Below are 288,358 nucleotides of genomic sequence, written 5' to 3' on the forward strand. Positions count from 1 at the left end.
ATATGCTCGGGCTTCCATACATTGTAGACTTTTGCCATAATTTCTTTTTTCTTTTTTTTTTTTTTTTTTTTAGATATGCCAGATAGAACTCCTACTTTGCAGATTCAAGACAACTGGATTAGGTAAAGCTTGTCAGATTTTTTTCACTGAAAAAAAAAATGCACATGTGATTGCTTAGATTTCACCACTAGAGGGGGGTGTGCAGCTGTCAGTACCCCTCAGCCCTGTCCAAACCTCCAGTTACTCTGCTTTAAGTGGCATTTAAATATGTTTTTCCTCCATTTTGCATGTAAGAGTTAATATGATGGTGATTCTGGAATAAATCTTTTAATAGCTTTGACAATCCACAGCAGGTTCATGAAGTTCATCAAACCTTCCTCATGGTTGAAGGCTCATTAAAAAGTAGATTTTTGTTTACCTTGAATCATTCTTTATATCCTGGAAATGCACAATTGTGCACATTTCCTCCACTAACATAGATTTAAAGTTGACCTGCATTCCCTTTACAGTTGTGTATCATTAATGGCGCCATCTAACCCAGTCATGGTGTCGTACCCACCCTACAGTAAATTGTGAGATGAGGTGTGCAGCTTTGCGGTTGGAACAATAAAAAGAATTCTGCAGGAACATCCTGTTCTTGTGGAAGCTGGGTCTCGCTCCAACGCTTACACTGGCAGCTTTAACGGCAGTCATTTCCAAAAAAGCTTTTGAAGCACAAAGCAAATCAAGGCTCATTTATAGATTTAAAGGTGAAGTAAACCTATCTGGCACTATTGTCTGAGGTGTCTGGTGTCCCGTGAAAATGCATCACTGAAGTGAAATCTGGTTGATTTTGTTAACATCATGTGTGACGAGTTTAAAGGTCTCCACCTAGAGAGGAAAATTCCTCAGAGGAATCTGTGTTGAAGCCTTGAAAAGGTTAGAATGAGGCTACATTAAATGTGCTATAATGCTGCAGAAAAACAATAAAAATGCAGGAAGTCATACCATGAAAGACAATGCAGGCAGCACCGTAACACCTGTTGAAATTCAATGCAGCAGCTTCCTGGTTGAATCACAGTTCAGTTTCAAGGAAGTAGTGCTCTGCTTTCCTCATTCCTGTAGTTCACTTTCTGTTGGAGTCATTGTGAATGTCATGGGGATCTCTCTCTCTAGGAAAGTGTTTCTGACATTCAGCCATCTCTGCCTGGAGTGAATGTAGAGTTTCAGATAATGTCAGCCAGGACAGCAGACGTGCTGATTAGCTGGCTTCAGAAATTTCCTTGAATAAACTCTCTCTTTTCTCAGCGGATCAGTGTCATGACCCTGTCTGGATCAGTTGGTTTCTATTCTCTTTTTCTAACTGCTGTCACAGACTGTGAAGACAAAGATTTCTTTATAGCTGGAGGATAAAATTGTCACTCTGAAAGATGTCAGAAAAATGAGAAAACCTGCAAGTTTTTAACCATCCATGCTCCTGCTAACCTGACACGCCAGATGGATTTGTTTCACTCATCCATCTGGGAAAGCTTCAATAGGAAACGTTGGAGAAAAGGCAGAGGATTTGAAAAAAACTCTTAGTGTGATTGGATGAATGTTGTGTCTATCACATCTCTACGGGCCAATAAGAGCAACAAAACACGTGACGTAGCTGCTATCGAGCTGCGCGTGCGCAGCTAGTGAGGAATAATGCGAAACATGGCGACTGTAGACATGTAAGTACTCAACTTTTGTCGTTTTTGAAAAGAAAACAACTCACTGCTGTTCTTTGTTCTTCTTTTAATGAGGAAATGTTGTCAAGTTCTGATAAAACTGGCGCTTTAGCAGCATCCATGCTAATCTCTTCCTCCATAACTGCAGCAGCTCTTGCTGCTGCTTGTTTACGTCACGACTCTGCTGCGCCTGAGAGGTACTGCCCCTCCTCGCTGATTGGTCTGTCATTTTCTAACCAGGCCCAAACGGTTCAGGTGGGAGCTTTGCAAGATGGATTCGCCAGTGAATAAAAAGGAAACACGCGTATCCATCTGCTTTGCAAGGTTATGCTCCTGCATGACCCGGTGGATGATAAATTTCTTGACTTATTATGCAGCGCTCCTAGTAGGGTTGACATTATTTTATTTTAAAAGTTATTTTAAAGGCTATTCTTTAAACAGTTTTTTCATGGAGATTTGTGCCACCCTAAGGAATCAAGAAGACACCTTTTCCACCACGAGCTCCTGCAGTCTAAATCAAACGTCTGCGTCAAAATATATTATGGAGCACCAGAGGAGGTTTGTGACCCTGTTCAAACTAGCTCAGAACACTTGTTTTTGGTGTGACCTCCCATGGGACAAAATGTACTAAAAAACCCACCAGGGTGTCCTTCCAGTGTACAAAACTTTTTAAAAGGCCTACAGTGCACATGTTCAATAAGTGGCAAGAGCCATAAGCCCCCCCCCCCCATGCATCGGTAGCCCTTTTTTGTTATTTTTCACCCCTGCCCCTGAGTCTATCTCTGTGGCAAACATTGGCACTACCTGGATGATCAATCCTGCAGTCTTTGGGGGGCCTGACTCCTTGGGTTGTGATTTAAATGTAGTGATTTGATTTCCGTGTCTTGTTTTAATTTGTCGTACACTTCCCTCTTGTGTTACTGGACGTCCAGGCTTTGAATGTTTCCCTCCTTTGTACCCAGGCCTTTATGCTTTCACCTGTGTCTTGTTAGTCTCACCTGTTTCTGATTCTTCATGTGTCTAGGATTCTTTTCTTCTGTGCCGGTGTTTTTTTGTTCTTTGTCCTACCCTGATCCAAGAGTGGATTTTTGTTCACTACTCTTTGAATGTTTTCCTGGACTTGTTTTATTCCTCTTTTTTGTTTGTTTGTTTGTTTGTTTTTTTGCACCGACATGGACCTCAGTACACGGAAAGCATTTTTTTGGTTCAGATTTTTTTCTGGGTCTTCTCCTTTTGTGACAGCATTAAACATGAGGCTACTCCTAATTCTCCCTCTTAACAATTAGGTTTAGTGCAGTGTGTCTCAGGGTGCCCCTCCCACCCATGTTTATGACCATTAGTAATCTGACAACAACTAAAGAGAAGCAGAATTTTTTTGTTTTTATTTCCAAAATTCTCATCAGTATTATTTCTTTTTGACAGTGAATTCTGTCAGAATATTTGTTGGAGAAGACAATGTCACTGATGATGAGAGATCTCCCATTAATGATTTGTTTCATTGCTGATGTTTATAACTGAAAGAAAAAGCCATCTTTTGGCGTCCATGTTGCCATTGCTAGGAAATACTGATACCATTTCTTGGTGTTCCCGAACGGTCAGCACTTAAACGCCAAGTCTTTCCTCTACACACTTTCACAATATGACCTTATGACTAGTTCAAGCAGTTCCTCCACAAGACTGTGTGCTAGGATCCACATAATAAAGCATAAATAAAATCCGCCCCAAAAAAAGAACCATTGTATACTCACATATGTTATTCCCATTATCCTGGACACCTCAGTGTGGATGTTTCCATGGAAAAGCCCCGGTCTGAGCTAAACACGGCAACTGCCAAGACTCTTATCTTGATGTCATCTATTAAAGCATGGAGCTGCTAAACTGAGTCCAGTATAGCACGTTTTAGTGACGGCTTAAAATGCTTAAGAATGTTCTCTTAAACCTCTTCATTCTTTACCATAAATGACTAAATGTGACGTTTTCCATGTGTCTGTTTGGGATTAGTGTTCCATCCTGTTAATGGATGTAACAACCTTTGAGATATCCTGGGGAATTCTATTTTAGGACAATGGGATGACGTTTACTTTTGGCCACTATCCCAAGGTGACTCATGCACACTACATGAGGTGTCTCATTTTACTGCTGCAAAAGAGATGACCAGTCTCCAGCGCTTGTCATAATTAAGCATGAAAACACTCTTACAAACATTTGGCACCACTTCATCTCATCTTTAGCACCATGACTCAAACATTTAGGTCATCCACCTTGTTAGCTTTGACTTGGACATCACGTGTGCAGCTGCAGAAGCCGTAAGCATGTCATTAAAGTCTCCAAGCGGCTCCACGGGGTGTCCTCAGCTGATGAGGTCATGTCACATGATGTTTATAGAGATGAGATGGGGCTGTTGTGAGCTGAGACGCTTGCATCATCACTTTCTGCAGCACGCAACCATTTTAAGAGCATGCATACATGGAGTGCAAATCCGTACACAAACAGAGTACAGCACATTGAATCAGAAGCTACAGATGGTCATGTAAAATTTCAGATTGAAACTTCTCTCGGGCTATTTGCTGCAGGAGGTAATCCCCCTCTCCCTCAGGAGCTTTGTGGCTTTAAGCACTGTTACACAAAATTGGCTAATTTACACAAGCCCACTAACCAGAGCCTGTTTTGTTTGGCTGAATTTTCCTTTTTTCAGTTGAGCTAATGTAATTTAAAGGGCTGTGGTTGTGAGGGAGTAAACAGACAAGTGTCAGATCTCTTTATTTTCCTTCTTCTGGAGGAGGCTGTCTTTGCCTGGGGCATGACAGGAGCATGGCATGTCTGACAGGTGAGAAAGAGGAGCATCTTGGGATGGTTTTCTGAAAATTCTATCACTTTAAGTGGCGAGAGCTTTATGTTTGGAAATAAAAAAGGCAATTTCAGTAGAAATTAAGACGATAAAATGAACAGAGAGGCTCCAGTGTGACTTCTGGGAATTTTGTTCATGAGCTGTGCTTTGGTGTAGCATGTTGAGATTACACAGGTTGGTTTAAATTGATCCCTTTAGATCAATAAGGCCTTAAAAAGCCATCACCTTTTACTGTAGGACCTCATTGGTGTGTTCTTTATTTCTATTACAATGTAATAGAATGATAAAGATGTCATGTTTGTGCTCCTAGATAAATAAACCCCTCACACATACTGTCTGATAACCTGACATGCCAGATAGACTGTTTCATTTATTTCTCTTCCATGTGGGGAGCCTCCCATACAAAACATAAGGGCAGGACTTTTCAGCCAAAATTCTCGAAAGGTGATTGGCTGAACGTTCTGTTTATCACATGCATTATGGGCCAATCAGAGCAACAAGACAAAACGAGCTAGCAGACATGTGCTGCTCCGGTGGTAACATGGTTTAACAGACAGGTGTTGCCGTAGCCTGTTGGTGGATAAAACTCATGCCGAGGCCGGTCAGGAGAAGTGCAGATCATCTTCTCTGCCGAGAGGAGTTTTCAGTGTGGCTCTTTGCTCCAGCTTTAATAATGAAATGTAGCCCAGTTCTGATGAAACTGCCGCTGAAGTTACGTACAAGCTTATCGGTACAGCAGCGCCATTGTGCACACCAGGCTACAGCTAAACCCCACCCATAACTATCGCCATCAATCATGCTGAAGCAGGTCGGAAAAGAGAAAACATCTTTTCTGTCATGAATATCTGTGAGTGTGGGTTTTTGCTCTTTATTACCTCCGCCAAGGAGGTTATGTGATCGTCAGGGTTTGTTACTTTGTTAGTTTGTTTGTTAGCAACATAACTCAAAAAGTTATGGACGGATTTTCATGAAATTTTCAGGAAATGTCAGAAATGGCATAAGGAAGAACTGATTAGATTTTGGGAGTGATCCGGATCACCATCTGGATCCAGGAATGTTTTTAAGGGATTCTTTACTTATGGGAGATAGGGCTAATGGTGGAGGTCTGCGCTCTCTGAGTGCTTTTCTAGTTTCATAAAGACATGTGGTCCAGTCCGGCCTCCTGACAAACCCAGAGAATGGCTCTTCAGCTGTGATTTATTCACAGTAGCAGTGCATTTTAAAGCATATTTTTGCTACTTTAAAATCCCACTTCACCCCTTTTCATCCATTTCTACTACTTTCAAGCCATTTTAGCATTTTCAAACCCTTTCAACCATTTTTTCTGCCCATTTCACCACTTTTTTACTCCCAATTTTTTTTCCCCCCCATTTTTCCCCAATTTTTGCCAATTTCTGCCTATTCCTTTCCTCTGCTCAACCATTTTTCCACATTAAAAGTCACATACTATGAAAAATACACTTTTCAGGCTTTTCTAACAAAAATATGTACCCCTTGTCTGTCCACAGTCCCCCCAAGAAACAGAATCAATTTTCTCAACTTTTAAAATTCCATTTACTTCTTTACCACCTATCTACCACATAAATAGATGCCCATTTTTGCAGCTTCTTATGTTCATTTTTGCCAGCTCTATGTGTATTGTCCATTTTTTAAAAACTATTTTGCCACTTTCTACCTGTTCCATTTCTCTGTTTGCCCATTTTAGCCATTTATAATCCTTTTGATTCTGTTTCTAAGAAAAGGGATTCACATTTTTAAGAAGGCTATATTCTACGTCGCAAATTAACAAAATAAAAATCGAAGATATTTGTTGCTTTGATACGAGTGGTTGAAATTAATGCCGTGTGGTAGTTTTGTATCTGAATAATGAAGAAAATATCTTCACCTGAGGTTTTTTTTCTCTCCATCTTAAGGATGAACTGATTTACTTTTGAGGGTCAGTGTCACAGGTCCAAATGTTCACTCCTTGCTAATAAAGACTTCTACAAATGATGACAGAATCCCAGCCTCTCTCCTCTCCTCTGTCTGGTAATTGTGTTCCTCCTGGAGGCACATAACCACCTGGTGGCTGTTCTAGTTTACATCAGGCCTTTCATCGTGTCAGTCTGTCTGTGATTTCAGAATATGTGAAAAGCCTCTGATGTCCAGCTCCACATCATCTCCCTTTGGTATGACAGCAGCCATCACTTGCCCCGCTGCCTAAAAAGAACACATTATACTTCCAAAATGAAATCAAACCCTTGCCATTGTGCTAACTGGAGGGCTCTGCTCATTGATTGGCTAAATTGGCTGGTGTTGACTGTTATCTAGCGGTGCGGGAGGAGAGTGAGCGTTGTACTGGCAGACAGGGACAGAGGAGAGATGACTGAGAGAGGATGGATTCCAACATTTGTGTGTGCAAATGTTTTTACAGGGTTGTTTTGAAGGACGTCTGTATGTGAATTTATACACTCTTGTGTTTAGAATGATGGAGCTGACTTAATGTATTGAAGACAGGTTCGACCCCATAGCAGACTCAGACTCTCTGAATACCCATCATTCAGCTGCCTGCCTGCCTGCCAGGATGGAGATGGATCTAGTTTGTGCTGTGTAATGGTGTGTGACTCTTTTGCCCATTGAGTTGCTCTGAAATCTGACTTCAGCACACCCTGGAGTATTAACTTTGATTCAGGGTGGAAGAAAGAATCCTGTTTTCACTCCTGAGCTAAGCTGCTGCCTGTAGGCAAACTGAGATTATATGTCTCTCCAACAAAAGATGGCAGGCGAGCAAGGCAGGAAAAAGAGAGTAGAGTGATGGGAACACATCTCACAGTCATGAGGTGTTTTGTGTTCCACTTTGTAAATCTTTTGTACTCAGTAGTGAAGCTGCTGTAGTTGTACTAAAAGCTGTTTCAGGGTTTACTGTGACGGTACTGTTCCAGTGGTGATCAGCTGACAGCTATGGAGCTTGTATGCACAGATCTGCAAGTGTGTGCAAAGATTTGCAAATCTGTAAACTGATTAGCCAATCTGTACAAAGATCCACAAAGACATGCACAAATCTGCAAATGTGTAGACCAATTTGTTAATTATGCACTTAGTTTATTTTTGTTGAGGAAATGTATTCTTGTTGCTTTATGCTGGCAAAATACAACCTGACCTGTCAGAAGGATGTGTTTCACACATCAATCTGGAAAACCTGTGATATACAGCGTTTGGGAAAGGGCAGAGCATTCTGTCGGTCACATTCTGTTCTGTCTCTCACATCTTTACAGGAAATATCATCAAGTTCTGATAAAACTGGCACTTTAGCAGCATCCACACTAATGTCTTCCGCCATAACGGCACCGGCCTCTTGTTGCTGCTTGCTTACGTCACGATTCTGCCACGGCCGAAAGTACTGCCCCTCGTCGCTGATTGGTCCTGTCACTTTCTAACCAAGCCCAAACAGTTCAGATGGGAGCTTTGCAAGATGGATTCACCGTTGATAAACATGGAAACGAGTGCATCCATCTGCTTTGCAAGGTTAGTCAAAATACTCACAAGACATCAATTTGCCTCTAAATTGGCTGTCATACATGTGAAATTTGCGACACTTCTACCGTGCACAATCTGCAAAAGCGTACTCAGATCCTTAAGTTTAAAGCATTGGATTTTGTTTCCCTCAGCGCAGGCTCACAGCAAAAGCTGCCTGCCTCATAGCACATGGACCAGTATTCAATGCTGAGCCAAGCAACAGTTTAGACCAAATTCAATCTATTTACATATTTGCAAGTCTTTGCATGCATTTGCAGATCTATACAAGACTTTGAAAATCTATCTATGCATTTCCAGATTTGTACACAGATCCGTGCATGCGTTTGCAATAGTTTATTGCCTCCCAGCTCCTGAGCCAATCACAGCTCTTTCTCTCAACACAGCGGTCCACTTAAATATATCCTTCTCACAGATCCCTGCTTGCTTTTATGCTGATGCACCATTTATTGTATTCTGTACGCATTGTCATGAATGTATCTATCCTTATGGGAGTTTTTAGCCATGCGCTACCTGGAAAGGCAAAGCATGCTGCTTTACTAACCCAGAGAGCATCTTTTGAGCAGAGCATTCTCTGCCAAATAAAACTGTATCCAGTTTGCAGTAAAATGGCAATATGTATGACGAGTCCTGCCTGAAGTAGAAGTTATGAGGGGAAGGAAAAGAAAACCCTCCTTTAACTGAGAATAAAGATATGTCAGTTAAAAGATGGAGTTTGTCCAAATGCAAGATTCCAGCAGGCTCCCTCTTTCCCTCATTAACCAACAGTCTGAATCACATTCAGTATAGGTTTTTTCATATTAAAATAAATACGTAGCTGAATAAACAACCACTTTTTTTTCATTGCCAATACAGACTTCAGAAAAAGGGATTCAAAGTTGATTTCCTGGCCGTATTTCACAAAGCCACAGAGCAGATTTAATTGATCGGAGAATGAGAGTCATTGCTTGCGGTTTGGGCAGACATTGAGATGATGAATGGTCGAAATCTGATTCAAGTCTAATTAAAGAGGCTGTCTTTGGCGAAAGGATTATCACAATGTTCGGTCCCAGAAAGGCAGAAATGTTGTCAGAAGTGATGTCAGAGCAGCCACTTATAAAAAGAATATGGGCTGAGTTGATAGAAGTGACAGGTCTTTTTGTTCCAGCAGTGACTGAAAGGTCATAAAGATAATCCCTGTAATGTGACAGATCTTCTGTTCACTTCAGATGACGCCTTCTGACAACCATAGACCCCGAATGACTCACTGTCAGAGAGACATATACATTAAAGTGTGAAATAGTCATAAAAACATCCATGCTGTACAGAGCTCTCTTTGAAAATGGAGAGATCAGGCAGTAATGAAAAAATGTCTCAGTGTGCACGATGTCATGAGTTTGGTTCTGGTGGATCTGATGTGACTGGTTGGGGGTTACATGTCAAATATATTTCATCAGGCACCTGCAAGAAAATCAATATCACATCCAAGGTCTTATTATGATCATATAAAGAGCTCATGTGTGTAGCTGCTTCTTCTCAGAGTCACTAATGATACCAGAAAGTCCTCTGATGCAGCGAAATGTTCTGGTGCTTCTTCTGAGCTCTACAGCAGTCATTGTGGTTCACACTCAGGCCGGGGTGGGTGTCACTGGAGTGTTTCAAGCTGCTTCTCCAGCTGCCTTTCATTAGCTTCCATTATGCCATGTTGTAACAGAACTCCAGGTGTGTAAAAAAACATTATCTGATGACATTTATGCATCCATCTATTTTCCACACCGCTTATCCTGTTTTGGGGTTGCAAGGTGCTGGAGCCTATTCCAGCTGTCACTGGGTGAGAGGCAGCACCCTGAATTGGTTGCCTGTCGATCAGAGGGCAATCACTCACACCTACGGGCAATTTAGACTCCCCATTTGGCTTAAGGTTAAGTTTGCCTGGGTCATCAGGCTAGAAAATAAAATGTAACTGAATGCCTTCAGGGGCTGCACAGCGTTTCCTCAGAGCAAGAAGGTTCTCGATCAGGGTCTTTCTGTGCAGAGTTTGCATGTTCTCCCTGTGCATGCGCGGGTTCTCTCCAGGTACTCTGGTTTCCTCCCACAGAAAAAAATCATGCTTGCACCCTGCACAACTGTCTCATGGGCAGTCTTGTCTATCTGTTTGCAAAAGACTTCAGTGGAGGAAAGGCTGGAGCTTCCTTGCCCTGAGCTCCTCCACAAGCCTCCTTTCACCTCCATCCTCACCTCTTACAGGTGTAGTGTATTTAAGGAATTGGAAGATCCTTCATCATGGCGGAGAGGAAGAATGATCCCTGGATCAGTCAAGGAAAGAGGATGCAAGGATGTGCAAAATTGTGTGATGAGATGGTGTTAAACAAGTTCAGGACAAAACAAGCCAAGGGATATGATGTACTGCTTTTCCTACAGGGATGCTATATTTAGGTTTCAAATCTAATGGATTGTCGAGATTCCATATCTGTCAGGCAGACTCATCTTGCAAACTTCCAATCGGAAACATTTGTGCTCAGTCTGAGAATGGATGGACCATTGAGGAGATTTGAGGAGAACAAGCAGCAGTTTTTAGAAAGATAGGACCACATTTCTTCATTAATAGACGATCAAAGCACACTGAAAGCTTTTCTGTCTCCCCTAAAAGTTATGGATAATAGCAGCAGTGTGAGCTCACTCCAGAGCCGCCAATGCCTACAAAGTCATACATGACATGGACAAAAATATTTGGCCACCTTATCATTGCACCAACAGGGACTGTAATGACATTGCATTCAAATGCATGTATGTTAATATGGAGTTGCCCTCTTTTTGCAGTTTTAACAGCCTCCACTCTTCTTGGAAGGCTTTGCACAAGATTTTGGAGTGCTTTGGGGGGAATTTGTGCCCATTCACTCTGTAGAGTACTGATCATCAAGTGGTGGCCCGAGGGCCATATCAGGACCCCCAAGGCTTCTTTTCTGGCCCCCAGAAGGAGGAAAAGAAGATGTGGTTTTGAGAGTGTATTTTGTCATTAATGTCTGCAGCTGTTAAATCCACTCCAAAAACAATCATTATTGAAATAGCGTTAGAATGACTTAATATTTGATCTGTTTTCACAGAAATTTCCTTGTCAGCCCTTATTAGAAATTTAAAAAATGGGTTAAGACTGGCAGAGATTTTGTAAAAATGGCCAGATGAAGTGGTTTAAAGAGGTTAGAGAGTGGCAAAAATTGGTGATAAATGTCAAAATGGGTTGTGGAGTGGCACAAAGGGACAATATTGGCAGGAAAAGAGGCAAAAGGAAGTTAATAGTGGCAAAAATGGTCAACAAGGGAAAAAATGGGTTTAAAGTGGCAAAAATGGTGCAAAAACTAATGAAAAGGGGTTAAAAAATGGCAAATATTGATGACAAGTGGAAAAAATTGCACAAGATGCTGGAAAATTGGTTTAAAATGAGTTAAAGAATAGCAAAAATTAGGTTAAAGAGGCAAAAAGGGGCAAAAAGTATCAAAAAGTGGTTAAAAGTGGCAAAAATCACCTGGCAAATGACTGAAAAGGGGTTAAAGAGGGGCACAGGGGCAATAACTGGCAGAAAAGTTGCGAAAAATGGCAAAAATGATCAAAAATGGGTTAAGAGTGGCAAAAAATGTTGCAGAAATGGCTTAATGAAGTAGTGAAAAGGGGTTGAAAAAGTGTCAAAAATGTGTTATTACTGGTGCTAAATCACAATTAGGGAGTGCCCATTCTCTTGATCACTGATTCTCAACTGGTGGATTGGGACCCAAAGATGGGTCCTGAAGCCGTTTTCAGTGGGTCGTCAAAGTGTGCCTTGAAAAAAAATGAGTCAATAAAACCTGTGATGTGCTTTTGTTTTGAAGGATATGTCTGAGCCCCTTTGTTACATTACATCATTTCTATATCATACTGCACTACTTTTTCATTAAAAACAGTTAGATAATTTTGCAAAACATAGAAACTTGGGGTTGCGATTTGTCTTTAAGGACATGGTGGTGGGTCCTGAAGCTAGATCAATTGAGAACCACTGCTCTAGATGGGTAGATCTCACTAGTGATACCTAAAAATGTCTTGCTTTTTGAAAGAAAACACTAATACTAATATAATAATGATATGTTAATTTGCAAGTCCAGCCCCCAGAGTCTCTGTCAAGTTGCTGCACGGGGTTAAGGCCAGGGCTCCGTGTAGGCCGGCCAAGTCCTGATCAAACCATGTCTTTATAGTCCCTCTTTGTGCACAGTCATGTTGGAATAGAAAGGGCCTTAAACAAACTGTTGCCACAAAGTTGGAAGCATAGCATTCTCCAAATTAGCATTAAGAATAACAGGTGTGGCAAAACACTTCTGTCTGTATAGTGCATCTTCTATCAACACTCAGAGCTTTCATCCAATCACACTCACAGATTTTCTTCAAATGTTCTGTCCTTCTCAGGCACTGATGGATGTGAGATATATTCCATGCAGTTATGTGAAACAGTCTCTCTGGCGTGTCAGGTTAGTGCTATATCAACACAAACAAAATGTTCCTGACAGGAGCTTTAGAGGTTATTAAAGTGGATTTTTACACTTGATCCAGGTTCAAATATGTGAAATTTGTTCAAATGTGAGGGAGACAAAGAGTTCATACACATACTTGTTTCCTCTCCTGACAGGTGAAATGTAAACAAGAGGTTTCAAACACCTCCTCCTCTTCTAAACACTCAGCCAACCTCCCCGAATGTTTCCTCGAAACTACCGAGAACTGTGATGGATGAAAATCAAACACACAGTCTTTGATAACTCTGCCTGGAACAAAGCAATATAAAATCAAACTCCACACTTTACATTGAAGTTCTGTACATGCATGTGAGCCCGGTCACAGTCAGGCATGCTTCTCTCCCCTGTGAGCTCCCATGCTGCTCTGCAAACCCCCGTTAGATATATCTTTCATACCTCACACTGTGAAGTGTAAACAACAAACCACATGAATTCAGTGTTTGATTAGTGTAGCACAGAGACTGAGAAAGAAAAAAATAGACTAATAGAATGAGCGCTGGGGAATGTGTGAGTGAATAGCAGCCATCTGGCTGTGTGGGGATGATGAGAGGCAGCCGGTGGTTGCAGTTAAAGGTTCCCCTCGCTCCGTTCCATTCTTCCATCGTCAGATCTCTGTGTTTACCCGGCTCACCGCAGGGACTGAGGCACCCCGTTCTCCTTAATCCAGCCCGCCTGTACGCCTCCCCGCCTAACGTCACAGGCAGGAGGGCTGTTTGTGTTTTCCATGAGTTTGGGAAGGAGGGATAGAGGGTGGAATGAAGGATGGGGAGGAGGGAGGGAGCCAACAGGAGGAGGGAGTGCCAGGTAAAGTTGTGGTAAATATTTCAAGCTTATTGATTTTGGACAGTCCAGCAACACAAGCTCATGTTGGGCACAGATTCTCTAGCTGGGCCCACACATGATGTTTGAATATCTAAGACAAGATTTCATGGTTTTCAGTGATGCCAAAACATTTTCGAGAAAATGAGTTTAAGTGATGCAAAAGATATCAATATATTTTACAGGCCAAAATGGGTGCAAATGTTTCACTTTGAATTGGTTAAAGAAGAAGTGCTGCTGAGTACAAAGAGTATTAGCTATATTCAGCTTTAACATTGTATTTGAGGGATGTAGCGAGCCAAAGAAAGTAAGAAAGTAAAGACTTTAGACTCACTGGATATCTTGCACAGTACCAATTCCAGAAAACTTGGGGCACTGTGTAAAATGTAAAGAACGCAATGATTTCAAAATCTCCTCAACCCATGTTTTATTGACAATAGAATATAAACAACATATCAGATGTTAACCAAGGCATTCAACTATTTCAGGAAAAAATATTAACTCATTTTGAATCTGATGGCAGCATCCCCTCTCAAAAAAGTTGGGACAGGGCAACAAAAGGCTTGAAAAGTAAGTCATGCTTATGAGAGATAGCTGGAAAAGCATTTACAGCTATTTAGGTGAATTGGCAACAGGTTAGTAACATGACTGAGCCTCTCAGAAGTAAAGACAGGCAGAGGAAAAACTGTACCTAAAAGTTGTGGACAAATTTAGAGAATGTTCCCCAATGGAAAATTGTGAAGACTTTGAATATCCAACCATCTAAAGGCTGTAAAATAATCAAAAGATTCAGAGTATCTGGAGAATCTCCATGAGCAAGAGGCTAGGCCAAAGATGTCCATGATCTTCAGGCACTCAGTTGCCACTGCATTGAAAACAGGCATGATTCTGTGCTGAAAATCACTGCATGGACTCTAGAGATCATTGTCTATCGACACAGTTGGCTGTGCCATTCACAAATGACAGTTACAGCTGGATCATACAAAGATGAAGCCATCTTCTCCGGACCAGAGCTCATTTAAAATGGACTGAGGCAAAATGGAAAACTGTTCTGTGGTCACATGAATCAAAATTTGAAACATGTTTCGGAAAACACGGAATCCATATCCTGCAGACTGAAGAGGAAAGGGACCATCCATCTTGAGTTGAACAGCCTGCATTTCTGATGGTATAGGGTTGCATTAGTGCCTATGGCATGGGCAGGTTACACATCTGGAAAGGAACTATCAACACCAGAGAGTAGATAGAGGTTTTAGGGCAACATATACTCCCATTCAGACAACATCTCTTTCAGGGAAGGTCTTGACTATTTCAGCAAGACAGTGCTAAACCACACACCACAACCATCACAACAGTATGGCTTCACAGTAGAAGAGTCTGGGTCCTTCCTGCAGTCCAGACCTTTCACCAATAGAAAACATTTGGAGCATCAAAAAAGGTAAAATCCAGCAAAGAACACCCAGGACTGAGCAGCTAGAATCCTACATCAGACAAAAATGGGACAACATTCCTCTCCAAATACTGCAGCAACTGGTCTCTTTAATTCCTAGATGTTTACAGACTGTTGAGGATGCCATGCGATGGTAAACATGGCCCTGTCCTTACTTTTTTGAGATGTGTTGCTGCCATCAAATTCAAAATGAGCTAATATTTTTTATGAAATGCTTAAATATACCCACGCTGATACTCACATCATCTTGAACATGTCTACATGCTTTAATGCATTGGTTGCTGCCCTGTGATTAGCTGATTATGGGTATACCTAATAAAGTGGTCAGTGAGTGCATGTCTGCAAGGGGATTCTGTATAAATCCAGAATAAATCTTCACATAAATGCCAGAATAATAGTAAATAGACTAAACTGAAACAAGCTGAATCAGAAGACAGGGATGGAAATCAAGCAGACAATTTTTGTAAACCCCCAGATTTAGCAGCCTCAGTGAATTAATGGAAGACCCAATAAGTCACAAAACTGTTGAAAACTGTTAGAGATACTTAAAGTGAAACCTTATTCCCGTATTGTTCTAAGTGGATAAACAACACTCAGATCAGTGAATCACAGCTGCACCATACAATTACTCATGGAAACAGGCCCAATATGTTTAAACATTCAACAATGAACACGCTTGATATAGTGCTGAAAGAAACCATCGGTAACTTCCATCAGCATTCCCTCTCTTCAAATTCCAGCCCAATAACACATGGTGAGTCGTCAGGCAACATGAGGAAAACCTGACGGATATTTCAGTCTCTGCGGTGTGTCATGCAGCCAGAAGTTCACCGCAGCCTCGCACAGAGCAACGAGCAACATCAAACCGTCAACATATTTGTTGGGCAATCACTCCTCAGACTCTCATTGAGGCTGGTACAGAACCTTTACTGGCTTCAGTGTTTTGAGTCTTTCATCAGAGCCAGGTGTTCCCTGGAGAGACTCAGCTGCCCAAATTCCCAAACTCACATAGGAAACAGCTTCTGCCTTTTTAACCTGCTCTGCTTGTGTGCATCTGTGTAGTTACATGCGTGCACGCATTATTTCATCCCTGCTTCTTTGGAAACTGTCTTTTTCCTCCTCCACCTGGAAAGAGTGACTCATTTCAGAGAAAGTGCTCATGTAGGGGAGGTCTGAGGTACAGCTCACTGCTTCTATTTGGGTTTCCATCTGCCAGTTTTTAATGCAGATTTTCAATTTTCACCTAAAAATGGACTGAAAACACTGCAAATAAAAAACACTCAAAACATAACTTGGAGAAGGCAGATAAGTTGACATGTAGAGAAGACAAAATGTAAATGCTTCTTTATTCCTAGTAAGGAGTCTTAACCAAGTAACTCCCAAGAGCGCGCAGGTTTTGCAAAATATCTTTGAAGTCTTCACTTCTGTGTAAATCCTCCTTCCTTTTGTTTATCTCCTCTCTAGCTTCAAAAATAGTCGATCAACCATAATGCAACTCTGCTTTGATCCTTCTTTTTCTTCTGGATTGGCAGCATTGGCAATACAGGATGCATGGAAGAGCCTGACCTGGACACTGATGAGATGTAATGGAGGCAGCTGGGGTGGAGGACGGTTGCAGCGGTCACTCTAAAACAACTGTGAAGGAGAGGGAATAGATTTAAAAATATGACAGCTGCATGATGGTTGGATTGAGAGAGGCCAAATGGATTGGCTCAGAGCTTAAGTGAGTAGACGCCCATACCAGCTGACTGCCAGAGCAGGGAACAGAGCGGGGAAACTGAGACATGTGAGGGAGTGATTACTAATGAATGAAAGGATGAATGGAAATGAAACAGTGTTCATGCTTGAACTTATGCTAAGCTTTAGTAAGGACCAATCAGAGTAAACTTTCCTGCCAACTGGACATTTTTGGCTACAAGCATGTTATGTCAAATAAATGGGAACATGAAGTATTAAGCTGGGCCCTCAACTCTAAAAAGCTGTAAAACTTGTATATTAACTTTTTTTCAGTGGACTCTTATATTTGCTTTAATAGTGCAATGAGACAAAATGAGGTTGTACACATGCACAGCCCCAGTAGTAGCCTGAGTAGTAACCTGACAGGCGATGTCTTCATTTATGAACGATTGAGCTTGTTGGTGGATAAAACTCATGCCACGTCGGTCAGTCAGGAGAAGTGCAAAATCATCTTCTTTTCCAAGAAAGGCTTTCAGTGTGGCAATTTGCTCTTGTTTTGATGAAGAAATGCAGCCCAGCCGCTATACTAAAACCATTTCTGAGCTAATTGTTCCACCAGCAGCCATTGTATACAGACTTTTATTTCAACTACTAAACACAGCGCGTTACTATCGCAAAGTCATGTTGAGGCAGGTTGGGAGAGGAGGGAAAAAATCTTTTTTTTTTCATGAAAAGCTTTCAGTGCTGTTGTTTGCTCTTAGTTTAATAAAGAAATGTGGTCCAGTTTTGTTAAAACTGCCACTTGACGTAGGTACATCCAAGCTATTCGCTACATTAGCAGCAGTCATTGCTACTTTCCAGTACTATCAACCCCAGGTATAGCTATTGCCTTGCTCTCCTCAAATGATGCTGATTGGTTCAGCACAAATGTAGATTGGAGCTTTGCAACCAGTGTTAATTTCAAAAGATATTTTTAATTTTAGTCACAGTCTTAGTCTTTAGATTAAATGCCTTTTAGATTCAATCACATTTTAGTCATTTTTACCCTTTATAGTTGTATTCCAGTTTTAGTACATGGAAAGTTCTCAAATTTAAGTATTTACTTTTAGTCCAAGCATTTATTCTTTTGCTTAAATCTGGCACCAAACCATGGTAGTGTGTTCTCTGCACCCTGACCAACCTGGGGTCCCTGCTCTCTACAGCTGAGAGGCAGAAGAGAAACAGATGCATTGTGCTTTGACAGGTTTACCCACAGTGGAGAAATATCATGGATTATGAATGTCTGACAAAAACTGAATCACATTTAGTCTCATTTTAGTCATCATGACAAAAATTAAACCTAATTTTAGTCTCATTTAGTCATCAAAGAGCTTTTTTTGGCTAGTCTCAGTCTAATCTTTTTCATGTGTTGATGGATATTTTTATTCATAGTTTTAGTTGACGAAATTTACACTGTTTGCAAGATGGATCATCCCAATGACAGACATGGAATCTGGACAATCCATCTGCTTGCAAGGATTTTAAACAGAATTGGCTGAAATAGCTTGCTTACTTGCTTAGCATAAGGTCAAAATGTCTAAACAGGAAAACCCAAAACGGCAGCTCTGTAGTCTGGTGGTTAGTGGTGCTGTCTCACAGGAGGCTGAATCCTTTTTTGACTAGTCTCTGTAAAGCAAAGCTGCCTTGTGTGTACTCTGAGTGCTGTCTTCTTAAAGGGACGTTTCAAACTGAAATCTGTTACGGCTGATATAAAATTACCAAGTACCTTGTAACACCCAGTTTCAAAAACACTGAAATATCCCTTTAAATAACGTGCACTTCTCCTGTTTATATTGATGTGTGAAATATTTGCTATTTGTCAAAACGACTTCAGATGTTGCTGATCATTAGAATTTGACACAAAAATGTCATTCTTATAAACTTTTAATGGTTCATGAGCGTAATGGAGGTGTGGTCAGAGTAATTGTGCTGGCTTGGCTTGAGCTGTGGTGGTGGGGTCTGCAGTGATCTCCTCTCATGGGTCCAGGAATTCTTTGTCACGCCCCTGTTTAAACTCAACAGATGAGCTTGCTGGATTATCTGAAGGTGAGCATAAAAACCAGTCTCAGAAGGCTCAGCTAGAATTTTTTCCAGCTCTAAATGAACTATTTCCACATGCTCCACCAGATGGTTGAGCAGCTTGCTGTAGTGTGGAATCACAAAGCCAGACAAACTGTAATGCGATCCCAAGAAAGCTTGAAGGGCTGGAGAAGGAAGGAACATTCATATTTGATTATTGCTGTTCCAACTGCTAGATTTGTTTTTCAACTGCATGGATTAGGGAATAATTTGTCTCGCAGCTTTTGCTAGTAAATAATTGTGCTTATTAGGGAAAACTGACATTTCTGTCGCTTATTGTATAGTACAGCGACACTGTTTCAGATCTACACTGTTGCAGCTTAAACTGTAGCAAAGCCAGACAAACTTCCAAGAATTGTTTCCAATAAAATTTTAAAGGAAGAAAATCTGGAACATTTCAGGATGGCTATCTTTATAAGCTACACTTGGTTTTGTTTATCTATTATTGTACATTTAATATCACGGCTTTCTCACTTCACCATTGGACATCTGCTGCTTGCTGGCCGTCTGCTTATCACGACAAATTACAATGGCTTGAATACTCCTCATTTCCCTTTGCAACATGCTAATGATCAGCTGCAAAAACCCCAAGGCAAAGAAACAGAAGCACATAAAACTTGAACTCTCACAGGCGGTGGTGTCCAAGTCTGCTGAAAATAAAGGCAGAATTTATAAAAGAAGCCCAGTCTACCAGGGGAGGAATTAGAGCTCTGTAGGGATTTTGGATGACTCACAAGCAGCCAAGAAAAACATCAGATAGACACAAACGCTATCAGACACACATTTCTATGGAACTCATGTGTGAAGTTCTAGGGGAGCAGATTTCTGTTGGCATGGCTGGAAAACAACAAAAGATGTAGTCAACAACTGCTGGCACATTTCACCGCCCACACATTTTGGAACATGCCTGTGTAAACAAGAGGTGAGCTACCGTTTGTGATGATATCAGTAGATGCTTGGTGACACTGAACACCCCTTGCCTTTACTACGTAGTCCTAACATTATATTCTATGTGTTCATGTCTAGTGGTATCCAGATTCTCATTATAACAGAGGGCATGGTAAAGTGCCAGGGCCACATCCAGGGGCGTCCTGTCTGGCTGCAGACCACAGATTTCAGACACCCCCTCTCTCAGACCGCTCCTGTGAGATAGCTACATTAGTCTGCTTTAGTAAACGTTTTAGGTTTTGCAGGACTTTTAACTTTTGGTATCATAACCCTAGCCCTAACCAGAAGTTTAATCCAATTTTATTGAAGCCGGATCCCAAGCCTCTTACTGATTGGTCCTCGGCTGTAGGGATTCACTCAACCGGAAGTAGTTTCTGATGTGCCATTTAAAGACCATCCCAACGACCATTACGTGGTCTTAAGACCCAAGCCATTAGACCGATAAGCAAAGACACATGAGAACAGGATTCTTTTTACTCAAAGACACACCCCCTTATTGGATATCACTCTCTGATTGGACGCTGCTACACAGTGGATGTCAGTGAAACTTCACAGCACCAGCAGAGATAAATAACGGAGGAGAAACGGAGTTTATAACAGACGATAAATGGACTCAACGGACTCTGAACAGAATATAAACATCAGAAGTTTTAAAAGGCTCATTAACTGATGGGCTGGGATTTAAAAGAAGTTTTTGAAATAAGCATTTATGGTGAAATATTGAGAATACATTTAATAAAATCAATACTAAAGAGTGAATCAGTATGGAGTTTCAATATTTGATTTGTTTTTCGATTCACCTTCAAACATAAAACATGTTAAAAATCTCATAAAATCAAAAGATTCAGATATATCAGATACATAAATCTTCCCTTTTCCACCACACACCAACATCATTTAGATGTTATTTTTTCTACATTCGATAAATCATAGCCTTAATTTAGACAGAAGATAGTCATAGGAAATTAAGCCATGTTTTGTCTGATTTAGTCCAAATTTAGCCCAATAATAGTCGTTTAATATATAACCATATTACAGCTAAGTCTTTATAGAGATGTCTTTTCCATGACCCAAAAATGACTGAATTTCACCTTTTACTTTTCTATTTAATCTAGATGTTGTTTAGATACAGTCATTTTAACTATCCTTTTTCTGTGTGGGTTAGTAGTCAGTTATTTCTGTTTATTAGATTATGAAGAGAATTCAAGTCTGACGGCAGCAGTCTGTCATGAAGAAACATGTTTTGAATCATCGCAGGGTCAATAAAGTTTATATCAGTCTGATGTTAGCGAGCGTTTGATCATTAGCCCTCACACTGAATAATTAAGATAACAAATAATTTTATAATAAAGCATTTGCTGGTAGAAAGAGTCATGTTTTTTATATACCGCAGGTTTCTCTTCATGCAGGTATTTTCTGATCCCACACTGAGACCAAGCACTATCAATGTGGATATTTATTAGAATAAATGAGAACAAATTTATGGTGACACAATCAGCTGTTTATGCCTCCTGACAGCTGATGGATGATCAGCTGATTGATGATCAGCCGGCACTGTCATCATAAACTGACGTCGCTTCACATGACGCCGCAGAGTGAAGGACTTCCCATGGGCCGTTAAACATTGGACTTTTGGCTGCCATGAATGTTTTAGCATGTATTTCCCTCCTGACAGAATCGGCGTCTCACAGTAGTGGTCTGCAAGAGGAGGCGTCTGAGAGCTGTGGTCTGCAGCCAGACTATCTTGTGTAATAATTGTGCCAGGTCTGAGAACGGACAGGCCAGTCAGCACCATTTGAGGAGAATATTTAAGGGCGGGGTTTATTTGAACTGCAAGGTTTTAAACAATGGCAACTGAAGTAGCAATTAGCTCAGATGCTGCTGTAGCTCATTTTTAGGACTTCTAAAATCTCCTTTTACCCCCTTTCAGCCCTCCTCTTTCAATTTTAAGCCATTTTACCACTTTTAGAGCCTTTCCACCAAGGTTTCTGCTCATTTTTGCCTCTTTTTAGTCCCATTTTTGTCAATTTTCACCCCAATTTACTATGCTTTATATCATTTGCCACTTTAATGGCATTTGTCATTTGTAATCACTTTTTACCATTTTTCTGCTAGTTTTTGCCACTTTCCACCCATTTTTGCCACTTCCCACCTATTCCTTTACTATGTTTACCTATTTTTGCTCCTTTAATACCTATTTTTGCCACTTTTAGCCCGCTACTACTTTTAAAATCCCATTCACCTCCGTTCCCACCCATTTCTGCCACTTTTAAGCCATTTTGACACTTTGAAACCCTTTACACCACTTTTTCTACCCCTTTTTCCCAATTTTAACCCCATTTCACTATTATGCTCATTTTTGCCATTTTGATAACACTTGTAATCCCTTCCCACAATTTTCCTGACAGTTGTTGCCACTTCCCACCTATTCCTTACCCCTATTTGCCCATGTTTTGCTGTTTTAAACACATTTTAAACCCAATTTTTCTACGTTGGAATCCCATTTCAACCCCTTCCATCTATTTCTGCAGCTTTTAAGCCATTATTACACTTTTGAACCCTTTTCAACACTTTATCTGCCCAATTGCGCCAGTTTTTACTCCCATTTTTGCTCATTTGAGCCCCATTTCTCTGTGTTAAGTCCATTATTGCCACTTAAATCCAATTTTGCCACTTAAAATCCAGTTTAACCACTTTTCTGCCAGTTTTTGCAACTTTCAACCCGTTATTGCCACTTTCCACCTATTCATTTCCGAATTACCTGTTTTTGCCACTTTAGATACATTTTTGCCACTTCTTACTCCCATTTTGCCAGATTTAGCCCCATTTCACTATTCATATTGTTCACTATTGCCACTTTAATCCCATTTTGCCACTTATAATCCATTTTCATAATTTTTTTCTTCCAGTTTTGCCATCTTTAACCCATTTCCACTACTTTTGAAATCCCATTTCATCCCCTTTTCTGCACATTTTTGCCTATTTTAACCCATTATAATTCTATTTAAAGAAACTAAGCCTACATTTTTAATACAGCATTAAAAATCATTTGCTTTGATAAGAATGATTATTATTAAGATCAGTGGTTCCCAACTGGTTGGGCCACGGGATCCACTGTCAAGTCCTCAAGGAGAATTGCTACCCAAATTTTGGAGATGTTTTTGGTCAATCAGATGTATTTAATAAAAAAATAATAGAGCTTGGGCCTAAGGCAGTACAAAAGGTGTAACAAAACAATGAAACAGAACAAAACATGCATGTTTTATAGAGTCTCATAGACTATTTGGCGCAATTTTTTTTCTAGGCACACATTCACGACCCACTGAAAAGGGCTTCACGACCCACTTTTGGGTCCCGACCCACCAGTTGAGAACCACTGATTTAGATTTCAAAAAATGTATAGTTATCACAACTTAACTTTTACAAAGGACAGGATTTTGCTGACCTCTATGGGCCCCTGGTTTGGCCGGCCCCCAGAAAGCTTTCCTCTTCTGCAAAAACAAACAAACAGACCAAAAAGAACTATCTTACACTATAAGTTTAGAAAGTTACGGAAAATAACATTGTTATATTTTCTATAGTTAAAGCATTTGTTCAACTGTTTATTTTTAATACAGCTCTGGACATCCTTACATTACTGATGTGTGAAGACTGATTAAAAAATGATACAAGTAGCTCTTTCATTGATCAATAAGAATTTTAAAAGGAGAGAACAATGGATTTGAGGGCCCCCATGCCTGTGTTTGCCTTGGGCCCCAAAATAGCTAAGTCCGCCTCTGAGTCCCGCTGCTGTGAGCAGACAGCTGCTTCTAAAACTTCACATATGGAAAAAAGGGCTTTAACTGTTTAAAGACTTAACTGTAACCAGTATATTTCCAGTCCAAGGCACCCTTTAACACCAGTTGACATCCACATTTTCTTTCTTCTGTTCTTTACTCTTCTTCGGCACTTCAAAGAGACTCCTAAAAGACGCAGATGTGAAGCGCGTGCTACGTGGTGCTGTGATACTGTACGTGATTGGCGGGAGGGGAATGTGTGTCTGGCTGGGAACCTGCTACTGGTTTCCCATCTATCACACAGCCGCAGTCAGACAGACGGTCTCCCAGCAGAAACAGCGAGACAGAGGGACAACAGAACACTCCTCTCTCCGCTCAGAAACCTAACCGCCGTCTTTGGAGGAGTGGAGTCGACGTGATGTTTAGCGCGAAATGCTACCGTTGAGAGTGAGAAGAGAGCGAACAGTGAGGAAAAGGCTGCTGAAAGTGGGTGAACTGTGACAGCAGCTGGAAAATTTAAACGACGGATTTGTGGACCACACGTGGAAAGCACCGCTGAAACACAACGGTAAGTAACGTTAACTCCAGACTGCGCCTTGTCAGTGGCACTTATCGCAAAGACGGGACGTTTTCAAGCCCTTTGAAAGTTGAGTTAATGTTCTGTAGCGTGGTAAAACCCGCTGTTGTTTGTGCTGTTGAGTAGAAATTGGCAATTCTACTTCGTCAACACTTTGAAATTAAACCAAATGTGCGCGCGCGTGACTTCTTCACCTGTTAGTACGCAGGCTTGTATTGTCCCTGGAAACTCATTACAGACCTTTCTAACCGACTTTATGAACTAAAAAGGCTTGCTTTCACATGTTTAGACTCGGCTATCAGACGCAAACGTGATGATAACACACCCCTGTCTGAACTTTACTAAAAAGAACATAATTAACGCACATTTACTCCACTATAATAGCCATAATTGTGTTTTATGTCGTCATGGAGTTGAACCGCGCCCCCTGTCTCGGACCTGTCTTTAAGCTGAAGCTGTAGTCACCCTGTGATAAAAAAGAAACTAAAGTGCCTTCTTGCGAGGCATACACTGTTTATTTATGAAGCTTCCGCCTCTTTGTTTGTGAAATATGCTTAATTTTCAACGAAATTCCTGTTTTTCTCTGAAAAATTAATTTGGGTGTTGGCCAACTTAATCACCTGCGTAAACGAAGTGTGCTTCTGTATCACCAACCTGTTTGCAATGCAGCAAAATAAGCACTTATTCCAAAGATAGGAAGAAGAAAAAGCCTAACAGATCATTTTTACCGTCTGAAAATGAATCCAATTTATCATTCTTGTTCTTTGTGTTTTCACCATCAGAAAAATTTGATGTATTATAAAAGCTTGAATGCTGGATCTATCACCGTGGTATTTATCTTACCTGCCAACATTTAGGTTTCAAAATGAGAGAGCTTTTGGAATTGCAGTGGGGAAGGAGTGGGATTGGAAGGCTGTAGAAAGATGTGCCTTCATGCCAGCTAAGATGTTGAGTCACACAGGTGAAGGTTTCTCTTCAGCGTTCAAATCTAGTGGAGATATACAGTGCCTACTAAAAGCATTCACCCTCTTGGATGTTTGACCCTTTTATGGATTTTATAAATCAATCATGGTCAGTATAATTTGGATTTTTTGGCAAAAAAAAGTACAAAAACTCTTAAATGTCATATGAAAACAGATTTCTTAAAAGTCATGTCAGGGAAATATAAAATATGTCCTGAATAAGTGCATTAATATTCACCCCCTTCATGTCAGTATTTAGACACTGCCATTTTACTCCATTCTTCTGTGCAGATACGTTCAAGCTCTGTCAGGTTGCATGGGAATCAGGCATGAACAGCCTTTTTAAAGTCCTGCCACAAATTCTCTGTTTGATTGAGATCTGGGCTGTGACTCGGCCACTCCAGAACATTCACCTTGTTGTTTTCTAAACCATTTCTGTGCAGCTTTCTCTGAATGCTTTGGCTCATTATCTTACTGGAAAATAAATCTTCTCCCAAGCCGAAGGTCTCCTGCAGGCTAGATAAGATTGTCCTCCAGGAGTTTCCTATGTTTTGCTGAATTCATTTTACCCACTACCTTTACAAGCCTTCCAGGGCCAACTGCTGGGAAGCATCCCCACAACATGACGCTGCCACCACTGTGCTTCTTTTCGTGAAGGATAAAATAACCAGTTGGGCCTATTTTAAATGTAAATATCAACCTAAATGTCTGTTTTTCCCCTCCCACATGAATTAAGACACTACTGTCATCACAGTCTTATAATGCCTATGCAACAATGACAGAGAAGTTTTCTACTTAACTTTTGATTATCCAGATTTTAACATAATGGTAGGATTCACTTTAAAATGATGTGTTTCCCTCCTAAAATTCAACCTGTGAGTACATTCACATTATATTCTCTCCCAGCTGGAAATGTTTGGCACTGTAGTCTGTGTTGTTCACTCTCTTTCTTTGTAAACTGTTTATATGGGCAGAAAATACTCCTGTTGTGGTTGTGTCTGACGTTCCTGCGGTACAAAATAAATCCTGACTGTGTGAACTTTACTATCACTTCCTCTGGTATGGTATGGTGGTTGGTTTTAGCCACACTGTTACCAAGATGGGAGGGCACTGAATACAATCTGGACCATATGATGAGGTATTATGTTAATGCAGAGAAGGGATACAGGCAGAATAGTGGATGAAAACCGTCCTGTCATTTTAAGCTACCTTACTCCTATCATGCATTTGCCTTTTTGTTTTCCTCTTGTATCCTTTAAGATCCACAACAAGGTTTTTTTTTTCGGTGGTTCAATGTTAAAATTATTGATACCATAAAAGCAGGTCTGTATCCAAACAGGAAGTCAGTCACTCTTAGTTTAGGACAATAGAAAAATAATAACAAAAAACCTACTTCTGAATGCAAAATAGTGGAATGCAATTTACCGCAAAAAATTACGAGATTAATTGTGATTTTAAATGTTAACCATTTGAAAGCCCTAATAAGCATATTGAAAACTATTTTGATTTTGTTTAACCTCAGACCCTCCTTTAAAAAAATCACACTTTCCCTCTTAAAGCCCTTTTAGGTCATTGGATATATTTAAAAATATTAAACATGAAAAAAACTTTTTTTTTGTCCTAAACTCCAGTCCTCAAAATGTATAGGAAATGTGAATTCATTTTCATAATATTAACCCTCTAAATGCCATTGTATTTACATATGCCACTTTTTAACACAGAAATACAATTTTTTTTCTATTTGTGATTTTGGGTTCTCAGTCTGTAGTGCCAGTGATTAGCAGCAACACTGATTTTGACAGACTATCAGTTTTTTTGCAATTACAAAAAATCACACTTTCCGCCTTAAAGCTTTTTAGGTCCCTGGATTTATTTAAAAATATTAAACACTGGTCTACAGTCACTGTTATATCCTCTAAGTTCAAACAAGGTAATTATCTCCCACAATGGCTCTCTGCAAACATGGAAAAAATGGCAAAATTTGGCTGCATTTTTTTTGCCTCTGAATGACCAAGTTACAGAGGAATTAACAGGATTTGTTATATTGCAATGGCAGTAGAATGAAAATAAGTGATTTTAATGGTAGTCAGTGTGGCCTAAAAGGGCTCCAGGAGGGAGAATGTCAGTTTATTGTCTGCACTGTGGAAAATTCTTCCAACACAGCATGCATGCTGAAATTAATTAAAAAACGAACATCTTTGTCAAATATCCTCAACTCAGCATGATATCTGCCTAATTGAGAGAAAAATACAGTTAAAAAAGCCCTAAAAAGGCTATAGGAAGGTTAAAGAACAAAATGCAAGACTACTGCTGCTTTTGCCATTTGGGGTTGTTTTCATCCAGTTGGGATAAAAATATTTTGACAAGCTTACAAAGAATATGAGTCATCAAGTAAGACTGAATGATCTGCAAAAATAATCATGATTTCAATTTAATATGTGATTATTCTTAGGTTAATCTTGTGTATTTTTCGACAAATTCAAGCCATGAATAATTCCCTAAATGAGACCATGTGTATTGAAAACAATGAAATTATTTCTGAAGCAGTTAATCCCTAGTAGCATGAATATGAATATGGGGGTGCAACAAGCTTTAAGCTATAAAGGAGGCGGCTGGGGTGGGGGAGGTGAGGCTGGCTACTAGCTGATCACAGCTGAGGTATGACTTTCATGAACTTATGCTAGGCTTCATCATTTTCATTTAGAATGAGCTTACTGTTTTTGCTCGTATTGCAAATGTGATGTCATTTGCTTTATTTAAGGGCATTATCATTTTATGTCACTCATTCTGATTGAGAAAAAAGAGGATTTTTGTAAACTATAATAAACAATTGACACTTTAATGTTCACAAAATGCGCATAAAATCTCTGCTGCTGCAAAAAATTAATATATTAAACTGATATTTTGACACATTTCAAGTTAAAGAAATATTGCAACTTCTGTGATTTGAAAATTGCAGCAGGCCATATTGCGATTTAATCTAATTTGTGATTAATTACCCAGCCCAAATTACAAGGCTCAAAACTGGGTTTTGGTGCTGTGCATGACAAACATTTGTTGTACTTGTGCATACAGAAGCAAGTCCAACTAAAGGCTGGACATTTCCCTAGAGGCCCCACAAAACTAAGAGCTGGCATTCTTAGGTGAATTTTTTAATCTAAAAAGAGGCACATTTCACTTACTAGATTATTGATCTTTACTGCTTTTTTTCCCAGAGTGATCTGTGTTTGTCCTTTTTGGATGTGATAATAGAGATTGTGCACCTTTTCATTCCTATTCAAGTGGCCCCACAAACATGTTCAAACATGGCCAAAACTGGATGTGTAAGGTGTGTTTCCTAAGAAGGCCCAGTATTTCTTGCTCCTTTATGTTTATTTTAGTTCAAATGTTGTAGTTTCTCTTTAAAAACTTTTGAATCCAGTCTTGTACTACGTCCTTTAATGCACTGTCCTATTAGTTAATCTTTAAGCTCCACAATTGCTTGGACTGGCTAAGTCCAAAGATACAAAATAGCTTCTTGTATTTAAATTTCAGCTTTAAGAGCAATTATCAGACGTCTTTACTGCTGTGAGTCCCTGATAAGTTGGGATCTAGATGGCGTTTGGACTTATAATAGCTATGAGGCCCCTAATCCTACTCTTATGCCTCCCTGTGGCATTAACTAACCCACTTACAATAAATTATTGCTTCCTCCTATGCAAAAGTTCAAGACTTAATTTGCTCTGGCATGCCATAAAAGATAAGCGTATACCTTGCCCCTATACTTCAGTGTCCAATTACGGTCAGCATAATGTAAACTGTTGAGCTGGCTCTCTCCCTGTGTGTCCACCACCTCAGCTTGTTCTGCTGCCAGAGAGGGTAGATATCCTTGAAGGCAGACATAAACACATAAAGAGGCTTGTTTCTGTTAAAGGATCATATTCTGAACCAGCCTGTTGAAAAGGAGTCAGATTTGAGTAGCTGAGAAATCTGACTCACTGGGACTGGTCACCTCCTTGCATTGCAGAAATTATGCTGTCTGTGCTATAATCATGAGCAACATCATGTTTTGTAATGCAATAATAGAGAAATTAAATCAGATACAAAGGCTTGGCACTTTTTTAGTACTCAGAATTTCTGCAGATTTTGCTCAAAGTGTTATCATACATGTCTGTTCTGAATATCTACACTGACAAAGGGTGGTTGCTTTCAGCTTAACCTTATGTAAACCAGTTAAACATGCCTTTTGTATTGTCATTGCCTGAAGCCATTTGCCAGTGTTCATTGTGGTAATGATCCCTGCAGTCGTGTTGCAGAAATCTATTTGTAAGTGCTCTTTGTTTGCTTTTCTACTGTTTATCCACCACTGTGCAAACCCTCCCAAATGTTTTATTGCCATAAGGTGCTGTACTATAAGGATATGCTCATTATGGGTTCTTGCGTGTCATTCATTGATTCATGTTTAGCCACAGTGCAGCTTAATCACATAGGATAATGGATGGGTCTATCCATATCTCCCTATTAAAATCAGTATCCAACCTGCTGCTTTAAGGGAGGGCTATTCCTTTTTAATCAATGACCTCAAGAACATCAAGATAAACAGGATGTATCTGCTCTTGTGTACATGTTTATTCACCTTTGTCCCACTGTATAGTGTGCATTAGTTGCCCCACATATTGTTTGGAAAGAAAAGAAACATAACTCACATTAAAAGTGCAGTAGAACTGTAGGATCAAAATAACAAAGGACTAATGATAAAGGGCTTTGGCTTAAAATGTTTTTTGTCCTACTCAAAAGTGTTTCCTATGGGAGCACTTCAAACAAAACTGCAGCATTGCTTCCTCTGGAATAAAAGGGAACGTCCTGTCATAATAAAGAATTGGAGCAGTAACTTCTCTCAATGTGGGTATTTGATATCAGTGTAAACCCTTATATACAAGAAGAAAAATTCTCAGTCTCTGTGCCGTTAGCTTGAACAGCCTCCCTTCCTATTATTCTAACCTAGCAGAAGTCTGCTAACAGTCAAGGCCACCCATAAGGGGGGAAAGAGTGGGGAGCTTTCTGTGACCCAGCCAAATGGGGGGGGGCCATGAAGTTCAGGAAAATCATGGCCCATTGTAAAGTTAATCTGTGATTACTATATTTAATATTTGCCCTGTTTGAAAACCACTCTTATCAAAACAACAGAAATACACATTATTTATTAATTTATGCTGTAGTACACTGTAGCATTTTTCAAAATGAAAACCTCTTTTCATAAACAGAATTACCTTTGTTTTGGTAATGTGGATAAGCACGAAGAACTACACCATTTGGAATGTACTGTCAGACTTCAGCTAGGCATGTTGTGCATAAATGTTATGATGCCAGAAAATAAAGTAGAAGGAACTGAAATCATTTTAAGGGTGAATTGATTTAATTGCGAAAAGAGGCAAAAAACAGCTAAAAAATGGCAAGAAGGGTTAAAAGTGGCAAAAATCGGCTCAGAAAAGGTGGTGAAAAGTAGTTACAGAGTGGTAAAATAGGTTCAGAGTAAAAAAACGGGATAATGGCAGCCATAATAGGCTAAGAAAGGCTAAAATGTGGAAAAAGAGAAAAGATGGTGAAAAGCAGTTAAAAAGTGGCAAACATATGCAACATTGAACTAAAGAGGCAAAAATGGGATAGCAGCAAAAATGCGCTGAGCAAGGAAAAATGATTGGAAAAAAAAAAATGTAAAAATGAGTTAAAACAGACAAATGGTAGCCCAGTGGCAACAATGGGCAAAGAAAGGCAGAAATAGTGAAAAGTGGTTAAAAGGTGGCACATATGGTGGCACTAAGTAATGGCCAAAAATATGCAGAAATGGGTTAAAAGTGGCAAAAAGTTGCAAAATGGGTGGAAACAGTAATGAAAAGAGGTCTAAAGTGGCATGAATAAGTAAGTCTAACATTAGGGCTGGACGATTATGGCAAAAATAATAATCACGATTATTTTGATTGTTAATGAAATCACGATTATTTATTGATTTCAAAATTTGAGTATTTATTGAACCACAACTTAAAAGAACAATCAAAAATAAATTAGTAACAAGTAAAATAATAACAAAATATTAAATAATAGCAATAAAAACCAATAAATAAAAATAAATATCCAATCTACATGCACTCCTGTAAAACTTGCAAAATTTGCAACATGCAAAAAACACTAATAACCCAGCCAAAAACACAACCCAAAAATACTCTTTGAAGCACACATTAATTGTTTTTCTTCAATTATGTTTTTATGATCATGAGAAGCCAAAATTGAAATCACGATCAAAATTCAATTAATTGTCCAGCCCTATCTAACATCAGAACTTAATCTGTATTTGGTGTTTTTTTGATAGCCCAGCAGATTCTGTGGGTGGTTCTGCTAACAGTGCCTATAAAAATTATTCCCCCCCTTGGATGTTTTACCCTTTTATTGATTTTGTAAATCAGTCATGGTCAAAATGATTTGGCTTTTTCGACTAAAATGTTTCACTTAACCATCTTTAATGTCAAAGTGAAAACAGATTCCCACAAAGTAGTGCCAATTAAATAAAAATATTTAAGTGTAAGTGACTGCATTTTATTCCACCCTTCAAGTCTGTATTTAGTAGAGTAACCTTTGGCTGCAATCACAGCATTGAGTCTGTGTGGATATGTCTCAATCAAGCTCAAACATCTGGACACATCTGGTCGCTGTTGGATTAAGGTCTGGCCTTTGATTCGGCCACTCCAGAACATTCACCTTTTTGTCTTTAAACCATTTCTGTGTAGCTTTCATTGTATGCTATCTTTACAAGCCTTCCAGGGCCGGCTGCTGTGAAGCATCCCCACAGCATGATGCTGCCACTACTTCTAGAGGGATGGTGTGTTTGTGGTGATATGCATAGTTTGGCATCTTGTCTGATGGCTAAAAAAGCTCCATTTTGGTCTTATCAGACCAAAGAACTTTCTTCAACTTGATCATTGAGTCTTCCACAGGCCTTTTGGGGAACTCTAGTCTAGATTTAATCCCATTTCAGCAGCTGAAGCTTGTAACTCCTTCAGAGCAGTCATAGGTGTCTTGGTGGCCTCTCTCAATAATCTCCTTCTTACACGCTCACTCAGTTTGTGTGGACAGCCTAATGTAGGCAGATTTACACATGTGACATATTCCTTGCATTTCTTGATGAATTTAACTGAACTCCGGTGGATGTGGAGTGCCTTGGGAACTTTTTTGAATCCATCCCCTGACTTCTTCTTTTTAATAACCTTTTCTCTGAGTTACTCGGAGTGTTATTTGTCTTGATGTTTTAATGATACCCAGGAATACTGATTGACCAGTGACTGGACCTTCCAGACACATGAATATTTATGCAGTCATTTTTTAAAATTGTCATCACTTTGTAAAAATCTGTTTTCACTTTGACATTAAATAGTTTTGGTCATTTTTGCATCAAAAAGCCAAATTATATTGACCATGATTTATTTGTAAAATCAATGAAAGGGTAAAGGGGTGAGTATTTTTTTATAGGCTCTGTAAATCTTTGGTGATACATGAGGGCAGGTTGGAACTGGGTGTAAAGCTTCATGCTGAGTCTTGTTATTTCTTCTGGGAGTGACGACATATTGTGTTAACCCTGGCAGCATTGTTAAGTATAGTTGTTTACACTCTTTTAACCCTGGATATTTCATTTACAGCAGAATTGGAGATTTGTCTACATTGAACAAACTTTAAGAGCTCTGGATGTCTGGGCTGGAATAAGAACCGTGTGATCTTTAACTGGCACGCACATCAAGTTGATTCTGATGGATTTTGTCTTAGATCTCAAACTTGGACAGCTAAATCAGGCCTGGAGTCTTATCTAGCTTGCATAAGCTGTGCTTGTCTTTGATTAAGTATTTACAAAAAAATAGCTGTTCTATTGTGCACTCTCTTCAAGGTCATCCCATGGAAAAAAATTGCAGACATGCTCCACAATCCAGCCTCAAAGTAGAGCTACCACAGAGATTTAGATGGAGCTATTGGATCCCCCGAGGGTCTCTTTGGAGTAGTACAGTAAAGAAGTACTGGATAAATTATGGGCTTTCTTATACTGACTTTCAAACCTCGTGTTATGAAACACCACTGAGAGTTTTTCCTCAGCATGAACTGGAATGTGAAGCTGTAAAACATTGTAATTCTTCATTTTATAGGCCCTTTTCAACTGTCATGATACTTGTAAGTGACCTGAGTGAGTTTACAGCCCATGTAAAGGCTGATTTTTGTCTCTTATTTATGTAACTCAATGCTGCACTGATGAAGGATTAGATTCTGATACATCACAGAGTGGCGCTGACACCACGAAAACAGCAGGGTAGACGGCGTAATCTCTCAATTATTTTATGAGAGGTAACAGTCACCATCTGTTCATGCGGCGATGCTGGATGTGGCTTACTCGATGTGACACCGTTGCGTGACATCACTCTCTAAAGATGTAATCTATGAAGACGTGCGCACTGAGGGAGGCTTTTCTGTAAAATTCAAGGCTGCGTTCAGAACCATGAGTCAACATGAAAGACATGCATGAGAGGCTGTAGATGAGGCTCAGTGTTTTATTTCTTTCATGCGTCTTTAGGAGTGCAGCGGGGAATGAAAGAAACTGCTCTCAAAGTTTCCAAAGTCAGTCAGATGTGAGTGGGAGGAGTAGATACAGAGGATGAATTGGATCTTGAGGAGGATTATATTATCTGCTTGAGTTTGTTATTTTGGCAGATAAGGTCATTTTTATGTTCCAAATTCTGAAGTGTTATTCTTTTGTACATCACAGTCATTCAGCACTAAACTCTAAACTCACTCAAACTGAAGATGTAACTTGCTTTCCCACTTGTTGACTGCTGGTTGCAGATGTTCAGGATCTCCTTTGTTTTGTCTCTTTTCTAGTAGTTGATCCACAGGTGTAGTGCACCTCTATGTGTATGTGGCATGAGATGATTAGTGTATATCAGGGATGCAAGATATTGGATTTTTGACAAGATCTCTTATGCCGATTTTCACAGGTTCATTCATTCATTCATTCTACTACATGTTCAGCAAATACTGAAAATTTTCAGACTAAAGGGACTAAAAATGAAGTTGAAGGGATTTAAAAGCCAATGGCTATTGTAAGCTGACAGTTAAAGGTACTGCATTTCAGTTTAATTTCATCAACAATCCTGATTTTCTTAACAACTATTGGCTGGATATCAGTTAGCCAATCAACTGCTTACAAATTTCTCCTCTAAGGCAGTGGTTCTCAACCTTGGGGTCGAGACACTGAGAGGGGGTCACCAGATGCCTTAAAAAACTAAGAATATTTTTTAAAATTACACCGTTGCCATTTTACACAAATTTTACCAAATGTTAACCCCTTTTCATCACTTTTAACACCAATTTTTCCAATTTTAGCACATTTTTGCCACTACCCATTTGTGTCAATTTTAAACCCTTTCCACCACTTTTTCTGCCTGTTTTTGTCACTTCTAAACCAATTCTTGCCAATTTCTGTCCATTGTTGCTTCTGTTGACCCATTATTGCCCCTATTAATCACTTTTACACCCTTTTTACCAATTTTGATCACGGTTAACCCATTTTTGCCAGTTTATATTAATTTTTCATCCCTTTCCACCTAATTTTCACCAGTTTTTTGCACTTTAAAGCAGTTTCAGCCACTTTTTAATCCCCTTTTTCATTTTATGTGCCCGTTTTTGCAACTTAAATGCATCTTTAATTATTTTTTTGCCACTTTTAACCCATTTATGTATTTTAAAAATCTAATTTCACCACCTTTTCCACATTTTTTTGCCATTATTAACCATTTTTAACAATTTTGAACCTCTTTTAAATACGTTTATCCACAAAAATAATTTTTATTTTAATAAGGGTATTTTCTACACAGTTGAAGAATTAAAGATATTTGTTGCTTTGATAAGAGCGGTTATTATTCAAGTCAAATCTGAAATATGCTTTTCACAGCTTAACTTCATAATGGGCCATGATTTTGCTGACCTTCATAGGCCCCCAGTGTGGCTAGGTCCTAGAAACCTCCCCCTGTATCCCTCCTTATGGGTAGCCTTGTCTGAACATGACCGTTTGTGAATGTGCATGGCCGTGTTCAACCACCTTCATGTACAGTGGGGGTCCCCAGTCTCTGGCCCCTTATTTTGGGGGTTGCTAGCTGAAAAGATTGAGAACCACTGCTCTAAGGCATAGACACCAGAGTTTCATCCAGGTGATTGGATTACTGACTCCAAGCATTATTCCCAATACTATGTTCATGTAGTTTCAATAAAAACGGACTGATTGCTGATCAGTCTGAGTATGTCTGGTGTGGTCTGTTTTCTGAGGTGTGGTTTCTTCTGATATTTAAACTTGTATTTCTGTATTCTGATCACCTTACCTTGTGCTAACCTCTGACTCACTGTCAGCAGCTTTACTATATCCCACTGTGTATCTATTGAGTCGATTTTTAATTTCTTACCATCTAAATATTTCTCACACCATCTGCCAGACTTGTAATTACATGAGCAGCACAGTAAATATACCCAGTAATTCCCTTCTCGATGGATTTTTTTTTTCCTGGGCTAACTGAAGGTTTACTCTTTAAGGAATTAAAGTAACACATAGAAGGCACATCTGTCCGTCGTTTGGGTCTTCCTTCCTCTTCTTCACTTCTGCCACAGCGACAAGTTCCCATGAGCCTTAGAGCCCAAGCTGGAGCTAGAGAGCAAGACCATGTTGAAGCAAAAAAAAAGTGGCTGTATTGGAAACTCAAAAGACCCCACTCCAATGAGGTCCCAAGAGAGCCTTGAGCACTGACTGAACAGACTTCACATTAACACACTGGGCAAAAGGCAGGCAAGGGAACGAGCAGGAAACAGTGGCGCTCCTCTGACTGCTTGGCAACACACAGCCGGAGTTAATGAAGTGTTTTTGTAAGGGGCTCTGCTTGGAAATGGGGTGATAAGCAGCCGTAAAATATATGTATGCCATTTTCACAGCCACAGCAGCTCCTTGGCTCCTTTTAATACAACTGCTCAGCCTTGCACTGTGAGCATTGCATAAGACTGCTCAAAGTCAAACCAGAAGCTATGCATAGTAGCTGGCAACATTTCACTGCCTTGAGGCTTCATTCATCCTCCTCCTCCTCCTCTTCATCCTTCTTGTTTTCTTCCTCGCATTGCCCTTCCCCTTATCCCTCCCTCCTGTCATGCTTCAGTGGGCCACCTGAGGGGGGGGTATGTACCCCCCTTTGCCTGGTGACAGCTTGCAGGGAGATATGGGCAGCCTTCTCAGCTTGAGGAAGCTGAGAAGAGGAAAGCCAGAGATGCAAGGGATTATAGAGCATGCACAGAGGAACTCCACTGGGCTTATTTTCTACAGTAAAACACAACAAGACCTGTGACTTTTGCACAAATAACCCCAGTTTGTGTTTTGTTTCCTTTGCTGCACCATCCAGTAATTGAGAAGGGAAAACAACAAAAGAGGAATACCAAGTGGAAGGAGTGAGCTCTTTGGGGATGTCTCTGTGTATGCAGATGTGTACAGTATCATGCTTGTGTAGGCTGGTTGATGCATGATACGATGAGCTCACAATCGTGCAATCGATTTACCCCTCAGAAAGCAAATGTAAAATGCACTTCAGAAACAGAGGCAACCAATTGCCTCTCTCAGGGAATAAAGAGCTTGAGTTATTCAGAGCACATGATGTTTAAGCCTTTTACTGTCAGTGCACTTTGAGGATGGACTGGTGCAGCACTGGCTCGCAGTTTTATCAGAGAACAGCACGATATGTACGCGCTGCCCAAAGCAGTTATCGACAGTTTCTCAAGTTTCCCAGCTTTTGATAGACAGTGAGAAAAACTTTGTGCCTTAGATCAAGGGTGCTGTGTGTTTTTTTATAAAGAGTTGGCTTACTCCATAGCCAAAGGGACCGGATATTTGACATCTTTTAAATTCCACAGAAAGGCATATTTATTAGCCTCTCTAATTACTCACCACAAAATCTTGGCCCAGAATTTTGTTTACTGTGAAGTCTTGCATTGCAGAAAGAGCAGAGAGGAAGGGAGATCAGAGTTTGAAACAGAATGATGCTATACCAGGGCAGTGGAATAAATGATATCTGTATCTATATCTATATCTATATCTGTATCATCTGTATCTATAGCTATATCTATATAGTTTATATCTATAGCTGTATCATCTATCTCTACATCATTTATATCTATATCATCTATGTCATCTGTATCATCTTTATCTATAGCTATATAATTTATATCTATATATCATCCATATCGATATCTATATCATCCATATCTATATAATTTATATCTATCTGTGTCATCCATATCTATATCTATATCTATGTCTGTATCTATATATCTATTCACAGGCCCACCCACAGATTTGGCTGGGCCCCTGAAAACCCCAGAGAATGGTCTCTACAAAGTTGTGGTTCACTGATGATAATAATGCGTTGGTGCTAGCATCCTGGCTATCAGTTACTTCATTTTGGAGCTGGAGAGTATGTATGGGTTCTCATGTTGAAATTATTTATTTGAGCCTTCTTTTAACCACATTTTAACCCATTTTCACCATGGTTTTTGCATATCTTTGCTCCTTTTTTCCCACTTTAAGACCATTGTTTCAGACTATTTGATTTGTCTGACATTTTCAACTTTGTTTACCACTTTCAACCCATTTTGCCACGTTTCACCAATTTTTGACACTTAAAAACGATTTTTAAAAATTTTTAACCCCTTTTTCCTACTTTCTGGTTGTTGTTGAAACTTTGTGCTGCGTTTGTCCCATTCTTACCACGTTTTGCCTATTTTTGCTGATTTGAACCAGTTTTTGCCTCTTTTCAACTGCTTTTCACCATATTGTCAACCATTTTTGCCCCTTTTTTACAATACATTTTTCCTATTTTAATCCCATTTTTGCCTGTCTCAACCTCTTTTCTCCAATTTTTTCTCACTAGTTTTGCTTATTTTAACCCATTTTGACAATGAAATACTTTTTTCTATTTTTTTCACCTTTTCTTGATATTTTTGTAGCCTATTTTTGCCCTTAAATCCAATTTTTGCCTTTGTCAACCTCTTTTCCCCACCTTTTTTTGAAACAGTTTTGTCTCTTTTAACCCCTTTTTCCTTTTTTGAACTGCTATTCACCATTTTTCCATCCATTTTGCCTACCTTGACCTCTTGTCTCAACTTTTTACACCATTTTTTCCCCTTTAAAACCCATTTTTGAAACTTTTTATCCACTTTTTACCACTCTATCTAGCCATTGTTGCAACTTTTTTGCTACATTCACTTATTTTTGACACATTTTTCCTATTTTTTGCCAATTTGAATGATTTTTTTTCTATTTTGTGATTTTTGCAGCACTTTTTTTTACCACTTTAATCCCATTTTTAATTCTATCAACCTCTTTTCCCTCCTTTTTAAACAAATTTAGTTTTTTTTAATTCTATTTTGCCCCTTTATAACTGCTTTTCACCATTTTACCACCCACTTTTCCTCCTTTATGGCATTTTTGTAACCAATTTTTGCCAACCTCTTTACCCCATTTTTTCCCCCAGTTTTTGAGACTTTTAAACCATTTATGCCACTTTTCACCCATTTTTGCCAATTTTTCAACTATTTCATTTGTCCTGGTTCAGTCTACTGAGCTTCCTTCTACCAATTATTGTTTTTTACACGTCAGTAAGTGACTTCATTGGAGAGACCTACCAGTGAACTTCTCTTGTTGTCTTTAAATTATCTGTATATTTGAAACACTGATTATTAAACAGGCAAAATCAATGAGACTATAACCTGACATTAATACATCAAAGTAGTGGAATAAGATGTACTGAATCACTTGTATGCTGATATACTATAATGTTTGAACATGATCACTGGTTTTACATTTGATAGATACCAAACAAATACTGTGGCAGTGGTTGAACTTGGGTTTGTTTTAAACTAGGACCTGTTTAAATTGGTCTCAAGCTTTTTGTCTTTTCTATTTTAACCCTAAAATGTGACAGAAGTAAGTAGCACATGTCAAAAACCCTCTGTAAACACAAGGAGCACAGGTCTATTAAAAAAAGGCTCAATAAATCCCCTTTCTTAGAACGTCCCAACTTTTCATGATAAAGACACCCAAATCCAAGTATAAGGATTTGTAATGTAACACCCCAATCTTGTAAAGCTCTGCCAACTTAAGCACCCATACAAAACAAAGCTGAATTAAACAGTGGATTAGTAAAACATTACCTCTGTAAGCCTATGCAAGTGTTTTTTTAAGGATGACTGCTTCAGCTGGGGAATTCTTTACCTCCTTTAACCCCACACTACAGAGTCTTTTCTGCTAATGCAATTCAGTCTGAAACCATGACTTAATGCTTTGTTAGAAATTACCATTTAAATTATACTCAACAAAAATAGAGTGGTTAAAGCTAAAAAAAAGAACTTCCTGCAAAGTCATTTTTGATTGCATAGTAGTTTTGGTATTGTGTCCAAGTAATTATGTTCCACTGCGGTCGGATTCTTTCCTCCAGCCTGACGTAATCCGGCTTTCACAATGACCACTAGCCAACAATGGCTACTTTTCAGGCAGTAAGTCTGGAGGAGGAAAAGCTGGCTTTTGTGCTTTTAACAGCTTGTGTAAACCTTGTACTCCTGCAGGATCTGCTTGTTTAATAATCGGTGAATGAAACTTTGACTCCATGTGCTTCTCCTTAGCTGCTGCACACTCATTATAATCTTGCTGTGCTGCAAGAAAACCGCTTTGTGCTCTGTTGTTTATTAGCAAGCCAACTTGATGAAGGCATTGTTTAGCAGTCTGGCCGGCTTTGCCTTGCAGCAGAGTAATTCATTGTCTGGTTCAGACTGACAGATAGATTGCTTCATCAAACTGAAATGTTTGGTTGTAAGTGTGTACTTCTAAGAGAGTGATTAAGCTTGATAGGTCTCATGAGATCACTTCCACATAATTAACCCACTTCTTTGTGACTGTATACTTGATTTAAGCACAGGTAGGCCAACTAAACACAGATTTCCCTGACACCATCAGATCCTGTTGTCTCTCTTGTGGTTTATTTCAAGTCACCAAGAAATGAAACAAGTCAGAGTTGGCTTGTAATTATAGAAACATGGTTGCTGTTCTGTTTCATTGAGACACACTACTTCTCTTAACAGTTTCAGCTGGAGTCATTTCATCTCTGCGAGTGGCGGTGCTTCCAAGGAGAACATTGGCAAAGCATTTAGAGAGCTGGAGCGTGGAGACCAGCTGCAACACAAAGACATAACCATTCAGACTACACTTTAACGTGCAATACACTGGGAGCAATAGAGGGTGTGTGAGTCAGATTGGCTGTGTACGTTGGAGACTGAGAGGAGAGACTGGCCTGAGGCTGAGGTTGTGAGCAATCATTAGGTATAAGCTATTAAACTTTATTTAATAGAGCGATTTCTTCTGCTCTATTCATGTAAATTTAACATCTGTCACACAGCGGTTGATTCACCCAAGCTACAGAAAACTTGTTTTCCTGACTCTCCTCACGAGCCGTGGTCTTACAATGGGTAGAAACATTCCAAAGGATCTCTATATTAATGTGTGTATTTGGTTAGGTCATGACTAAGGTTGTTAAATTTTTGACACTTCAGTACATGTGCTTAAAAATCCCTGTTCTCAACTGGTGGGTCAGGACCCTAAAGTGGGTTGTAAAATCCTTTTTAGTGGGTCTCAAGTGTGTGCCTGGAGAAAATGTGCCAAAAGTCAATGAGAATATTTAAAAGGATGCTTATTTTTTCCTGTCTCTTTGATTTATCACATGGTTTGCACTGTCTGGGGTCCAAACTTTGCTGTTTTTCCTGAAATAAATGTGATTAGTTAAAAAGTGTCAGAAAACTGGGACACAGTTTCTCATTGAGGAGTTAATCGTACGGATGGGCAGTTAATAGAAATTTAGATTAGATGCATTATATCCTTTAGCTAAAATGAAACCCACACATCATGCAAACATTGAAGTGACAGTTTTGTTTTTGTTTTTTTTGAGAATATTTTGCAAAAACTCTGCTTTCCTTTTATCTTGTACAGTGCAGTGAAAAAGTATTTGCCCCTTTCTGGTTCCTGATTTTTTTGCATATTTATCACACTTAAATGTTTTGGATCATAAAACCAATTTCTATATTTCACAAAGACAACCCAAGTTAATAGAAAATGCAGTGTCTGAATGATTATTTAATTCTTTAATGGGGGAAAAAATCCAAACCTATCTGGCCCTGTGAAAACGTAATTGCACCCCTTATTAAGTCATGAGTTAATTGTGATTAACCACAGTTCTTGAAAAGCTGAGTTCAGTTTAACTGGCCACACCCAGGCCTGATTACCACCAGATTTGTTGAGTCAAGAAATCACTTAAATAGAAGTTGTCAGACAAAGTGAAGTAGGCTACAAGATCTCAGAAAGAATTTCATAATGCCATGATTCAAAGAAATTCAAGAAACAAAGCGATTGAAATCTATCAGTCTGGAAAAGGTTACAAAGCCATTTCCAAGGCTTTGGGTCTCCAGGGAACCATGATCAGAGCCATTATCCACAACTGGAGAAAACTGGGATCAGTGGTGAACCTTCCCAGGAGTGGTCGCCCAACTTTAATTACTCCAAGAGTGCAACGACGACTCATCCAGGAGGTCACAAAGGAACCCAGAATGACATCCAAAGACCTTCAGGCCTCACTGGCCCCACTTAAGATCAGTGTTCATGACTCAACCATAAGAAAGATACTGGGCAAAAATGGCATCATGGGAGGACAAAACTACTGCTGACGAAAAGGAACACGAAGTCTCATCTCACATTTGCCAAGAAACATCTTGATGATCCCCAAGACTTTTGGAGAAATGAAGAAAGAAGATGTTAGATGTGCACCAAAACTTCTGCACACACACGAAGGAAAATTCGGGACTTTGTCTGCAGAAAACATTCAGTACCTTTTTCAGGCTGCTGTGCGCCTCTCTGCTCCGCTCCCTGTCACAGCTTCTGCTCCCTCTTACTGTTTGATTTACTAGTCAGCAAATATGTTTTATGACCTCTATTTAGCAGCTTTTAAAAATGCACACATTAATGTTAGTATCCGTCACAGATAGATAGAGAGCAGAGGCGGGAGACAGTGATGTCTCCTGGACCGTAAAAATTTTTCTTTTACATCCTGACTTGTAGACTGATGACAGTGTCACAGTCCTGGACAAACACTGACACCAATAGCATGACCTAAATATGCAAAAATAACAAAATACAGACACTTCTGCAGACACTTCTCCTGTTTTTTCATGATAATTCAGAGGGAATATTTAATCTTAGGTAGACCCTATGCATTTTTATATTATTAATTTTCCTTTTTATTACTATGAACAGCATGATAGATTTTGGTCTGTGCATACTGTTTAGTGAAGCTTTCTTTTGTGCAGGTTGGGTGTCTAGGATGTCATTTTTGTTGCATTGATATTGAAACAAGTGTAATTATTGTTTGATTTTAACTTGTAGGGTAATGAAATTCAAAATTTCATAACTGTAGTTGGTAGCATGGAAAGAAATCGTCTCCAAAACTCCAAAACTTTGCAACAAATCTCTTTGCTCTTATTAAATGAACCTTAAAAAATGCATCATCTTTGCTACCTGTGTGCTGTGGGCAACAACATATGACACAGACCAGCTGAGTGATATCTTTGTCAGCAAATTTCCAAATTGTCTTTGTGCAGCTTTTGTTGGTGATATTGAATAGTCATGGGCATAAAAGATGCAAACTATGGTCCCATGCATATGTTTGATTATCTATCTTTAAAACTTGTGTCCACTTCAGGTCAGCCAATGAACATTTTTTCAGCTCACACTGTGGAGATGTTGTGTTTTAAAATGTTAATTTCATAGGGACTATTTTATTGGGTGGAAGAGTATAATACAAAGTTTAACAACCCCATTTTTGGATCAGTCAGATGACAGGAAAGGAAAGTAAGGAAGTAGGTTTGTCATTTATAAGACCTTGGGGACTTCCTCTGCTCTGTAAGTACGCCTGCTCTATCTTTCTGGCTTTATTTCAGTGGTTGTTTTTCCTTCCTCTCATCTCCTCTGCAGTGAAGGGTGCATCTTGTCCTCTCCACTTCAACTGTTGCCAGCTGATCACTCCTGCCTGCCTCAGAGATGAGTGCCAAGTCAGCCATTAACAAGGAGGTCTTCATACCCCATGATGAAAAGATGCTTGCTGCAGTGCAGGTGAAGCGGAGAACCAAGAAGAAGATTCCCTTCTTGGCCACGGGTGGTCAGGGAGACTACATGACCTTCATCTGCCTCTCAGGTCAGGAGACAAATGCATTTCTCTTCTCTTGGCTCTCTTATCTTTAGATTTAATGGTATTAAACTCGCTCTTCTGTGCTGTTTGGTCCCAAAGTCACATTACTGCACGTCTCCCTCAATTGTCCCCCTAATGTTCACACTGATGAGCCTGTTTACGTTGTTCTGCCAATAGGATGACATGCTAATCAATTTACTGCTTGGCTTCAGGTCAGCCCTTTTAAACGGATTAGATTTACACTGAAAATAACCAAGTGTTGTAGCAGAAACTGAGAATGAAATAATTTTCCTGAGTGAACATTAGATGAGATATTGCTTGTTAATAGAATAAGCCAAGAATGTTATTCATGAATAGAATGGCTGAAGCCTATTAATTTCACTGCCAGCAGAACTGCTTATGAAGATCACTGGCATTTCTTAATCCTACCATTTAATGTGTATTAAACTCTGCTTTAGCAGCAGGAGATCATATCGCTGAATGTTTAAAGGAACTTCATGGTGACTTGGAGGGATTTTATCAGCGCAGTACAAAGGCTGGTACAGTTTCTTCGTGCTTGTTTCAAATTCAAGGTTGCCTCGCTATTCAGCACTGAGCTGCAGTGTTTTCATGCTGAGGCACAAAAAAATAAAAGGCAGCAGTGTCAGCGCCATGACACGAGTTAACCAGAGGATTCTCAAAAATGGACACTGCTTTTCTAAAGGTTTAGGATGAGTCATGTCTCCTTTCAGGAAGAAATGGTGGTTGGTTGATGTAATGCCAGTCTCATCATCTCCTGAGCTTTCACCTCTGCACCCCCGTCTGAGCTCTGAGGTTTTGAAGTATACTGAAGTCACTGAAAACTCTTACTTCTCCCCTGCTACAGAAAGACCTGTGAATTATCTGTGGAGCCTCTATGAAATGTTTTAGCAGTGATTTAAAACAAAAACACAGGACCTTTTAAGGATATATTGGAATAGAAAGTTGTTTGAATCATTATGGAAGCCAATATCTGCCACTTAAAAAAGACAAATGTATAAATTAGGCAATTCTTTAGTCATAATTATAAGATAAATAGTCAAAATTATGAAATAAAAAGTCAAAATTATGAGAAGAGAAGTCAAAATTATGAGATAAAAAGTCATAATTATGAGATAAAACATCAAAATTATGAGATAAAAAGTCAAAATTTTGAGATAGTTATTACTAAAAGATAAGACAAAATTAGCCTATGATAAAAGTAAAAATATTAGATAAAAAGTCATAATTATGACACAAAAAGTCATACTTTTGAGATAAAATGTTCAAACTATGAGAAAATAGTGGAAATTATGACAAGAAAGTCATAATCGTGAGATTAAAAAGTCAAAATTATGACACAAAAATACATAGTTATGAGATAAAAAGTTGAAATTATTAGAAAACCGTCAAAGTCAAGGGATAAAAAGTTGTGATTCTTAGACAAGAAGTAATTTCCTAATTTTGACCTTTTTTCTTGTATTAATTTTTATTTCATACTCTCAAAGTCTTAGGAGAATTTACTTAGGAGTAAATTTGACATTAATCGTCTTTGTATTGACCTTAAATTTTTCACCGTTTATCAGGAATAGGCTGAACTCGTCATGGTAGCAAAGACGCTGCAGAGAGCTACAGTGACATCTTAGTGCTTCTCTGCAGAGCATTCATGTGTGAACAAAGCAAACCTGTGTGTATGACCCTGTGTTGGCAAGTGGACACAGAAAAAAATCCCATCTTGTTTCTCCAGATATTCAGAATGGCGTCAGGTTACCTCAACAGTGCAAACAGGGGTTTCAGTTACATTTACAGGGATCTGAAACGGCAAAGCTGTAAATTCAGTCATTTCAAGGGGTTTCAAATCAGCTCTTGCTGGACTTTCTTCTTATGATAAATCATTTCATTGATCATTTCTTTATCCCTCTGGTTGTAAATTTTAGCCTGAGTTTAAAAGCAGTGACTGTGAATCAAATTCTAACAGTCTGTGTTTAGACCAATAATTTTTATTGGAAAATACTCCTTTGTTTCTGCCGTGAAATGTTGACCATTTTCAGATATTAAAAATATCCCCTACATTAATTTTTTGTCTTGTAATTGAGATGTTATGCAGATAATCAAGGATTTATAATTCTATCAACATTAACTGATGAATTTAGTTGAATTCATATTTATTCTTTAAACCTGCACAGCCGGGCTGATTCTGGCCACATTATTGTGAGTGGCAGTCGAACCAAGACAGAGAGAGAGCGTCTGAGGCCGGTTTAGCCTTAAATCTGTTGTGATGAGTTGAAGGGTAGCCAATTTAAACTGCCTTAAAGCTGCAATCATTGGAGGATTTATACCACTGATCTCTGCATCGTCTGATTTAAACAAGATAAGCTTGCTCTGAATGTGCTGTAAGGCTGAGGAGGCCTTACTTTCACTGGCTTTGACTTGACTCATAGGTATTTGTAATTTAACTGAAGTATTTCTGATGTTAGACTGTTTGACCTCAGGATGTTTAAGTTTATTTCTAATATAAAAAAGCTGATTAAGTGAGTCTTCTGTTATCTACAGGGGATGAAGGAGTTGGAAGAGAAAATTCGTATCCTATTGTCTATAAAGGAATGCTCTGTATACAACCCAAATTTCAAAAAAGTTGGGGCACTGTTTAAATGTAAATAAAAACAGAATGCAACAATTGTCAAATCTCATAAATCCATATTTTATTCACTAAAGAACATAAACAACATATCAGATGTTGAAACTGAGACATTTTACCATTTCATGAAAAATCTACAACTCAGAAAAGTAGGGACAGGGCCACGTTTACCATTGTGTAGCATCCCCTCTTCTTTTAGCAACAGTCAGTAAACATCTGGGAAGCGAGGAGACCAGTTGCTGGGGTTTTGGAGAGGAATGTTGTCCCATTCTTGTCAGATGTAGGATTCTAGATGCTCAACTGTCCGGGGTCTTTGCAGGATTTTTCCTTTTCTGTTGGTGAAAGGTCTGGGCTTCAGGCCAGTACAGCACCCAAACTCTTCTACTGTGAAGCCATGCTGTTGTGATGGATGTGGTATGTAGTTTAGCATTGTATTAGTGAAATATAAGAGACATTGTCTGAATGGGAGCATATGTAGCTCTAAAATCTCTATCTACATTTCAGCATTGATAGTGCCTTTCCAGATGTGTAAACTGCCCCGCCACAGGCACTAATGCAACCCCATAACATCAGAGAAGCAGGGTTTTTGATTCATCTGACCACAGAACAGTTTTCTATGTTGCCTCAGCCCATTTTGAACATGCTTTGGCTCAGAGGATCGTGTTCACATATGGCTTCTTCTTTGTGTGACACAGCTTTAACTTGCCATTTGTTGATGGCACGGCCAACTGTGATGACAGACAATGATTTCTGGAGGTGCTCATGAGCCCATGCAGTGATTTCCAGTACAGAATCATGCCTGTTTTTTATGTATTTGCTGTAAGAGCCCCAAGATCAAAGAGGAAGCAACTAATATCAACTTTCAGTCTTGTCCCTTGCACACAGAGATTTGCCTTCTATCAAAGTATTTGCAATTTTACATTGAGAAACATTTTTCTGAAATTATTCCACAATTTTTGGACACAGTTTTTCACAGATTGGTGGTGAAGCTCTCCCCATCTTTACTCCTTACAGATTCTGCCTCTTTAAAATGCTCCTTTTATAACCTTGTCATGTTACTGGCCAATTAACCTAATTAGTTGTATCATGCTTCTCTTGTTTTTGATTAGTACCACTTATTTTTCCAGCCTTTTGTTGCTCCATCCCAACTTATTTGTGATGTGTTGCTGCCATCGATACAGCAAATTTTTTCCTTGGAATGGTAAAATGTCTCGGTTTCAACATCTGATATGTTGTTTAGGGCTGCAACAAATGATTATTTTTTATGTCGACTAATCTGGTGATTATTTTTACGATTGGTCGACTAATCGTGGCTATTTGGCATACTATTTTGGATCCCTGTTTTACCTTGCCTTCTTATGCATGCACACCTGTGAAAACTTAATGGTTTAGCAAATTGACATGACATGTCAAGTTGCTACATCATCAAGGTTTGTTTTTCCTCTAATATAAAAGTATTGAACGGATAACTAAAGTAAATTGCACACTAAATAGCGTTACTGAAAAAAACGTTACCCTAACAAATATCAAATATGGTTTTCCGACTGATTAACGTACGGCACCAACGTTATAAGTAGGCTACTGGAATTAATCCTCGTGCCTGAAGCACAAAGGGCTCAGTAACTAAATGCAAAAGATCTAAAAGATATTCATGCAACTTGCAAACTTGCCCACTCGCGGTATTTGAAGACGCGGCAGCTACAGTGTGTTTACATTTTCAGGTGTTCGTGCCTTGCCGTAGTGCTGCCATGGTACGAGAGTTTGACTTGACACAGTTTGCAGTTGACTTGTTTCGCCAATTTGTTTTCTGTAAAATGTTCCCAAACTTCAGAAGCCTTGGGTCAGCTTTTTGGTGTGTTCTCCGTGCTTTCCGCCGTGCTTAACTTCTTCTTCTTAGTTTCTGTGAATAATGTAAACAGTGGGTGCGATACTGCCCCCACCACTTCCTTTAGTGAACTGCAAGTACAGATGAGTCCTTACCGGCCGGTACTAGATTTTACCAATCTAAAAAACAATAATACGACGCGTCAACACTTGCATTCCCACGTCGACAAATTTTTATAGTCGACACAAATGATTATGTCGATGAATCGTTGCGGCCCTAATGTTGTTTACCTTCTATTGTGAATTAAATATGGGTTTATGAGATCTGCACATCATTGCATTCTGTTTTTTTTTTTTTATTTCACACAGTGCCCTAACTTTTTGGGGACTTGGGTTGTACTTGAGTGGAACTTGGAGTTTAAAAAACTCAAAAACTTTTCAATTGTCTTCCATTTACTCCCACCATAACTTCAGTCAGAAATATCTCCTGTCTTGTCTGTCCTACAAGGCGTTTTCAGTCGTCTGCTCCTTACTAAGCTGCTGTTCTCTGTGACTTGTGGGAGCACAGTAGTGAAGACAGGCTCTGTTATCCAGTTCACTTAGTCATGTGGCATTTCTTTAAACCATTCAAGCATTGTTAGGAGTTTTGTGTGTGTGTGTGTGAATGTGTGCAGTGTCGCACCAGGCTGCGCCTCCCAGCTACTGGAGATACAAGGCTGGTGTGTGAGACTTAGAGTGTTCAGTATGTGTATAAATATGTGAGAGCACTGTGTATGTATATAAGGGTGGGGGAAGGGGGTCACTGACAGTCTCATGGCTACAGTAGCAGATAGTCAAGGCCTCAGGGCCGTACAGTGGCAGAGTTATGTAATCTGTGGTATGTCACAGCTAAAGGAAGCCTCTAGAATCCAGAAGCTGTACTGTACAGACAGCCGAGGGCACTTTATTCTCAAGATGAGCAGGGTGCCACATGAAACACCAGGCTTTCACTGCTGCTAGAACTCCAGGATCAGTCTGCCATAAGATCTGCCTTGTACTGTAAATCACCAGCTGTTAAATTGACTGCTGTGAAGTTCTTATCTCCTAGGAGTAGATCAATGCTTTCACAGGCATGCAAGATGGATATTATGCAATTGACCCTGAAACCGCTGCAGTTGGTTAAAGCCTCTCTTTAGTGTGGGTGAGTCTGAGGCTTTGAGTTGGCTTTTGTAGAACATATAGCTGTTTTTATTCTTAGGTGGAGAGCTACGTCTATCAGTGGAACAACAAGGTCTGGACAGCTGCCACTTTTAGAGTGCTTCTTGTTTCAGTCTTGCATGCGGCTCCAGGAAAACAAGACTGCTTTGGCTCACATGGCCGACTTTTGTTTGGCTTCAGGGTAAAAATCTTTGAAATCAGTTGTGTGTCAGTGAGGCGGAACAATAATAATTTCAAATTCTCTGTAGAAATAAACAGATTTTTGTACTTAAAACCTTCGCAGCATTATTCAATTTGACTCACTAAAGGCAACTACATGTTTTGATTTACTACTAGACTCAAGGAAATAATAGCTGTTTGGTAAAACTGGGGTGTTCTGCTTTACAGTGTTGGCACCAACTCTGATTTGAACTGTTTCAGAGCAAAATCTTCTTAGCATATAAGAGAGGGAAAGATCTGACAAGATTGGCCTTTTGAACCATCTGATAATCTGGCACTTGCTGACTTTGGATGAAGGGGGGCCTTAGGTCCAAAGTCATCATTTATCCTGTAGTGTGTACCCTGTTATAGTCAACTACAGGTCTGTACGCAGCACTCAAATTTATATTGTTGTGTTGATTCAAATACAACCTCAAATCTAAAAATAAAATATGGATTCATGAGATTTGACAATCAGTGCACTCTGTTTTTGTTTGCATTTTACACAGTGCCCCAACTTTTTTGGAACTGGGGTTGTAGCATTTTTCATGTAACCGAATTTGGCCAAATTCTTAATGCAGTCTAAAGCCAAACACTGCTCTCTTTTATAGCTCTTCAGCTCTCTGACCAGTCTACGTCTAGCCTGTGCGCTGCTGTGATTTCCAGGATCTCTTTGATCTTAAACACAAACATGTTAGTGCACACAGAAACATATGATAACGCTTTCACAACAACATCAGGGGTCTTGATGACCTAGGAGTGTGTTGGAGTGAAGCCAGAAGTTCAACACGGGCCGAGCTGGATAGAGAGCTTTCTCTTTGATCACAGGGTTTCATGCGGTGCCTTTATGGCTGGACCTCAGGGCTGCAAACACTGGACCGCCCACAGAATGTTTGGCAGGAGAGACGTGAGGCCAGTTTAGTGTGATATGACTGTGAAGGATCTCTGCTGCAGATTATTAGTTTACATGAAATCATTTCTTGTTTACTTTGGGAGGATAAAATTTTCTTCCCTTTCCTACTTGAAGCGATCCTGATCATTTTCAGCACCTTTTAATATCAGCTTTATTACATATATATGTGGTACAATTGTACTTGTGTTTTTTCAATAGAAGACTCAAACATTTTCAGGTAGAGAAACAGAGAGAGGAACGAGGGAACCACTTTGGTTTTCTTATATTTTAAAATGTCATGTAAGATACTGCCGCGTTCTTGTATTTAGAGGGCATGTAATCAAGTCTCATTGAATCTCTGTGTTAAAATGTGACTTTTCTGTGTGGGAAGAGCGTGGGCATCTTTGTTTATGAGTGTATTCATGTGCAGTGTGTTTATGCAGGCATGTTATTTTGTGGGTTGGCATACATGAATAATGTGCGTAGGCTGAGTCTCATGTATGTGACGCTGAATACCTCATGTGTTGTTTGTATTCCACTCCTTATCTTGAGTGTTTTTTGTCTGTTCTTTTTCTGTTGCTCAGTGTAACCTGGTCAAACTAATTTTAATATTCAACAAAGTAGGCCGCAGTAATCAGTTCTTTTTGAAATTGAGTACTCTAATGAGAAATATTGCATTTTTTTACTCAATCGCTTTTTCTTTTTTCAAGAGAAATAGAACCAGACAAATAAGAAAAGCAGATGAGTCCTTTAAATGAACTATTTTATGTTAAAAATAGGTTTAAACACGTTCTCTAAAGAAAATATGTTTTACACTGCGCAATAATGTTCTGGTGGTGGTTTACATTTATTAAAATTAAAAGGAAGTTAAATAATTAAATTAGAATATGCCACACTTGGGATTTAGGGATCGAGGGAGCGATTAATTGGTCTAAATGCAAAATTCAATCATACATAGTTCTCAGTCTTTTCACACATTTACAGTCAATGACCTTATCAAAGCTGCTTATCAAAGCAGCACATAATAATGCTGTAGTGTAAAGCCTTCTAAAAAATGTAAAACCCTTTTGTTAACCAGATTTGAAATGGTTACAAGTGGCAAAACCAGCAAGAAAAATGATTAAAAGGGGATTAAAAGTTGTAAAAATGGGTGAAATGCAGTGAAATATGCAGAAATTGGTGGAATAAGTGGTGAAAATGGGTTACAAGTGGGAAAAACCAGACAACAGAGTCAACAATAGGCAGAAAATGGTAAAAATGGGTCAAACGTGGCAGAATTAGGTGAAAAATAAGGTAAAGTGGGATTAAAAAGTGGCAAAAATGGGTTAAGAGGCAAAACAGGATAGAAAAAGTGGTGATATTGAATTTGAAATAAGTAGTAATGTGTGTAAAGTGGCAACAATAGGTGAAAAGTGGCAGACCAGCAGAAAATAAGGTGAATATGGGTGACAAGTGGTAAAAAAGTGGTAATAATTGGTGTAATAAACAATAAAATGCAGTGAAAATTGCCAAAAATGAGAGGAAAAAGTTAAGAAAAGGAGTTAATGAGTCAAAAGAGGCATAAATAGGTGAAAAGCGGCAAAAATTGGCAAAAAAAAGTCAGAAAGATGTGAAAAATGAGAGAACTTGGGATTAAAAAGTGCTAAAAATGGGTGAAGAGACAGAAAAGGGCAGAAAATGTGGTGAAATTAAAATTAAAATGAGCAAAAATATGTGTGAAGTGGTCAAAATGAGTTAAGAGTGGCAAAAACTAGCAGAAGAATACGGTGAAGTGGGGTTACTAGTGGTACAAATGGAGATAAAGTGGAAAAAATTGGTGTAACAGTGTAATGCAGTGAAAATTGGCAGAAGTCGGCGAAAAAACATGATGGAAATGGGTTAATAGTGGCCAAAATGAGTTAACAAAGGCAACAATAGGCAGAAAGTGGTAGAAATTGGTCAAAAGTGTTAGACATGGGTCAAAAATGAGATAAAATGTGATTTAAAAAATGGCAAAATGTTTTAAGAGGCGAAAATGGAAAGAAAGGGTGGTGAAAAGGGATTTAAAGATTAGCAAAAATGTGTGGCAGATAGTGACTTAAAGGGGTTAAAATTTGGCTTGACTGAGCCAGGACACTTGTACCAATGCTCCTGATCCAACACTCAAGCATTGATATCATCAATAAACCACAACTAAGGAGGACCCATTCTCTTGGTTTGTCAGGAGCCCAGCCTAATCTGTGGTTCGGCCTGTTTACAGCGACTTAATATCTGACGCCTGTAGAGATTGACCTCTGACCTTTCTTTACAGTAACTTTGCAAGTTGCACAACATAAAGTAGACATACAGTAACTTTGACAGGATCAACCTGGGTGACTTAATCTGAATATCTCATAGGGCCAGTGAGTTCTGTCTGCTTTAGATAATACTGTCTCTAGCATCCTGATCAACAAAGAGCCTTTTTGTGTTTGTTGGACCATCTCTAACTCTTCATCAAAGAAAACCACATTTTGTAAATAAGCCCCCTAGCAGTCTTTTCTCCAAAGCCGTGTACTGTAGTCATCACATCATCTATGTCTTGTGCTTTCAGCTTCACTTCTATTCATCATTTGCAGACTTGTGGCTACTGATCACATTGGAAAGATGAAAGGTACTGGTGTATTAAACTGCTCAGACCATTAGAAAGCCAGATCAGTTCTGACCTTGGTTTTCCAGTCCAAAAACACATCAGCGTGACTCTCTGTATTCAAGAAGAGGCTTATAATGTGGTAGATTTGTCTGCCAAGGTTAGCCCAAAAATACATATTTAAAACGATCCGGGAGGCTGTGAAAATTTTCATTTTAAGGGCAAAGTGTGTTGTAAAGAGTCATACATGTTTCACAGTAAAATCAAAGGATAACTGAAGGAATTCTGAACAGCTTTACATCTTCAGTACTATCTAAAAATGTCTACCTTAGAGCTGTCTCTCTGCTCTGTCAGTCCATCCGTCAGTTAGCTAGTTGACCCCGCTGTTAAAAAGTTATCTTTGCTACTGAATCTAAGTGATAGGACATTAAAAACATTTCAGGGAGTCTGGACAAATGTTTGCTAATGAGGTTTGGTCAGGCGTGGGTGGTCTGTGTTCTGTTGTGAAGAATGCTGCCGTCTGTGGGCTTCTTACTGGTGCTGGCCTCTCTGTATTTACAGAGAGCTGAGACAAACAGCCCACTCACAGGATTAGACACATCATCATCACACTAACACCACATTCCTTGTCAAGGTATGTGTGTGCATATACATGTGTTCATGCCATTCATAACTAACATCTGCATTTATATCATCTCTATGGCACTCTTTATCCACACTAATTAGCTTCTGCAGCAGCTCAGCTCAGTCGTGCCAGACTCTCTGAAATATGAACTGACTTCACTCCTCACACTTGGCCTCTCTTATCATGTTAGCCTCCCCTTCACCCCCTTAACCCCCTTAGCTCTAGTCTCTTCTTGACGAGGGTCCTTGAAGTCTTGGGAAAGGCTCCGGTGATTTAATGACCTGATCTTAGCCCTGGAGAGGAGAACAGAGTTCAGACAGAAGAGAAGAGAAAAGAAATGAAGGACAACTGGCAAAGGGGAAAGAGGTGAAATGACAGTCTTATGAAGGGCTTTGACAGGGGAGACATCAGTCCACACAATGCTGTAAAGGAATAGATATTGCAACTATTACAGACTTAGAATAAAGGTGTAATGAATGATTGGTGGGGGAATTTTCAGTCTGCTTGACAGTGACTGATGACCTGCTAGTCTTAACAAGTAAAGCTGATTTTAAACTGATTTTGGATTCAGGAGCTGTTTCATTCCATACACACATTGGCATCCATCAGCAAAAGAGAAAAAGCTTTGACACACTAACAGACCATTTCTGGCACTTGCTCCTCTTGCATGAAAGTAACTCTGTCCACAGCAGACTTGTGGATCTGCTCTGCAGGCATGTGCATGCTCCTGCTGCACTCTCCCTATCTCTTTCTCTGGCTATGAGACCACAGCATGTTTGAATATCATTCCAATCAAGAGAAATTTAAAACAAGTTTAACAAGTTTAACAATACTTTATTTTACAATTTAAATGACAGAGAAATGTGCAAAGTTCTTGCTGATTAGCCCTCATCATGATGACCATGTATTTGAAGGGGTAGTGAGACAAACAGCAGGAATAGGATACCCTCTATGGAGTATACACACTGGTGGTGGTGTTGATGAGGGATGCAGGATCAGAGGAGGAGTAGACCTCTGAGAAGCTAGCACAGGAACCAGTGAGGTGGCATGGAGGAGAAGACTAAGGTATGCAGAATGAGATGAGCAGGAGACCTGTGAGGATCTGGATCTGGTGAAAAATGAATGACAGATTTAAAATCTGACAGGTGCATGATGATTGGTCAAATGAGGTTTTGGCAGAATCTGATTAGCTGAGTCCTTAGGAGAGTGAATGCCCATAATCAGCTGATCGCCAGGGTGGGGAGAAAGAAAGAATGAAAAAGGGAGAGATGTGAATGAGTGGTTACTAAAGAACTTTTCTTGCTTGAACTTTTCCGAACTCTATTTGATGAATATTTATGTAGTACTATTTGGTTATGGAGGGAAGAGCAATGAGCCACACTGAAAGCTTTTCGTGATGGAAGAGACATTTTTGCTCTTCTTCTCACCTGTATCTGCATGAGTTTGTGATAGTTACAGGTGGGCTTTAGTTATACTTTAAGCCTGTATGCAACGACTGCTGCCAGTGTAGAAATTAGCTTAGATGTAGGTATAGTATTGGCAGTTTAATCAGAACTGGTCCACACTGGTAGCTTGTCATAGCAGATCAGATGTTCTTGCATGTCTCCCAGCGGGCTTTGGCATGACTTTTATCCACTGATAAACTTCATCGGCACTAGTCTGTAGGACTGGGTGATATTCATTTTTTAATACCGTCATACCCTCTCCAAAGTTTACCAGACTGTACGTTACTACCGCCAGGTGTTTAAAAAACTTTATTGAAGCGCTTGCTGGCATGTATGTGCAGTCACAGTGAGCAGAGCACTCAACTCAACTGGTGCTTCCTTCATACCTTTAAAGATGTTTATAAGGCGACGTGCTGGATGGAAATGATTTCTAGTTGAAGCATTGTTTTTACACTTAACAGGAATAATGAGCTAAATAAGGATAGAGGATCAGATAAGTTTTTCTCTTTTTCCTCTCCATGTACAGTACACAGGCCCTCTCCTCCCTCAGAGGTAATATGAGAAATAATGATCAGCTATTAGAAATGAGGATGTGGGAATGTGAATTAATGTTCCATGAGCTTTCAGACAGATAAATGTTGGACTTAAATTATCGCTGCATTGTCAATAGTGAGCTCCGTCCAGCTGCGGAAAGTTAATAAACCTTATCATTTCCCATCACTGATCTACACCTGAAAAAAAAATTTTTTTAGTGTTTTTAAACTCATGCTGCCATGATCATATTACAGCTAGCATCCACGTTACTCAGTTTGACTTGAGAGAAGACTCTACGGCTGTGCCAGTGCTGTGCCAGGCCATGGCAAAAGACACATATTCTTGAGGAATTTATATGTATATTGCTCCGAGTGGCCTGTAATGCCAATCATCTACTGTGATTTTTTTTTTTTTTTTTTTTTTTTTTTTAGTCCTTCCCTTCCCAAACACGTATGGGAGGTTTCCCAGATGAATGTGAAATATATCCATGCAATGAATATAGGGCTACAAGATTTGGGAAAGTAATCTAATTGGAATAATTTTTTCAATGCAATAAAGCATTCTGTGTTATAACCAACACAATACTGGATAGATTGAACAAGGGCTGAACGATTCTGAAAAAAATGTTTAACTGGAGTTATTTCTATTCATATTGCCATTTTGATTTGAATTGCATGAGATGGAATGGTCATTTTCATGCCATTTTCATTTTCATCCAGAAAAACGAAACATACAAAAATAAGGAAAGTAGGATTTTTTTCAAAATATTGTAATAAACTGAAACTTGAGTGGTTGCATGATGTGTAGAGCATAACATCTTTGCTGCATTTTTTTTTTTTTTTTATCAAACTGGTATTTTGACACACATTTCAGTTTAAACATATTGCACCTGCTGCGATTTGAAAATTGCAAAAGGTCATATTGGGATTTAATCTCCATTTAGATTAACTCCCTGCCCTAAATGGATTTATTAAACTGTCTATTGGGTTTGTCAGGTTAGCCATTCATAACAGTGAAAATATATCTCAGGACTTACCTGCTAACTTTCCAGCCAGCAGAGGAGCAACAAAACAGAGGAGTAACTGAACTTTCCACTGCACCTCAGTAACATCAGCTAAATGCTTGTGAAGTGATTTGTCATGGATTGCTCTCATTACATTTAAATGAATAACAGGTTGGTCAGTGTTCTCAAACTCTGCTTTAAAACTTTTGAGCTTTTTGCATACATGCTTTCATTTATTAATCTATTTAAAGAATATGAACAGGAAAAATGAATGCCTAGTGTCTTTAAAGACGTCCAGGAAGTGCATGGCCAAATGCACATGGCCTCTGATACCTGTTACTTGCCCTCTTCAGAAATAAAAACACACCCACAGACACACACAGCAGGTGAAGCTGGATAGATGAAAGGCTCAGGTGCTCTGCAGGTGGGCTGGGGGTGTGTACCGCTGTGCATACCTAAAACTCCCACTGTAGAGAGTCCCAGCGTGCTTCATCTAGTCTGCAGAGAGCAGGAGTAGGTTCCTGTGCACATGTGGGCATGTTGGGAAATCAATGCATGCCTCAGTGATTCTGACAGCTCTCTTCACATTGCTCTGCTGTGCTAAAGCCAAACCGTCTATCATCCCCCTCCTGCAGCCCTTATTCTGTCCTTTACTGTCCAACTCCGGCTGCATACCTTCTGGCCTAACAGCAGAGAACAAACCTGCAATTTTTTTAATTTCATGAAGCGTCTTTTTTCCCGCAGAAACAGTAGGTTGTTTTTCTAGTAGGAATCTCATGATTGGTGTGGTGGAGGTGGTTCTTGGTTGGTGGTTTGGAAAACTCCCCTAACACATTATTTACTCAGTGGCTGCTTTTGGTGCAGCTCCTCCTCTTCAGTGGGACGCTGTTAAGAACAGGAGCGTTCCTACTTGTACTGGGGAAACCCAGGAGACGGGAGATGGTAATAAAAGAGATGGAACAAGAGACTGGGGGGATTTTTTCATTGCATAGTGCATTCCTGGAGAGTAGAGCGTGCTTTAGGGAGTTATTTGTGCTTAGAAGCTTGTTTTTCTTTTGTTTATCATTTCTGATGTAAAGCTAAGGATTTCCTGTCCATGTTTTTCCTTAATTTAGAACATCTTAATGGGAATAATTCTAGTATTCAGATCTTATTTACTTGCACTCACAGAAATATTTAGGCCTAATTCTTAAGATTTATGTATTTCGGTTGCATATAAGATTTCCATCCATTTAAATTACTTAGATTTAACATAAATCTAGTGTGATCTACAGTGACAAATATGCAGCACATAAAGTTTATTGGCCTGTTTGTGTTAAATCTAAGTAATTCAAATGGATGGAAATTTTATATGCAATTGAAATACATAGCCTAAATCTTAAGAATATTTCTGTGAATGTGTAAACATCAGTAGTTGCATTACATCCAAGGGCACAAACCCGCATTCCAACAGAAGAGCTAGGTGTGGCTCCTCTTAACATAAAGACTTAATGACTATCCTCTCGTTTTGACACCAAGGAGTTGGACTGAAGAGATTTTGTTTTCTTCCACTGTGCTGGGATATCACGTTGTTGTTCTGAATGTTGTGAAAGTGTTGATGGCACATGCCTGCAGGGAGTCGAGGTGATGCAGCTCCTTTGGGATCACCAAGGAGGAAGTTATTCAAAAAGAGAATCACACCACACATGTTTTTAATATCTTGTACTCTTACTACATATATTGGCTCACAAACAGAGTAAAGACTGTGTCAACACAATTCCCTGTGTACCTGGAAATCTCATCTTTGTGATGTTCTCAGCTTTGTTGTGTGCAAATAAAGATTGTACTCCAGAAATCAGATTAAAAAGTAAATATATGGCAATGCATGATCTTTTCTTTTATCGAACCGGGGGATTAAAAACTATAGCCCTGGGGCCAATTGCTGCCTTTGGTCCAATTTTGATTGGCCTGCAGCAAATTCCAGCACAAGGTGTTGCTCCATGCTAATTCTGTAAATAATCATTTCAATAAGAAGAATTAATTGATATATTTTTTGTGACTAAACTAAGACAACACTGTATATGGTAAAGATATTGGCAATCAAAATAATAACATCTCTGATTAGTTTCAGGAGCAAATAGCAGTACCAAGTAGAAAAGGCTCAGAGAGTGCCATTAGCCCTATCTCCCAAAGTGAAGAATCCTTTAAAAAGTTCCTGGATCCGTCCCCATGTGCCCCCCACCACGGCATTCACTGATTACTCCCTTCCCGGTGGGGTGGACACACAGTGAGGCAAAGCATTGGCTTTGCTACAGGTGGACTGTCGTGGTGGAAGCATTGCCTGCTGGTGCCAACAGATGCACTGACAGTCCACCCATGGTCTCACTGGACGACTAGAAGTCATGGCAGAGGGTGAATATTCCTCTATTCCTCCCAGCATTGTAAGTATTCTGGCTACAATTTGCTGTCTTTCTCTCTGTTACGCTCTGACTCGTCTCCTTGACCTCTATAAACTCCAAAACTTTGAATAGAAACACACCCAAAATGCTGCTGGGATTGAAGTTACTCCGCCATCTCCTGGTGTAAAGTGGTAACAGGGCAGACCTCTGCCATTAGCCCTATCTCCTAATAGTACAGAATACTTAAAAAAAAATCCTGAATCCAGACGGTGACCTGGATCACTCACAAAATCTAATCAGTTCTTCCTTATGCCATTTTTGACATTTCCTGAAAATTTCATCAAAAATCCGTCCACAACTTTTTGAGTTATGTTGCTAACAAACAAACTAACAAACAAACTAACAAACCCACCTGATCACATAATCTCCTTGGCGTAGGTAATAATATTCCATGGGTTGAGCCAGGGGCATTATGGGCCAAAAAGGCCCCCCTGATCTGATTGGCATCTCTAAGACCCTGGAAATGATTGTCTGTTTGTCTACGCCCTGCCTCTCTCTCTGCAAGCTTGTTCTGCAACCCTCCTCCACCCCACCTCCTTCTTCATTCTGCTTCTGACTTTATCAATGCCATTCTGTTATCATTGATGCCTGCTCTGCTCTTGGGTTTTCACTGCTTCTCTCCCAGCCTTAGGCTCCCCTTATTGACATAGGGAGAGCAAGAACATGTGCCGTTCCTGCTTGATACTTTCTGTGTAGGCTCACTGAAGGGCAGGGGATCCAAGAACAGCCATGTCGCCAAACATAGATAACAGCAATAAGTGCTAATTAATAGCTGCTGATAAAGACACATTTATAACCACAATTCTTGTGTGTTTTCTGACTGAGCTAGCCATTTAAGCATATGCAGTCACTAAGCATATCTTACCGTATAATATATTGGTTTTAAAAACATCATATACCTTACTACATGGATATTAAAGTGGCCCCAACATCCTTATTTCTGTGTGTGGCCATTGGTGAAAAAGGTTTGGAAACCCTTGTTTTAATCCATATGTTAACAACAGTGAACAGATAGCAGTCATAGCATCTCATAGGAACAGCTCAGTTTGCACTATTTGAACTAAAAAATGAGGATAAAGTTGTACATTGGCCGTCAAGTTATACTCACAAACAAAGCATTGCGATAACATTAAGCACAGGAATATGGACATTTACCTGCAAAGAGGCTTGAAGGCTGGTGACACTAGCACTGCTAATCTTAGTTACATTCTGTGAGCCAGCTTTAGACATATGACAACTTTCACTTGACCTGACATGCATGGTAGACAATTTTATTGATCTATAGGATGTATTTCACATCCATATATTGCATGTTAGTGCAACAGCATGAATGAGTGACGTTCCCCACAGGGCTGCGTGCTAAGCCCCTTCCTATATTCTCTGTACATGCACGACTGCACCCCCATCCTCTCCTCCAGTACCATCATCAAATTTGCAGACGACACAACGTGGTCGGTCTCATTACTGGAGGAGATGAGTCTGCATGCAGGGTTGAGTTACATGCACTCCAGCATGGTGTGAGTCCAACAATCTGGTGCTGAACACAAAGAAAACCAAAGTGTTGGACTTCAGGAGGCAAAGAGAAGAGCCAGCACCACTTCTTAAATATGGAAAGGAAGTGGAAAGGGTCTCCACTTTTAAGTTCCTGGGGACCACCAGCTCCCAGGACCTTTCCTGGTCTTCAAACACTACAACAGTTGTCAAAAGCCCCAGCAGAGACAGCACTTTCTTAGACTATTAAGTAAAAACCATCTGAAGTAGAATCTGCTGGTGACTTTTTATCGCTCCACCATCGAAAGTGTTCTGGCATACTGCATCACAGTGTGGTATGCTGGCTGCTCAGCTGCTGATAGGAAGGCCTTCCAATAGGTGATAAGGCCAACAGAGAAAATTATTAGTTGTCCTCTGCCTTCTCTTGAAGATATTGCAAACATAATCAAAGATAGTTCCCACCCTGGCCATAAACTTTTGCGCTCCTGCCCTCTGGGAAACGCTACAGAAGCTCAATAAGCAAAACAGACTTAAAAACGGCTTCTTCCCTGGGCCGTCAGAACTGTTAATGCTTGCACATGACTTATTTTTTCACTGTAGGGAGCTACCCACTGGGACAGAGAGTGTTTATACGTAGCCCAAAACAGAACAGAGATGGCTGACGCCAGTGTACTGTTGATGCTCGTGTTTCTTGCCTGCAGACTTGACCCATACGCCAACGAACCCCATCCCAAAAGCGATATTTGACACCGCCAACTACTGGCCTTGCATGTATACTATGGCATTTTTGGTGTTTCTTGTGGTCTCATGTGAATGGAGATTGTTTTGAATAAACTGACACTATGATACAGCTACATCCAAGCTCTCTCCAACTGCAGCCATTGTTCATACCGACTCACAGAGACTTGCCTGATGACAGACATGGAGCCTGGCAAATCCATCTGCTTTGCAAGGTTAGATTACAGCTGCTTCTATTAACTAAACCCAACTATCCTTCAACATCAGCTCCATCCTTTCCTCAGTGATCCACTACCTCTCAAAACTCTGCTTAAATATTTAAAAAACCATGAACAGAGAGAATGCAGACACCCTCTGTTATACTGATGACTTTCATTTGCTGTCCCCAGCTTTCAACAAACAACTGACCCAATCAACAGCACTCCAGTCACAGCAGGCAAACACAGACAGGTATATTAATAACTTGAACACAAAAAGCTGTCTGTTTTTTCCTTTGTAAAGACTTAAAACTTATGGCTTTGGCTGCTGTGAAGCACATTTACAAGCTCCATTGATTTCATCAGGGAGTGCTGTGGCTCTTGTGGAATAAAATATGTTCCTTCTGCATAATACTCTGCATAAAGTGTTGCAACTTCAGCTGGCAAACACCAGATATTGGACATCAACATTTTTAAGTCAACTTCTGCTATTAAAGTTCCTCTGTTGTCTTACTGTCTTAGCAAAACCATGCACTGGTCCGCAATAGTGAATTCAGACTCAATAGCTGTCTGGTTTGCTCTCTGATTCCCTAAGTCCATAAAATCAACGAGTTCTGTTTACTCCAGAGAACAGAACTGTAAAGAAAAGAAGAAAATGCGCTGGAAAAAATGTGATTGAAGGCATTAATAAGCAAACATGTGAGGAGTGGAAAAAAGAGCTCTTCTAGAGGAAAGCACTGCAAAACATTGACTTTAACTTTATTATTTTGATGCCAAAATCTTGTCAAACATCAAATCACGTTTCCACCTGAGGGCTAAAGCAGCAAGAGAGCAGACTGAGGAATTTACTTCATGTTTGGACCTAAAACCATTGTAAAATAACTAGCTTATCATATTTTGAATACATTAGAAACATCATAAATAACATTATCCAGTTTAAACCTTCCAAAAAATAAATGAAAAAATATCCACAGGGCCAGCTCCACCTAACAACTGAAAGAAGACATTTGTCTGGCAGCTTCTCTCCTTAAAGAGGGACTGTTGAGGGAGGGACTCTGCTTTCCTCTCAAGAATGAGAATGTGCAAAATTACAATCCACTGACATGACAGTTTGTATTTCTTAAGTACTATCAATTAACTGTCAATAAGCATATTTTTCCTGAATAATGACTTATTAATGCAACCCAGACCCAGATCATAAAAATAACTTTCCTCTGATGAGCCATTTGTGCTTTGAATAGGCAGTTTAAATGCAGCTAAATGAAATGTGTTGGAGAGTGACTTTGATTGACTAACAACAGCTGGTTATTAATGTTTGGTTGTGAAGTCTCTCAGTTTAACACAGACAAAGCATTAGCTAATTATTTGGATGGCTGACTTTTACAAGGCCAGAGCTTTTTACTCTTTCATTAACTCTCTGTCTTCTTCCCTTTTTCCTGAATTTACAGAGACAAGAGAGGAAGCCTCTCAACAGGGCAGGACTGTGCATGGCTTAAAGATTCAAACCAAAATATGCATGAACATAATATTTGCATGGTGGGGTGTACAATGGTTAGCAAAGACATAAATTAAAGATGCACTGATAAGGGCCGAGACAGATACCGATGTTTAAAATAGCCAATAGCCAATTGCACTTATCGGTGTTTTTCATGACATATTTTGAGCCACCGAATTTGAGTCCCATCCAATGCAGCCTCTTGTGCCCAGTATAAAAATTAATTTAGCAATTTGTTATGCTAGATGCTGATAATTATGTAACCAATTAACCTCAGTTTTAACTGACTAGTACAAAGTTAAGAAAGCACAAACAGTCAGAATGAAGCACTTATTTCAGATGGGATCACGGTGGCAGTTAATCTTGCAAAGCGGTTGCATTGGCCAGATGTTATATCTGGCTAATGCATTTTGCAAAGCTCCAATATAAATGAACTATACCAAGTGTAAGAACAGTTCTGACCTATCGGCATCATTTGAGGAGATTGAGGTGGTAGCGGTAGCTCAGATGTAGCTATAATATTTGGCATTATCTCTTGGCAGAGAAGATGTTTTTGCACTTCCCCAGACTGGCCTCAGCATGAGTTTTATCCTCCAACAAGCTCCACTTTTCTTAAATGAAGCTCAGTGTTACTTCATGCAGAACATGGTAGTCATTCACCTAGCTGTGTTCAGCGACAGGTGGCTTGCACAGCCAATCACAGCTCTTTCTCTCAACACAGAGATGTATTTAAATATGACGTACTGCTCACTAATCCCTACTTTCATTTATGCTGATGCCCCACGCTGCTGCTCCTGTTGCTGGCAAAGCAACACCTCCTCCACCCCAGCTGCCTCCTATAGCCTAAAGCTTCATATTATATATGCAGCCTCACACTGAGGTTCTCTGCTAACTTTATATCCATTTTGCAATAAAATAATACAATCAATGATGAGAGTGTTTCTGACTGAAACTATGACAGCGCCTGTCTACAAAGCTCAGGTTAGTACTGGAGCTGCGCATGCCTGATGACCTCATTTTGTCCTGTCGCTCTGATCGGCCAATCAGAATCTTTTGGAGTGTCCTGCCCTTCCCAAACACTTTGTATGGGAGGTTTCCTGAATAAATGTAAAATATGTATACATGCATTTGATATATGAAACAGTCTATCTGGCACGTCAGCTCTAATCTAACATTAGCAACAATGTTCTTTATCATTAAAAGTGAATATCTACCTTAACCTTAGTTTAACCATCTCTCTGTTGGACAATAATCAGCATGCAGTGACTTAGAAAAGGGTCTGATGGCTGGAACACTGACACTGCACAATCATCTTGGTTTCATGCTTCAAATTCAATTTATCATCAGTTTTGGCTGACAATACGTACATCTGCAAAAAGAATTCACTTGTATGGAAGCATATGGCTCAGATGCTGCCAGATGGCATATTTAGACGCTCTGGGAACAGTAAACTTTTTTATAATCTACACAGTTTAGAAGATAAATGTTGCATAAAACATTTTTTGCTTTTATGTATAATCAGGAAAGATGCAGACTTTAATAACCACACATCAAAAGATGTATTTTATTTTAGTCATTGTTTTGTATCTTTGCCATGTTAATGAAGTGTTAATAGATTTGTTGTCCTGCAGCTCATTGAAATAAACTTTATTTCCCTGGATAAAAGTGATTCATTTCCATGAATAGTGATGATAATTTAGAGTTTGGCTTCTTCTCCCTGGTTTTACAGGTGCATCCAGTAAATCTGTTCACTGAATGGTCCCTCTGAGACTGTGCTCATCATGAAAGACTGTTTGATTTTGTAATATCTGAGATACAAAAATGATCTCCCAGACAGATGGTTATAAAGTACAGTATACAGAAGAAACTGGCTTAGACTGGGCTGGAGGAGACAAAGAAGGAGCTGTGGATAGTGAAGGAGACAGAGATGTGAGGGGGAGAAGGGGAGGGGACAGATCTCAAGGGTCCTAACCTCTGATAGACTTCACTGGAAAGAAGGAAGGTTTGAAGTGGAAGGAGGAAGCTGGAGAGCTTTCAGTGTGATAAGTTTGAAAAGAGACATGACTCAGAAATAACGCGTTACATGAGAAGCAGTGATGTTAAAATGGCGTTGTGTAAGTCAAAGGCCTTTTGTAAACTGTGGTGCCATGATTAGACAATGTGTTTTAAGTGGTCTGTCTTATACAAGGGCAATTACAAAAAAGTTGGGATGCTGTTAAAAAGGTAAATAAAAGCAGAATGTAATGATTGTCAAACCTATAAGCTCATATTTAATTCACACTAGAACATAAACAACATATCAGATGTTGAAACTGAGACATTTTGCTATTTCATGAAAAATATTTGCTCATTTTGAACTTGATAGCAGCAACACATCTCAAAAAAGTAGGGACAGGGTACCAAAAGGCTGGAAAAGATATTGGCTGGCAGCAGGTCAGTAACATGACTCGGTATAAAAGGAGCATTTCAGAGAGGTGGAGTCTCTTGGAAGTGAAGATGGGCAGAGAATCACCACTCTGCAAAAATATGCAGCTAAAAATTATAGAACAATTTCAGAGAAATGTTCGACGTAAAATTCCAATGACTTGAAATATCCTACCATCTACAGCAGTAATGTCAATGTGTGGGTCTCGACACCCTCCCCGTCTTCTCTGGACCAAAGCTTCAAAGCATTCAAAATGGACTGAGGCAACATGAAAAACTGTTCTGTGGTCACATCACACATCTGGAAAGGACCTATCAATGTTGAAAAGTAGACAGAGGTTTTAGAGCAACATATGCTCCCATCCAGACAACATCTCTTTTAGGGAAGGCCTTGCATATATCACTAAGACAATGCTAAACCACATACCACATCCATCACAACAGCGTTGCTTCACACTAGGAAAGTCCGGGTCCTGAACTGGTCTGCCTGCAGTCCAGCGCTTTCACAAATAAAAAGCATTTGGAGCAACAGACGAAGAAATCCAGCAAAGACGGCCCAGGACTGTTGAGCGGGTATAATCCTACATCAGACAGGAGTGGGTCAACATTCATCTCCCAGAACTCCAACTACTCATCTCCTCACTTTCCAAAAGTTCCCAGACTGTCGTTAAAAGAATAAGGGATGCTACACAATGGTAAACATGGCCTGTCCCTACACTTTTGAGATGTGTTGCCGCCATCAAATTCAAAATGAGCTAATGTTTTTTTATGATGCGATACAATGTCTTTGACAATTTTTGCATTCTGTTCTTTTTTTTTTTTTAATTTATTTTTCATTTACTACCACTCCCCAACTTTTTTGGAATTGGAGTTGTAGATTCTTTTTCTTCTCCTGCTTATAAGTTCATGTTTGATATGAAGTTAAAAGATTGTTATGTGTTTGCATCAAAATGAAATTCCTTTCTCCATGCTGCATTTTCCTTTTTTAGGTTTTCTCTCTAAGGATATGTTTTGTTCAGATTTTTAGACTCAATTTTCTTCCCTTCTTTGTGTTTATGTTGTTCTTTTTTTGATTTACAATTCATTTGATGGCCAGAAAAATGCGCCTCAGTGCTGCACAAATAAAAAATCTGCCTGGGCCGGAGCAGCTGATCAATTTATGCATGTTCTTTATAAACTGTCAGCGTCTCCTGGGGCTGTGTCTGTGTCTGTGTTCAAATACACTGATCCCTCTACATCATTTTCATCCTTAAATAAAAGATTCTCCATGGAGACATAAGGGAGACACAGAGCATTTGTGATGTGTATGGTTTAGTAGATTAGTTCAGTCATTTCTTGTTTTTATTCTCTAATCTGGCATTTAATTTCTGCGTCTCTTGTCAGCTCCTTTTAAACCTTTTTTATGTTTCTGAGGGAGCAGAAAGCACAATGTTCCTCAGACCTACACTGATAAAGATACCAGAGACAGTGGGCATGCATTAACCTTGGGGACTCCTCTGCCTGACAGAAGACAATTTAAAGGGAGCATTCTTTTCTTTTTAACTTTAGCAGACTCCCCTCTCTCTGGTTGTCCAGTTATTTCCAGTTAGAATATCTGTGATGTGTGCTAGTTAGTGCAAGATGGCTTGTGTTTTGTAACGTGAGCATGACAGTGTGACAGTCCCTCTGGCAGAGCAGAGAGATTTACAGGATTTATGATTCCAGGAATATAAATCTGGACTCAGTCATGACACATTTAAGAACGTATCTAATGAGGATTTAATATTTGAATCACTGACTTAAACACAACTTAATTTTATTCATTTTAACTGTCCAGGTTATTATATTATTGTAAAATTAACCGTTATCTCTAAGGACAAATAGGCAAACGGGAAGTATTTGAAACTGCATCTCTTCAAATGGTTATTCAGTGACTCAATCCTTATAACAACCTGCTGTATTTTCGGTAATTTTGGCTTCTCTATATAATTTAGGAGTTGTTCTTTTGTTTTGCAATCTATCTGTTTTTAACCCTAACCTTTACCCTAACCTTTGGGGGGGGTTCGCAAGATGCTAAAATAAAAGTAATGTTTAAAATAATCCTTCAAATTTAAGTCTGCACATGGGTATTTTTAAATATGCAAAAAACAGTTTACAGTACTACAGTACTGTGTACATTGTACTATGCAATACACAGTGTGATGTATAGCTGTCTGTCATAGACATTTACAGTTCTGTGCATACGTTTTAGGCATGTAGGACGTTAAAGATTAATCATGGGGCTCTATGCACCACAACCAGATGTTTTTTTTGGGCCCTTGGAACATCCATAGCAGGACCGGGGCTCATGGCAACCCTTCTACCCATCTGGACTGTACCCAAGGCTGTACTTACTCATTACATCCACCCCATACTCCTCCCTAAGGCTGTGGACCTTGTTATTTTTCAACAGATTATTTTCCCATGCCCCTGGTAATATGCAAGGACATCCAGAGCACACCTGGGTTGTGTCAATCCTCCTTACCACCCTATGGTGCCTATAGGCAAGCAGTATTTGGCCAAAACGGTCCTGCACAGTACTGAGTACAGTATGTCTAGAAAATAGTAAGGATGTGATTTTGATCGCAAGATCAAAATGTCACAAGATGTCTCGTCGAGGTGAAAATCATCTCGGGAGATCAATATTGCCCAGACATCTGGAGCAGCAGCTCTCCTGCCAGAAAACAGTACCTAACTGGAAGTTATAAAAGATCACAAAGATGCCTTGGACTCTTTAAAATTGTCGGTTTGACAGCAAATAAAGAAACGGAGCTGATCCATGACCCATTCAGATCATGCTCCTTCCCCACCCCCTCCTCTGCATGCGCTACTCACTGCCATAAATGATCCGCCTATGCATAGTAAGTTCATCATAGCGGTTCAAAATGATAAAATGCTGCTGCTGGAAACCTGTGTGGTCTCCGCGAGTTTGTGTATGGACGCAGACTTGCTCATAGTGCTGCTATTTGTGACTTTGATTCAGTCGCTGCCGCGTCATGTCTCCTTCTTTTCTCACCGTCTCTCAGTCACACATCCATCAGCTGTTCGCTGTGCGTATCATCAGTCAGAAGTTTAACGTGTAGCGCAATGGGCCATTGTATACTTCAGGAGTAAACTTAGCAAAACAAACTCTGTCTGAGCACCATAGAGTCCATTGTTAGCTCCAAAAAGTGAATTTCTAGCTCCAGTTAAACGATCCCTGTTTGTTATCTGACAGCAGACAGAGCAAAGATGAACAATCACTCACCAACGCACACACATTAACACACACGCTCATCTGTGTGTTGTGTCCAACACTGTCAAAGCTCTTATCAGAATAAAAACGTGTTGCATGTGCAACGAATTCACGTTCCAAAAAGGCCATGTGTCTGTGTTGACTGATAATTTAGAAATATTTTAATTTTTCCTGAGCTGCCAATAGTGCCATTGCTCAACATAGCTGGCTTTCTAGCTTGAATATTGTTTGTCATATAATGATTTATGTGACTTGGTCCTTCGTGGAATCCAAGATTGCTTTTAAGCTTTTTTCCCATGGAGGAGACAGTGAAGACTGGTTTTGTTATTTTTCATAATCATATTTTCCCTTCACAGCTGTCTCTCAGAAGTGAGACATGAAGCAGTAAATGCTGTTTTTGACCTTTAAAGTCTAGTAATGTCACATCTTGGAGGCTGCCCACTTCACCTTAATAACTTCCTGTGAGAAACCCTTTGTGTAGACTTCCCCCTGCTAACAAGGGCTCATGTGACCTTCATTTTCCTCCCTGTAAATCTCCAGGGTTGTGTGATATGGAGAATAAAACTGCCTTATCTCCTTCTAGAACCCCAGCTTTCTGCTTCAGAGTTGTATTTCCACTACTTGGGGGAAAGAAACTGGCTTGTTAACCGCCTCTAAGTGATTGAGGCAACGACAGAGAGTTATCGATTAGGCTGTTTTGCAGAAAAAATCCCTAGCAGGCCTCTCAGTAAATATTTGTTTGGCTCTCTCTCCCCAGCCCTGAAGCTAGAGAACAATGCAGACAGCATATTCTAATTTATCCTTGGAACAGCAAACATTTAACACTGAGAACCGCCTCCTCTAGTCATAAATAAAGAAGCCGAGTAGAAGTGCTGATGCATCTATTTCAGCTATGCGATTCATGATTGCTGTCTGCCTGGGTGGAGCTCTGACAGACAAATACGTGGGCTTTTTTCTTTACTCAGACTTGTCACAAACGGATATCTGTGGCTTCAGAAGGATCTACATTCTAATTTCAAGATATTAACATTAACATTTTATGAAATAATTTTTGATATACTTGCAAACATGGTATCTAAATCATGTATACCAAGATGTAAAAGGGGATTTCTATAAACATGCAGTGTTATTTTTATGTTCAGTAGTATCTAGTTGGGGTGCAAAGGTTCACAGAGCTCACGATTCAGTTTGTCCTCTAATTCCCATGTTTATTTGACATTTTCCTCTTTCAATATTAATACCTCTATTATGTTTAAACTAACATTTTTGCAGCTTATACTTTGTTCAACCTAGTGTTTTTGATCCATTAGTGATACAGTTGGTGCAGTCTGTGATATATCAAAGATGAGACAAAAGAACAGAAAAGCAGAACAGCCTATCTCCTCCTTTGAAAGAATAAAAATAAATACAACATTACATCAAATAAAAATAGGTGCATTTTAGAGCAATGGATTATATCTATGATTTATGAAGTGTGTCAGTGAATGACCCCAGACTAGCTCATGTTAACACAGGATGGGAGTGGAGTGCTTAAATACTCTACAGGTCCGTGTATAGCCTTTAAGATGTATTAGCATAAGTAATCTCCTCAACCCTCTCTACTTTCAGGTCTTTTTAAAAACACCAGGGAGGTGAGGTGAGGAGGGGGAGAAGAAGCTGACTTGTCTCCCTGCTCTGTGTCTCTTGTGGGAGACAACTGTTCTTCTTCATGTGTTTTGTTTTGCCAGCTTCTTCCTCTTCTTCGTTGGCTGTTTTTAAATAGCAGTTAGCAAGGCGCATTACTGCCACCTGGACCGATGGACAAATATTTATTATTACTATTATTTTTTAAACTAATGAATCACAGTAAGCAGCCTGTATTGCAGGCTCAATTTATTTGCCTTATCCAGCTTATTTGGTCCAGTCTTGTCCGGTCTTATTTTCCTGTCCTGTTTGTCTAGTCTCATGTATTAAGTCTCCATCACTTAGTCTTGTCCTGTTATGACACTTTCTGTTTTAGTTGCATGTCTATTTTTATCTGTGCATTTGTTTTTTCTTTTTTTTTTGTATGTTTGCTTTCCCCCATGGTCATAAATGTGCATGACAAATCTATAAGCACAAATAAAGGGAAAAATAAAAAACAAAACAGAGAGTTCCACAGCAATGTGAGTTTAAAGATACCGTAATTTGTCTTTCTGTGTGTAGATCAGTGATTAGATGAGATGAAGTTTAAGCTATTAATAAACGTATGCTGTGTGCTGGAGTGGCGAAGTCAAGCACAATTAAACCATCAAAAATTATTTAAATATTTAAACCTATCTTAACTCCTTTTTATTTGAAATGTAGATTTAGTTGATTGATGTTTGTAGGTTATTTAAAGCTCTAAAGTAATCTGTAACTTTTCATAAGCTTCCTGTAAAGTGAAGCTGTGGCAGGATGAAGCTTGCCATGTTGCACAATGCAGAAATGAATAATAATTAAAAGCACTGGAAACATGGCTTCACATTTTAAGATACTGTGATAATATTTGTTGATGATTGCTTTCATAAATCCTCTTAACAATGGGGGAAGAGAGTGCATAGCAGCTGATATACAGGATAACAGGAGACATGGGGTCTTTTGGTCCTCTGTCCTGATAAAACACAGTTTACATGTGAAGTGTGAAAACAACACTTAAACAGTAAATCACTTCCAGCACTCCTGTAATCAGCCCTTGTTTATTTTCATATTAGACGTGAAGCATTTTGTTAAATGATGGAATAAATTGCATGCAGAGGCGTGCACTCTGCTTGCTGTGCTTGCATGTGCATGCTGGCAAGTGCATGTGAAATTTTTTATTTTTTATTTTTTTAATGGCAGGATTTTGTATACCCCTGTAAAATTTGAGGCAGGTTTGACTGTATTAAAATAGGGTACCGCCCAATCCTACCAGGAGTTAAAATAAGCAGGATAATGGCCAACAGCTGCTTTCACTTTTGGGATCCACAAAACTGAACAGACAATAAAATACAAGATCCATCATTTGTTTCATTTTTAAAGATCTGCACTCCAACAACATCATTAACAGTAACAGATTTAGATTTATAACCACAATATTTTTTTCTACAGGCACAATTCGTCTAATTTCTGCTCGTAATTTACAGCTCTTTTGTGCACAGCCAGTTGGAGCTGATTCTGACATAAGCCTGTAACAAATTGGAGATTTGTTGAATTGAAAGCTGATTCTGAATCAGATCTTTCCCCCAGAATCACAACTAAAAGATTCACAGCTCTGCTGAGTCCTGTCTTATAGGTGTAGATTTCCTTTAACATGCAGTCTCTTAATTCTTGCTTCAGTTCCTTTTAATATACTGTATCTTCCTAGTGCATCATAAATTAAAGATTAGTCCTCCTCTTACCCTGCAGGCCTTGAGCAAAGCACATTTGTAATGAGGCTGTTGTACTGAATGAATGTGAATGGTTTGATTTGTTGTAGGTAGTAAAATCCTCTTCCTGAAGATAGATGACAGGTAAAAACATCCAAACAGCTGGCCTCAGGTGATTGTTGTCTGAGGCTTGTCAGTGTCACTACCAGTTTTTAGTTTTGACCTCTTAAACTTGGCAGAAGTGCTCTCTCTCTACCTGTGCTCAGTCTATCAGACTACAGCTGTCTGAAAGAGGAGAAAGATTTAAAGCAGCAAAGTAGCTTCCCTGTTAAAGCTTCTAATAAGTCAGAGCAGGATTGATACCATCAGATATAATGAATTCAGACTAGTATCTGATTCCACAGTTTTATGCTCGCTGAGCCTGATGATTCTTATATCATTTTAAAGCAGCTACTATTGATTTTGAACTAGGGCACATGGATTTGCTGAGCCAGTACATCTGGAGTTAACTCTATCAGTCTCTTTAAAAGGGTGCGTGGATTTATCTACTGCCCTAAAACGTAGAAAATTTCTGCCTTCCTAGCAGATCTGAGTCTAGCTGCAGTCTACAAGACAAGGGGCAGAGAGTTTTTTTATGGTACAATGCCCAACGCAGTGTTTAGTTTTCTGCATTTAATTTGTCCATCTTAAAGAGAAGTTTTAGTAGCAAAGCAGGAAAGAGGAGTAGGGAATGACAGCTTCAGTCAACAGATTCATAACTACGTTACAGTTGCACCTGCTTTGGTAGGGAGGTTTACACAGTGAGTGATTTTGTGCTCCCTAGGGCTCAACAGTGAATGCTGCTTATTCCTGAGATTGGGACCAGGTCCAAGACGTTCATCTGGATCACTGACTTTGTCTTTTTCAAATCCATTCCCCCTCAGATGCCTTTAGCAAGTGAGTGACTGAGCAAAATACAAGGAATTCGAGCTGAAAGAAGCCTCAGAGGTTTGAGCGACAGTGCAGAAAGGATCAAAATTTTCATTGCAGTGTTAAAGCTCAACCAAGAAAGACATGAACGACTGTGCGGGACACTTTTCCATTGTGCTGCAACTGTCACCCCCTGATGCTACAACAATATAAAATCACTGAGCAGTTCATCTCAGTACGGGCTGTTGTTAGCGGATGTCACTGTCTTCATTGAAAAACAGCCAGCTACATGCTGTGTTTTTGTTCATTGTGAGGTAAATTTCCCAAATCTATCAGCCACAATGGACTACAGGTGATAAAAAATATCATGACAGAGAGATTTGTGCCAGAAAACAGTAAATTCAATCTCTAGTTTCAGTATCTGCTCTTAGACAGAGCCAGGCACCTGCTCTCTGCTCTGAGTTCATCATAAGGTTATGGGGCAGGCTAATTCCTGGAGTGCTTGTCTATGTTTTACTTGATTCAGATTGAACAGGAACAAACATCTTACCTGCTGAAGATGTGCTTTCATCTATATTTCACTTGTCTTTAGTCCTGGGTGATTAAAAAAAGGGGGTTGTGGTTGTCTCTTTCCAAGCAGCTGAAGTGTAATCTCTCATGTCTGTTATTCCTGCCAAGTCTGTCATTATAAAAGCCTCCAATGCTTATCATTATTGAAGACTTTTATTTTGAAGAGCAGCATCAGCAGCAACTTAACAAAAATGTCTCAAAGATCTCTGAGATAGTTGTAACATAGCAGTAGAGCAGACAGATGATTTCTCCAATCAGGTTGTAGCATTTTTTGCTGGAGCAGATTTACTGCCTCATTTATTATGATTTTGAAGCCTAATTTGATCAACTTAGAAATGTTTCTCATGACTGAAATTTAGCCTGGTGGCCTGTCATTCAACAAACCTAAATACAGATATTTTTTTTTCACTTTGCAGCAAAGGCAACACTGCAGCTATTCTTAAATATCCAAGTATACAATATTACCACATTACCACCCATTCTAGCTTCACACTGAAGTCAGACAGATAGGCCAGTGTCAGTTTAAGTTGCATAAAGGGTGCAGCCTCAAAGCGTACAGGCTACAAAGGTGAAAAAACTATGGTGGTCTTTGATGGAGATCTGTTTTTGTTGGCTAGTTTAGATCAGGCCATTAGATATGGCTCAGCTTGGATTCAAACAGACAGCACAACATCTACTGAGCTTAAATAATTGGACCTTGTGGGGGACATCAGACCCATTTCTGGAAAGTGCACACAGTTATGACAGCACTCCCCCATACACACACACACAATCCCCATAATATCACTCTTTACAGTTATCAGATTAAAACCCGCCTGTTGTCAGATTAGAATTAATGACTTTATTCAACCAAGATTTTCCACTTTGCCAGAAACCATTCTTGTGCAACATTTAGGTCAGGCCAGCCCCCTGTCAGATAATTGGACTGAGGGACTGTTAGGATAAGCCACAGTTTGACTATGTTTGTGCTTTAAAGTCACAGTGGACAACCGTTTTCCTCTGGCAGTTTTCACCCTAGTGGAACATTTGTCACAAACTTGCTAGATGGTCAAAAATATCTTCCATCTTTGAAACCTCTGGAGAGCCCCTAATGTAAGTTTTGTGTCTCTTAGTTGAGGCGAATATCCCTTTGAGAGAAAAGAACTACACAGCGCTCATTAAAAGTTACAGAGATCAAAGTTTAATTGGGAGTATTAAGGCAGAGAGGGGCTCTGTGTGGCAGCTTGTGTAGAATGCAATTACTGATATAAATGTCTGTTAATTTAACTACACAGTCCGTATACTATATTTTTAGTATCTTAGTAAGTCGAGAAGCTTTAATACTTTTAAAAACTGATGACCTATGTGCAGTTTTAGCTATTTATGAAAGACACAAAAACTAGCACTGGTTCCTCTCCATGGCGTGCAAAACCAACCAAGACCACTGAAACTGAAACAAGTGCACCTCTTTTATGACTAAACATTTCTTGTGCCTTATCCTGTCTATATTCAGGAGTGAGCACAAACAGGAGGTTTCCTTTTTCTGTTTTGTTGTTATATGCGCTGTTCTGATTTTGCACTGTTTTTATGCATGCCATTGTTTAATGCTAGTTTTGTATTTTTCCTGGACATTTTTGCACCAGTCATGACAGTGCATATCAGCATCACACTCAGTGAAAGACAGCTGCTAAAATATCTCAGCCTTGTGGCTGGCTGCCTACTTGACACATCAGATAGACTTGTATATATCCATTGCATGGATATACACTATATTGCCAAAAGTATTCACTCACCTGCCTTGACTCACATTTGAACTTAAGTGACATCCCATTCTTAATCCATAGGGTTTAATATGATGTCAGTCCACCCTTTGCAGCTATAACAGCTTCAACTCTTCTGGGAAGGCTTTCCACAAGGTTTAGGAGTGTGTTTATGGGAATTTTTGACCATTCCTCCAGAAGCGTATTTATGAGGTCACACACTGATGTTGGAGGAGAACGCCTGGCTCTTAGTCTCGGCTCTAATTCCTCCCTATGGTGTTCTTTCTGGTTGAGGTCAGGAGTCCGTACAGGCCAGCCAAGTTCATCCACACCAAACTCTCTCATCCATGTCTTTATGGACCTTGCTTTGTGCACTGGTGTACAGTGATGTTGGAACAGGAAGGGGCCATCCCCAAACTGTTCCCACAAAGTTGGGAGCATGGAATTGTCCAAAATCTCTTGGTATGCTGATGCCATCAGAGTTCCTTTCACTGGAACTAAGGGGCCAAGCCCAGCTCCTGAAAAACAACCCCACACCATAATCCCCCCTCCACCAAACTTTACACTTGGCACAATGCAGTCAGACAAATACCGTTCTCCTGGCAACTGCCAAACCTGGACTCGTCCATCAGATTGCCAGATGGAGAAGCACGATTCGTCACTCCAGAGAATGTGTCTCCACTGCTCTACAGTCCAGTGGCGGCGTGCTTAACACCACTGCATCCAGCGCTTTGCATTGCACTTGGTGATGTATGGCGTGGATGCAGCTGCTTGGCCATGGAAACCCATTCCATGAAGCTCTCTATGCACTGTTCTCAAGCTAATCTGAAGGCCACATGAAGTTTGGAGGTCTGTAGTGATTGACTCTGCAGAAAGTTGGCGACCTCTGCGAACTATGTGCCTTAGCATCCGCTGATTCCGCTCCATCATTTTATGAGGCCTACCACTTTGTGGCTGAGTTGCTGTCATTCCCAATTGCTTCCACTGTGTTATAATAGCCCTGACAGTTGACTGTGGAATATTTAGCAGCCAGTAAATTTCACGACTGAACTTGTTGCACAGGTGGCATCCTATCACAGTACCACGCTGGAATTCACTGAGCTCCTGAGAGCGACCCATTCTTTCACAAATGTTTGTAGAAACAGTCTGCACGCCTAGGTGATTGATTTTATACACCTGTTCCCATGGAAGTGATTGGAACACCTGATTTCAGTTATTTGGATGGGTGAGTGAATACTTTTGTCAATATAGTGTATTTCACATTCATCTGGGAAACCTTCCATACAGAGCAGTTGGGAAGGGCAGGACTTCTCAAAAAATTCTCAGAAGGCGGTTGGACAAACGTTCTGTCACGTTCATTACAGGCCAATCAGAGCAACAGGACAAAAGGAGGTGCATGCTCAGCTCTGGTACTATCCTGAGCACTACAGGCTAATGCTGCCATAGTGTGTGAATGGAGAAGCTTCTCTGTGAATAAAATTCATACCAAAGTAAGTTGGGAGATGTGCAAAAACATCTCCTCTGCCCAGACAAGCTTTCAGTGTGGTAATTTGCTGATCCAGCTCTGATAAAGCTGCTACCATGCTGTAACAGCATCCCTGCTAATCGATGCCACGGCAACAGCCATTGGATACACAGACAAACCCCTGCCGTAACAATCACAAACCCATGACAAAGCAAGCTGGGAGTAGAGAAAACATCTTTTCAGTCATGAAAGGCTTTCAGTGCAGCTCTTTGCTCTCCCTAAAGAAATGTTGTCCCGTTCTAACAAAACTGCCACTGTGGCTTAATCCGAGGTAGTCTCTCCACCAGCAGAAACTTGTGCTGAAGCAGGTCGGCAGAAAAGCAAAACCATCTTTCCTGTTGTGGACAAAACTGCTGCTATAGCTATATCGCTGTATCTGAGCTAATCACTGCACTAGTGGCAGCCATTGCCATCGGCTTGCAGTACAACCAAATTCCGCCTGTGGTTACCACGCCATTCTCCTGGTCTGAACCCTTCTCAGTTCGGCACAGACTTTGTAGATTGGAGCTTTGCCATCTACAACATCCAACCATCTAACCTTTCTCTGTGAATGGTGCAATTAGAATGTCAAATTCTACATGCACACATGAAGGCCCTGGTATTGTTGATATTGTGATAAAATAAGTTTCCTTTAAAAAACAGTGACGATTCAAAATAAACTGGAGAATAATACACCTAAACTAAAAAAGTAATGCTTTCAGTGACAAACATTTCCTAGGGGAGTAAGTAAGAAACTTTGTTATTAACAGTGTCAATTTACACATTAGCTTTTCTGCTGTATTGAATTTAATTGGGGGATATGAAGTTTAAACAGGGAACATTTATTTTTCCACAGCACTCATTTGAATATGAGAATTCAAATTTCTTGAATTATGCAATTATTAAAATAATTTGTTTTTCAAGTAAAATATTTTATTGGGGACCAATTTAAATTCCATGGGCCCACTCTAAAAAGCACTCATGGGTCCAGGGGAGTAACTACATTGAAAACCTATCAACATCACTAATATTGTAATTTCTACAATAAATGATATTGTTTTAGCATAGATCAGTACACAGTGTGTAGTGTTTTTCTAAGCTGTGTGGTCAGAGTTAGATTCAATGAGTCAACATAAAAATGGAAAACAAACTCATTAATCTACAAGATTACAAAACAAGCTGATATATTTCCCTTGTAACCACTTGAACTTTCAGGTTGATTGATTCACTGAGGTTTTCAAGTGGCCTTGTTGCTTGTATAGATGTTTTGTTTTATGAGACCCTTCACAGCCCAACAAGGCTAGATTGCAGAATACTATTGTTAGAATATGAATGTCTGCTGTAAACATATTGCAAAGGGCAATCGTATCAATGTAGACTCATAAAGCTGGTAGCTCCAGTCTTTCTCTGTGTACTGAGTCAGATCTATAATAAAATAAAGTAGAGCAGTCAGACATTTAAAATGCAATAATATGAGTATAGACCAGCTTTATATTGTGACTAGAATTAACATTCTGTATTCCTAGAAAAAAGCCAGAGGTACAGCTTTACCATTTATCCAGACATCAACTTTGAAATTTCCCAAGCATCATGACTCTGACTTTTGGTGTCCTTATAAAGTCATTTTTTTCATGTAGATAAAAACAATAACTGAGAAATCAGAGCTCAGAATATAGAGGATCAAAGAGCATTGCTACTGTGTAGTCAGTGTGATTCTACCACACAGGGAATGTGAAAAATGAAGGCTTCTTTAAAGGTGCAGTGTGTAATATTTAGCCTAGTAGCATCTAGCTGAACAAACTTGGTAAAATAAAGCAAAACATTTCTAGGACGGTCTATTTAAATAAGTGTTTTAAATTTAAAATAGCTATTTTGAAAAAAAAAAACTCAGAATAAACCTTTAATTCATACATAGGGAGAGTCCCCTCCATGGATACCACCATCTTGGATTTTTACATGTTTCCATGGTAACATAGAGGAAAAAGGAAAAAAGGATAAATAAAGTTATCCTAGCAATACAAAAGGGCCTTCCCCAAATTGTTGCCACACTGTTGCAATCAGGGCATTGTCTAAAATGTCTAGGTATAATAAAGCATTGAGATTGGCCTTCACTCGAGATTAGAAGCCATGCACCTTAACGACATTGACCTGTTCTATTTAGTACATGTTCTCAAACTGCTCTTTTTGTCATCCTGTGTTCACAGTGGCCTCCATAAATGTACTTCCTTTCATGACCTCCAGGGTGCTGGCAGTCCTAAGGCTTGTGCCGAACAAGTCGATTCCTTCAGTCAATAGATAGATAAATGCACACTCATTGTCCTTCACTAAAATGAGGTGAGACACTTGCAGAGCTATGGAGCCATGTTCACCTTAAACATAACTTCACAGTCAAATGTAACCCTGACTGAATAACTCAAGGTTTAGTTAATTCACCTAACCAATCCCAGTCTTTCCAACACTCTGTCAAAAACCCATACTTTCAAAAATCAATATGGGAAAAAAATCTGCTTATTGCACAACAGCTAATGGGCACTTTGTTCTGGAACTTTTGTTTGCTATTCCAAAGCAGATCGATCAACAAATACAAAGGCCAAGCAAGGTGAACACAGAGACTATTACCTCCTACTTTCCACTGCTTCTCAACACCATTCATTTCCATGCCTGATCAGCTCCCTGAGGACGGAGGCACAGATAACAAAAACAATGCTTAATTGGTCAGTGAGAGACTCTGATTTGTAGAACAACGCTCTACTAGGTTGTTGTGTTGTTTAGACCCAAGACCTCCCGTATCTGTTATCGATCTGCCTGTCCGATGTTTATAGATTTTAGAGGAAGCTAATGAAGACAAGTCTATCTGTGAAGGTGGTCTGTACATTCAAGGTATGTGCTGGTCACGAAGATTTCCAATATATCTGGATTAAATATTATTAAACTGGAAGGCCAGTTGGAAGATTTACATGATTTATTTTCATATTTAAGATGCATATTACATGTAGTGTTAATATGAAACAAAATAAGTACACAGCTTCAAAATCTTAAATTCATCACTGAATGAGTAGGCTTGTGGAAAGCAAACTACACTTATGGAAATTAAAATTGATTTTTGTGATGGAGCACTCTATTCATACAGTGGTCCAGTGTCAGATGGCACAATTTTTAAATACACTGCTAGTTTATATTCTGTTGGCCTAAAGCCTAAACCCATACACTTTAATAAGGATGCAAGCAGCAGTCAATGCCAAAGTTGAAGTGCAGGAGTTTTATTCTCAGATTTAGGCTTCATCTTCCTGTCAAAAAAAAAAAAAAAAACACAAGTACACAGCACAAGTTTAAAGAGATAAACTCAGCCTTGGTTTTTCAAAGTAAAAACCTTTTTGCTCATCTAGTCTACATGTGCTTTGTGTACTTGGAGAAGGCATACAGTTGTGTTCCTCAGGGGTCATGTGGGGGATCTTGCAGGAATCTGGGGTCTTGGGGCTGCTGCTGCAAGCTGTCATATCCCTATGTAACCAAAGTGAGAGCTGTGTCCACACCCTAGGCACAAAAGTCGGACATCCTCCCAAGGCGTGTTGGCTAGGGCTGTCCCTTATCTCTGATTCTGTTTGTGATTTTTAAGGAGAGGATCTCGAGGTACAGCCGGGTGTAGGAGGGTTTGGTTACCTCAGTCATCTTTGATTTTTTGCAGATGATGTGGTTCTGTTGGCTTCTTCAGCCCAGGACCTTCAGCATGCACTGGGGGGGTGAGTCTTTGCCCCAAGTGAAGGAGTTCAGGTATCTCGGGGTCTTGTTCACAAGTGAGAGTAGAATGGACCGTGAGATTGATAGGTGGATTGTTGCAGGATCGGCAGTATTGGAGCCGGGAGGTTAAGCTTTCTATTTACTGGTCAGTATTCATTCCAGCCGTCACTGATGGTCATGAGCTTTGGGTAATTACTGAAAGATTGGAATTGCAGGTTCATGCGGTTAGATCTGATTCCCATGAGGTTGTCTGGGCTCAGCCTTAGAGAGGGTGAGGAGCTCGGACATCTGGAGAGATTCACTCGAAATAGAGCTGTTGCTCCTTTATCTTTGATGGAGCCAGCTGAGTTGTCGGTTGCCTTTTGGTTGCCACCGCGCAGAGGTCTTCCAGGTGCATCCAACTGAGTGGAGACGCTAGGGTAAACCCAGGACTCGCAGGGATTTCATATCTCATCTGGCCTGGGAACACCTCGGAATTCCCTGCCACTACGACCCGGCCCCAAATAAGCAGGAGATGGTTGACAGATGCACACCCCCAGCAAAAGTTTCAGTGTCTATTTTGGTGTGCTTCTAACAGTGAACAATATGTTTTCTTAGCTTCAAAGCCAAAAATTACAGCTCATCATGACTAAAGATAGAGGAACTACTGTATACTGGAGAGACGTGGGAGATCTGCAGAGGTTGAATATAAAAAGGGAGAAGGTAAATTATATAAAAGTGAAGAAAGTGAGAGTGGGAGGAAAGTTCCTCCCTCTCCACTTGTTTTAATTTATTCAAAGGTTACCAAGAAGGAAATATCAGGCTGGGATAAAGCTTTACAGCAGCCGAGTAAACTCCATCTTCATCTTTATGAATTAAAGGAAAGCTATCAATAGGAGGAACAGATGTTTCACCAATTAAAAAAAAAAGATTTGGCATGTTCTTCTGAAATTATAATCAGACCTTGTTGTAATTGCTCCATACAAATCTGATAAGTTGATTGAAAAATAGACAAAGTTTGACCCCTTGTTTTCTGGCAAGTCTCTGTTTTATTTCAAGTCCATCAGCAAATGCCTTGATTAAAGAACATTCAGTTCAGAAGAGCACAGCATATCAGACGCCCTCACTTTCAGTTTATGATATATGACAGCTTATTTTTAATCAAAGCATAGAAAAATGAATGTTGCAGGCCCTTCCTTTCAAAGCACAGTGGGCTATCAGATAGAGAGAACCTCAGATAGGCCAAAAACCATTTAGTGAACACATTGATTGACACTAACCTGACTGGTACTGACCAGGATTCCTTTGAGGCGTCTGAAGACCAGATTTCCTTAGATGCAATTTCAGAACCAATCGGATGTTGCCTGCAGTTCATACCTGCTGCCTTGGGACATTGTACTGTGAAGTCCATATGTATGATGGAAAATATTTGGAACCAATTTTTTCTTTTTTACCAACTTTTCTAGTGTCAAGTGAACATTGTTCAAGAGCTTTCAAACCCATAAATATTTATCCCCAGCAAGCAAGAGTGACACTCAAGCTGTTAAGAACAAAACATGTACCATTGAAAGCCATTCAAACTGACATTTTTTTTTTTTTAATCTTATGTCCATTAAAGCATAATACATGCATTTTATTATACCAGGGTGTCAATCTTGGTTTTTGCCTTGGAACTGATCATTTTTACTGCTCTTCACCAGATTATGTCATTTTGACCATATTTTGCATGTGGACGAAAAACATGCTAAACATACAAAAAATAACAATGCATAGAAATCAGTATTGCTGCTTACCACTGACATATCCCAGGCTGTAATAATTCAGCACAAACAAATTATTTTGAATATAGTATGTTGAAAATAATTTATTTTTCTGTATTTTTTTTTTCCATTGAAAAACATGGTGGCATCATGAAAAAACTGGCATTCAAAGGGCTAAACCTTTAAAAATGATTGATTTTTTAATATCAATTATTAGGTTAGTTTTAGGTGTGTCATAGCACAACAAATAATAATCCATAAAAATCTATATTGCTGTTAATCATTGACATGTCCCAGGCAGTAATAATTCAACACAAAAAATTACTTTGCATATAGTCTATTGAAAATAATTCTTTTTTTGTCATCCAAAAACATGGTGGCATCATGACAAAAAACTTTTTTATAGCTGCTGTATGAAAGGGTCATTTTTTTTTGGCACCAAACAAACAAAAAAAATGTGCTAAGGGTTGAGGTTGATGTATAATTCATACTGCTGATAGGTATGGCCAATATATCTGCTATGAATCTCAATAGAAATTTTCAAATCTACCCATGCCAACATTTAACTTTTTGAGCTAATATTTTCTTATACCGATATCATGCAGATCCTGCATCGCTAATCGGTTTTGGTGTTCTATCAGTGAGTCTTCTGCAGTCTGGAGCCCTGTTAACAGACCCAAACTGACATTTGCCTCATGAACAAGTCCTGCAGGCTGAATATGCATTCAAAGATCTGCATATTATATTAAAACTTTCTGACAGAAGTTTTGATAGTGACGCCCTGTGCCTGCAGCCTCTCCACTAACACAGTGTCTCCACCATATCAGTGTCATGCATTAATTGCAGTCAGAAATGAGAAATTCACCAAATGCAGTCCTTAGAAAACTGTCTTCCGCATGACAATAACCATCAGACTTTGACAAGGGAGTAATCGGCGAATTAGATTTTGGGAGTGATCAGGATCACCGTCTGGATCCAGGAATGTTTTTAAAGGATTCTTCATTATTGGGAGATAGGGCTGATGGCGGAGGTCTGCGCTCTCTGAGTGCTTTTCTAGTTTAATGTAATGTGGTATTACCAATAGTTGAGTTTTATATATCCATGCCCTTTCTCCTGAGTTCTCTCTCTATGGCCGTCTGCATCATGCCCCTTGCCCTTATCCTCCTCACCCGTGCTTACAGTGCAGTATTCACCCTGGTCTCCGTTTGCCTGTGAGTGGCATGCATGTTAATTGTGGTAATGAAGGTCACCCACAGGATCAGCTGGAGGCGCTTTCTGTATCCACAACACATCCTGCAGGAAAGTTGCTGCCTGGTGCGTGCCTCACCGGGACACCAAAAACACCATATGCTCCCCACCCACCACCTCACACCTTTCTCAAGGTTCCTGCTGAGAAAGTTAATCACAGATCCTAGGGCATGGCAAGATATGAAAGACACCGTGGGGTCCTTTTAAAAAGAAAAAAGCCACCATGGAAGACAGCAACTCAAATATGTGAGTGTATGTGTGTCTGGCCTCCTGATAAATAAATTAATGTAGTTTAAAATCCTTCAGGGCCAATATTATCCATGCTACCTTTGCTATAATGACTGTAATATTTGCAGTTCTGGTATTCCTGCCATCACTGCATCTTACCTTCCTTATTTATTTGCTGTGGACTGTAATGTATTCAACTTCATCTCAAACATCGTTTTTGATTTGCATATTTTTATTGCACACTTATTTGTGGATTGCTTTGCAAATATTAGAATGTCCTTGAATGTTTTTTGCAGAGTTAACAGACTTGCAGATCACCTTTAATTGTGTTGTCTCATTTCAATCTGATTTTCATGTCACCTGCCTTTCCTCCCAGACACCAAAGCTGGCCCTTGTGGTGCACATCCAGAGCAGATAGCTCTGTTTCCTGTAGTTTCTTCTGACTGTAAAGCATTCATCTTCAAAATGGAAAACTTTTCACTTAACAAAGAAAAACAACCTTGTGTTGAGCAAGGTGACAATACATTTTTTAGATAAGCCAAGGGATTTGGAAACAGTTTTATGAGCTTTAGAGTTTGAAGAATTTTCTCAACTTGTAATCCTTCTACTTAATCTGAAAATGCAAGAATCCTGAAACCCCGAGATACACGGATTTACCAGACAGCTGGATAATAGATAAGACCTGTGCAAAATTCCTTCCAATTTTCTTTTTAATTTCAACAGAGCAGCTGGGGAAATATCAGTGAGATTCAGAGTTATATCAACAATATCTCTCATGAAATGCAAAGGCAAATTCAATCCATGCATTTTCTAAAGCTATTAATTAAAGATGTGCAAGATTCTCAGTTGCAGTGCTTATAATATAAAATATCTAATGCACTTTTAAAATCTGTTATTGACAGTGTGCTTAGGCATTAATGTGGTTCTTTTAATCATTAAATGCCAACATAAGATATCTGTTTTTTGATTTTACAGAAAATTACTGGAACCTTTTTTACTTTTGATTCATCCCTGACCTCCTGATGCATCTGTCAGTTTTGCATTGTGTATTTCAAGGTAGAGCAGGTACAGTTCTGTCATCTTAAAATTGTTGGTGTGCATTCAGAGTAAAACTAATGACAGAAAATGTGTCAGACACTAGCTACAAACCCATTTGAATTATACTGTATGCTCAGAAATCTCATGGTTAGCTTTAGTCCCACACACACATGTCTATATCTTTCAAATATAGTTCTATGGTGCCCTGAAGGGATGTTACTTGTAGGGACTGAATTTTACAGTAACATGTTTGCAGTAAAAAAACAGAAATTAGTTGCATATCTACCAGCCGGTCACCCATTATGTTTTCTGTGTTGTGCTACAGATCTTTTCTTCAGTTCTAATGAATAAGAGATGTTGATGTCCAGGGACCAAAGCAGTAGCAGAAGCTTTATTGATGATGATTTCATTTATTAGGAGATAAAAGCCTTCCAAACCTACCTGGCCCTATGTGAAAAAGCTAACACCCCCCTTATTGGATCATGGTTAGCCATATTCTTTGGAAAGCTGAGTCATTTTTACTGGCCACACCAGGGTCTGATCACTCCCAGACTTGTTGACTCTAGAAATCCCTTGAATAGAACCTGCCTGATAAAGTGAAGTAGGTTCAGACACATCATGGTGCCATCTAAAGAAATTAAAGATCAAATGAGAAACAACTTCATTCGCATCTATCAGTCTGGAAAGGGTTACAAGGACATTTCTAAGGTTGGAACTCCAGCGAACCACTATGAGCGCCATTACCCACAAATGGAGAAAACTTGGAACAGTGGTGAACCTTCCCAGGAGTGGCCAGCCTACCTATAGACTCCAAGATCGCATCAACAACTCATCTAGGATGCCACAAAATGATCCAGAACAACATCTAAAGACCTGCAGGCCTGACTGGACTCAGTTAAGATCAGTGTTCATGATTCATAACAAGAAAGAGACTGGGCGAAAATGGCATCCATGGGAGAGTTTCAAGGCCAGAACCACTGCTCATGAGGCTTGTCTCACATTTGACAAAAAAACATCCTGATGATTCCAAGAGTTTTGGAGAAAATGTTCTGTGGACTGACCAGACAAAAGCTGAACTCCCTGGAGTAAAACTGACACAGCATTTTATAACACAACATCATACCAACAGCCAAACATGGTGGTGGTAGTGTGATGTCTGGGGCTTCTTTGCTGCTGCAGGACCTGGACCACTCTACCACCAACTATGAATTCTGCTGTCTACCAGAAAATCCTGTTGGAGAATGTCTGACCATCAGTTCATGACCTTAAGATCAAGCACACCTGGGTTATACAGCAGGAGAATGATCCCAAACACACCAGCAAGTCCACCTCTGAATGGGTTAAAAAACAAAATGAAGTTTTTGGAGTGGCCTTGCCAAAGTCTGGACATAAATCTGATTGAGATGCTGTAGAATGACTTTCAACAGGCTGTTCATGCTGGAAAACACTCCAGTGTGGCTGAATTAGAACCATTCTGCAATGAAGAGTGGGCAAAAATTCCTCCACAGTGATGTGAAAGACTCACTGCCAGGTACTGCAAATGCTTGCATGCAGTTGTTGCCACCAAGGGTGGAACAACCAGGTAATAGGTTTAGGGTGAAATGACTTTTTCACATTGGGCAAGGTAGATTTGGATGCTTTTTCCCCTAAAAAAAGGAAATCATTTAAAAAACTGCATTTTTTTTTACTCAGGTCTTCATTGCTTGACTCAGCCTCTCTTTTCACCTGAGACACTTCGTGTTTTTACAATTAAAAGGTGTGTATGTATCAGTATGAGCTAAAAAGAATACAGAAATATCAGCATATTGGATTTTAGCCAAAAACCAATATCGTGCATCCTTAAATATTAACGTTTATTTCCCTGCATACAACTTATTCCTCGCGGGTGTTCAGGCCATCGGCAGGCAGTTAGACAACTTGAAATTGAGCGTTCCTCATGTTCTAAAGGTCAGACAGGATGTGGACTGGCACTTTGGCGTCTCTCTCTCCAGGCAGTGGTGCGTCTGAACAGCCTGGTGACAGCAGCCTGCAGGGACTCTGCAGGTCTACTGTGGAGACTTCCTCTGTCAGACTCTAGGTGGGCTCTGCTCTGGTATTTCACATTAAGGGCATGGCCTAGCACCCCTCCAGGCTCCCTGACAGTGCCGTGTCGGTACTCACTGTGTACTGCTGAATGCCACACACTCACACATTCAGGGAAGTGTGTCTTCTTGATATTTACTCTCATGTCTGCCTAAGTGGAAGTCAAAACAACAGCTGATTTTTACCTTTGGATTCAACTCATGTTACTTGTTGGTAAGTTTTACAAGATGAAGGAGGAACTGAGGCTGTTATTTTCTCTTGCACTGAACACTGAGCTAAAAGTGGAAGGAAAGGAAGAATGATATCATAGTTTATTATCTTCCTGTCAACCCCCCAGCTGTTTCCCTGCTACATGAAACATCAGTCATGGCAAGAACAGATGGAAACAGACTGATGGAATATGTGAAACTTTTCCTCCATGCACTTGGCAAAGTAGCAATCTGTGCTCTTCAGTGGTGCTTTGTACGTCTGTTGTTGTGTTTTCAGTGTGTGAGACAGCTATAACTCCTTCTGATCCATCAGAGATGAGTTCAGGCTCAACATATGGCCCATTACAGGACCGCTCTGACTTTCGGTCTGCCCTCTAACTCTGTCAGATTCAAGGATTAATATCAGTTTGATTTCTGTGCATACCCGACAGAGATTGAGCCAGGATGTCTTTAGCATGGTTAAGCCTGGGGATAAACTGGGGTAAACAGCTGCCCTTCAGAAGATCCATACCTGCTGTAAACATGGAAGGTCTTATTAATAACAAATCAACACCCATTTCACAGTGGAAGACTGTTCACCAAACTGCTATGAATTCCAATTTCAAAATGCTTTTTTTTATTAAAACAGGACCATAGTGATCACAACTGAAACAGTCATATTTAATTGTATTTCTTTACACAACCTGTCCTGATTCCCACACCCTTTTCAGTTAATAGATTCCCTCCCAACCTGACCCATTAACCCCTTACATCAGAGCTTAACCAGTGGGGTAGTTTGAGAGTACAAAAGATAAGTTACACTGACACCAAAAGAGTAGTTGAAGGATGTGAAAAAACTAAAATATATACACAAAGTTAAATGCAACAAATAAATAGATTGATATCAACAGTAGAGGAAAATAGGCGAGGTCATTATAGCTGCCATTTACATTTCTGAACAGGGAAAACGAAAGTTAATAGCTACTTCCTTGGTGTGTTGTTCAGCTGATGAATAGCCTGGGAGGATCAAAGCAAGCAGACCTCATGCGTGGTTGAGTAACCGTCCAACCCGTGAGTTTACACCACCCTGAGTGCAGGGGGTCCTATCAGGGGAGTGGTGCACGGGCAGCTGAGGGCGTATTCTGTGAATTTAAGAACAAATGTCACTTTTGTTTCATGCATGAATGTAGTGATTGTCAAAGTTTAGTTATTGCACTATTAGGCAATTAATTGATTTTATCAATTAATCCGTTATTAAAAAACTAGATTTTGACAAAGGAAAATCTACGTCCCCAATTCCAAAAAAGTTGAGGAACTGTGCAAAATGTATATAAAACCAAAATGCAATGATTTGCAAATCCCATAAACCCATATTGTATTGTATTCACAACAGAACATAAACAACATATCAGAAGTTGACACTGAGGCACTTAAAACATTTCAGGAAAATATTAGCTCATTTGGAGTTCAATGGCAACAACATATCTAAAAAAAAAAAGCAGGGACAGGACAACAAAGGTTGGAAGTAAAGATGAGCAGAGGTCCACCAATCTGTCAAAATCCATATTAAAAAATTGTGGAAAATTTTCAGAAAAATGCTCCTAAATGTAAAATTGCATAGACTTTGAATACCCCACCATCTACAGTCCATAATATCATCAAAAGATTCAGAGAATCTGCAGAAATCTCTGTGCATAAAGGACAGTATTTCGGTCAATATTGGATGCTGGTGGAATGTTTTTAATGCCCCGCATTAAAAACAGGCATGAGTCTGTACTGGAAATCACATCATATATGGGTCAGACAAATTTTGGAAAAATTTTGAATTTTTTTATGGAAACCACATGCGTGGTGTCCTGTGGACGAAAGAGGAGAGGGACCATCCTGATTGTTATCTTGGCACTCTTCTCAAGCCTGCATCTCTGATGGTATGGGGTTGCATTGGTGTCTATGGCATGGGCAGCTTACTCATCTGGAAAGGCACTATCAATGCTGAAAAGTAAATAGAAGTTTAAGAGCAACATATGCTCCCATCCAGACGTCTTTCTCAACTATACATCATTGCTACAACTTTACAACATTTTAAGTTAATGTAACATTTTATTGAGGCTTTTTTATGTATCTGGATCTGGTATGCCTTGAGATTTGTCCTGATTTTAGGTTACTCTTTCTTGAGCTTATCTGTTTTTGTTTGCTGGGGATGGATGTTGAGCCAGCATTAGTAAGAACACATCATTCTTCTTCCTTTGGCAGAAGTTCTTCAAGCTGTATTTCAGGTTTGATAAATCAGGAACACAATGTCCCTAATGAGAAGAGTGACTGAAAGCCAATAAAAACATCCAGTGAGTGAGCAAGCGGGCATAATTGAATACTAAGAAGTTATTGATCTGGTTTTCAGGTTTGTTATTCTTGACATTGGTGAGCTTTTCCAATATTTCCTTCCTTGTGGTCTTTGCTTTTATCACCTCTACTCTCTTTTAATCAGTTAAACCTATTCCAAACCTAATCACATTCATTAATCAGTTAAGCTTGACTAAACAAGTCTCAGTTACTTTAGTTCTTGCCTGTAGATTTAGTGTGATGTTTGGTCATAGATACTGACCCTCGACTCCAATAGCTCTTCAGACACATGTAACTGGACAGTAATCATACACTCCATGAGATAAGTCCGGCTCGTGTTACAGAGTCATGTCACATTGAACTGTACTTTAATAAATCACAGCACAAATGAGTTCCCAAAGTGTAATTATATATTGGTCCAGACCCCCCCTCTTTGTTCTCATGACCTGTCTGTAATGAATTATTTATCCTCCCATCCTCCCCTGCTTTGACTAAATGTTAATGAGAACAGGACTAATGGCTTTAAAACAACATGAAAAGGCAAATGGAGGATGTTTGCAGTTTTACAACGTTGTGAATTAGGAAATCTTTGAGCCCCATGATTTGGGTTTTTGTTTCATTTTTACTGCACAGCACACAACTTTGGGAATAAAACTTTAGAAATCATGTATTTCTAATTTATTTTGGTTTTACAGTCTCTTAAAACAACTCATTTCTTACACTTGTTTCATATCATAGGCTACATGTCATCATTAGTTTTGCTTGCTGTGGTTCTGATGATGGAAAGTAATACCCAGTAGAGCTATAAAATGCCAACCTTTGTGCTTCTTTTGGTGGGCATTATTGCCCTCAGTGCAGGCTCACAGACAAGGCCATCTGGCCTCATAGCATACGCATCACACAGACCAGCATTTGATGCTAAATCTAGCAGGAGTTTAGACCCAAGTCCACAATTACAAATTGGTCTCCATATTTGCATATTTGTGCATGCATTTGTGGATCTTTGTACAAATTTGCACGCATTTGCAGATCTGTGCATGCATTTGAAGATCTGAACATGTAATAACAGATTGATACACATTGATTGATACACGTATTTGTGAATTTGTGCACGTATTTGCAAATCTATCTAAAGTCTGTGAAAAATGGCATCATAAAAATGGCAGTGCACTTCCAATTTGATGTTTTTTCCCTTAAATAACTGGATATTACCTCAGCATCTCTGCGCAGTGATGGGCCAACAACATGATGGGGAGCATTAAAGCTGTACCTTTTGACTTTTTAACTGCATGTTTTAGTGCACACACATTTTTTGTGGAGCTTTAACAAAGCATCATGCAGCCCGCCAGCCATATGAGGCTGGCTACGCGAAGACAGACCAATATTTAAATGTCTTTACACAGCACTGGCGACTACAGCTGACAGATAAAAAAAAACAAAACAAAAAAAAAACCCATCAAACCATGATTCCACTTCCATTAAAGTCCAGTTGTTTTCTGGCTCTGTCGCTTAATCTTAGGAGCTCGCAGCAAATTCAGCATGGTAGTGATGTCATTCTCAGCTCTGACATCCAACTTCTGAGGTAAATGAAATGCAGCAGCAGTCCCTGAATGATGACTTGTAGCAACATTTTTAGATTTCATAGAAAATTTATACATTTTTATGATTTTCCTATGGCACCAGTTTCGAACCAGTGCACCCAAGAAGTCTTCTGAGAGGTTCCAAGGACAAACAAGCAATGGTGTGGCATGCAAATTCACACAGACAGACATGCCACCAATTATAGTTGTTAGATTTTGTGGCTAGAGGAATTACACTAGGTTTCTGAAATAAAAAATGCTGTTATAATAACTCCTGTGTATTGTTGTTGATCCTAAGGGAGCATACATAATGGCTCCTTCTGCTCTGTGCAGCAGGATGTTTCCATAAATATCATTTATGCCTCAGTTGACTATCTTCATGACCTTGATCACCTTGTGGTCTGGAATTTCTAGTGGATGCATGTGCTGAGCAGAACATGAGTGAGATTAATGGATGTCCTCTACCATCCATCCCTCTTTTGTGACATGTCCCATCCATTATGCACCCAAAAAACTTACCACAAGTGAAAAGCTAAAGGAGAGGTTTTGTGTCAGATAAAGCAGTGAATTTTAGCCATCTACTTGATGCAAAGCCTTTAGGGTGTCAGCCTGTGATCTTTTATCTTACCGGATGAGAAAGAGGTTGTTAATGACCATTTAGGTCTTTTTTTATTTCCCTTCAGTGCTTACAGAGCAAAGATCCTAACATAACATTGGCAACAGAACCAAAAGATTTCATATAGACTTTTCTTTTACGGTGTAAACACAATCTATTGACCTCCCTCTAACGCCAGAATCATTTCAGTTTCAGTCCTGTCTGAAGACAGAACACGGTAGGAATTGTAATTATAACTTTTCGCCCAAGCCAGGTTTTTATAATAAAAAACAAGGACTGTCTCCGACAACAGATGCAGCACATTCTTTTGTAGCAGAAATGACATGATAATGCCAATGCCTTTCTTTTTAGCCTTAAACTATTGACAGGTACACAGTGTATCAAAGCTGAGAGAACAAAGTGCTCTGAGGTGAAGTACATGATACTTTATGAAAGCTGCAGTCCCAGAAATGTCTTGGTCTGCATGTACCAATCAGAACTATTCTAGTCAAAAGTTCTTAAAGACGTTCTTTGACTCCAGGCAAAAGTACTGTTTGATGAATGCTCTGTTTTCATCATTATTGATCCTTTTTCCAATTTTAAAAGAGGGTTTATACACGTATTACAGTCTTTCCCTCTCTTTGACTGTATCTGAGTGGGTTTGCAGTAATTATTCCAGTAACAGCAAACCTTCAACAAACAGGACTCAAAGGCTGTAAGTTTCTTTTTGCAATACCATCAGTACTGGTTTAAACATACCTTTGGTTGTAGTGAACACAGAGGCATCACTGATGCTACCAGCAAGCATTCTTTCTGACCAAACTAAACTGCCATGTGCTCCTGCCAGAACAAGTATCAGTGTCAGTAAGAAAGCAAATACAGCACTATAGCTGTGTAAATTTGTGTTATCCCGTTTTCATGTTTGATTTCTGAGACAACAGACATCAAACCTTATGTGCATTAGTCCCTGAATCCTTTTAAAACTGTCTTTCTTTGTCTGGTTCTTTATCTACTCCCTTGTAAAGCACTTTGAACTGCAGTTGAATTAGTCTGAATGGTGATAAGTAAATAACGGTTGATTTTAGAGCATCTTTATCCATATGTAAAGTTTAGTGTTAGTTCATGCTGGACTCCCAGCTCTCACAACCAATCACAGCTCTTCTCCCAACATGGCGCTTCATTTAAATATAATGTCGTTCTCTTTACTTCAACAATGATGATATGCTGGCAAAGCTTCACCTCCTCCACCCGAGCTTCCTCCTTTCTCATCTAACATTTTCATTACACCCTCATATTCAGTTTTGTGCTACCACAGAGTAGATTGCTGCTGAAGTAATTTTCGTTGTATTCAAGTGCATTATCACAACTATCTGTTTGTGGGTATCTGTATAGAAAGGAGTGTTTATTCCCAAATAACTGCATAATAGCTCGGCGTCTCTGTGTGCTGGTGTGTGTTTATGGTGATTGGCCTAAAACCTAATAAGGGGAGCAGTAGAGCTTTGCCTTTTGACTTCTTTAAAAAGTTTTAGAGCATGCACTTTAATTTAACGCTTCAACAAAGAATCAAAACGTTTGGGTGCACTGAGACAGACAGGAATCATGGAGCAGGTGTATCATCACATACAGGTGTGCCAAATACATTTCCTTGTGGGCGTGTTTCAACAAAGTCCAGTTTTTTTTTCCAGCTCTGCGTTACTTTCTCTCCCACTTATAAAGAAAAAACATGAGCTGTCCTCTTCAGCATTGTGGCGGAGTAAACGTATGTGTTATACAGGGGAAGTGACATAACGGCATGTAATGTAGGGGCTGAAGCAAACTAAAGCAAAAGTTGCAACAATTTTAGATATTATTTAGAAAATCTGTACATTTTTGTGATTTTTATATGGCACCAGTTTTGAACCAGTACACCAAAGAAGTCTTCTGAGAGGGATTAAGGACAACTGGAGCAACGGTGTGGCGTGCAAATCAACACAGACAGACATGCTGCCAATTATAGTAGTAGAGACATGATCCCTTTAATACCATGATAAAGTGCTGTTAGCTCAAACAGCAGAGAAAAAATACAGTGATAAAATTCCATAGCTTTTGCTAGTGTCATAAAATGCATTGAAAGTGTGCTAAAACATGTTTTGAGTTTTTGGGTGACTTTATAAAATGAAGTACTGATAAAAAGTTATTTACTAAACAGCAGAGTAGAAAAGTAAGGCTGAGGTGAGCAGATTGTTCAGTTGAGAATGAACTAAAAGATAAGGTGGAGGCTAAAACAGTAAAAACAAACCACTTTTAAACGATGGATAGTTTGAAGTTATTTCTGCAAACTTTCAGACCCAAAACACCCATCAGGTATGTAGTCATTCTGCAGGAGCCTCTGCATCACTAAAACAGATGTTTATGCACCCTAGTTAGCAGGCTGTCCCTTTGCCTGATGTTAGGTATTCTTATCTCTGTGTACCTCAATCCATATTAGATACAGACGTTGCTTCACTAAACCTTATTTAAAGGAGAACAGATGGGCCAGGAAATAAGAGCTGGAAACAAGCCTGAGCTGTATTACTTTGATTTATCATTTGATTTCACTTTTTAGGGCTGAAGGTAAAATTCAACAGAATGACTCACCACAGTTTGATCCAAATCCATCTGACTTTTTAGGAACTGCTGTGGGACAGTAGATAAAAAAGTTGAGTGGTATGATAATAGCTTACATTCCTTGTTTGCGGACATCAGAGAGCCAAAAGCCAGACCACCCCAAAGAAAAATAAATCCACCGATGTCTGAAGTGACCAACAATGATATAAAAAGTTTGGAAATTAAAGTAAATTAGGAATAAGGAGGACATTTCTAGGAATCACCCAATTCTGATTTATCATATTAACAGATTGTCACTTACCATTTCTGTTTTATGCTCCATGAGTAACCCAGGTTTGACACAGAGGATGTTTTCAGTTTCAGGCACATTGGTTTAGGTCATCCTGTAGAAGTAAGTGCTGAGGAATGCACTTTTGTTTTTGCTCTTTGAACTCTGCACTCATGCTATTGCTTGATAATATCCAGATAAGGTAATCATGAGGTCTTCATGTGTTAACACTCTACAGAGTTTTGGCACAGTCCTGAATGTGTTTTATCTCTTCACATGGAGCTGAGGGATTTTGGTGCAAATGTAACAACCTGAAACCACCTCTCTACCTCACTGCTTTTAGGAAAATTCTTACAAGAAAACAACAGTTATGTTAAAGTGATCTCTTTCTTTAGATTCAGTTCAATCAGTTCAACTATTTCAGGGCCTATAGGGAGCTTTTGTTGGCCGATGTGTTCAGCATCACAGTAGGGGAGAAGCCTCAGGTTGGTGCCCCAGTGTAATTAAATATTTCCTTGTATCCATGGACTCCAGCTCTAGAGGAATGTCTACAATGTGGGCTGTGGCCTGGTGGAATAGCTTTGTTATTAAGTGGTCTGTGGAGCGCAGGGTGATGAATGAGCTCAGAGGGTCCTAATGTGGAGTATAGGCCTCACTGGAGACCGGTACCCTCTCTGGATGTGCGCTCAAGCAAGATGAGGAAGGGACGCAGAACGACTCACTGCTATGGAGAGCATGATTGGTTTTCTGCTTCTGTGTTAGATGATGATGTTTTCCCTCGGTTCATCTTTATGGGATTCCAGGATATACTGCTCGGCCTTCATTCTCATGTAATGTAATCTTTGTGTCCAGTGCACTGTTGGTCTGACACCATTCATCATTCCCTATAAGGAAAATTATACTACAAACCATCTGAGTGCAGCTGAAGGAATCTTAGTCTTTTGTATTGCTGGCTGAGAAGTAACATGCTGTGTTGTGGCCTTAATAACTGTGATTGGAGCCTCAGCTTGATTTCATTTTTCAAAACAAGCTCTCCATATTCTTTGGCCCAGCTTTTCTGGTGCCTTCCATCCATCTATACCTTATCTGTGTTTCTAGTTTAACCTTCTTATCTTCTCCTTGCTGCAGTCATTACTTTACCCTCTGCTACTTTATTAGAGACAGACTGATGGATAGGTGGATAAATAGATACTTCATTTATTCTAAGGGAAGTTTTCACATCCATTTGCTTGCACGTCACAAGATTAATTCAGTGGCATAACTATCAAATCTAACAAGATATGCTACCCCTGCTCCATATTTAAAACCAGCATAAGATTAAAAATGAAACCTTGAGTAGAATTACAATCAAACTTGCTCAAGCATTTAAAATGCTGCCATTAAGCTGCATTACTGCCACTGCACTCATCATGTGACCAAACCTTAGTAGTTGGCCACACCTGTTAAATACTGAATTCAGGTGTTTCATTCAGACTTGTTGCCACAGGTGTATAAAATCAAACACCTGGCAATGCAGTCTCTATTTATAAACATTTGTGATCCTAAATGGGTTGTTCTGAAGAGCTCAGTGACTTCAAGCGTGGTACTGTAAAAGATGCCAGCTGTGCAATAAGACGGATCATGCTGGATATTCCACAGAAAACTTAAAGTTGAAGCGTTAAGGAACAACAGCAAGAATTCTGAACTTAAACTGGCATTAATGTAAGCACAAAAAAATGTGTGGTGGAACTTCATTGGATGGGTTTCCATTGCTGGGCAGCTGCATGCAAGCCTCACATCACCAAGTCCAATGCCAAGTAACAGATGGAGTGATGCAAAGTTCACCGACACTGGACTGTGGACCAATCAGGCTTCTCTGTTTGGCAGTCAAATGGGTGAGTCTGGGTTTGGCGGATGCCTGAAGAATGTTACCTGACTGCACTGTGCCAACTGTGAAGTTTGGTGGAGGAGGGATAATAATGTAGGGCTGTTTTTCAAGGTTTGGGCTATAGTGAAGTCCAATCTTAATGCTTCAGCATACTAAGACATTTTGAACAATGCCCTGCTTCCAACTGTGTGGCAACAGTTTTGGGAAGGCCCTTTTCTCTTCCAACATCACCAGTGTTCTCTAGTGCACGGTGTAGAAGAACTTGACTTGCCCGCACAGAGCCCTGACCTCGACCCCATCCAGCACTTTTGGGATGAACTGGAATGGAGATTGTGAGCCAGGCCTTCTCAGCCAACATCAGTGCCTGACCTCATAAAGGCTCTTACAGAATGAATGGGCACAAATTCCCATGGAAACACTCCAAAATCTTGTGGAAGTCCTTCCAAGAAGAGTGGAAGATGGTATAGCTGCAAAAGTGGGACCAAATCCACATTAAAGTATATTTATTTGAATACAATGTCATTCAGTCTCTGTTGGTGTAATGGTCAGAAGGCTGAAAAATAGGTTTTTCACTTGGCAAAAAAAGTCACCTGTCAGATGAACTACGATCTCTTAGTGAGAGGAAATGTTGGCATAGTCAGTGGGAGTGTTGCACCAAAGAAGTGATGGAAAAAAAACATTTGTATCTGCATCAGTCGTGGCCCAAACTGTTCATTAAAGCATCTGCATCGGCTCTAATTTTCACAATCGATACGTGTCTAGTTCACATAATGCTTAGTGGAGACTTTTCATTTTTACCCCTGCTAGATTGAAATTCTTGAAAAGTTTCAGTAACTGAAGCTGGGCAAAGCTGAAGCTAGAGTGCCACACTGTTTTCCAAATCCATAGTTGAGACACCTGTTTGTTAAAAAGTGAAGTAGATAATAGAAGTAATTTATTAAACACTTCAGCTCGGCCTTCTTCATTTATTAAACCAGTTGCTTTAATTTAAACTGAACTTTGAGAAGCTCTGGTGCATCAAATTAGAGTTTTCATTTTGGAAGACTGACGCACATGATTTGTCAAGCCTCCAGAATCCTTTTAATGTGTTGTCCTTGGGTGAGTGTTATAATTGGATGGATAGCAGACGTTACTGGAGGCAAAAGACAGCTATGTCTTAAAAAGCTCATTTGGCTTCTGAATTCTTCCAGACTAAAGGAGCTCAGATGAAAGGAGTGACTTTAGTTTGAGGTCCTCAAAGACACAAAGTGGATTATATCTCAACATATGGTTTGAAAATGATGTGAACAAGAGGTTATTTCAGGGCCGTGTCAGTCCGAGTCAGGCTAATTAAAATGCTGTTTTGTTAAGTGTGTGATGGAACTTCATTTCAGCAGTAATTTACACCTCTGGTGTTTTATCCATTTTAACAGCCATTAGTGAATATTCCAGCTGTGATGGTTTTTGGCTATTGGCGGTGTTGGCTGATTGTTGTTTTTAGGGGTTATTAGTCACTAAATAAAACATGATTTATGCTTAAATCACAGCTTCAACACTCTGAAGCGGCATCACACAAAGTTAAAAAAAAAACAAGAACAGCATTCTCACAGATCCCACAAGTTTCACTAGATTTAAAACACCTAAGGTCAGAAAATGACAGAATTTTAAATTTCAGATGGCTGTTTGGGTAGGATATACAGAACTCTGCAGAAATTTTAGGCATTTTTCTGCCAGTAGTATCTGGAACAATCTACCACCTGCAATTCGAGAATGCCCGACATAACACCACCTTCAAAACCCATCTGAAAAACTGTCTTAAAGCAAACCTGCACTCATTGCTCATTGTTGATATTGTTGTTCTGTATCTTTCTGTTACCTGCCATAGGACTACGGATGTAAATGTGCAGTATTGCTAACTCCAGCATGTTTACATTTGTCTTTTGGACTTGTTCATGAATGTGCTCGGCTCCTTTTAAATAAATAAAAAGATAAGTAAAACATGTAATGATGAATAAGCCTGCCTGAGGGCGCCATTGAGCAGGAAGGATATTGGCACAACCCCTGTCGTGCTCTGGATGTCCTTGCATTTTACCAGGGGCCCTTGAATCCTTATCGCCCTGCATGTCTAAAATGTATGCTCACTTATGCTCATGACTGTATGTGAAAACTTAATAAATCCACCGTGTCTAGTTCTTATCATGTGATTTTTTTTAATTGCAAGTTGTGTGGCTTTTTAAAAACAGCCTTTGTTCCTGTGTTTACACCATTTAGAAACTGAATGAAAGAGAAGGAGATGAAGATGGGGGATTGCAAGTTTAAGGAAATTTGGCCTTGTGATGAAAAATACAGGGAATAATTTTGAGGCAGCTTGCAAGATATTCAAATTGTGGGTCTGAAAAGGGTCTCAAAAATCTTACATTTTAGTGCTTAACCTGTTTTGTTTAACTGAAGGCTGAGTAGTTACCATCTTCTGTTTGTTGATTTGACCACCTCTCTTGGGATAAAGATGTTTGGCATTGATGTGTAATTTATTATTGATTAAAACTGATGAAAATGCAGCACTTTTAGAGAGTCTCACATCGTAAACTTGTGTTCTTCCTGAAAAAAGGTTTAATTGTTGTTGTAAATCCAGTAGTGTCTGTATCAGTTCTGATTTACTCGCCCTTCTCGAGCGCTGAATGACACTGATGTCTATTCTCCAGCTATTCTCCTCCATGATATATGTACTCCCTCTCACTGTTGGTGCCTGGCCTCTGCTTCGTCACCATCTCTGACTGAGGAGGCCTTGTACACTGCATGCCCTGTTTTCAAGCCCATGAATTCACTGTAAAGGCTTTTGTTGCTGGTCTAGACAGTGCTGTGTTTTATTCCAGTGACAGCTTCTATCTGAAGATTACAATGTGCTAAGGCCCAGGCAGGGCAGCTTTAAAATAGACGTGTAATCACAGAGCAAGACCAGAAAAGTGTCAGACATCACCTCAGACAGAAATCAGCCTTTTAATGCACTCTGCTCAAATACTGGTCTTAAAGACAGTTGTCTTGCTGTTGTTTAAAGAAGACTTTATAGTATGCAGTTTTCAATATACCAAAACTTTTTCATAACTGATTACCTTGCAAAAATTGCTAAAGATTTATTATAGGAAAAAGAGCCAGCACCATTGATTTCTCATTATATAACAACATCTCATTAGAAAGACTCTACATAAATATACCCGATGTAAACAATGGTGAACTGATTGCATTTATAGCATCTCGTAGGAACAACACGCTCTAGCCCATTTTTGTAGTAAAAGGGATAAAACATTGTCTGAAGGCTGTGCCAGGTTAATCTCACACATAACTGTAGCACTCAGTGATGCTATTCAGCTCAGGAATGGGGACTTCCACCTGCAAAAGAGGACTGAGGGTTATAAGCAAGACTAAAAGCAAGATACTGGATTATTTTTAAAGTTTCTTCAAACAACAGAAAGTCAGGAGATGTTCATGAGTCATGCAAACTGTGCAGTAAACAAGGTAAAACACTGCAGCAACACCAGTTTTCATCAACACATGTCATCAGGCAAATTAGCAGATAGCCACAGCAGCTAACCAACATTGAATGACGCTGTTAAGTTAAAATTACCCTGAACTTGCATCCAGGGCCAGTATATCATATCCATCCATTTTTTACACCGCTCATCCCGTTAGGGATCACAGGGGGCTGGAGCCTATCCCAGCTATCCTTCAGTGAGAGGAGGGGTACACCCTGGTCACCCTGGCTGTTGGAAATACCCAGCCCTTATGTCGACTCTATCAATACAGCTTTTTAAGTGAAACAAATCCTGAGCCTCAGATGAAAGCTTTGGAAGTCTGTCTCTAAACAACATGTGATCTCTCATAAGCTAAAGCCACTGCCAAAGTTGACTTCTAAATGTTTAAATTAAATTGACAGAAATGCTCACAGGAACTTGTTCTTTTCTTTTTATTTTCATCAAGAACAGCAGGAGGTAAGTTTCTAAAGGTTGCTTGCCAACCAAGCTAAATATTTATAGCATTAGACTGATAATGACTCACAGGGATTCATCCTTTAGTCTTCCCATACACATATCATCTCTCCCTTTAGGTCATATCTGGTCTTCAGCCAAGACAAATAAACAGCACACAGTTCTTTGTAGCCGAGGTCTGTGTCCATTAGTATATCTTACTGTCTCAACAGTTTCCAAACCACTTTGACTTTCTGTTTACTTGGATCCAGCCTGGCGTCAATATTACACCTGAAACATCCTCGCTCCCTGTCCCTGAATGAACTTGGACAGGTGCCAGCCCCTGCTTCTCAGGTGTCTTTGATGCCTTGCAAATGAGAATGCCATGGCAACCATGTCTGCTTGTTGTCAGAGCGTGGAGCCAATTGACTGCTAACTGAAGAGGTGTGATTTGTGAAGAGATCCTCGGCCCACCTGGCTGAGAACAAAACTGTGGAAGGCTTTCTTTGAAAATGGGAATCAAATGATTAAAAACAAACTTTCATCCTTTAGACTGGGATAACAGGGCTGTACTTTGCAGAAAACAAACAAGCAAAGAAACACTAAGGCAACAAAATTAGAAACAATAGCAGTTCCCAAAAAAGCTGGGACGTGGGTAAAATGTAAATAAAAACAGAATGCAATAATTGCCAAATCTCATAAACCCATATTTTATTCACAATAGAACATAAACACATATCAAATGTTGAAACTGAGACATTTTAACATTTCATGAAAAATATTAACTCACTTTGAATTTGAGGACAGCAACACGTCTCAAAAAGTAAGGACAGGGTAACATAATACTGGAAAATTTAGTAATACTAGTAAAAACACCTGGAGGAGCATTTTGCAACTGATCAGGTCAACTGGCAACAAGTCAGTAATATGACTGGGTATAAAAGGAGCATTTTAGTGAGGCAGAGACTCTCAGAATTGAAGATGGGCAGAGGCTCATCAATCTGTGAAATACTTGATTTTAGAATTATGGAAAAATTTCAGGAAGATGTTCCCCAACGTGCAATTGTGAAGACTTGGAATATCCCACCATATCATCAAAAGATTCACAGAATTTTGAGAAATCTCTGTGAGCAAGGGACAAGGCTGAAGTCAGTATTGGATGCAGGTGATCTTGGGGCCCTCAGGCAGCACTGGATTAAAAACAGGCATGGTTCTGTACTGGAAATCACTGCAGGGGCTCAAAACCTTGAGCTTCAGTTGGCCATGCCATCCACTAATGACAGTTACATCTGGATCATGGAAAGAAGAGGCCATATGAGAACAGGATCAAGAAACACTGTCGTCTCCTCTGGGCCAGTGCTCATTTAAAATGGACTTAGGCAAAATGGAAAACTGTTCTGTGGTCAGCCTGCATCTCCAGCTAAGACAACCCAGGACTGCTGAGCAGGTAGACTCCTACATTAGACAAGAATGGGACAACATTCCTCTTCAAATCTCAAGCAACTGGTCCCCTAATTTCCTAAATGTTTACAGACTGTTGTCAAAAGAAGAGGGTATACTACACAATGCTAAAAATGGCCCTGTCCCATGACATAGTAAAAGTACTTATGTTCTATTATGAATAAAATATTGGCTTGTAAGATTTGCAAATTATTCCATTGTGTTAAACAGCGTCCCAACTTTTTGGATTTTTTTCCTGCACATGTGAAGTCATATATGGGGCTAAGAAATGACCTTATTTACAGCTGGCTTCTGTATTAATACATGTCCTATGAGCAGATTTTGTGTGTGCACTGAGACTGCACTGTCACAGTCTGAGTACATGTTTTCTTCATCATCCTCTACTTGTGAATCCATTATTTCACTTTCTCTTGGTGGGTGGCTCTTGTAACCAGCAGTCATTCTGGGAGCAGAGTGCAGTCTGATTGTACATTTACACGTGATCTTCCATATCTGATGTGATCCCTTGTTATTCTGTGGTTTGAGATTTTCATCTCCTCTTAGATGGCCCAGTATGCTGATGCTTATCACATTTCTGGCTGGTGGATGAAGACTTTTGGGAAGCATCAATGTTGACACAAGGATTAAGCTGTATTAAATGAGGAAATGGAAGTTATTATTGTTATGCCCATGCCTGTGGTCCTTCGTCTTGGTCTGCTAGCTTTCACAGTGTCTTTGGCAAGCTCCGGCCTTTCTTTATAAACTCAATATAAACTCAATACTCAACATTTTCTGCAAAGTTTATATAAATACGTAACCAAACTGCACACTTCTCACATAATCATTTATGGCTTTCACATCTCCATATGAGGCTCAAATTTCCCTCCTAACAACCACAGCTATGACAATATTTCCTTGAGGGAAAGCTGATCCTGAGAATGTCTCCTATGCCGTGTAAGCAGTCTGTGTACAGTATAAGTTTCCCCTCTGTGTTAGCACTTAGCCAAACACAACAAGAGGCTGATCCTCTGGAGGAAGCGAGAGCATGTCACCATCAGAGCATGAGAAAGGAACCCCAGCATGGCCTTCCTCTGACAGCTCACATGGAAACAATGGCTTTGGCAGCCTCTAGTAGTCTTTCCTTGATCCCAGATATTATGCAGCCTGTGGCGTTTGCCTATTCTTATGGAGTTTATTTTGTTTTAACATTGTGTTCAGGGTGTGATGGCAGTTTCTAATTTTGCTTTGTGCTTTAAATGTGAAGTCAGTGAGATGCAGTCAAATGCAGTTTCAAGTTTGACTGGCTACACCTCAGTAGATACTAGTACATCTAGAAAAATGCTGACTGATGGACAGAGGTGCCAACTGGACTCCTTTGTGACAGCTTCTCTTTGGTGCATTTTTTGGGTATCGGTGGCTAGACTGTGTGTCTGATGCTGAGATGGTCAGGAGAGCCAGGATGGTAAGGGTCAGCTGCTTGATTCGGGAATGGCAGCTGTGCTTTTCCAGACATCTGGCACACTTTCATTGGTCTGATCCACCTCATTGCATACTGGCTGCCCAGGAGCTGAAGGCTGGTCATGTGCATCATAGAGGGGACAGCTGGGAAGATACCTGAAGAGATGGGGCATGGGCCAGGAACAGGCTTGGTAGATGGCCATCAGGAGGCCAGAGCACTATAGGACCAAGGTTGCTGCTGCAAAGTAACAAGTCAGCATATGCATCCATACCTGACCTGACCTAATTTGTGTTGTGGGAAATTACGCTGAAATTGTTTCATTGGGAAGTTGTTGTCTAGATTGATTGTAATTAACGGGACTGCAGGCTTGAGGCCTGAGAGCCCAGAGGGGTCTGGCTGCAGACCGTACATTTCTGATGGCCAGTCTCACAGATGCCTGGAAGTTACGTTCATGAAATAACGCCAGTGCAAACATTTCCAATTAAGAAGCATTTCATTAAAAAAAAAACTGAGAAGAGGTCACAGGTCTAATCCAGGATTAAATTATGCATAAATCCATTTGAGAAGTAGATACACAAATGGTTGCTTTGGCCCCGTTAGCTTTAGCTAAAGCTAACATAGCTTCCTAGATAAATTACCTCTGTAGCTTTGATTGCGGGTTTGTTATATTATCTTTAGCTACGTTAGATATGTAGCTACATTATCAATAGCTAAGTTAGCTTTACCAATGTGAGCTCTAGCAATCATAGCTATGGCTTGCTTAGCTATGCATATAATATAGATACATAGCTTATATAGCTGCTTTGTGAGCTCAGCTTTAGCTACATTAGCTACGTTAGTTATGTAACCATGTTATCATTAGCTAAGTTAACTTTAGCAATGTGAGCTTTAACAAATATAGCTATAGCTTTCTTAGTTATGCTGATAACATAGATACGTAGCTTAGACAGCTGCTTTGTGAGCTTAGCTTTAGCTCCTTTACCTACGCAGCTTTATTATCTACATCGCTTATGCAGCTAATGGAGCTAAGCTACGCTGGGTGCATTGGAATGATTTCATGGACACTCATCTTCTTTCCTGCAAGTTGACTGTTTACTCAGATTTATTAAATGTTTGTTATCAGGTTTTTGACTTTAGCGTTTATTTCCGTTCTTAGATCCATGGCATCTCAAAATGTTCAGGAGAGTGGGTGTCAGAAATGAACAGCTGCAGCCAGACTGTCTTGTGAGAGCCTGAACTGTGGATGCCTTACTTTAGAAATGTTTTAGGGGAAGTTTTACAAGTACACAATAAAGAAACTTAGACTAATTGTAGTTATAGAATCAAATGTTTAAATAATTCTACTTGAGTAGATTCTTATTGCTGTATTTGCTCTTAGATCCACTTGGATGAAGGGAAATAATGAAACTTTAGTATTAAGGTAACTCAGGCTTTAAGTTATAAGGCCAGTTAGCACTGTAATTATAAATGGCAATAAAGGAAAAGTTTGTTTAGTCAGAATAAATGCCCGAAATTCTGTCAAATATATGGTATAAACATATCTCTGCACTGAACTCTGTCAAACCTTCAGTTTTTAATCCCTAAAAAAGTAGCTTCAAATCAATGCATCTGTCATTACTTGGTTTCTGATCTACTATGTAAACACACTCACAGTAGCGCTCAGTCCACTTGAGGTTTCATTTCAGTCGAAGCACTTCAGAAGACATTTTCTCTGTGGCTTGTCCTTGATTGCAGTTTCAATAAAGCCAGCTCCTCTAACTTTGACTAACATTTTAATATGCAGGGGAGCAACTCAGAGGAGGTGAGAGTCAACACATGAATATGAAATTGATTTGAGAGCCTCAAAGGCATCTTGCAGTTTGATTAAGACCTCTGCATTGATGTGTTGACGATTCAGCTCCATGGCCTTGAGATGACGTCTTTCTTTATTCACTAACGTTTTTTTAGAAGTCAGATGTAATACTTAAAAGCTAAACAGAGCCAGCAGACTATGACTGAACACACAGCAGATATTCATCCCAATGTGAGCAAAGGATCATTCAGTATGTATTCTCATGTTTGATGTCACCTCTCCTGTGTTATGGGGTTGTTATGCTAATCCTGGAGTCGGTAGAACAAACATGTGATATGAAAGAGAGTATGCTAATGTATTAAAGTGTCAGTCAGTGGCTCTCAGGCTTGGGAGTTACACTTCTTTTCATCTATTGTGTTGTATAATCTGCTCTAGGGCAGAATTTACATGACAGTGGCATAATGCAAAACTGATGTAACCCTATTTTTTGTAAATTCCACATCCCTCTGTAGTCACTAACTATTCTCTTCTGAGTCACAGTAATTTAACAACTCATGTCAGATAGGAGGCAGGAAGTGAAGACTACCTGTTAGGAATCAATGGGAATAGAGGTCTAGGTGGACATGCATGCTGCAGTTATCTTACAAAATTACCACAAACAGTGAGTTTGATTCCTGTACTTCACTGGCTGAGGAAAGACAAACAACATCAAGGTTTACCATGCCAAAAAGTGATTCATCGATGTGTATCAATATACCATTTGGTTGATTGATGATCCAATCAGATCTATGGAAAGTCAAAACATCGATCTAAATCAATGCTTCAAGCTACGCTTTTATTTTGAAGTTCCCCCTGCATGCCTGTTGACAGCTTCCGCCCCAGGCAGCGTCCTCAACAAGCTAGCTGCAAGCTAACTAAGTCGCAGCAGTGGCTTAAAGTTTTGCGGCTGAGGGAAATAGGATATCTTCTCCTCTCTCGGCTGTGTGGATATATTTCAGAACGACACTACTGCAGGACGGATCTCTCCCCTTAGTTTGCCGACTACGTCTGCGTCTACGTCTTTATCTGTAAATAACCGCTGTATGAGATTGTTCATGGATAAAAACACCACTCATTATGGCTGAGGTAGTGCGAGTGCTGTCTGCAGCAGACCGCAGATATACAGAGAGGGAAAAGACCGCTGCTGCATGTCTCCTTTGATACACTTATATTTCCACACCAGATGAGATATAGAATCCTTCCAGAGAGTCCCAGGTCTACCCTGGAGTCTCCTCCTGGTTAGACATGCCCAGAAGACCGCTGCTGGGAGGCGACCAGGTGGCATTCTGATCAGATGCTTAGACCACCTCAACTGGCTGCTATGGAGATGAAGGAGCAATGCTTCAAGCTCCCTTAAGATTTCCAAGCTTCTCACCCTCTCTCTAAGGCTGATCCAGACATCCTCTCATTTTGACTGCTTGAACCCAAGATCTCATTCTGTCAGTCTTTGACCTAAAGCAAATGACCACAGGTGAGGGTTGGTAAGATTGACCCGTAAATTAAGAGTTTTGCTCCCTCTTCAACATGACGGTACGGTACATCTGCAATTCTGCTGATGCTGTACTAATCCACCTGTCAGTCTCATGGTCCCTTCCACCTTCACTCATGATCAAGACCCTGAAATACTTGAACTCCTTCACTTGGGGAAAATACTCCACACCTTGAGGGGGCAATCCGCCTTTTCTGGCAGAGGACCTTGGCCTCAGACTTGGAGGTGCTGACTCTTATCCTGACCACTTCACACCTAAATCCAAACTGCCCCAGTACCAGCTGTCCTCTGCTCTGCTATTGCCAGCTCTGCCTTGAGTCAGTGCTGTGCCCTTGCTTTCCCACAACAACTGTAGCATCCACCAGCTTAGATAAGGGTTTGAGATGCTAGCTCATTGCTCTTTAAATTCGACATGGAAAGTAAATCTCCAAGGAGCGATGGGGTCAGAGCCTGACGCCAAAAACAAACATGACTAAATGGACATGGACTAAACTTGGATTTAGTACCCAAATGTTGGAGGCTAACTACTAAAAAATAAATTTGTACTATGTAGACAGTGTTTCCTCCCTTTAGGTTAAACTTTAAACTAAGACTGATTGTGCTTGCAACATAGTATTCATGTTTTCTTTATCTTTTTAGGGTGCATTGCCTATTCATATGATATTTTTAATTTCAAGCTATAGCTCATAACGATACAGTTTTCTCGATACTGGAGCCGTGACTTTCAGCTCAATATATTATAGGCCATTCTGTTAGGATAAGATGGAGACAATTCGGGTATCTTTGATACAAAGACAGTTTCTAGTTGAATTCTCTCTCCTTCTCTTTTATCTCTTAGCTTCCAATCTTCAGCTTACCAAGGGAGAGCAATAAAACCTAATTTCTTCTCTATCAGAAAATAGTTGTTCTGTGCAAAAGTCTATCATCTACAATGGCTGTAGCTCAGAACTGAATTATTTCTGCTGTGAATTGGATGACCTGAGTTTCTAAACTCCGAGGCTTCAACACATTTGTTCATTACGTCAAGCTGTCATCCTCTTTATGAAATTTTTCTGCTTTCTGAAGCTTCCATTAACCTCCTCCGTGACCCCAAACGGATCTGATCACTCACTTCATCTGTTTGTCATGCTTTTGGTCGTCTCTTTGATTAAAAATAAAGTTTAAAGAAAAGATTTGAAAGGAGTGACAGCATGTCTGCCTGCATTGTATCCGTCTGATCCACCCCGGACCTCCTGTATTAACTGCAGCTGTCTAAATGGATTCGCATGACATCCCTCTTCTCACAGGAGTTTACTTATTGAATATATCACCTGATATAACAATCAGCCCTACCTTTGTTTTCTAAGTTTTGTCCTGACATTGGTGTGATAGATCTTTCCCAAAGCAAACCTGAACAGAAGTCAAACTGAACAGTAACACTGCAAAAAGCAGGAACATGCATAGAAAACACTGAAGAAAGTGACCCAAACACTACCCTCTGTTAGAGATGACACAATAGCAAACGTGGGAGAGCGGAAAAAGAGGTCGACTGCAGGGGTTAAAAAAGCAACACAGGCGTGAGTTGCCCCTGGGAAGTACAGAAGATTTTAGTGTGCAGTAACATACACTTTAAACAAAGATATAAACGGGGATAGAGGTGGAAGTATGGCCGAGGCAAGCCAGGCCAGGCTGAGGACAACATGATGTCATCACACAGGAGATGAAGTCAGAGGGATTTTTGGCCTCTTGATAATCATATACAGTGAAGACACAGGAAAGTCCTCCAAGACCAAAAGAAAACAGTTGACCCTGGATTATACAACCTCAATTCCCAAAAAGGTTGGGACGCTGTGCAAAATGTAAATAAAACAGAATGCAGTTTTCTTCACAATAAAAGACAAACAGCAAATCAGATGATAAAACTGTAATATTTTACCAATTTGTGAAAAATATTAGCTCACTTTGAATTTGATAGCAGCAACACATCTCAAAAAAGTAGGGCCAGAGCCATGTTTACCATTGTGTAGCACCCCCTCTTCTTTTAACAGCAGTCTGTAAATGTCTGGGAAGTAAGAAGAACAGTTGGTGGGGGAGGAATGTTATCCCATTCTTTTATGAAGTAGGATTTTAGCTGCTCAACAGTCGTGGTTTTATGATGCACAAGATGTTTTCTATTGGTTAATGGTCTGGACTGCAGGCCGGCCACTTCAGTACTGGACTCTTCTTTTGTGAAGCCATGCTGTTGTGATGGATATGGTATGTGGTTTAGCATTGTCTTGCTGAAATATGCAAGGCCTTACCTGAAAAAGGCATTGTCTGGATGGGAGTATATGTTGCTCTTAAAACTCTACCTACTTTCCAGCATTGATAGTTCCTTTCCAGTTGTATAAGCTGCCCATACTAAAGGCACTAATTCAACCCCATACCATCAGGAATGCAGGCTTTAGAACTGTGTCAGGATAACAAGCTGGCCCCTCTCCTCTTCAGTCTGCAGGGCACGGTGTCTGTGGTTTCTATTAAAAAAACAGCATTTTCCAAAATTTGTCCGACCACAGAACAGTTTTCCATTTGTTTTAGTCCATTTTGAATGAGCTTTGGCTCAAAGATGATGGCAGCATTTCTGGATTGTGTTCACATATGGCTTCTTCTTTGTGTGATAGAGCTGTAACTTGCATTTGTAGGTGTCACAGTGAAATGTATTGAGTGAAAGTGATTTCTAGAAGTGTTCCTCCACCAGTGTGATCACCAGTGTTCAATATTGACCTTCATTCTTGTCCCTTGCTCACAGAGATTTCCAGATTCTCTGAATCTTTTACTGACATTGTGGACTGCAGATGGTGGGAGATTCAAAGTCTTTGCAGTTTTACACTGAGGAACATTTTTCTGAAATTTTTCAACAATTTTTAGCAGTTTTTCACAGATTGGAAAACCTCTGCCCATCTTTACTTCTGAGAGTTTCTGGCTCTCTGAAATGCTCCTTTTATACCAATTCATATTACTGACCTGTTTCCAATAAACATAGTAAGTTGCAAAATGCTCCTCCAGCTGGTTTTCATGAATACCTCTTACTTTTCCAGCGTTTTGTTGCCCTATGTTCTCTTCTGTTCTCTTGTGAATAAAATACACATTTGTGAGATTAAAATCATTCTGTTTTGATTTACATCTTTCACAGCACCAACGCTTCATTGGAATTGGAGTCTTACAGATTTTAGGAACCACTAAAGTATGATATTACATCAGTGCTAAGACTCTGCACTACCTAATAGTCTGGGTAAAAGCAGGATGTATTCGTCTCACCGTGTTGTTATTATGTCAAATATTTCTCCAGTGTGTTGTTGATGCTTGGATGTGGGGTTATTTGTTACCTGCTCTGATTGAGTCAGCAGTGCAGCAGAAGAGAAATGAGTTGTGTGCAGCAAAGTGTAAAAATACAGAGCAATTTCTACTTTGACAGGAACAATTTAACTAGGTGTTTGTGTTCTCCAGACAAGTGGTGTGGAAAATGTTCTTTATGGAGCACGGACACTGAACTCATTGTGCTGTTTAGTGGATGCAGGATTATTGCTCACAAATTGGCGTAACAAGTATAAAGGTCAAATTTATGGGCCTGTTTATGGTCTTATTGTAGAAAATTAAATCAGTGTTTTTGCTGCAGTAGGTTAAAAGTGAAATATGTTTCTTTCCACAGTGACAAATAAGAAGCCGTCCCACGTATCCATCACTAAGGTGAAGCAGTTCCAAGGATCTACTGCCTTTGTCAAAAGATCGCAGTGGACGATCGAGCAGCTACGGCAGGTCAACGGCATCGACCCAAACAAAGTATGTAACTTTTCTATCTGCTTATTTAAAATTACCTGGAATTAAAAGGGTTAACACAATGTTGCTCAGTGTTTTCCCTACCATTTTTTTGGTGGCAGCCTGCCACCCCAGTGCAACCTCCACCACTCTAAATGAAAGGCATGGGATATTAAATGCATGTAATCTAGGCCACTGGTTTTATTAAAAGGGTGAGCATCTCTTACACCCACATCAATTTCTCTGCTTTCATAGTGTGTTTCAAGAATTAGTTTCCATCTTTGAGACATTGAAACAATTCCTTTACGGTGGGAATTTTCCCTGAGTTTACCACTGCTCTTATGGATGCTATAGAACAGTGCTGCACAATTAATCTAATTGCAAGTGCAATTGCAATTACAATGTCAGGCTTCTGTGCAATCATATAATCACATAAAAAGCTGTGTTTTTGTATTAATTGGTAAAAAAAATCCTGCAGAAAGGCCTTTAAGTTTGCAATAGTGTCAATACTGCACTTTTTAAAAGTGCTCCGTTATTTTCAAAAAAGGAAAAACTTGTATTTTTTGGAAAATAGTGCATTAATTTGAAAGCAGTTTTTTTGGTTTTCTTTAAAGGTTTATTTTGGTCATTTTTGTGCCTTTATTTGACAGAGGAGGATAGTGGATAGAGTCGGAGGCAGGGACGAGAGCCGGGGAGAGACGTGCGGTGGGGGGCCTCAGGCCAGATTTGAGCCCGGGCCGTCTGCGTACATGGGGCGCACCTTAACCACTCGGCCACCTGCGCCCCTTGCTAATACTAATATTTGTATGTTTTGAGTTGAGAAATACACACTTCAAAACAAATATTTCTTTATTAGCAGTTATTGATCAGCATTTATTGCTGTAATTTATATTCAGTGGTGTGACTATTTTGGGATCCCCCTATCCTTCCATGAGCCTACATGGAAAGCATTAAGCAGGAACAGCACACATTCCTGCTATTCTATGCTGATAAAGAAAGCATGAGGCAGGGAGAGAAGCAGCAAAAAACCCACAGAGAATGAAGGAGAGGCTGGGGTGGAGGAGGGTTGCAAGAGCAGTTTGCAGAGAGAGCAGCAGAGCTTAGCCAGGCAAGAGCAGTTTAGATAAGGCAACATGAGAGCAATTAGCCAATAATGTTCTTCGAGCAGACCAGCTGGCCATCAACTGATAAGGGCTTGCATGAGACCAGTTGATCTCCATTATGGCAATGCTTGACTAACGCTATACGCTTGATTTATGTATTACGTCATAATTGCAATCCCACATTGCAGGATTGTCCAGTATAATTGCAATGGAACATTATAACCAAATCATGCAGCACCACTGTAGACCCATGGCTCTTAGCCTTTTTTCTACCTAAGTCTGATAAGAAAATTAGCTCCCTAAAGACCTAAAAGAGTAAAAGATGAGGGTATTGCTTTCAAAAATCAACATCAACTTTAATTGTTTCATCGATTAAACAATAAGAAAATAGGTCTACTCATGTTTTTCTGAGGTGCATGGAGGGGCAGGGGTTAGCGCTGTTTTTCACAGCGAGACGGTACCTGGTTCGCTTCCCAGTCAGGGCCTTTTTTTAGCGGAGTTTGCGTGTTCTCCTCATGCATGAATGGGTACTTCCTGGGTGTGCCTGGTTGTTTGTCTCCATATGTCAGCCCTGTAATTGACTGGCGACCAGTCCAGGGTGTACCCTGACTCTCACCCAATGACATCTGAGATAGGCGCTGGTCTCCATAACCCTGAACAGGATAAGCAATGTAGAAAATAGATGGATAGATGTTTGTCCCATCAAAACCCTCTGTGTAGACTATTTGTTGCTTTACCATGATTTTAGCTGATATGTGTAAATCTATTTTGACATCTTCAGAGCTAACAATCATGATAAAAGATCTCCAGTAATCATATCTATCTTTGACCTTGATGTATCCGTAATGGTAGGCTATAACTTTTATTCTGCCATGTGAACTAAGACTTAAACCGAGGGGAAATACTGATGTCGCATAACAGAAATATTAATCATCTCTTGTCTTCCTGGTTTTCTCTCTAAGGACTCTCCAGAGTTTGACCTGATGTTTGAAAATGCTTTTGACCAGTGGGTGGCTGGATCAGCAGGAGAGAAGTGCACCTTCATTCAGATTCTCCACCACACCTGCCAGCGCTACAGTTCCGCACGGAAACCAGAGTTCGTCAACTGTCAGTCCAAACTACTGGGGGGTAAGAAAGTGAAAGTAACCCACGGTGCTGCTGACTTTTCCTTGTTAATATTTCTGTTGACACACAGTGGGTTGTCTAAGGCAGCCTGTTGTCAAACCGTGCTGTAAGCCAGTCTGAATCTGATTATGCATGATGACAAGCAGCACCTGGTGCCGATGAAAATGAATGCTTATTCCTCGTACACAGCATCTGTTGGGTGCTCTGTTGAAGTGAAGTCAATGAGGATGGCCAGTAAGATGCATCTGCTGTAACTCACAGCTACTGACACAGATCAACTGGTTTAAAGCACAAATCAGGATCATTATGTTCCTCGACTTACCTGATGTTGACACGTTTTCTTCTGTGTGAGACTCATTATTTAAATTACCTCCCACCCTTCATAATATTATTAAACCTCACAGTAGGAGCTGACAATCCCCCGATTACTGACACCGTTAATAGAATATCTGATGCTGTGTAAAAACAACCATTTGGATACTAACCTCTCCATTGAATTCAGTATTGATTTCATGCCCTACTAATAAACAAAGAGAGGCTGATGAAACAAGTCAATGCCAAATGTTCAGGAAAAATAAAAATGTAAAATCACATGAATAGTCATTCGCTGGCTGGAAGTTGTTCTTTAGGAGAGGAACTGTTGCAGTGGTGGTTTCTCATGCTTGTAGAGAAGGCAGCTTCAGCAATCAGATATTGATCTGTTTAGCCCCAAGCCTCATCTTTGAGAACAATTCAGCCTGTTGTATTATTCATAGAATAATTTATGGAAAACCTTACTTAAATATGTCTTGTGTAGAGTGACAGATATTTCACATACATAAGACTCAATCAGCAGACATTGAAATATCTAACAGCTACAAAACTTGTCTACTTTGCAACGTTCTAGACATCATATCACATTTCACCATGCACAGTGCCTATAAAAAAATTGTCACCCCCTTGCAAACTCAATAAACAGGTAAAAAAATCCAAGGGGGTGAATACTTTTTGTAGTCACTTGAATGTTAGTGTGATTCTCTACTAGAGAATAATAACATGCACTTTGGAAAACATGATGCAAAATCTGAAAATGTTGGCTTTTAAAAGTATTAAACATACAGAGAAATACAGATTTCAGTTACTTCAAATCCCCTGATTCTTATATGAAACCAAGTATCCTGCTGTCATTGATAATAAAGTTGCCCATTCTCTTTAAAACTCTATAAGGTTGCCCTGACCTCCCTCCTACTCTTGACAACCATTCCCATATTTAACACAGCTGAAACTATAGTTTCTGTTTGTGTAGGTGTGAAGGTAGTGGTGCTTGGGGAGCTTTGAACCCAGAGGTCTTAAGAGTAGGATGGATTATGCAGTGCAAATGTTGCATATCAACAAACACGCCTCCAGTAGTGCTGAAAATTACACTTGCATCATTGTTTTAAGTGCAAAATGAATCACTGAATTGGCAGACCGTGATAGGATACATTGCACAAACCTTGGTGACACTGCTTGGATGCCCCCCAAGAAATGACATGTCCTTCATATCTTAAGAACCTTCAAAGAGCAAAACCTTGTGGATCAATTACAGTATCGACTGAGCTATTGACACCAAGCTGTGAGTCTATCAGGGCAGTGATCTGATAACAGACTCTGACCCTCAGAGAAAGCTGCTGCTCTTGATGGGTGAAAAAAGCTGACAGTTCACCACGCACATTGTGACAGGAAGAACAGACAGGAAGCCAGCTTGCTGCCAACTCTGTCCACTCCAGTTTAAGTCTCACACCAGTGCAAAACAAAAATCATGACGCTGCTCAGGTGTGGGACCATAACTGTGGGAGACTTCATCTACAGAATCCTCTGGGAAAGCAGCCAGAACGAGCTAATGGCAGAGACGTGTGCACATAATTCTACTGATAATCCATCAGAAGCATTGTACGTTAACCAAGAGGGACAAGGGTGTTTGATAAGTACGATGTGGAGCATAAAATGAATGAACATGAGTCTAACTCAAATCTCTGGGGCTGTTGTTAGCTTTCCCTTGTGTGTACTAGAGCTGTCATAACAATGTCATCAGTGGTGTATGGATGCCAGCAGCTTTGTTGCTTGAGCTTAATCCTACACTGTTTCCTCAGGCTTATTACGTTACAACAAGAGGCCCTGTCAGCCTTCAGATACACATGGTAATAGACTGACAACTGGGGAAACCGTGTTCATTGCATAACATTTTAGGCATTGATTTCATCATGCAGAAACTTGCATTGAACTTAGATTGAGTTGAAATTTCTAGCGATGCACAGATGCATCAGTTTAACATTGTCTGTATCAGCGTTTTGGCAAACGGCTATATGTAAATAATGTGGGTATGAACCGATGACAATATCTGAATTTTATTTGTTGTGTCCTATCGATTTCATTCTGTCTGATTTAAAAGATGTATTATTGGGCAGAGAGAGAAAATGCTGGCATTGTTGGTGTCTTACACCAAAGGAAGGGATAAAAAAACATCTGCATCAGTACTGGCCGATGGCTAAATTGTTACTTAAGCATCAGAACCAGCATCAGCCCTGATTTTTACAATCGGTGGATTCGTAGCATTTTTTAAGGTCTATCAGCATTGACACAATGAGATTCAGATCCCAAATCACATAAATTGCATGCTTCTGTACTTTGTGCAGTGTTGTTGGGCAGCTGCTGAAAGGTAGAAGCTGGATGCTAACCACTTTGGCATCTTCTTGCTACCTGAGTGATGAAAAATAGAATCACAACTGTTTCTTTGAGTGTCTTGATCCATGAAAAGTCACAGACAGCTCAGCTGAAAGTCATCTGAAAACTCTGACGTCAAAACATCTCATGTTGTCCTTCTCTTTAGCTGTATTTCTGTTGTTAAGCTACTTTTGTTAGCTCAGGAAGTTGCTTAACCTGACACGCCAGATGGATGTTTCACACATCCATCTGGTAAACCACTCATAGGCAGCGTTTGGGAAAGGGCAGAGCCTTTGAAAAAAAATAACTCTGAAGGTGATTAGATGAATGTTCTGTCTGCCACATCTTTACGGGCCAATCAGGGCAACAAAACGCGTGACGTAGCTGCTACAGAGCTGCGCCCCTACAGAAGAGTAAACGGATGGATTCATCTGCTTCGCAAGGTTAGAAGTTGCTTAGTTTCCTTCATAATAAAAGCTGTGTTTTTAACCAACAGGAAGTAAAGTTCTTTTAATTCAAGGCAGTACAAATTACAAAAAATTGCAGTGTTTCTTGAGAAAATCTCTTAGCTTTATTGCTAACCTTAAGTGGGTTTCTCACTCAGAGTAAGCAGCTGAACTGGAACTCTTTAAAAGTTGCTGCATTAACTTTGAATCATTGGACCTTAGTGAGTGATTTTGTACATGCACTCCTGCAGATTTCTTAATTTACAAAAATAGGGATTTGAATATTCAGTATCTCACAGTACGATTCCAATTCGGTTAGATTCAGAATTGAATTTTAATTCAAACCAACTCCCAATTCATCTGTTTTTAACCAAGAGTGTTTATTTAAGTCTGTTGTGCACAAAAGAGCAGGGAATGATTATTTGAGATTGAGAAGCATCTTAACATTTTTTATGATAATTTACACTACCATTGAAAGGTAGAAGCTTGAAGTGACTCACCTTCCCATGTTGCTGCTCCCTCAGCGATGAAAACTAAGATCCCAGCTGTTCCTTTGTACGTCTCATTTCACTATGAAAAGTCACAGACAACTCAGTGGATAAGTCAAAGTCATCTGTACCTTGTGATATCAAACATTTCACTTTTTACTGTCCTCTTTGGATATTTTCATTTACTTTTCTGTTTTTAGTGCATACTGTTTTTCTGTAGTTAAACTATTGCTGTTACTTTAGGAAGTCACTTATTTCCTTCATGATAAAAGCAGTTTTTTAAAGACATATTTCTGGGGTTTTTATGACTTTACTCAGAGAAGAAAACAGTGGATAGAGTCAGAAACAGGGATGAGAATGGGGGAGAGATGTGCGGGAAACTGTTCATTTTGACAGCCATTTTCAATTTTAGTCTCAGTCTTTAGATGAAATGCCTTTCAGCTTTAGTCACATTTTAGTCCTTTTTTACCCCTAATAGTTTTAGTCAAGAAATTCACAAAAACTCAAAAACATCTTAGTCTAGTTGTAGTCTATATAGAGCCCATGCTTTTCAGTCTTAACTTTTAGCTGAAGCATTATTGTCTTGCCTGAATCTGGTACCAAATCATGGTAGTGCTCTATGCACCCTGCCAAACTTTGGATTGCTGCTTCTACAGCTGATAGGCTGAATATCCACAGATGCATTGTGTTTTGAAAGATTTACCCACATTAGAGAAATATCATGGATTTTGACTGTACAACAAAAACTAAACGTTGGTTTAGTCTAGTTTTAGTCATATTGACAAAAACTAAATGACATTTAAGTCAGTTTTAGTCATCAAAGATCTATTTTTGGCTACACTTAGTCTCGTCTTTCTCACGGGAAAAAAATGGCGGTTGACAAACTTTTTTATCAGAGTTTTAATTGATGAAATTAACACTGGTGGGAAAGAAGCTACAGGCCAGACTTGGCCCGGGGCAACCATGCGGGGCCTCACCCAACCACCATTCTTTTTAAAATCTTAACAGGAAGTAGAGTTCTGTCAGCTCATGACTGTACAAAAAAAAGCAAGATTTCTGAAAATATCTCTTCGCTCAATTGCTAACCTTAAGTGGGTTTCTTACTCGGTGAGAGCAACTGAACTGGAACTCCTGAAAATCACATGGTTTGTTGCTGTAAACATGGATGAGTGGGCTTCAGTGGGGGATTTTTTACATGCACTCCTATAAATTTTTTAATGTTTAACAGGAGGGGTGTGACTCTTTCAGTTCTTCACAGTTAAAATCAGTTCTGATTTCGGGGGGTTACAAATCAATTCAAAATTGATTTTTCATTCAAACAGACCCCCTATAGGGAACATATTACCTATTTGTTAAGGAGAGAGCTATCCAGTCTGCTCCACACAAAGGAGCTGTGAGTTGAAAACTGACATAAAAAAAAGCATTATAAATTTTTTAAGATCATTCAGTTTTAAGCTTATATTTGTAGCTTTTTATCAGCTGAGTAAGGCAGAGGAAAACCTAACACAAAGAGAATACATTTATGTTTAAATTCAATAAAAATCAACCTGAATACATTTGTGAGCTTAAGCCAGAAAAATAGTTTTTACAAGAAACTTGTAGTAGAGAAAATACATAATTATAAGCCTAAATCCTTCACTGTCAATGACGCTTTAGCCCTTTCTGTATCGGCTGGTTAATCCCTAAAGTGATAGTCAGCAGTTGTTGGCCATTGTTCTGCTTATTTTAACTCCTGGTGGTGGCGTATAATGTGAGCTTACACTTTTGACTCATTCGTAAAGTTTTTTTGGATGAATGTGTCAGAGCTCCATTTGAAGTAAATCAGTACGTCCGACCCAGCCATGTAAACATTAACACACGCTGAGAGCTAGTGCTGCTAATGCAAACAGCACAGCTTACAAGCCAGGCTCACAAACCTGCAGCAAGTGCATGGCAGGAAGTGGAAAATAGCAGCAGCGTGAGCTACGGTTCTAAAACTGGCCCCTCTGTTGAAAATGTATTCAGGATGAAGTAAAGTATTTTTAAAAAATTGATTTTTGGACATTTTGAAGTGATTAATTATTATAGAAATTCATATTTGCCATTCTAACTAGAATACATATTCCCGTGTCTCTATATACAAGTGTTTAACACTGTTTATATTTCTGTGCCTTTGTTTGATTCCCAAATCAAGGAAGTGTTAAGAATTTCCTCACATTGTCTATGTGGGCTTGCCTTTAAATGCAATAAATAATTTTGAAATAGGCCAATATTAAAATATTTTTTTCATCATGGATTGTTCTCTGCAAGTTTTTCTCTCTCTTCATTTCCATTCTCATGTTTGCTGTGAATAGTGTGATTTATTCCTACTACCCAGTGTCTTTAGATAAAACACTGATCCCGCAGAGTTTAAGTCTTTTAAAAATGATGGTGAAGATTCACAGGCTCATGTTTGGGATCCTTAATGGGGCATGTAATTGGTCGGGAAATAAAGCAGCTAATTCTCTAACTGCCTTGTTATCATTGCAGGCTCTGGCTGCTGGCTGCATTGTTTACTGTTCTGCCCCAATTCTCACCTGAGCTTTACTATCTCACTGGCCAGTGTTCATGGGCTCATTCCCAAATGAAATGCCTTATCTGTGAGCTTAATGGATGCTTATACATCCTCAGCATAAGGGCAAAACTCTCCCTGTGGTGGTGCTAGTTTAGCACTGCAAAATGACCCTCATTTGTAGAAGATGCCACATCCAAGCTTTGTTTTTTACTTGTTAAAAATCCTCATCAGTTTAAACTGGTTTTAACAAATGTTGCATCAAAACCCAGCCTCCAAGTAACTATCTGACCCAGATGTTTCATAATAAGACAGTAACCCGTCTGATCCATTTATGCATGAAATTAACAGAAAACACAATGTGTGACGTGAGAACCCAAAATTTGAACCCTTTTGTGACTAATCTCTAAATTTTGTCACGTTGAGATGATTAAAGATGACAATGACTTTTGATATTCTCTCATCACAGAAGACCAAGATGTAGATTCAGTCTTTTTACGCTGCAAGGTCTATTTGAACAAAAAGAGGAAAGAATTTGTTGCACGGCACGGTCATCTACTAAGACAAGGTAAGCCAGTGACATAGTTAAGTGTATTTCTGTGTGCTGTGTTGAGAGGATTAAGAGGCAAAACAGAGGAGTGTTTTTCCCCTCTGGAAGCCCTCTGTTTTGCCGTTGTAATGATGCTACCAACGCCTTCGTAGCTTTTCTACTCCTGGGGTTGAAAAGGGCAAGTATGAGGTGTAGGAGTGGGAGAAAAGCAGGAAGAGGAGAGGGACAAGAGAAACAACAAGACAGCAAATGTTTTGCTTTTAGGATTCGGCCATTCACAACCATAAGCAACAATGAAAAAAGTGTATGAATAAAAACACCCTTGTATGTGGACTAAATATTAAGCAGAAAAGTTCGATTAAAAATAAGCTTTTTTGAATAGCTTGTTCCCAGTCCTCTAAGCTAAGGGCTCTGATTCTAGCTCCCAGGAACCTCTGGGACCTGTTTTGCCATTTTTCTGTGTACTCTTGTTAATATTTATTCAATTATTGGACACAAGATCAAATTCCCTGGTTATTTTGTTGTCACTGAGGTGCTTGAGTATACGTTGATAGAGGTTTCAACTTCACAGTCAAGGGTAACATGAGTTATGTTTGCTGTCCTTGTTTTTCAGACTGTATATATATAGTTACTCACTAAACTGTGCAGATATAGATCACATTTTGACAGAAAATAGAATCACAGTACTTTTTCCCCTGGAGCTTCATTTTCCTCTGCTTCTGTGTAGCATTTCAGAAGTAGACATTTTAGCTTTTAACTGAGGGAATAATGGCTGTTAAATGCATTGTGTGATGCTGACATTTATCTGCTGATTGAACCACAGAGAAGAGTCTGCTCATGATTACTTAGTAGCTGTTTATCTCTCAGTGTTGTCTTTTGTGCATTCAGTAAAGAAAATCCATGCTGGCTTAAACAAGCTGCAGCACGGCACAATGAAGGAAGCAGGAAACAGGAATAGATTTGTACCTGAAGCTAAAGCACATCTCAACAAGATGGTGCACTTTAACTTTTGGAACTTAAACTTTATCATGACTTGACTGATCAGATTGTCTTCTAGCATTTTATTGAAAGTAGAACGCAGAATTTTATCTTCTTAGATGCAAATAAATCAGGGAAATTATTCTGATTGCAATTTTTTTTCCAATACTGAAATTTAATATGTGGTTATTCTTTAAGGTTTCTCTTCACATTTTTCAACAACACAAGCAATAAATCATTTTATATAATAACCTACACAGCACAATTTTAGATCGATTAAACCAGGGCTGAAGGACATTGAAAAAATATCTAATTGTATTTTCCTCCCTTATTTTGCAAATTGATATGAATTGTTGTATTGGAGGGACTTTTCATGTCATTTTCATTCTGAGGTAGAAAATTCTAAACAAAACTATGGAAAGTAGGCTTTTTCTGTAAACTTTTCTTAAAGGCATTCAAACTTGAATGGTTGCATAGTTTGTAGAGCCTAACATCTCTGCTGCAAAATAATGTACTTTGTCAGACATTGCAGGTTAAAGAAATATTGCACCCTCTGCAATTTAAAAATTGCACAACATGGTTCCTGAAGATCCTTGACAAGTCTTAAAAAATCTTAAATTGGACATTTGATATTTAAGGCCTGCAAAAGTGTAGTAACAGTCAATCGATTAACCAGTCTTTATTTATAGCGCCAATTTATAACTGAAGTCATCTCAAAATGCCTCACAAAGAGGACAGAATTAGACTTCACTCTATTATAATAGACCAGTGTTAATCACTATTCATGAAAATGACAATGATAACAATAATAATGAATGCAGGAGTTTGGGTCAGGTGGGTCCACAGCTGCAGGTCGCCTGTACCAAAGATCCAGATGAATCTATGCGGCACAGGGCCAGAACCCAGAGAGACAGCTGTGTCAGACCTAGGATATAAAGACTCACAGCATGTAATATGCAGTAATATGATATGAATGCAGAGATAAAAAGAGAGAGAGAGGAGCTCAGTGTGCCATGACTCTCCAGCAGTCTAATCCTAAAGCAGCACAACTAACTAAGGGCTGGTCCAGGTCTGAGCCAACCCTAACTATGAGCTTTATCAAAGAGGAAAGCCTACCCTTAAAGGGAGAGAGTGTCTGCCTCTTGGACCCCATCAGGTAGATTCCAAAGGAGAGGGGTCTGATAACTAAAGTATCTACCTCACATACTACTTTTAGAGACTGGAGGTACAAGCAGCAGCCCAGCATTTTGGGAGTGCAAGGATAATACTGTAGAAGCGAGGGAAGCAATGGGACAGCTGTACGGTCCATGTTCATACTCGCTCCTTCATGTCTGCACCTCTGCACCTCTCTCTGCAGAATAATGAGCTCGTATATCATTTAGCACTATGGCTAGTTATGTTTTGGATAGAATAGAAATCTGACAGGAACAAATCAGCATTTTAGCGAGTTATTTAAAAACACTGATGCATCACCATGTGCATTATAGATCATTTAGTGAATACAGTATATTGATAAACGGCAAAGAAAACCAGTCTTAAACCAGTCTTTGCTTGAAAATATATTGAAAACAATCTTATATTGTAAATCTTTCTGTCCAACAATCCATCTGTAGTTTATAGTGTTTCCTGTTTGACTTTATTTAAGGTTTGTCTAAGATAGTCTTTAATTTTGAGATATTAAAGCAGTAGACAGACCTGTGATCTGTGCTTTATATGAAACTTCTCAGCTTTAAAATGAACATGTAAAAAAATCAATTAATTAATGTGAGCTTTATGAAAGAAATATTGTTCTTTTTTGTTATTAATAATCAATAATTTTGTATTTCTTACTGAATTTCCTTCACAAATTCTAGCATAGCATCTCAGTGTTGGATGCTCAAAGTTTCATGGGGAAGGATCCCCAGACCTCTCTTTCATTTTATCTCAATAGAGTTCTCCCAGTAACTAAATAAACTGTTGAAAAAAAAACACTAGTCCAGTTCTCTAACAACTGGACTAGCAAGTTTAAAATTTAACAAAGCCCATCCTTATTTTGACAGATCTTCCCTGATTAAAAAAACATTATTCAACATTATTTAATAGTGAAACTGTTTTGAATCAGGTCAGCACACCTGCAAAAATGTATTATGATAATTATCAGTATATGGTATATTGATATAATAGAGCCATTGAATGTGCCAGGAATCATCAAATTTATAATTTCATAAACAGAACATCAAATTTAAAAAATCAGTCCTGGTCAGTTGTACTGAGAAATCACATGCATTTCATTTTTGACTGTTTGCCACTCTAAATGTAGCATCAATTTTCTCACTTCAGGTATAAAAAGACCTTGAAAATCTTACATTTGATTTTTAAATGTGTAGGAACCCTGGCAGTAGTTTGTAATGATTGAATCTTAATCTCAAATACATGCTCAGCCTGAGTAAATATCCCTTGAACTCTGGCCATCAGAGTGAGCAGGTCCTTCGTGAAAAAAATGTGGCATTGAAGTGATATTTCTGCTTCTCTCTGAGTGGTTCACCAGCAGCTTGAAGGAACCTTCAGGACCTTGGGTCTGCCTGACTACAAAGCAAAAAGGATGCCCAGTTACCACGATAATGAGATAGTTAAAAGCAGGACAAACCACTATAGTAGTTATTTGATCATGTAGGTGAAGCTGATGCTAAGAAAGTCCTGGAAATGTTTGCCTATGGGGACAGAGGAGGTTGCACTTTAAAGACACATTATTCACACTATAGCAGGCTGCAGATACAGTTTGTATTTCAACAGCAGGGGCAAAGGCAGCGTACAGATTGCTAAATGATTTGGAAAGCACTGATAGAAAGGGACAACACCCTGTATAACAGGTTATGAAGTGACCATTGAAAGAGGAGAGGAGCTGTATAGGAGGAGAACTGCAGGGAATGTGAAGGAAAGTGATGAGGTAAAAGGCTACCCAGAGATAATAGGTGTGTGTCAGGACTGCCGGGGGGAGGTGTCCTTTCTGCTTGAACTGCTTCTTCTATAGTTTCAGGATGCTGCAGTGGATAATGTCAAGATTTGCATTAATTAAACTGCAGGGGGGGTCTATCTTGCAGTAGGAGCTGCAGAGTTGTTACTTCAGGCCCCTGTGATGTTGATTTACATTAATCATCTCTTGTTGAATATTTTTCCCATTTTATACACCATACCCTGATGCATTATCCATATGAAACTGTCAGATCACGTTGGGTCTTAAGAGTTCTTTTTTATTGATTGCAAACTCATCGCTTTAAGTTTCTTTGCAGTGGAAAATAAGCTTGGAAAAGCAGCCCGTATTCAAAGTTTTCTTCTCATTCTTCCTGCCCTGATCTTGATAAGGTCTCTTATCAGAATCCTTGGCAAAAGAAGGAATGCTTTGTATTTCTTATTTTCTTTCAGCCTCAGCCTTCATGCCATCATGATGATTTAATGTGTAAATGTCTTATTCTTAATCTTTATACCTCAAAGTGTGAGAACTGTCCAATTAGCTTTTAAAGAAGCAAAAGCTTTTTTTATCAAAATAAAAGCAAAGTCTTTTTAGTTGTGTCTGGTTGGAATTTTTCAAGAAATTGCAGCTGCATCAGAGAAACAACAGAGTTTGGGATTCAAGCGCTTCTTTGTCTGCTTTGGATGCCTGTCACAATTATTCTGATGATTATTCACATGGCAACATGAGAAATATCACACATTGTCATGTTCAAATGTTCATGCAAAATTTCCCAAACTGTCTCTTTATCAATGAAGACCATTCCTGCTCTCTTATACTGAGTCGTTCTACTGGTTGGGTGTTTCAGAAGTTTTTGATGTGCATTGGCACCCAGTTGAGGTGTTGTAAAAAATCTATTCACGTAAGCATTGCATTGTCTAATTTCTGCTAGCTCTCAGTGTCTGCAATGTTTATATTATTGTGTCTAATATAATTAAGTGCTTCTTGAACTGTCTATGGTTTTTACACTTTTTTTACCCAAGGCACACCATATTCATTTACATAAAATGCAGTACTGTACATAAGTTAAGGAAAGTAGGGTGCTCAGGAGTCACCACAGGATGATGTGCTTAGCAGCCAAGGTCAAGCTCCACAGAGTCTCTTTTGTTTGGGCCTAGACATCCCTGGTAGTTTTGTGGCCTGTGGGACAACCAGGGGCTCATGTCAACCCCACTACCTGCCTTGACAGTCCCATGAGTCACGCTTACTCACCCTTTATTCCTCCATAAAGGGGTGGATGTTATTTTTATTTTATCAACAGATTATTTTCCTATGCCCTTTGGTAAAATGAAAAGGCATCCAGAGCTTAACATGGGTTGTGTCAATTCTCCTTCCCACTGGATGGTGCCCTTAGGCAGCTTACTCCCCACATCTATGCCTTACTTCAGTTTCAGTTTGGCCCAAACATGCCTAAAGGTTCTGCACAGTGCTATATATCATTGTCCATATTGCCACGTCACACCTATGCTTGCTTCGCCTTGCCACACCATTTGGGAAACATTGGTCTATGGAGCTGTGAGTTACTTGGCCTGTCCCATTTTGACAAGAGTTTTAAGTCTCCCTGTGGATTCCACAATCACAATCAAGAAGCAGCTGGAGCTGACATGTCAGTATGCTAAACTAAAGTAGCTTCTTCAGAAATGTCTAACATCACATTATATAGACTCCTTCCCCTGCAGTTAAAATAAAGACCAACAGTTAACAACAGCTGACTGGCACAGACAATGAAAATAACAGGATGTGGCATCTTTTCACGTCAAAGACCAGTGTTACAGTTTAATGAGTTACCGTGTTAACTGGTGACTGTCCTGCAAATGCATCTGGGTTAATAAGGGATGTGAAAAAGTTAAAGCACCCCTTTGTTTAGATTTTCATAGAATAAGTTTCTTCTAAGCAGCAATAACAGAAAATAATAAATTTCTGGAAGAGGCTAAGGAGGAAAAGGACTCGAACTAGTTTGCAATTCAAGCATAAATTTCTTTTTTCTTTACAATTGCAATTTGCAGAAAAAATGATACAAATATGCAAATAAATGCAATATTTTAAGCACATTTTAATAAGTGTTTAATTGTCAATTAATAAATCACAGTCCGTAACTGCACAGCAGACTGGAGTAGATGCTGAAATAATTACTTAATTATCAGAAATAGTAAACTTGGGATTTGGTTCAAAAAACAATCGGAACCGAATCTACTTAAAGATAGCGCCCAGAACGTTCATGGTGGTTGGCGTTCTCTCTGCCCTCACTGTTATTCACTATTTGTTCAATTTCACCAAAAATTTACAGTTCATGCATTGCTCAACTTTTAAGCTAATCGTCTACCATTGCCTTAGCAAAAACACGTGCACTTCAACCAGTAGCTAGCAGTGAATTGAAGACGTCACTTATTGAAAACTTGCAGCAGTTGTGCATGAATACCCAGCATTTAATATAAAACACTCAGTGTGACTGTGAACCATGTAGTTTATCCTCCAGTCTCATTATTTATCAAATCAAATCAAATCAAATCAAATGTTATTTATATAGCACTTTTCATACAATAAAATGTAGCACAAAGTGCTTTACAGACAGACAGTTGAATTAAAAGAAGCTAACAGGAAGTATGACCCAAATCCACTCTGCCCAGCCCCCTGACCAACCCAGCCCGCAACCCATACACAGTACTGACAAAATGCATCAAAAGTAAAAGAAACTAGTAGTACAGGGAGATTTATGTACCCAGTATGCACTGAGGAAACGCCATCTTGAAGGTTTAAAATGAGTTAACACTGGAGGTTAGGCTAAAGTGTAAAATTAAACATATTAAATAGAATGAAAAATACATTGAAATGAGGTAAGAAATAAACAAATAATAAAAGGGTGCTAATGCTAATGAGAATAAAAGATGCTAAAGGGTAACAGCAACGTGCTCAAACAGGGAAATAAAACACTTACGAAGAACTTGGGAAAATAAAAACAAGAGGATAGACAACTAAAAGATCATTCTGAAGTTAAATCACAATAAGAGCCATTTAATAGCCATAACTCATATGCCTGTTTTGTGAAATCAAAGAACATAAATCTGCTGTAAAAATAGGTGACACAATGCTTTGATATTTTCCATCTCATTATAGCAGAAACTGGGAAGAAGGTTGAAAATAACAGCAATTACTGAGTACTCAAGAGTCAAGAAGCTATGGATATGTAGGTTAAGCCATGAGTATGACTGGGATCATTTACAGAAACTCTTGACACTGTTTGACGTGTTTCTCTCCATGAGTAAGAGACGCTTAAAGCCCTCTGGGTAATGAGGAGACTTTTTGATGGTACTTGAAGGGCTGATGAGTGTGAGCTCTCTTAACAGAATAATCTAAGGCGCACTCTCCCTCTTTACACCCACATGGATTCTACCTTGAAGCATTAGTGCACTGATGAGAAACTGCTGAAGGCAATGTAGCATGCATGGTTTGAATGGGTGTTTTTGTGTTTGGCTCTTGAATTAAATTATCCTAACTTATCAATGCCATATGCTTTGAGTGTAAATGTGACTTTGCTGTTGGGGTTTTCTGAAGCATATCCGACTTGTTCCTGTTGATAACCATCGGCTTAGTTTCTCGAATCCCACAGCAGCCCAGCCTGTAATCCAGTGCTTACAGCAGACCCGAGAGAGAAGACTCTGAGTGAACTTTCCCCTTCCTTGTTATGTTTGTCTTTGCTCAAAGCTCCTGCTTTCTGCAGAAAACAACTCGCCTTTGTTCTTTCTCCATTGTTAAACAAACCCTGGCTATCAGAGGGGGTATAGCAACAAAATTCCTCCCGCATTGTTGAGAGAGGCGTGCCAGGGATGGACGAGCTTTGGCCTGGGTCAGTCTCAACCATGTAGGAAGACAAAATCAGACATTAGCTCTTCTTTAGTCATAGAAATAAAGCGTGCACCTCATTAAGATGCTGACAGTTTTAATACCAGTGAGCTTTCTTAGCAGACCCGTTCTTATCCCAACTGATAATGCTGACGGCTTCTCTGCTCACCAAGAATAAGAGTTGGGGATCACAGCGTTTGGCACCACGCAACATAATCTACTCCTACACATGCTTCATTCAGTTCCTGATGCTACAGGCCCCCTCCACTCTGCCTGCTCTGTAATTACATTCTCCACTGGGGGAGCCCACGCTACAGCTGATCAATGACAATGGAGAAGAAAGGCACCAAAGAAAAGGGAAAGGGTGTGCTGACAAGAGAAGAGGTTGGGGTTACAACTGAAATATTGCTCTTTGAGCTGCTCAGGAGAACAGGATTGAGAGGAGGCTTTGCAAAATGGAAGGTAAAAAGTGATTGCAGAGCAGAGATGTGGTAAACTAATGTAGAGCTCATTAATCAGAATTTAATTTCCTTCTTTCTCTAAAGTTAAGAGTCACTGTAGAGTATACTCCATTCATGCTGCAGCTGCAGACTGTGGAGAGATGCATTGCTTAAACTTTTGACGAAATAAAGCAGGAATCACATGACGCCTATCTGTTTGTATGCATCCTGTAGACAGGGTTATATCTACTTTAATCTCTGAAAGAAAACTCAAAATATACCTGCCTTGTGTTTGTGCATGTTTTTCCCTTGCTGTGTGTATGTGCATATAAACATCCACACTTCCATCTGTGTCGGCAACTTTGCTGTTTTGCACAAAATTACTCCCACTTTTTTGAAGGAACACCACCTGGCCTTGCCGTCTGCTTTCTCTGCCGTCATATAACCCACTGCAGGAGAACCGTCCCAATTATCTGTCACTCAGCGTACCTGCCTTGATGCCTCTAGACGTAAACTCCCGATATTGCATTTTCCTGGGGAGCAGACAGAACCAGGCTTGTCAAGTCTTTATACACTCAGTACCTTCCAGCTTTGCTCAGTCTGTTCCTTCCACAATAACTTATTTACTGAATATTTGAGGGTATGGACCTTGGAAAGACTGATTCTAGCTTGTTTCTTGTTTCTGTTTTTTTCTGTACTTGTTCACTTTTTCAAGATGTACTAAAGTTTAGAGAGTGTGGACGTGGATTTTATAGGTGCTTAATTTTGACAGCTGTTTTGGACTAGGTCATCAGCAATCCTTTTTTGTTTTAGTCAATTTTACAGAGATTTGCATCTTAAAGTATCTCACAGTTTGATTTGACATTAAAAAGCTATATAAAGTGTGCTCAAAATAATGTGTTTTTTAAAGCATATTTATAATTTTTTAATCAACTAATTTCAATTGCTTACATTGCAAAGCATTTTAATGTAATATAAATAAAATGTGTGGTCTTAAGCAGGAAAGGTTTTTATCAGAAATTTGTCAGTGGGAAAAAAACAATCGTAAATCTAAAGCCTTCACAGTAAGTGATGCTGTGGTGAAGCAGGTGTTGTGTTTTAACAGGTGACCGTGTTAAACCGTGACTTTTCAGCTGAAAGTGGCAGCGGTTGTTGTACGTACACTGTTTAAACACTGTACATTTGTTTCATCTGTTTTGTCTAAAATTTGTTTAGGAGATTTGAATTTAATGAAAACTAAAGTTTTTGATATCCATTATTATTCCATAAACATTCGACCTATAGTCACAAGTTGACATGGTCACTTGTTAAACCGTAACACCATCCATTGATGTGAAACCAGACGACAGATCTTCTTATTTTTAATGTGCTGATCAGCAGTTGTTTGCTGATGTTCACTCTGAGTGAAAGTGTCAGTATGATGTGAATTCAGACAAATGAACCATTCCTGAAATAGACTACTTTATCACAGTAAGCAGATTTGTCGGGTAAGGCTTCCTCATACCTGGTAGTAATATCTTAGCAAAACCTTGTGCATTTCAATCAGTAGCTAGCAGTGAACTAGAGACGGCTCTTGTTGGAAACTTACAGCAGTTGTTTGTGAATACCAAACCTTTAATGTAGAACACTCAGAGTGACTTTGAACCACAAGGTTTAATAGCCATACCTTGTATATCACTGCTTCAAATAAAAGCATGTTTATGCCAAAACAAGGGAGAAAAGCCGTTAAATAGGTGTAGAAAGCCTCTTAGCTCAGTGAAAGGCTCCTAGCATATGGCCAAAGTAAAATGTGTTACTTATCGCCTTTACACCAGGCAAATTGATTAAGCCGTGGACAATTTTCTGATGATACTTGCAGCATGCAGATCCAATTAGAGCTTGTATTGAATCTTCTCTGTTTCCATTGATTCCCTTCACTTGATTCCCCCATCTGACATTTGTGCGTCATTGGGCTCGTGTGACTACAAACAACCTATTGATACTCTTCAACAATCCAAGTCCTTATTGATTATATCAATACTATTGTGTCATTTGGTGGGAATATGAGACAGCAAATTTATTCAAGTTTCTTGTCAAAACCTAAATTTCCTCTTTTCTTGAAGTTCAGTTCAACATGGCATGATGAGGATTTATTAACCATTGCCTGATACTTATTTTACTGTGCCATGTCTCCTTCTTTAGTTGGCTAAATCCTGCTGGTTTTCCTACATTGGAGAACCTTTTTTGACTAACAAGACTTGATACAAAGTCTGGGTATGCTACCATGGCTGCTTTCAGCTGGGATGATGAAGAGTACAGTCCTGCAGCTGGAGCCAGTACTATGAGTCTGACTTCTACTATCACACTATCTACAACTACCACTTTTAGGTGTCATTTGATGCAAAAACTACCCCTAACACTCACAGAAGAGCTACAGATTCAACCTGCCTAACAGCTCATGCTTTCTCTGTCACACTGATTCACAAGGGAATGCACACAGACAAATGCTCCTACTGCTCTCTTACCTCTGCTTGTAAATTTATGGATTATACATTCAGTGGACAAATATGAATTTTGAATATGATGGTCCAGCACTCCATTGTAGACTAGTTCAGTCTCCTAAATGAAAACTGAAAATATTTTTTGTCAGTTTTATTATCGAACATCTGTTTTTGCATGTTATCATCCTGTCTGTCTCAAGGAAAAAAACAGTTGTTGATGAACATTTTTTGTAATATTTTTAGTCAAAATAATGGAAACTTAAAGGGATATTTCAGTTTTTTTAAGGTGAGTCATATGGGGTATGTAGCAGTAGTCGGGGCATTAGTCTCCAGTAATTTCAGTGAGCATTGTTTCTTTAATAAGGGCTCGCTGGTTGTACCGGCCAGGAAGCTAGGCTATACAGCAGATGGGTACAGTTTCTCTCTGTGGAATTTAGCGAGTATTGGGTAGAAAATGAGCCCCAAACAATGTTGACTCAAATGTACATACTATCAAAAATGTTTGAAGCATTATCCTTTATACCCAGAAAGTCTCTGTGTTTTTGTCACTAGTATAGTGCCGCTTCTACTGCTATGTACCTCATACAACTCAACTTCAAAAATATTGAAATATCCTTTTAAGATAAGCGGAACAGTATGAATATAGTCATAATTTATTTGTGGTTGCTTGAAGCCTGTATTGCTGTTTTCTAATAGTTGTAGAAAGTTTCCATGTGTAGCAGCTGACGTGGCCAGTCAGCAACAACTTTAAGAACATTTTATATTTCTTCCGAAACTAATCTTCTGGCCCCAAATTCATCAACATAAAATCCACCCAACTGGAAAAATGCAGTTGCATTGTCAATAAAGAGAGACCAGCAGGAAGATTGCTGTTCTCAGTCTGCCTGCTATTGTAAGACGTAACAGCAGCACTCCCGGCATGCAGCAGATTAATGGCTTGTCAGTGGAAACATCCGCAGGGCTGCCACGGCTATCGGAAGGTGTGTTCCCTTCTTATATCCACTTCTGGGTCTCCAGGGCTGCCTGTGCAGCCGGGCATATATCCTATCTTTATTACTCTACACTTTAGGAAAATTAAGAGTAATGGCGTGGGCAGGAAGGTTCAAAACTGAAGAAAAGCAGTGCTAAGTGTAAGCAGGGATGACACTTTCTTCAAAAGAGACAATAAATCTGGCGCTGCATGTCTTCATGTTGCTCACTTTGAAGTTTGAAAAGGTTAATTTCACTTGATCTTTACTTGAAGAAAATCCGGTTTGAAGGAATCTCATTAGCCACCTTCCTACATTGCACCTGATGGATGCCATTTACATCATGTCGTCTCCGACTATTAGCACTAATGCAAATGGTCACTGATTAAACTGCACACATTTGTTAAAGCAAGTCTCCTAAATCCTTTTCTTTACTGAAGGAATAATATCTTTCCTCTTTTGTCTTTTCCCTTCTCCTTCTGTCCTACTTTGCCTCTCTCCTCCCTCCTGTGCCTTGTCTTTCCTCTCACCTTTATCTGCAGGTAACAGTATACTACACTCAGCTGCAGACAGTGTGACGAGCGCCGTGCAGAAGGCCAGCCAGGCTCTGAATGAGCGTGGGGAGCGGTTAGGCCGGGCTGAAGAGAGGACTGCAGACATGATGAACAGCGCTGAGCAATTCGCTGTCACTGCGCACAAGGTGAGGATATATGTTGCTAAGATGCATTACAATGTCTAACCTCAGGGGGGCAAAAAATATCTCGTCATGCTTATAAACTCATTATTAGTTCAGCTATGAGATCAAACATTTTACTTAAACCCGAGGAGATTCTAAGAGTTGCTTTATTGTGACTCGAACCCCTCAGCTGTGCAGCCTGCTGCTCTCGGAAGATAATAGCTTTTTTCTTCTTCTTCCCTCATTTACTCTCTTTTGTACTTCTCCACTGGCTCTTCCCTCATCCTGCATGTATCTCATATCTCTTGTTTTTCAGGAAAACTAATTGCATGCTGTTTAATGAGGCTATTAACATAATATCATTTTTTTACTGCAAAACACAAGAAGAAATCTACTGAGTGCACCTGATAATGTGCACACAATAGATCAAACACCCCTGTGATTTCAGCTCGGCTACCTCAGCCGTGCTCACAGAGAGACACGGGCCATCTCAAGTGGGATGTCAATGACTTTCTGGCTACAGCCATCCACTCTCTACTAATATGACTGCTTTCATGCATAAAGCAGTACTGGGGTAATTGAAAGAGTGTTTCAAAGCCCTCATACTGCTTGAAGATGTGCTCCCCGACTGTGATAAATAACAAAAACTGTGATGTGTGCAGAAAAATGCCTCAGCTTTAGAGGTTTCAGGAGACATTGACTGCAGAACCCCAGCAAAGAATCCCTCATTTGCCTGTGCTTCCATCTCACTTACTGCCATTATCTTCCATGTTTTTCTTTGCTAATCATTCGTCTTATGCATTAGTATCAGGAGTCCCCATGCTGCGTGTTTTTGGCTCTCTGTCAGCAGCCTCAAAGATGGAGTAAGTCCTGATAGAACTAAAAAGCCTGTCTGCATGTTCTGTCGGAGGATGACTTGTACATTGGCTTGACGAGAAGTACTTGAGGATTCTTTGACTTTTCTAGTCATCTACATGAGCTCTAAGTGTACCCCTGAATGCTACAAATTACAGCCAAGTGCCTTACTAATCATCTGTGTTAGTGTGACAGGGTCACCTTGACTCTCCTGCTTTTAGTTCACTTCTGCAATTCACCTTCTGTGCATCTCTTTCTGACAGCCTGAGCTGCTCTGCTCAGATTCAGTCCAGACCGCTCATCTCTCAGTGCTGCTCTGCTGCCCCCACTTGTTCAGTTTGCAGATTTCAGTTCTTCTTTTTCCACTTAAACGGGCTTCATACTACTTCCATTGTCTGTGCTGCCTCCATTCATACATAAAGAGGCTATAAAAAGTGTTCAGCACCTTGGATGTTTTACCCTTCAGTTGATTTTATAAAACAATCATGGTGGAAAAAAAATCATTAATGTTAAAGTACAAACATATTTAATATGCAGTAATGCCAGTTAAATAAAAATATGTAATGCATAAATATTTACCATCTTCATGTCAGTATTTAGTAGAGTCACCTTTGGCTGCAATCACAGCATTGAGTCTATGTGAATAGGTCTCAGTCAGGGTTGCACATCAGGACCCTGCAATCTTACGCCATTCTTCTTTGCAAAACTGCTCGAGCTCTGTCAGGTTGCACAGAGATTAGGTGTGAACAACCCTTTTCAAGTCCAGCCACTTATTCTCTATTGGACCGAGGTCTGGGCTTTGACTCAGCCACTCCACAACATTCCCCTTGATGTCTGTAAACCATTTCTGTGTGCCTTTTGCTGTATGCTCCAGGTCATTGTCTCGCTGGAAAATAAATCTTCTCTCAAGCTGTAGTTCTCGTAGTCTGAATAAGATTGTCCCCCAGGATTGTCCTATATTTTGCCTCATTTATTCTTTTACAAGCCTTCCAGGTTTGATGTTCAGTGACTTGGAAATTCTTTAGTATCTATCTCTTGACATGTGAGTTGCTTGGAGTGTTCTTTTGTCTTCATTGTGTAATGGTAGCCAGAAATACTAATATTGACCATGACTGATTTATAAAATCAATAAAGCTTATCCAGCTGAGCTTATTACAAGCCTCACTAATACCGTAATTCATCCATCCATTCATCCACAATCACTTCTAAAGTATCCCTGCCTGACTAGCCTTTTCTTTTGTGTTAAACTACTCTAAATAGTCCAATTCCTACCTTGTATGTCTTGACTTAACTTGTCTGTATTCTATTAAGGACAGCCTGCTACAGTTACACTTCTTTCTATTTGGTTAGAATCCTGGGGTATAGAAGGATTCTCACTTTTTTATTCCCCAACCCCCTCCCCAATGTTTTCTACAGCTTGCCATGAAGCACAAGTGTTAAACCACTGCCAAAACCAACTAGGGGGGAGGGGATCAACAAACGCCAGTTGCTGTACAGGAGAAGGATTCCAGACTATTTTCTGTTTAAAGATTTTAATATGATTACTATTTGTTAACAATGTTAACATTTTAACGCTTTGTGTTCTGATGCATCTTGGGATGGTGACGCATCGAGCAGAAGGGGAGGAAGAAAGGTAAACAATCCTACCGCAGAATGTTTCATGCTTCTGTTTGCCGAAAGAAAAAAAAACATCATGAGCCCCAGCTATAACTGTGTTTTTATAACCTCGGTCACTGAAAACACTTACACTTCTCATATGCCTAGCCACTGATGCGACTGCACACATGCTGACAAGTCATTACCGCTAATCGATTCAAGACAAGCAACAGCTCGCCACCGAGGTTATTAATTGTTCTGTTATTTATGAGCTCTGCAGTGATTATGCAGTCTAATTTGAGTGACTGACCCTCTCATCAGTTTTGGCTTTGGACAGATTTATATCACATATATAGCTAAAGATAGCTCAGATTTGACATAGCGCTTAGATTTAACTCAGACATTTGGACTTCAAACAGGATGTCAGACAAAAACTATCTGTGGATTAAACAAATTGATTTTTATCTTTATTACTGATAAATCAAAACTATATTATCCAAGGGATATTTCTGGGTTTTTGAGTTGGGGTCATATGAGGAACTTGGCAATAGTCGTAGTCAGCATCAGCCTCCAGAGATAGGGGTAACGATGCCCCTTTAAGAAGACTCGCTGGCCATACTGGCAAGAAACCTAGGCTATTCAGCTCTACAGACAGGTACACTTTTGCCACGTTAGTTAGTGAGTTTAAGGTGAAACTAGAAAGCCTCAGTGTTTGGCACCATTTTGCAGTGCAAGCTTTGGCTACTGGCTACATGTTCTTCCGCTTCAGCATATCTGATCAACTCTTTCCAACAGAGAAAACAACACACTAAACTTAAAGTAGTTATTTCAGCTCAGGTTTCCACCTCAACAGCTAACACAATGTTTTCATAAGGTAAACATATTGTGCTGACTGTAGCTTGTCTTATTATCAGCCGTTAGTAGAATAAATTAACAGCCATAAACTTACCTGGATGAAAAATTCACATTCAGCGCTTCTGGTCAGGATCTGTTTCTCCAGTTTATCCTTGGGAAGTTCAATAAGGTTGGTGAAACACCACCGTTCAGTAAGGCAGGGAACTCTGAATGGGGAGTGATGCAGGCTACAGACGTCTGTGAGCTGCTATCCTAGATCAGAAATGTCCTGAAGAAGTGTTGTGCTCTTCCACTTGTGACAGCAGTAGCTCTCCATGATTATGGGCCCACAGTTTGCACTATTTTGCAGTGCAGTCCTCTACTATGTGCTCTTCTGCTTTGGCATATTGCCACCTCCCAATCAGCAGTTTTGGTCTGCAGCTTCAACAGAGACAACAACAGCAAACTAAGCTAAAATAAAAGTAAGTGGTTTAGATGATGAAGTGACGATGATGTTCGTTTACTGTGGATTCTAGGAGATACTTTAATAACTCGGAGAACACAGAGGAACGACTTCTGCAGATGGAGGATTGAGGGGAAGAGGAAAGAAACATTGACGACTGGAGACAAGTTACCTGCTGATGTAGGTGTGTAAAACTGCGAACCCATTATCATAGAAAGCTACTGTTGTCAAAGGCTGGACTTCACAACACTTCTTCAGTACACTTCTGATTGAGAATAGTGGCTCACAGACATCTGTAACCTGCATCACTCCCCATCCAGAGTACCCTGCCTCAACTTTCCAAAGATGATCCGTGTGAAAAATAAAACTCTTTAAAAAAAAAAATAATAATATAGCGTACATTTCAGCCAACGTTGTTTTTGGTTGCATTTTTACCCGAAACTTGCAAAATTGGAGAAAGTGTACTTGTCTGTATTGCTGTATAGCCTAGCTTCTTCAGGCGTATCCCGTTAAAAGGGAAATGCTAACTAAAATCTCTGGAGGCTACTACTATTCCCAAGTACCTCATACAACCCAACTTCAAAAATACCAAAACATCCCTTTAAGACTTCCATTTCAGTGCAGGTTTAGGAACTGCAGTCTGTTCTTCTGTCCATTATTTCAGAAAGTTTAAACCCAGTATTAGTCACATTACTTTCAACATTATTTCACATGAGACTGAATGGCATAAGTGGGGGAAAATATGAAAACAACTAAATAATATACAACATCATTTGTCAGACTTGTCTTGAATACAAACCAAAACTACATGGAATACATTTGCCAACATTTTTGAAGTGTACTTGAAGAACTCTGTTATAAAATGAAGCTTTTTAAGTCTAATAATTTATGTTTAGGGGAATGAGGGTGCAATTCAGTAAACCAGCTTCTGCCCTGTACAAAGCTAACCTTGTAATTCCTCAGTACTATATCTAAATGTCTGTAGAGCTATTATGTCCCATTCACATGGGATCTTTTAAAATTACTTCCGCTGTATTTCAGCTTAACACACTCAGTAAACTACGTTCTGCTTTTGTATAATTTGGGTTGGTCATTATACTGATGTGTACACTGGTAAATACAGGGCCAAATGTCTTAAATGTCTGCAGCAGCAGTGTGTAGTTCTAGTGTATTATTTGTGTCATTTCTCTCACACTGACTGTAACTTTGGCTTCCTCGCTGGTAAGATGGCACCACCACTATCGAGATGTATTTGATTCTTTTTATATTTTGAATTTTATAATTCATGATGTTACAATGCACCGACAACCTTATCTTGCAGAGCACTGTCGAGTTCACAATGAAACGTTCCAGTTGCCTATCTGTTCTTGTGCTTGTATTCCTCTCTTAACACTTTGGATGTTTTATTGTTTTAATAAAATGATATATAAAAAAGAATATTGTCCTTTTTTATAACCAGCTTTAAGCCGCCATCAAGCAATGAAGCAGGAAGTTGAACATTCATTTTACTGGGTGTTTATCATTGATATTGCATTTGTGTGTAAAAAACCACTTGCCCATTTTTTTTAACGATGTGCTGCTAGAAGAGTCTTTTTCTCACTCTGATTTACATCAAAATAATACGGTTCTTTATCAGTGCCTTTGCTGTTAAACTCACCTCAGTCAACACCTCAGTGTTTGTTCTGTTTGGCGTAATGATGGAGCAACACTGAGGATTGATGGAGAAAGACTTTTTTTGAAGGTTTTTGGTTCAATAAATGAAAACTCAGTTTTGTGTCTTTGCCACACAGAGAGGGACACAGAAGGTCACAGTTACTGAAGGTCTTATTCTGCACATTTCACTTCAGCGCCTTGCATTTTTTTGTCTAGTTTAAGCTTTCTTTGACTCTTTTAGACCTTTGAATAGCTGCATTTAATCTGCATGCTTCCACTGCTGTCTTCCTTTTTAAGAATTCACCCTACTAGTCCTACACTGTTTTTATTACAAAGATCTAATGAAGGAAAAACATAATTTTAAAACTTCCATTGATTATTGTATATGATTAAAACAGTAATAAACATGCTAATTTCAACTTATGCAAACCGATTACTCTGGCAGTGTTTATACTACCATAAACAAATGTGAGTGAAATCCTTCCTTTAGATATTTACTCTATAATTAAAGTAAGTTAATAGAAAAACATTTCAGAGAAATCAATGCATATTCATCTAAATCCTAAAACTGCTAAATCCATCCTCCACAAAGAAAAAGTCAGCTGGTCTACCAACTCTGCATCAGACAGGAAGCTAGTAGCCCTCATGTTGTTTTGAGTGCATTTACACAGATTTGGGTGTCCCAGTTATTAGCCTTAGCCCAGTTTTGATCATGTTGGGGTTATAGTGTTTATATTAACACAGAGAAACTTGATGTTTATGTTTTTACAACTCAAACCATGGCAGTTTAGAAATCAGAGAAAAATCAGCCCTTTGAGACTTATTGCAGGTCAACATGGTATTGCAGATATTGTTTGCCTCATAGCATAATTGCCCAAGTCATGTTTTGGCCAAATTGTGACATCTGCCTAGCTCTTCTCTCCTAACACTGCTGATTCATTGTGTCTTATTGCCTATATCCTCAGCCAATCAGAGTGCTTGTTACAGTCCATCATAAGTATATATGCCAAAGTCATTTATTAATTAATTATTATCTTTTTTACCTTTTAAGTCACTGTTATTTGTTAAGTAGCCCTTGTTGTGGCTTTTCTTTTTTAAGAAACTTGTTCACACATCTGTTACAGTATAAATAAAAAAATCCTGTGTTTGCCAAAGTGGTTTTTCTTTATCTTTTCTGAAAACCTTAAAATATGTCTTCATTAATTTTTCTATGAGGCTAATAATATGCTGTTATTTCCTCATTCTCAGCAATAGGAAAAGAGAGAAACAGCAAATATAAACATGCCCACACCTCTGACTGAATTTACACAGGTGCATCAGACAATAAGAAGTTATCAATTAAGGATCGGAAATGACCCAAAAGCAAGTTCATTGGTTTGTTAAAGCGCTTTGTAGTGAGTTCCAAGCTGCTAAGATGCTAAAAGCAGTTCAGGATGAACTTAAGGAGTCTGGAGTGTAAGCCAGTCACTAGAACAGCATTTAATGAACATCACAAGGACCTGACTAGCATGTAAGAAGGTAACATCCCAACAAGAGCTTTGTAAATGAACATGTGAGAATGCAGGTCATCTCTCTCAGAGAGTAAAGGCCTTCTGACCTTACTGTGAAAGATGTACCTGTAGTGATAGGGCTTGGGAAAATAATTAAATTTTGCGGTTGCAATTTATATGTGATTATTTTTTAAGTTCCTCATATTTTTAACAAACGCAAATAAATTGTTTGATATTCTGACCAACACAATGTTAGATGCATTAAACTAGGAACATATGATTTTTAAATACATATTTAATTGCAAGTATTTCAATTCATATTGCAAATTTTATTTGAATTGTTGTATCAAAGGGAATGATCATTTTCTTTCATTCTCAGTTCAATCAAGTAAAGCACCCAAAAATCTGGAAAGTAAGAAATTTTGCAACCTTTTCTAAATAATGAAACTTAGATGTGCATTATGTGTAGAGCATAACTTTTCTGCTGCAAAAATGTTTTTAAATTGGTACTTTGACACACAATTCAGCTTAAAGACATATTGCATCTTTTGCAGTTTGAAAATTGCATTCCCACATGCATTATTCCTGCATTCAGGAATAATGTGTTTGTTTGGAACAACTTCCAACTTAGGGAATGCACAGCAGACCTATGTTAGCAATGCAATACACCATTGTGTCATCTGCATAGAGGCGAATTTCACAATCTTAAACATCTGATACAATATCATTGATATAAAGAGTGAAAAGAACAAGAGCCAGGGCAGAACCTTGTGGAATAGCTTTTGTAAGTGTCACATATTCACATTGCCTTAGCTATTGAACCATCTGTATGTATTTTTAAGATAATCACATCATCTAGCTTGCTGAGGCAGCACTAGTGCAGGTAAGGCAGATACACTCCTCAGTATTCAGTTTTCTTTTGAGCTTCTGAGATGCATACCAACTTTTGGATGGTATGCATGGACCACGTTGGGCCCAGAGGTGCTCCAGGTGTCCATGTAAATCAAAAACATAAATACAGTTTTAAAATTGAAATCACATTTGAAATGATCATGCAATACTTGACTCCATGTATGCATACTTTATAGAATACTTCTTAAATACTTCTGATTCCCAGAACTGGCAAAAAAAACAGACAAAAAAACCCCAACATAATTAAAGTTTTACCTTGGATGTCACCTTATATTTAATTTACAGAACCGGTGTTGTAGTTTAGCTGGTGTTGAATTAATCATTCTACAATGCCACTCGCTTCCAGATGTATACAAATTATTTGGAAAAGAGAGTATAGGTGACCTTGGATGTGCCTGAACAAAATGATACAAACAGTTGTGGCTCATTACTTGTGCTTTATGACTTCGCAAATACTTTTTGGTTAAAGTTCATGCCTCCTACAGCACAAACAAATTATTTCTACTGGGACGTGAGCAGCCAAGACAGACATTTAAAGTTAGTAAACTGACCTGTATGTGCAATGAAAACCAATGAAGGAGATCTTTAGTCGCCTTTTAGTGTTGGATGTTGTGTTTGATGCCAGGTTTACTTTAAAGTGGCAGCTCATTTAAAAGGGTGTACTTCCAACACAGAGTGGTTCAATATTACAGCACTAAGACTAAGTTCTGGACACATTCCTGCCCTTGTAGATTTAAAGAAATAAAAACACTCGTTGATAAAGACCTTTGAAGGCATGAGAGATTCAACTAAGCAGAAATGGATCCTATCCAAACATCTCTGTTACACCGTCCCCCTTTACCACCTTAATCATATTTAAATTGTGCAATTAACGATGTGGATCAGTCTGTCAAGTGGAGGAGCTGTACGCCTACAACATTGCTGAAATACATGATCTATAGCTTTGAGTGCTGCAGAAGGAGGGGGGAGTAAGTACCTCATAAAAGCCCTGGTGCACATATCTGCTGCCATTACTCACTCTGCCTGCCCCAGTGAATCACTCCTAGCCCCCTTCTTAAAACTCGCCTCTAATCCCCCTGCTCCTTCTTTCTTTCCCTCCCAGCTTCAGCTACAGTTCCTCAAACTCACATTTCAAACACACGTAGAGATTTTTCCCCGTGAATACATTTCTACCTGGTATATTCTACATGTACACCAGTCACAGCTAAATAACCTCTCTTTACCACAAGAGGGTGCACTAGCCTTGCACAAGCACCCATTAACTCTATCAGTTAGCTTTATTGCCCTGTAGTTTATTGATCAGTGAAGCTGATTAATAGAGTGTAATTTCTGTGTAGTGTTTGTATTGATTGCAGGCTGGAGGCGTGAATTAGGGCCTGATTGAAAGCTGTTTAGTTCCAGTAATTGCTACAGTGAATGTCTGACAGGGGCTTGAGTTACAGTGGGACAGAGCATGTGGGCAGTTACACCATCAAATATTTGCCATCCTGCAGCCGGAGCATGAGACACACCAGAGGAAATCTTATGGAATAATAGAGGGATTCCTAAAGTCTCTTTGGCTGTGTTTTATGTTTTTTTTTCTGTCTTTTTTTTGAAAGAGTTATTTTTTATGATTTATCATAGATAAGGCAGTGAATAGAGATGAAACCAGGGAGAGAGAACCACTACCACAGCCTATGTATATTAACCGTTAATTGGTGTAAAAGAAATAACTTCAATCAGGGTGTTTGTGACCAAAAATGGCCGTATACATAAATAACAATCATAATTAATATGCATTATATAATTTTTCCCATCTACTTTTGCATTAGCTTGTTTTTTAAAAGATCAGACCTGATCATAAATATCAAATATCAATTATTTTTGGGTAGTATAACCCTCTCAATGCCGGTTTAAGTGCAAATCCCTGATTTCTGTAATGTGAAAAAAAAAAACAAAAATATTTTTATATACATGCAAATTTGATTTCCTTGAACATGTTTATCACAGCCTTTATATAATAAACATCTGCGTTGATTTTTATGCATTGTTATTTTTCCTTTTTAGGAATTTTTAGACTCATAATGTAGATTGCCAAAAATGTATTCTATGCATAAACAGATATATCAATACTATACATTACCAAAAGAAACCCAAAACAAAACAAAACAAAAAAAACATTTTTAGATTGTTTTTTAAATCAAGATCAGACCTGATGATAAATATCAAATACTGATTTATATATTTTGGATTTTAACCCATTAAAAGTCAGTTTAATTGCCAAAAAATAAAAAGAATAAAAATATAGTGTGTGTGTGTGTGTGTGTGTGTATATATATATATATATATATATATATATAAAATTTTAAAAAAGAAAAAGAAATTAAATATTTTTTATATACTACTTTTAAATTGGATTTCTTCAGGGAGATTATAACAACATTGAATATTTTGATAATAAGCAAGAAGTGTATTTTTTATTCATTTTAAAATTTTATTTTAGATGTTAATTGTTACACTCACACAGATCAAATCATAAATATTAATTTTTAGGAATTTAGCCCTTTCGTTGCCAGTATAAGTGCAAAAAACCCTGATATATGTTACATAAACAACACAAAAAATGGAATATCTTTCATATATACTACATGCAAATTGGATTTCCTTGAAGGGGATTATCACAGCCTTGAATGAGTTAATAATGAGCAACAACTTTGAGTTTTATACATTATTTTTTTAAGAATTAACCACAATGCCCCTAGATGAAACCAGAAACAAAAGCATTCTATTTCCCCTCATGTTAAATATGGGCAAATGGGTTTTAATGGGGCATTTTTGGTCACCAACAGTCTGAGTGTATACAGAAAGTGTACAGAGCTCGTTATTGACCTGTTTTAAGTTTTGAAATTTATATTTCAAAATTTGTTTGAAAAAGAACTTAACATCCGAAATGTATATTGGTAGCATTAACACAGTCAAAATAATCCAAACAAGGAAAAGGACATCAACACTCTCTATGGGTTAAGCACCCATGAGCCCTCTTATTTAATTTTTTTTAAGATTTGTCTCGAGCTTTTTTAAATATTTACTTTGGCATTTATATTCAGATGGAACAGTGGAATGGAAAACTGAGGAGAGAGTGCATAATGATAATGCAAACACGAGCCACAGACTGGATTGAACCCTGGCTGCACATTTTAAGGACAGCAGCCTCTATACATGCAGTATGCAGACATGACCACCAGGCTACTGGCACCCTACGCTGATTAAAGTTTAAAGGGAGCACCAGTGCCAATAGAAGTGCTGGGGGTGCTGCTTTACAAGTCTCAGTATCAAAGACACATGCTCTTTGGATACGAGGAAATATCAGACAACCAGCCTCACACATGAACAGATCAGCAGTTGGTACTTGTTAATGTTGTGGCTGATAAAGTGAGTATTCATGTGCATCATCAGGTGAATCCCATCCAGCAGTAACCATCCTCATGGTTGATGGTCACACTTGACATCAGTATTTACAACAACATTACAAAAACCCTATCTACACCACTTTCCACATTATTATGCAAATGAATTTTTCTCCTCTTTTCCTAAATATCAATGCAAATGACAGAATATTTTTCAATTCATCAGCTGTTAGAGCTGCAAAACAGAGTTTTAAAAGATTTTATAGGTTGTAAAAAACTGAAAATCGTCATTCATTAAATTTGCAGCATTAGGAGGTCATATTTACTGGTATCAGCTATTTCAATCAAAAACATCTTAACAGGCAAAGTTACATGTTAACATAGAAGACATTTTTGGCTGATTCAGAGCATGGGTTTATGCAGATAAAGGCATAATGAGGAAGGTTTCTGATGGACAAATGCATCAGATTAAGAGAGCAGCTGCTAAATTGTCATTACAAAGCAGCAAACAGGTATTTGAAGCTGCTGGTGCCTCTGGAGTCCCACCAGCCTCAAGGTGTAGGATCCTCTAGAGGCTTGCAGTGGTGTATAAACCTACTATTCAGCCACCCCTAACCAATGCTCACAAGTAGAAACGGTACAAGTGGGCCCAGAAATACATGAAGACTCATTTTCAAATAGTCTTGTTGACTGATGAGTGCCGTGCAACCCTGGATGGTCCAGATGGAGGAGTAGTGGATGGTTGGTGGATGGCCACCATGTCCCAATAAGGCTGTGACCTCAGCAAGGAGGTGGCGGAGTCATGTTCTGGGCCGGGTTCATTAGGAGAGAGCTGGTAGGCCCCTTCAGGTCCCTGAAGGTGTGAAAATGACCTCGGCAAAGTATATAGAGTTTCTGACTGACCACTTTCTTCCATGGTACAAAAAGAAGAGCAGTGCCTTCTGTAGCAAAATTTTCTTCATGCATGACAATGCATCATCTCATGCTGCAAAGAATCCCTCTGTGTCTTTAGCTGCTATGGGCATAAAAGTAGAGAACCTCATGGTGTTGCCTCCATCCTCTCCTGACCTCAACCCTGTTGAGAACCTTTGGAGCATCCTCAAACTAAAGATCTATGAGGGTGGGAGGCAGTTCACATCAAAACAGCAGCTCTGGGAGGCTATTCTGACATCTTGCAAAGAAATTCAAGCAGAAACTCGCCAAAAACTCACAAGTTCAATGAATGCAAGAATAGTGAAGGTGATATTAAAGAAGGGCTCCTATGCTAACATTTTACTTTGCCTGTTAAGATGTTTTTGATTGAAATAGCTTTTGATTTCAGTAAATATGACCTCCTAATGCTGCAAATTCAATGAATGGCCATTTTCAGTTCTTTACAACCTATAAAAACTTTTAAACTCTGTTTTGCATAATAATGTGGAACAGTGCATTTTGAGGTTTTTATTTTTTTTAGATAATGGTTATCAATAGGAAGTTTGTTCAAAAACATTTGAATTATGCTCTAAAGGCTGATGACTTGAACATTTTTCTGACTGTCATTTGCATTAATATTTAGGGCAATAAGAGAAAAATGTCATTTACTTAATAATGTGGAAAGCGGCGTATACTTCTAAGGAGAAAGGTGACTAAGATTTATTTTAAAAATGTGTTGTCTTAACATTTGTGGCCAGCTGATTCCAGTTATCGCCTCTCAGCTCCCACAGCCAATCACAGCTCTTTCTCTCTACACAGTAGTGTATTTAATTATGACAGCCTTCTCAATAATTCCTTTTTACATTAATGCTGATGCACCATGCTGCTGCTGCGGCAAAAGCTTCACCTCCTCCACCCCAGCCTCCTCCTTTATAGCATAAAGCTTGTTGCACCCTCATATTGAGATTTGTGTTACTATGCATCAGCTGCTTCTGAACTAATTTCATTGTTTTCAGTATACATTGTCATAAATATATCTATATCAGGATTTCATCAGTCAAAGCATGCTGCTTGACTTACTTAGGGAGCATGTTCTGAGCACAGCGTTCCCCACCAATTAAAACTGTACATTCATTTTGCAGTAAATATGTGACATGAGTGTTGCTGACTCAAGAATTGCAGCTAAACCTTTGCACACTTTCTACACTGCACGAAAACATTGACAAAGAGTTGGATGTCAGTTCTTTTAAGCTGAAACATGACCTTGCATAAACAGTTTGCATGCAATGTGTGATAGGTTTATTCTTCTCCAACATGCCTGCCTTATGTTTTGTTTTGTTTTTTTCTGTACTATTCATCAATAGAATACAGAGATTGTATCACTTTAAAACAGATAGAATTAAGGCTTTGGCAATTTCTAAACCTTCGTATAAACTAATTAAAATGTAAACTCTCAAAGTGAGAGGACTTTAGCACAGCAGTAGTACACCTTTTATTAATCTATCCCCCATATTAGTATTAGAACACAATGGTGAGTGTCACATCCTTCTGCTACTTATTTCTTGATTGATCTTAACACAAGACTGGAGAATGTGTCCAGTCAGGTGTCACCTTGAGAGCTGCACTCTCATGAATGTCAGCCCAGGAGTCTGAGCGGCTCGATGGCTGCCCTGCTAACTAACTGGCTGGCTATTCAGCCGCAGGGCAACTCCTTTTTAATCTGCCAACCTCCCCAAAGCTCCACGGGAGTAATTACAAGTTACACCCAGAGGTGAGAAGGCTGAATGAATTGGGACTGCACCTCTATTTCTCATTATCGCATACAAATCTCTGCCATGATTCCTGAGTAGTCCTATTAGCCCCGACTGGATCTGGAACCCAAAGTCAAAGTTTAATAACTGCAGCAGGATATTGCCCTTGTCCCTTGGGTTTTTGAAAAGTGGGATTAAAAGAAATGTGTCTGGATGGAAGCACACTGTTTCCATTAAGTCCCACAAAACTTTATAAAGTGTTTCAGAACAGCTCTGCTTAGTTTGGTTTAACAATGAAACCTATATCTTTAAGTGTAAAATGTTCAAGTATCAAAGTATTTAATTTAAACTTTTGTTAAATTGCAGTTGATTTAGGTTGAAAATCCACCTTGTCAGCAATCTGAGCTCATGCATAATAAATTGAGACCTACACTTTTAACAGCCAGTCATTCCTAGGTGATAAATTAAGCACAGAGCTATATGAGGTCAGTTAATCTCAAACTGTAGGCTCATAAAGCTTAAACGTTCTGCTATTTTGGACGGGATGTGTCAAAAGTGACTTAATTAAAGCCAAAGTAGCATAAAAGTGTGACTTACTCTCGCATTTTCTTTCAAACTGGTGCATTTCTACTTAAGAAATTCTCCCAAGGAGTTAAAACTGCAGTCAAACTTCAGCTCTCATTTATGCTGATGCTTTGCTTCATTGTTCACTCAACTGCAGACACTTGATGCTTCTGTTTGATGTGCACGTGTGAAAATCAAGGCCAATACCATACTGATGGATGGAAAAAAGTTTTCATAGTTAACCTGATATTGATATGCTTTTTCATCACTTCTTTTGGTATAAGAGCCAGTAAGTGTTGGTAGGGATGATATAAGCTGTTGCTGATGAACCAATACAATCTCTATGTCATAGGTGGACTTACCTGCCCGCCATCTAACCCTGGTTGGCTTTGTGGACAAAATACTTGTGTGTGCCCTCAAGCACAGAGATAGAGTTCAGCTTTTGTGTTCTGTGATTCCTGCATCCATACTGCCATTACATTTTAAGTGGCATCCCAGTAGGATTTCTTGTCCATGCCTCTGTCCCATTGATAGATGAGACCAGAGACATTATGTTTTTGAGTTGTCCTTCATTTCTTCCATTTGTCCACCCAGGCCATGTTTGTGAGCATGATAATTAAATACATTTGAGAGATGATCTAAAAAGATTTTAGAGGTCAGAATTAAAGCTGTTTAGGCCTCATGCTCATCCCATTGCTTTGGCAAAATATCTCAAGAAGGCTTTGAGAAATCTTCAAATTTTACAGAGATATCACACACTGTGACTCTAGGATGAACTGATTGAATTTTGGAGGTCATGAGTCAAAATTTGAGCTAGTTAGACGCTTGTGCTTTTGACAGGATGTCACTGTTCACTCTGACTCAAGGGTGAACTGAGTAGATTTAAGATGTCAAGGTTATCGGGCTTCATGTTCATCCTTTGCTTGTAAAATTTCTGTGAATCACGTTATGACAGAAACGACCTTAGCTGTCTTCTTTACTGACCACTGCAGTTTTTGTCCTAGAGTATTGAAGGCATGTAACCGACAGATGGTAGTTGTACTTCAGCTTTGTTGCATGCATGGTTATGCTTTTACAGTGTGGAGTCTTATGAGTTTATACTTTGCTGGGTCTTCATGGACACCACTGCAAACACCCACTGCTTTGCTGTTTTTTTAACCTTCACTAACTCTGAGTTCCTGCAAGAGGGAACTAAGTCAGTTGTACTAAGCTTGTCTTATGCTTGCATAAGGGGATAAGATCCCTAGAATATACACCATGCAATTATCATAGGTCATATATCACATCCTATCAGGCTTCAAAGTGGGACAGAGTGCCAAAATTGCTGGTTTCAAAGAGATACGCAAGGAACTGTCTACGCCACATGCATCCAAAATAATACTGAGATGATAAATCAATTAAACAATAAGCTGAGCTACAACAGAAGCAGTTTCAGGTCACCTGACAAGTATGAATTCAAAAATTCTTCCAGCTTTTTAAAAAAGAAGAATTTTTTTTAGAAATACATGCAAGCAGATTGACTACAGCAACAGAGGACAACACCAGGTGCCTCTCCTCTGTCAGGTAAGAACAGGAAACTGAGGCTACAATTCACACAGACTCGCCACAATTGGACAATAGAAAATTGGAAAAAATGTTGCCTGGTCTGATGAGTCTCAATTTCAGCTGTGACATTTAGATGTTAGGGTCAGAATTTGGCTTTAACAAGATGAAAGCATGGATCCATCCTGCCTTGTATCATAAGTTCAGACTGATAGTGGTGTAATGGTGTGGGGGGATATTGTCTTGGTACACTTTGGATACCATCTGAGCATTGTTTAAATGCCGCAGCCATCTAAGTATTACTGCTGATGATGTCCATCCCTTTATGACCACAGTGTACCCATCTTCTGATGGCTACTTCCTGCAGGATAATGCACCATGTCCCAAAGCTTAAACCATCTCAAAATGGTTTCTAGAGCATGACAGTAAGTTCACTGCACACCAAAGGCCTCTACAATTGTCAGATCTCAATCCAATAGAGCACCTTTGGGATGTGGTGGAACGGGAGATTCACATCATGGATGTGCAGCCAACAAATCTGCAGCAACTGTGTGATGCTACCATGTCAGCATGGACCAAAATCTCTGAGGAAGTATTGAAGACAAAGGGAGGGTTCAAGAAAGGTGTACCTAATAAAGTGGCCAGTGAGTGTATATGTTTTACACAAAATAAAGTTAAGGACTGTTTGATTTTCATCATACAAAATTAGGTTGTTCAAGACATATTCATTCATTATTATGACTTATAATGAAACATATTAAATAAATATTAAAACAATTTAATTTGGACATGGGGTTAAAGAGCAGCCTGAAGAAGAGCACTTCTTATGTTATGCAGTGAAGCATTTGCACAGACTAAATAAGGACACTGTGTTTACCTTGGCTCAGCTGAGATATGTGCAGTCACATAATAGCAACAAGTCAGAGCGAATGAGGAGGGATTTATGTATTTGGGCAGGGTATGTCAGATGTATTTTTGCGTTTGTGACATTAGTATATAACAGTGATGGTTTGAATAAATTGTGAGAAAGATGCAGAGACTGAACGTTAGAGTTTGGGAAGTCACCTCAGCGCCCTGCCTTTAGTGAGTTGGCAGATGTGAAGCGAGGCGAAGTGCACAACAGCTGCTTGCTCTAAATCGGGCCTCCCGTTCTCCCCTCTGCCTTTGAGTTCCTGTGGAGTGCAATGTCAGCCGTGCTCCAATCATCATTCATTATCCTGATATGTAGCTAGTGCTCTGCTCTCTTACACAATCTGTTGTTACACTCTTTAGTGGAAGTGGGTCAAAATTTACTTCAGCATCTTTGCTCTCATTGTACACTGCATTGTTTTAATGTCTTACGTGCAGTTTTCTTTCAGAGGCATCAAAGTCCTAATTTCTTGTTGTCTGTTATAAATTGCAGCCAAACATCCACTCACTGTCTTAATTGAACAAATGCATTAGCAACATAGCATTTATCCCGTTGGGGATTGCAAAGACTGGAGCCTACCCCAGCTGTCATTGGGCAAGAGGCGAGGTACATCCTGGACTTGTCTGACATATAGAGGCACCCTCACACTCACACCTACAGCCAATTCAGGTTCACCAATTAACCTAACAAGCATGTCTTTGGTGGTCGGAGGAAGCCAGAGTACCCAGAGAGAACCCACGCATGCACGGGGAGAACATGCAAACTCTGCACAGAAAGGCCCTGAACCTTTATGCTATGAGGCAACAGCTCTAACCCCTGCAACACCGTGCAATAGATGTATTTTTGTTGAAGATTCTGTACTTCCGAATACGACTGGTCATTAGAATAACAGAGGTTGTATCATTCAAATTACTTGACCATGTTGAAAACATTAGCTTGCTATGAAGAAATAGCTACAATGCTTGAGCCTCACAAGAACACATCTGTAGTGGTCTTTAACACCTTTAAACCTCAAAAACATGCCTCATAGCAGAAATAAACTTCTAGTGCATGTTGTTCTGTGTGTCTTTGTGCACAGAATGATCTGGTATCATTACAGGTCCAGCAGCCCACCGCTGCAGCGTTTCCAGCTGTGAAGATATTGACTTGCCTGAAGAAACCGATTGGCTTCAAACCAGCAGTGACATGCAATCTTTCCCTCTTCTGGGACCACTCAATGCTCTCTCCCCCGTCACATGGATGAGGTGATGATGAGAGTAGGTCTGCCCCTGTCAACGACATATATCAAACAGGGTGTTACTCAGGTTAGGTCAGGATGCATACAGCTGGTTCAGCCTCAAAGGTGAACTGCATGGCGTGAGGTTTCTCTGCTGCAACTAGAATCAGGCATGTGGAAAACATCTTTATTGCTTTATTAAAAACATTATTATTACATGATAACTAAAGCTTATACATCCCTAATGGCATAGACATGCATGTATCTATTGTCTGCCAGCACCAACTACTGAATATCCCTACCTATCCTCAAAGTACTTTACTTTAAAATGTGCCTGCAAAATAATACACCATGACAAACGTGTTTAACAGAGGACTTTACACCTACTAGGAGCTAGGTGTAGATATTAGTTCCATCTTATGCCTAAGGTATATTTGGTCTACAGGTTGAATGTAAGTAGTGTGTAATCTCAAAGTGATACAAAAAACCTCCAAGATATGACAGACGGGAAACACAAGAACCATGCATGGAAGTGGGACACTGGGCAACCCACCCCAGAGCCAGCCCTGGGGCATTTGGCTCGACACTGAGTGTGGTGGCTGGGTTTTTGTCCATGGGGTTGGATCAGGTTTGCATCGAGATCGAGAGCTAGCACTGCTAGTCTTTGATCCTCCTTGCAGGTTGATGAACACATAAACATCCACATTCACCTGAACTGAATGTGGCGACTCACTGCTTTAATGGAGTGGTTATACACGAGTAAAACCTGACACTGCCTACTTACAACTTTATTTCTGTTTTTTAGATTAAAATCATGCCAAATCTTGCTTATGATCTCTTCTGAGATCAGTGTTTCCCAAAAAATAGACAACACCTTGGCTAACCAGGTTTATTCATGGACCCAAGTATAGATGCTGTCTTTTTGTTTTGTTAAATTGTGTATAATAACCAACACAAGAGTGTGATTAAAAAAAAAAGAGAGAGACAAAGAAGTCCTGTGGTACATCAACCCCACCAGTGAATGCATTTATTAAAGAGCATGTCCCATAGATCTAGTAAGTTCATTTTGTCCTCTTATTCTGATTACTTATCTTATGTTTTTTTTCTGACAAACTAATTGTAGGCCTTATGTTCATCACTTACTTAAGACAGGATATTATAGAGATTTTCTTTAAACTTTGCACAAATGCCTACTCTGACTCAAGGGTGATCTAAGTAGATTTTGGTGGCCAAGGTTATTGGGCTTCATGTTCATCCCTTGCTTGTAAAATTTCTAGCGGTCAGGTGACGCTTCTGAGGAAGACTGCAGATGACAGTCAAAACAAAGGTAAAAAAAAAAACACCTTAGTTGGTCTGAAAAAAGAAATACAAGATAAGAAATGTCCCATATTCAAACTGAAATTCCTGGTCCTTTTTAACTTTATTCCAAGCTGCTCTCTGCTGATTCTATCCTGATCGCCTAGTTTGGAATGATTGTTGGGATAGACCTAATCATCAATAAGCCCCTCCCACAATGGGCCTGCTGATGTGATAATGGTATAGCATTTAAAATATAAAAAGGGGGTAATATTTGAGCACCTTAAATGTACTGATACTGACACAATTGAAATAAGTTAGGGAATAAAGCACTGATAATACATCCTATTAAGATAAAAAGATAGGTAGGTTAGGCTCGACATGTGTGTGCTTCTTGTCAGTCAAGGTCAAGCTCAATGGCATCTTTTTTCCAGGCCTTTTTACCCCCAGTAATATGCCCAGAGGCAGCTGGTGGTTTCAGGCCCTTGGGACATCCACAGCACGATCAGGGGCTTGTAACAGTCCCACTACCCATCTGGACAGTACCCCAGACCATACTAACTCACCAAATCCATGCCTTTCTGCTCTCTAAAGATGTAGAATTTGATTTTTATTCAAAAGATTATTTTCCCATGCCCCTGATAATATGCAGGACATCCAGAGCACAACTGGGTTGTGTCAATCCTCCTTCCCACCCCATGGTGCAATAAGGCAGGCTTACTCACCACATCTACACCTTTCTTCAGTCTTAATTTTGTGCCCCAACATGCCTAACCAAAAACAGATACTTAACCTAACCTGACATAAATATGGTATGACCGCCAAGGTACAGCATAACTCTGGGGAGCACTAAAGATGCTAGTGATGCTATCCTTTCATTGCGCTTGCTTATGTCCAGGTTACAAGCATTTTGGCAACATGGCAGTAGCCTTTAAATTAAGCTTAGCATCAGTTCATGTAGGATAGGCCCAGCTGTGATCAGCTGATGGCCAGCTGATCCCAAGTATGATCTCCTAGCTCCCACAGCAAGTCAAAGCTCTATCTCTCAACACAGCGTTGCTGCTGCTGCTGGAAAAGCTTAACCTCCTCCACCCCAGCCTCCTGATTTATAGCATTAAGTTTGTTGCACTGTCATTCAAATTAATACAACTATCAATTAATTGCTTTTGAACTAATTTTATTGTATTCAATACACATTGTCATGGCACTTTAATGGTTTAATCACACACATCAGCTCACATCTAGTTTAAGCTTGGCAAAATCAAAGCACTGTAAAACACTTAGGAATAGCTGGTGCAGCTCACAACTGGTTGCTTATTTGTTTTAGGTTCCTATTTTGCCTGCACAGTTTTTAGCAAAAAAAGGCTTTTGTCTTCTGTGAGCTATTTTTAGTCCCCTCCAAATGACAGTTTTTGCAATATTTATCAAATAGTCTCCAAACACCAAATAAAGAAAGTCAAGCCCAGGATTCACAGATGCATAAACATCTCAAACTGTCTTCTTCTTTGACTAATTTGGTTCTTTATCTTGACTCATCAGCTCCAGTTAGTCTCTGTTTACATTGATCTGTGGGCACAGGCTGATTTAAATTCTGACCGTATGCTGTGTGTGTTTTGAAAGGAGGAAGCAAAATCAATCCAAACATGGTCAGCCCTAGTATTTTTCCAGGCCTGAGTCCTTCCCTCATTAGTTGTCTGTTTGTTGCAGATACGGTGCCTTTGATGGCTCAGTTTACCTTTGAAGGAATCTCAAATGCAAAACGATTTTGAAGGGGATCTTCCTGTTCTGCACCTTGGAGTCTGCAGGACATCAGTATGCAGACAACGCCCTACAGTTTTGCAGCGCATGCTGCGTGAAGCCTGGAAATCACGGTGGAATATGCAGGAGGGAGAATTCATAACAAAATCTGTCACTTCCTATTTGTCTATGATACATCACCATTGCCTTTTTAATATTCTCCATAGTCCACCAGAGAACTGGGGGGTAGTGGGGACAGGTATTGTGAGTCTTTGTTGTTGTTTTCGGTGCTGTGTCAAGGCCAGAGGTAACCGCAGTGTGAAGCCGTGAAGCAGCAGGACTTTGTATCTGTCTCTCTATCGACGTGGGAGATTTATCTCCTGGGTGAAAGAGGCGGTGCCCAAAACTGTGTATCAGCACAGTAATGACAAGCGCTGCACTGACACCAGGGGGCAGCAATTAACATGCATTAATCACATCGATTTCAGCTTCATCTCCCTCTGCTTAGAGCTCTGCCTCTCTCTGCTTCACATTCTCACAGCCTTAACCTGTTATATATACATGACCCTCATTCTCTGCAGGTTAATGGGCTGATAATTCCCTCTTATCAAATGTCTCGGAGCTTTGACAGAAGAAGAAAGTCAGGACAAAAAATGAAGAAGAACTTGAAGCAGTGCTTCTTAACTTTTCAAAGAGAAAATCCCAGCTTTAAAGTTTAAAGCTGAGGCACAATATCAGTAATATTTGTTTTCATTAATGTCTTAGCAGCTCTCTTGTCCTCTCCGTGCCCCCATGCCTCTCCTTTTGATCATCCTCATAGGTTCAGCATGCATTCCTTCATTCCTCCACTAAGGGGCACTGCTGCTTAAGCTGACTCCTGTGGACTCAGCTGAACCTTCCGGAGCGAGCACCGGCTGCAACAGTGTCAGATGCTCGCCTTAGTGCCAGCCCCTAAAAGTTACCAGGATACCTTAAATCTGCTGAGCTGTCTCCTCTCCCTCTCTCTACCGCAATACGACTTTTTCCTCCAAGAGAAACTTCTCCACATCTTACTCTTCCGGCTATCCCCCTCCTTCCTCAATCACCCCCTTTCTTCTTCTTGTGTGCCGCGTCTCCCTCTCTTGCTCTATCTTTTTTTTTTTTTTTCTTTTTTTTGGAGGCATCAGGTCCTATCCAGCTGTAGTCAATCTAATCCCTCTAATTCAGTTAATCTAATTTTCTGGGTATGGTCACACTGCTGATCTCCACTACCGGTCTCTCTAAAATCTCTCTCATACGCTGATTTTCTGCCCAAATCCCCCCAAGCCTGCACTTTCTCACTTCTGCACGTTACTTAGAAAAAGTGACTGATTGGCACTTATTTGAGTTTGCAAAGTATAGTCAGACAAATGCCAAAGTATCACTTTAACAAGGACTTTTAACTGCCAGGAAAATTAGTGGACTCTCCTCCTATTGATATTCAACATGTTTGATCCCTTCTGGAAATGAAATTTTCCTGTCAGGAGCAACTAAGGGGTTAAAGCTATGTAATTATTTCAAATCTAACTGAGCTTTGCTCCTCTTCCCATAAAAAAGAGTACATTTCCAAATGTTTTCTTCAGATATTGGATAATTTATGCCTTCATCTGGCATGTTATCACAGGAAAACCACTGTTGTTATTCCAGGTGAACAGCAATGATAGGTCAAATCTCTTGAAATAAAACAAAGAAAACATATTTGTGGAAAAGTATAGGGACTTACTGATGTTGTTCCTCCTGTTTAGATCTTTGCATGTGTTGTTCTTACTCTCAGATGTGCGTAATTTCCGACAAAAGTGTTTGATAAATGACATTGTAACATTATAAATAAAATGTAGGGATGTATGTCCTCACAGGGCTTCCATAGAATGGAGTCCACTCCTTCCTGTGATCTTCTCTTCCGATCTGTAAATCTGGAAACAAAGAATTACAATTCAAGAACATCACTTAATAAGGCACTGTTTTGGGCACATGTTTGGCATAGTGGGTGTGCAGAGGCTGTGGTCCTTTACACACAGGTGGCGTGATCGTTTCCTGCTCTCGATGCATGCTTGGTGCATGTCTTCCCCCTCTCTCCCCATGTTTCCTGTCTCTCTGGCTGTCCTATTAAATAAAGGCAGAAAGCCCCAAAATAATCTTTAAACTTCCTGTGGTGTTGTTCCACCAAATATTGCATTCTTAAGTCTTCAGGTCAGGAATGGGAGCATGTGTCGGTTCAGTTCTTTGCTGTCAGCCTTGGTCCTTTACTGCTCTGGCCTCCTGATGGTCATCGTCCAGGCCTGCTCCAGACCCATGCCCCATCTCTTCTCTGAGTTAAAATAGTCTCCAGTGGTTTCATTGAGTGTTGCCCCTTTGAGCATGACTTGCTTGGGGAAGCTATAGGCTATACATTGCAACAGACAGTTGCTCTGTGTAATTTAGTGAGTTTAAAGTAATAATAGGCTGAAAAAATGTTGGCGCAACTGTAAGCTATATTAAATTTTCACTAGCCACTGGCTACGAGTTTTTCCGTCTCAGCATATCTGGTCAGCTGTTTGTGTCTGCAGATTTCCCCGGTTAATGAAGGTCTCCCATTTTACAGCTGTATTCAATTTGTCAAAAGAGATTGTTTTCAAGATTTTCTGCTTTTATGTTTACATTTAGCTTTAAGCACAAGAGATTCTGATGTAGCTCCACCAGATCAGACGTCAGTCTGCACGCTTGTTCATGTTCTGAGCTATCCTTTAAGCTCTGCTGTGTCCCTAGCTAGCAAGTTACCTTTGTGACAGAGTGATGTGTGCATGTGAATGAAAGGTAAATGCAAGCTTTCTGAGAAGTGGCTGGAGGTGAAGGTGTTGGAGTTGAGGCTGAGACCAATACCTGTTAACATCTTGCAGGATTATGCAAATAAAAGCTTAGTTTAGCTTTTGTTGAGAGGGCCTTGAAAAATGTCTTTAAAAGTAATAGATTTAATGTCAGATTTTCTGTATGCATGCTGCAATAGGTAGAAACCTTTAAGTATGTGCCATTCTTAATGTTGTCAAAAATTTTATGCTACATTACTTTTTAAATACCACTTGTTTAAAAGAAATTATTGAAATAATTGAAGAAATAATTGCTTGAGAAATAATTTTGTGTGTATGTGTGTGTCTCTGTGTTCCTGGTTTCCTCCTCTCTACTGGCAGCAGAAATCCTATATTTTGATACATGCACCACCACCAGGAAATGTAGAAGATATTTTAAAAATAAAGAAAAACTGTGTAGTTCCTATTAGGGCTGCAGCAGATTAAAAAAATTTAGCATACATTTATATGGTTTTATAGCAATTTTTCTGCAGGGACACATTTGGGTCCCAAGGGTCTTGAGTGTGAGTTTTTTCATATAAACCTGAAGTGCTCAAAAAAAATAAAAAAAAATAAGGCAACAGAATCATTTTTTAAAAAATAATTTATTGACATTTACAAGCATGTAATAACTTCCCCCAAAGCATCCCACTCTGCAATTCATGATTAATATTGGGGGGGTTTTCTTGTTAAGAAGGTGCTATTATGACAAAAATTACATACAAATGTAAAAAGTACCACAAAAATGAATAAAAACTGTATAGTTCTCATTAGGACTGAAGCTGATTAAAGGGTTTAAGCTTTGGAAGTGGAAAAATATTGATTTATATGATTTTTAGAGCACTTTCTCTGAAGAGACCCATTTGGGTCCTAAGGGTCCTAAGAGTGAGTTTTTTTCTGGTGGTGACCCCGGAGGGTTAAATAAGGCTATAGAGTTATGAAAGTATGGAATCCCATCTTTATCGTCCTTAATTTCCATGTTGTCAGTCATTATTATTAGTTATTTAAAGGCAGACATTTATGGTGAGTCCTGAGAGGCTTGATCATGCTGTGATCTTCTAAGAACAGAGCCCTAGACTCCTGAAGCAGTTTGAAGTATCATTCCGGTTTCTGGCAGACTCATCTCTCTCTCAGTATTCAGAAGACACTGCCAGTGTGCAGTACATGCGTGTTTGAGGGATTACCAAGGTCTATTAGCAGATAAGAGGGACTTTCTCGCTGGAAATCGCTGGAGATGGGGTATGTAGGTTAAACATTATGCGTCCCAACTCTCGCTTTTTAATCACAGTCCAAGATAAGCTCGGTGTAACTCACATCTCGCGGAGCGTTTTAACTCAAAGCATCTCAAATGCCACTTGTTTCATCATGCTTCTCTGCTGCCACTTACACCGCTCTCCCTCACTCGCTCACTTTTCCCTTTGCTTTCCTGGCTGCGGCAAATCTCTGCAGTGCTTGTCCAAAAAAAAAAAAAAAAAAAGAGAGAGATAGAAGAAATGCATTAGAGCAGCTTGGAAAATCATCTTCTTTACACATCCTCCTTTAACCTGTTATCATGTAAAAGTACAGAAGAGAGGATGAAAAATCTCATTTGTGTGGGTAATGGTGTCAGTCTCATAGAGAGGATTAGGGCCAGGCGTTCACACAAACCGCCAGGGGAAAGTGGGCCGAACAGGACGCACACCCTGGCGTCACATCTCACCGTCTGGGTGTGTTTGTCCCGCCTGACAGCTGAACAGAATAAGCACATAATATTCTTATCTGGTCGGCCTTTTTTTCCATCCTCCTCTGTTATTTTTCCCTCCCTCTCTTTGCACAAAGCTTTTGATCTTCACCCCTCTGTCTTCTTTTTCCTTTTTGCCCGCTCCCCTCTGCCATCCTCAGCCCGCTTCTAGATTTATAGGTCAACTGTCCGACGATTTCAGGTCCGTCTTATTTAATTCTCCCCGATGGGTGTCAGGAAAATGAGTTACCTGCTGGAGCTCAGTCCGCAGAAATGCAGTAAGTTACCTCCCGCTGTCTGCTCAGCTGATGGACTGCAGGATTTTAATCTTTGAGTTCTGAGATCTGAATGTCATGAATAGTAAAAGGGAGGTATCTGATAGGTAAGGGAGGAAAGGGAAACTTTTGTCCCTGTTATTAGGGCTGATGCGTCCTCTCTGTGGCCCTCTACGTGTGACAAATCTTCTCTAAGAGACAAGTAAATAACAACAAACTGATTCTTTTCATTACTTCTTTTTCTTTCTCGACTCTTCTTTCATTTCCCCAGCTCTGTCGCTGTCCTCAGCTGCCTCCTCTTCTACGATCTATTTTCTTTCCCCCAGTGAAATATGGACGTGTTCGGGATGACTGCAATGCAGCTGAAACAACAGAAATGCTCTTACTCCCCAATCAGACAGAAGGGAGGGTGGCCTATCATCCAGGCCTGCGTGGAGGTTTAAAGAGGCTCTGCACCCTTCGGGATCTCTGGGTCAGCCGAGCTGTTGGGGGGGGGGGGGGGGTGTTTCTGTTGGTCCAACAGATCTTTAAAGAAGCGAACGCCATCCCTCCTGTCTCAGCATGGCTGCGGCAGAACAGAGATAAAGCAAGAGATGAAAAGAAATGAAAAATGTAGGGAGAAGTAAAAAAGCCCTCAATCCACTCTGAACTTTACAAAGAGAGTTTTTCATGGTATCGACTTACACAAAGATTACGTTTCCACACAGCATTTAGAAGTCATGATTGAACACTCGGCTGCCTTACACCAACTCGAGAGACTCTTGGCCTCCTGTGGTCGGCACAGACAACCCAGAGACACAGAGACAGGTGTTTTCCATTCTGCCTTTGTTCACAGTCACAGCCCAGCAGGTGGATCAGTGTCATCCAGTGTCCACCGTGCGTCAGTGAGGTAAATATAACGCTGACTTTGGGGCTTAACACTTAAGTTGAATGCCGTGGGGAGCGTTCAGACTCTTATACCTGGAATTACATACAAAGGATGAGGAGACAGGTGGAGGGGGGGTAATGTCATGGCAGAGCAGGTGTGAACACGTGACTGTGGTAGTGTGACTTATCTCTCTGTTTTAAAGGGCAAATATGGACAACATAAAGCTCTATAAAACTGGTTATCTGCAAAATCCATCCCAGTTGTAAATAATTCATCAATTCATTCAATCAGTTTTTTCATAGTAACATTCTCTTTTATTACACCAAGAAACACATCTCTTATGTGATAATGTAAAATCTGATTTAGCGCCTTCTCGGGACTAAATGAAGCTGCTAGTGTTTTTTGGGGGGATTAACAGGATTGTACTGATTCTTAGACTACAATATGACAGAGAAGGCAGCACACAATGTGAGTTTGATTATTTCCTGTGTTTTCCTCACACAAAAGGGCTACTTTCTGTGTCTTAAAGGGATATTTCGGGATTTTTGGAGTTGGGTCGTATGAGATGCTTGGCTGTAGTGGTGGCGTTAGCCTCCAGTGATTTCTGTGAAAGTTGCTCTTGTGGTTATTACAAGCTCAGAAAGATCCAGGGAACAGTGGCTATACATAGGAAGAATTTATCTGCGGGGTTTGACGTTTTACATAAAAATAGGCCAAGAAAATACATTGGCTCGCTTGAGAATAAGAGCAAAGGAACTTCATTTATAAGTTTTGAACAGTAGATATCCTGAGCATGGGTTTGCATTTCCACACCAACACCACCAGGTAACTCCGGATCTCTCCTGCTCAAAACTTTCAAATGAAGTTTCACTGCTCTCTTTTTCAGCCTGCTGACTCTTCATCTGTACAAGTTCTTCTTTGGTGTACTCCAGTTTGTACAAAAATCCTCTTGTATCCACAGTAAATGGCACATCATCATCACTCCAGTTGAAATCGCTCATATTACCTTTGTTTTAGCTTGGTGTGGTGATATCCCTGTAGGAGCCTGCAGACACACACAGCTGATCAGAGAATCATTATGAGGCAGAAGGAGACAAATGCTGAAAGCTGCATCGTAAATTAATGCCTGACACAGAGGGTTTCTTGGGGAGAAATAAAGTGCTTTGTATGTTTTTGACACAGTGTACAGGAAAGCCAACATACTTTCTTGGCCCATATTTACATACAACTTATTAAACTACACAGATAAAATGTTCCCATCTACAGCCACTATGCCGCAGATTTCTCTGAGCTCGTAATAACCATAGGATCAACTTTCACAGGAATCACTGGAAACCAATGCCACTAACAAGTACCTCATCCGACCCAACTTAAAAAATCCAGAAATATCCTTTTAAGGTTTTCCTTCTCTCTAACAGTCTACAACATGAGAAAGTTTACTTCATATCTTGCACTTTAAAAGTGTGTTGATGCCTTACGGTAGGCAATCATTTACTTTTTCCTAATGGTAAAGTCCATGAGTCAGCTGAGTCACCTAGGGCTAGAAAAAGCAAGAAGTAATGCTACATTACAGCCACCTTTACTTTTTTTTTGACATGTGACATTTCACCAAACCTCATGTGAGCTATCTTAGTCAACGGCATGAGCATGGTCATGACAGAAACAAGACTAAAGAAGCTAACCAGTGGCTTCAGCAGACTCAAGGGCTTGTTGTAGTTTCGTTGTAGTAGCAAGCAAATACAGCAAATACATAGCAGCAATACCGCAAAACCATGTATATGAAGGTGGCCTTATGATGTAACAGAACAGCAAAAGGAAAGGGCCAGTGTCACAGCAGCCACCCATGGTCGCGAAAGGAAAAATGGGCATGTTATACACCTGAGGTTGGACACTCCTGTACAATAAGTGGCAATATGCACCTTTTAAAATTAGTTGAAAAATGCCAGAAGAGGAAGAAAGGGGTCCTAGAATGATAATGATGGTGCAACATTTTTGGATTTTATTGAAAATCTTTACATATTTATGACCTTTTCATGGCATCAGTTTCGAACCTGTACACCCAGGAAGTCTTCTGAGAGATGATTGATGATGATGATTATCACTTTGTCTTAAATGTCAGGAAATAGTAGGAAGAATGTGCTTTATCTTAGAATCAGAAATGTCTGACTATCAGGTCAGGCCAGGTACTTGAGCATATGCCAGTTCGGGATGTTGCCGTGTCAATCTTGGTCCTGTACTGCTCCGGACTTCAATCTCCATCTTTCAGGCCAGTGCCGCATTTTTCCAGGTACCCTCCCAGCAACCCACATGGTTGCCCCCAGTGTCTGGACCAGCCCACGAGGTCCTGTGCACCCAGTATACGGTAAGCAGCTGACTCTTCCCATCCCTGCTTTCCTGAGCACATGAGTATTATGAGTAATATTATTACGAGTATTAGACACACGGTCTTGCAAACGATACCTAAAGATACATCAAAGAGAAGCCGTCACAAAGGAGTCCAGCCAACGCCTCTGGCCATCAGTCAACATCCAGGCCTCACAAGAGTATAGTAAGACCAGAAGGACCAAGGACTGAGAGACTCTGACTTTCATCTGCAAGCTCAGATACCAGGAACGTCACACTGTCTTGCTGTTGATCTCAGCCTTGCCGTCAGCAGACTGATTGGAAATCTGTTTCAGAGTTCAACAAATATTAACCCTGACTTTTTTTTTTTGTAAATCTCCCTATGTAAATCTCTGTTTTCAGAGGGAAGTCCTTATTGAATGTTGGTATCACAACAAAAATGATGGCATTTTCAAAAGCTTGAGTGCTAGGACACATTTACTAAACTTTTTCAGGCAGGCTATTGCAAAAAGCAAGATGTTGACATTTTCAGATGAAATTGTCATTTAGATATGACTTTAGTCAGGCCTCTATGTAAATGGTGGAATAATAGACAATAATAAAAGACAAAACTGAAGACAAAGATACAGTCAAAAACATAAATGGCAAGTGAGTATACGTACATGGAAAGTAATCTTTTTTACAGCCTTACCAAATTGTAGAAGTAGTTTTGGACAAATCTTTAACAACTGTTTACTGTCATTTCATTGCTTCAGCTCTGAACATCATAGCTTCAGTTGACACATACTCATGCTTCTGGTCTGTGGTTGGTTGACTCTCATAAAGGAAACCAATGGAGCAATGAATAAAATGACGTTTGGTTTGTTTTTGTTTGGCTGCTCTCCTCTCACTGAAGCCTTTACGATCAGACTTCCCTCTGAGGTTTCTCTTCAACCAGAAAGCTGTCCACACTGACACTGAAAGTCAATTTGTGCCCATAGATTGAATTTATGCCATTAACCTGAGTGGATGAGCCCATTTTGTGGCTACGCTTGATAACCACTAAGTACAGTTACCCAAGTGAACAGTTCTGAGGATATCTTGTTTATGGTTCTTCATCATTTCTATTTGCTTTGTATTTTATAGTACAGAAGACCTAAATCTGTGCATTTTTTATTCAGTTTTCTAGTAATTCAAGTAATCTCCACAGTTTTCCCTTCAGATCTTGACTGATTAATGTAACTTTTTTATAACAACCCTGATTTCTGATGAGAACAAGTTAATTTCTTTACACATCTAGGATATAATTGTGATTAACTTGTTTCACTTAAAACCTGCATAAGAGGCCATCCAGAGTGAAAAAATATATATGCTACAGTAAAGTGAAAAAAGTATTTGCTCCCTTCTTGACTTTTATCTGTAGCACTTAAATGTTTCAGATCATGACACAAATTTTAATATTAGACAAAGATAACCTGAATAAATACAAACTGCAGTTTTTAAATGATTTTTGATCATTCAGTAAGGGAAAAATGTCATCCAAACCTGCCTGGCCTTGTGTGAAAAGCCATTGCCCCTTAACCTAACACCTGGTTGTCCCATCCTTGGCAGCAACAACTGAAGCAACTATTTGCAATTACTGGCAATGAAGTTTTCACATTACTGAGGAGGAATTTTTGCCCACTCTTCTTTGCAGAATTATTTAAACTCAGCCACACTGGAGGATCTTCAAGCATGAAGGGCCTGTTTAATGTCATGCCACAGCATCTCAATCAGATTTGAGTTCAGACTTTGACTTGACCACTCCAAAACCAGTCAGAGGTGGATTTGCTGGTGTGCTTGGGATCATTGTCCTGCAAAACCCAAGCTTGATCTTGAGGTCATGAACTGATGGCCAGACATTCTTCTTCAGGATTTGGTAGAGAGCAGAATTCATGGTTCTATCGATTAAAACATCCAGGTCCTGAAGCAGCGTCACACTACCACCACCGCGTTTGACTGTTGGTGTGATGTTCTTTTGAGTGAATGCTGTGTTAGTTTTACTCCAGATGGAACAGGCTACACACCTTCAAAATAGTTTTCCAGAAATATATTCCCCAAAGTTTTGGGGATCATCGGGATGTTTTTAATCAAATGTGAGATGAGCCTTTTTGTTCTTTTTTGTCAGCAGTGGTTTTGGCTTCAGAACTCTCCCATGGATGCCATTTTTGCCCAGCTTCTTTTTTATTGTTGAATCATGAACTCTGACCTTAACTGAGTCAAGTGAGGCCTACAGGTCTTTCGATGTTGTTCTGGGTTCCTTTGTGATGTCCTAGATGAGTTGTTGATGCACTCTTGGAGTTATTTTGGTAGGCTGGCCACTCCTGGGAAGGTTCACCATTGTTCAAAGTTCCCTCCATTTGTGGGTAATGGCTCTCACTGACCTTAAGAGAGTCAAGTGAGGCCTGCAGGTCTTTGGATGTTGTTCTGGGTTCTTTTGGGACCTCCTGGATGAGTCGTCGATGCGCTCTTGGAGTCATGGTGGTAGGCCAGCCCCTCCTGGGAAGGTTCACTAATGTTCCAAGTTTTCTCCATTTGTGGATAATGGCTCTCCCAAAGCTTTAGGCATGGCTGTGTAACCCTTTCCAGGATGAATGATGTCAGTGACTTTGTTTCCTAAATTCTTGAATTTCTTTAGCTAGCACCATGATGTGTTGCTTTTTGAGATCTTTTAGCCTACTTCGCTTTGTCGGACAGGTTCTGTTTAAGGGATTTCTTGATTCAGCAGGTCTGGCAGTCATCAGGCCTGGGTGTGGATAGTTAAAATGACCCCAGCTCTCCAAAAAATGTGGTTAACACAGTTAATTCATGTTGTAATTGACTTTTTCACATAGGGCCAGGTAGGTGTGGATGTTTTTTTATATGGATTCTTTGCCAGAATAATTCAAATATCACTGAACAAAATTGTGCAGTTTTTCATGGGTTTAGCTCATTTGATAGAGCAGTTGTCCATAAACAGAGCAACACTAGTAGCAGGTTTGAATCCCAGTCCTGGTACTGTTTGGTTCATGTCCTACCTCTCTCTCTCTCCATGTTTCCTGTCTCTCTTCAGCTATCCTGTCTTTGAAAGGCAAAATGCCCCCCCAAAAAATCTTTTAAAAAATGGTGCACTCATAAAATCTAACACACTGTAAAGAATCACGGCTCAAGCTCTCATCCTTTCCCTTGTAACTCAGCTATCATTCACTTTAAACATTTAGACAGGCTCCTTCTTGCAGAATCCAATCGTGCCCTGTCTCAGTGATCCGCCCTGCCTGTCAGTGTCCTGCTGCCTATCTGCACCAGATGACAGACAATTAGTGGCAGTAGAAATGGCTTTTGAAGCAGACCTATTCCCCCTGAATTCCCTTGTCACAGCTCATCGCGATAAGACGGTGAGTGCAGAAGCACCACAAGTGGGGCGGCAGGGCAGTTACACCCTGCATTCATATTTCAACAGCCACTGGGGCTGAGACTGACTTGGAGCGGAGCACACGCGCTCATGCACATGTACACACACATTTATCCTAACCACAGCACTTAGGAAACACAATTTCACTCAGGAGTGTGTGGAGCCTCGGCTTTATTCAGCGCTGTTGTTTTTTTCTTGATGAAGGAGAAAGAAAGCTGAATGCATATTCAGAGAGGAGATGTACTCCGACACAGCATGCTGAAAAACTACTCACTTATTCAATGCACCGAAGCAATTAGGAGGAAATGAAATCTCTGCATTGCTGAGTTGATGTTTATAGCTTTGGCTGTGGAGCTAATTATTTTGTGTGCAGGAAAAAAGCCCCTAGCGTCAAATATCTTCTTAAAATAATCTGTTTTGCTGACTTTATTATCTGTGAACTGAGATTCTAATGGGTTGTTCACAGTTTCTAATAAGACAGGAAATATGTGCAGGCCAGTCTCCCATAGTAAACAAATGTGAGTAAAATCCAGAACTAAGAGACATGACTCATGCTAGCATATGTAAGTATGAATTTATAACTTGTCAGGTTTATGTCAGTGGATTTGCTTCATCACTAATACATTTGCATGTGTGGAGAGTTCTGTGCTCTCACTGGTCCATTTCTCTGACATTATGGGACAAAATGCAAAATCAAACATAGTAGACTAGTTGGGAACTCATGAGGCATGGCCATCTTGTTTTCATCATTTGGTTATGCTAGCTAGATGACGAGACGAGCTTAATGGGTGTTTTAGCAACCAAGATATGAGGGGTGTAGCTGCATTTTTGTCCAGAAACGTCACACTTCAGGGGTCACTACTTTTGCCTCAAATGGGTTTCGAGTGAGAGACACCTGTGTCTGGAAGTTTCAGTCACTGGTTAATCAGTGGTCCTGGCTACCATTACACCACAAAGACAAAAGAACTCTCCAAGCAACCAAAGAAAAGTTATTGAAAAGTGTAAGTCAGGGGACGGAGACAAAAAAGGCACAGAACATCCCCCAGAGTTCAGTTAAATCCATCATCAAGAAATGGAAGGAATATAGCACATGTGTAAATCTGCCTAGATCAGGCCGTCCTCACAAACTGAGTGAGTGTGCAAGAAGGAAACTAGTGAGAGAGGCCACCAAGACACCTATGACCACTCTGAAGGAGTTAGAAGCTTCAGCAGTTGAGATGGGAGAGACTCTGCATACGGAAACTGTTGGCCAGGTTCTTCACCAGTCTAAGCTTTATGGAAGAGTGGCAAAGAGAAAGCCCCTGTTGAAGAAAACTCGGATTAAATCTGGACTAGAGTTCACCAAAAGGCAAGTGGGAGACTCCATGGTCAAGTGGAAGAAAGTTCTTTGGTCTGATAGAGCTTTTTGTCCATTAGACAAAACGCCAAACACTGCACAAACACACCATCCCCACTGTGAAGCACAGTGGTGGCAGCATCATGCTGTGGGGATGCTTCTCTGCAGCCCACCCTGGAAGGCTTGTAAAGGTAGAGGGTAAAATAAATGCCAAAGGTGACTCTTCTAAAACATCTGTTTCCATTTTGACTGTTGCTTAATAAGTAGCATTTTTACAACTAGTTTGAGCATTTTCCATGGCTAATGTTGCCTTATTGCTTCCTCACAACAACTTATTAAGGATGAGAAAGAAGTGGTTACGTGAATTTATGAGACAAATCACATAAAAAACAACCCTGTCACGAGAAAGTTGTCTAAACTTTATTCCTGTTTTCTAAATTCCGTGTCACCTGCAGACACAGGTAATCACTGTCTTTGTTAGCAGGGCTGAGTGAGTGGGTGTGCACTATTTTAATGTATGCTGTGTGCAGAAGAAGTGCGTAGGTGTGAGCCCTAATGAGAACAATTCTTCCAGGTGCTCTGTCTTGTTACATAAAGAGCAATCTGACGTAGAGGGGGCACAAACATGAAAATACAAGATATTAAAGATAAACTTCTGTATACTTTTTTAATGCACTGCATTATAAAGTGATGTTTTTAACAAGATAGATTACAACACATACAGCTCAGCCAAATCCAGCTTTCTGTGAAGAACACAAAAGAGAAACATCTGGAATGAATGCTTAATTTACCAGCGATTCCAGCAGAAAGCAAAGCTCTGCAGGGGAAACCAAAGTCGTGTCAAATGCAGAGGTCACAGATTTAAAGCTAACCTCTGCACCTTGACCCATGGTTTCTCTGAGTCGGCAGAGTAAGATAGTGTGCACTCAGCATCCCACAGCTGAGCGTACATGGAGCTGGAGGGGCCAAAGATGTAGGAGTAAGGGGGAGTTGGTGCTCTTAAGTGGAGCTCCGTAGGTCAAAGGGAGGGTCAAAAGGAGGCAGTGGGCCTCTGAGACCTTCCTTCATCTCCTGGTCTGTGAGCTCACTTTGTGATGTGTGTGTGCTTCCCTTATCAGCAGTTTGTCTCATGTCTTTTTTTCCAATCTACTACAAGGATTTAGAAAGGGATATTGACAAGAAGGACAATATAGATTATTGTATGACAAGCATTAGAACAATGGGTGGTGGACCTCACCTGCCAAGTGCATGACATCTTTGCAGAATAATCAGATTTGTTTGGGATTTTCCACTCAAGCTACAAGCGTTGTCTCAATACCAGAATTTTAAAAGGACGTGTAATTTTAGTAAAACAAATACTGTTAACTACTGTATTTTAACACCAAGGTAACATAAAATAATTCAATAAGCTCTATTGCACTTAAACCAACATTTAACACAACAAGACTGATAGACAGCCGTCGGACAAGTTATGGCTGCATGGCATATCGTCCAACTTGCTGTCATCGATGGCGTTTGCAGTCAGTGCAGCATCTCAGATGTTGTTGCAATTGTTAAGTGGGACACATTCTCAACCTGCAACTTGAAATGAACCAGCTCACCAGGCTTGCCTTGCACATGCACACTCATGCTTTGCTTGCACATGCACACTTGCAAGTGCTTGTCCTGACCTGCTTCTAGTAATGCAGCCATATCACCGTATACCTCAGGAAAGTTTTGGAATGGTTTAACAGTACAAAAAAAGAACAGTTGAAGTATTTCAAAAGACCAGTGATGTTATTTGAGTGTCTTTGTATAATATGCTGTTGATGAACAGTGTAAAAAGATCAGAATTACTCAGATAAAGGTTTGCATGCGAATGCAGAAGGTCAGAATGGCCATAACTAACTCTGAAATACAGAGTCATTCTGTGGGGAAATGCTGAAATAATTCCCTTGATTTTTGTGCAACTTAGTGCTCTATGTTTTGCACACAGCAGCCTTGGGTCATAATGAGTATAGTTCTGTAGCTTCCATAAGGATTCAGTACTCTTCACTACTATTCATCATTAAAATGATAAAGATTGTGTTGTTCTTTAACATGGGGGGTTAAAAAGTATCGCCGTATATAAAATTTTGACAACCTTCCAACCAGCCACTCATTATTTACAATCTACAATCAGCAGTACTGCATTCATACTTGCATAGCCTGTTATATGCAGGCTTTGCAGCCTTTATCCAGAACCATAAATAAGAATAGTCAACTCCAGCCTGACAGGTAAATGAATGTGCTCTGATAAACCGTCATATTTCTTGTACTTGCTGAAATATTTTTCAGATTAACATTGTAACCACTTCCTGTGCTCTTGGCGAGCTCCATCGCTCATTCTCCAGCGTGTTTGATATCCTGTGCACTGAGCCAGGAATTTTTATGAAGAAGTGGGCAGGTAGTCTTCAGGTGGACCATTAGGCACACGGCTCTTTTCTCTCATGCATAAAAGCAAAAGCTTATGTCGCTGAAAGCACAGAGCGGACATTGTATGCATTGGCTGTTGTTTATTGTAACAGCAGCAGCATGCCTAAGTTTGTATTAATGTTTTAGGGTTTTCCATTGTGAGGAGCATAAAGACATTTGTGAGCCCTATCAGCACCAGTAGGATTATGTAACCCTGCACCAGTCACTTCTGTTCACACCTTTCCTATCTACACCCGCAGCACTGTTATCTCACCTTCCTCCTTACTACTCGCTCTGATGTTTCACTAAATAGACAAGCAGGTGCTGCTTTATCAGATCCCTGAGTTTATTTCAACGATATTGCTTTAAATTTTTCAATTTGTGTGTTACATTTAGATTTCTTGTAAATAGACAGTTGAGAAGATATCAAGCTATATGTTCACACTGACTGGCCTCTAGCTGTCCTTAAGCTTGTTAATGCTTTTCTTGGAGGCCCAAAAATGTTTCATTCCTGCTATCTTCATATGAACCTCTCTGTCTTACCATTAGCCCTGCAACCACAAGGGGGAAACCAGTCCTGCCCATTCAGAGCAAAGGCACAATAGATAAGCATGGCAAGAGTATCAGTCAGTCACTCTTTTTGGTATGGCACTAATTCATAACTGACTCAAGTTAAACAGCCATCTACTGTGTTCTAGTCGTAAAGAGAGAAGAGGGAGATACAAAAAAGAGAAGATGAAAATACAAAAAGAAAAAAGAGTGAAATGCAGGAAGAGAGAAAAAGAAGATGCAGAAAGATAAAAAGGAAAAATGTGGAAAAAGAGTGAAGGAAAATGAATGAAGAAGGAGATGCAGAAAGAGCAAAGAGGGACATGCAGACTGAGGGAAGAGGGTACTGCAGAGAGAGAGAGAAGAGGGAGATGAAAAAAGGGTTGGTGCTAAAAAAGGAGACAGAGAGCTGCAGGGAGAGAGAAAAAGAATATACGGAAAGAGAGAAGAGGGAATTGCAAACAGAAAGCGAGGGAGAGAGGAATGCAGAGAGAGAGAAAGGGTGATACAGAATGAGAAAAGAGGGAAATGCAAAGAGGAAAAAGGGGATGTGCATAACAAGAGAGAAGGGTGATGCAGAAAGAGAGAAAACAACCAAAAGAACAACAATGTAATAGACTACTGACTGTCCTGGTCATAAATCCTCGTTAACACATTTTCTTGGATACAGGCATGTCAGTAATGGTGATAACATTATTTGAAGAATCAGCCACGTTTAATAAAAGACCAACCATTCTTTTATTAGCATTAGCAGCTAAGATGATAATGGACTGATATTTTTGATTACAGCAGTTAAAGATAAGCAGATCTTAGATTCACTTTAACCTTCTACGTCCCTGCATGCACATATGAGGACATTACATTCTGGCTTGCCTACTACAATATTTCCAATTTCAATTTTGGGATATTTTTGAGAGCTTCATTGTAAGTGTGTTTGCAATGAAATTGAGTATTTGCATTGATTTTTTTTTTTTTTTTTTTTTTTTTTGATCTTTGGTGGATTGGTTTTGGAAATCTAAGTCATTTAAGTGTATTTGTAATTTTTGGGAAAAAAATACTTCTAAATTTTTAGGTATGCTCATGAAAACTTTGGAATTTTTTTTTTTATTTCTAGAATTTAATGGAATTTTCTGGTTATCATTTTTCATGGAATCATGGGGAATATATTTGCTAATTTTGGGAAATTTCCACTTTAAAATTTTGGAGAAACTTGTCTGGACTGTCCTCTAAAGTTTAAGAAATTCACTTGAAATACTGGGAGAATTTGCTATGGAAATATCAGGAATTTTCATAGATATTTCTAGGAATGTATCTTGGAAATTTTCAAGAATTTTGATAGAAAATGTAGGATATTTTTGCATTTTTTTGAGAGCTTCATGGTATGCTCATGAAAAACTTGGGATATAATTTTTTAAGTTTCTTTAATGGAATTTTCAGGGTATCTGTTGGTATGTTTGAGGAAATTTTCCATAATTTTTTATGGAATCATGAGGAATATATTTACTCATTTTTGAAAATTTGCGTTGACATTTTGGGGATTTCTTTTTAAATTTTCAGTAATTCAAGTGAAAAAATTTTAAGCATTTTCATTAAAATTCAAGCTTTATGATAAAGTTTCATTGGGATATTTGAAGAAAATTTGTGGCAATTTTTTAAAGGAAACTAAGAAAAAAAATTTAGAAATTTTGAAAAAATTTTTAGGTAGTTTCTTTAAAATTTAAGGGAATTTGTATTGATATTGCACTTCACTTTTGGTCAAAATTAATTCCTGTCAAAGACAGCTGCTTTTAAGCTGCTTTTAAACTTATCAGGTCCACATTATCCAAATAAGTGGGAGAAGCTAAAAATGCATTCCAAGCTAAAGCTCAGGTCACAGGGGCTTAATATTTCTAATAATAGTGATAAAAGATGTAGGGCTGATGAAGCAGTGTAAATGAGCCGGTCCACAGCTGCTGATCTCTGTAGTATTTACAGGAACAATGTCATCATTCTAAAAGAAGCATTAATAATGCAGTGATAATAAGGGGGAAGGGATTTTAGACATTAAAGCTGAGCGGTTCTTAAAATCACTTTTTACTTTAAATTAATGTAAAATAAATTAGATCAGTCTTCTCTTAAGTCTTGCATGAAGCTCAAGCTTTCAACACTAGGGTTTGTAGCTCAAGCTTAGATAACTACCTCTGGTGTATTATATATCTTCATTTTTTTCAATGGATTGCACAACACCGACTGCAGCCACCACAATTCATGTTTTCATCACTGACTGTAATGCAGTGTAGCGGCTGAGTCGCAGGTGTCTGTGCTGTTTATCAGTACATCTTCCCTTCATTGAACCTGTCATTCTCCAGTAATGTTTGCTTTAGCCCTGACCCCGACCTGGTCAAAACGTCATTTCAGGGCTGTCTACTTTTCAAAAGCCTGCAGCTTGGATCCCTCACTCCATGCTTGGACTCAGCTGGTTGGGTTGAAGGGGAAATACTTCTGCTCCTCCAAACTGTATAAATGTTTTCATAACTACTCCCCTCTTTCTACTACACGCTTCCCAGGCTTGGTTTCTCTCCTATTCTTTGACTGGTGTTCACTTTAGCATCTGCTGTATGCGGTGAATACAAACAACACTCTTAAAATGACCTTAGCTTGTATCATGAATACCAAAGTGTTGCCTCCAGTCACCTCTCGTTCTTACTTCCTTCCTCCTTTGCTCTCTTGACAATGTGTCATTCTCTCCTATGTCTCTATTAGCCTTACCCCTCCCCTCCCTCTCTCCATGCCTCCATCCCTCCCCCCTTCTACCTCAACCCCCTGGAGAGGGGCGATACTGCTGATGCATCACCACCTGAGATAATTTGTTTAAATGACAGATTAGGAGGGTAACTCGATTTGTGTCCGATACTGTATGTAGTGTCTGTTACCAATCTAATAAAGCCAACCTCCACGCCTTCTTTGCTTCATCCTCTTAGCCCTCCCCTTGTCCATGCACATGCCCTATTATCTACAGCAATAAACTCTCAGTGCAACAAAGAAAGAAATGAGGGGGAGCAGCAGAGGCTTCTCTCCGGGGCTGTAACACGATCGCAGACCTGAGCCACCGAGGCCTCCGCATTAATTGAATTGCGAGGCCGGGAAGCTGCGAGGTTTGGCGAGGCGCTCATTGACTCATTGATCGGCGCAGAGGGGCTGCAGAAATATGCCTCGCAGTCGCGGCCAATCAATCAAACAATTAAGCCCGGTCTCTGTAGCTGGCTGTGGTCCATTTAAGTCTAACCTCACAGCCCCTTGTGCTGCACATTCCAAATTAATTGCTTCTCGCCACAGAATGGGCCTCGTCTCTCCTACACCTTCTTTGTACCTGGGGAGAAGGGAACTGTGAGTCTGCATTTCGCACAATTCCCATCCCTCTAAAGCGTCTGTGTAAACCCTGACTATTCACAATCCCTGCTCAGGGATGCTCAGTGCCACCTGCCTTCCTTTACTGTGGAATCCAGGCACGTTTTTATCGGATATAACTCACTGAAGGAATAGTTATGTCAGCTCTCGTGGAGCTATCCAGGAATGGGAGTAAAAGATGGAGTATGCTTGTGCTTTTTTTTTATCCAGAGGGATGCACCAAGCAAGAGGAGGAGGGGAGGGGTCATCAGCATGGCCTTTCCCGCAGCACGCCCCTCCTCCTTCCAGTGCTTACACCTTCGTCTTCTCCTCCTTCAAGTCTTACAGGGCAGTAAAACCATGTCCTACTACTGTGGCAGGAGGATTATTCCTCGTTCATAGCTTCGTGACTGGAATCCACAGCCGCTCTCCTCTTGCCATATGGCATTATCAATTTTGTTCACTATGGCAGAGCCTGTCACCTTAAGACTGCGCCTCCCTGGCATGCCGCCCTAGCTAGCATCTGTCAGAGGGGACTAGTGGGGGGTTTAATGTCTCAGTCTCACTTACACTCTGCTTCTGTTCCACTTCTCCCACTTTCCCCTCTCGCATTGCTCCTTGTTTTCACCACCATCATTCTGGGATGAAACACATAAAGATTTTCAACGTTTAGCCTTAAACCAATGGAGTTTCATAACCTCATACCGTTGCCCTTCTATAGCACAGACCGCCACGGCTATTGGCAAGATACGATAAATCAAAGATGTCTCCTTTTTAGGAACGTGTCCTTAATCTTTCCACATGGCCACCTGGCCTGATTTGTGACCTTGAAGAGATGTGTCCAATGCTGAGAGGGTGGCAGGGTGTCGTGCACGCACCACTTATGCTTGTAGACTCACGCTGTGCACACATACTGGCGTATGACAAGAAGTGCATTTGTGGCTTGGATGTCCTTGGGCTGTAAACACAGAGTCAGAGTAGTGACGGACCTGAGATGTCACCAAATAAAGATGGAAGGTGTTGAAGAGTAATTCTGTCATCAGGGAGGCAGCTGAAGTAAACAGAGACAGACAGTCAGACTCCTGGACCGTCTGAGCAGGGAGGTGAAGTTATTATATTTTATATTTTGCTCTAATCCCAGGGTTCCATCCACAATAATACATTATGAAGACATAATAAGCTTAAGTTTCAGGCTGTTTAAAGGAAACAGACCATTTTAGGGCCCAACGCACAAACCAAAGAAATCATGGCTAAACTTTGTTCTTATTCATTTATTCAAAACAGCATGATAGGATAGGACAGGTTTATATGTGATATGATATGATGTGATGTCAGTGTTGGGTCTCACAAAATGATTCAATACAATGGGATGCTATTTGATATGATACAGTACAATATTATGTTGGTGTAGGATTTCATTCATCCAGGTCATGGTGATCCAAAACTTGGTCCGAAGGGGGCAACTGTGGTTTGTGGTTCTTGAAGACTTGAAGACCCTAACCCTAACCATCTTTCTTTATCATAGCAACTGGGAGAGCAGTGCAAAGCCCAGGGAAGCCCATCTTGCCCACCACATCCAGAAGCTGCAACTGATTGGTCAAGACACTTTTCTTTCACTTACCTTGAGTGAGCTGGAGGATCACCAACTCCAACTATCTCCAGTGTCCTGCCATTCATTTCCCGCAAAAGATGTCCTTGAGACGGGAGAGACATGATATGTCATCCGGGTGATTATCCCTGTTGAGGCACTGGGACAAGTTGAGGATTCAGGGTGGGATTCTTTACAGGGAGACAAGAGACCCTGTGAGCAAAGCCGCTTCCAGCATGGTCAGAGGAGAGATGCTTGATGCAGACCCACACCACACACAGCTCATAGATTTTTGTATATCTGTCTGTTAATGCAGTGGCTGAATTTAAAGAGCCAGAACCCACGTACTGTCTCCCGATTGGTCATTCATAACCCAGAACACAACGCTGACGACAGACATGGGTTACATCTTACATCAAGTGTCTGGTCCAAGAGGTTTCAGTTCAGAATTGAAGAGGCCTTTTGCAGGGGAGGTGAGAAGTCTTCAAGAACCTCAGTCAAGTCCAGTTGCCTTCCTCAGACCAAGTTCTGGAAATGAAGATATGATGTGATGCGTTGTGATGCATTGCGATGAGGTGCGATGCGGTGCAAGGTGATGTGATGCGATATGATGGGATGCACTTGGTTATTATACAATATGACAAGATATGATGTGATTTGTTGTCATTCATTGCATTGCGACGCAATGCGTTGTGATGCAGTGCGATGCGATGATTTGCAGCAAGATGTGTTGCAATGCAATCTGTTGTGCTGGATAAGATACGATGTGATAAGTTGGTTGTGATGCTTCAATTCAGAGAGAAGCCTTTTGGAGGAGAGGTGAAAAGTCTTTAAGAACCTCTATCAAGTCTAGTTGCCTCAACTGGACCAAGTTTTGGATACGACGATATACAATATGATATCCATCCATAATGTTCTTCATAGGCTATTTTTTTTTGCACATATTTAGCTGCCTACGAATCAACTATATCTCAGCAGTCTTAGGTAGAAAGACTGTACAGAGAGTAATAAGCAGAACACAGTCTGCAAGAACGAGATCCCAGCTCCCACCTGAGGTAGTCTAGCATTCATGTATCTCTATAGACAGATTTCTGCAAGCAAATGAAGTAAACTATTTATTATAGATAGAGAATATGGAACCACAAATCTGCCTGATTCTGTGCTGGCATGTTTAGATTTATTGTCTTCATGTAATGCATTAGAAAACATCCAGTGAACCTCCATTCAACAAACAAGCCTTTTAAAAAGGACAAAGGACAGGCCTGATCGAGTGTGACAATTGGCCATTTATTTCCTAAATCATGTTGTTTTTCTGGAAACTTAATTTCCAGTAAATTATAAGACAACTGTTTTCTTTTTTAAAACTTAACTGCTGAATTAGACCAGATTGAAGCCTCTTTGTAACTTGCAATCAAGATAGTATAGATTATGATGTATTTCCAAGAAATGGTATAGATGTTGTCTCTCCTTCCAGTGTAGCATTTTCTCCATGAGTGTGTGCATTTTTGTGTATTTTAGCACCAGTTTCATAAATCTTTTTGCAGTTTCTAAAAGTGTAAGACGTCAGGAGATGTTTGTGGTTGTTTATCGCCTTATTTCTTCATAATTTAACAAGTTTTCGCTCGTCTTCTGCATCTGCTATTTGTAGTTATGTTGATCTTTTGAAATTTTGATGATAGAGAGAATATTTGCCCCTAAAGTCATTTATGCTAAATGAAGAAAACTCCAGCTCATGTTTTCATGCCTTCATGCTCTGTGGATCTTTTACTTTTCATAATTTTGACTGATGAAATGAAGTTAGAATCCCGTTCTTGGGATTTTTAAAAATTCGGATCAAGATTTCCTGTAATACAGCATCTGTTTATTCATATCATGGGCACGAACCTGCTTTGCATAATGTTTGAATGATCAAATGATGCTCAAAAATAACTGTGCTGAAATAAAACCAGTCCAAGGCTAGTGTAAAATTCCACGCTTAATGAAATAATCATGAGACCAGAGATTGAACTGAATATGAAAATATGATGCCTGGGTTAGCAGTGAAGCTCATGTGTTTCAGATGGAGTCCTTGTGGTTTTTTTATTTTTCTGCAGCCTACATCTCTGGTAGTTAAAAGTCTGCAGACTGACAGCACCAAAGAGAGAGGAACACAGAGAAGAGGCAAGCCCGAGCCTTCTTAAAGTAGAACATTCACACCATATTGAAGGCATCCCAGGCCTGGCGGCAGCTTATTTTAGCCAGGCAGCATTGATCTCATGCCAAGTCATTTTTAGCAGGATGATGTGTCCTTTATCTGTATCTTTTGGGGATGTTGTTTCTCGGTGCTGTGAGTCTTCTGTTTTCAACAGACAGAGGGGCAACAAGGCTTCTGAGAGGAACCAGGGACTTTCCTCTCTTGGAACAATCCAAACATTATTAAAGGATACTGATTCACAAGTGTTAAAAAGATGGGTATCAGAGAGAGAAAAAACCCTTTCAAACTGAGGTTGACCAAATCTTCAACCCTCATACTTTTGAATACACTAGATAATAACAATACAAACAATGATGAAGTAGTTACGACTAGGGATGCAATTATTATGATTATATCTGAGAAATAATCTCACATTCACAATTATCACAATTATTTAGCATTAATTTCTGAAATATAATGTATAAAATCACCTGCCTTTTATTTAAAGAACCTATAGTTGTTACCCTGTCATGCGTATAGCTTGAGAAAATCCAGTCATAAATGATTTTTATTGACGTTTCAGTTATACTACTTGTACTACTACTTGGCAGCGTGGCTGTTCTGGGATCCCCTCTTCGTCAACTAACCTATGTGGGAATCATCAAGCAGGAACAGCACGCGTTCCTGCTGTTCTTGTGCAGACAAGGAAAGCCTGAAGCAGGTAGAGAAGCAGCAATAACCCCAGAGCAGAGCAGGCATCAGTGACAACAGAATGGCATTGATTGAGTCAGATAAAGCATAGACTAGTAGCTGGGGTGGAGGAGGGTTGCAGAATCAGCTTTGCAGAAGGATCAGCAAAGCATAGCCAGGCTATATTAGTTTAAATATGACAGCAGTTAGCCAATAGTGAGCAAATCAGATGACTCAGCTGATAAGGGATTGTGTGAGATCAGCTGATCTCAGTTATATGGCAGCGCTTAACTCCGTGGCATGCCTGGGCTAATGCTAAAGACTCAATTTCTTGACCAGTGCAATGTTTCATCAAGGGCAATTTTACATCTATGTTGTTTGGTTCAGACTTTCAGACTTTAATGACAAATATAAAACCTCTCCTGGACCATGGTCCAACCAAAAGAGGCGGTCTTGGTCTGGACCAAACTGAACCACATTAGTTGTACTGCAAGCCGCTAGCAATGGCTGCTGCCAGTGTAGCCAACAGGATGTTAGGATGTAGCTATAGAGGTACCTTACCACATTACTTTATGAAACAAGGACAAGGAACCACACCGAAAGCTTTCCATGATGGAAAAGATGCTCCTCTCCTAACCTGCTTTGACATGAGTCTGTGTCAACTTTCAGGAAAAAACTCAAGAGGATAAATGAAAAACTGATTTAATAAACAAACAAAAGAACTTACTGAAAACTAAATCCACTTGAATGAAAACTTGAAGTCCAAAATACAAAGCAAAATCCACAAGGAGCACGAGGAAAGGCATGAGGAGTCACACTGAGAATCACACGGGGAAGACATTTGATGAACTGACAAAGGACAGGGAGAAACACAGAACTTAAATACACAGGGAGTGATTGCACAAGAGGAGACAAGTGTGAGTAACAAGACTCAGGTGAAACTAGTGAGGGTAATCACAGAGGACGGAAACTGGAGCAGGAAGCACAACTGGAATCAAACACAAGGGAAGGCAACTACAAAATAAAACAGGAAACATGGAACACTTCACAATACACAAGAACACTGGACCAGGAGGACATGGAAGCAAATACAAACACAGGGAGTAAAACTAAACATGAAACACAGGGAGTTAACTAAATATGAAGCACAAGGAATAAAACTAAACATGGAACACAGGGAATTAACTAAACATGAAGCACAAGGAGTAAAATTAGACATGAAGCAAAGGGAGTTAAACTAAACACTAGAAACATGAAATACACAGAATCAACATAGGAAAACACTAGAAATCAGAATTAGGATCATGACAGTCTGCAGTCGTTACTGACTGGGGGTTAGTTTTAGTGTGAGTCAATAGTGTGGCCTCGACATAAGTTTTATTCACAATCAGGCTTGAAATATTGGAAAGTACAACAGTGCTTGTCTGCTGAGCTCGCCCACTATCTCATTTTGTCTTGTTGCTCTGATTGGCTCATAGTAAATGTGACATACAGACAGTTCATCCAATCACCCTTATATGGAAGCTTTCCCAGATGAATGTGAAAAATATCTAGCAATGAATGAATGAAACAGTCTATCTGGTGTGTCAGGTTAGCAATGTTTGCTGCTTGAACCCTCTGCTATAGTGATGCTAATGCTGCATCAGCTAAGAAGGGATACTGCTAAAGCCCCACAGCTGGTGTCATATTGTTCCAGTTTCATACAGGTTGCTCTGGAAAGACTTTCCACCCCTTGTTTGTGAAAGAGAACAGAAGTACGCAGAGATGAGACGCCGTGGGATTAGATTAGGGCTGGGCAATTAATCAAAAATTAGATTAAATCCTGAAATTCATGTAAAAATGCTGGTTTAAAACTTTTGTTGCAGCAGAGATGTCATGCATTACTTATTATGCAATCTGTCGAGTGCAGTTTTCAAAACTGTTCAGCCCTTGTTTAAGTTAATATTGTGGTGGTTATAATACAGAATGATTTATTGCTTGTGTTTGTTGGAAAATACATAAGACGAGAAACTGAAGAAATAATTGCTTATCAAATCTTAATCGCAATACTGAGGGAAAAAAATCGCCATTAGATTATTTTCCCAAATCGTTCAGCCCTAGATTAGATACATTTTAAGCTGCAATTAATCATGACCCTGTATAATCACCTCATCCCTACTTACAGTAATATGATTTTGAGACATTGTTAGATTTTTCTTTGCAAATCCTAAATCAAATACATACACTGACTGACACATAGAAAAGAAAAGAAATAGTGTATGTCAGATCCATTTAAATTGTCCATATATGCACTGATTTTTAATAATATTGTGATTTCTCTTTTCATATCTTATATCTGAATGATCAATCGTATCAAAACGTATCAAAAATCAAGCATTAGCATTAGTTCAAGGCAGTCCATGGAGTCAAGAACTGCCATGTATTTAAGATCAGTTGACAGCTCTAAGAACGCTATTGGCTTATTGCAACCATGCTGCCTTGTTTGAACTGCTCCTGCATGCTCTGCTGCTCTTTCTGCAAGCTGCTCTTGCAAGTCTCCTCCACCCCAGCTTCTCCTTTCTGCTGCTTCTGACTTCATCAGTGTCATTCTGTTGTCATTAATTCCCTCTCTGCTCAGAGTTTTTGCTGCTTCTCTCCAAAGCTTTCCTTACTGGAAGAGGAAAAGCAGGAATGTGCATAATGGTTTCATAGGCTTGTGGAAGGACAGAGAGATCTGGCAGAACAGCCAAACATGTATAACAACAATAAATGCTAATTAATAGCTCCTAATAAAAAAATATATACCCGCAAATCAAATGTGTTTTTTGACAAGAGTGAGAGTGTGGTGTAAATTGTACTAGACCTGTATCAAAGTTTTAAAAATCTAGTATTAGCCAGCCCAATTACACACTGCTCATTATAGTCCACAGACCTCTGAGAGCAGATCTCTCTGTCGACTCTTTGGTCACACAGAAGTGTGAACACGATTCTCCCCTTATCCCCCATTCGATCCATCACTGAACAACACTGATTTGCTGAATTGCTCTTTTATCCAGGATGTCTTGACTACATCAGTTGCACAATGGAGGCTGAGTTTGGATGAAAGCCAGCTGGCAGAGACCACCATCTCTGGCAAGTGAGACTCGATAGAAACGCAGCAGTCATATTATGTCCTCTTGATTTGTCTTTTTACATTCTTGTCTTGTGTTAACATCCAGAAATGTGAAGCTGAACCACTGTGCTCTCGCAGTGTTCACCCCTTTTTTCTTTTAGTTTTGTGCTGTGCAGCCATGACAAGAAAATGGGGGCTGCTAATGACTATCAGACTTCCAATCTCCAATTAGCTAAAGAGAGGAGCTGGTTAATTACTTCTTATAATGTTCACCAGCCAGTCCTTAAGGCTCTGAGATTCGCTGTGTTGCAGTGGGAGGGTGATTCTGTGAGCTAATGCATCCACAAAACTGTTCTTTCTGGACCTATATTATTTCATTTCATATTCTACTATTTCATCTACGGATAAAGTAGTTTAACTGTAATGGCTAAATGTATATATGGCATTATTATGGGCCTATTAAAGGGAAAAATTGCGCCTGCTTTCTATATTCATTTATATGATGCCAAAACACCAATTAGCAGCTTGGGAAGTCTTTTACTTTTTCACTTTGACCTCACACATACAAACAGCTCTGTAAGAGCGTGTGGAGTCGCTGTCAGCTTCCATGTAAGAGGAAAATGATAAGACAACAACAGAACAAGTTGAAGGAACACACATCCAATTATTCTTGAAGGCAGAGAAGGGTGCAAACATTTTTCTAAGCTAGAATAATTCTGACTACCTGGCTCATCTCACTTGAACTGACAGATGCGGTTTCTGATGAGTTATAGCTGTACATGTGCAGACTGTTTGAGAGAGACTGAGGGAAAAGGGAGACTACATGTCCCGTCTTGAGTTTTAGAGTCCGGCTCTGTCAGCGCTGACTGCTGACAGTGTGCAGGTTTGGCTATGAAAAGCTGCTGAGGAATCCCACAGGGATCCTATTAGGGACACTTCATCTGGGTGCTGAGGCTGCACTGCAGATACACACGGAAAGACTCACACATACACTAATATTGGCTCCTGGACTCTCAGTCCAGAAGTTATTTTTATACACTACTTTATTCAAGTTTTACCTACTTGTACAGGCAAAAGGCTGCCCCTAATCTCTGATTACCTTTGGGAACTTTATGGATAGGGTTTTCTGTTTGGTGACCTCAGAATTTCATCTCTGCTTTTTGCAGATGATGTGGTTCTGTTGGCTTCCTCAGCCCAAGACCTGCAGCAGGGGTAGCTGAGCGTTTGGGATGAGGGTCAGCACCATTAAGTCCGAGCTCATGGTTCTCTGCTTTGCTATGTTTTATTGCAGACAAATATTTTTAATGATAGGACAAGAATTTACACATCATATTGGTAAAATTCCTCTATGCACACAGTAAAGTGGTGAGCCTGTCTATACTCTTTTTCTATCAAAAAGTGCCTGATATTAATGCATGCAAAATTGGTGCAAAATTGCACAACTTCTACTGCCTGCTGCAGTTAGCACTGGCCTTTGTGGATTAGGTGCTATTTGTAATGAGGCTGAGTTGCATGTCAGAGGAGCAATTTTGTGCTGATTTTTGAATATTCCTGCTCCTACATTTACATACATGTAAATGAGACAGGGGGATGTTTGCTCGACTGAGCAGTTTGCATGCATTTTGTGTGCAGTTAGTGTAGATGTCCCCTTTGCACATGCTTATCTGCCGCTTAATGTGAACAAATACCTCATACAACTCCACTTCAAAAAGCCCAGACTCTCCATTTCAGCACCAAAACCCTTGATTATTGAAACTCTGCAATAATATTTTTTTGATTTCTAGTGTTGTGTACTTTTCTCAGTAGGATTTTCTTTCCAGAAAAGTTCTGCTCTCTGAACTCTAACACATCAAGAAGTCTGGCATCTTCATTTCTATAGATCTCAAACTTTGTGTCTTTAAAAAAAGCCGCTTAGATATCATCCCTGAAACTCCAGTGATTTATGGTAACTGCCGATGAAAACTGTTCAAACTCAATACCAAACCTTCCCCGTGTCTCGATGGTGTTTTCTTTAGACTGATGCCCTCTATACTTTTGGTGCTGTAACTAAGATGAAGAGGTGCAGGAGGTTGAGGCAGCAGCAGCGTACTATTGAACTGTCTAAAGGGCGCTGATTGATCCTTGTTGGAAGACGTCAATAAATGACCCTCATGATAATCAAAGGCGGATCAATATATGACCCCGTTGCCAAAATGCACGTCAATACACAGCCTTGTTATTATCATGTAATGATTTGATCAGGCATGGGATGCACTTTTGTAGAGTCTTCAAGCAGCAGTAAGAGGTAAAGTGGTTTTAAAGAGTACATTAGAGGTTATAAAAGTGACTTTAGACATTTCAATACTGCAAGCATCGTTCATGGCTGTTCATGGCAAAGAAGGCTGCTAAAGTTAAGTAGAAGTTGAAAACAGATGTTCCAGCAATGGTAAAAATGTGGCAAAAGTGGCCAAAAAGCAGGAAAAAGTGGGAAAAAAAATGGACTGAAAAGGTGAAAAAAGGGGCAAGAGATAAATTATGGCTAAAATAGGCAAAAAGTTTCAGAAAGATGTTTCAGAAACGGTCAGAAAGTGGCAAAAAATGGGTGAAAGTCACTAAAAAAGTTGCCAAAACATTAAAAAAAATAGGCAGAAAGTGGCAAAAATACGCAAAAGATAATTAAAAGGTGGCTGAATGAGCCATAAACCCATAAAGATGAAGGCTGCTACAAAAACAAAATGGCAAAAATGGGTGAAAAAGGGCATAAATGGGATAGAACTGGCGAAATGGGCAAGAAATGACAAAAGACAGTTAAAACAGACGAAGTGGAAAAAAAAAAATAAAAATCTAGGAATGGGCAAAAGTGGCAAAACTGGGTGAAATTTGCCAAAATATGATCAGGTGGCAAAAAGAGGTGGAAAATTTTGGAAAAAGTGGCATGAATTGGTGAAAAATAACAAAAGGTGGCTAAATCAGGCAAAAACTTGCAAAAAGATGTTGCAGAAATGGGCAAAAAGTTGCAAATAGGCAGAAAGAGGCAAAATATGGCTGAAATGTAGAAAAAAGTTGTGGCGATAATGGAAAGTGATTAAATGGATTACAGGCTGGGGAGGGCCCGGTCTCTGGGTTTTTCGAGAGGCATCTGGCTGCAGCCCTCTATGGTGGGGCGTTCAGCAACACACCTCTACACTGGGGCGTTCAGCAACACACCTCTACACTGGGGCAATGACGGATGAACGAGAGGAGCACAGGAACACATATAAAAACTTTTTAAAGCCTTTTTTTTGTTTGTTGGTTTAACCAAAGTATTTAATCTGTAAGACAATGATAAGGATTCAAAACGGAGTAACTTTTTCCTGCTATGAGGATTACAAGACACAAAACTCTTTTATCCATTAGTATTTTTATTTCTTTGAGAAAGTATGTTATGTTCAGTATCAGTTTTCAGTGAAATTCTACTGTTAATTTTGATCCTTAGCCGTTGTCATGGAAATCTATGAGCCGTTGTTGCTAAATGTTTTTAATTGTGAGATGGCGATGATGTCATTTCCTGTGGCTGGAGTAGTGTCCAAAATCTTTTTTTTTTTTTTTTTTTTTTTTTGCAGTTGAGTCCACTATATTGTCCACTTTATGCTGCTCACTATGTTGTGAAAAGGGAGTAGGAAATGAGTGTGTGGTTTTTTTTGACAGAGCCGGTAAGTGGCTGTTTTACACAACAGCACAGTTTTATTAAAAAAAAAAAAAAAAAAAAAGATCGAAAATCTACCAAGTCTTTCGATTTCGGCTTGGGTAATATAGCCTAAGTCATTGCCCCAGTGTAGAGGTCTGCTGCTGAACGCCCCACCATAGAGCTCTGCTCAAGGTCTGCAGCCAGTTTTGTAGGCGGGGCTGTGCGGAGCTGACGGATGTAAGCAGATAATTGTATAGGAAACAAGAAGGATAAGAGAGACTCTTCTGTGTTCTCTGATATCTAATTTCCATATGGTGACCGTATCATACCCACAGAAAGCTTGTTCTTGTGCAGACCCTGGGGAGAAGATGGTGAACATGTAGAAAATCAACATCAGACCAGAGTTACAGTACATCCTGCACAGAGCTCATGTACTGTTTGATGCTCTGCAGTAATGTATGAAATATGAGAGGGATTATGAAAGTGGAGGAACACAATACAGCAAGCAGCGTGTCCGTTAAGTCATCCCTGAGGTCTGCTCCTACATTACTTTGAAGCGTTGCGGAGGGAGAGGGGGAAATAAAAACTGCCTTGTTGAGTGATTGAGGGCTCATTTTCTTTATTAGAGGATTTACATTCATTTAGGCAGTTTTGCCAATGTTAATTTCCTTCCTATAAGCCTCATCAGAGTTGTCCAAAAGTCTCAGCGGAAGGGGAACATGGAGCTGCAGCAAGCTGCGTAATGCATAGAATCGTGAGCATTTTTAACTGTGCCATGGGGCTCAGGGAGTTAGTTTCTGCTTTAGTGTTTCGGTCAGTGATGAAGGGGAAAATGAGAGTTTGCAGCACTAATAAGTTTTAGATTCAGTCCTCTAAAAGATGCTTTAATTCCATAGTTTTTCCATGAAGCATATGTCAGGACTTTAAACAGCCACTTTGCATGCATAGGTGGGTGTAGCCTGCTGAGGATCAATAGCGGAAGTGTTACCTTGTAGCCGCAAGCACGTTTTCGATTTGTCAGCATCATCCATTAAGCTGTTAATTATCATCACCCGCTGTTAACACAGGGGTCCTGCAATTTGCATATAAAGCACACAGTCAAATACAGGTGAATGCATGTTAAAACAAACATGCGGGCGTGCATGCTCAGCCTGTTGTTTCTGTTACTGCAGTGACTGTCAATAGCATTTGTCTGCACAGCTGTATACATAGCTTAAGCAAAGAAAACAGAGCACTGCTCCTGTATTTGAATTGCAGAGGAAGAGTAGCAATGTGTTTGGCTCTTAGTCAGTCACAAGATGACCTTCATTCACATCTATCGAGACAGCATGGATCCCTGTGAAGAGGAGGAGGAGGAGGAGAAGGGTGGAGGGAGAGGCAGGCGCATGGAAGCTGGTGATGTCTCCTTTCTGTCCACTAGCAGCATTTCTGCCTGTTCCTGGCTCTGAAACAGATACTCTCTCATACAGGACGAGGCGGGGATGGGAAGAGGAGACCTCTCAAGGTGAACGAGGCAGAGGGATTCAAGGAGGGGAATGAAAAACAAAGCAAGGATAGAAAACTAATATAAAAGAGATGTGATGAATGGAAATGAAGCCTGATGCAGAGTTAGGAGGGAGAAATAAAGAGATGGGAGGCAGACTCAGGAGGGAGGGGAGTGGGGAAAGCTGATTTTTTTTGGCTAGTTTACAGACAGAAACTTCATCCCTGAAAGTGAGTTTATGCATGAGGAAGCCAGACTATCACGCTATAGTACCTGTGTTGCATGTCTAATTGAGACACCTCATATATTTTTTGTGGAAGGATACGGATGCTTCAAATTGGGTTAGTTTGGGCGGTGAGACATAAAATGCAAGAAATCTCTCCAGGGGAGATGTCTGAGATGTTTTGGTTGAGACTGCTGGCCATGTGTCACGTTAGGGGACCGTGAGCTGCTTGACTAAAGGAATCAGAGCTCGACAAACAAAAGGCAAACATGATATGTGTTCAAGAAAATGACTGCTACTGTCACCCAACGGTTTGTGGACTGGCATTTTTCAAGTATTGAGTGTCACATTTTTGCCCCATTTTGGAGCCAAGACAGAGTTTAATAATGCAAGATGAACCATTTGCATTCAAATGCATGCACTGTCTTATCGTAATGATATATTTTTTATTTCCAGTATTCTTCCTTCAGATTGTGTGTAATCATAGTTGGAGATGTGCCTATGTTTTTACACATTTCAGAGTTAAAACACATGTTAAAAAATACTAAGCGTATTTAACACTTACAATATCTTACTGTTTTCCTCTTATGATCTTAAGGAATTGTCTTATTGTCATAGGAAACCCCAAAGAAGGGCAATACTCAGTTAAAAGGTTGAATAAAGCAACTGTTTTATTATGTAACAAGAGCGAAAACAGTAGTAGCGCCCACTGCTGGAGATCAGAAAGAATGCACAATCAAGGCCGTTTTTATTCTAACAGGCCCATCCCAAAGGTGTTTAATGGGGTTGAAGTCAGGGCTCAACTGAACCCATCAGTCTCTATAGTCCTTGCTTTGTGCACTGGGGTGCAGTCATGTTGGAATAGAAAAGGCCCTTCCTCAAACTGTTGCCACACAGTTGGAAGCATAGCATTGTCCTAAATGGCTTGATATGCTGAAGCATAAAGATTGGCCTTCACTGGAGATGAAGGGTCTGAAAAAAGCCCCATACCATTACCCTTCCTCCACCTAACACCACAGTTGGCACAATGCAGTCAGGCAGGCTTCCGCAAAACCCAGACTGACTGCCAAGCAGAGATCTTCATCTCTCCACAAAACACGTTTCCACTGCTCCACAGTCCAGTGACTGTGTGCTTTACACCACTCCATCAAACATTTGGCATTGGACTTGCATGCATCTGCTCAGCCATGGAAACACATTCATGAAGCTCTTGCTGGAAGTTCAAAACTCTTCAGGTATGGAATCAGCAGAGGGTTGGAGACTTACGGACCGTGCACCTCATGCCTGCCTTACACAAGAGGACTTTGCTAGAACTCTTAAAAGACTCTAAAAAGACTGACATCTGAGACCCTCTCTTATCTAAAGGCAATTTGTCAGCAAGCTGTTGAGTTTTTAGTCTCAGACTGAGGTTTTGCAAAGCCAGTGGGTCACTAACTACAAGACTAGAATACAATTCCTTTAGAGATTATTTCCCTCTGTGCATCTAGTGGAAATTCCCATCAACAATTTTTGAGTACAGAAAAAGATGTAGATAGAGATGGAGATTGCATTTGAGTTAATATCTCTCATAATCTAATGCTTTTTAAATCATTTACATTGAGTATAAACAACGACAATATCAAACACGTTTGATTTTATCGTAATGTCAAGACTGAGGAAAGACTGCTTAAAAACTGCTAAAATCGAGTCCTATGAGCACTTTACGCCTAACGACTGAGACAACGGGAGCGAGCTGTGACTTCAGGTGTGAGGCCGCCTTTAGCAGTCGTTGACCCTGCTGTGTGATTGCACAGTCTTCGCTTTGTGGCTGAGTTGCTGTTGTTCCTAAACACTTCCACTTCCTGATAATATTACTTACAGCTGACTGTGGAAAATCCAGCAGGAATGATATTTCCCAAACCATCTTAATGCAAAGGTGGCATCCATCACAGTACCATGCTTGAATTTTCGGAGCTCTTCAGAACGACCCATTCAGGATCACAAATGTTTGTAAATGGAGACTGCAAGGCTAGGTGATGATTTATACACCTGTGGTCTGATTGAAACACATGAATGAATAATTAGCAGGTGCGGCAGAATAGTTTTGCCCATAAAGTGTATGTTCATGTTGTTTTTGCATACAGTGTAGTATGCATACTATGCACATGCTGATGTGCATCCCCTAAATATGTTGAAATGATGCAGACTGCAAACCCTGTGATTGGTTCACTTGGTAGCATCAGATGACTGCTCGTCTCTGATTAGTGTCTACAAGTACATTTTGCACACTGTACAGCTCTTCTCCTTCGATATCTCCTCACTTTTTTCTTGCAGTATTTGCAGTAAATTAGCTGCTGCTTAATATTTATCAACTCTAACTTAATCTGCTTGGTTTCAGCCATGGGTTTCTACACACAAACATTCAGAGAGCAGGATTGAACTAGAAACTAATAATGTAAGTGGCATAGAAATCCCACTGCTGACTCACATTTTGGAAAAGTATTGCAGAGCAATGCAGACACACCAAACTATACCAAAAAACAATGCACGACAGTCCAATGCTAACTATAACTCAACAAACATCTGTATCCTTTCCTGCAGTCATCCAGCACCAACACCCAAACAGAGCGAGGCATAAATGATGGATGGGTCACACTGAGGTGTCCCATGTCTGTTTAATCATAGCAGCAGGTGAGCTGAAGTGAGAAACTTCACCTCACTAAGGAGTGCAGATTAATTGGTTGGGGGCTGGGAGCACAAACTGGGAGTTTAGAGGGCGATGAAGGAGGGGACCAGGAGGACAAAGAAGGAGAGAGGGACCCTGATTGTCATAATGAATGTAACCCTGCAATCACAGAAAGCAGAGGAGGTTGTTGTCCTCTCAGAAGCTCATTTTCTAACCAAGGCAGATAAAATAAACACTTATTCAGTGATATTGTGAGGCCAGCAGGTGAAAATAGTGTCTCTGGGAGTAATCTGGTGTCAGAGTCAGTGGCCTGTGCTCCATTATGGATGTCGTCCAAGGCAATCATCATTGCCTCTGCTGGACCAGGTCCACATTCTCACTCTGAGAGCAGAGCAGTCAGGACACAGAAACAACAGACTAAAGTCAGAATAGGTTTCTCATTTAGAATCTGTAGTTCAGCTCCATTAGAGATTCTGATAACAATCTCTTTTTAAGGCTAATAGTTCTGTTTCTCAGTGTCAGTTTCTTATGTGCTCTAAGGCCCAGGTATCCTTGTCTTTGAGTATAAGCTGATTGTTCTTCATTAGAAGTGTGGATTAGATCAGGATCGTAAACCTGTTCAAGGACACTCTGACCTTCTACTTCCAGCTTTCTGCTTTCCAGTGGCAACAACTGCTCCACTCACACAGTCCTCTAGCCATCCATGGCTGCTTCACTCCTCTCTGGTGCATCTGTCTTTTGAAGTAGATGCAGTTTCTTTACATTTCTGTTGATCATTGAATAAACAGTGACTTAGTCGTTGTAAAGAATGTACTATCAAAAAAGTACAAGTGTCTGCACTTAAAAACTGATGCTCCATGGTCTGAGTTCTCCTCTTCTCTCTTCAGTGTTTTACTAAAATGTCAAGAATGTTTTGTGAAGAGCTTTAGAGAGCTGCAACTCTTTTTAGAGGAAAACCAACAACGTTGGTCACTGAGCAAGAATCTTTTCTCACTGCCTGCTGATTGGACAAAATTAGACGCACTGATATTGCTTCACGAATGTAAAGAACCCAGTGACATTGTTGTGGTTGTTTATCACAGAAGATCACTGCTGTATTAATTTTGTCAGCTACAGTATGACTCAAATGTTTGCTAGCTACTTTCTTTCATGAAGAAGACAAGGCTAGGACTAATTAGAAATTGATTTTTGGTAGGTATTTTTTAAACCATAAATTCATCTACCAATCTGTAAATACTCTAAGTGAGAACTTTCAATTTCATTCTGTAATTTGTAAAGTTAAACCTGGCATTTTGATACACATATCAATTATAATACAGTATAACATTATATCATTTATGATTATTACACACTGTTTCAGCAGTGCTAATGCATACTTTCTATGTCTATAAAGCCTTTTGAATTGAGTCGAATTGAATTGAATGGAACTGAGGGAGATTCTGAAAGGAGAACGCAGGAAGAAAGAAGAGGGAGATGCAGAAAGAGAGCTAGGTCATCAGTTAAAGTAGAGAGAAGAGGGAGGTGCAGAAAAAGAGGGGAGGGAGATGCAGACATAAAGAAGAGGGTGATGCAGAAGAGAAAAAAAGCAGTTACAACATTAAATATGATAGAATTATGGCTTCCTTTGCCACAAATCAACTCTTACCTTATTTTCCTGATATTGTTACAATATCTGTGATAGTGGTGTTCATGTGAAGAATCTGCAGTAATTTCCATGTTAGAATCCTGAACTGAGGTTGTTATAGTTAACTAAAACTAATGAATTACCTAACACTAAAATGTAGAAATAATTTGGTTTACTCAAGCTAAAATTAAAACCCATCTAAGCCTAATTTGACCAAAGAAGACTGTATCCAATTGTAATTCTAGATTTTGAGTTGTATTCAACACCAAATTCTAATAGATAAAATGAGGAGCAAGGAGTAGTCCATTTTATATTATTATTGTTAAATTATTAAATTTATTTGTTCATATGATTGTGAAATATTTATTTTAAATCATATGATGTTTAGGGTTTCCAGTATTGATAATAGATGTGAGGCTGTTGTTGGTAGATGAAGCCATTGTAAATGGGTGTGTCCATAGCAGCAGGCTGTAAGCAAGAGTAGTGGAGGTAAAGAATGAAAAAACAAACATTAGGATAATAAAAAGAGGTGCTGAGGATTTAAAAACAGACTCCAAGCATTTACAAAGAAAGTCCGAAATGTTTCATGAATGTGCGCTTTCTCTGAGTGTCTGTGCTTCTTCTGTTCCCTGGATTTAAAGGAAAAAGAAGGTCAGGAGAATAAACTGATTCAGATGTGATGTAATCCAACTCCCCGAGCTGACAAAGCACAGTGAAGACAGGCTTTATGTTCCTGTAGTGACTAATGTGCCTGTAAGCAGTGAGCTGAGGGGGTCAGGGGTTTGTGGACACGTGTCAAACAGAAAAAGACTCCAATCCCCCACAAACATTTACCGCTGGTCCCTGCTGTCACATCTGTTAAAGTGGTTTTTAGAAAGACACTGACACCAATCTTTCCTGATATGGAATGAAAAAAAAGAGAGCTGAATTTTTAAGCCTTTTCACTTCCAGAAGAAAAGGAGAGAATGTAGAGAAAGAGGACGGAGGATTGATAGGGACTTTGGTTTTGCCTTCAGGTTCAACTGTGACTCCAGCTCGGCTTTGACATTGGCTCCATATGACAGCCTGAGCTCCAGCTGCAACATACCCAGCCCTGACAGCTGGGTGTATATTTATATGTGTGTGTTGAATATTACTGAAATGACTAAGCCAACACACACTGTATGATCACACTTTTATGGTACGCAAAATACAAGGAAAGAAGACATCTGAATACCCTGACTCATTTTGTGTACTTTCAGGAGTTAACTCTGACAAACAGACAGATTTAGTGGCTTCAAACGTTTGTCCGGCCTTCCCCAGCGCCAGCAGAGCTTAATTACTCACTGCCTCACACTTTGGCAGGTTTGAGCCTCTCCTGATTACTGTTACTCAAAGTAGTGTTTGATCTGCCACTGTGTTGGCTATGCACATGCTTTCACAACAAGTTTGCTACCTAACTCAAGACACAAAAATAAACACTCTTTCTCTGCCAAAAATAGAAGAGAAAGTAGGAATTTAAAGCATTTAAAGGCAGGTCACGTCAGTAGAAGTATCGTAAAATGTACCCACACATCTTGGCTTGAACACTTGGTTATATAAGCTTGTGATATAGAGTGGCTGGACAGCTAACGGTTAACTTGCTAGCCAGCTGGGCAGCTCTAGTCGCTGACAATAAGCCTCTAACCATCTCTCTATTTATACCTTAGTGGGCCGTTTACTTCCTCTGACATTTACTTCTTGGAATTTTGCATAATTTCATTCAGGAAAAGGTTACTGAGAATATTCAACTTCATATACAACCAAAACAAGCTTTTGTAAAAGACCTACATTTGCTATCAACTTTGATTTTATAAAACATTCATTTTTTGTGTGGGACCAAAAGGGTCCCATTGAGAAAAAAAAGTGATGCAACATAACTAACCCAGTCTAACCCTGCTTTGGTTATACACTGGAAGTGGAAATGGGGACTTATTCCCTTTGTCATTTTTAAGTAGAAAGGAAAACTGATTAAAAAATGGAAATCAGGTTGGTGCTCATATATTGGAGATCATTTTTAGGCAATATTTTCCAGTCCTATTGGGTGGCTGTAGATATACCAGGGTGGCCCACCCAAGTTTGGTCTGTGTGGGAGACTGTTTTATTAGCACACAGAATTTGATGTGGAGTTAACGCAAGATACATGTGCCTTACTGAAAGGATAAGTGCTCATTGAAGGAATCTGCGAACCCAGTATATCCTAAAATTTGGCATCCACAAATCAACCATGCAGACCAAAGGGCAGGAGAACATACCCCCTTTGTTAGAGCTGTCCTATGGGAAACCCCGTTTAATTCATACCATTACTGGTTGATAATATCACTACAGTATGAACAAGGCTGCTTAGCCCACGGTTCATCCTGATTCTCACCTTTCCCTTATGGGCGCACTAAGTCCAGCAGCCAGGTCTCATAGCAGTAAAGAAGATTAAAGTCCAGCAGTGGAAACTTTCTCATGATATCTTAATCACTTGCTGGATTTGGAGTTTGGTGGCCATTTCTTACCTGGATCTGTCATCAGCCAACGATGCACTACAGAAGATGCTCTGCCTGCGTTGGTATTGTCGCCCTGTTGGGTAAAAATACAGACAGTAATGTCTTTATTTCACTGCTAAATGTTTTCTTTTCTATAACTGTGGTTTTAGTCAGAAGAAGGTGATTAAGTCAGGTTCTCAGCATTCATTTTTGGCCATATGGTTATGTAGTGAAAACAGGTAAGAGGAGCACATTACAGGTGTACTAAATGCAACATAATTACTCTACCTGTGAATGTCAGCTGTGATAGATAACCCTGCAAAACAATCACAGTGCAAAATAAACATATCAACATGCTTTATTTAGGCCTCAGACCTTTACGTCAGTCATTGGAAATCTGTGCTGAACATCTGCCCCTCTAACTCTATCAGACCTGCAGCTGATGGCTGATGCAGTGGGTGGTTTGGCTGATCTGTCGGTTCTGCCGTGGCGGCACATTGGCTCATAGATTTAGATCTGCGCAGGCGTCTGCCTGTCTGTCTGTTTCTGTGTAGTCTGTTTGGTCATTGGTCAAATATAATGACAGGTCATTTAGACCTAATCTGTCACAGACTGATGACTCATCTGCCTGTCCGTCAGAGAGGAGGAAGAGAGACGAGCGGGAAAGGAGAGGCTGTGAGAGAAACTGAGAGATGCTTTTTGATGGTTTTAATGTGTGTATCACGAAGAACCTAAGCCACTGTCAGCCTTGATTCTCCAGAGGAGTGAAATCCCTGGTTTTAATCCAGAGACCTCTTAAATCTCTGAAGTGGTGTTCAGCCAGCTCAGCCCAACTTTGTCACCCTGACTGGGGTCATGAAAGCATGAGCAGGTTATTGGTTCAAGGCCCAACAATGATCTATTTTTCTCTCTATGGGACACGTCTAAAGCATTACCTCTTCATGGTTTTGTACTGTGTATTTATCATGGACTGTAGAAAACATGGCTGAGTCTGTGAGGTCAGCTACAGGTTTCAGGAAACCTAACAGTGGTCACCATGTTAAAAATGCTGACTGTTTTTGGGTTGATTTCATCACAAGAGGAAGATGGAGATGTTGTGGCACTAATTGTAAAAATTCCAATATGGGGGGTTCTCAATTCATAAACCTGGTTGCCTTTTTGCTGACTCCTGCTTGGCTTGAGGGGGCCATATTAAGGGCATAACTAGGTTTAGGGATTTTTTCACTGAGTAGGCCACAAGTGTCTTATGTTTGCTTCAAACTATCCATCACATGGATTGCAAATAAAATCCATTTGAATTTGTAACAGAAAGGACATGGGGAAGTTTAAAGGTGAATGCTTGCTTTAGGGGCTGTAGGGTGTGCGTGTAGGGTCAGTGCCACAGTTTCTTTGGCTTTACCCTTTCCACTCACACACATGCACACACACAGTAGAACTGCTTGTTGTGCATTAATGTAAAAGCTATTGATTTTGGTCCTCTTCATTTCTCAATGGATCAATATCTGTCCAGGACAATGCATGTGAACACGCAGCTGAAAATCAGGGAACGAGTCTTTGATGGCTTTTTTTCCTAGGTTTCTTGAGAAAAGAAAGAAAGCTCACTAATTGGTGTCTCACACTGAGAGCATCATCCACCATCAGCTCATATGTTTTCTGTAGGAAGATGATGCTGCTCCCTTTAGGTGTTAGCATGATTTGTTAACTGAAAGCTCCCCCTGTGGACGCTGGGTTTCAGCATATAAATGATGTGTTTACATTCACTTTGTTTATCTGGTTATTATTCATGTTTACTGCAAGGTTTAGGGATGTAATTACTAAATAAATTTATGATAAGTCCTGCATGTACATCGTGTTTTTTAATCCCAGTGTTATAACATTTATTATTCCTGCTCTCCCTCATTTTGCCAAGTTTTAATTACTCCGGCATTAAAAGGGCCTCATGCTGTGATGGCCTGCGTGGTGGAATAATTACAGTTAGCTATTTTTCCCCTCTGTGCTAAATTTGCTTCTACACAATTTCATTACTGCTTCCATTAAATATTCATAGAATGTGAATGAAAAGCAGTTGAGGGTAATTAGGTGTCTGTTAATGCACACACTAATCCTTTGTGCAGCATAAAACACTGACTGACAGCTGTCAGCTTAATGTCTCCTCCTCACTATCATTCCCTATGCAGTTGTTCTAAATCACAGTATGTGTGACGACACATTATGCATCCTGTATGTTGTGTTTACTGAAATGCGTGACACTGCAGCTTAACTAGGCTTAGGTATGTTTGTTCATTTATCTGAATGATATTAAACATCCTACATGTGGTTAGGCTGGCTTTCCATCTGTTGGGCCATCACTGAAAATGTTCAAGCTTGATTGAAAGTCATGATCCCATAAATCTTCCAGATGTCTGGCTCTATTGAAAAACATTATACAACCTCTGCTGGATAACTTCCATGACCTTAACTGTGGCCTGTCTTATAGTTGGCACTCTTTTCCTACTTTTAATTCAAGTATTTCAAAGTCATTGACATCTATCAGACTGGAAAGGGTTACAAAGACATTTCTAATGCTTTGGGACAACAGCGAACTACGGTGAGAGCCGTTATCCACAAATGGAGAAAACTTGGAACAGTGGTGAACCTTCCTAAAATGACTCCAATAGCACATTGACAACTCATCCAGTAGATCCCAGAGCAACCTCTGAAGACCTACAGGCCTCATTTGGCTCAGTTAAGGTCAGTGAGAACCATTACCCATAATAGAGAAAACTTTGAACAATTGTGAACCTTCCCGGGAGTGTCCAATCTACCAAAATGACTTGAAGAGCACATCAACAACTCATCTAGGACATCACAAAGGAGCCCAGAACAACATCAAAAGACCTGCAGGCCTCCCTTGACTCAGGTAAGGTCTGTGTTCATGATTCAACAATAAGAAAGAGAATGGGAAATGTAACTAGACCACTTCCTTGCTTTGGTCCATCCTGAACCAGTGACCCTTTAGTTCCCAGCCCAAGTCTGTATGCACTGCACTTCTGGTATCTCAAATAATGCACAGTATATAGCACTAATAAACCTTGAGCAATGGGTCTTGTGCTTCGTTTGGTTCCCTTTGTTCTCATCGTGATCAGGGGTGGATCCAGTGGTAGCCAGCCAAAATCCTTAATAATGATTGGCCTTGTCTTAGCCTGTATTGGATTGGTTCTTGGACACCCACATTCTTCGTAGCTTCAACACCTTAAAAACATGAATTTGCTTTACTACAGAGGGTCATCTGGTCTAGTTTTCTATGATGTATCTTAGATGTATGACTCCAAAGAAATCAATATTTTCAGGGCCGGAGTTGTTGAAAAATTTTGCTGTCTGGCTGTAAATCTTTGGTCATTATTCAATATCAATTTTCCCCCTTTGGATTTAATTATCGAACGCTGCATTAGTCACTGTCCTGCCGGTGTCTGCATGACTTTTAAAGGCGCACATGCTGCGTCGAACCAGCACTGAAACAGAGAAAAATCTCAACCACCTGTCTTTGTTTTTCCCACTTAAAACCCACAGTTTATACACCAAGTGTCTGGAAGCTCTCTGTTGTACACATCACGTACATGTGACAGATTCTCCAGGAGAAGACGATGTGTCAGACTCAGTGCAGATGCATGGTGGTATGTCATCAATCCATCAGGGATTTATTCTGCAGCTTCTTCTTTAGCAAAGATGGTGTGAAGTCAAGGACAAAATCTCCAGACTAAAGGATGATGCCGTTTGTCATGACATCACTGAGATGAAGTCACAGATGCAACGCTGACGTGCACCAGTTCAAAGAAGACTGTGATGGATCTTCAAGGACATTTATAGAGATCCTCTCATAAGAGTAGATATTTTTGCACAAATAAAGAGAAATTCACACAGGTTTAGATTCTCTGTGTGTGTGTTTCCATACGTGCCATTTTGTGATGAGCTGTGGAGGTGTCACCTGCTTCTGCTGGTGGCTGCATGTTTACAGGAAAAGCGGGCTTATGGGAAGGGAGCTGTGACAGCGGCGTTTCAGATTGCAGCAGGTGCTGTCTGCTTCCTGTGTTCCCTCTGTCTCAGCCGTCATTTTCTCCTTTTCTCCCCTTCAAGCTCGCTGTTTCTATTTCCCGTCCTATACTGCGTTTACTTCTCTGTGCTGTGGGTTTTCTAGCAACTTAAGTTCCTCACTAACACGCATATCTTATGTGAGAAAAAGAAGTAGGAAATTATTTAGTAGATTATTAAGGGAGACATGGAGGGCATTAACAGAAATTTAACCTGTAAAAATGATTCAGAGGGCCTGAATTAATTAACATAGAATAAGAAGACCATGATTGTTATAATTCAAGAGGCCCATATTTGATGGCATTTAGGATTTTAAGGACAGAACTCAGAAATCATTTAGTCACTCATTATGTGGGTGTTTAATAATGTTTGTGTGAATTATGTTAGTCGTCGTTTGGGTTCTGATGCTGTTGGGTTCTATTGATATATTGATTATTTTGTTTTCGCTTGTGTTCCCTTCTATTTGGGTTTTTATGCTTGTTTTAGTGCACTGGTTCCTTTGAAGATCTCTGAGAGTGACTTTTATCGGCTCTGTCAACTTAACCTTGCAAAGCAAATGGGTTTGCCAGATTCCAAGTCTGTCAGCAGGGGTTGGGGGACCACATTTTTTCATACAACAAGAGCAATTCTAAATAAACTATGCAAACTGATGGGTAGCAAGAAACCAGCACTTCACCAGGGTTGTCAAGTGGGATCCAGTTGTCCAGTTAGTCCCACGACCCCTCCAGAGGCCTGAACAGTGATCTCCAGCACCTCAGAGCCATTCGCCTCAATGCCAGCTCTCACCACCCACCATGCCAACACGCAGACATCATTTTCTAACAGACCTCACCACATGGCTCACAAAAGCCACTCTTAAAGCTTTTCATGGTTGGGGTAAAGTTGCACCATTAGCCGGTGTTGGCTGCTGTGGCAGTAACTGTTAGCTTTAATGTTGCTGTAGAAAAACGACAGTTTAATCAGACGTTGGCCACATTACTTTACTGTAATCATAGCAAAGAGCCACAGTGAAAGCTTCTCTTGGCAGAGAAGTTGTTTTTGCACGTCGCTCGATGAATTTTGAGTGATGTACATTAAGACTAGGAGCCATTTTGTTGGTATTTTATCAATATGAACAATAAAAATGGATGTTAATGATGTAAATTCTTGACAGTAATGTATCACTATTTCTATGTGGATCCAAGGGGGTTCCAGCAACTACAGCTGTTAATCCATTATTGACATTAGGATTGTTCAGATTTGTTTATTGGTATTCAACAATACTCATTGAATTGATTCATAAACTTGGACTGTGGCTTGCATGTTATAAGCCTTGTTTATGTTGCAGAGCTGGTTCTTACAGGTAGTTTACTTGAGTCATCTCCACCTGACACGTTTCCATTGAGTTTTGAGCTTGTTTTATATGTACACTAAGTAACTTTAAAAACGCACATTGAAATTCATGAATATATTACTTGTAATTCATGAACTATATTTCCAATTATAGTTATTGTTCTTATTGCACACATCTTGTGGGAGACATACACACAAAAATCAGGAATCAAGGAAACAGTTTATTCAATCACGCAATAAAAAGTTGACAGTTCCACCCATTCTTACAAGTCCAAATTTCAATATCTGGTATGACCTCCATTTGCTCGCACCAAATCGGCCACTCTCCGAGGCATAGATGTTATGAGGCCATTAATCTTTCTCTGTGGGATCGCCTGCCATTCCTCCCGAAGAGCTGTACGCGCCTACACGTTTTAGTCAACAATTTATCCCATCCCAATATTTCACTCACCTACCCAGTTTATACACTTGTGAGTACAACTCTCATGAATTGGTCTGTGGTTGAGAAAAGGCACAATCAGTCATGCAGAACAAAGGTATATTGTGTGTTTGAGAAGTTGTTTGAAGCATCTGAGTACATCTTCTGAAAATTCTAACAAATTTTACAATGTGCATTTTTAAAGTTACTTAGTGTATTTTTCTAAGTATTAAGTTTGGCACATTTGACTGCGTTTTTTTAATCTACTCTTTCTGCGCTGCTTTTCCCTTTTGTATTATCCATCTTTTTCTTTACATTATCTTCTTCACTTTTCTGGGGCAGAAGGATTACCTGTTTTAACTCTCCAAACCCCACTGGATTGCTGATGATCCAAGCTGTTGTGCATGCATTGTTTAGAATATCTCAGGAACAACAAGACCTATACCCATGGACATACACCACCAGCTTATCTTTTTTTTGCTGATCTGCAGAGGGATCCTGGCATTTATATCCCTTTCAGAACATTTTTCATCCTGGCATAAAGCGTGGCTTTTATTCAGAGTCTTGATACTACAAATCCACAATGCTAAATCCTCAACAGTATGACTATTTAATACATTTTTGCAATGAAAAAACAAGCAGTGTTTCTAGTAGTCTTCCATTTGGAGGTAAAACATTGCGATGCTCCAGGATCTTCTTCTGTTGTTTTCTTAGCAGTAGTGACCAATCAGGGCCAGCCAAAGATCAACAAGAGGCAAGATAGTTATCTTCCAGTTTGGGTAGGAAAGAAGGAAGAGAACTTTTACGCGCCTAAAACTGGATTCATTCGCCTTTTACACATCTGAATACCACATGGGACTGTGCACAAAATATGAACTGGTTTTATACAGAGAAATGATAGTGATGGTTTCTGGTGTGTGGTTCTTTGCGTGTTATTTTTCCTCCTGACAGACGAGGCTTGTAGGAACTAAATACAGATAGGAAAAGGCTTGGCCATTTTTGGTCTGGGTGTGATTTGTAAAAGGTTCTACGAGATTCAACGTCCTTTTGGTCTTTCTGGTCATATAACTTTTAATACATTCATCTGACTTTCTTAAAACACATATTCTCTGATAGTCCAGGTTGTCCTGAAAAAGTAGATGTCTATAACTTGATTGTGCTTACAAGGGTTTAGACTCTACATGCATTTTTGTGTAAAAATACAGACGGACTAAAAATAGCTACAACTGTCTTGAAGTTCCGAGGGTTAAGGAATTAATGTTGTGCTTATGTTCCCAGTCAGATGGAAATGGGCGGACCTCCCAACAAAGCAAACAGCCCTATGAGCAGTCCGGCCCTGTGGGAATACTTCCGGTTTTCCAAAATAGCCACTCCGGGCCTGGTGAGTGCAGACAATGCTGAAATACATTGATTTTGCATGCAAAAATGACAACTATGGATACAGGACATAACTGTTGTTGGTGGATTTGAGCTTCCAGTGGCTTTAAGCAGAGAGGAAACAGTACCAATTATAACACGTAAATGCTAAAATGCACTGTTAAGCAATAACTAATAACTAATATCTGGAATGTCTCTGAAATATCCCAGCAAGAACTTTCAGTGTCTTCTCTTTAATCCTCCATGAAACTTTGTTAGGTATTTATTCCCCTTTAGAAGGATTTCAAGCCTTTTTCTGTGATCCCCTGAAAACATGCCCAGTTTTGAATATAGAATATTTGAAAATGCACATTCCTGCAGCCTTCTGCAGCATTCTTTCCTCATGGACGGTGAAGTAACACAGAGAAAAGAAGAATGCAACAAGACGCTCTTAGCCGAGACAATTGATTCACGCTCAGGGGAGAAGAAAAATCTCCTCTCAGTGTGCAAATGTGAACAAATGCTTACAGAGAAATGATTAAAGTCCCTTTAAAATGTTGACATTGAGACATGCCTGTGTGTAAATCCAACTGGGCCAGCTTTCCTGTCAGCTCCAAACAAACACACACACCCACGCACACACAAAGCTGTCCAGAGCTGACAAGCTCAGCAGGACAGGGCCTTCTTCCTCTTCATCATTTATTCACCAACACAGCACACTCTGGCCAGTACATCCTATAGAGCAAACATTTATTCTCAGCATTCTTCAATTTCCCTCACAAAGCTCTTTTCGAGCTCCACTCGGCCTTTTTGCCGAGCAGCGTGCCGGCCATATTGGATCCCAGAGCCAATTTTGGTGGCTAGCATATTGTGATCCGGTCAGATAGTGCTGAGAGGAGATATTAGTGTAACTGAATACATGCATGCATGGACAGTATTATGTATGAATGGACAGGTCATTCATTATGTATGAATGGACTGGATGGAGTCGTGTATTTCACAATACGTCCCCTGAAGGTCTTAATTTGTCAGCTATAGACCCGGAGCACAGGACCATGAAAGGGGCACTTCAGAGAACTGATACTGACTCTCTAGAGAGTTCTGCGTGAAATGACATGGATCAGTACTTTAAAAATTCATCAATGGATGTATTTAAGAAAAACAAATCCTAAGAAGCTGCTAAATGATTCAGTAATGTGTTAACACAAGTTTGACACTCACATGAGTTATTGTCCTATTCTAACATTACATTAGATAATTAAGAATGCACAGATACATTGGCTTGATATCAGTACCGGCTAATATCAGCCCTGACAAACATCAGCCATAAGGAAGTAAAATGATGTGAGCAGATTTCAGTAGCCAATGCTTTTCTGTTGTGTTAAATAAATGTAATGCTGGACTCTGGAAGACCTAGGGTGTCAATCCACCCCCCTTCATGTCATTCCTTCATTATTTCTGCAGAGGAAAGGAGATGTAACATTTTGTGCTCTTGTTGTGTGGTAAACTCCAGGTAAAGACCGGGTGAAGATTGAAGTGTTAGCAGTCAAAGAGGGGAAGCCACTAGGGCTGTCTGCAGGCACACTCACTAGAGTCAAGGATGAAGTGTAAAAGTCTTTATCTGCTCAGGGCATATCTGATTAAAAAAAAAATCTCTAAAAGTAAAAAACAACAAAAAACACTAGCAGACTGAAACTTTAAACCTGGGGTGGTAATCTTCCATTACAATACGGTTTGATACAATATGAAACAATGATATGGTGATATCATATCTGATGATATAGTTCAGTATCTACTTGTTTTTAAATCTATATAACTACACATGATACATACCTTGAAATGGTTTTTTTTTCTGCAAAGAATGAACTAAAACAAAGCTAGCTCTGAGTGAAATCCATGAAGTCAAATGACATATTTTTTATGGGCACTTTTATGGACAGCCACCTGCACAGTTTCATCAAATATATATATATATATATGAAAATGTACCTATTTGTAAAATAAAGATTAATAATTTCAAATAATAAAATGCTCCTCTGATGGAAAAATTACAGCAAAATAATAACCATCCATTTAGCCTCGACATTGGAGGGGATCATCTTGTTGTCAGCTGGCATATTACTCTAGCTGGTTCTCACCATAAGCAGTCTTTTCTACTGATCATTTGGCCTGACAATAAAAGTTAACACCTTTCGAATCAGAATCTCCAACATATGAAGACATTAAAAAACGATATGAAAGGATAGAGTCTGATCAAAAGGATATGATATGATTTGATACACTATGGTAGAATACTATGATGGATGGTATTCATTTTTTAATAACATGTTACCCTCCCCAAATTTTAAAGGGGTATATGAAATCTGCCCGGTGTACAAGTGTACAAGCACTTGTTGGCATCCATACACAAGCACAGTGAGCGTAGTGCATGGCTCCACAGCGCTTCATCTTCTCCTTTATTAAAATGCTTCTATTAAAAATATGTGCCCTTGGCCTGCCCACAATCCCCATAAGAATCAGAAAAATCCAGTCCCCCTCCCCATCTTTCTTCACATTTCAGAAAATGTGTGCTGACATATTTACCCATTTGTTTTGAAGTTCAGAGGTGTTTTGTTGCTAAATTTACATTGGAATGTTACATTTAATGGATAGATTATACAGAGAGAAATAGCCCACGCTGTTCTCACATCATACCTGTCACTAACCAGACTCATTCCAAACTTAATTTTCCCTCATGTTTATTTCTCATGAGTCACGCTCTGATGGCATTCATGCTCATGTGCCTGCTAGATAGTTTCTCCGATGCAAATGGAATTATAGTAATGGCCACATCATTAGCATGCCACAGATGTTAAATAGTGATGTTGGCACTCCTTCATGGCCCATTTGCACTGTAGTGAATGGAGAAGATTGAAGGCTGTATCAAATTTGATGATTTCTGTCACATGTTTTTGCCATGCATTGTCATCAGCCTCAGTGTGTCTGAGGGAAAAGCATTCATAGAGATGGCTACTGTTTAAAACTGCGTGGTGCTGCAGCATCGTCTCCATCTCTTCAAAATGGCACAGTTTCACATCACATGACAACTGCAAACCAATTAGAAAAACTGCAGGTTTGGGCACCTGCAAGCGTTAGGCTGCAGCATTTGCTAAATACACCACAGTCCATGCAAACTTCACTGCAGTGATGTTTATACTATAGGTTATATGGAGAATAATGATCCTTAAACAGCTGCAAGGATGAAAGTCTGCAAAGATTACACAGCTTTATGCATTTTTGATGTGGCTTGGTCAATAATGCTGCCAGCTGGGAAGTAAGCGGCAGGAAATTCTTCATCATCAAAGCATGTGTGAGCGCTAACTAGATAACCTTAGCTTGTTCATATTACCTTAAGTTATATCAGGTGACTAACAGCTGTCAGTTTCAGTCAGTCTGTTCTGGGAGAGTGATTTTAGTCAAAAGCTGCTAATATTTAGCTCAAGTTACCACACATTTTCAGTGTAAGATGAGGAGAAGTCTGTTGTGTGTTCACATACCGAGGGCGATAAAGTCTGATGTACTCATCCATTCTCCTCTCCTATTGTTTTCTTTTGCAGAAATGATTCAGCTGAAGTTTAACCTGAGCATGTGGTACTACTTAAAACAGCTGCGGTGCATGTGCAGATAAATAGGCTAATTGGTAACAAGTCAAGTTGTCTGTGGACACATTTAGCTGTGCCATCCACAGCTGTATCATGCAAAGAAGAAGACATATGTGGACACAGCCCAGAAACACTGTTGTCTTCCCTGGGCCAATGTTTGTTTAAAAATGGACTAAGGCTAAATGGCTAAAAGGCTAAAAGGACTATGGCTAAATGGAAAACCGTTCTGTGGTCAGATGAAGCAACATTTTAAATACTTTTAGGGAAACTATGGACGCCATGTCCTGCAGAGCAGGCGGAGAAGGACCATCCAGCTTGTTATCCTGGCTCAGTTCTAAAGCCTGCATCTCTGATGGTCTGGGGTTGCATTAGTGCCTATGGCGTGGGCAGCTTAGACATCTGGAAAGGAACTATCAATGCTGAAGAGTAGATCAAGGTTATAGAGCAACAAATGCACCCATCCAGACACTATTTCAGCAAGATAATGCCAAATCACATCAAACATCCATCACAACAGCATGGCTTCACAGTAAGGGCATTTACATACCAAGTCCATTTTTTTGTCAGAATTTTTCACACATAAAAAAAGAAAATCGATGTCACATCGGCCTAATCAGGTTTGCATGCAGTGATTCCAAAACTTGGAATCCATTCATACATAATCTGCCATTATTAACCCTTTAAAGCCTGAATATACAAATTATAGCCAGAAAATTCTAATTTCCTGGAACTGAATTGTTTATTTCACATTCTACTGAAATCCCCCCCAAAAAATCAAAATTTCCATAAAATTTAACATATGTTTTTTTTTGTATCTCATATGATACATTAGGTGTTTTTGGTAACTGATAATCCACTTGAGGGCATTTTTATCATTTATCAAGTTGTATTCAGATTTTTTTTTTAGTAATTTATTGATCATATTGGTTAAATAGAGGTATCATAAAAGTATGTATCAAATATGATATAACAGGCTTTAAGGGGTTATTTTTTTTCTGAACAGGTTTGATTTTATGTGAGTTATTTTGCATCAGTCCAAGTCAATTAGAGCAGTGGTTCTCAGTGAGGGGGTCGGGGGTCACCACATACCTTCCAAAAGACAAAGAATATTTTTAAATGATGTTGAATTTTATATTTTACCAATTTTTATAAAATATTTGCACAAAATAAAAAATAAAATAAAACCAGCATTTTTGGTGATTTTTATGCTGGAATCAAAGTCTTTTTTTTTTTAATCATTAAAATGTAAGTCTACAGTCGACTATTCTTTAATATGCACAGCGGTGTTCAGCTATGCTTCAACCATCGGTACACCTGTACTTTACACCAGGTACAGTGGGGGTCCCTAGTCTCTGGCACCTTTATTTAGGGTCTGATTTTATTTACATTTTACTCAGTGCCCCAACTTTTTTGGAAATGAGGTTGCACTTGAGAATGAGTATTTTTACACTATCGCAAGTTATAGTTCTGAAATATCAATGAGTGAAGGTTACTAATGCATATCAGTTCTAAACTAATGACCAAATGTAAGGTTTAATCTGAGACTGTCAATATCAGTTAGGCTGTATCATGAATCTTAATGGTGGGCAACGTAATGAAAATACATGATTTACAAAGGCATGGTGGGTAAAATTTCAGGTGCAGCACATCTTTATAAAAACAATATTTCATGGTCGCCTTAATTTCCTCTCTAAGATGTGATTACTGCTGTGATTGCCTCCCCATTTAAATAAATCTCCCATGAGAAAGCCCAGATGATCGTCTCTCTCCATGAAAGTCAAAGCCAAGCAGAAAACATTGTTTGAAGGAAAGTGGAAGCCAGGTGTGACTCACAGATTGACAGCCACATGAGACGCTCCAGAGCAACATGAGTAACATCTTGATATGTAGCGCCGGGGTCCGCGGGGCTTTTATGAGCTCTGCGTCACCCACCCACCCAGTGTATGTCCACTCCTACAGGGGCTCCTTACCCGCAGCTTGAATCTCCCCGCGCCGCTTCGGCTATGACATTGCTGCACACCCCGCTCTGACCTCTGACCACGACGGCTCTGTTGAGCACAGAGGCTACAAAGTTTTTTAAGGGGAGGGATGACGCTGCAGACTTTTGCTCACAGCTCAACTGAAAACTTTGCTCCTTCAGTCACTACACACCAGGCGAGCATGTGTGGCAGACGCTGAGAAGCACAGAGTTTTGGAGGATTAGTCATTTGAGTAACAGAAGGAAATAAGAAGCTGGAGGCTGCAGGAGCTCTGACATAAGAGTGGAATCAAGAGTTGTTAGAGGTTCAAGAGGGAGTAAGGGTCATTAGGTCTGCATAAAGGGCACTCATCTTTGGATTGAAGGCTAAATCTTATATTCCTGAGTGTTCTTTGGTGTAGCTGTACTTTGCTGGAATCTACAATCAAGCAGAGCAGAAATAGACTCTCACATACTTTGAACTTGAATCTCCTTTGGTACACTCATCTTGAATTTGAATTAAACTTTTCTGAAGTCATCAATTACTGTTCCAGCCATTACTGCAGTAAATCAGATGTTTGGGAGGGGCTCATTCATACCTCCACCTGGCAATAGATCTTGAGGTGCCAATGTGGTGTACTGCTCAGTTCAGTGGGCTCTTGCTCCTAGCTGGCCTTAGGGAGTCTGCTCGCCTGGTTGCTGATGTATACTATTGGTTGACATGCATTATTGCACATACAGTTGTAATGCTGTCCTTCTTGAACAGTGGTTCCCAGCGTGGGGGTCCTTGAGGGGGTCACCACACACTAAGGGGTATGCTTTCTGGAAACAAAATTAAATGAAGCTCTGTTGATTATCGCCTCCCAGTTCCCAAAGTCCGTCTTGAAATGGGTAAAAGGAGTTTCAGGTACTCGGCTCCTGCAGCCTGGAATCTACTGCAGGAGACTCTATGTCTAGGGGAGCTGGTCTCTTTAAATCTTTTTAAAAGTAGATTGAAGGCATTGGAGGATGATGCTTCAAGTTGTAGATGCTTTGGCCAATGACTTTGTGCTCTGTGATTTTCAGTTTGTTTGACCTGTGTTTTTAACTGTTATATTTCATGTCTGTAACTCTGTTCATTGTGCTGCTGCCCTTCTTGTCCAGGACACTCTTGTAAATGAGATTTTTGATCTCAATGAGGTTTTCCTGGTTAAATAAAATTAAATAGATAAATAAACAGCCAATCACAGCTCTCTCTCTCTCTCTCTTTATGATGATGTACTTCTCACTAATCCCTGCTTGCATTAATGCTGATGCACCATGCTGCTGCTGCTGGCAAAGCTTGACCTCCTCCACCCCAGCCTCCTTTTTCATAGCATAAAACTAGTTGCACCCTCATATTGAGATTCATACTTCTATGGATTAATTGCTTTTAAACTAATTTTATTGTATTCAGTACACATTGTCATTAATGTATCTATGGGGGGTACTAGCCATGCGTTCCCTTGAAGCATGCTGCTTGACAGATCCAGAGAGCATCTTTTGAGTAGTACCAAGTAAAACTGTATATTCATTTTGCAGTAAAATGGTTAAAAGTATGACGAGAGTGTTCCTGATTGAACTGAATTAAAGTAGTTTATTTGATTCCTTATTGTAAACAAAAGATGCTTAAAATGAGTTCAGTTTTAAATCAAGCAATACTAATTAAAGCTCTGCATCTTGACCGGTCTCACGATTCAATTAAGTTACAATTATCAGGCCAACAATTTGATCTGATATCACCAACATTGTGTTTTCATTCATAAATTTCCCATAATGGCAGAGAAGTACACTGAAAAGGGCACTTCGGAAGCAGTCCCAAAATGCACGTGTGCTGGAAGTGATGCCAGAGTGCATTCTGGAGCCCCTTCAAGTGCCTTTTTCAGTGATTTTTTCCTGTTTATGAGAAATTTATGAATGAAAATAAAACATTGGTTTTCTGTTTAGTAAATGAGCCTTATGAGGGCCTGTTTTTATTAAAATGAGTCCTCAACTCAAAACAAGTAGTAGTAATGAAGGAGGCTGCAGAGGTTGGCAGAGCTAAGCAGTGCTGGTCTTAACTTGCTGGAAATGCAAAGTGTCGCGACATCCTTGTTACAGAGGTGAGTTTGGGCAATTGAACTTGCATGCCTTCATATAAATGAAGAATTTCTCTGTCTTTGAAATTTTTTGGAAACATTTGAGATACTGTTAGACCTCATTTTAAAAAATCGTAACATATGGGTGTTCACTTTTTAATTAATGTAAATGGTACAATAATAGTTTCTATATTAAAACACCATTATTAACTCTTCGAGACCAGTGTTGTAGACAAGAGGAGACACAGCCTAATTAATGAATGTTTTAACGGTAAATCATTGCCACTTCTTATGTTGTTCTGAAAGCCCTCCATTGTGCCATTCTAATGACGCTATCCACAAACTTGTAGCTCTAACAGAACGTTGTCTTGTGAGCCTGGAACTTTAGTGACTTTCCAGCATCATTAAAGATTAAATCCACTCCAGTGACTCTGATTTGGCATCTTTTTATGCATTTATAATCAAGTTTTTGATTGCTCCTGCAGCTAGCAGGTTAGCCTGCTGCCATATTGTCCGTTTGTATCCCAGAATATCTGGGACTGGGCTGTGGCAACCAATGGCAGGCTGTTTTGGCGTCATGCCAGCGCATGTTCACAGACATAGAAACTGGAGGAGACGACCATTGAGAGAGAAAGAGACACAGAGAGGCTTTGACATGTCCTTCAGAGTCTCTGCAGACAGGAACTGTTTTGAATAATGGCTCAAATTCCCAGAAGCACAAGGACTTTTTTTGTGAAATGTAAATATTTGTATTTTTTTGTCACTTTTTTTTTTTTTTTTTGGGTCACAAAGAGATGGGAGAACAAGTTCTTGCAAAGTCTTTATCTTTATTAGTTACTGTGTGTCAATGATAAAAAATCTTTGAGTTATTATTTCCATTTAATTTTATTTCTTTTGTGTTTATAGTCCCGTATCTTTGAAAAAATCAAGTGACATTACTTTAACATACATATTCTTAAAGCCCAGATTGTCCTGAAAAGAAAAAAATGATGTTTAGAGCTTGACTTTGCTCCCCAGGGTTGATGTTTTACAAGCTTTTTAAGACAAGAAGTCCAGGAGAGACACAATAGTTAAAAAATAGCTTAGGACTTAGAGGATTAATACAGATACTTCAAAATAGGACCTGGCATACTGATGTTTGGGAGGAGTTGGTTTAAAGTGCTCCATTTCCACAAAATTTTCTTGTAATGTCAGCATATTTGGATCAAGAGTGTAGGATCCACTAAGTATTTCTTTTTTCCCATGTGTCACCTTCCACAGAGCAGTTCCACATACAAGGATTCAAACAGCAGTGCTTCTCATTGAGTCTTAGTGCTCATCAGGGCGTGTCTCTACTTCCTAAGAGGAAATCTCGTCCTGATGTGCTTCTGCAGCAGGATTGGGTGTGGCACCCTGGGGTTTTGCTGCATGGCTGTTCAAAGGTAAACCCCCTCCTGTACAGGACAGACGGAAATACAGCCGGAAGCCTCAGCATCGTCCCCGCACACAAACACTCTGATCCCTTCAGTTCTAGCCGTTCATGCATACAGCTCACTGGCAGCAGCCGAGCTCCTCGTCGACCTTGAGGGATCGATGCAGAGGTGGTACAGCTGAGCTGAGTGGCCGTGTGGAAGCTCATAAATAAGAATGAAGGATGGCCCCAGGGGCCCGGGGTGAGGAGGGTGTGGGGGCCATCACGAAACACCCCGGTGCAGAGATGCACGACACAGACACCACTGCCCAGCGCCCCCTCACCCATCTGGAGATTAATTACGCCTGTTTCCACATTACCATCCCACCCCCCCTCCGGGGAACCTTGACTCCTTCAACCTCATACGCACTCGTCTTCCTCCACCCGCCACCTCATCCACCCACACTGTAGGCCACGTCAGGGAAACAGGGAGGTCACTGTAACTCAATCTCGCCTTTTACAGCTCCATGAAAATCTACCAGACTGCAGATGACTCTATTTATGGCAACGATACCAAGAGCTAAAGCTTGATAACTCCTTCTTCAGTCTTTGAACACAACCTCTTTCTTCCCACTGTGTTTCTGTAATCATGTGTGCAGTGCAGGGTCTGGAACTATTTTCCCATTAGCCCTCTCTGCATGATGACAGTGCTGTGCTCATCACTCAGCGCTCTGCCCTCGGAGCTTATGCTGCCATTGGATATTGATAGGGCCCTTGAAAAATCACCCTCATCGAAGCATTCTGCCAACAAGAGCCATAAAGTGAGCTGTGGATCTATATAGGGGGTTAATGGTGCTTAACGCCTGCCACACTGCACCCCCTCATATATCAACCACCAATTACGTGGTAATTGCTGTTTTTGTGACAGCATCAGGTTTTTTTATAAACTCAGTTTGACAAAAAATCAAAACTCAAAGTCCACTTCATTTTCAGTAAAAAGCACCAGTGTCATTTTAAATGGCAGCCATCTTTACAAGTAAAGATGGCAGCATTTTCTCTGTAGTGTTTCATGACAGGTTAAGCTTGATTCTAAACCTGTAGTTGATTGTTCATGGCAATAAAACTAAGCCTTAATCTTTCTTATTTATGCCACAATGTCTCTGTGCGTATGAAAGATCTTAGGAGAGATTTTCAGAGAATCTGTCCATAAAAGTGAACGCCACGGCAGACAGAGCAGCTGACATTTCCGCTAACCTTGTTATAAAGTATGATGTGACTTAAATGCTGACAAGGTATCCATCATCCTGTTTACTGCGTTGGAAAATGAATAGTGTGTGCTCCGATCACAGGGATTTTCCATGCTCCAGGTGGGTATTTAGTGGCTAGTGGCCTTTGAGGTGACCTGCTAAAGGTCAGTGTTGTTCAATCCTGCAGGCACTTTTCTGTCATGAGGATTACGTACAATTTTAGAGCCACCTCACCCCAGCCTAAATTGAAGTTTCTTTAAAAAGTCATAGGTTATAAGGCTAAAGATGAGAGCTTCATTGTAAGGATAGAAAACTACTGTAAAATCTGGTGTATAAGACCAATTTTTAATACCTATTTTCAACTAAAATTAGACTGTGAGTTATAAAGCAGTGTGACCGATATTTCATTTTAAAATGCTGAGATATGCATCGTCATTACTACAAGTGCTGCCACATCACACATTGTAGGTGATCTGATTTAATTCAGTTTTTAATGGCTTTTCTCCCTCATAAGGTTATAACACTGCATCTGAGAAAGGAGACGATACACTGTTGAGCATGTAAACCTCGTGGTATGAATGATAAAACTCATTTTAATCCCTCCAAGTTAAAATTGGTGACTGGGACTCGTCTTGTGCCCCCCTACCCTGTGGAGGTCCCCAAGGTTCTATTCTTGGCCCCATCCTTTTCTCCCTCTATCTTCTTCCTCTTAGGCTGATTTTCAAAAAGCATGGAATATCTTTCCATCTTTATGCAGACGACACCCAGATTTAACTGCCTGTTCTATTAAACGCAGCAAGGAAGAATTTATTTCTGGTTTATAATGCTAACATTTAGCATCATTACGTAAAGCTGAATATTAAATATTAAGTTTAATCAGACAGTATCTGATCGGTGCGTAAACTTGTGTACTCGCCGATACCAATACCTGCATTTTCAGCAATATCAGATGTATTTTTGATACTGGTATCAGAATTAGAGCTCTACTAAAGACACATAAAACAATCATTAGAAGACAGCTATTGAAGTCCTATGTCTTTTTTTTATGGTAACTTTTGATTATTTTTGGTTTATTGATCGTGGAAAGAGAGAGGAAAAGAGCTGCACTGTCAGTCGGAGCTAAGATCTGTTTCAAGAAAATATAGACAATCAGATCAGAAGTATCTATAATTTCTGCTTTTCCTTCTTGTTTTGCCATTTTTGTCATGTCATATAGAAACGTTAATCCAATGGTGAAATCACATGTGACTCTCAGCAGGTGCGGTATCAGTAAATGTAGACGAGATTGATGGGGGTAGGGGGATAAATCTTTAGAAGTTTTCTGACTTTTACCTGTTGAGACTTGAGTTTCTCTCTATCACCACTAGCACTCTCTCACTGTCCCTCATGGATCATGTGCTGCTCAGCTGAGTAGAGTTTTTAACTAGGGTTGTCCCAATCAGCATTTTTTGCCTCCAACCCGATCCAATTTTTTTATATTGAATATCTGCTGATACCGAGTCCTGATCCGATACTCATAATTACCTAGATTGTAGTTTCAGTTGTTTTTGTTTGCAAAAACCACTGAAGTAAACTGAATAAATACTAGATATCTCAGAATGGTGTAATAGCTCTGTTTAGTTTTATCATTTCTCAAAAAAATACATTTACATTTTCATTTAATGTAGTGTTTGAAATAAATCAGACAATCAAAAATCCACTTAAAAGTGGTCAAACAGCTGGAAGACCTGAGCAGTCAAAAAAGTGAACTCAAATATCCTCAGTTCTACTTAGAGGTGGTGAAAGCTGAGTCAATAGTCACAATAACGAATTAATTCAATAAATGAATTTGAAATATTATAACACCACATAGAAGAGGTAATTAACTTGACTATCACAACAAAAACTGAACTCAAAAAATGAATTAAAAACATCCCAACTCCACGTTATAGTGTTGTAAACCATTTCACTTGAATGGGATCAAAAAAATATGAATCATACTGATTCAAAACGACAGTCCCTATTAAAATGTAGCAGCTTTATCTGCATGAACCAAAAAATTAACACTGCAATAAAACCCACATATCAAATACAAGGCATTCTTGTTATTACAGTGAAATTTCTAAAGTGAGCTGATACATCATTTTTTACTCCCTTAGTTTTATCTCTTTACCCACTGTTACTTTAAAATGAAGTGTAGCTTCTTGTTTAGGAAAACCAGCATCCTCGATGGCCCGCTTTATATGCTCTGCTGTGTGAGACCCACGAAACTGACGTGCATGAATACTGTACACTTTAACTTGAAGGTGGAGGACTGTGTAGTGAGGTTCTGCAGTGACATGGGACAAACATCAGCTCTAAATGTCTGTAGAGAAGCTAACAGCAGTAAAGTTGCTTTTTGAATTCTCTAATATGCTGTCATGTACTTTGTTGCATAGCTCCGGTAAAGCAGTAGAAGTACTGTAATGTCGAGACAGCAGGGCATAGCGCAGATCCAAAAGCTCAAGAAGATAACAAAAACTCAAATTCTCCTTCACAGAGATTGGCTGGTTGTCCAAAGCAATGGTTTTGACCACTTTTTCTGTTATCTTTTTTTGCCTTATCGCTCCCTCGAGGGTACTTGTCTTTCCTCTTAAAGTCCAGAGTGTGTTGCTTCTGTGTAGCTGCCTGTTGCTACAGTGAAGTCACCGTATTCCGCTGCAGGTTTAGTTTGAAGATGACAGATCAAATTGTAGAGTTAAATGCAGCTCTGCTGCTCTCACCTCGTGAAACGGTCTTGTTACAGATGCTGCAAGTGGCCACTGGACTGTTTTCACTCTCATGTTTGAAGTTTTTCCACACCGCTGACATTTTAAATACAGGAATGCTAATGTTGCTACCGTTACTGGTGCGTTTACGGCCTGTCCTAAATTGTGCTCCGTCTACAACAGCTGATGTAAATGATCAGCTGGGTTGATCGGATCAAATTGCAGATCTTCGATCAATTAAAATGCTTATATCGGCTCTGATCCAATAAATACGATTTTGATCGGAACAACCTTGGTTTTTCCACAGGAAAAATGCTCTGGTATGGGCATTTGCTTGTAGTGTCTCTCAAGTCAGAAATTCATCCACATCAGGAGTAGCTAATGAAGCCGAGGTTGGCGGTTGAGTCTGCACAAACTACGCACCGCAAACCAGTTGCACGACTCAAAAATCAGGTCAGGATTGGCTTGAAAGCCAACAGTGTATGCCTGGCTATAGATTAAAGGGCATTTGCAAAATGTGTTTCAGTGATATCCGATGGTACTAATAGAAACTGCATGTTCAGGGCTTTGCTGGATGCAATGGAAATTGTCAAGCAGGAAGACAGTCCACACCTCTTCTCCCCTCTGGGAGACCCCCAACATGGGTTAGTCTTATACCAGTGCAACTTATGATCTGGATTTGTTGAATATGAAAACAGGCCCACTGTCAGGATGAAGACTGAGGGTAAATGCATCTTTTGTTCAGAGAACAACAAAACAATAGCAATGATGATTTTAGTGAGTCTGTGCCATTTAGAGGTGAACTGTGATTTGTTAGATTTATTAGTGTATTGGTGATGTCCAGGACCAGTTTCTCAGTCGCAGACTGATTATTTATAGCAAGCCTAATTATAGGCTAAAATCATTAGATTTTCCTATTTTATTACCTTTAATTATGTTATTAACTTGCTCATAGCCCACAGGTTTCCCCTGAAGGAGGCAGCATAATGATAAAATATATAATTAAACAAAATCTCCAGGATGCGATGGAAAAATAAAAGCTGCTGCTGCAGATAGAAAACAGAACTCATACCAGATTTGGTGCTTTCATTAAACATAGAGATGATGTAAGGCGAGCTGTGGTTTCATATGTGAAATAATGATAAAGTTTGATAAGGAGGATTCAATCTGATCCTGTTTGAGCTTTTAATTCCACCAGAAAACTCAGCATGATCAGGATTTATCTGTTCCTACCCATGCCCAAAGAGATTGTGCTTATTAATTGCTGCTGCAAGAAAAAAAAATCACAACTTTGTACTTGTGCTGATGCTTGTACATTTTCTAGCTTTATCTTCCCACTCTTGCATGACTCAGAGCTTTTTTTGCATTATTTTATTCTCTTTTTCTCATACCCTTCAGTCACTGTCTGCGCCTTTGTGCCGGTATCTCCATCTCCCTATCTTTTGCCCTCTCTGTCCCTCTGAATCGCTCCCACATTTCTCTGAAGCCTATACATTGAAGATAACTGACAAGCGCGGCTCATCAGCAAGAGCATGACAGACACCCTCTTTCCTCTCCTCTGAGCGCACGTCGATGCTCGCTGTGAGTCGAGGTTGTTGTTTGGAACACGCCGTGCTCGCTCTGTCAAAAAAGTAACCTCTCCATCATCTTTACAGGAAACTTTAACTCCCTCTCAGAGATTGGTGATCAATCTGGGCTTCCTAAACATGACCTTTACTCAAAGATGGAGTAGGCAAACTTACAAAAATGTCAAACTGTTTGACATTCAAGCCTTGAGTCGGCCATATTCGTGACTCCAAATCTGGAAACCTGTGTGTCAAGGAAAGCAGTCCCCAATACAGCATCCCTTCCTCTGCACTGCAGCAGGACTCAGTGCTCCTTGTTTGCTCTGGGTACGTATTGATCTAGCTGTAGCCATGCTGCTCTTGAAATAGCGCAGAGAGAGACTCCAAGAGACGCTGGAGGGACAAACACCTCCAGGAGTCTGATGCAAAACAGCGGGATGTTCTGTCAGTCTGGGAGCACACGCCTTTCTTTCCTCCTTCTCTGCATCTCCTGATCCAGAATGAGATGACCTCTCTGAAAACAAACCTTGACCTCTGCACACAGGAGACTGTGGTTTACCCACTGCTCACCGGGGCCCGCGCAGTGAGACTCGAGATCCGCTTAAACACAGAGACTCGGCCATAAATCAAAAGGCGTAACAGTTGTTCTTTTCTCCTCTTCTATGAGGTTATTAATGATGTGTGCTGAGAGAGCTGAGCTGGACAAAGCCGAGAGCCTGCTGCTGCTGCTGCTGGCATCCTGTCCCAAATCCCACTGCGGGCCTTCTTCTGTTCAAAAACCCCCTCATCCTGCACTGCTGCATGACCGTGTGTATTGCACGTATGCATGTTTGAATGCTTTTTTTATGCTTTGTTTGGAACAAAGCGATCGCTTTGACACATCTAAAAAAAAAAAAAAATAGCCCCCCTGGTCTACTTCATGTGGAAACAATGCAAATCTCATAATCCTTGTATTTTTGACACGGCGTGATTAAAACGGGAGCTGGGAGCGAAAAAAGATAAAGAAAGAAAAGCACTGTGATATGCAAAACACAGAAGTGTTATAAAGCGGGGATGGAGATGCACATTATTGTCCAGGATGAGGATTTTCTTGCAGAAATCAGGTTCATGTTGGAGTGAAATTTCCACTCTGCCTGAATAATGAAAAAGCAATAGTGTGAAAGAAGGAATGGATTGTAGAAAGGAAAATGGCATCTGCAGTCCTTTAGCATGTTTGTCAAAGCACCCTGACTAAACTCACACCCCAAACCTGGTGATGCTGAGTGGAGGCAGCACCAGCTTGCCAATGATGTTCTAACCTTTCACCCTGAACTCAGTGTAAGTCCACTGTGAAGGGCTATAAATAATCCCATTTAAATCACAGATTTGAAATAACTCAGACTCCTTGAGTGGCTGGATAAATTTGTTTTCAGCTAGATGGAGAGCTAACCTGCTGCCAGAGAAAGGACAAAGGTATTCAGCTACACCTGTGAATTATTGCATTTAGGTGTTTTAATTAGACCTGTTGACACAGGTGTATAGAATCATCAACTAGCCATGCAGTCTCCATTCACAAAAATTTGTTGTCCTAAATGGGTTGTTCTGAAGAGCTCAGTGACTTCAAGAGTGGTACTGTGATGGATGCCACCTTTGCAATAAGACGCTTCACGAGATTTCATCCTGGATATTCCACAGTCAGCTGGAAGTGATATTATTATTAGAAAGTGGAAGCATTTAGGAACAACAGCAATCAAGAACAAGTTCAAGAAACCTTTATTGTCATTATGTGAGAGCAAAATGAAATTTTGGGCGGTAGCTCCCGGCTGAGGTACAAACAAAAAGTCGAGAGCTCCGAGCCGCTGCGTGTGTACGCGCAGCCACGAAGCAGAAGACCAGGTAAAATCACAGATCAAAACAGCTGCTAAGGTGCATGCAGTGTAAAAGTTGGCAAAGATCTGCTGATTCCATAGCTGAAGAGTTCTGAACTTTTGCTGGCATTAACATGATCACAAACACTGTGCCGTGGGAGTTTAACAGCTGCATGCAGGCCTTATGTCACCAAGTCCAATGCCAAGTGTCAGATGGAGTAGTGTAAAACAGGGGTTCTCAAACTTTTCAGCCTGTAACACAAAAAATAAAGGTGCCAGAGACTGAGGACCCCCACTGTACCAGAAGGGGGTCGAATCATAGTTGACCACAGCCATGCACATTCAAGAGTAGTCATGTGCAGACTTATATTTAAGGATGTTTTAAACAGAGCATTTTAATGTACATTTGACTAATTTTATGCATATATTTTTATAAAAAACTGGTAAAATGTACTATTTCAAATCCTTCAAAAGCACTCTTTATTCTTTGGAAGGCATCTGGCAACACCCTGTCAGGTTGAGAACCACTGGTGTAAAGCACACCAACACTGGACTGTGTAGCAGTGGAAACGTGTGTGAGTGATTGTCACGCTTCTCTGTTTGGTAGTGGGATGGGTGCGTCTGGGTTTGGCGGGTGCTGGGAGAATGTCATCTGCCTGACTGCATTGTGCCGACTCTGAAGTTTGGTGGAGCGGGGATGATGGTTGCGCTGTTACCTCACAGCAAGAAGGTTCCTGGCTCAAATCCTGGTCAGGGATTTTTCTATGCAGAGTTTGCGTGTTCTCCGGGGCATACATGGGTTCTCTTTGGGTACTGCGACCTCTACCCATACACCAAACACACGCTCATTAAGTGAATTGGTGACTCTAAATGGGTCGTAGGTGTGAGTGTGAGCATGCCTGATTGTTTGTCTAAATGTCAGCCCTGTGATTCACTAGTCCAGGGTGTACCCCGCCTCTAGCCAGTGACAGCTGGGACATGCTCCAGCCCCCTGCAACCCTGAACAGGATAAGCAGCATAGAAGATGGATGATACTATGGGGCTGTTTCTCAGGGTTTGAGCTCAACCCCTTATCTCCAGTGAAGGCCAGTCTTAATACTTGAGCATACCAAGACATTTTGGACAATGCTATGCTTCCAACTTTGTGGCAACAGTTTGGGGAAGGACCTTTCTATTCCACCATGACTGTGCCGCAGTGCTCACAGCAAGAACTATAAAGACATGGTTTGATGAGTTAGGTGTGGAGGAACTTGACTGACTCCATTGAGCACTTTTGGGATTGAACTGGAACTAAGATTGTGAGCCAGGCCTTCTTCTCCAACATCAGTGCCTGACCTCATAAATGCTCTACAGGATGAATGGGCACAAATTCCCACAGAAACCCTCCGAGATCTTGTGGAAAGCCTTCCAAGAAGAGTGGAGGCTGTTAGAGCTGCAAAAAAAAAAGGGGGGGGGGGGCTCAATATTAAAGCACATGTATATGAATACAGTGTCATTACAGTCCCTGTTATTGGGCAGGCGGTAGAATACTTTTGCCCATATTACAGGGCCGGAAAGAGCAGCGTAAACACACATGAAAACTGAGGTTCACCTCAGTCTTTTTTGAGGCACAATGTGAGTCTCATAACCCACAGACAAAAGTCGTCAGCATTTTGAAACGACAGGAAGTTTGGGGTCACAAAGTTGAAAAAGAGACAATAATGAGCATCATCCAGATTTGAAAAGGCTATGTTAGCGCATTAACTCGTCCCTGCAGCCATTATGCACACACCATTTTGAGCGCTCCTAATAGCCTCTGCTTTGCTGATTTCATTGGCCCTCAAGGTCGAATTAATGAATGTGTGCTGTATTAAATATGAAACCTCGACCATGTGACATGTATTGCACAACCCACGCACACACAGACACGCACCCATTAAGGCAGCAGTGTTCATGTAGTTTAAAATGAGATGAAAATACCTGTTAATACTAACCAAACCCATGTTCTTTGGACATAATGTTTCATGTCTTTATGAACGGTTTAGTCATTTTAGTCATTATGAAATGTCCTTTTGAATCTTTTATTTCTATACTAACAAATATCACAGAACCTGTATCTCTATTTTACATTTTTTAACACTTTGATTATATATTGATAAACTAATATTACTGTTAGTGTTTTCATCAGAGAAACACTCAAACATTTGGTGTGATCAAATGGCAGACATTTTCCTTTGACATCACTCTCTGCAAAATGTTCTGGTGCATTTAAAGGTCATATTAACATGAATCATCTTAGCGCCTTGCCTTGTACAGCACCATTTCATAACCAAAAATTCACCCCCTTTATGTCAGTATTCAGTAGAGTCACCTTTGGCTGCAACCACAGCACTGAGTCTGTGTGGATAGTTCTCAGTCAGGCTCAGATATCTGCAGACTGAAATTTTACTCCATTCTTCTTTGCAAAACTGCTCAAGCTGTTAGGTTGCACAGGGATCAGGTGTGAACATCCCTTTTCAAGTCCAGCCACAAATGCTTTAGTTGATTAAGGTCTGGGCTTTGACTCTGCTGCTCCTTATGTGGCTATGCATTGGCCCATTGTCTAGCAGTAAAATAAATCTTCTCCCAAGTCGTAGTTCTCTTGCAAACTGAATAAGATTGTCCTCATATATTTTGCCACATTCAATTTACCCTCTGCCTTTACCTTTCCAGGGCTGGCTGCCGAGAAGCATCCCCACAGCATGATGCTGCCACCACCATGCTTCACAGTGGGGATGGTGTGTTTGTGGTGATGTGTAGTGACCGTTGTCTTATCTGATAGCCAAAAGTTCTGTTTTGGCCTCCTCAGTCCAAAGGACTTTCCTCCATTTGACCATCGAGTCTCCCACATGCTTTTTGGTGAACTCTATTCCAGATTTAATCTGAGTTTTCTTCAACGGTAGCTTTCTCTTTGCCACTCTGTCATAAAGCTTTGACTGGTGAAGAACCCAGCCAACGGTTGTTGTATGCAGAGTCTCTCCCATCTCAGCTCCTGAGGCTTGGAACTCCTTCAGAGTAGTCATAGGTGTCTTGGTGGCCTCTCTCACAAGACTTCTTCTTGCACGGTCACTCAGTTTGTGAGGACGGCCTGGTCTAGGCAGATTTACACATGTGCCATATTCCTTCCATTTCTTGATGATGGATTTAACTGAGCTCTGAGGAATTGTCAGTGCTTTGGATGATATATTTCATCTGATTTTCCTGTTACTGGGCTATATATTTTCCCAGAGGTTTGGTACCAAAAATCAAACATGTGTAAAATGTGGAAAGAAATTACCTTTGAGTCCCTCTCATTTACCCTATGCTGAAATTCAGAGAAAGAGTTAGTATTTCCTTATAAATATTATATTGAAGCTTATCGTGTAAATATCAAGATTTGATTTGATCGTAGTAATTGCTTAAGTAAATAAGCTGTTCTTGGAGAAATGCTTGTTAGTCTAAAAGAAGTAATGTTATTTAATTATTGATTCGTGGCCTTTTACTCATGACTGTAAATCATTTTGACATTTAATGGCCTTGAGGCAAATTATTATATTACAGCTATGAAAAAAAGGCCATGAAAATGAGATCACGAGGCAGAGAAATAAACTGAAAATACTCCAGTGCATATGGGGACGTTTTACAGAGATGTGTTGTAGTTTAGCACACATGATAAAATTAATACTGCTGCTGTTTTACTGTTGAATGACACAACATATACAGCAAGTCAATTAATCATGGTTTGCTTCATGTGGTGATTTACAGCACAGAAGAGGTGAGTTCAGGCCTCATATATTTTCATAACATTCAATTAGAAGAATGGGTCACGCTCAGATGTTTTTCTTGTAACACAATCTATTTTCATTGGTAAGGCATTGGCGTGCATGAAAAGACAAGTATGTATAATGTCTGAGTGAGTATAACTCCATGGTGGGTTGCATAGCTGTCTGTCATAGACGTGATAAAAGTTAAACTCTAAACGGTTCATTCTCTACACCCATTTTTATGTTCGGTGAATTCTGGCCTTTCAAAGGGATACAGTCTTCTGCCATTCTGAAACTGGAAAGGTTAGGAGGGGTTAAAGGGATACTTCTGTATTTTTGCAGTTGAGTCATATGAGGTACTTGACAGTAGTTCCTCATCAGCTTCCAGTAATTTCAGTGAGGGTTGGACTTGCTGGTCATTCCAGCAGGGATGAAAGGCTTTACAGCGTAGCAGACAGGTACTAACCTTGCAAAGCAGATGGATTGGCCAGATGCCATGACTGTCATCAGGTAAATCAAAGCTATGGGGGGGTTCTGTTGTACTGTGAGCCAATGGCTGCCACCAGTGGAGCGATGAGCTTGGATGTAGTCAGGCCTGCACAAAGATTTGGCTAGACCCCTAACAAACCCAGAGAATGGGCTCTCCCCAGGGGCAGTTTGTTGACAGTATCATTGCATGCAACATTCACCAGCTTTTTAAAAAAGAAAATTGCTATTAAGCAGACCTGAGTCTGTCTCCTCACTGCCTGTCACCTCCTCACCCCCAGGCACGTAAACATCCACGCTGGAGGACTATGGGAGCAGGTTGTGATCAAACTTAGTCATATGAATAAATTGCGTTATTATTTTTTTTAACGCGTGAAGGTTTCAGATTAATCACAAGCGTTCAACAGTACAAGAAATTTCGTGTCTCTGAATGTTTTTAAATTAAACTTTTAAATCCAAACTTCCCGAATGTCACTGTTTTAATTGATGACTTCACTTCATGTGTATTGTATGAGTCTGAGTGTATTGCTTGATGAAACTATGTGTTGCTGCCATTCTTGGTCAGGCGTCCCTTGAAAAAGAGATCTTTGATCTCAATGGGACTAACCTGGTTCAATAAAGGTTAGATAAAATAAATTAAATAAACAGCAACAAAGCAACTGAACAAACAGGAAGTGATGCAATACGCTCACTATATATATGCATGCGTAATGGTGGACGGGGAGGGGGCAGACTGAAGCAAAAGCCATAACAATTCTGGATTTTATTGAACATCTGTACATATTAATGATTTTTTTTTCATGGCACTATTTTCAAACCAGTACATCCAAGAAATCTTCTGAGAGATGTTAAGGCGATTGGAGCAATGGTGTGTTATGCAAATCAACACAGACAAGCCACCAGTTATAGTAGTTAGATATAGGAAATGTGTCAGATTAGATGGGTACACTTTCTACACGTATGTTCAAGCCACTGCATTTTGCACTATTTTGCAAGGCGTGCCTCAGCTATATATTCTTTCACCTTAGTGTATCCTCATCTCCTGATGAGCTGTTTTGGTCTTCAGCAGAGATGACAGCAACAAACTAAACTAAAAAGAAACTAAAAGGGAGTGATTTAGATTTGAGTTACCACGACATGCCATTTACTCTGGATACATGAAGATACTTTATACTTGTGTACTTAATTACACAGGAGAACAACTTCTACAGATGGAGACTCAGCAGGAAAAAAGAGAGAGGAGCCGTCTGCAGCCTGCATCACTCCCCATCCAGAGTTCCCTGCCATATTGAGCGCTGGTCTTTAACCAGCCTTCTTCAACCTTGCAAAGATAAACAGGAGAAACCATCTCCTTGCTCCCTAGGTTAGGATGTAAGCTTGCTTTGTAATAGTATATTATCATAGCAGTGGGACACAGTGTGTCCTGCCAATAAAGTCAATAGAGAAGGAGAATGTGACACAGTAAGAAAAGGGCAACAATAAAGGACATGGAGCATTTTGTGTTCTTTCTTCTTGGCATGTGGCTGTTGATCACAAGAAGAGGACAAGCTATTTTTAAGAAAAGCAGCAGGCTGCAAGGAAGAATATAGCTGAAGAAAAATATTAAGTTTGGGCAATGTTGCTTTGGAACTCAGATAAGAAATTTTCTGATGCAGTATATTTTACAGACTGCTCCTTTAACAGTCAGTTCTGCTGATTGTCACATTTATACTGAGTTCTGAGAAACTGCTTGCATAGCTCAAGTGGCTGAAAAACTGCATGACACTACTGTCATTTATTATAAACAGTTGAAGTGTCTGTGTAAACACAAGTTGTCAATATTATTGATGGCAGCTGCTGACCCATGTCCACCCAATGTCAGACGGAGCCGAGGACAGAGAGGGAAACCGGACTTTTCCTCTTTTATAAGGAAAGGACTAAAGGGAGGGAGGTCAGAAGGTACAGTCAATGGCATGCTAGGGTTTAATGTCTTTATTTAAATATTTAAATTTGGCACCCATCTGAGAAGGAGGAAGGAAAGGAAAGAGAGGACCAAGTAGAGAAGCACGAACAGGTGAAACTGGAAGACTGTCCAATGAAAATGACTTTGCTGATGTCTGCTGAGTAATAGAAGTCGACATCCGCAGGTGTCAGCAGAATTTTTTATGGAATCTCCCCCCTCTCCACGGGGTGTCACAGCAGATATTTCATGTCAATGGGCGGATGCAGAGAATCCTTCTAGTCCTGTCGCGCTCTAACCTCTAAAAAAGGCCGACATCAGCAGGGTGACCTGTCATCCCACATGGGCACCTGACCTGTGCTTTCAGGAACAGAAAACAAACAGTCTTTCATAACAGCAACATCATAACGAAGGAGATGCGTCCCTTTAAAAAGCATGTAGAACATATATGTAAAAGCTGAGCTCCTTCCTGCAGACCTAGCCCAGTTTATTTTAAATCCATACATATTTTTGGTGTCCTCTGAGGCTGTTGAATAAGGGGGGCGAGGTGTAAAGGCCACTACGCTGAAGGAAATGTCACTGCAGTATATTGTTGGTAACATTCACAACAAAGCCAAGGCTGTGGTTGTGGGGAAATTAGAATTTATCCTTCTGAGACCTGAGCTTTTGTTTCTTATACATTTTTAGTTTCTCCCACTTATTTGGGATAATTTGGACCTGATAAGTATAAAACCAAAGCCTTGGCTTTGAACAGGAAGTAGTTTTTGCAAAAATAATTAAAAAAATGTCTGTTTATGAGAACAATAGGCTTATCTAACTTTATAATATTATTCCTTTGCTTATAGAAGGTTATTTTCAGAAAGCATGTGTTTGTAAAAAGCTCAGAATTTGGCCGCTTCAAGAGAAACTCGTGAACAGCACAACACATCTCTGGCAGGCCCTGTTTCTGCAGAAACAACACCAACCTGAGACGGTTTAGGACCGTATCTTTTGTTTTGTGTCAGCCTGTTGGCAGGGGGAAATTCAGCCGGTAAGAGATGGTGTCAGACATCAAGAGACGTATGGTGTGTTTCTTTTTTTACTGATGACAGACCACAAGAAGGCAAACTGTGAGCAACATTTCCACTGAAAGTTCTGGAGGTCTTGAAAAATGTCCTTTAAAATTATTAGGGATTTCCAGAACAATTAAAAAAATCCCCTGAAATAACCCTAAATTTCTGTGAAAGTTATTCTAAAAATATTTAAAATCCCAGTCCCCAAAAAATAGTGAAAATTTATGAAGAAGTCATTGATTTCAAACAACATTTCAAACATAAAAAATTCCCTGAAAATTCCTGAAAATTTTCAAGTACATAACCCAAAAATTCAAAGCAAAATCCACCCGAAATTTCCAATAAATTCCCCAAAGGAAATCCCCAAAATTACAATGAAAATGCAGACAAATTTCAAGGGTAATTCCTGCCAATGTTTCAAATCAAATTCCCTGAAAATTACAGATAAATTCTTCAACTTCCCATGAGAGTATCTAAAAATTTCTAAACATGTTTTTATTTTTTTAAACAAATTCCCTCACACATCAATAAATAAACTTCACAAAATTCCACATTTTCATCAAATTTTAGAAAAAAATCAAAAGAAATACCACCAAATTTTAAAATAAGATAAATATTTTTTTAATTGCTTAAAATAAAAAAAATTCCCCAAATTCTCATGAAAGTATCGAAAAATTTCCAATCAAATTCCCCAACATTTACAAATAAAATTGTTTAAAATTACATACAAAAATATAGAAAATTCCCCCCCTCCATAAAAATTCCCTGATTCAGTAAAACTTCAAAAGAAATTCCTGCCATGTTTATAAACTAATTTCCCAAATTCCCAAGAAAGTACTCAAATATATTTCAATTATATATCCCTCAAAACTCAGATCACAGTCCAAAATATTCACACAAATTCCCTCACCAAAAGTTTGGTAAAATTCCTGAAAATTTAAAAGCACAGTCCCCAACATTCCAAGGATATTACTTTATTTTTTAATGGAAATTTCAGAAAACTATTTCAAAAACTGTAATCACAGAATTATAGGTATCTTGTGGAAAGCCACAATGTAATGCTCTCCTATGCACATACATGGTCTCAGGAGGTTAAAGCACTGGGAGTTAGGGAGGACTTAAATCAGCTGTTCTGATGCGGTTTCACATCAGTGATCTGGGTCCTTATCAGAGTAGACTTGGCCCAAAAGTCTAGTTAAATGTGAACACTAATGTACCTCACGCTGATACTGTGAATGAAAGATGTTCCACTCTGTCCATAGAAATAGTAAAAACATCAGAGCTCCTTAGATGTGTTGATTTAACTTTGCCATGCTGACACCTCATCTATGGATCTGTATGATACTCATGTTACTCTGGCTTCATTCAAAAATGTAAAGGCTTAATTCACACATCCCATTGAAAAGAACAATGGTTATAAATGTAAATATTTACCTTAAATGAGTCACCTTGGTGTCACAGTTAATTCTGGGGGCAAATAAGTCCTCGTCTGTAATCTTATTTTAAGAGAATTCCTCTGCACTAACCTGCTGACTTAATCCCTACATCGATTCAGAGGAAGCGTAAAAGGTGGTCTACGACGCTCTAATTACCACCCGTCTTCTCCCTCATCTTCTTGTCTAGTCTGCATTTGTGAATCACATGTGAATCCTTGTGTTGTCTCTCACTGGGTGAGCTTTGATCGTCCCTGGCTGACTCCTGAGGTGAGGGTGGGAAGCTTATTAGGTTTGCCTTTCACCTGTCTGTAGTAGACAACAGGAATAAGCATCACTAATAGGCCTCACATGATTACCATGTTCTGTTGTGTAGATAATGTATTTAATATGGCTGCACTGTTCAATGTGCAGATAGAGTGAAGTGGGTTATGGGAACGTTGATAAGCTCATATTAGCACAAAGGCAGGGCTGACTGTGACTTCTATCACTGACATGCAGTGATAAGCCAATTTTACCTAAAATCAATATTCTGATTCATTTTTACATTCACATCTGTGGGGATTAACACACGGTATTTTAACAGAGTCTTTTATGAGCTGAATTTAAATGATGTTTTCATTTATTTAAGGGAAAAAGCCACCCAAACCTACCTGGCCTCATGTGAAAAAGGCATTCCCCCCTAAGCCTAATAATTGCTTGTTCCATCCTTGGTTGCAACAAATGTTGCAATAACTGGAAATGAGTCTTTCCTTCAGGATTTGCTGGTTTAGAGCTGAATTCATGGTTCCATATATTATGGCAAGTGGTCCAGGTCCTAAAGCAGCAAAGCAGCCACAGACCATCACCCCTAAATTCCACCATACACAGGATTTCTATTTTTCCCAGATGCCCAAGCTCTGAACACCAAGTCAGTACAGAGCAGATCAAGTGGTGCAGGAAATTTACCTGAAACCAAATAAAAATATCCAGTTACATTTCAGGACAAATTTCAGATCAATTTTCACTTTACTACATTGACAAAACTTCATATGGGGTGTAGTTGAGCCTGGAGAAACATCCATGCAAGTCCACTCTTCTCCATCTCCTGCAGTGCTCGCACAACTGGGCATGATTCTGTAATTACCAAGTTAACTCCTTGGTCTTGCGGGTTGAACAGTCCAGTGGTTCTGCTCTGTGCTGCACACTGAAAACACAGTTGATAGGTGTTGACAGATGGCGGGGCATGCAGTCAAATTGCGGCGCAGCTGTAATGGATCAGAGACAACCCTGATGGAAGTCCAGGGATACGCTACCGCTACCATGTTTTGACTGTTGGTCTGATGTTCTTTTGATAAAATGCTGTGTTAGTTTTAGTTCAGATGTAACGGGACACACTCCTTCCAAAATAAATTTCTGGTCAGCACACAGAATATTTGCCCAAAAGCCTTGGGGATCATCAGGATGTTTTTAGTCAAATGTGAGACGCTGTTTTTGCCCAGTCTCTTTCTTATCGTTGAATCATGAACACTGACCTTAGCTGAGTCAAGTGAGGCCTGCAGGTCTTTCGATGTTGTTCTGGGTTTTTTTGGGGCTTCCTGGATTAATCGTCGATGTGCTTTTGGAGTAATATTGGTAGGCTGGCCACTCCTGGGAAGGTGCACCACTGTTCCAAGTTTTCTCCATTTGTGGGTAATGGCTCTCACCAGAGTCCCTAAGCCTTAGAAATGTATTTTTAACCCTTTCCAGATGGATAGATGTCATTAACGTTGTTTTTCATCTCTTCTGCCTTTAGATGGCGCCATGATGTGTTTCATTTTGACATCTTTTCGCCTACCTCACTTTGTCAGAGAGGCTCTATTAATTCACACTAGCTAAGAGCTGGAGGCTGGATTGAAATGTCACTGCTCCTTCCAATCAATTTTCTCAAATATTTCCAGCAGCATCTAACATATCATTTTACCTTCAAAAGTAGACAAAGATCACTTGGAAATAATGCATGAAGCCACAAAACTATTGTTATGGCACCATGGACGACCTCCTGAGGGATCCCATGATAAAAAGTGCCACTTTTTTCCATGACTCTGCAGAATGTTGAACAACAGATAAAGTGAAGGTTTGATGAGTTTGCATCTGCTGCCTCTCTACAGGGTTTCTGTATTGTTTCCATGGTGTGGAGCTGTGCAGAAATGAGAGGATGTGCGTAAGAAAAGCTTTCCAGGGCGCTTGGACGACATCCTGCTGTATTTATTACCTGCCCGTCCTTCCTCTGCTCTCCTGCTGAGATAGGTGAGTCACACACTGCTTTCCAGCTCGTCTTTGCGCTCTTTCTCTCATACCTGTGCTACTCCATCAATCGAGTTGTGTCCTTTTTAACACACACCTCTCTCTCTCTTCCATCCATCTCTCTCTTTCCTTCTCCTCCTTGGACTCAGGAAATTTAGAATCAGCCCCTGAAGGAAGAGTTTGAAAGGCACTCATTGGGATAAATGAGTGTACTTTCAGAAGTTTCCTCAGCCTCCTGGGAGGTGAAAGAATCAGGCTTTTAAAAAGAGGCATGGAGCGGAAAAAGAAGCAGAGCGAGTCGGAAGTAAAAAAGAGACAAAAAGGAACAAGATAGTGGCAGAATGAGAGAGATTGTACATCAAGGGGCCCTTTGTATATTTTTAAGTAGATATCTCAATCTCAGTGTCTGCAATGCAGTTCTGCCATGCTTTATCAGCGTCCTCTCCTCCCTTTTCCACAGAGAAAAGCCTAAAGAAAAACCATTTACTCTTATTCTTTGATGTGAGGAGCTTAATGTCATTCTGAGGCCTTTCTCTCCACATTAAAACAGAGATCCCTGAGCTTTCAGATACATGTGATAGGAGCTGAATTGTCTCCGAGAGCCGAGGCAGAAATTGTCCCGCAGATATAAAAGTCAACTGGAGTCCACTCTCGTTAACTTCTCTCTTTTTTCGGCACTGTTACAAAAGGTCAAGTGAGGGGAATTACCTGGGAGAGATGTGCTTTATCCTTGAGGAAAGAGGCAAAGAAAAAAAGATTAATTTCACTAAATGTGTTTGTGACGATTACCAGAAGCAGCTAATTAATTATAGCCTTAACGAGTGGAGGGAGAGGGAGCAGATTCCCCCTGTAGACACTGGTCACGTGTTGAGGGATTTGATCTTGTCACTGTTTGTTTAAGCTGTAATTAATATCCCAGCCTGTGCAAATACAGCTAACCAGAGCTTGTGCTTACTGGGACACCACATTAACAGCCTATTTTTAGCCTATTTCTACATATGCACTGCTTAATAGATCCACAGACATGTAAATTGTGCACCATGTGATACGACTTGTTTGGCTTTTTTTAGCTTTTGTGCACATGCAGAAGGCTGTGTTCGCTGCGTCTTGTACTAAGTCCAATTCTCTCTTTCTTATCCTTTGCCAATTTGTCATCTAAAAAGTGTGGATTAAAGAATTGTGGGTCTGCGACTGAGTAAACACAAAAACACCTTGTCCTCTTCCCACCCACTTCTCCGATGAAGGGAGTGGGCTGCCAGCCAGGACAGAGATTACGGACATCAAACCTATAGTGAGGAGGTAACATGTCACATCTGAGCAGCTCTGGAGGAAAATATGAAGCAAACAAGGATATATATATGCATATATATCCGCCCTTGTGTTGCTGTGCTTGGAAATGTACGTTGGTGGTTATGTTAGACATGTCAGATAATATGGTGTCTAGTTTTAGTAAAGGCTCCTTTCTGGAGATATTTAAAGTCTATGTAAAGCAGAGAAGTATTACAAGTTTTCTACATGACAGAAGACTATGTATATAACCACTCAGTGGAATTTCAGTTACCAAATAAATCCCTAGCGTTCCCATTAGAGATATACCAATTTCATTTTTTCCTTCCTGATACGATTCTGATACCAAGGTGTTGGTTATCGGCCGATACTGAGTACTGAGTACAGTAATAAATGATGGTAATTTGATCAAAATGGATAAAAAAAAGATGATCAATATCGGGTTTACTGGTGTGAATTTAATCATTAAAGTCCCGAAAAGTCACACGAGTTCCAGGTTTGCTGAAAATGTTGCTGCATGGGATTCAAAAAACATCAATAGTCTCAATGGGAAGGCCCAATGGCTAGCTTCAACAGAAAAAAAAAACAAGTAAGAGGCAATGACTTATGGTTCAAAAGTTATTCAACTTTTGGTAAACTGTGTCACTTCTTGTCATGTATGTCAGCACTGGTCTGGAAGGCATTTTAACAATCACATTCAGAGAAAAACTGTCACGCAGCCACCATTCTTTGCTGCTGCAGGGGGTCCTTTGGTTCTTCGTTGCTTTTTTTTTTTTCTTTTTTTACATTTTCCTATTTTCATATCAGAGTTTCCCAAAACAGGTAACCTTGTCATCTGAAAGAGCTAAATGATGTTAAGGATTACTTACTTTATGGACAATAGTTTTGAAAATGGGCTGCCTACTGGCAGCAGCTGGAGTCCTGAAAAATACTACCTTCAAAACCCATTCATATTCTAGGTCAAGTGTAACAAATTTGTGTTGGCAGCAGAGTTTCTGCTATTTGTCTCTGGCCAGAATGACTGGCAGTCCTCAAGAATTCTGGCCAATTGGAACAACTACCTGAAATTTACTCTAGGACTGAGGAAATTAGCACATTAGCCGCCACCATAACTTAGCAGTTTACCCTGGCCAAATACCATCGTCCACTGAAACACCAATGAATCATCCCCTAGACACCACCTTAAAACTCCGCATTACAACTGAAAATTGAGTCTTACCGTCAAGTGTCCAATACTACCCCTCATAAACTGATGATCTCAACTGTAACCTCCACTAAAACACTAAATCAAACCAGCAGTTGAATTAGAGTATGCCCAAAGAAAGACAAAAGTGTCCACTGTGGATAGTTCGCTCCAGTCCTCTTCTCATCAATGGCTCTTCCCACTTTGCTGCCACTATAGGCTAGATTTGACAGAAAGCCCCAAGCTAGAATTTCCTTTTACGGAGAAGGGAGATGGTGCTCTCACCATCAGGGGATATGACCCCACCCCTCTGCAGGGCATGATTCTGTTTTACAAACAGTTCCACTTCACACACATCTCTGCATAGTTTTCAGGGGCTCTAAACTTAAACTTCCTGGGAGATGCGCTTTGTTTGACATCATTACACAAATTTTCACTGCCTAAATTAGCCATGTGCTGCCTACATAGATAACCCCATCACCAAACAGGAAGTAGGTCACAGTGAAATTACTTTGAGTTTATATGAAAATATTCTTGACAACATATCTTCTAGTTAACACAATATCATATCAGATTTTCCATTATTTGGTAAATGGCCTATTTATCAGTTGGGCAATTTGGCCATTAATATTCTTATCTGCTGGTCATTCTCCCATGAAACCGTCCAAAGACCAGTAAATAACAGCTGACAGAAACTCTGTTTGGCTCTCTAAACAGCCTCGTTTTAATTTTTTTGAGAAAATATTTAGAACTCAAACCATCACGGCAGCAAACTCACATTAGTCAAATAAGTGCTATACATCTGCTGATGTATTTTCATTATTCTGTAATCAGTTTATCATCATTTCTAAGCATGGGAAAAGTCATGGTTATAGCTGTACATCTTCTGAATCAGACCTCAACAGAGAGGAATGATTCAGGTACGGAAAGATAAACTCCTGTATACCTGCTGAAATGTCACTAAAATGTTATGGAAAAGGTTTACTACTAGGTAGTAGTTGAGTAGAACCGTTATCGCTAAGTATACAAAATTCAGTTCCAAAATCATGAAAGATTAAGCAGTAATCTCTGCTCTGGTATGCCGTAGCTTGCCCGTTAAATGTGCTGAAAGCATGCTGACTCACAGGAGGGACATGTCTCTCCGATCTGTCAAAAAACGCTACCACCTGACAGTAGAAGGATCTGGCTGCTCTATATTCAGACAGACATATTCAAGCCTCCAAAACCAGAATCAGACTAAGAATCTGAGGACACTGACTCATCTGGGAATCTACCAATTTCTTGCCAGTCTCTCACTGAGTGTTTATTTTCCATTTAAGCGAGTCAGCTTGGCAACGTTAGCCTTTTAATGTTCCTATGAAAGCATCTCTTTTTAGAAAATCAGGTCAGGTATGGGAGCATATGCTAGTTCAGCACTTCCCCACATTAGCCTTCATCCCATACTGATCTGGCTTCCTGATAGCCATCCTCCAGGCCTGTGCCAGGCACATGCCCCATTTCTCCAGTGATCTTCCCAGCTGACCCTTCCACTTCACATGCCATCACCTCCAGCATCTGGACCAGTCCACTACGTCATGAGTACCTATGTGGTAGCCGACCCTTCCCATCTCAGCTCTCAAAAACACGTCAGCGTTAGACATACGGTCTAACAATGATGACCAAAGATGAGCCAAAGAGAAGTTGTCAAAGAGGAGCCAGGTATACACTGTGCGATTTCAAGCCGACCATATGACAGTCATGGCAGAATGTCATCTCATACTGTATGACTGAATCGCTTACAACGAACGACTATTGCGCATGAGTTGTGTGCTTACATTGTACGATCCAATGGTCATGCAAGACCTGATTGCTCACACTGTGCGACTAAAGTCAGGACAGACTGTGACAGAAACCCGCAGTTTCCTTTTTAAAAAGTCACAAACACTCAGGGTGCAATGTCTCCAGTCATATTTTCTCTCTTCCCCCTCTATCTCTCCCTCTCTCTCTCCCGCTCCCGCTATCTCTCTCTGTATCAAACACACAAGCAGCATCACCTCTGTGTCAGCTGCAGGACAGAAATAATTCCTGCTCGTTTATTTCCTTTATCATAGTGGGGGTGCATCAGAAAGTCATTCCAGCCATTGTCATGGTAATTTTGGACGCTGTCTGGCTGTTTACAAAGGAAAACAATCCCCCCAAGTTGTTTATTCTGTTTGCATTTCTGCTCTCACTGTGAAGTGTCTGGAGTCGTATGACCAAAATATCAAACATGCCAGAAATCCTTCTGACCAGTCAGAAGCAGGTCGTCAGGTTGTAGTCGGGCTGTGGTCGGCCGTCGTATCCCCCTGTACACAGCATGACAAATGACGCCCACTTTGAAGTCAGCCTGACTTCAAAGTGAGTCGTGCGACTCAAAATTCGTGGCTGAATCGAAGGAAAATCGTACAGTGTTCACACAGCTTTAGAGGAAAACCTGATTTACTTTTGTTGCATCCCTGATTTATATCTCTTGGGATTTATAGTCTTTTTGTGTCTTTTAAACTTGTCTCTTGCAAAAAGAAGATAATAATACCACTTCTCTGTCTTCCTTTTATTATTTTAACCGTATAATCTCTCCTTTTCCCTCAGACCTCTTGCACAGTTTAGTACTTTGTGGTTTCCAGTGTGAGGGATTAGACCGTAGCCTGGCTATAAATCTTCACCTGATCTGATTTAGTAACCATGAAACCTGCAGTCCTCTGACAGCTGTGAATTGTTGATTTAATCAATCTTCTCCTCATAGACAAAGTGGCAGATTTGAGCAGGTTTGATATTCAGCATTTCTGTGAAGTCAGGGTCTCCTATTGATACACTTCAGAATCTCCAGTCTAAAAACTGTGATTTTACTCCTTATAAATAGCGTTTTCTATGGAATCTAAATATATATTTAAACATTTGCATCATTACACTGCAAAATTTCTGATACTTGAATTGGTCTCACTTTTAGGGGCTTTACTCATTTGTTTAATTTTTAGCATGTATACAAATGTCACATATTTGGGATGAAAATGCATTCTTTGGGTATTTTTATAGGTGTTTTTATCATATTAGTTGTGGTTGTATGCATTCAGGTTATATGCATAATGAGGTAAATCATTATCATATTAATTATCTTTACAGGACTGACGAAGGAAACCTTGAACCAGGCAGTCTTTATTATAGAAAATGCATTTATTAAGTCTTTTTCTTACTCTGTTGGGGGGGTTCTTTGCTTTCCTGGCTCTATTGTAGTTGTATCTTTTTTAATAATTTCTGAAATGCCTTGCAATATATTTTTTGAAAGAGAATTTATAAACCATAATCGAATATTAAAGACGTACCGCGCCTTACTCAGTCCAAATAGGAGCAGGTCGGCTGGCGTCCAGCCCCAGGATTAATGGAACACCTAGATCCAGAGTCCCATCACACCGTGGCTCATCCTTGACTCACATGCCAATGAATTAAGATCGGGACTGCCCTTTCAGACCCTATTTGCTTATTGAGCGCAGATTTTCATCAGTCTTAAGTCTTGAAGTATTGCAGGGAGGAGGGCCATGAATCTTGAGCCAAATAGCATTAGGAGCTATAAGTTAGAGCCAAAACTGGGCGCTTCTCTCCCAGGGAGAGCCCAGCTTTAACCTGTCAGGCTGGGGCTGGCATTGTAAATCCAGGCCCCGACGTCCTGTGATGGATACGTGGGGATTGGAGTGATGGCCTTAATACCGCCAGACTGACCTGAAGGTTAATCATGATGTGCTGTTTAAGCAGCCTAGCACTGGCAGGAGAACACCTAAAAACAGCAACACACCCCTGGCACATATACACCTGGTTTTTGCATCTGTTTGCAGATGCATAGGCGTTTGCAAATGCATAAACGCAACACACGTCTTATACTTGTCCATGCATATGTTTGCATAAAGCAGAACTACAGAAGCCTGTTAGGGTGTTCCCTGGAGAAAGGGCAGGTCTCTGTCATACTGACCTTTCAGTCTGCTGAATTAGCCTGTCAATCAGAGTTCACTCTCGCAGAGCAACCACATAGACAAAAAGACCCCTCAAATTCAGTGCATGTAAGGTTGCTATGATGTCATCTTCAATATTAACCCATAGGATTAAGTTTTTGTGTTGGTTTATTACCACTTTGGATATGTCCATTATTGGCAGCAACATTGATTTTTATGCATTAGCATTTTTTCTGGAATGTGAAATACTCACTCCAAAGCTGTTAAGTACAAAAATGCACCTTTCATATGGTAGCTATAAAAAATAAAATACATCCATATTTTACTTCCATTTAGCTTTTTTTTTTAACTACAACAGATTGAATTGATATCAAATATTCATTAATTTTTAAAGATTTTAACCATTGGAATACCATTTGTTTTGTTTTGATGCCACCATGTTTTTAAATTAAAAGAAAAGAAAAGAAAAGAAAACAAAACAAAAACAGAAAAATTGATTATTTTCAATATACTACATGCAAAGTAACTTTTTGCGTTGATTTATTACCTCTGGGATGTGCCAGTGATTAGTAGCAACATTGAGTTTTATGCATTATCATTTTTTGTGCAATGTAAAATACTGACTCAAGTGCAAAAAAGCTCTTTTCATACAGTAGCTATAAAAAAAGCTATACATTAATTTTTTTTTCTACTTTCATTAAGCTCAGTTTTTAATCTACTAATGACCTAACTAGTGATGTGAAATATTAATTCATTTAAAAAAAATGAACTCTTTGAATGACTTTTTTTTTGTCATGATGCCACCATGTTTTTGATGAAAAAAAAAGAAAAGTGAATCATTTTCAATATTATATATGAAAAATAATTTTTGTGTTGATTTATTACCACCTGGGATATGTTAATGATTAGCAGCAGCATTCATTTTAATGCAATATCATTTTTTGGGTCAGTTTCACATACACAATCTCAAGCTGCTAAGTAAAAAAATTGCACTTTTCATATGATAGGTATAAAAAAATGACACATTAATATTTTATTCTACTTTCGCTGATGCAAAAATTCATTATTTTAAAGGTTTTAACCCTTTGAATGCCAGTTTTTGTTATAATTTAAAACAGAAAATTGAATTATTTTCAATATAAGTGTGAAGTAAATATTACTATGTTGGATTATTACAGCCTGGGATATGTCAATGATTAGCAGCAACATTGATTTAATACATTATTATGTTTTGCGTGTTTAGCCTTTTTTTTTTTTTCCATATGCCAAATATGGTCAAAATGACACAATCTGGTAAAGAGCTGAAAAATGTTCATTTCCAAGGCAAATGCCCAGATTGACACCCAGATATCATAAAATGTATTTATTCTGCTTAAATGGAAGTCAGATCAAAAATTGCAGTTTGAATGGGTTTCAGTAGTGCACTTTTTGAGCTCAACAGCTTGAGTGTAACTCTTGCTTGTAAACAGTGTATTTTAGACTTACTGAAGGAGCTGAGCTGGAAATAACAAGATCAAATAAAAATACACAATCCTGACAAAATTCATGCCATACACATGAATACAGCCAAAATTTTCTAAAAATTAAGAATGAGAAGCTCGTAAAATGTGCACAACCTCCCCTAAGGGTTCAAAGAATGCTTTTATTTCCCTGCAGAAGCACAATTTTGCATCTTTAGATGTTGCAGGGTGTTCATGTCTAATTGGCCGCCTGTCCCTGACATGTATGAATTAAAATCATTTGTACTTCCTTTTTACCAAGCTGAACAAAATGTCTTAAACTGCTTTGGCTGGCCATGCTAAGCAGGCCTTCCTTCCTTCCTTCCGTGTGAGCAGGCTTTGCTGCTTTCCTATTATCTGGAATGAATATGCTGACTGGGCATGCATAAAACATGAGAAAAATGGGTGTTATTGCAATGCGTGTTTTTCAGTGGCAGTCCCCTCTGCCTCCGTATAGCCAAAACAGACACTTGTATGCACTAAAGGGGACATAGCAGCACTGGAGGCCCATGGCTTAAAGATGCAAAAAAAGCAGAAAAAACTTCGAAGCCCAGAGCTGCAACTCATTATTGTCACCCCTTTTCTCTCTCTTTCTCCTTCCTCTCCTTCCTCTCCTCTGTCAGTCAGCCTCTAGCCGTCTTTGCTAGCGTCTTTCTCTCCGTCCCACTGGGTTCCCACCAGTCAGTGGATCTGCCCTGGATGCTGGCACTAAGCGCTAATTACACTGTCTCTCTCGCCACACTGACAGTCACGGCCAAGAGGATCTCTGCTCCCCTCGTCTGCAAATCCACAGCTGGGGAAACAACACTTCAGTGAGCTCCAGATGCCAACTGATGAGTTTAAGTTGACATGCAGCAGCATATAACAGCTGATGGGAATTCTTTCACCACAACAAAAGCAAATCTTTGACATGAATCTACATGTCTTAATTTCCTCTCTGAGCTCTGCTCTGTAGATGATTCGGTTTGATGTTCTGTCCTGTATTGTAAATATGAGTGATGCAAGGCACAAATGAGTGGTCGTGCAGTCGATTCACATGCACACGCCGTATGAGTTGCATAACTTCTGAATGAGCGTCTGCAAAGTTGCAGATGTGAGATGAGACAAAGCACCACAGCCGGCGAAAAGATCTTGGATCAGTTACACTGTAATCCACTTTACTATCCCTTCTTCAGATTGTAAACTCCCCAATCCAGTTACTTTAATCCTTCTTCACCAACCTGAGGCTGCAGGTTGCCAAGCTTATGCTGGCTAGCCTCATGGTCCTCTTCATGTGTCCTAGCAGGATGCTTTTGTCTGAGACAAAGGCTGTGTAGTTACTCCTGAGCGTTAGCGTGTTGATCACATGCTCAATCATCCCCTCCCCTCACCGTTACGAGGATAAGCTGCAAACAAACCAGACGACAACAATGTTAGCTAGCTTTACAGTGAACCCATGTTTTCAAAAGCCAATTTGCCATAGTGTTGTTGCTTTATTCACAGTAGATAGGCGGGAGAGACAAAAACAAGCCTGAGTGAGTGAACACACACAATCTGCCTTGGCCCATTTAATCAGAAAAGCAGTTCTGTCGACTGAAACAATGTTGCTATAATATGAGCTTTGATCGTGGATTTATTATGCACTCGCCTAAAGTAGAACAACACTCACTGCTTTCATGGCCATTTACTCCAGTTTATCCTTTGAAAAACATATTTGTTTTTCTTCTATAAGAAGTCACTGACCTAATTTCTACATCATTAGTTTAACTTTTTATCCTTGTCATAAGTTAAATAATTTCTTTGGACAATTTAGGGAGCCTGCTCCAATAACTGAGTAGACCGGTGCCCTTCTGAAAGGGAAAACTCTCAGTGACAAAATCCCTGAACACAGCTGGGTCCTTAATATTTGTCCCCATCCTTTTGCATATTTGTCACACTTTAATTTTTGAGATCATCACACAAATTGTAGTATCCTGGGTAAACACAGAATGCAGTTTTTAAATGATTGTCTCATTTTTTTTAAGTGACAAAGGCCATCCAAACCTACCTAGCCCTGTGTGAAAAAGTTATTACCCCTAAACCTAACAACCAAATAAACCAGTTGTTCCATCCTTGGCGGCAACAACTGCGAGCAAATATTTGCGATAACTGGCAATGAGTCTGTCACATTGCTGTGGAGGAATTTTGACCCACTCTTCCTTGCAAAATTGTATTAAGTCAGCCACATTGGAGGCTTTTCCAGCATTAACAGCCAGTTTCAGGTCATGCCACAGCATCTTAATCAAATTTACGTCCAGACTTTGACTAGGCCGCTCCAAAACCTTAATTTTAAGCCAGGAGTGTCCAAATTGAAGGCTAAATGTTGCCCTTGGCCAATTTTTAATTTGCCCACCGCAAATTCTAAAACATAAACAACAGACGACCCACACTGGAACATGCAGCTTGTGCTTGCCTATATATTTTATCTGTTTTCTTATTGGCAGACAGGTGTAGTTTTGTGGGACCATGGGGGCTCATCCGGGGAGGTATCACAACCCTCTGCTCGTCTGTCAATAAGAAACAGGGAAAATGATAGATTGTGAAGATGGTGTGAATTTATTTGGATTAGAGTAGATTTAATTTCAGCCCTTGGCAGCGCTACTGTGGTGGACTTGCTGGTGTGTTTCCAATCACTGTCCTGCTGCATAACCCAGGTGTGCTTGAGCTTGAAGTCATGAACTGATGGCCAGACATTCTCCTTTAGGATTTTCTGCTAGAGAGCACGATTCATGGTTCCATCAAAAACAGCAAGTGGTCCACGTCCTGAAGCAGCATCACACTACCACCACCACCATGTGTGAATGTTGGTCTGATGTTCTTTTGATGAAATGCCGTATTAATTTAGCCCCAGGTGGGACACACACCTTCTAAAAAGTTCCACTTTTTGGGATCATCAGGATGTTTTTAGTCAAATGTGAGACAAGCTTTTTTGTTCTTTTTGGTTAGCAGTGATTTTGGCCTTGTAACTTTAAGCATGTTCCCAGGCGTTTATTTCCCCTTCAGCTAAATGCATATCCCATTTAACCAACTAGTCTAAAGAGGAGCAAATACATAGAAAACAGTCAAATTCATCCCAGGGTCATTGTGTCAGCAGATAAAATGTGAGCCTGATATACTCTGTATAACGTGGCGAACATTAGCAGCTAGCTCTGCCAGACTTTGTTCCTCTTTGCAGATTAAAATTGTGCTTTGACATGTGGCCTCTTTTCACTTTGGTTGAGAAGGCATGCATGAGTTCAACACTCAACATCCTACATAACACTTTATTTCCATTTTAAAAATTGTTATACTGCGCTGTTCCTACTACTCGCTAACTACTTAGCTTCTCATATTTACGTCCAGTTAAGTACTAGAGGAAAGCTTTGACAGGAAGGCAGAGGCCATTAACTGAAGCCACAGTGGCCTCTAGTGGCGGGAGGTTCATTACAGTTTAAAAGAGAATTATAGACCAGGATTTCAAGCCTGCTTTCTAACAATTCACAAGTAAGTAGGTCAACTGACTCGTAAATCTCCTGTCAGCTAATTTAATAAACAAACTGTTTAACCGTTCCCATCCCTCGTCTCTTTCTTATTGATGAATCATGAACACTGACCATAACTGAGTCAAGTGAGGCCTCCAGATCTTTAGATTTTGTGCTGGGTTCTTTTGGGACCTCCTGGATGAGTCATTGATACGCTGTTGGAGTAATTTTGGTTGGCTGGACACACCTGGGAAGGTTCAAGTTTTCTCCATTTGTGGATAATGGCTCTCACCATGCTTAGCTGGAGACCCAAATCTTTCACAATGTTTTTTTAACCCTTTCCAGACTGATTGATGTCAGTGGCTCTGTTTCTCATCTGTTCTTGAATTTCTTTAAATGGCGCCATGATGTGTTGGAGATCTTTTAGCCTACTTCACTTTGTCAGAAGGTTCTATTTAATGGATTTCTGGATTCAACAGGTCTGGGAGTAATCAGGTCTGGGTGTGGATAGGGAAATTGAACTCAGCTTTTCAAAAATGTGGTTATTCTCAGTTAATTCATGATTTAACAAGGGGGGAGATGACTTTATCCAAATAGGGCTTGGTAGGTTTGGATGGCTATTTTCCCTTAATAAAGGAAATTATCATTCTAAAACTGCATTTGTATTTACGCAGGCTAAAAATAAGATCTAAGGAGGGGGGCAATACTTTTTCACAGCACTGCACCCTAGCTGGCATAGACACAAGAGCTTAAATTTATCTACTATACACACTTTATTTTTTGCACAGATTTATGATGAATATTTTTCAGATCAAATCCATATTGTCTTCATTATTATGTATATCTAGCATGCAGTATTGTCTGTCCTCAGGCTCACGACAACACTTGAAGACAATGGGCAATTTGGTCATGTGAGAGCTCTCCCTTTAATCAGCTAAGCCTATTGACAGTTCTCACACAAAGGTCATCAGTCTGTTTGTCATGCTGACTTGCTAGCCTTTTCCCAACCCCTCATGTCAAGGTCGGACCAATTAAAGGAGCTTTAATGAGATCCCATTGTACTGAATGTGCTATTGTGCCTAATCAAAACAATGTTACATAAGAGCTGCACGAGCACAGCCTGTGATGCAACAGGTTTTCTTTACAATGAATCCAAGTGAATGGATTTCTAGATAGCTGCTCAGGCTTAAGCTAAGAAATGATTTAAAAGCTTCATTCCCATTAGCTCACATATTTGCGCCTTAACTCCTAGGCATGTTATGAATGCAGAAGTGTGATTACTAGTCACCTCACCATGCCTGTGATGTGTGTAATCATGCCTGTGTGTGCATGTGTCTATGGGTGTGAATGATATGTTCTGTATATCACATCCCCTGGAGGGTAGCTATTCAGTGAGATATACCATCCCGCTGACGGGAGTGCTGATCTGCAAACGGGGACAAGATAAATGCACGTGTCATTCACAGCCACATGGGATCCCTTCTTCACATGCCAGAGGACGGGAAATGAGACGCACTCGGACAACACAATGCAGGTTAAATAGTGGCGGGGACACTGGAAGCCTCTTAGAGTTCTATCCCTTTAAAACAGTTGCTGACCTGTACTGTATATTACAGTGCCACAGCGGTGGAAGAGATCGGGTTGGGTCAGCTCCATCTCCTGAGTCAAGGTGATGTAAAAGAACCCGAGTCCTGTCTAAGTGAAGCCCTGCTGACTGCTGACCTTTGTGTCTTTACCCATCTATCACGCTGGGCAGTGTGTGTGTGGGTGTGTGTGTTTGTGTGTGTCAGGGGTAAAGAGTGCTTGTTTGCGTGCTAGTCAGAGCATTCGGACGTGCGCGTGGAAGTGTGGGACTTTGAAGGATCTGTCTTTGCTGTTGTGTTGCGTGAATGAGCAATCTGTCCTGCTCATATTCAGCCAGGCATATCCTGCTCTGGCCCCAGCTCCGCCTGTGGTGACAGAAAAGCCGAGGCAGTTTAAATCAGTTGACATTGTTCTGGCAGTGGGAAGTGCTTATGCTGAGGATATATCTCTTTGTTTTGTGCCATCTGCAGCAATAAGAGAGGCAGAATCCTGATAAATGCCAATCCAAGTATGGACTGGATGGTGGAAGCAGAGGGGAAATCAGCACTAGAAATTTACCATTTCAAAAAAAATATAAGGACAGTGATAATTCAACTTTTAAGATTAACAACACAACATAATAGGTGCTACACGTCATATTAAAAACAGGCAGAAAAAGTTGTTGGAAGGGTTTAAAAGTGATGAAAATGGCTTACAAGTGGAAGAAATGGGCAGGAAAAGCAGGAGTTGAAAAGGGGTTGAAAAGTGGCAGGAAAGGGTTTAAAGTAGCAAATATATGTCAAAAGCATCAAAAATTAGTGAAAGAAAAGTAATAGCCTAAAATTTGGTTAAAATATGGCAAAAATGTGTTAAAAGAGGCAAAAATGAGTGCAAATTGTGCAAAAGTTATGAAAAGTGGCAAAAAGAAGGGACAAAATTTGGAGGGAAACGTGGTTTAAAAGGGGCACAAATGAATAATTTCAACATGAGGTCTCAAGCTGTTTGAGTCCGCCTGTTCTAAGCAGATGGATGAGGTCACACAGGCTTTGCCCAATTCTTTTTACATTCTCAACATGGGAGCCACTGAGAGGACGTCTCCAGATGCCTTAAAACACTAAGAGCTTTTTTTAAATTTTGCCATTTTACTCCAATTTTGCCAAATCTTAACCAATTTTCATCACTTTTTCATTCCAATTTTGCAAATTTTAACTCATTTTTGCATAGTAAAACCTATTTCTCTCTATTTTAAACCCTTTCCACCACTTTTTCTGCCCATTTTTGACAATTCTTGCCACTTTCTGCCTATTGTTGCCTCTATAACCACTATTAGCCCTCTGTAATCATATTTCATGATTTGTTTTGCCCATTTTTGCTGGTTTAACCCAACTTTTCATTCCATTTCATTGATTATTTCACCCATTTTTGCCCCTTTTTAATCCCCTTTTTCCACTTTTTTATGCTTGTTTTGCCACTCTATTTTTTGCAATTTTTTGCTTATTTTTATGCCACTTTAAGTAATTTTTGCCACTTTTAATCCATTTCTGCTACTTTCAAAATCCCATTTCACCATTTCTACCAGCTTTTGGCTAATGTTAACCCATGTTAACCCATGTTAGCCATTTTTAATTAATTTTAATTCTGTTTTTAAGCAAAGGGATTTACATTTTTAAGAAGGCTGTATACTATGGCATTAAATTATTTTTGAAAAATTGTTTATTTTAATAAGAGGGGTTATTATTCAGGCTAAATATAAAATATGGATACCACAACTTAACTTTACGATGGACCACAATTCTGTGACCTCCATGGTCCCCAAGTTTGACAGGGCCCCAGAAAGCTCTCCCATATATCCCCCCCTATGGGCGACCTTGTCTGCACATGACTGTTCCTGAATGTGCATTACTGTGTTCATCTGCCTTCAGGTACAGTGGGAGTCCCTGGTCTCTGGAACCTTTATTTTGGCTGAGAACGACTGCATTACATTATAAAGGTACCTGAGCATTAGAACACTAATGTTGTGATTTCTTTCTTTCTTTTTTTTTTTCAATTTAAATTGTATTATTTCCTTGAAAACCGATCATCTTAAACAATATTACAAGAGTCACTCATTTGCTCCAAGTAAAACAAAAAATGATACAACTATACTTAAACACATTGGTATATTAACCAACTCTGTATCATATACCTTGCATTGAACCCATCGTCCTGCACATTTATGTTGTGATTTCTTGAGATAACCCAGTGAGGACAGTTTTTATATGCTGTAATGGTTAAACATGGTTATATCATAATTTCCAGCAGTTCCACAATGTTAACACCATTTTAAAATGCAATAAAATTTATTTAAATTATTATGGCTTCTGTGTTTCATGTCTTATGTAAAATAGGACATGATACTTTGTAATTGTGAATGTTTTTCTCCAAAAACAAGTGTAGTTAAACTTGAAAAATATACTCTCCCTGCTGTCTGAAACATTTATTAAGGATTAATCATGCATTTATTAATGTGACACAGGCTATTTAGACATAATAAATAGATCTGTAGTTTAAATTTTGTATAGACACTTGTAAGATATTCCTTTATAAGACGATATTCTCTGTCCAGGTTAAAACTGACCCAGACGGTACTGTGAATATGAACAGTATGTAGGGGTTGAAAGAGCCTTTACATTCAGTTATTTAATATAAGAGGGAGAGGTGTCAAAATACCATGATTAACTTTGATAAAATAGTATGTTTTAAAGTTGATCATGGCATGAATGTTTTCCCTAAAACAAAAAATTTTGTGCAAGAATCTTGTTTTTCTGAGAAAGAGTCAAATGAATGAGTGCCCTTGGTTGCACGGCTGCACAGCATTCTCTGAACATTTCAGTACAATTGGCAGGGATGAAGAAAGTAAAGAGTCAGTGAAAAATTCTCAGTTCGAAAGAAAATTAAACTCTAATGAAGTCTCAAATTTGAAAAGTATCTGAATTACATTTTTTGGTGGCATACAGCTTGATCACAACATTCTGCCTTTATTTTTATTCTTCTTCTTTGTCAAAAATCCACAGCAAAACATTTTAATATTGTTGAAAACCCTTTTGCCCTGAAGATACAAAATGCCTTTCACAAGCACCGCTGTGCACATCAGAGACACGTACGACACGTCCATCGATGTGACATAACTTTGATGCCACAGGGGATTGTGAGTCAGGCTAAAAAAGGGCAAAAATAACACAAATGAGGTCCAGCAGTGTGAAAGCTGTTATCAGTAACTTCAACATAACATAATCCCTTTAAATTCCTCTCATCAATTCATCCTTTTCTGGTCTAATTACCATCTGTCAGTCATATACTGTCTCTCACTGACTCAGCTCACTTGGATATGTGATAACTGACAAAAAAAACATAAATAAACAGTCATTAGTCATGGAGGCTCAGTAAATTAAAAGCATAAATCACAGTTTCAGCAGCTACATCAATGCAAGCGACAAAGAAAATAGTAATAACAGGGATCAGCATTCCAACATCTGGGGATTGCAGAGGTGCAAGTGTCACCTCAGGGGGAGATTAGTGGTGTTCCTGTCTCCCACAGGGATAACAGTGGTGTATGCATCACCGTGAAACAGATAACAGGGCTCAGACAGAGTTGGATGTGTTTATCAGGACCAGAGGCGTTCCCCAAGGCTTCGTATTAATCCCAGCATTACTCTGCATTTTTATACAGCAAGCTTTGGAGACCGGCCAGCCCTATCCTCCCTTCTTCATATCCTTTGTCTTCCTCTCCTGTACTTTTCCTCCTCTTCTCCTTTCCTCACTCCTCCTCATGTAACACCGCTCTCATCCTTTTGTCTGTGTGGAGTCTTTCCCTCTTGGCTGATTTACTACGCAACGGGGGAGGCAAAGGTGCAGGAAATGGAGGTCAGAACTCATCGTTAGTGGCCAATGAATTCTTAATTAGGGCAACAAATGGTGCAGTGCCTCCAGTGTGGCTGGAGCGCGCCCAAAGCACCAGAGATCGGAGGCCATCACCTACACTACCCGTTAGCTGATTATGTGCTGGACTGCGACAAATGCAATTTGTGATAGCGCCTGCTGCAAACAGCACACACTACTGGTGTGTCTAATGGGACAACTGGAGGGGGTTGGGACAGATTTTAGCTCTGAAATACAGAAATATGGGGCATTCCATACAGTGTGTCCATGTGGGATATAAGACAACCATTTATTTACATATAATTTATAAATATGTAATAAGTAGGGGTGTTGTTGAGCGACTAATTTTCAAGTTAATTGAATGCAAATTTTAGATCAACTAGTCTATAGCAGAAAATACTTAGTTCTATGGATGGCGGGATTTTTGATTTAGACTGTTAGAGAGTGGTTCATCTATTTCCTGGTTTGGTTTTATCGGAGCAGGGCAAATACAGGAGACTAGACATCACCAGTCTGTATGGGGATTACCCCGCCCCCCTATTGCTGCAACAATATGTGATCACCAAGCAGCTCATCTCAGTACAGTCTGTTGTTACCCGATGTCACTGCCTTCATTGAGAGTTAACAGCCATCTACATGCTGTGTTTTTGTGCATTTTGAGGTAAATTTCTCAAATCTATCAGCCATGGTGGCCTACGGGTCATTAAAAATATCATAATTAAGAGATTTGTGCCAGAAAACAGTAAATTTAATCCCCGACTTCTGGCTCTGCTCTGGCTTCAAAGCCAGGCTGCTGCTTTCTGATCAGAAGCATTTTGTAAAGTTTTAGAGGATTGTATTTCTCGTGAGTGGGCGTGGCTTCAGTTCACTCAACAGATGCACCCACATCATCCTAGAGCAGATTTACTGCCTCATTGTCATGATTTTGAAGCTTAATTTTATAAACTCAGAGATGTTTTTCATGGCTCAAATTTAGTCTGGTGGTTTATAACACAGTGGCATGTCATACAACAAACCTAGAGTAAAGTTTTTTTTTATCACTTTACAGGGACTTTGAAATATTCTTGATGACATATTTTTGATATAACACAATATAAGATATCTAACGATTCACCATTTACTCATTTGGTAATAAGCATATATATTTTGAATGGGTTCTTTGGCTGTTAATATTCTTATCTAATGGACAGCTGCCTGTGGAGCTGGCTGAAAACCAGTAAATACCTGCTAAATTAGTGCCGCCTTAAGAGTGTAAAACACTCATTTGTTTTGTCTGCTTCATGTGAACACTAATAAATAGGGCAGCAAAGCCCATTTTCTTTCCTTCCTTCTTAAAACTGAAACTGAAAATTACAAACTCTTTCTGAAATGGCATGAGACATGAAACACAATGTGAGACAGCTTCCCTTTATTTCAATTTCTTTGAAAAATAAAGCCCTGATTAGTTTGAGTATACACATGGTGTACTTTTACAAACTGCTATTTAATTACAGTTTTTAGTGGATCTCATGCCTCTTAAAAAATGAAATATAGAGTTCTTTTATAAAGGGATATTTCACATTTCAAAGCCTTTAGCCACCCACTGGGATTATACCACTGTCCCTCTCTTTCTGCTCACAAAGCCTTCCTTGGAAGAGGACCTTATTAAAGTTTGCAGCATTGTCTGCATTCCTATTCTTTTCAGTTCATGACATTGTCAAGCCTGAATTGGAAAATCTTTCCCTTTTCTGGCTCTCTACCCCCCAAGGTTATGCAGTAAACGTTGATCCAAGTCAATACTTGTCTAATTAGCAACCCCACTTCTTCCTGCTTGTCTTGCTGTATCATGAAAAGACAAGGCAGTGGCCTCTGGTCACAGCGCTAATCAATCTCTCTTTGAATTCGGCCCTGCTTTTCTTGGGTTTTGCCACCTGTCACATCTAAAATGCTGGGTGTTCGGGGAATAATAAACCCTGTAATGACTGTACCCACAGCATTCCTCCCCCCTGGTACATGTGTTATTTTCACCTGCTCTTACCCCCTTCCATCCATCTCTTCCTCCCTCCCATCTGTCCTCTCGTCCTCATGCGGTACATCAAACGTCCCCGGCCTGACTGTGTGCTGACAGGCAGCCGCTGACAAGCTCCCAGGCCATTCTGAGGGGAGCTGAGCCTCTCTTCATGAGGCCCTCGAAGAGACAGTGTCACAGTGAATCCACTCTGGAGGCTGGCTGGCACAATCTGCCCTGTACAAAGCAAACTGCAAGAAACAAACCATAGGAGATGTAGTTTGAACATATGTTAAGTGTCACAAACAGCTAAAATAACACCAAAATACAGAAAAAGAAATGATTGTTTTATTAACACAGTTAGTAGAATAGGTGTGCTTTTGCAGTTAACCTTTATTACATACTGAACCTTTTTTTAATCACTCCCTTGAGCAGCAGTCGTCCCATATGTTCTAAGAAATAATAGTAAGTCTGGGAGGCATGCTGGGATTTGTATTTATTCAGAATGCATGCACCTTTTCTGTACACTCATGATGTTGGTGACAAAAACTGCTCCACTGAAACACATTAAAATCAGAAATTTAACCCTAAAAAACATGTATTTTATATTATTAGGCTTTCATTCTGGAGCCATTGCTTCAAATTTGAAGTTTTTCCTGTATGTCACCAGATGTCAGCCATTTCCCCATATTTTGCATTAGGGGAATTGCATGCAACAAAGCAGGTCTGTATCCAAACAGGAAGAGAGTATAAGACAGTACAATAATCCAAAATGACACCAAAACAGTTTTGACAAACTTGTGGATTTTAAAAATATGCAGTATTTATGAACTATGGAAATTCTGAGAATAATAGTGATTCACAATTTGAATCTTTTGACAGCTTTACTCTACTTTTTATACATCTAACTGTAAGAATCCATTCATTTTGCACAGCTCGATTACTATGTGGTTGATCCTGAAACCAACCTTCAGTTGGCCAGATTTAATGTCTGCCATGCAAGCAGATCCATCTTGCAAAGCTCCAATCTGAAATGACTTGGCCAGGTCTGAAAATGGACCAGTCCAATCAGCATCATTTGAGGAGAAAGGGGCGATAGGTACAGGCGCGGTTTGATCAGCTGGCAACTGATAGCAATGACTACTGCTTGTACAGCAATTAGCTCAAATGTAGCTATAGTATAGTCTTAGTTTTACTGGAACTAGACCACATTTCTTTATTTAAACAAAAGCAAATACCACACTGAAAGCTTCTCTTGGTGGAGGTGATGTTTTAGCACTTCTCCTGACCGGCCTCGGCATGAATTTTATCCATCTTCATCCTCCATGCACCTTGGAAGCTGGTGAAGTTGTGCCAGAGTTACCCACTTCTTATGCTTAATGCAATAATGCCAATTTGTATGGAAAGGGGTGTGTTTCCCCAAATAAAAAATGTCTCAGTGTCTCTGTGCACTGATGTGTATGTGTGGTGATCTGCCAACGACACAGTAAGAGGAACATTAAAAGCAGTGCCTTTTGACTTATTTACAACGTTTCAGTGCATGCACGTTTTGTGGAGCTTTAACAAAACATCACCCAGCCTACCTGCAGTGTGTTGCTGGCTACGCAGACTTTTGACCTATTATTCTACAAGAAGTATCCAAAAGCAGTCATCCATAATCCCCAATCATTAAAAGAGGATGCAGTGTGACTGATGGTTAGAACGTGGTCTTGCTCAGTCAGTCTCACTTTGCAGATTGCTACGTTACCTCAGCTGACTGAGCCAGGGGACAGGTTAGAATAAGAGCAGCTCCCAGGAGCCTTCATGTAATTACATCCCAAACTGAGAAGTCGTTTCCCCTCCCTTTATTCCTCTCTCATCTCAACAGCTGGCATGATGGCATGTACGGTGTGTATTTGTGTGTGTGTCACGTGACTTCCCTCCCAATCTATTATTGAGCGTTCCTCCACACTCTGACAAAGTCACAGCTGATTAATAAGTAAAGACAAGACCCCAGAGGTTGAGACGAGCCCTGAGCAAATGACAAAGAAATACATTCATTACAAACTGAATTAAAATCTCTCAAACTTTTTTTTTTCTCCTGTGGTGAGGTCTAGCTTTCATTTGTTGTCATTTGTTTTCATTCGTCAGCGTCTTGGTGCTGCGATCGCTGCTGCCCTTTGGCGAAAGCTGCTCTGAAATCATCCGAACCGATCAATCTCACTTAACTTTCCTCAGAGCTTCTCTTTGTTTGGAGACAGGGTTATTTCTGTGTGTATTGACCCTCGACAGCGCCCTCATCTCTGCTTGTTTATGAAAAATATGAGATTAATATGAAGATGTGAACACAGAGCTGTCCCTCTAGATCTTATTTACCCTGCACACATACACCTTACATGCACAGAAGGGCACACATGGATTATGCACACAGTGACACAACGCGCACAGTGTCATCTTCAAAGGCACCCAGGGGCTGCATGGCCAATGTGACAACAGCCCTAATGAGCTCGCCTGAGTGGGTGACCCTGTCGCCTGGCGAGAGGAGTGGTGTCGCCATGGTGATGCGGAGGCGAACGGTCTGAGTCATGGTGTCATGCAGGTGTTTTTTTGGAATCATACTAGCTTTTCTGTGTGATTCATACAAATGAATTAATATGCACAAAAATAACAGTGTGAAGGATTAGATTTGTGCTCTTAAACTGCCACATTATTCTCCATTTTACTGCACCACAACACCGCTTCAGCAGTCTGAATTAATGGCCATTATTCTGCACGACAGGCCTGCGACACATTCAGGGATTCGAGGTGTATAATGATGACTGTGTGTTCCTCAGTTTTTCATCATCTTCAGCTACAGAAATGGAGAGACAGTGAGAATGAGAGGGTGCAAAAACGAGCAAGAAACGAGTGAGAGAAATGTGGAGAGCTGCGGGCTCCTCAGTGTGCTCGGTGATGATATGCGGGGTAATGAACTCCCAGACTTTACGCATCAGAAGCGTGACGCTCCACATCGCCTTGACTGTCAGCGATTTCTGCCCCGTACCGGTGAGATGAGCCCCCCCCTCTTCTTATAATCTCCTTCCATCCACTCCATACCAGCTTTTGAGGCTCGCACTGCCTACTTAAAGCCTGCATTTCATTTGTCAGCCTAATGGTGAAATGTGTAAGGAGTTTAAACTCATGCCTCTCCTGGAGGTGTCATGGGGAGTTGACAGCGTTGTCATGGGGAAAGAAGCGAGTTTGCTGCCTGGTGTGAAAACTAATCACTTTAAACTTGGACAAGTTGGAGCAGCTTATTGAGGTATTGAATTTTGTGAAGCTGTGTATGTTTTAGTGGACATTAATGATATAATTAATGTAGCAAATGCACTAGACCTCATGTAATTATATTACATGAAACAAAATCTAGTAGTCAGTTCTACATGAACTACTTCAAAGTTAATTTCACAGATTTTAAAAGGAACTAGTGCAGTTCATAGTTCATAATTCAAAATTTTGAACTAAGTTCACAGTTCCAAAAATAGTTCATAGTTCTTTTTTTTTTTCAATATGTTGCTGCGAGCTATTACCCTTAGAGTACTGGCATTTCCCCATTGTTGCCACCCATTCAGTCCACACTAGTAGCCAGCTGCTGCCGTGTCTTTTAAATTTTTTTGTCACTTGCACATACCTTGAAAGTTTAGCCGGGTCCATTAGTTCAGTGTGCCGTTTCAGGTTTACTGTTGATGTTGTTGATGTATGGAGATGCTTCTTAAAACCTGGTGGGCAAAGTTTACACAAAAAGGTAATATTTTTCCCACCTGGATCATCGCTGATCTTTTCATAAAATTCTTTTAAGTCATCATACGAAGATGCCGCATTAATCATGGAGGCAGAATCTAAGATAGTGCTGCTGCCTTCATTTGTTTTTGCCTCCACGCTTCGCATTTTGATGACGCAAGCGGCGGTGCGGCTGGTGTTGGCAGATTGGGTGTTTTTCCCCCTACACGTTAGGCCCGTTTACGGTGTGTTTTTGTCGGGTTTTCGCCTGGAAGGCTCTATGGAAATCTGGCACTCTCTTGAACAAACTGCAAGAGAGCGCCATTCACAAACGCCAGAATGAGCACACTCACAATAACATTCATCAGGCTGAAATAAAGTACGTTCAGTTCACGTTCGCCCAAAATATGAACCAGTTCATGAACGATCGTTCACTGAACTCGTTCAGGTACAACACTGCTAGTAGTTACATAGTATTTTTATGATATTATCAATAATCATCCAGTAATTTCTCAAGAAAAAGGCAGTAATTACCCAATAATAACTTGGAATGTTCTTAAGTAATAACTTTGAATTATGTTGATATTAAGGAAGTATTTACTTAGTAATGATGTATTAATTATCAAGTCATTCCTTATAATATTTTGTCACTTAATTTCTTTATTTTGGCCCGCTAAATTGAAGTGAGTCCTTCCTGAAGTTCTGAGTTTAAAGTAACCTTTAGGTAATTTCTAAATGCTTACATTCATAGTTTTTGGAAAACTTCCTTCATAATTCATCAGAATTCTTTTGGTAATTTCTGCATATCAGCCTACTAAATAAAAATGAGTCATTGCCCTATAACCCCCATGTCATTTTTTAGGTAGTTCCTTAATGCCTTCCTTCAGAATTCAAAAGTATTTTTTTTTACATCATTTCTGCATATATTCCCTCTAAATGCTCAAGCAACTTAAATAGGAAAACTATCATCTAATTTCCAAGCAATAACTTGGTGAAATACCACCTAGTAACTAGGGAATTGCCACAATATCATGAGGGTTAGGGTTAGGCTTAGAGGTCAAGAGTAAAGGTAAAATGTGGTTCAATTACCAGAAAATTGCCATAAAATGACGAGGCTTAGAAATAGGGTTAGGCTAAGATGGTTAGATTACAGGTAAGATACCACTTAATTAACAGAGAATTGCCACAATATTAGGGGGGTTAGGGTTTAGTTGAGAGGGTTAGGATTAGGCTTGAAGGGTTGGGGTAAGGGTAAAATACCCCTTAATTACCAGAGAACTGCCACAATATCATGAGGTTAGAGTTAGGTTTAGGTATAGAGGGTGAGGATTATGCTTGGAGGGTTAGGGTAAGGGTTAAATGCTACTTAATTACCAGATAACTGCCACAATATCATAAGGTTAGGGTTGGGCTAAGAGGGTTAAGTTTTGAGGGTTAGGGTAAGGGTAAAATACCACTTAATTACCAGAGAATTGCCACAATATTAAAGAGGTAAGGGTTAGGTTTAGACTGTTAGGATTAGACTTGAAGGGTGAGGGTAAGGGTAAAATGCCATTTAATTACCAGATTACCAAATTGCCACAGTGTTAAAAGGGTTAGGGTTCATACATACCACATACATGAACTGTATGTGGTATGAAGTTTTAAATCTAACATTTGAATAACTGACACTTTCTAATAGCTTGTCTTTACCATAGATGCATACCTAGGTTATTGATCATCAGTCTCATTAACTACTACAAATCTGTACCATTTCAGCCTCGAAAAAATAGTACATCCCCTAATTTAAAGCCCCTGTGAGGAGTTTTAAACTGGTAATGAAACATTTTTAAATAGAAGCTTGTAAATCTTATTGACCTATTCAGGCAAACAAGACCATTAGAAACAAGACTGACTAACCCTATCTGTTTTAGATTTTCAGCAAAAAAAAAAAAAAAAAAGAATTAGTATGTTTCTACTTCTCTATGTGTCATCTTTAGTTATTGCTTTGATTAGGTGCTCTGGTGGTGGAATTTACATACAGTACATACAACAGAATAAGGTTAGTGTTGTGCTGTTTCTCACTATTTCTTCTATTTACTTTAAGTATCCCAGTGCTGGGGGGTTGTATAAAGCATATAGGATTGTTTATTTGTTTCGGTTTTATGCTTTTTATTTTTTTAATAATTAAGTCAGTGACTTAACAGATGGCTTAACCAATCTAAAAAAGAGCTGCAGTGCAAAGATTTTCGCTGATGTTTAATATAAAACAGGCACACTGACACAAAAATGGTACAGTATGGTCACTCACAGAAGCATTGACTGTAGCAGCCTTTCTTTCTTGGCTCACAGAGGAAAGAAGCCGGAGCCCCTCATCACACATGAATAATTAAAACCGAAAGAACGCCTTTGCTTTTTTGCAGGGTCAGCGCACAATCAGTGGGAAAGGTCGAGACCAGGGACACTGTTTTGAAGGGGGCAGGGAATGAAAACAGGCTAGTGCTGCAGTATACAGATGAAAGAGAGGTGTGGTGTGTGAGATTGGGGTTATGAAGGGGGAGGGGAACTTTGGGTTATTACTAAAACAAAAGAAAAGGATTGATATGTGGGTTTGCAGGGAGATCGATCTGAGCTGGATCTGAGCTGTGAGGGCTGCTGAAAAGGTTTCTCCTGAAGCATTTCCACTTTGTTCGTCTTTGATCTGTCTTGGGGGGGGGGGGGGGGGTCTGCTGTGTGTCAGACTGAGTCAGGTTACACACTCACAGAGACATCTCTGTTTGAATGCATTAATGTTTACATGCCTCTATACATGAAGGGAAACGGTAATGATTGGACGGGGTATTAGTATGGGTGAGCATGCTATGCATTTATGCTAATGCCAGTGACTGTGCGTGTGTTCATGTCTGATTTCTTGTGTTTCCAGTGTTGCCACTTTTAGCTAGAAGCAGCCAGTCTGTTGTCACGAATTAAACTCTATATTAGCGCTGATTCCCTTTAAGGCTTTTAAATTGAGGACTGAAATATGGTGTTCACTTGTCATGGTAATATACATATATATTCTGTTACTTGTGTGATACAATAAGTTTATACTTCTAACAGCATCAACACCACATAGCTTACGTATTACAGCTGTAGGTAGCATGCTGGGGAATCCCTAGAGGACATGCATCCATATATTTTATTCTTCTTTGTTTCTCCTGTTATAAAGAATAAACACTATATGGACAAAAGTATTGAGCCACCTGGCCATTTCACCAACAGTGAATGTTATAACATTGCATTCAAATGTAAGTACTTAAATATGGACTCGGTTTCCCTTTTGCACCCTTCAGCACTGGCTGTTCCATGGAGTTAAGGTCAGGGCTCTCTGCGGGCCAGTTAGATTCTTCCACACTGAACTCATCAAACCATGTCTTTATAGTCCTTAATTTGTGCACTGGGGTACAGTCATGTTGGAATAGAAAGGGCCTTCCCCAAACTGCTGCCACACAATTGGAAGCATAGCATTGTCCAAAATATCATGGTATGCTGAAGCCTTAGCTGGAGATAAGGGGCCCAGCCCAAACCCTGAAAAACAGCCCCATCATCCCTCCTCCACCAAACATCACAGTTGGCACAATGCAGACAGGCAGGTAATGTTCTCCCAAACCAAGACTTGCCTATCTAAATGCCAAACAGAGAGGCATGATTCATCACGCCACAGAGAAAGTTTCCACTGCTCCACAGTCCAGTATTGGCAGGGCTGGACTAGTGATCTGGCATACAGGGCATTTTCCCAGTGGGCCATCACACTTTGAGGCCGGTGTGATTCTATAAAGATTTTCTGTTTTTAATAGCACTAACTTCTTGGCTTCTACTATAATAAGGGTATAGTGACCTGTCCACCATGTTACCAATTAACATCAAGAGTTAGTGAAAACAGTCAAAACACTCCTTTTTATTTGTCTATGGCATTTATGGCTCAGCTTTTAACAGTCTGAGAGAACCTGCAGGAATAAAATTTCATGAACCGTCTTATTGCAATGATACCATGCTTGAAGTCACTGAGCTCTTCAGAACAACCCATTCAGGATCACAAATGCTTGTAAATGGAGACTTTATGGCTAGGTGGTGATTTTAAACACCTGTGGTAACCTGATTAAAACACAGGTGCGACCAAATGCTTTTCCCCAGATAATGAATTTTAATTTTTTTTTATTTCTTTATCTATATCTTTGGATGTCTAGGGATCACCATACTGGTTTCCAGATCTCAAGAGGAAAAACCCAAATTAATGTAAAACCTGACTCACTTTTAACACCTGTGTTTTCATCTTGATACCAGTGCAAACAATAAACCAGTAAAAAAAAAGGCTGAGAAATCTGTTGTTACCATTACCCCCTGCATTCGACCTGGTGTTACTGAATATCCATCCTTACTGTATATTGCAACCAGCTACTTCACAACACAAAACATGCTGGAGTAAATAGCTTGATGGAAAGTTGCCACAATGACTCTCTGCACAATGAGGACTGGGCTGTGGGTAAGCTTTATTTTTGTGTCAACTATGTGTTTGTTTTAGGCTTTTTTTCCCCCTGAAGCACACGTGATAGAAATGCACCCGATGGCACCGGAAAAGGATTGGAAAAGATTTTGAGAAAGTCCCTAGGAAGATCACTGGCCAAGGCATTATCCGACCAGGCTGCCAAGCACGGAGCAGTTGGTCGTTCTGCACAGCAGGGCCACCCTCAGAAGAGGGAAACAGAGCCTTAATGGGCATGAAGCTAACTAAGCATTCACCTAAGGCTGCTCCAGAATCCAGTCTACTTAAGATTGAGGGAAATTAGAATGGACAAAACAGTATACTGACCCAGCAAAAGGAAATAATTTTTTCCCCTTTGGTTATAGTGATTTGTCTATACTACTACACCCTGGAACAAGAAGAGCTAGCTGTATTAAACTCAGAATTCAAGATACTGACAAAACAAAAGGAAGAACTACTATATTAGTTTACATCATTGACTTTGTGCAGCGTTTCCCATTGAATGATACTGTACTTAGGTGGTAGGGGCTGCCATCCTTCCCTGCCTTACTCTTTCTTGCTTTTGTTTTTGATACAACAACAATTTACTGGTTACACTACTATAAGCCCACTTGTATTTGCAAGAATGTCTTTTTGCTTTACTTCTGCATTCAACATAGGCACTGCAGCTTCTGTGATGAATCCATGAGTGGGGATTGAATTGCATGACTCACTCTTTAAGCAGCTTTCTAAAGCCTTTGTCATCAGCCATGCTGTACAGCCTACCAAATTTGCAAATTGCATAAAATGCTACTTGTGATCTTCTGATTCTATTTAGAAGTTGAGGGAAATTGTATGTTGATGGCATCAGTCAGTGCTGAATGTGACAGCACGCAGTGACTTGGTGTCTCAAGCCTAGCTGTTGTCGCTAGCGACCGGTTAGCTTTAGTCTTGCCATGTGTAGATGAAGATTAGCATTGCTGCAGTATTTTGCCTTGTTTTTGCATGGCTTGAATGTTGCATGACTCATGTCTTACTCCTGACTTTCTTGAGTTTGAAAAAAAACTCAAATAATCCAGTATTGATAGACTTTCTCATCATTATTTCCAATAGTTTGTTTTGATCTGACGCGTGCACTGCATGTTGGCAAGCAGCATAACTTTCTTTAATGCAGGCCTTATAAAGACATGACATAGCTTGACTTTTGAAATGTTTCACCTAGCATTCTGTAATCATGGCAGGGGAGTTGCGTGTGTGAAGGCTTGTTGTTGATGAGATGGTGTATCATAACCATCATCCTAGAGTGCAGAAGTAGAGGGTAATGTTGGCAGTAAGAAGCAACAGAATAAATATTGAAGAAATGGCATATATAGCTTCATTTTCTAATGTGTGATGTCACACCTCAATCACTGCATTTATGGGAGCCAGGGTAGCCCCATGTGCGTTGTGTTTGTGGGATCAAGTCTGGCCGGTGGCCCTTTCCTGCATGTCACCCCCCAACTCTCTGATCCCTATTTCTAATTCTAATTCTATCCACTGTCCTCCTAACCTGGCATGCCAGATAGATTTGTTTCATACATCCATCTGGTAAACCACTCATAGACACCGTTTGGGAAAGGGCAGAGCCTTTGAAAAAAAACTCAGAGGGTGATTGGATGAACGTTCTGTCTGTCACATCTTTATAGGCCAATCAGAGCAACAAAACACGGTGTAGCTGCTACCGACCTGCACTCCTACCAAAGGAGTAAACTCCATACAGACTGCATAACGCGAATCATGGCAACTGTAGTAGTACATGAGTTTTGTAATTTTTCAAAAGAAAACAACTCAATGCTGTTCTTTGTTCTTCTTTTAACAAAGAAATGTCATCAAGTTCTGATAAAACTGGTGCTTTAGCAGCATCCATGCTAATGTCTTCCGCCATAATTGCACCGGCTTCTTGTTGCTGCTTGCTTACGTTACAACTCCGCCACACCCGAAAGTACTGCCCCTCGACGCTGATTGGTCCTGTCACTTTCTAACCAGGCCCAAACGGTTCAGACGGGAACTTTACAAGATGGATTTGCAAGAGAGAAACACAGAAACAGACGTATCCAGCCATTTATTTGTTTTTTGCATGAATATTTCACTACTTTCAGGACACAAAAGTAGCTCCACTTAGGAGTTTTTAAAAATATTTTTACACTTTGAATGCTTGGTATAGTCCTAAACAGCACAAATCATGGCCCTTTGGTAGAATTTCTCTATGCAGAAATCACCTTTTGCCCCCATCTGGTGTTCTCCACTGCTGCATGACATCATCTGCATACCTGGGTGGCTTTTAATTTGCCTGGATGGCCCACACAAATATTATCAATATTTGGGAAACACTACGATGGCATAGGTCAAAACTTTTCAACCATGATTCCTAGCTGTCAGTTTTTCAGATTTTTGAAACTACTCCCACAGATACAAATTCAAAAATGAATTACAGAGATTATACTTCTTATGGTTTTATTTGGCGCTATTTGTATGGTAGTTTATCCGAGCTCAAATGATTTATTTCCTGGAGGTGAAAAAAATCAAAATCCGAAGAATTTCAATAGTTACTGAGTTATTATTGGATCACTGTGTGGGGTCAGGTTTCATTCAACTGCTGATCCATAAGGATAAAAATAGACTGAAAAAGTATAGAACATTTTGTACTGCATTACAGCATTAGATTTTAGTGTAAATTATTTCATGACCTGTTTTCCTGGTCTCTGGGTTAGTAAATACTTCTCTAGGCCATGCATATAAAAATCTCCTCCTCACTACAAACCTCCATGCTTTTCAATAGGATTATATGCAGAGCCTTAATTGTACTTTGTGTACTGTTGCCTCTGAGTGGAGGCTGAACTTTTCGCCCGAGTTACAATTACGAAAATCTTCCTTCCCAACGGACGGACAGGCTTTTCTATGACCTCAGATTGGTACCAGTCCATGTGTCCACTCTGCCCACTGTAATCATCAATCTGCAGCCCAGTTCACCAGCCGCTGGCACCTGTCAGGATGAAAGACATGGATTAGAGACAAAGAGTGAGAACGTGAAAAGGTTGGGCATACAATGGCAGCGTCACGTGTTCGGTTGCTAGGGAGGCTGTGTGTTAGTGTGTGATGTAAGTCCAACACCACTGTCAGGCCGAGCTGCAGGCACAATAGGATGATATCCAGATTTATGTGTGTGTATTTTCTTCCAGGATTCATGTGTGGCTTATATGATTGTGTGTGAAGTCTAAGATAGCTTGTGCATCCTCTGCTACGTTGTTTTGGAACAGACTATCACTACACATCACGCTCAGCCGTAGAATCAACAGCCTTACGCACATTCACACATGCATGCACTACACAAACGCTGGCCATGCTTATCCTCTCCCTATTTCATGTCTAAAAATAGCTCTTTTTCTCAATGATCTCTCTGCCGCTCAAAGCAGCAGGCTCCGAGACGGGTGTGTGCACGGGGTTAACTACAGCCCATCCTCTGAAGTGCTCTCTCTTTCTCACTCTGCTCCACCTCCACTCTCACGCACACATACAGTATATACACACCCTCATAGCAGCCCATTCAGGGTGCAGATGGCAGCTGTAGTGTGTGTGAGACAAGAGACCCTGTGCGCTCGGTTGGTTTACAGGGAATCGGTCTCATTGACATGCAGGCAGCACTTCTCCTCCAGTCCAGGAGAGTAAGCTTCTCTCTGGATCCAGGTGGGAGACAGTTAGCTTACAAGCTATCATAGCCATATGTTCATTACACCCTGACTTGTCAACACCCCCCGCTGCCCTTGGAGAGGATAATATTTAGCTCACAATGAATTCAGCACAATCACATGTAATAAACCTCACAGCAGATGAGTGGAGATCAGACTGGAGAAAGACAGATACAGTGGCTTTAGTGTGACTCTCTAATGCTGCTTTATTTTAGCCTCTGTGAGACTGAGATATTCCAGGAGCATATTCAGGAGGGGTGTCAAATGTTTGCTACTGAGGGCCACATACAGAAAAATGTAAGCCTTAAAGCAGCACATGCTTGGAGAAGCTAGGCTATACAGCACTACAAAGGGGTACAGTTACTCTGCATAGGTAAAAATGGGCCGAAATCAATGTTGGCTTAATCATATGCTATGTCAAAAACACTTTTAAAGACCCTGTAAAGTGATATCCAATTTTTTTTTTTGGTCTTAACACACTTGATATGTTGGAATGTGATGGCTGTAAACATGTGGAAACACTGAGATCTACATGTGACTGAATTTCAGATTTAGACGGTTATAAAGTTTTCCCCCTTTTCCCGGGCTGGGTTTCATATGGGCGGGGCAAATATGTGGGCTCATGATGTCATGAACCCACAGTGGCAAATGACCCCGCCCCTCTAACACTACAATATAAAATCTCAGAGCAGTTCATCTCAGTACAGTCTGTTGTTTGCTGATGTCACTGCCTTCATGAAAAGTTAACAGTCAATTAAATGCTGTATTTTTGTTTATTGTGAGGTAAATTTGCCAAATCTATCAGCCACAGGGGCCTATGGATCATTTAAAGTATTATAACTGAGATTTGAACATGAAAACAGACTTTGCTTCTTCTTGCGCTCAGGGCCAGGCATCTGTACTCTGTTCATGACGTCAAGGGGCAGGATATTGGTGTGAGAGCTTTCCTCCTTTAAGATTGTAACATTTTTTTAATTCGAGAGATCCTATTTCTCATGAATGGGTGTGGTTTCAGCTCAGACACACCCACATCATCCTGGAGTAGATTTTACTGCCTCATTTTTCATGATTTTGAAGTTTAATTTGATTAATTTGGAGATATTTTGAGATATTTTGACTGAAATTTGAACTGGGGGCTCACAGCACAGTGACCTGTCATACAACAAACCAAAATACAGATTTATTTTCACTTAACAGGTTTTAATTGTTTTCTTATTTTTTGTCACATAGAAAGCCTCTGCATTTGGCACTTTAATGCAAGATTTAATGAGCAGTGGTTCTCAACTGGTGGGTCAGGACCCTAAAGTGGGTCACAAATATGTGTCTGGAAAAAATAGTGGCAAATATCTATGAAGATCATGCATCCACACCTTTTATTTTACTCTGTTTTATCATGATAATGGGAATATATATGTATTTTATCAATATTTAAACTTATTTATCCCCTTCTCTTGCAGCTGCTTTTACCATGATAATGCAGTAATTTCTCAAGATCTCTAGAAAATTTGATAAAATTTACAAATTATCAGGGTGCAGATGGCCTGGTGGTTTAAGTCACGCCCCATATGTGCAGACACCCCGTTTTTGTTTTGTTTTGTTTTTGCTGCATTCCACCTATTTTTTTTGCCACTTTTTTCAAAATTTGAAACTTTTATTCCGTTTTTGCCCTTTTATACTAATTTCTGCCACTTTTTTTTAACTGCTTTTAGCCTCTTTTTTGTATTGTTTCCCAACTTTTTGCCCATTTCTGCAACAACTTTTTGGCTATTTCTGCTGCCATTTGCCATTTTTTGCTCTCTTTTTGCTGCTTTTAACCAGTTTTTGCTGCTATTAATGAATTTTTCCTGCTTATTACTCTTTTTTTTTTTTTTTGCATTTTGTGCCCATATTCACCAATTCTATTTGTCACTTTTGCATAGTGTTTTTTTTTTTTTTTTTGCCACTTTTCCACTTTCACTCTTTTTTTTTTTTTTTTTTTACTTTTCACCTAACCTGACACGCAGATGGTTGGGAAAGCTTCAATAGGAAACGTTTGGGAAAAGGCAGAGGCTTTAAAAAAAAACTTGGAGTGTGATTGGATGAATGTTCTGTCTGTACATCTCTTTGGGCCAATCAGAGCAACAAAACGTGACGTAGCCGCTTTCAAGCTGCGCGTGTGCAGCTATCAAGGAATAACACGAAACATGGCGACTATAGACATGTAAGTACTTGACTTTTGTGTTTTTTTTTTAAAGAAAACAAGTCACTGCCGTTCTTTGTTCTTCTTTTAACAAAGAAATGCTGTCAAGTTTTGATAAAACTGGCATTTTAGCAACATTCACGCTAAGCTCTTCCGCCATAAATGCACCAGCCTCTTGTTGCTGCTTGTTTACATCACGACTTTGCCGTGCCCGAAAGTACTGCCCCTCATTGCTGATTGGTCCTGTCACTTGCTTACTGGGCCCAAACAGTTCAGATGGAAGCTTTGCAAGATGGATTCGCCAGTGAGAAACAAGGAAACGGCGTATCCATCTGCTTTGCAAGGTAACTTTTTCTGCAACCTCTTTTTGTCCATTTTTGACACTTTTTGTTCTTTTTTTCCATTTTGCACAAATTTTTGCCACTTTCTGCTTTTTTTTGCCATTTTTAACCCATTTATGCCATTTTTTACTATTAAAACCCCTTCTTGCCACTTTTCTCCCCCCTGTATGGGCGGTCTTGCCTACCACCTTAATTTCAGTGTCCAGTGATTGTAAACCTTGTGGAGGCTTATAACTACCCAGTGGTTGTTTTAGTGTTTAAAAGATCATAAATTATATGAGTATAAACATCCCTTTATCACTGAATAGACTGCAGAGCAATTTGCTCTGGTCAAACTATTCCACTCTGATTCACTGTGAATGTCATTGACAGGAGTACAAAACCACTACAAATGCACAATTAGGTGACAGCCCCATTGAAGGCAGCACCATAACAGTGAGCTAGTTATCACAGCAGGTAAAGAGAAGGTCATTGTGGTGTGATTCCAGTCTGTTTGAGTCTAACAAGCAGACAGGATCATCCAGTGGGATTAGTGCAGCCCAGCAATCTCTTCAGCATGTGCGTTGAGATCATGAGCGGGTTCAGAGAAACGGCCTGATTAAAGGTTTCTATCAGCGGGGCGTAACTGGAGGAGGCTTTCCCTTATTGGTACCATGCACTGAAGACAGGAGTTTGTTGTTTCACACATAAATTCTCCTTGTCTTAGTCGGCTTTGTGTTGTGACTTACGATCCGAGTCGAACACAAACCCTCCCTGACAGTCATCGCCCAATTAGCCAGGCTATTCATGTTCACATCTTTTTTTATTGCCTCTCACCACCATGTTAATTAACAGAATTGTCATCCCTCATAAATTAGGATAATTTCTGCACCCTGCACGATTCTGTGTGTGTGCTGGACTGAAGCAGCATGTGTGTCAGCGATGGCCGTGCTCAAACAAAGTGCCATCTATCACTCTGCTCAGCCAGGCTTCAATAATAATTGGGTTAGAATAAATGGGCCATGATTTTGGAGCAGAGAAGGGGAAAAAGAGGAGCGATTGCCAGCCAAAACAAAGTCACATACAATTCAATAACCGGAGAGGCCCCACCCCACAGGAGCGGTGAGGCAGAGCCTGCACACACAAAGCGGATTGATGTCCTGCCCCCAAACAGGGCCAGTTCTGAGGAGGGATGTATCTGTTACTCAGGCGGGGAGGAGGCTATGGCCCTGAGGCTGCGAGACGGAGTGACACAGCAGAAATCTGCGGCATTTTATCAGATTATATACGATGGAATGCAGGAAATAAAGCACTTAATCATGAGGAAGCAGTAGGCGCTGATTGTTTAGAATGCAATTTACAGCAGGTGAATAATGGAGCATGAGGTTAATCTCATTGTAGGAGATGTATGAAGAGTTATACTTTAGACTTCATCCTGAGGGAAAATTCTCAGTCATTATATAAGTCATATGAACCCAAGGGTAGCATATCACAGTCATCCAACACAATGGTGTAGGGGGAATGGTGGCGCAAAACTATATATCTTTATCTTCAAGCAAGCATTACTTAGTTGCTTTAGTTGCACCATTTTTGCTCTAGCTGCACCCATTTTCCTCACTAAACCAAAGGTTTTCAGCGCTCAGCGTCCCATAAGTGCAAAAACGTTCTAAGCATCATGTGTTGTTGGTCTCTTCCACACATTGCTCTTTCTTAAAAATAGATTTCCACAGTCCTGATGATAAGAAAAAGTCAGATGGAAGACAGGAAGTGAAGAATACCAGTAAGAAAACAATAGGAATGTAAAGTTATTATGTTGTAGCTCTAGGTAGACCTGTATGCTACAGTTATCATTTGAAAAATTCTACATACACTGGGTATAATCCTTACACTTTACATAACAGAGATTTTTCCTACATGCTAACTAGGGGTTGATCGGTTATCAGCCTCTTAAAAGAGATCAGGATCATGCTACTAGTCTCACAATTAATGAAATGAGGATCACCTTTGTGCAGTGAATCAGTCTCCAGTGAGTGAAGTTTAAAGACACCTGTTTCTAGAAGGTCAAGTCACTGCTTAATCAGTATTCCTGGCTACCATTACACTGTGAAAACAAAAGAACACTCCAAGCAACTCAGAGAAAATGTTATTGAAAAGTATAAGTCAGGAGATGGATGCAAATAATGTCAACGGCACTGAACATCCTTCAGAGTACAGTTAAATCCATCATCAAGAAATGGAAGCAATTTGGCACATGTGTAAATCTGCCTAGATCAGGCCATCTTCATAAACTGAGTGATGTGCAAGAAGGAGACTAGTGAGAGAGGCCAAAAAGACATCTATGACCACTCTGAAGGAGTTACACACTTCAGCAGCTGAGATGGGAGAGATTTTGCATACAACAACTGTTGGCCAGGTTCACCAAAAGGCATGTAGGAGAGTCCATGGCCAAGTGGAAGAAAGCTTTTTGGTGCACACGTCACCTAAAATATACCATCCCCACTGTGAAGCACGGTGGTGGCAGCATCATGCTGTGGGGTTGCTTCTCAGCAGCCGGCCCTGGAAGATGGATAATGTTGGAGGACAATCTTTATCAGTCTGCGAGAGAACTATGGCTTGGGAGAAGATTTATTTTCCAGCAAGACAATGACCTGAAGCATACAGAAATGGTTTGAAGGCAACAAGGGGAATGTTCTGGACTGGCTGAGTCAAAGACCAGACCTCAATCCAATAGAGAATTTGTGGTTGGACTTGAAAGGGGCTGTTCACGCCCGATCCCTGTAAAACCTGACAGAGCTTGAGCAGTTTTGTGAAGAAAAAAACTGCAGTGTCCAGATGTTTGAGCCAGATTGAGACCTATCCACACACTCAGTGCTGTGATTACAGCTAAAGGTGAGTCTTCTAAATACTGACTGGAATTGGGTGAATATCTATGCAATCACTTATTTTACATGCTTTTATGAATTGACATTTCTCTGTAGAAGTCTGTTTTATACATGGTGGTATATGTCTTTTCTAAGTTTTGATCAATTTAAGAAGAGCTGTCTTCTAAGATGGTTGTAATATAAAAAACAACTTTTGCAAAGAAGGCAGTAAATCTTGAATTTCTTGTGGGAGGACAGGGAAACCAGGGGGAGGGCAGACAAGGTGGTGGGAAAGACTTTAGATGAGGATGAAAGAGCTGAAAGTAGGAAGAAAGTCTGATAGATTTTTCACAGGAGGGACAGGGAACATTTTTGCCCTGGGTACCAATTAAATTTCATGGGTCACGCATCCAAACATACACCCACGCTCTAGTAACAATACATTTCACCCACTCCTTCTCCTGACACAGTGAGAAATGACGAGGCAACAGTCAGGGACTGTATAAAGTCTTTGCCAGGCTCATTCACACGGTCATGCTTGTCCACACAAACACGCGTGACTCACCTACAGAAAGCACACAATGAATGCATGGACGGAGACAGATAGGGATAGTTTGTGCTTCTGCAGCTTATTCTCCAAAACAAAACAGGCTGATTCCACCTTCCTCCAGTGGGTTTTGCGTCGGGAAACAGATTAAACGTCTCCTTTTTCAGAATCTTTTATGGTGGGGAATGGAGTAGTGGCTCGGATACGGCGCGGCTATGTGTTGCGCTGCCTAAAGTGGGGGTTTTGAAGTCACAGATAATCTGCTTTTTGAAACAATGAGATAGTGTTGCTTTTCACTCGGCTCAGTTAAGCCACGCTACAAATGAGGAGAGAGAGAGATAGTGTGGATCAAACATTTGTATGTGTGCTTGGGTGTTGAATCCCAAAATGTTAGAGCTCTTTAAAGTCACTGCAGCTGAAAATTCTCCATCTATTGTGCCGGTTTCTTTTGGAGATGATGGAATTTAGCATTTTTGGACAAAAACAATCCACATGAAATGCTGATCGCAAACATCAGTGGAGGAAGAATCCTCTTTTTTAACAGCTTGGTGCCGCATTGGAGCATAATCTGCATATTGATAGTCTGTAGTAGGAAAAAAAGCCTAGTGAAAAACACAATGGATCATTCTACATCAGCTGTGTGCCTTTCAAAAGCCCCTGATTCACCAGAATCAAATGGCACATCTGGAGAATTACACTAAATACTCCATGTTTTCAGTTGAGACACTTTCTCCTTGAGCTCATTAATATTTTTCCTTAAGAAAACTAAAAAGAGAGCTTCAGAAAGAAGTTCAAACCCTTCATATTTTCCTCACATCAATACAAAGCCGTTGATAGGGGAGGATAAAGGGGAGGTTTTCAGGGACCTAGCCAAAACACACACGGGCCCATGGAGGTCAGCAGAATCATGGTCTAGTGTAAAGTTAAGCTGTGATAACCTTTTTTTCTCCTGAATAAAAATCAACCTTCTCAGGGCAACGCAAATTTATTGATTTATTTATCCTGTAATTCAATATAGCCTTTTTTTTTTAAATGTAAACCCCCCATTTTCCTCAAACAGAGTTAACTTTTTTTTTAGTAATGTTATCAATGTGGAGGGGTAGACTGAACTGAGCCATCAGAAAAGTGACGTCAGATTTCATAGCCAGGCCATGAAGTGCACAAATGTCAGGATACCAAAAAATAAAGAAAAAACAGTCTGAAACAACTTTAGTGGAAAGGATTAGCTTATAGTGAAAAGCAGGTTAAATTGATGGAAATGACCAAATTGGATAGAAAGTGGACAGAGTGAGTGAAAAGTGGAAAAATTGGTTAAATGTTGGTTAAAGTGGCAAAAATGGATTGAATCAGTGGTGAAAAGCAGTTAAAAAGTGGGGAAAAAATACAAGGAAATATTGATGAAAGTTGTCAAAAGGTGACAGAATAGACAGAATAGTGGGGAAAAAATGGTTAAAATGTGGCCAAATAGACAGAATAATGGAGAAAATGGGCTAAAATTGGCAAAATGGGTTAAAAATGACAAAATAGACAAAATATTGGGGAAAATGAGTTAAAAAGTGGCTAAATGAATTATAAAGTGGCATAGTAGACAAAATCCTGATAAAATGGGTTAAAAAGTGGCAAAATAGGTAAAATAGTTGATAAAAGGGATTAAGAATTGGCAAAATTGGTTAGATGTTGGTTGAAAGTAGAAAATATGGATGGAATTACTGAAGAAAAGTAGTTAAAAAGTGGGGAGAAAACAAGGAAATATTGATGAAATGAAAAAAAGAGGGTTAAATGGATGGAAAGTTGCAAAGTTGGTTAGGAGAGGTAAGAATGAGGGAAAAATGGCAAAATGTATTAAATGTGGGTTTAAAGTGGAACAAATGGATGCAAGTGCTGGTAAAAAGGAGTTCAAAAGGTGGAAGAATAGGTTAAAGAGGCAAGAATGAGAGTGAAGTTGCAAAATTGGTCAAATTTTATTGAACTAACAAATATGGAAGAAAAAGTGGTGAAATTAATTTTAAAGCAGGAAGGATGGGTTAAAAGAGGGACAAATGAGTAAAAAGTGGCACTTTTGGTTAAATGTGGGTTGAAAGTGGCAAAAGTGGAAAAAAGTGGTGGAAAAGGGTTAAAAAGTAGCAAAAACGCATGGAAATAGTTTGAGGAGTTGAGAGATGGAAAAATTCACAGATATAGTGCGGAAAAGTGGTAAATCAGTGGCAAAATAGACAAAATAGAGGGGAAAATTGATTATTAAGTGGCCAAATTTGTCTCAAGAGCTAAGAGTTAGTGAAAAGTGGTAAAATTAGTTTATGTCGGTTGAAAGGTGGGAAAATTGATGGAATCAGGGTGAAAAGGGGTTAAAAGTGGCAGGACTGGGTTAAAGAGGCATGAATGAGAGGGAAGTGGAAAAACAGGTTAGATGTGGGTTAAAATGCAGCAAAAATGAACAGGAATATTGTTGAAACTTGGTTAAAAAGTGGTAAAATGGACAAAATAGTGGCAAAAATGGGCAGAAATCGGGATGAAAATGGGTTTAAAGAGGCAAAAGTGGGATTAAAGTGGCAAAATGGGTTAATAAGTTGCAAAAATTGGTTAACTATGGCACAAACAGGTTGAAAAGTGGCAAAAATGGTAGAAAAGAAAAAAAATCCACAATGTTCAGACATGATGCATGCTGGTGCTAGTACTGCTGATCCCTTAAATCTGCGTTGATGTCCTCCATAAATCCTGACTGAGGAGGGCCCATTCTCTGGGCTTTTAGAGGCCCAGCTGATCGGTGTTCAGGCCTGGTAACAGGAGGGTTAAAATGCTGTTTGATGACTCCAGATGATCCATGATACTCTGCTTTGAAGCATGCTGATTTCTTTAGCCGTACTGCTGGATTTGTTTCTGCTCTTAGCTTTATGTGATGTTGTCTTTCACAGACTTTCAACATTTCGTCTCTGTTTTATCCATCATCTTTCTTCTCCTGTGACCCTGACCCTCAATATCAATTCTTTTTCATCTCGCTGAACTTTCTTACAGATTTTTCCACAAGAAAAGCGCGTTTTCCACCAAATCAAAGGATAGAGATTTGTATGATCGACAGATTAAAGGCTCTTTAAGGCAAACCTCTGGATTGATTTGGGGTTATTTTTATCAAAATTATAAATGATCTATCCTTAAGTTCCAGCTGTGATTTGTGATTGGACAAGGGGCATTCATTGAATGCTGGTATAACCCAAATTGGAGTAGACAAGCCATATCATTGCACTCTTTCATGCATGCTGTTGACAGAAAAACTGTGAAGGCAAGTGGAGAGAAATAAAGGTTGAATACTTGGTAAAAGGGGAAATGCCGAATATGTCGACACAGGGGGGAGCAGCATGGTTAAATAAACTCAGCACTGCTACCAAAGATGCCAAACTTTGTGAGAGGACTTTAAGGTGCACGTAAGAAAGAGTTTACTTTAGAACTACTAGAACAAAGGCAAGAAAATATGTGGGTTCATATCTCACCCTCGACTTCACCTGTGCGGCAGTGGGTAATAAAAAGAGCCACACTCCTTCCTTTTACCACATCCTGTCTATGTGATATAGATTTTTCCATGCAGTTGCCTCAGTAAAGGAAAAATACAGTTTAAACTGGTTGTTAAATAATTAGGGAGTGGCAGTTTAATAGCTGAAAAAAATCTGCAAACTAGCACAAAAAAGCCCAAATTAGAAACTGAATTTATTACAGGATTGTTGGTATAAATTTCTATTAGCGTTTAGAAAACGGAGTCAAAGGATTTTAGAGTGGAGGCAGAAGCGTGTCTGTAAATTATATCTCAATAATCTAAAACCGACATGAAGATCAATTATCTGCTTTCTAAAAGTCAGTGGGAATTTGTGTTTATTTCTGTACAAATATCCAGGGGTGTAGCTAGGGATTTTGGACCACCAGAAAGAATATTACACAGGGCCGCCCAAAACTGAGTTGCCCGGCCACATAGGTTGTGTCATTTTTACGGATAGCTATGCATTTGAATGTACTTTTGAACCATAACTTCCCCATTTATGAGCAATACTTGGTTAAATTTAATTTGCTTGCATTACTTTGCCGTGCTGGACTACACCATTTAGACATTTTTAAGGGAGGAGTAGGGGCTCCCTAAGCCCATGCAAATATCCATTTTTTGTCTTGATTTTGCAGATAGTGAGTTGAAATTGAGTTTCCAGAAAGCACCAATGTGGCACATTAATCATGAAGCCATTATTCTCTATTTGTTATCATTTGTTTGTTGTTGTTTCCCTAAAGAACCCACAGACCCACACCGCTGAGCAGACACACTGAGGTGGAACAGGACATAGCCAGTAGCCGGAACTCGATTGCAAAATAGTCCCAAACAGAGACTTTCTGGGTGAAATATTAATGTTCAAAATTTTACAATGTTGCATACAGCATTGTTTTGGGCCATTTCAGACAGGATCACTTTGTCGAGAAACACATATGATTTGCAGTTATAAATTTCTCTTTTATTATGCAGCTATTAATTTTGTTCTCATTGCCATTATTTATATTAGGCGGGGGCCGTTCTGGGATCCCCCTGATCTTCCACAAGCCTATGTGGACAGCATCAAGCATGAACAGCACACGTTCCTGCTCTTCCTGTGCCTGCAATGAAAGCCTGAGGCAGGGAAAGAAACAGAAACAAACCCAGAGCAGGGCAAGCATCAGTAACAACAGAATGGCATCGATTAGATCACATAAAGGAGGAGCTGGGGTGGAGGAGGGTTGCCAAAAGCAGCTTGCAAAGGGAACGACTAAGAGTAGCCAAGCTAGAGCAGTCTGAATATAGCAGCATGAGTACAGTTAGCCAGTGGAGCAAATCAGCTGGCTGTCAGCTGATGAGGGCTTGCATTAGATCAGCTGATCTCAAATATATACAGTAGCAGTGCTTGACCTGCCTGAACTAACCCCATATGCTTGATTCTTACCTTGAATATGCAAAATTACGTGGAGCAACTGTACCTGTCTGTAGTGCTGTATATAGCCTAGCTTGAACAATGTCATACTTAAAGAGACAAAGCTCTCTGAAATCTGTGGAGGCTAATGCCACTACTACTGCCAAGTACCTTAAACAACCCATCATCGAACATACACAAATATCCCTTTAGAAATTTCTTCAGCTTTGAAAACAAGAAGTCAGTTGTCCAGTAGTGGTAGTTTTTATTTTTAATAATATGTACATTCATTGTTTAATCCTACATAATGTACTTTCTGAAATAAAGCACAATATGGGCTACTTTATAAGAACCCCAGAACTTCATGAATATCACAGAACTACAGCTTTGGTTGACTTCTTATATTTCCACCAAAAGTGTTTTGGGCTGATCCTCAGAGCATCAGAGCAAAGTTGAGATTAAAAATATATTAAAAATATATTTTGTGAACAATGATAAATGAGTATGATGGAGAAACAATATCCCAACCTTAAGGACCATGCTTATTTCTTATATACAAACCATAAATTACAGAAATATACAGAGCACTGCATGTGTTTTTAAAAACATATTACAGTTTTATCAGGTAATAATCCCCTGAACTGAACTCTTGAACCGATAAAGTAAACCTGCCTGGAAGAACACTCTCTATGCAGCCATGCTCTATTTAATTCCCTCCCTGAATGTGCTTACCAACGAGATAGAATTATTTATTAGGTCCATTTAGTCCAATCCATATCCTGTAAGTTAGCAATGGACAGGCTTTTATGACTTTTATTATTATCATTAGCAGGGTGGTGAAGCACGAAGCTCAGTGCTGCTGTTATTTAGATTTATGCAGAGCATAAATTCTGATCCTTTTGTTCTCCTGCCTTTATTTGTATGGTAATGTTTGAGAAGGAGGCGTGAAGCCGAATGACATTTCTGTATTACATCCAATACAAGATGTGCTGCGTGGAATACCAACTACTGTATCAGGATGTGAGGGCAGGAAAGGACAAAGCAGCTGAACGAGTCAGATCAAAATGAGATGTTTTGATCTGAACACAGTTTAAGGAAAACTGCGCCAGGAAACACACATTGTAAGTGAATTGTAAGGGGAGATGTCCAGGTTTTAGAGCTAACATGTTTTCCCTGCAGAGCACAGGGGAGGTCGGGGGGGTAAAAAGGGAACAGGAACTGAAAGAGGCAGAGAACACAGAGTCCTGACCAGACAAATCCATGTTCACTAATGGAAACAGGCTCCTTCTCAGCCCTGCCACATTCAAAAGAACCCCAGCCTCAACCGTGCTTTAATCTTCAGCAGGTGCACAAAGAGCAAACAGACAGGAGGAAGAGGGGAAACAAAGGTTAAGTGGGGGAAAAAAAAACCCTTGACAGGATGGGTGCCATAGCAACTTCCTGTGGATGTGGAGTGACGATATTGCATAATATGGCTAAATTGGCCAGCACTTAATCACACATGGTTCAGTTAATGGGCAGCAGTTATAGTTTTATCAATGTAATCAACAGACCCATTAATAATAACTCTCTCATTAATCATTCCAGGTTTTCAATTTTTGATTACCTGTGGGTCTAAGGTACCACTGATAAGGTTAAACCCACACTCTCTCACAGATTTCCTGCTCTAAGCTCAGTCCTATCCACTTAGTAAAGACATAAAAGTTCGTCTTAACAGGAAAACACTTACACACTCAGCTCTTGGTTGGAGCTCCTTTTGGACATATTACTGCATTTAGGCGACATGGCATGGAGCCAATCAGTCTGTGGCACTGCTGGGGTGGTGTGAAGCCCATTGCTCTGATAGCAGCCTTCAGCTTGTCTGGATTGTTGAGTCTGGTGTCTCTCATCTTCACCAGAAATTCTCTATGGGGTTCAGTTCAGACCAGTTGACTAGCCAATCAAACACAGTAATGCCATGGTCAGCAAACCAGTTTCTGGTAGTTTTTGCTTCACTGTGGGCAGGTGAAAAGGAAATCAGTGTCTCCATAAAGTTGACTCTGGACTTGGATGACTTGGCACCCAAAACCATCACTGACTGTGGAACCTGAAAAACCATTGATTCTGGGCCTCTCTGGTCTTCCTTCAGACTCTGGGACATGATTTCCAAATGAAATGCCAAATTAACTTCAGTCTGAAAATGGGACTTTGGACCACTGAGCAACAGTCCAGTTCTTTTCCTCCATAGTCCAGATGAGATGCTGATGATGTACAGTATGTTGTTCAGAAGTGATTTGACACTAGAGACACGACACTTTCAGTCCACATCCTGGACCCGTCTGTGTGGTGGCTTTCGATCCACTTCCCATGTGTATGCTTGGATATAGCCGTCTCAGAACTCTTTTCTCCAAAGTGTACACCAGAAAGTCAATCCTGCTGTTGATGGTAATTTAGGGCGTTGTCTGACAGTTTACAAAGGATAAAAGTTGTTTCTCTTTCTCCACCTTCCAGAAATGTGTGCTGATACAAGCTGTTCTCAGATTTTCCATTTATGATGTCATGTGGGGAGTTAGCACCACCCCCAGGTTCAGTTGGCCCTCCCCGCTTGGAAGAAAGTTCCACCCTCCTCTCCTGATCAGCCGATAGGAAGATCAGGAGAGCCACATCTATTGAACCAGATCCATTTCCTGAGAGGGGCGGAGTCAGACAGCCCATTAACATTTACAGCTGCAGACACAGAAACAGCTCAGTATGAGCGGGACTGAAACAGAGGGGGTTTTAGACATGCAAAGAGACATCCAGTACTGCAGTGTTTTGTTTTGTTTTGTTTTGTTTTCAGCAAAAAACTTCACAGGTTTGTTTTGGAGACCTTTGAGACCAATATAAACTTGTTTTAAAGGGGTAAAATGTGTGACCTTTAACCTTCTTTCATGTGTTGTAATACGTACATCTGTGCAAAGTTTGAGAGAAAAACTCTGAAAGAGTTCTTGAGGTATTGCATTTAAATAGCAATAGCATTTATTAGTGTTCATTCAGGGCTATTGATATGGCTGGACGAGGATTGTCTGCCCCTCTATGTCACCCGTAAACACTCATGACAACATTTTTAGTGTTGTAGTGTGCTCTCTGAATGCTTGCATGTTTGTGTATAGTATGTTTGCAGACTGAATTGCCTCTGGCATCTCCCAGAAACAGAGTCATGGACGAGAGACGAGGATGGCGCGTTCGGCCACAGCTGAGCTCTGGCACTGATGAGAAAAGAAGTAATCAAAGAGACATGAAGAAGAGGAGATGCTCCAGATATGTGATAGGGAGAATCTAATGAAGGATGGGAGGAGGGATGTCTTGGATGTTTTCACAGTGCTAGATTGGTCGGTCTGTTCATGCCATTATGCTGACAGGAATTATGTCTTACCAGAAAGCTATTGGGCTTGATTTGAGTGCATGTTTGTGCCGCTGCATTTATATATGCTACCACTGTAGCAAAACTGAGCAATTATAATCTCAGACTTCAGCTAATGTAGTGTGAAAAAACAGGCCAGCAGCTCTTATTTCCCACTGTAAACCAACAGCCTGGTCACTGTACATGCTGCCTTGGCTTCTTCACACCAACAATGGGCTGAGTCCAATGTGCAAGTGTGACATGTGTTCCTTGCTCTCACTCAGATGTGTCAGGCTTAAAAGATGCAGAAGGTGTTAAAAGCATCTTGAGTGAGCTAAGGAGCTGCACGTGTGGCGGGAGCTGTTCATCTGTTGTCTGTAGGTAGAAACAGGAAGGTGTTGCAGGTTCACACCCAGCAATTTGGACTGTCAGGTAAAACAATGCAGCACAAAAATAGAACAGCAGCAGTGCAATTTTATGGAAGCTGCACAGTATGAGTAATAATGTCTTGGAGGAAGAGAACAGTATTCATTTTTCCGTTAAAAATCTCTGTCGATAGATGCCATGACAGGCAGATTGAGCTTTCTGTAACTGGAGAGTCACAGACATAATCCCTATAATGGCCTTTGGCCTTTCAGCCAGACACATTAAATCCCTTTTATCCACGGCCGACTGCAGTCAACGCCTCTAGAAGAGAATATTTAAATTAAACTTTAAAGAAGTTGCTGCCCTTCTGCCCTGAACTAAACAAAAGTGTCTCAAAATTATTTCCCCAAAGGCTTCAAAACAAAACCAGAGAGAAAGTGTGTCACTAGCTGAGTGGAGGTTTGGACTCTCAGGTGAGTGATGGATGATTCAAGAGAGGATCCCATGAGCCTCTGATTGAAGACATCCATGAATCATCACTTATGGGGCCAAGGAGTGCTCTCTGTGTTTGTGTATTGTGTTATATAATTGTCATTTGTCCTGACTCCATGTCTCTGGAGATGGACATCAGGACATCCTGCGTCACTACTTGTCTGTCAGCAACATCAAACAACTTCAGTTTTTCCCTCAGCGCCCCCTCCACCCTCGATTGTTTCCCGTCACTTGAGATCCCAAAGTGGGACGTGCACACTGGGACAGAAGGGCGGAAACTGGTTGGCTGATGGAGACATCAGTCCTGAGAGAACGCTCTCAGCTTTTTGATAGAGAAAAAAATGACTGACACTGAGTGTTTGTTCAGTTGGCAGACATGATCACCCAGAGGTGGATGGATGGAGAGGGCCAGAACGGCGAGAAGACATGCCAGAATGAGGACAACAAACAAGGTCAGATAAAGTGTGTCATCATCAAAACTACACAGGGGCAAAAGGGCTTTGAGTGTGACAGTGGAGTTGCAGTTTTAAACAGAATGATACAGCGGATATTGAATGTGTTAACCCTTTAACATCTATGATACCTACAAGAAACCCTGGAAGGATACATTAGAATTCTTGGCAGGAACCCTGGTTAATCACAACTTTCTTAGATTTTACATTTTACCATTAATATTTTTTCATTACCCACATAGAACTTTCAGCTGGGAGCAAATGGGTCTTGGGTGTTTTGCCAAATTGGGACCCATCCCAGTTCCAGTGTTATCCCAATTGAAACCCATATGGGTAGTTGGCAAGGTGCCATTATGGAGCCAACATTTTGCAACTCCATGTAATCCTTATGTAGTACTCACATACAATTTTAACCCTGGACTGAGATGGGTCTTTTGTTTTTCACTAGAATGGGCCAAATCCAACCCCAAGTGAATTCCAGTTTGGAACCCAAATGGGCTGTAAGAATGGGGCCATAATGGAACCCACAGAAAAGCCCAAAGAGAACCCGTTTTGCAATCCTGTGTAGTCCCCATACAGCTCCCACACAGATCTTGCACATGGGACCAAGATGGGTCATTTGTATTTTGCCCAGTTTGGCCCCTTCCAACACCCAGTGTAATCCCTTTGAAACTCATATGGATAGAAGGCAGGGGGCATTGTGAAACCCATGAACAGTCCCACAAAGAAACCCATTTTGCAATCCAATGTACTCCCCATGTAGTACCCACACAGATCATGCAGATGGGACTGGGATGGGTCATGTGTATTTTTCCCAAATGGGCCCAAACCAACACCCAGTGTTATCCCATTTAAATTCCCATATCGGTAGTTGGCATGGTGTCATTATGGAACCCACTTACAATGCCCGTATAGAGCTTATTTGGCAATCCCATGTATTACCCATGCAGTACTATAACTTTAAACTGGGGCTGATATTTTCTTGTGTATTTTGCCCAATGTCCAACCAACACCCAGTGTAATCCCCTTTGAAACCCATACGGGTACTTGGCACAAAGCTGTTATGGAGCCAGCAACCAATCCAACATACTGCAGAACCTATGTAACTGGTGGAAATATCTGCGTTGTGTTTGTGATGATTGGAAGGATGGAGACTGCGACACTGGATAGTCTCACTTTGACCACTTTTAATCTGGCAATAATAACTAAAAGACAGAAACTCCAATTAATTTCTTAGCCTGCTCCAGATCCTCTCCCACAGGGAGTCATTCAAAACGGCCGACATAAAACAAAATATACATTTACAAAATGAATCGTGCATACCTGGCAATTATAACCAAAAGACAGAAACTCCGATTAATTTCTTAGCCCGCTCCAGATCCTACACACAATAAAAATACAGTATGTAAAATGTTAGCTTGGAACGATGTGCACACAAGTTAGCATAAACCTGCCATGCGCATCAGATGAACATCCATAAAAGTAATTAAACAAGAAACTTAAAGCATATAAACATGTAAAAAAGTGGAAAAATATTTAAAGACTAAAAATATTTACAAGATATGACATTTAACGTAAGGATGGAAATGGATAAAACTTGAACAAGACAATGGACACCCACCTCTCCCACAGGGAGTCATTCAAAAGGGGAGAGGGGAGAGGGCGAAAAGAATATATACAAATAACCAACGAAGAAGAAAACAAAGGAAGGAGGGGCTTCAAACAACAACACAGTGCATCATGGACATAGGAGTTTCTCTCAGGCTAATGGACAAATGCCAGGTAATTTTGTGTAATTATAAAAAAAAAACCAGTGAACTACAGAGGTGCATTTTGTTTCTGTTACACCTGTTCTGCATTCCCATTTGGGACCCACTTTTTTGCCCATTTTTGGCCCACATCGGTCCAATATACAAATGTTTGGGAAGATAAACTCTTCAAATTTAGTGAACATATATCGACACATGAAGATAGTTTTTTAATCCGCAAAACAGAATGCAATTTTGCTTTAAAGTAAGCTCAGGCCAGTGTTTCTCAGTATAGTGCATATTTACACTCCCAAGGATAAGAGCCAAGAAAGGGCTCCAGATCAGGAATGATTGGTTTTGGAATGATCTCCTCTGAAAATCTTCACTCTTTCTTTACATTACCAGATACACTGAAATGATGCTCCCCTAGTTTCATGTACATCTTATGCAGATGAAGTGATGTGTAAGTGTAAGATGCACATTTTTAGACTTTGAGTGAAGCAGCTTCCTCTCTTTATCAGGGATATAAGTCTGAAATCCTCTCCTTCCAGGCACCTAGCTGTGGAGGAAAATTATAGCAACTTTTAAAATTCTAATATGACACCATTTCTCAGACTGTCTTTCATCATCATTTCTCCTAAATGCAAATATGTGGACCTGGAAAATGTATTCTTTGGATTGGCAAAACTTAAGTTGAAGGCACTTGAAGATGCAAAAAGACACTTCCAGGTTCCTGCTGAAATCTGTCCCAGGATATTCATGCACTCTAGGGTCGCTTCCAGCATACATACGCATTCTGGGACTGCTTCCAGCGCAACCAGGAAGTGCCTTTTCCAGTGCATTTCTCTCTCATTATGAGTAACTTATGATCGAAAGAGTCCTCCGATCAAAATAAGAAGAAAACAGCAGAGATTGGTGGAGATGGAAAGCATTGGTCTGTACTCGCCATAATATGAAGCTTGGCATTAGTTCATGCAGGACACGGTAGTCATGGGAGCTGACAGCCGGCTGATCCCAATTATCGCCTCCCAGCTCCCACAGTCATTCAGCTCTTTCTCTCAACACAGTGGGGTATTTAAATATGACCTACTTCTCACCTATCCCTGCTTGCATTAATGCTGATGCACCACTCTGCTGCTGCTGGCAAAACTTCATCTCCTCCACCCCAGCCTCCTCCCTTATAGCATAAAGCTTGTTGCACCCTCATATTCAGATTCATTCTACTATGTAGTAATTTCTTTTGGACTAATTCCATTGTATTCAGTACATATCGTCATTAAGTACACCCCTTAAAAGTGGTCTTTAGTTTTCACATTCACAAAAGTGGCCTGGATGAACTGGTGTACAGACAGCTCAGATACATAAGGCCTCCAGTCCCTGCTGTAGAAATTACATAAAGGCTAAGAAAAGTTGGAATTATTCTTCAGATTGGAGGTGAGAATATTTTAGAAGGTTAAAATTAGATTCTCTCTCAAATGAATGGGATATAAGTCAATAAGAATGTCCCAGTCTTTCAACAGAATGAAAAATAGTCTGTGCACCACAACACAGTAACAGCTCAGCTCGGTAGGAGCAGATAGATATTTGGTGCTCAAGCACCGCTCCACCTCAGCCCTGATGAATAATGCAGCTCAGGATCATCCCTAACGTTTTTGGGATTTGGGTTTCTTGTCTGCAGCCTGTGTAGTAGTAAACACTGCATGATTTATCAAAGGCTGGGGAGACAGCTTGTGTGAGTGCTTCAGGTTCCCACAGAGGAAGGGAGCAGAACATGAAAGTATCCGCCTGCTCTTCACTAATGCTGGATGGCATGGACTGTGTCTGCATGAGTGAGGTCATATCTGCACACAGATGAAGCTGTGGTGAAGTCACGTCTGGCTCGCTTGAAGAGACGGCGGTGTGATGGAAACACTCAAATGGCCTTACTGTCTCTCCACTTCTCATTTGCTCATTTTTTCAGAATCTCTTGTCGTTTCTTCTCTCACCTCTGCACCTCGTTGTAAAGCAATTTTTCTCCCATTAACCCTTCCTCATGTTTTCCTTTTGTTCTGAACTATGCCACACATGCTGAGGCACAGAGGTGATGTAATGCAGGTCTGCGCTCATGAATGTTTGAGGAGAAATTTCACACTCTAATTCAGTCATGTGAGGAGTGAGTGCCATGCTGGGATTGACTGAATCCTTTTTGTAAAGCGTGCAAATGTGGGTTCGTTTGTGAGCATGTGATGTTGCCCTGTTTTCTAGAGTTCTTACAACCTTACATACATGAACGCCTAATGCATATGTAATAATATGGCCATGATGACTGTATGTGGAGGACATAAAGCACATGCATGGAGCTATAAATCTATGCTGCTTCTCCCCTATGTATGTATGCAGTGCAACCATCTACATACATTTACATAAATCAACTGGTATGGTGTGTTTAGTGCTGAAATGTGTATTTGTTATTCAATTTACAACACTGTGAATAATTGATGCATCTTTTGAGCAATTTATTCAGATAATAGTGACAAATATTTACTCATCTAATGAGAGGATGTGTGGTCTATTTGTTTTATGAAATTATTTATTAAATATCCGCGGAGTTTTTGACAGATGTTGCTTTAATTCTCTCAAAAAAAAAAAATAGTTACACCTGATTCGATCACCAAACGACTTAAAGGGCATGACCTGAGACAAGACTTGTTGCAACCGACAAGTCAGTGGTATCTATCACTCTGGAAAGGGTTACAAAGACAGTGAAACATGGTGAGAGCCATTATCCACAAAAAGAGAAAACTTGGAACAGTGGTGAAGTTTCCCACAGTGGCCAACCAAAATGACTCCAAGAGCCCATCTAAAAAAAACGATCCAGGTATCTGAGGATGCCTTGGATGCTGCCATTGAATCTGCGTCTGTGAATGGTGAGAGCGTGGAAGTTGTAGAGCAGATCACCTGCCTTGGCAGCGTAATCCATTGATCTGCTAAATAAGAGGCTGAACTCAACCGCAGACAAGAACTCGTGCATGGGGCGATGGGTTCGTTGAGCAAGACGGTGTGGCTTGTGAGGCCTGGACGTTGACTGATGGCCAGAGGTGCCAACTGGACTTCTTTGTGACAACTTCTCTTCACTGCATCTTTGGGTGTTGTTGGTAAGAACTTGTGTCTACTGCTGACGTGCTCAGGAGAGCGTTGATGGGAACAGTCAGCTGCCTGATATGGGAACTGCAGCTGCGCTGTTTTGGGCACCCAGCGCACTTTCCCAGGCCTGATCCAGCTCACTGCTTACTGGGTGCCCAGGATCCAGTGGGCTGGTGCAGATGCCCAGGTGACCACGTGCATCATGGATGGGGCTGCTGGGAGCAGGCCCATATTTTTTCCACTTTAATCCCATTTTAGCCACTCTTTATCCACCTTTCACTATTTCCCCATCCATTTTGTCTCTTTTTGCCTTTCCTGACCAATTTCTTCCACTTTTAACTGATTTTAGCCCCTTTTCACAATTTCCTATCCATTTCTTACCCCTTTTTGCCTTTCTTGGCCCAGTTTTTGTCTATTTTAACCAATTTCTCCACCCATTTCTTGCCCCTTTTTGTTTGTCTTGACCCATTTTTTCCAATTTTAACCAACTTTAGCCACCTTCTAACCACTTTTCACCATTATTCCCCTGGTTTCCCCCTTTTTTGCCATCTTGACCCATTTTTTCCTCTTTTATCTAATTTAAGCCACTTTTTTTTTTTTTTTTTACCATTTTTATCTAATTTCTTCCACTTTACACCATTTTCCCAACCATTTTTTTTCATTTCTTGGCCCATTTTTGCCTTTTTTAACCCATTTTTCTTTTTACTTTTTTTTACTACTTTCAATAATTTCATTATTTTTCCTTAAAGTTCCTCAGTTCCCTTTACTTTATTCTCTGGCACCCTGATGTTTGTGCACATCATGGCTTAGCTATGAAGTCTGACAAAAAAAATTAAAAATAATTTTAGTTCAAGAAAAGAGGGTTATATAAAATAACATTTTTTTATAAGTGTAGTTATTTTTCAGGCCATATATAAAATATGGTTATCACAGATTAACTGCAATAGACCGTGGTTTTCCTGACCTCCATGGGCCCCCCATTTGGCTGGGCCCCAGAGAGCATTCCCCTTTATCTCTCCTTATGAGTGGCCTTGGCAGGGAGGATCATACCTAAAGATGTGGAGAGAGGGAGCATGGGCCTGGATGATGGCCATCAGGAAGCCAGAGCAGTACAGGACCAAGGATGATGTGGTGAAGTGCTGAGCCGGCACGTGCACCCATACCTGACCTGACCTGACCTGGATATATAACATTAAAATCAGTTTGATGACCTGAATTTTTTTTGTGTGTGCATATTTTGCATCAAATATGGAAAAAAAGAAATTTGGAAGGGGACAAATACTTTTACACAGCACTGTATGTACACGTCTTCTCAGTGCTTCTCTAATGATGTACTATGTGCATCTAGAGGACTGTAATGTAAAAAGAAAACATTTGAAACTGTCCCTATGTCTGTGCTCTCCTACATTTAAAAAATTAAAGTGTGAGCAAGCCTAAGACAAAAGAACAAACAAATTCATGACCATTTGCATCAGCATCAAAGAAATACCCCATGCATGTTTGTGTATGAGTCCATTATGAACATGTTTATGAAAAAACGGGGATAAAGTGAAGTGCTCCAGTAACCCAGAGACAAAGAATGATGATAACAGCACAGTCTTTGCCAGATGTGTGACGTCTCCCGAGGGGGGAACCCTGGTGCTCTGTGCTTCAGGATTAATCGTTTGAATCAAAGAAAACATAATTAAAACCTTCCCTCATACCCAGGCAATCGGGGGGGGGGGGGGCAGCTCTGATTGATAACCAATCCCACCCCCTTCTTCCCCTTCCACTGAACCCCACACATACACAGCATGCCTTTAGCTGCGATGACAAACTGTACAATTGATGACTCCTGTCTCTCACATGCACATGGCATCCATCCCCCCCCCGTGTGGCATTAGAGCCGCCACAAGGCTGGATTGCTGCTGAAGTTTTGATTGTCACATGAATCAGCTGGACAGTGGGGAAAAGTGGGAGCGGAGGGCAGTGATTTTGTCTTCCAAACACGCCAGACCCTTTATGTTTGAAGGTTTAGCCCAGGACTTAGTGTCTTTGCATGCTAATATAATGTTTGCAGGCAGTGCTGTAGCATGGGTTTGCACAGATAAATAATGTTTAATATCCGTTCTCTGTGCAGAAGATGAAAAAAATCATTGCTCAGAGTCGGTAAAGGGAAAACACTAGGAGGGCAATGAGAGCCATAAACCACACTCTGAATGATAACTGCAGCAGGACTGGAATTGCTCTTCTGTGGCAACTTCATCAGGATCGCTCCACTGCTCTGGATTTAAAAAATGTCTGTGTTAAACAGCCTTAAAGGGCCAGTAAATTTTCTTAATCAGGTTCTTAGTCTTTGCAGTGTGGCTCCATATGAACAAACTGATCTGCCAAAACAGTGAATATTTCCCTGAGAGCTTTCTTCAAAGTCTAATCAAAATGAAATATTTATGTGTCTGTGAAACACCTCCGTCAATCAAGTCTGATCAAACTAAGCCTGCAAAAGAACTGTTCTGGAGTTTTTATTTACTTATAACATTTATATTTTAATTGTCATACACATCCAAACAAAGCAGAATAAGTAATGTTATAATTTGCTAAAAGTATTAAACTCAGTGACATGAGCCAAGTTGATTTAAAAGGAATATTTTCAGTAATATTGATAAAGTACACAACAGTGTCCTCAGGAGCCATGTTTGTGTTAAGAATGGATGATCAGGTGTGACATAACTGAAGGGAAACCTGCTGATTGTGGCTATTAATAAGCATAGACTGAACTGACAGTCTAGTCAATGAGGAGTGAGTTCTCCATGTGCACATAAAGCTGAACCTGCTTGGTGTTACAGAGACAAGGAACAGGTCAGGATTACAGGAAATAACAGCCACAAGAGGGAAACAGAGCTGTGCTGTGGTGAGTTTCAATCAGACCTGATACCACAAGTGTATAAAATCATCAACAAGCCATGCAGTCTACATCTGCAAACATTTGGGATCCTTAATGGGTCGTTCTGAAGAGCTCAGTGACTTCGAGCGTAGATGCCACCTTTGCAATAAGACAGTTGATGAGACTTCCGCCCTGTTGGATATTCCAAAGTCAACTGTAAGTGATATTAGAAAGTTGAAGAGTTTAGGAACAGCAGCAACTCAGCCACAAAGCAGAAGACCACACACAATCACTGAGTTCTGAACCTTCACTGGAATTAATGTAAGCACAAAACTGTGTGACAGGAGCTTAATGAATTGGTTTCTGTGGCCAAGCAGCTGCATGCAAGCCTCACATCACCAAGTCCAATGCCAAGCATCAGATGGAGTGGTGTAAAGCACACAGACACTGGACTGTGGAGCAGTGGGTTTTGCAGATGCCAGGAGAACATTGCCTGCCTGACTGCACTGTGCCAGCTGGGAAGTATGGTGGAGGAGGGATAATGGTATGGCTTTTTAGGATTTGGGCTGGGCCCTTTATCTCCAGTGATGGCCAATCTTAATGGTATGCTGTGTGGCAACAGTTTGGGGAAGGCCCTTTTCTATTCCAACATGACTCTTGCCCCAGAGGGAAAAATAAGGACTATAAAGACATGGTTTGATGAGTTCCTCAACCCCATCCAGCACCTTTGGGATGAACTGGAATGGAGGTTATGAGCCAGACCTTCTTGTCTAACATCAATGCCTGACCTAATACAGAAAGAATGGGCACAAATTCCCACAGAAACACTCCAAATCTTGTGGAAAGCCTTCTAAGAAGAGTGGAGGCTGTTATAGCTGCAAAAAATGGGACCGACTCCATGTTAAAGTTCATAGATTTGGATACAATGTCATTACAGTCCCAGGTGGTGTAATGGCCAGGTAGACAAATATGTTTGTCCTAAACCACTGTTCCTAGTTATCTCCATTTGTGGATAATGGCTCTCAACATGGTTGACTGCAGTCCCAAAGTCTTAGAAATGTCTTTGTAACCCTTTCCAGACTGATAGATGTCAATGACTTTGTTTCTCATCTGTTCTTGAATTATATGGCGCCATGATGTGTTGCTTTTTGAGATCTTTTAGCCTACTTCACTTTGTTGGACAGGTCCTTTTAATGGGATTTCTGGATTCAGCAGGTCTGATGTAATCAGGCCTGGATGTCAGTAGAGAAGTCAAACTCAGGTTTCCAAAAAGTGTGAGTAATTACAGTTAATTCCTGATTTAACAAGAGGGGGATTACATTTTTAGACAGGTTTAGATGGCTTTCCCCCCTAACAAATGAAATCATCATTTGAAAACTGCATTCTGTATTCACTCAGGTTATCTTTGACTAATATTATCATTTCACTGTGACAAATATGCAAATATTAAATAAGGAAGGCATTAGATATCACTACAGCCATTCCAGAGTCTTGTGGGGAGTAAACAGAATTCAGTCAGTGATGACTGGGCGTAGCTTTATCGCGTGTATGTTTGTTTGGGTGTATGCGTGTGTATTTTTGTGTGTGAGGCAGAGAGGGCAATGCTTTGTCTGAATCATGGCTCACACATGAGGACATTTCCATTCTGCAGTGTGCCGTGCTGCAGGCGAGGACTGTGGGGGACAGCTGCTCACTCGGGTCATGTGAACCCAAATATCTGTTTGGAGGGAGACCAGCTTGTCTCCAGTTGTGCCTCCTAAGGCCATGAGCTCCCAGACCAGCCCGAGCCTGAGTAGATCTAAGTGGAAGGGCACGGCACCAAGACTGCTTTACATGGCATTTCAAAGATTACAAGCAGATGTGGAGAAAATACTCCTGTCAGCTTTCATACTAAGACACCTGAAACAGAAAAAAGGTTGACATCAGTCATTCAACGACCCATTTACAGCCAGTGAGAAATCATTGCAATTGTCCTGCATAACTCAGCTCTGCAAAGGACTGGCAGAGATAATTATTTGAGAAAGTCAAACAATATTGATATTGAGAATATCAAAAATAAGCCAATGTCATTATTCTGAGCTTGCTTTCTCAGTGCGATTCAGGGGTAAAGTTGCAACATTCACCCCTTTCACACTGTACTGCGTCAAGCAAGCCAAAGCAAATCACATGTCATGTAAGGTAGACATCCAATACTAGTTGGGGCTGAGGCTCAACTCACTTCCATCCAGGCTAATGTTGCACTTTAAACAGAAATGCACACTCATTTTAGAGCACATCAACAGTCATTTGGCCACGTCTGCCTATGGGACATTTTTCACGCCTGCTATTTTAGCTTGCTCACTGTTGATTCTGAAATCTCTGTCCAAATCCAATCCACAATGCACTACTTTTTTGGTTCCTTCCCTTATTTGGTTCAGCAAACCAAATTCTGGAGCAGGAGACGGCACAAGATAACCCAACGGACTGAAGGTGTTTCTCAGTTGATAGAGCAGGTGCCTATATACAAAGTAAGGATGCTGCTATTTCCCTGTTTGGCTAAATGTATTTAAATTGCATTTAACCAGCAGGTCTGCAGTGGCAAAAATGCTCAGAAAATAGTCAAATTCCTCACAGGACCATTGTGTCAGTGGGTACATAATGTGAGGTTGCTTTGCTAAGTACAGTAGGGTGTGGCTAAAATTAGCAGCTAGCTCCACCCACCTTTGTTCCTTTTGGCTGATTAATATTATGCTAACGTGGTTACCCCACACTTCGGTTGAGTAGTTAAACACTAGTATAACCCTCAACAGCCTACATACAACTTTTTTCCATTTTCTAGGTCAAAACACTGCCATACCAAGCTGTTCTTATGGCACACAAATGCTAAGTTTCTCATGTTTACGTCTGGCTAAGTGCCTTGGGAAAGCTCTGGCAGGAGGGCAGAGGCATTAACTGAAGGTTTAATTAACTTGTAAATCTTGCACTGGCTAATTTAGCATATAACGCTATCCGTTAGTGGCTAACTGCCCACGTCCTGAATACAAAGGCTACAATCCTTGATGCAAACCTGCTGCTTAGTGCACCTCTTTCCCTGCTCCTTCTCCACATATTTCTTGCCTCTCTGTACAGTAAAGGCAAAAAGCCCCCCCAGAAAAAAACTTCAATCAAAAATAGCAAATCAAGACCCCCCTTTTCTGTCGGGCCAGAGTTTGTCTGAGCATTCACTGTGACCAAAACCACACAATCTGACAAAAGCAGATGAGAGTTTCTTTCAAATTGACCAAAGAGCTGAAATGTAAATGGGCTCTTGTTATAGATTTACTAACAACATAAACTGATGCTGTAAAATGTTTTATCCTGAAACTACGACACCACTCACACTATGAGTTCCTGTACGATAAAGCCCATTGATCATTGACATTTTGACGGTAAGTTATTAGATATAACCAATGAATCCATAAGAATTAAATGCATTTTTTGCACTTGCTGCACCTATTTTCTGTGCAAAATCAATAGAGCAAAGCTTGTAAGCTAGTTCAGGCCAACAACTTCTGACATGCATCATAATCTACTCACCTTACAAACATTCTCCAAATTTGGCAGTCCGTAAGCTGCAAGATTTCTGCTCTCTCTACCTCTGCTCTGCTATTGCCAGCTACTGATGGGCACTTTACAAAGCACCTTCTGCCATCTGCATGCATGTGAAGTTAATGGTTAATGTGCATGTAATGTAAAGCACTTTAAATGTTCAGAAGATTTAATATAACACTACAGATCTCACTATTTACCAATCAGAATGAATCAGTGTGCAACATAACCTAAAGTGGACCAGTTACCACTGTGAATAACAAAACTGAATCCTTTTAAAGATACTTTGCAGAAAAGGACTTACCTGTGCAGCTATGCTTCATGAAAACAGTGTTCTCCATGACAGCTAACGCTGTAGTAGACAGAAATGGAACAATCTCACCTCCCAGGCAGACATTTGAGTTGTAAACGACTTGTAAAAACAGACACTTTTTGCAGCGTGCAGACATAAATCAGCTGATGTCAGGAGAAACAGACCTTCAGCAGGTAGAGCCCATCTGTTTGCTGCTGCTGTATTGATCCCAGAATACCATTAAGCCATTTCTTTAAGGATTCCACTGCATCAGCACCCCGAGGCCACAGGACCTTCCTCTGCCTTCACTGGCCTCCTCAGGTCCACACAGGTCTTCTAACCCTGTAATGATTTTTGGCTTACTTCTCCATTGATCGAACAACATACGAACGTTTACTCTAGTGCTGTACTTTGGTGCACATTAAGAGTTTTTGTGTTTTATTTTAAGGATCTCTGTTTTGTACTGAATTGTTTCTTTATCTGGTGGCTCTATTATTTTTTGTTTTGCAGATTCAAACTATTACCACAAAATTTAACCAAAGAATCAAAATAGAAACCGTCTTATGAACAATCTTTTCTAAAATGATGTCTATCACATCAATAATTCCATCCACAGATCATTGCAAAATAGAATATTTCTCTTTAAAGGACTTCATATGCTGCTGTACTCCACTGTTAATATTACTGAAAGACTAACTCTGGGACTTTCAGACAAGATTTTGGCTGTTCTTTGTCCTGATGCTCCACCCAGATTTAAAGACTTTAAAGAACATTTTGTGCCTTAAGAGTTTTAGGTTTTGAGTTTGTTCATTTTCTCACTGTCTCTTGCTCTGAGAAAAACGTGCCATCCTGTCAGTGAAACACAAAGCTGAGAACAACAAACAAAGAGTGAGGTTGATGTTTCATTATAGTCATGCCCATAATTCTGCATATAGGCCTTTAATTACAACCCTGATTCCATTAAAGTTGGGACACTGTGTAAGATGCAGATTAAAACAGAATGTAATGATGTCCGAATCTCATAAACCCATATTTTTTCACTTTATCATTTCATGGAAAATATTGCCTCTTTTTGAATTTGATATCAGCAACATGTCTCAAAAAGTAGGGATGGTTTGACAAAAAGCTGGAAAAGTAAATGGTAGATAATCAAAAACAGCTGGAGAAGCATTTTATAACTAATTAGGTTAAACTGACAACAGGTCAGTATCATGACAGGGTATAAAAGGAGCATTTTAGAGAGGCAGAGTCTCTCAGAAGTAAAGAAAAAAATGGTGAAAACTGTTCCTCACTGTAGAATTATGAAGACTCTGAATCTCCCACCATCTACCATGTATATAATATCATCAAAAGATTTAGAGAATCAGAAGAAATCTCTGAGCAAGGGACAAGGCTGAAGGTCAGTGTTGGGTGCTCATCATGTTTAGGCCCTCAGGCAGCACTGCATTAAAAACAGGCATGTTCTGGTCTGGAAGTCACTGCATGGGCTCAGGAGCACTTCCAGAAATCATTGTCTGTCAACACAGTTGGCATCCACAAATGATCATGGAAAGTAGAAGCCACTTATGAACATGATCCAGATCCGCTGCTCTTTTGTTTTTTTTGCCGAAGCTCATTTAAAATGGACTGAGGCAAAATGGAAACTGTTCTGTGGTCAGACGAATCAAAATTTTACATTCTTTTCAGACACCATGTCCTGCAAACTAAAAGGAGAGAGTCCATCCAGTTTGTTAACCTGGCAAAGTTCTAAAGCCTGCATCTCTGATGGTATGGGGTTTCTATTAGTGCCTATGGTGTGGGCAGCTTACACATCTGGAAAGGAACTATCAATGCTGAAAAGTAGATAGAGGTTTAGAGCAACATATGCTCCCATCCAGGCAGCGTCTCTTTTAGGGAGGGCATTGACTATTCCAACAAGACAACGTTAAACCACATACCACATCCATCACAACAGCATGGCTTCACAGAAGAAGAGTCTGGATCCTGAAATGGCCTGCCTGCAGTCCAGACCTTTCACCAATAGAAAACATTTGGAGCATCATAAAACCATAAACCCAGCAAAGAAGACCCAGGACTGTTGAGCAGCTAGAATCCTGCATCAGACAAAGAAATGTCTCAGCTTCAATGTCTGATATGTTGTTTACATTCTATTGTGAATAAAATATGGGTTTAGGGCAGTGGTTCTCAAATGGTGTGCTGTGGCACACTGGTGTGCCTTGAAACAAGTCAAGGTGTGCCTTGAAAATTTGTCTGACTTTACATAAGTACTACAACTATGCAAAAACTAAAGAGACTATAGCCAATGTCCTTACTGCATGCAAGCATTACATGTTGCTTTGCATCATGTAGCATTGCATGCTCACTGTCCATCTGTTATCTGTGAAATATGCAAATGTAAACTTACATGTAAAAATATGACATCTCATGCTTTTACTTAGAAAATCTGAGGTATGGTGCCTCTAACAGCTGTGAGCCACATAGTTTTGTCTCCATGTTAGCAGAAGTCAGACCATAAAAATTCATAAATGGGTATGGAGAATATCCATGCAACACACTCCTCTATGTAAAAGAAGCTAAAAAGTTTCGGGAGTGAGGAAAGTGGGAGAAAATTAAGAATATCCTCTGGTGGGACACTCCTGGTGTCTTGTCATCCTTTGTGCAACCTCTCCCCTTGCTACTTGTCCATCTTAATAGGAGCGACAGAGAGAAAATAGGAACAGGGTGAGTGGGGATAAACCTGGGGAGCTGCAGAGCATCACTTGCAGAATATCAGGATGCTACAAAAGGAAACTCTGTAATCAAACTGATATAGCTGGCACTTGCTCACATTGCATGCAGTTGGGACTTGGACATGTTGCTACTTGCTACACATGCTAAAGGGGCTATTTTGCAAGGACATTAATATGGTGTGCCTTGAGACGTCAGTTTGCTTTTTGGTGTGCCTTGGGCAAAAAAAGTTTGAAAGCCATTGGTTTAGGGGATCTGACATCATTGCCACTCTGTTTTAATTAAAATTCTACAGTGCCCCAGCTTTTTTGGAATTTGGTTTGTAAATGTTAATGTTACCTCCTCTCTTAACTTAGCCAAAGTTCAAATCATTCTCCACTTTCTCCAACACCTGTTTACAACTTTATCCCATCCTATCTGAATGTAACCTTGCAAAGCAGATGGATACGTCCGCTTCTGTGCTTCTCAGTGGCGAATCCATCTTGCAAAGCTCCCTTCTGAACCGTTTGGGCCCGGTTAGAAAGTGACAGGACCAATCAGCCATGAGGGGCAGTACTTTGAGGCACGGCAACGTCGTGACATAAGCATGCACCTCGGTCGCGGATAAGTCATGTCTTTTTTTTTTTTGCTCTGATTGGCCCGTAAAGATGTGACGGACAGAACGTTTATCCAGTCACACTCAGAGTTTTTTCAGAGGCTCTGCCCTTTCCCAAACATTTAGTATTGAAGGTTTTCCAGATGTATGTGTGAAACAAATCCATCTGACGTGTCAGGTTAATCTGAATGAAGGCTCAAAATCTGATCTTAAGAGAATCTTTAAAGGAGTCAAATTGATCAGGATTTATTGTAATATGCTCTGTTAAACAGCCTGTCTTGGCATTGGTCTCTTTTGAATCTAATTCATTGTTTTCTGTAAGCAAAGGATGGATTAATGCCTTTTGCATATTATTAATTTGTTGTTGTTTTTTATTATCAACATCTCATCTCATTTTCTTTCCGTATTCCAATCCAGCCTGTTAATTGTGTTTTGAATTCATGGCAGTGCTACCTTTGGCTGTAAAGACAAGCTGGCATGAAAAAGCAGAGAGTCATTAGCACCATCAACACTCGCTGAACGCCAAAGCCGGGCTGCTATAATCTCATCCAAGTCACAAATTTACAGCAGCTTCGTCTGAGAAATTAACAACACTGAGATCACAATTGATCTCTTCTGATCAACTGGAATTTCATGCACACATATCAAGTGGCTTACAGCTAAGACGTCTTCTGGCACATGGAGCCTCTGGTGCGTCTGGTCGGTATGTGTGTGTGTGGGGGGGGGGGTGTGTGGGGGGTGTGTGTGTTGGGGGGGCAGCAGGGAAGGAGAGTCTAAGATGAGACTTCTCAGTCTAATTAACGCCTCAGTAACAAGAATACCAGCATACATCTCAACAGCAATTTCCCAGCAGCCCTGCCTTCATTTGAGGAGAGAGCTGCTCAGCATGTGGGCTCAGTGGCTCATGGGAAAAGCAGGTGTGAGTGTTTGAGTGTAGGTGTGTCCTATCAAAGGTCATCTTGGGCTAAAGCAGAACTCTGACACCAGCGCTGAAACAGACAGGCAAACAAGGTCAGTGCTAGTCTCTGCATCAAATCAACAGGATGTGTTTGATTTTTTCAATGAAATGTTTTTAGGCAAGACCACTGATAATCTTTCTATTTACCCTTGTTGAGTTCAAAGCAAGTGATACATTCATGAGGTTAAAAGTCCAAAATCTGCCTCACTGGTGTTGTTTGCCAAAGTCTCCTACCCATGCTTTTTAACCTACAAAGGCTGTTTTCACACATCCACTCCTGGAGTTTTAGAAAAGATTTCACGCAGGCAGCCTCTTAAAAAGTCTCTTATTCATGCATTAACCTCATAGTTGGAGACTTTCTGGCATCAGGGGAGAGCCTCTGGAGGCAGGGCTTGACATGAAAACAACAAAATACCAAGGCATTAAGAACGTGTTTACCTTTCTGTCAGGACTATGCCTAGGCTTGCACAATTGGCTGGGCAAACCCAGAGAATGGGCCTTCCTCAGTGGTGATTTATTGATGATATCAATAATTACGTTTTGGATCAGTAGCATTGATGCTATCATGGCTAACAGTTACTTCATTTTGGAGTTGATAAAGGTATGTCTTAAAGGGTTAAAGAAAATTGGTTGAAATTTCGAGAAAGGCCAAAAGGCTTAAATTGTA

General features: G+C 40.0%; 1 protein-coding gene across 1 annotated transcript; it reads left to right on the plus strand.

Annotated features, from left to right (window-relative positions):
- Positions 1-23,566: 23,566 nt before the first annotated feature.
- stxbp6 (syntaxin binding protein 6 (amisyn)) lies at positions 23,567-136,156 on the plus strand. The gene is made up of 6 exons (XM_041813001.1): positions 23,567-23,922; positions 43,000-43,219; positions 109,598-109,728; positions 111,770-111,935; positions 130,866-131,023; positions 133,271-136,156. The coding sequence occupies exons 2-6, from the start codon at positions 43,066-43,068 to the stop codon at positions 133,292-133,294; spliced, it is 633 nt and encodes a 210-aa protein (XP_041668935.1). The 5' UTR covers positions 23,567-23,922; positions 43,000-43,065; the 3' UTR covers positions 133,295-136,156.
- Positions 136,157-288,358: the final 152,202 nt, after the last annotated feature.

Source organism: Cheilinus undulatus, linkage group 18, assembly GCF_018320785.1.
Source record: "Cheilinus undulatus linkage group 18, ASM1832078v1, whole genome shotgun sequence".
NCBI lineage: Eukaryota > Metazoa > Chordata > Actinopteri > Labriformes > Labridae > Cheilinus > Cheilinus undulatus.

Excerpts from the sequence above, each read along its gene's own strand:
- stxbp6 (XM_041813001.1), top strand. The coding sequence starts at position 43,066 with ATGAGTGCCAAGTCAGCCATTAACAAGGAGGTCTTCATACCCCATGAT. Across the intron at positions 109,729-111,769 it reads ACGGCATCGACCCAAACAAA|GACTCTCCAGAGTTTGACCT; the intron begins GTATGTAACTTT and ends TTTCTCTCTAAG. Across the intron at positions 111,936-130,865 it reads TCAGTCCAAACTACTGGGGG|GTAACAGTATACTACACTCA; the intron begins GTAAGAAAGTGA and ends CTTTATCTGCAG.